At 41.0% G+C, this 288,358-nt stretch overlaps 1 protein-coding gene and 2 non-coding genes across 4 annotated transcripts; 2 read left to right on the top strand and 1 right to left on the bottom strand.

Moving 5' to 3' along the window:
- The first annotated feature begins 58,767 nt into the window (after positions 1 to 58,767).
- On the top strand, positions 58,768 to 58,840 carry TRNAW-CCA (transfer RNA tryptophan (anticodon CCA)). Its single transcript has one exon. It is a non-coding gene; the product is annotated as a tRNA-Trp (tRNA).
- Positions 58,841 to 64,726: 5,886 nt separating this feature from the next.
- Positions 64,727 to 194,711, top strand: CHRDL1 (chordin like 1). Of its 2 annotated transcripts, none has more exons than XM_068962159.1 (12): positions 64,727 to 64,784; positions 68,347 to 68,504; positions 100,100 to 100,212; positions 102,775 to 102,868; positions 145,872 to 146,014; positions 146,836 to 146,929; positions 170,265 to 170,332; positions 177,316 to 177,484; positions 180,913 to 181,122; positions 186,716 to 186,883; positions 188,885 to 188,974; positions 193,088 to 194,711. In XM_068962159.1, exons 2-12 carry the CDS (start codon positions 68,399 to 68,401, stop codon positions 193,216 to 193,218), a joined length of 1,386 nt encoding a protein of 461 aa, XP_068818260.1. In that variant the 5' UTR covers positions 64,727 to 64,784; positions 68,347 to 68,398; the 3' UTR covers positions 193,219 to 194,711. The 2 variants fall into 2 exon arrangements, with proteins under 2 accessions (XP_068818260.1, XP_068818261.1); XM_068962160.1 differs by having other exon boundaries at positions 145,869 to 146,014.
- On the bottom strand, positions 145,559 to 145,630 carry TRNAQ-CUG (transfer RNA glutamine (anticodon CUG)). The gene has a single exon. It is a non-coding gene; the product is annotated as a tRNA-Gln (tRNA).
- Positions 194,712 to 288,358: the final 93,647 nt, after the last annotated feature.

Below are 288,358 nucleotides of genomic sequence, written 5' to 3'. Positions count from 1 at the left end.
TGTAACAGCATAGCTGATTGGTTAAACCATATGTGCACGCGGGACTTTTAACCTCGCATCCCTATCCAGATTGGCTCAGGTCTGGCGTGGACGGGGGTCTACGGGGATTTTTTTCTGATTGGTCAAGCTACAGTGCCTGCGGGAGTTCCCAGTGCCTCAGATTTCCTAGAGACTAAACCTCAGGCCTAGCCTGCCCCTTAGAGCCTGTCCTGGCTTCAGTTTGGTCCTAACAGTCTCACCCTGTAATGAATATCAGGGCTGTGACTCAGTTTCTACCTTGAAATTTTGTGTCAAGGGATTCTTGAATTCCATGCTCTGCGTGCATGTGAGTGTGTAGAGATTGGTTCCACATATTAGCATTCGTGGACAGAGGCTGGATGTCCCCAAAATTGCTGGACAGTCCTACATAGTGAAGAATGCCCTGGATTCTGCCCAACTTTTGAATGCCACCTCCCCTACCCAGTTATTCACATAGATGAAAAAAATCTATTTATAATGATCTGTGCCTAAAGCACAACTCTGCTTTACACATTAAAGATTTTTTTGCATGGTTTGAGTATTTGCTTGTAATTTCCAGGAATACAACTACTGTGTAAATGGAAAGAAAATTGAATTTTGTTTAGTTCAGGACTCTCCCAAGAGTTGTTTACCATTTTTGAAGATCAAGTTGCTGACAGTGATGCTGCTCATGGTAAGGGAGTCACTAATGCAATGCCCTGTAAAGGTCTGTATTTGTAGCATAATTTGCACCTATGGGGTTTCTACACAAAGGGGAAAGTTTCTGCCTGTTTCCTTCGATCTTCTAATGTGGTGCGGCGCGAACCTTTACAGATGGATTAATTACAAACATTTTCCTTTCATTTCTCCTTAACACTGCAGTTAGGCCTTTCTGTCTGTCTATCTCTATGTTTCTGTCTGTCTCTCTCTCTCTGACATACACACATAAATACATAAAATTGTGTATATATTAGATATATTACATTGTCCATGACTTTCCTTGTTTCCTTGACTCATTGTTTTCAGGATAGCAAATTATTTGTTAAAAAGGCAAGCACTTACTAAAGTGCCCAAAGCCGTTTCAAATTCTTTGTATGTATATCTCACTTAATCCTCACAAAAGCCAAATGAGGTAAGGCTTATTTGCACTTTTATTTTGCAAACGAAGAAACAGAGACACAGAGAGGTAAAGTAATTGGCCAAAGTCACACAGCTGGCAAATGATGGAGCTGCAATCAGAACCCAAATCTGTTTGACTTCAAATGCAGTGTGCATTCAGTTGCTGGGTATGTGGTAGATTATCTGTCATGCTTCTTATCAGTGTTAGAACGGACTCAGAATGATTCTAAGGGCAATATATTCCAAAATCTTTGAGGGTTCCTAGAAAAAGTACAGAGAGCCTCAGAGGATGGCAAATACTCTTGTATACATCTGGGCATGTTTGCTTGGAGGCTTCCATCATGGCTCAATTATAAAGAATCCACCTGCCAATGCAGGAGATGCAAGAGACGCAGGTTCCATCCCTGGGTCGGGAAGATCCCCTGGAGAAGGAAACGGCAACCCATGTCAGTATTCTTGCCTGGGAAATCCCATGGACAGATGAGCCTGATGGGCTGCAGTCCATGGGGTCACAAAAGAGTTGGACACAACTTAGCAACTAAACCACCAGAACATGTTTGCCCGATACTCACATATCCAGTCAACTGATCTGAGTCAAGTTGAATGGTGTCTTATTCCTTAATTGCTTCTTGTATCCAATCAGATTGTATAAGGCCCGAGAGTAGCTCTGTGCCAACCATACTTTCCATTTGAAAACATAACGTACATTATGAGACACAGAATACGGCAATGGGACCAAAGAGGTTCCATCCGGACTCCTAAATCCCTACCCTATCAGCAGCCAGCCACCTTTATAGGACTTGGTGACTACTGAGATACTCACACCTTTATTTTTCTCAATTAACAAGCCATCTCAGGTGAAAATACATGTTACATATCTGCCTTATTCAGAGAAACGGGCCATCCATCATGCTTTGTGTAGGTGCAGCCTTCGCACCCCCATTGAGAACTACAAAGCTCATGTTCAGGCAGCTCTGAGGTCTACCACTAGATGGCAGCGTTCTCCAGGCTTTGAATGACAGAAAAGTTCCAGCTTCGTTTAACGCCTGTTCATGAGTCATAGGTCAAATGAACCATCTTTCCTGCCACTAGAAGAATGCCCACATGTTTTCCATGCTGCAGTTTCTGGAAAGGTAACTTGCTTTTGGCAACTTGTTGACATTTGAACAGTAATCTGGTACAGCTGGGTCTCCTCTGTTTTAGTACAAATACTCATTGAGCACATACTATGTCACAAGTTTCTTCACTACCGAGGGGCCTGGGTTCGATCCCTGGTTGGGGAACTATGATCCCACAAGCTGCATGGTGCAGTGGGGGAGAAAAAGGAAGAAAGTCACCATCTCATTGGGGACATTGATCCCTAAACAAAACATTTCTATGATAATATCGTAAGCACTGTGATGGAGTAAGCAGAGATGTGGTACCCACATCAATCTGGAGGCTCAGGGAAGTCCTTCTGGAACAGGTGACACTGAAAACTGAGTTGCAAAGAAAGGGCGGTTAATAGCCAGGGAAGAATGTGGGGAAGGGGATTTGGGACAGAGGAAACAGACTGAGCAGGAAGCTTGCGACAGCATGGTGTGTGCTGAGGAAGCAGGTGGGAGCTAGTGGGCACAATAAGAGAATATGGAATGAGGTGCAGGGTAGGTAGAAGTGAAGTTTAGGAATGCAATAATGATATCACAACCAGGAACTGATACATAAAACCATGTGCTCTTCCCAACTACCTCTGGAGATAAGAGCATCACAATCTTACCTTGAGAAGGCACAATCTCTTCATTTCTCACAATGCCATGGTGCAACTCAAAATAACTTTGGCAAACATTTATGCAACCTCTACTAAGTAGTGAGCACTATGCTAAGAGCTGCTTCGTGCATTGCCTTCTTTCATATATGCAATAATCTAGGTGATGGATACTTTGAGGCTATTATTATTCTCATTTTACAGATGAGGAAACCTAGGTTCAGAGAGGTTAAGTGACTTGCTCAGAATCACACAGCCAACAAGTGATGGAGCAGGAATTTGAATCGAAGCATGAATTAAGTACAGAGGAGGTATAGGAAAGAGAGAGAATCACAAATAATGTCAGTAGGCATGGGCTGAGAGTGACAAGGGGGACTTTTTGACACAGCTAATGCCCCAGATGAGTTAAGTGAAATGGATAATAATAGAGTAGTGAAAACACATAGTGTTTTTGAATATGCATAGGCTCTGTACTGTTTCCACTGTTTCCCCATTTATTTGCCATGAAGTGATGGAACTGGATGCAATGATCTTAGTTTTCTGAATGTTGAGCTTTAAGCCAATATTTTCACTCTCCTCTCACTTTCATCAACAGGCTCAAGAGGCCCATAAGGGTGGTGTCATCTGCGAATCTGAAGTTATTGATAATTCTCCTGGCAATATTGATGCCAGCTTGTGTTTTATCCAGCCCAGCATTTCTCATGAGGTATTCTGCATATAAGTTAAATAAGCAGGGTGACAATATACAGCCTTGACGTACTCCTTTTCCTATTTGGAACCAGTCTGTTGTTCCATGTCAAGTTCTCACTGTTGCTTCCTGACCTGCATACAGGTTTCTCAAGAGGCAGGCCAGGTGGTCTGGTATTCCCATCTCCTTCAGAATTTTCCACAGTTTATTGTGATCCACACAGTCAAAGGCTTTGGCATAATCAATAAAGCAGAAATAGATGTTTTTCTGGAACTCTCTTGCTTTTTCCATGATCCAGCAGATGTTGGCAATTTGATCTCTGGTTCCTCTGCCTTTTATAAACCTAGCTTGAACATCTGGTTCATGGTTCACATATTGTTGAAGCCTGGCTTGGAGAGTTTTGAGCATTACTCTACTAGCATGTGAGATGAGTGCAATTGTGTGGTAATTTGAGAATTAATTGGCATTGCCTTTCTTTGGGATTGGAATGAAAACTGAGCTTTTCCAGTCCTGTGGCCACTGCTGAGTTTTCCAAATTTGCTGGCATATTGAGTGCAGCACTTTCACAGCATCATCTTTCAGGATTTGAAATAGCTCAACTGGAATGCCATCACCTCCACTACCTTTGTTCATAGTGATGCTTCCTAAGGTCCACTTGACTTCACATTCCAGGATGCCTGGCTCTAGGTGAGTGATCACACCATCGCGATTATCTGAGTAGTGAAGATCTTTTTTGAATAGTTCTGTGTATTCTTGCCACCTCTTCTTAATATCTTCTGCTTCTGTTAGGTCCATACCATTTCTGTCCTTTATTGAGCCCATCTTTACATGAAATATTCCCTTGGTATCTCTAATTTTCTTGAAGAGATCTCTAGTCTTTCCCATTTTATAGTTTTCCTCTATTTCTTTGCATTAATCGCTAAGGAAGGCTTTCTTATCTCTCCTTGCTATTCTTTGGAACTCTGAATTCAAATGGGTATATCTTTCCTTTTCCCCTTTCCCTTTCATTTCTCTTCTATTCACAGCTATTTGTAAGGCCTCCTCAGACAACCATTTTGCCTTATTGCATTTCTTTTTCTTGGGGATGGTCTTGATCCCTGTCTCCTGTACAATGTCACAAACCTCTGTCCATAGTTCATCAGGCACTCTATCAGATCTAGTCCCTTAAATCTATTTCTCACTTCCACTGTATAATCATAACGGATTTGATTTAGGTCATACCAGAATGGTCTAGTGGTTTTCCCTATTTTCTTCAATTTAAGTCTGAATTTGGTAATAAGGAGTTCATGATCTGAGCCATAGTCAGCTCCTGGTCTTGTTTTTGCTGAGTGTGTAGAGCTTCTCCACCTTTGGCTGCAAAGAATATAATCAATCTGATTTTGGTATTGACCATCTGGTGATGTCCATGTGTAGAGTCTTCTCTACACATGTGTTGTTGGAAGAGGTGTTTGCTATGACCAGTGCATTCTCTTGGCAAAACTCTATTAGCCTTTGCCCTGCTTCATTCTGTACTCCAAGGCCAAATTTGCCTGTTACTCAAGGTGTTTCTTGACTTCCTACTTTTGCATTCCAGACCCCTATAATGAAGAGCACATGTTTGAGGGGTGTTAGTTCTAGAAGGTCTTTAGGTCTTCATAGGACCATTCAACTTCAGCTTCTTCAGCATTACTGGTCAGGGCATAGACTTGGATTACTGTGATATTGGATGGTTTGCCTTGGAGATCATTCTGTTGTTTATGAGATTGCATCCAAATACTGCATTTCGGACTCTTTTGTTGACTATGATGGCTACTCCATTTCTTCTAAGGGATTCTTGCCCACAGTAGTAGATATAATGGTCATCTGAGTTAAATCCACCCATTCCAGTCCATTTTAGTTAGCTGATTCCTAAAATATCGATGTTCACTCTTGTCATCTCCTGTTTGACCACTTCCAATTTGCCTTGATGCATGGACCTAACATTCCAGGTTTCTATGCTATATTGCTCTTTACAGCATCGATCTTTGCTTCCATCACCAGTCACATCCACAACCGGGTGTTGTTTTTGCTTTCATTTAGTTCAACATTAAGAAAACTAAGATCATGTTATCCGGTCCCATCACTTCATAGCAAATAGATGGGGAAACAGTGGAAACAGTGACAGACTATTTTGGGGGGCTCTAAAATCACTGCAAATGGTGACTGCTGCCATGAAATTAAAAGATGCTTATTTCTTGGAAGGAAAGTTATGACCAACCTAGATAGCATATTAGAAAGCAGAGACTTTACTTTGCCAATAAAGGTCCATCTAGTCAAGGCTATGATTTTTCCAGTAGTCATGTATGGATGTGAGAGTTGGATTCTAAAGAAAGCTGAGCACCAAAGAATTGATGCTTTTGAACTGTGGTGTTGGAGAAGACTCTTGAGAGTCCCATGGACTACAAGGAGATCCAATCAGTCCATCCTAAAGGAAATCAGTCCTGAATATTCATTGGAAGGACTGATGCTGAAGCTGAAACTCCAATACTTTTGCCACCTGATGCAAAGAGCTGACTCATTGGAAAAGACCCTGATGCTGGGAAAGATTGAAGGCGGGAGGCGAAGGGGACGACAGATGATGAGATGGTTGGATGGCATCGCCGAATCAATGGACATGAATTTGAGTAAGTTCTGGGAGTTGGTGATAGACAGGGAGGCCTGTCCTGCTGCAATCCATGGGGTGGCAAAGAGTCAGACACAACTGAGCGACTGAGGTGAACTGACTGAGGCTCTGTACTGAATGTTTTATAAGCATTACCTTACTTCATCTTTACAATAGCCCTATTATCATCCCCATTCACAGATGAGGACACTGAGGCACAGAGAAGGTAACCAACTTGCTCAAGGTCATTGGTTAGTTAATGCCAGCACCTGGTAGAGCCAGGAGGCCCTGAGTGAGAGGGAGATATGAGCGAGGATATTTCAGCCCAAGGAAACAACAGCAGGACATGAACTGCCATGGAAGGCTGCTAACCCAGAGCCACTTGGGATTGTGAGACTGTAAAGGGACTGATAAGTGCTCAGGACTGTGAGGCTGGGGAGGCCAGTGGGAGCCATATTGTGAGGGACCTCGGGTGCAGCTTAAACTTGACATGCGAGGAGCAGGAGGCCAGGACACACAGGAGACTTGTAAGAGGGGAGGGATCTAATCTGCCTGAGCTGAGGTCTTTCTTCCCTTTGCCAGCATGTTCAGGTAACTCATGGTGCCACACAAACATCCAGTCAGAGTTCCTGCTTTTTCTAAATGTGCCTGCTTGTACTCGGAGCGGCTACATTTCCTGATGCTAACTCTGACAGCTCTGCTCCCAGACAGTGGTCCTCTGGGGAGGGCCCCGGCCCAGCGGGGCACAAGCCTCCAGGTGATTCCAAGGCACACTAACATTTGAAAACTGACATATTATACTATTGCTTCAATAATGTGCCTGCGCGCGTGCGTGTGTGTGTGTGTGTGTGTGTGTGTGTGTGTGATGTATTTCCTCTCCCAACTCTGTGAGGTCAGGAGCCAGGTCTTTTTTTGATCACCCCACCTCGTGCCCCCTCCTGCTGTGCACATCCCAGCTCTGGCACTGACTCGCTGCCTCTAGGTCCCTGATTCTTTCCACACCCCAGTTTAACCATCCATAGAATGGGACTAATGAGAATGGTAATAATAATATTGATTTCATTTGGTTGTTGAATCAAAAGAGTTAATGCAATTAAAGCTATTAGGCCAGTTTTCTTGACTCCTCTTAAGTACTCAGTTTTATATATTACAGTTGTACTTGGTGTTCAATCAATATTGGAGAATGGATTAAATGAAAGTAGGTTTGGGATATTCCCTCATGGTCCAACGGTTAGGAGTCTACGCTTTCAGTGGTGAGGTCTCAGATTCAATCCCTTCGTTGGGGAACTAAGGTCCTGTAAGCCGTGGGCCAAAAAAATAAAAAGTAAAGCAGGTTTAAATGAAGGGAGGAGAGAATAAGAAAAGGCAGATGGGCTAACTGGGCAGAGAAAACAAGAAAAGCAAACCTGTTTCAGACAGATTCAGCCCCGCCCTAGAGACCCTCATAGCAATCCAGGAGCCTGACTTTGCAGGGAGTCAGAGAGAGAGAAAGGGAAAGATGCAAAAGAGATCTGGTTTCATTATATGAAACATCCATAAGGGGCCAATCTACAGAAACAGAAAGTATGCTACCAGGGGTGGGTGGTAGGTGAGAGTGGAGTGTGACTGCTGGTGGGTATGGGGCTTGCTTCCTGGGTGGTGAAAATGGTCTGAAATTAGATAGTGGTGATGTTATCACAACTCCATGAATATACTCAAAACCACTAAATTGTATATTTTAAAAGGGGTCCATGTTATGATATGTGAATTATATCTCAATTTTTAAAAAACTATTAACAAAATCAAATAAGCTTGGTCATTCCAAAAAGAGAAGTCAGGACCTCGGCCTTTCTTTCTCATTAAGCTCCAGGAAACCAGGCACTGAGCAGGTGCAGAACTGAGACGAGAAAAGAAAGAATTTCATAGTTGGATTTTGTTCTAATTTATTTGTTTTGCCACATAGGGGCACCCAACTCATTTCCTGTGTCATTATTTCTAAACGTAAAAAAGTTTGGTGCTTTCATTAAGACCTACCATTTCGATGACATAAAATTAAATTGCCAGAGAAAGGCACAACATGATTGTAATAAAAGTGCAGCCCCAGACTGGCATATAATGGGGAATCTCACAGACATGTGCGTCACATGCTTGAGTTCAATGTGGGTGAAAATATCAACCTTTATTTTTTCCTCCCATGGCCGCGGGCAGCATAACCTAGTCAAAAAGTCCTGGAAGATCTAATTATATCCCCAAAGGGCCCAAACCACTTAATTTCCCCTCCCAGCTTTTAGAGTTTCCAAGAAAATCATTCAACTATTATTTTGCAGCATGATAAAAGCAGCCTTATGCCTTTATGACACAGGATGGATGAATTCGGATTTGGGGACATTTGAGGTTTCAATATATGCTCAACATTGTTCATTGTGGTGGGGGAGGCCACTTTATTTTATTAAAGATAGTCTGAACATGTCTGCTTTATAGAACCTCTCTGTGACAAGACTGCCTACTGCCAAGAGAGTTCTACCAGGAAAATCGAAGGCAAGAAGCAAAATAAATAAGCGTGAAGCAATGAATGCTGGAAAGAAGAATAAATGAAGGCAAAGGGGAGGCCATACAGGATAGTGGTCAGAGGAAAAGATACCATGTGCCACAGAGTTTTATTAGGTTTCAATCCTAAACCAAACTCAAAAATATGAAATTGGGGACTTCCCTAGCAGTACAGTGGTTAAGACTCTGCCTTCCAATGTAGGGGATGTGGGTTGAATCCCTGGTCAGGAAACTAGATCCCACATGTTGTGGGGTGTGGCAAAAAAATTTAAAATAACAAAATAAAAATAAAATATAAAATGAACCCAGGATTGAAAAAAACATATGAATCTGTATAGTACAAGATTTAGAATTAGGCTGGCTTGGTTCAAATATTGACTGTGTTCTCTGTTTTCCTGACTTCTTTAAGACATTAGCTATATATATTTCTTTCATAGTCCTTTCTGTAATCTCTGTTATTGTTATGACCTGACTTACACTATATTATAAGTTATATGGATAAGGCAAGGGGCCATGTCTGGCTTGGTATATAGTAGATGTGCTCAGCTCCTCAGTCATGTCTGACTCTTTGCAACCCCATGGACTGTAGCCCACCAGACTTCCCTGTCCATGGGATTTCCCAAGCAAGAGTACTGGAGTGGATTTCCATTTCCTTCTCCAGGGGATCTTCCCGACCCAGGGATCAAGCCCACATCTCCTGCAGGTGGAGGGTGGGTTCTTTACCACTGGCAGATGGGTTCTTTACCACTGCACCACCTATACTCAACAAATATTTGTAGAATTGAGTAGAACTCTTAACTTTGTGTGGTTGGTCAGGTCTTGCAGTCTTTTTCTATCAGTTGGGAATGATTATGATACCTGCTTAATAAGATTGTTGAGAGAAATCCATATAAAAGTATGATGGCTAGCACCTAGCAGGAGCTCCCCAAATGCTCCCTATTATTATTATTGTAAAGTAAAATTCTATATTGGGCTTTCCTTGTGGCTCAGCTGGTAAAGAATCAGCCTACAATGCTGGAGACCTGGCTTTGATCCCTGGACTGGGGAGATCCCCTGGAGAAGAGAAAGACTATCTATTCCAGTATTCTGGCCTGGAGAATTCCATGGACTATCCAATTAGCTGTCTTCAGATACTGGAATAGCAAATTCAATAGGCTGGAGTCCTTTTTTTTTAAGATTTTGTTTTTATGAGGACCATGTTTTAAAAGTCGTTTTTGAATTTGTTGCAATATTGCTTCTGTCTTATGTTTTGATTTTTTTGGCTGTGAGGCATGTGGGATCTTAGCTCCCACGCTCACCTCCAGCACTGAAAAGTGAAGTCTTAACCACTGGGCTGCCAGGGAAGTCCCAAGGATTGTTTCTTTAAAAGTGGCATTTTATTTGTTTTAAAAAATCATTTGAAAGAACACTTGCAAGAATGTTAATGCATAAATTCTGGGTTATGGGTACTTTAATGTTTTATTTTTACATTATTCTCTATATCTTAACTTGTGTGGTAGTTTTAAAATATGTAAATCTTTGGCACTTTTCTTATAGATGGGGGGTGACTCTATCCCCTCTTATAGCATTTTTTGTTGTTGTTGATATTTTAAATTTGTGCCATTTGGTTATTTCCCCCAGCTTTGTTGGGTTATATTTGACAAATAACGTTGTACTATACATTTAAAGTGTAGGATATGATGATTTGATGTATGTACACATTGTGAAATGACTACCACAATCAGGTTAATTAGCACATCTATCACCTCACATATTTACCTGTGTATATCTGTGTGTGTGTGGTGAGAATGTTTAAGATCTGTTCTCCCAGAAAATGTATTTGTCCTTCTCTGTTTGGCTTATTTTACTTAGCATAATGTTCTCTAGTTTCATCCATGTAAACAGCAGAATTTTGTTTTTTATGGCTGAATTGTGTGTGTGTGTGTGTGTGTGTGTGTGTGAGAGAGAGAGAGAGAATCACTCAGTCATGTCCAACTCTTTGTGACCCCATGGACTGCAGCACACCAGGCTTTCCTGTCCTTCATTATCTCCTGGAGTTTGTTCAAACTCATGTCTATTGAGCTGGTGACTCAATTACCCCTTCTCTGTTACCCCTTCTCCTCCTGCCCTCAGTCTTTCCCATCATCATGGTCTTTTCCAATGAGTCAGCACTTCCCAAATTACTGGAGCTTCAGCTTTAGAGATTAATTGACCATATATGTATGATTTTATTTCTGGGCTCTTTATTCTGTTCCATTGGTCTATGTGTCTCTTTTTGTGCCAGAACCATACTCTTTTGATTACTGTGGCTTTGTAATATAGTTTGAAGACAGGATGTGTGATGCCTGCAACTCTGTTCTTCTTTCTCAAGGTCACTTTGGCTATTTGAGGTCTTTTGTGATTCTATGCAGATATTTTAGGACTCTTGGATTGTTGCAAACTCTTTGTACCCCACAGGTTGTTGTGAGTCCTCTATGTGAGTCCTGAGGCTAGATCAGAAATGTGAGTCCTGAAGCTAGATCAAAAAAGGTCCCTTCATTTCCACTTTGCTTGCTGCAACACTTACTCTTGGAGCCCTGAGTCACCATGTAAGAAGTCTGACTACCTTGAAGTCACTGTACAGTATGGTCGCCAGTCATGTGGACAGGACACAGGTAAGCCCTTTGGTTGGCACTTCTAATCTTTGAGTCCTCCCAGCCCAGGCACCAGGCATGTGAGTGAATAGGATTTTAGATGATTCCAGCCCCTGGCCATCAAGTCACTTCCAGCCTTCAAGTTTTCTACATGTGGAGCACAGAAATCTTTCCCTGTTGTGCCCTTTCTAAATTCCTGACCTGTTGATTCCATGAGCATAAAATCATGGTTGTTTTAAGCTGCTAAATTGGTAGGTTATTTGTAACAGCATGTTTGACATATTTTGTAATTTTTTCCAGTCTGTATTTATTTTTAAATTGAGGTATAATTGACATATAACATTATATTAGTTTCAGATGTGCAATATAATGATTTGATATTTGCATATATTGCAAAATGATCACCACAATGTCTAGTTAACATCCATTGTCATACATAGTCACAAAAATTGTTTTCTTGTGATGAGAACTTTTAAAATCTACTCTCTTGGCAACTTTCAAGTATGCAATACAGTATGCAATACAGCCACCATGCTGTACATTACATCCTCAGGACTTATTTATTGGAAGTTTGTTCTTATTAATCATCTTTACCCATTTTGCCCACCCCTCACTTCTTGCTTCTGGCGACCACCTATGTTCTCTGTATCTAGGAGTTCATTTTAAAAACTACTATTATTTCATAATTTTTTTAAAAGATCATTAAAAGAATCAGGCCCCCTATCATGCTACCACCTCAATTCAGATTTGGACAGGAGGTAAGAACAGTTAGTCATGTTGTGATGTCATTTGAAGGGCATTAAATCTCCAAAACCCATAACTCCATTCTAATGTCCAAAATGCCCCTAATCAAGATGTTTGAAGTATTTTACTTCCAAGAGTCCACTATTAACACATTATTGACCTGAGATGTATTAACACTACAGGCATTAGTTTCTGCAAAAATCCCCTGGCCAATAATGTGTTAAAAAGTAGTTAATCCCCTCAAAAGGATGGAGATGGGGAACAAGGAAGGAGGGCATTTAACCTGGGCAATGAATTCACAAATGTCTTCAACTTTAGATTTTTTAAGTTATCCCTGAGTGAATTTCTCAATATACAGTGTTCAGTCATGTGACAAAAGAAGATATTCACCATATTTGTTGTTCAGTTGTTAAGGCATGTCCGACTCTTTGTGACCCCATGGACTGCAGCATATATCTTTAAACTTTTGTCTCATCTCCTGGTCCACTACCTGTACTGCACTGTGAATTAATTTTAAAAATAAATCTGGCAATTAAGATGTGATTAGCAAAATACTATTGTAGAACATTGCCATCTGCCATGGAACATTTAAATTAGAACTGTGTTATAGCTTATGAGTTATTCATGGTCATCAGCCAAACCTCTAATTGGCATAATAGTCACTGTTATATTAAATATCCCATGACATTATTTAGCTGCAAAGATTCCAAACTTTTGCATCAGTCAGAAGATACATTAATTATTAACTCTTAGTGAGCAGATAGAAACAAATGGATGTGTATATATTTTTCTAGTTTAAAGTGTAATCGTGTGCTATGTAAACATTGAAAATATAGCCCAATTTGAGCAACAGGTTTGGTATTTAGACTATGTTGTGCATGAAGAGGGGGTTTCCCAGATGGCGCTTGTGGTTAAGAATCCGCCTGCCAATGCAGCAGACACAAGAGATATGGGTTTGATTCCTGGGTTGGGAAGATCCCCTGGAGTAGGAAATGGCAACCCACTTCAGAATTCTTACCTGGATAACTCCATGGGCAGAGGAGCCTGATGGGCTACAGTCCATGGGGGTCGCAAAAAGTCAGACAAGACTGAGAGACTGAGCACATATACATGTATAAAGAGTCTTAGTATCTGGAAATTGCCATTGTTTGTTTGGCTTGCTGAGAGGCCCCAGCTGATACTAAAACCTATAGTTTGGGGAGGTGTAGGGCATTAAGATAAATGTTGGAGTTTGATGCAGGAATTACCTTTGAGGTCTAGTAAATGTTTTAGTCAATAAAGCCCCCTGGTGGAGTAATGTGAGGCGCAGGAAAGGGAAAGCTTAGAGACTGTAGAATTTCTTCTGTCCAATATTCCTCTCTCCATGTTTTGCCTGGGATGTCCAGAGGGAGGTGTCCCAGAAGCTGGGACAGACTGGATCCATCTTTTCTGAATGTGGCTGTCCTGATGCAAAATTCAGCTCCCTTCTGTGAATCCAAACAGGGTAGCAGCATACAGGGTTGCCATGGCTACTGCTCTATCGCACAAGCTCCCCGCTTATGCCAGCAAAGGGTGTGTGCAGACTGAGGCTGGCCAATTCCTTGCAGCTCTAAGCTGGCCTCAGCCTCGGAAGCTCTCTGATGGGCTGGGCAGTGCCAACCAGAAGAGGGTGCCATTCAGCCTGCTGTCCAGCCCCAGAGACAGCCCTGAGAAGCCTCACCCTGACCTGTAACTGATGCTGCAGCTGCTGCCATCTTGTGTCCAGCTCCACCTTTCAATGGGAGAGAGCAATCCCAGGGTTGTCTCCTGTCTCCCACCCCCACCTCTCCCTGCCCCAACTAGGTCCTCCCAGAATTGCTGGGTGAGGGCTACCCTCTTCGATGGACCTTTCTTCTCATCCCTGTTCTCTCTTCTGAGCTCTTTGCTTCTTTTTCCACTAGCTTTCTCCTTCCCATCTACCTCTTGGACTTCTCACAACCCCTCCCCCTTCCCTCTTGTATTGCCCTTTATTTGATCCTTCACTCTTTTCTGACTTTTTTTTTTGGGGGGGTGGGGGGGATGGCCAGGTTTCAGGTTCTTAGTTCCCACCACCAGGGATTGAACTCGGGCCTTCAACAGTGAAAGTGCCTGAATCCTAACCACTGCCAAGGAAGTCCGACATCTTTTATTGTTTAATGTCTCCTTTCCTCTCTTTCTTTTTCTCTGATTCTTTATTTCTCTCTTCTTCCTTTCTTTTTATCTGCCATTCTTCATTCAGAGGTTGTAAACTGGTGACTGGTCAGCCAAATTCAGCCCATAATTGGGCTTTATTTGGCCCACAGGGTGGTTTTTTTCTTCCTAGTATTTTTTATTTTTTTTTGCTAACGTTAGACAATCATGAGATTTAATGTTAAACAATCATGAGATTTTCTTTTTTCAAAAAAAAGTCTGGATTTTGAACTTTACTTGAAAAACAGAGAATGTGGTAAACCTGACCCACTTTACTACAAGGTGGCCATCAGCTGGAGCTGAATCCGGCTGCCTTTAGCAAGGCAAACACTCTTCAGGGCCCACAGGCCCAGCCAGCCTCCTGAGCATCTGTTCCCTGATGGTCCCCTGTACGTATGAGGATTTCAGTTCCTTTCTCCAACATCTTTTCTTCTTCCTTCTCATGGCTTCTGTTGGGAGGTAGTAAGGCAACTGGTTAAGCTCCCAACCTTTAAGGTTACTCAGATCTGGGGTCAAAACTGCATTTTATCAAGCTGTGTGACCTAGGACAAGTCTCTCAATTTCTCTGAAGCTCACTTTTCCAGTCTGTAGAATTTGGGCCTATTAATGCCTATCTCTTGGGTTTATTGGTGGGGGAAGAGGGTGGTCACATGAGAAAATGTTTATTAAGAACTCAGCATAGTGTCTGGAATACAGTTCAAATCAGTTCAGTTCAGTCGTTCAGTCGTGTCTGACTCTTTGCGGCCCCATGAATTGCAGCACGCCAGGCCTCCCTGTCCATCACCAACTCCCAGAGTTCACTCAAACTCATGTCCATCAAGTCGGTGATGCCATCCAGCCATCTCATCCTCTGTCGTCCCCTTCTCCTCCTGCCCCCAGTACCTCCCAGCATCAGAGTCTTTTCCAATGAGTCAACTCTTGGCATGAGATGGCCAAAGTACTGGAGTTTCAACTTTAGCATCATTGATCCAAAGAACACCCAGGGCTGATCTCCTTTAGAATGGACTGGTTGGATCTTCTTACAGTCCAGGGGACTCTCAAGAGTCTGCTCCAGCATCACAGTTCAAAAGCATCAATTCTTTGGCGCTCAGCTTTCTTCACAGTCCAACTCTCACATGCATACATGACCACTGGAAAAACCATACCCTTGACTAGACAGACACAGTAGGCCCTCAATTAGTTTTTTTTTTTTTTTTAACATATTATCTTTCTGCTCTTATTTGCATCTTCTTCACTTCTTTTCAGCCTCCCTTCTTTCCTTTTCCTTATATCATTTCTTGTTTTTCTCTCCCTTGTCTCTCTGTCCATTTATTTTTGTGTATGTTTCTAAGCTTTATCATTCTCCTTATTTTCTGCTCTTAGTTCCTTTCATTCTTTTTACTCCCCTTCATCTTTGGAGCTTATTTAAGTCTTTCAGTCTTTCTTCCTTCCTTACCCTCTGTCTGGTTCCCTACCTTGTTTCCCCACCTCCCAATATATACAGGCCCCAATTCCTCATAGGTTTAGAAATATGCTGTTCAGTCACTCAGTCGTGTCTGACTATTTGCAGCTCCATGCATTGCATCGTGCCAGGCTTCCCTGTCCTTCACTGTCTTCCAGAGCTTGCTCAAATTCATATCCATTGAGTCAGTGATGCCATCCAACCATCTCATCCTCTGCTGTCCCCTTCTCCTACAGTCTTCAATCTTTCCCAGCATCAGGGTCTTTTCCAATGAGTCAGCTTTTCTTATCAGGTGACCAAAGGATTGGAGCTGTGGTTTCAGCATCTGTCCTTCCAATGATTATTCAGGGTTGATTTCCTTTAGGATTGAATGGTTTTATCTCCTTGCAGTCCAAGGGACTCTCAAGAGTCTTCTCCAATACCACGGTTCAAAAGCATCAATTCTTTGGCACCCAGATTTCTTTATGGTCCAACTCTCATATCCATACATGACTACTGGAAAAACCATAGCTTTGAATATATAGACCTTTGTCAGCAAAGTAATGTCTCTCTTTTTAATATGCTGTCTAAGTTTGTCGTAGCTTTTCTTGCAAGGAGCAAGCATCTTTTAATTTCTTGGCTGCAATCACCATCCTCAGTGATTTTGGATCCCAAAGAAATTAACTCTTTCACTGTTTCCATTGTTTCCCTATCTATTTGACATGAAGTGATGGGACCGGATGCCGTGATCTTAGTTTTTTGAATGTTGAGTTTTAAGCCAGCTTTTTCACTCTCCTCTTTCACATTCATCAAGAGGCTCTTCAGTTCCTCTTCACTTTCTACCATAAGGGTGATGTCATCTGCATATTGGAAGTTACTGATATTTATCCCAGCAATCTTGATTCCAGCTTGTGCTTCATCCAGCCTGGTATTTCTCATGATGTACTCTGCGTATATGTTAAAGCAGGGTGACAATATATAGCCTTGACATACTCCTTCCCCAATTTGGAACTAGTCAGTTGTTCCATGTGTAGTTCTAACTGTTGCTTCTTGACCTGCATACAGATTTCTCAGGAGGCAGGTAAGGTGGTCTGGTATTCCCATCTCTTTCAGAATTTTCCACAGTTTGTTACGATCTACACAAGGGTTTAGCATAGTCAATGAAGTAAAAATAGATATATTTCTGGAATTCTCTTGCTTTTTCTATGATCCAGCAGATGTTGGCAATTTGATCTCTCATTCATCTGCCTTTTCTAAATCCACCTTGAATGTCTGAAAGTTCTCAGTTCATGTACTATTGAAGCTTGGCTTGGAGAATTTTGAGCATTACTTTGCTAGCATGTGAGATGAGTGCAATTGTGCGGTAGTTTGAGATTCTTTGGCATTGCCCTTCTTTGGGATTAGAATGAAAACTGACCTTTTCCAGGCCTGTGGCCACTGCTGAGTTTTCCAAATTTGCTGGCATACTGAGTGCAGCACTTTAACAGCATCATCTTTTAAGATTTGAAATAACTCAGCTGGAGTTCCATCACCATCACTAACTTTGTTTGTAGTGATGCTTCCTAAGGCCCGCTTGACTTCACACTCCAGGATGGCTGGGTCAAGATGAGTGATCACACCATCATGGTTATCTGGGTCATGAAGATCTCTTTTATATAGCTCTTCTGTGTATTCTTGCCACCTCTTCTTAATATCTTCTGCTTCTGTTAGGCCCATACTGTTTAGAAATATGAAGTTCCAGAATTTGGGGATATGTGTATACGTAATATTAGGGTACTTCTCACTGCCAGACCTTGAAAGGGATTTAGAATAGCCAAGAGGAAATAAAGACTATAAATTGAAGGATTCTCCCTTGTGAGCAAGAATGATACACCCCCACTTCTAGATTCTTCAGAGCTTAGTACAGTAAGCACAGTGCTGCAGGCTGATCTCTCTCCTCTTTTTAAGACAGCACAATCCCTAGGAATACTTTTTTTTTAAAAATTCAACAATTATTTATTTATTTATTGGCCATGCCATTTGGCATGTGGGATCTTAGTTCCCTGACCAGGAATCAAAACCCATGCCCCTTACAGTGGAAGCACAGAGTCTTAACCACTGGACAGCCAGGAAAGTCCCTCTAGGAGTCCCTTTAAAATATGTATTGTGAAATATTTAAGATGTAAAAAGGTGCATGTACTTTCTTATTTAACCACCAACCAGCTTAAGAAATTAAATATTATCAATGTAGTTGGAACTCCCAGTGCACCTTTTTCCAGTCACATCCCCTTCTCTTCCTCCAGAGGTTACTTCTATCCTAAATCTGGTGATTATCTTTCCATGAATTTCTTTATTCTTTTACTACATATGTATGTAGCCGCAGTAGCCTTTTTAAGGACTTTACCAAATCCCTAGTAGCGTGTCCTCATCATTTGGGCAGAGATGACAGAAGAAGGAGGTTTTGATGATAATTTGGGGCAGACAGCTTTCAGCTTCACACACAGTCTAGGTGCTGAAGACTGCCAGTGGTTAGCAGACAATGTGATGGTTACGAGCATGGACACTGCAACCACACTGTCTGGGTCTGAATCACGATGCTGTACTATTGGTTATAAAACCTTATAAAGTCGTCAGGACAGTATCTGGCACATAGAATTGCTCCATACAGGTAAGCTGTTGATTAGTAATAGTGAAGGGCACTTGCCAGATAATGAAGGTGGGAGCCTTCTTATTTTGATATCAGCAAAGAAACTTCAGTTGGATATCCAATGGTCCCTGGGACTCCAAATAGGAAAAGAAATGTCATGGATCTAGGTGAAATTGAGCCTGAGTGGGAGCTGTTTGGGGCTTCCCAGGTGGCGCTAGTGGTAAAGAATCCACCTGCCAGTGCAGCAGACATGAGACATGGGTTTGATCCCTGCATTGGGAAGATCCCCTGGAGGAGGACATGGCAACCCACTCCTGTATTCTTGCCTGGAAAGTCCAATGACAGAGGAGCCTGGTGGGCTATAGTCCATGGGGTTACACAGAGTCAGACTTAGCAAGCATGTAGGAGTTGTTTGGGACTTGCCCTGCCCCAACTGGTATCTTATAAGGTGTTTTGATTCTCACAACAGAATTTCTGCAGATCTTTCACATTTCCATCTAAGAGTGCATGCCTGATAAGGGCTTGGAGATTGTGCTGTGATAATGTCTATGCATGATAACAAAGCAAGCCTTGATCTACCACTCTCTCCCTCCTCTGGGGGGAAGAAAAACCAACCACAAAAAATAGCAACAACAACAAAAAAAAAAACAAGAAACAAGCAATGGATTCTTCCTAATTTGTTGCTGTGGACTTTGAGGTTTGATTCTGGGATCCTGGAGGTTATGATGGCACCACTAATATATGTGGAGAATTTGATGTGGGGAAACAATTTAGAGTGAAAGATGCCTCTAAGTTTAGATACTTTGAGCTGAAAATGAAGATGGTGACAGACTGTGTAAATGAAAATCCTCTCTAAGCAGCTCTGTAAAGTAGGAAACAACTGCTCCATTTGCTAATTGAGCAAATAAGCGTTCAGGAAAATGAAGTCATTTTATCAAAATAAATAGCAATGGTTCTACAATTTTAGTTTGTATCTATTGGTTGTGATAGGGCTCATAGATCTGCATCTTACATAGTATTTCAAGTGACTCTGCTACAGGTGGTCTTTGTAAAGGGCACACTATGAAAATTCCAAATGCATACTGTGGGAGGACTTTCATCTCAGGAAGATGGTAGAGTCTCAAGATGATGCAAAGGGAAGTGGGTCACAGACCAATCTGGGCAGCTCCTCACAAATGTTGGCTAGGGAGCAGCCCAGGTCAATCAGACTTTTGGTTGATAAGTGTGTCTAGTCCCTTCCTTCCATTTCAATGCAGTCTTCTCTGGTCTTATTGGGTAAAAAGATCATCTGTTTCCTTGGACTGCTAAGTCTCATCTTTGGTTGTTGGTGTCTGGCTTAGGGGATATGGGGAATAATCAATACCAGGGGAGTGTTTGGTGCATTAGGCTAGAGCAATTGGAATGGAGATGGAGGTGTGGGCTCTGAATTTTGCATTGAACTTTCCCAGGGTAACAGTCTCAAAGCTTACCACTTTGAGAGATATTGGTCTCACTCAGGATAATAGATCAGTATTATATATATGCATTTCAGAGATATTAGCAAGATGATAAATTATACCTTGACTACATGAAGTGAAATGATTTGGCAACTACACTATTTATTTTTCAGTATAGACAAATGATCTGGATAGTTCAGGCCATTCACAAGGATTGTATGAACTACATTATTGCCAACTCACCATCTCACTTCAGATTATTGTAAACATGGTTCCAGTTACCACTTGGCAACACTGCCTTGGGAAAGATCAAGTGAACCGTGAAAAGATCCAGATAACGTGTGCTGTGCTTGAAAAGCCATAGCACTGAGAGTTGTGATGAGATTGTAAAATGAAAGGTATGCTTGGCCAAAAGAGGCATAGACTGGGGGAGGAAAGTTTGAAGCTGTTTAAATTTCTGGAGGGACCAATAAAAACCAACTGACTTCTCTTCCCTATAATCCACAAACAAAGGGGTTACTCAATGAAATGGATGGCAAATAAACAAGGAACAAGTAAAACAGATTATGTCTTCTTGTAGTATGTCACCCTCTGTACAGGGCACTACTGCAAGAAGCTGCAAGTGGAAGTGTCAGGACCATACTTTAAAAGCAGATTGGATAACTTCATAATCAGCTCTAATAATATTTGCATCTTTGTCCCAAGTTGGGGAGAATTCATCTCCAGGCTTCAAGTTCCAAGCTATAACTTGGTGGGTTGGGGGAGGTGCGCAGCTTTAAGAAAGATTCATGTCTCCTAAGAAGAGCAACATACAGTTCGCATGCACTCTGAGTTTTCTTTGGCTGGTTTGGGTCAGTGTGCAAGAGGTTAGATCAATTTGGCTTTCACTTCTCTTGGAGATGCTTTTAGCTTTGCTGAATTTGTGATTCACAGAACCACAGTGACACACAACTCAGAGTTTGAAGCATGCTTAAAGACGACCTAGTTAAACCCTGTCATTTTTCAGATGGGATTCAGGGTGAGGAAATGACTTGCTTAAGATCATAAGCCTGGTTATATGCATAGACAAAGGTATCAATGTAGTCAGATTAGTTATTTAGTGTGGTACAGATAAAAGATTCTGATACTTGTCTGAACTGACCAGATCAGTGGTTCTCAGCACTGGCTGCAGAAGTATCATTCGAAGTATTTAATAATGGGTGCAGTACTGGGCACTGACTATTTAGAACGAAATCTGGCTAAATGCTGAAGCAGGGTTCTGAAGGACTCTTGCTGGACAGGCATTCACCATTTAATAACTGATTCTGGGAATGTCTGGGGGCTCTGGAGTGGAAGAGATAAGGTGTCCAGGGCACTCAAGTCTTGGGGCATTTACCAACTTCATTGAAAGTATTTCTCAATATCTTCACAATGGGTATGGCTATATCAGTTAATCCCAATGAGATAATCCAACTTGTTTGCCCTGCATACTAGAATCATTTAGGGAGCCTTAGAAACATCAGTGCCCAGGTAATTTTAATGTGTAGCCTAACAGAAGCAGAAGATATTAAGAAGAGGTGACAAGAATACACAGAAGAACTATACAAAAAATATCTTCATGACCCAGATAATAAAGATGGTGTGATCACTCACCTAGAGCCAAACATCCTAGAATGCAAAGTGAAATGGGCCTTAGGAAGCATCACTACAAACAAAGCTAGTGGAGGTGATGGAATTCCAGTTGAGCTATTTCAAATCCTAAAATATGATGCTGTTAAACTGCTGCACTCAATATGCCAGCAATTTGGAAAACTCAGCAGTGGCCACAGCACTGGAAAAGATCAGTTTTCATTCCAATCCCAAAGAGAGGCAACGCCAAAGAATGCTCAAACTACTGCACTGCTGCTGCTAAGTCACTTCAGTCATGTCCGACTCTGTGCGACCTCATGGACGGCAGCCCACCAGGCTCCCACATTCCTGGGATTCTCCAGGCAAGAGGAATGGAGTGGGGTGCCATTACCTTCTCCGAACTACTGCACAATTGCACTCATCTCACACGCTATCAAAGTAATGCTCAAAATTCTCCAAGCCAGTCATCAACAGTACGTGAACAGTAAACTTCCAGAAGTTCAAGCGGATTTAGAAAAGGCAGAGGAACCAGGGATCAAATTGCCAACATCCGTTGGATCATTGAAAAAGCAATGAGAGTTCCAGAAAATCATCTACTTCTGTTTTATTGACTATGCCAAAGCCTTTAACTGTGTGGATCATAACAAACTGGAAAATTCTGAAAGAGATGGGAATACCAGACCACCTGATCTGCCTCCTGAGAAATCTTTATGCAGGTCAAGAAGGAACAGTTAGAACTGGACATGGAATAACAGATTGGTTCCAAATCATGAAAGGAGTACATCAAGGCTGTATATTGTCACCCTGCTTATTTAACTTCTATGCAGAGTACATCATGAGAAATGCTAGACTGGATGAAGCACAAGCTGGAACCAAGATTGCTGGGAGAAATATCAATAACTTCAGATATGCAGATGACACCATCCACACAGCAGAAAGTGAAGAAGAACTAAAGCGCCTCTTGATGAAAATGAAAGAGGAGAGTGAAAAAGTTGGCTTAAAACTCAACATTCAGATAAAGAAACTAAAGTTGTGAACTTGGGTGATTCAACCTAGTAAGTAATAGCAACAGTATTCAAACTCAGACCTGTATCTTTCCAGTGTCCATATTCTTTAAATTTTATGCATTTATGAATACATAAAATTTTATGTATTTTATGCATTGATGAATACATAAAATTCTTTAAATTTTATGCATTGATGAAGACATAAATTTCTTTAAATTTTATGCATTGATGAAGACATAAATTTTTTGTATTTATGAATACAAAATAATTTAGTAAAGCTTTTATACATTAAAACATAAATGGAACAAGTATCTTGATAAAATAAAAAATATTTTAATAAAGTTCTGTTGAAATTGCAAGGTAACACCCTAAAAAGAAAAAAAAAAAACTCAACATTCAGAAAACGAAGATCATGGCATCTGGTCCCAGCACTTCATGGCAAATAGATGGGGAAACAGTGGACACAGTGACAGACTTTATTTTGAGGGGCTCCAAAATCACTGAGGATGGTGACTGACTGCAGCCATGAAATTAAAAGACTCTTGCGCTTTGGAAGAAAAGCTATGACGAACCTAGACAGCATATTAAAATGCAGAGACATTACTTTGCCAGCAAAAGTCCATCTAGTCAAAGCTATGGTTTTTCCAGTAGTCATGTATGGATGTGAGAGCTGGACTCTAAGAAAGCTGAGTGCTAAAGAATTGATGCATTTGAACAGTGGTGTTGGAGAAGACTCTTGAGAGTCCCTTGGACTGCATGGAGATCCAACCAGTCCATCCTAAAGGAAATCAGTCCTGAATATTCATTAGAAGGACTGATGCTGAAGCTGAAACTCCAATATTTTGGCCACCTGATCACTATGAACAAAGCTAGTGGAGGTGATGGAATTCCAGTTGAGCTATTCCAAATCCTGAAAGATGATGCTGTGAAAGTGCTGCACTCAATATGCCAGCAAATTTGGAAAATTCAGCCATGGCCACAGGACTGGAAAAGGTCAGTTTTCATTCCAATCCTAAAGAAAGGCAATGCCAAAGAATGCTCAAACTACCGCACAATTGCACTCATCTCACACGCTATCAAAGTAATGCTCAAAATTCTCCAAGCCAGGAGAATATATGAACCGTGAACTTCCAGATGTTCAAGCTGGTTTTAGAAAAGGCAGAGGAACCAGAGATCAAATTGCCAACATCCGCTGGATCATGGAAAAAGCAAGACAGTTCCAGAAAAACATCTATTTCTGCTTCATTGATTATGCCAAAGCCTTTGACTGTGTGGATCACAATCAACTGTGGAAAAATCTGAAAGAGATGGGAATACCAGACCACCTGACCTGCCTCTTGAGAAATCTGTATGCAGGTCAGGAAGCAACAGTTAGAACTGGACATGGAACAACAGACTGGTTCCAAATAGGAAAAGGAGTACATCAAGGCTGTATATTGTCACCCTGCTTATTTAACTTCTATGCAGAGTACATCATGAGAAACGCTGGACTGGAAGAAACACAAGCTGGAATCAAGATTGCTGGGAGAAATATCAATAACCTCAGATATGCAGATGACACCACCCTTATGGCAGAAAGTGAAGAGGAGCTAAAAAGCCTCTTGATGAAAGTGAAAGAGGAGAGTGAAAAAGTTGGCTTAAAGCTCAACATTCAGAAAACTAAGATCATGGCATCTGGTCCCATCACTTCATGGGAAATAGATGGGGAAACAGTGGAAACAGTGTCAGACTTTGTTTTTGGGGGCTCCAAAATCACTGCAGATGGTGACTGCAGGCATGAAATAAAAAGATGCTTACTCCTTGGAAGAAAAGTTATGACCAACCTAGATAGCCTATTCAAAAGCAGAGACATTACTTTGCTGACTAAGGTCCGTCTAGTCAAGGCTATGGTTTTTCCTGTGGTCATGTATGGATGTGAAAGTTGGACTGTGAAGAAGGCTGAGCGCCAAAAAATTGATGCTTTTGAAATGTGGTGTTGGAGAAGACTCTTGAGAGTCCCTTGGACTGGAAGGAGATCCCTCCAGTCCATTCTGAAGGAGATCAACCCTGGGATTTCTTTGAAAGGAATGAAGCTAAAGCTGAAACTCCAGTACTTTGGCCACCTCATGCGAAGATCTGACTCATTGGAAAAGACTTTGATGCTGGGAGGGAGTGGGGGCAGGAGGAAAAGGGGACAACCGAGGATGAGATGGCTGGATGGCATCATTGACTTGATGGACGCGAGTCTGAGTGAACTCCGGGAGTTGGTGATGGACAGGGAGGCCTGGCGTGCTGTGATTCATGGGGTCGCAAAGAGTTGGACACGACTGAGCGACTGAACTGAACTGAACTGATCTGAACTGATTGGAAGAACTGACTCATTTCAAAAGACCTTGATGCTGGGAAAGACTGAAGGTGGGAGGAGAGAGGGACCACAGAGGATGAGATGGCTGGATGGCATCACAGACTCAATGGACATGAGTTTGAGTAAACTCTGGGAGCTGGTGATGGACATGGAGGCCTGGCATGCTACAGTCCATTGGGTCACAAAGAGACACGACTGAGCGACTGAACTGAACTGGACTGAACTGAACTGAAGGGTGAGAACCACTGGACTAGATGTTCTGGCATCCAGTTCTGGAGGTTTTGGAGACTTATTTCCTTTTAAGCTTGACTCACAACCATCACTCAGGGACATAAAGATGAGAACCAGTGATCAAGCCTATTGGAGTTGTAAGATCTCTGAAATTCATCTTGGTTCCTAAACAAATATATCATAGTTTGTCTGGGAGGGCCCTGCGGACACTACCTGGACCCTGATTTCTGTACAGTCTCTGAAATAAACTGAGGTCAAATGCTTGATCTAGATGTAAGGTAGAACAAAAGCCCCACACAAGGGCATCTTCAACTGTACAGGCCAAGATGGATGCTTTTGTGTGTCCATTGCAATTTCCTCTGCACTGTGAGCTTGTATCTCTGCAAGCTAATCCTTTTCAGTGGGAGCCAGGGAGCACTATTGGAGCCTGAGCTGGGAGGTTCCATCCGATGGGGTAGGGCCCTTGGAAGGGTCCAGTGGATAAGTTGATCACATCCCTTATCCACGGATATTCTGAAATGGAGTTAGTGAGGCAGATGTGAGTTATGGGAAACACTGGGGAGTAAGAAGTGTGAGGGTACAAGTCATAAGCCAGGAATAAAATAAGGGAGGGCAATTCAGATCCTAAATATGGGTGAGCATTAAGAAATCAGACAGAGGAAGAGAGATGTGGGGAGATAAGGGACACCTGGATAAATCATAACCACCATTATTTTGTCTCTAATATTTTATTAATATTTAAAAGCAAAGAAGTTGAAAGAATTTCACAGTGAACACCTATATACCAAGCACCTATATTCTACAGTTTATATTGTATTATCACACACTTCATCTCTTGATCCCTCTATCCATTTATCACCCTTATTATTTTGATGCATGTCAAAATAAGTTACAGATGATGATACACTTCTTCCTAAATACTTCAGCATACCTATCATGAACTAGAGCTCAGCATTGGTTTAGGGTACATTTCTTTTTAATTAAAGTTACATAAAAATGAGATGCATATATCTTCATTAAACCACCAGTGAGAAATGAAAAATTAATACACATGTAACCTGGACCTCTTTCAAGATATAGAACGTTACCAAAACTTCAGAAAGTTCCTCATGCCCCTCAGCATTCAGTTCCTCCTCTTATCCCTGCCTGCATTTTGTTTGTATTTTTATCATAGATTAACTTTGCCTATTCTAGAACTTTATGTAAAGAGTCATGAAGTTGATACTCTTTTGTGTTAGGATTCTTCATTCTGCATAATATTTTAAAGTTTCATCCATGCTGTTGTGTGTATCAGTAATTCATTCCTTTTTATTCTGAGTAATATTCCATTGTATGACCATACCACAGTTTTTCACCTACCACTGGACCCATGAGTTATTCCCAATTTGGAGGTATTATGAATAAAGATGCTATGACCATTCAGATACAGGTTTTGTGTGGACTAATGATTTCATTTCTCTTGTGAAAATACTGAGGAGTACAATTTTTCAGTATTATGGTTGCTGTACATTTAGTTTTATAAGTAACTGCAAAATACTTTTCCAAAGTGGTTCTACCACTTTACACTCCCACCAAAAATGTATGCAAATTCCAGTGGCTCCAAATTCTTGACAACTTTTGGTGTTGTCAATCTATTTAATTTTAGCCATTCTTGTGGATGCGTAGTAGTATTGTGGTTTTATTTATTTTATCATTGTGATTTTAGTAAACGATTTCCTAATGACTAATGATGTGGACTACATATTCATGGGTTTATTGGCCATTCACATATCTTATTTTATGAATATTCTGTTCAAATATTTTGCCCATTTTATTAGATTATTCATCTTTATATATCCCAGATATCAGTCCTTTATCAGATACATTGTAAATATTTTCTCCTAGTATGTGGTTTATGGGCTTCCTTGGTGGCTCGGTGGTAAAGAAACCAGTTGCAGTGCAGCAGCTGCAGAAGACATGGGTTCATTCCCTGAGTTGGGAAGATCCCCTGGAGAAGGAAATGGTAACCCACTCCAGTAATCTCACCTGGAGAATCCCATGGACAGAGGAGCTTGTCAGGCTACAGTCCACAGAGTTGCAAACAGTCAGACATGACTGAACCGACCTAACATGCACACACACATGCAGCTTTTATTGATTTTTAAATTGTATGATTATTGCTCTTTGTGTCCTATCTAAAACACTACCCCCAGGTCATAGAAGTACATTTCTGTGTTTTCTTCTAAAAGATTTATGGATTAAGTTTTTACATTAAGTATATGTACCTACTCACATACATTTTTGAGAATGACTTGAGATACGGATGGAGGTCTACTTTTTTTTCTGTTTGGATATTCAGTTTTCCTTAACTTTTCATTGTCTACTTATAGTTAATCTTTTGTCTTTTCACATAAAATATAGAACCGTTGTAGCTATTTAAGTCAATTTACCTCAGTTCCCATCTGTGTGCTCTAGTTGTCAGATACATTACACCTCCATACATTTAAAATATTTTTTAAATTGAAATATAGTTTGTTTTCAATCCTGTGCCAATCCCTGCTGTACAGCAAAGTAACTTTACACATATAGACATTCTTTTCACCTCCATACATTTTGCATCCAACACAACATAGTCTTTGCTTTAAACAGCTATATGTTTTTAAGAAACTAAGAGGGAAATAGTTTTCACATTTACTAGATATTTACCATTTCTGAAATTCTTCATTCCTTCCTGAAGATTCCAGTTTTTATATGCTATCATTTCCCTCAACCTGAAGAACTCCTTTTATCATTTTTTTGTAGTACAAATTTGCTGGACACAAAATCTTAGTTTCCTTCTGTGTAAAACTATTTTCATTCTACTTTTATTCTTGATGGATAATTTCTCTGGATATATAACTCTAGGTTAAGAATGTTTTTCCCTTTTAACACTTTAAAGATATTATTCAACTGTCTTCTTCACTTCATTTTTTCCTGCTAATTCCAACATATAGATCATTTCTAAATTATTGAATCACTAGTCCCCTATATAATGCATCATTTTCTTTGCCTGTTTTCAAGATTTTTCTCTTTATCTTTGATCAATCAGTTTGACTATGATTTTCCTAGGAATGGCTTTCTTTGTATATATCCTTCTTGGGTTTACTGAAGTTCCTGAATCTGTAAATGTATATCCTTCAGTAAATTTGAGATATTTTCAGCCCTTATTTCTTCAAAGAAGCTTTTCCCCTGCTTCAGTCTGCCTCTCATTTCCTTCTGAAAGGAAGGAAAGTTACACAAAAGTTAGATCTTTTGATATTGCCTCACTGACCCTTGAGGTTATGTATTAGTTTATGGGATTTTATTTTCCATTTTTTTTCTTTTTTATTCAGACTGGATAATTTCTGTGGGTCAATCTTCAAGTTCACCGATTCTTTCCTTTATCACCTGCACTCTACTCTTGAGTTCCTTTACTATTTTATAAAATGTTTTTGATATTGTATTTTTCAGTTTAAGGAATTTTTTTGTTAGTCTTCAACAAAGTTTCTAATTACTGATTCAATTTTAATAGCTTTTAATGTCTTCAGATTTTCTGTTTCTTTTTTTTCTTTTTTTTTTAGATTTTTATCTTTACTTTATTTAACTTTACAATACTCTATTGGTTTTGCCATACATTGACATGAATCCACCATGGGTGTACATGCGATAAAGAATTTAATTTATAGTTTCTATTTCTCTGTTGAAATTCCCAATCTTGGCATTCATTTTAGGCATGTTTTCCTTCATTGAGCATAGTTACAATAGCTGCTTAGAACGTCTTTTTGACTCTGTGGGAGAAGGAGAGGGTGGGATGATTTGGGAGAATGGCATTGAAACATCATATAAGAAACGAATCGCCAGTCTAGGTTCAGTGCAGGATACAGGATGCTTGAGCTGGTGCACTGGGATGACCCAGAGGGATGGTACGGGGAGGGAGGTGGGAGGAGGGTTCAGGATGGGGAACACGTGTATACCTATGGCGGATTCATGTTGATGTATGGCAAAACCAACACAATATTGTAAAGTAATTAGCCTCCAATGAAAATAAATAAATTTAAATTTTAAAAAATCCCTGCTTACTAATTTGACATGAGTCATTTCAGATTTGGTCTTCACTGAAGGTTTTTTCTCAAGAGAATGGGTCATATTTTCCTGATACTGCATCTATCACATAGCTTCAGATTGTAACTTGGTTTTCATGAATGTTAGATTGTGGGAACTCTGTTTAATGTTATATTTCCTTGAAGAATGTTGATGTTTTTGTTCTAACAGACAATGTTATTGGCTGGACTTCAACAACAAACTCTGACTCCTGAGTGGCAGCTTAATCTCAGATCCATTCTTTATCCTGAGCTGAACTTCTTGGAGTCCACGCTGTACCTCTAAAGTTCAAAAGTCAACAGAAGAATTTATATACAGAATTTATACCTTCTCTTTTCAACTTTCCTTTCTGAGAGTTGTCCTGCACTTTCTAGCAGCTGTGGTTGCCCCGAACTCTACCTTGTGGTTCCTCAATTCTGAAAACCTTCTAGTTTTGTATCAGAGTATTAGTTGACTCAATATGGCAAGGACGAGGGCCTGCCCTCAGCCAGAAATTGTAAAGAAGGAAACACTCTTTGTCATTTTCTTTGACCAAGTATTGACCCACCAGAATCTGTTCACTTTCTGTTGCACTTAGTTGCTTGATGGAGTTGTTTTACAAATTTTGTCCAGAGTTTATATTTTTATCTTCAGGAGGGTTGGTCCAATAGGCATTTAGTTGGTCATTACCAGAAGTAGAACCTATTTGTTTCTCCAAAAACTATTTTAAATTACAGATATAATACATGGCTATATTCATTATTCTCTTTACTAACATTTCAAATCATAAGACAGAATGAGTGATGTCCCTCTTGGTCTATCTTATCTCAGTTCCATAGTCCAAGATAACCACCATTACCAGTTTGATATATATCCCTCCAAATCTTTCTCTCTGAAGTAAAATCTATATGAATATATACTAATATAAAAATTGGGGGTTTACTTGTGTAAATGATGTAAGTGGTATCATAAGTGAGTGAGTGAAGTCGCTCAGTCATGTCCGACTCTTTGCGACCCCGTGGTATCATAGGGAAGTTGAAAACATAGGTTCTAGTGTCAACCTGCCTGAATTCAAATCCCCATTTTAGCACTTACCACTTATGCATCATTAGAGAATTTCCTCAAATATTCTTTGCCTCCATTTTATCATCTGTAAAGTAAGAGTAATGATACTGCCTACCTCATAGGCAGGGGTGCAATGATGGTAATAATACTTGCTAGGGTGATAGGCCCTACTGCAGTGCTTATATCCCACTACATTCCCCATCTCTCATTCTGCTCTTATCACACTCAGCCTATTTAATAGTGCAAATCACCCTTTGACTTCAGCACTCCCGATAGTAAGAAAGTACTTGGGACAATGTCTAACATACATTTACCCCTCAGTTAATGCTAGCGATTAACTCTCTTTTCCTCCTTAATAGTGCCCTGAATATTTTATGACTCCACTCCTCCCTCCAGCTATGGCTCTATTTTTCCCCCTTATAGAAAAACTCCTTGGAAAGGGTTGTCTCTACTCTCAGACCCCCATTTCCTTCCTTCTATTTTAATAATGCATTGACTCCCTCTACTTCTCTAAAACTGCTCTGATCAAGGTCACCCAATGATAATGTCACTCATCTATATTATTAAATCCAAGGATTATTTCTCAGTTCTCATCTTGCTTGACCCCTCAGTACACTTTTTCACAAATGGTCACTCACTCTTTCTTGAAATGCTTTCCTCACTTAGCTTGCAGGATGCTATACTCACTTCTATATCCCCTTACTTCAGTGGCCACTTCTCAGTGTCCTTTGTTGATTTCTTCTCATCTTCCTGTCCTCTAAATGTTGGAGTGCCCAGGGCTCAGTTGTGGTAACTCTTCTCTCCGTCTACACTTGTCCCTTAGAGGATCTCATTCAGAGTGTTAATTTTATATATCATCAATACAGCACTGACTCCAACTACCTATTTGACATCTACACTTAGATGTCAGTTAAGTATTTTAAACTTCATATGTCTAAATGCAGTTCATGATCTTCCTCCCCCAAACCTACTCTTACACATCTCAGTAAATTCACATCTCAGTAAATGGCAACTCTTTATTCCTTCTGGTAAGATCCAAAACCTTGGGGGTAACCCTAACATCTGATCTATCAGAAAATTTTTTCAGCTCTACCTTCAAAACTGATTGGGAATCTGAGCACTTCTTACCATATTCTGCCATCCTGGCCCAAGTCACCATCATCTCTCTCATGGATTATTACAGTAGGCTTCTAACTGATGTTCTTGCTCCAGCCCTGCCCACCATAAGTATATTCTCAACATAGGAGCCATAATGACTCAATGAGAACACAAATCAGATGACACTCCTCTGCTCAAAATCCTCTAACAGTTCAACATCTCCCTCATAGTTAAAATCAACATTCTGAGTATGATTTCCAAAGCCCTCTGTGATCTGGCCCTGTTCCCTCTATGACCTCATCTTGCTACCACTTTCCCCCTCACTCTTGTCTTCTCCAGCCACACCAGTTCTTTGACCATACCAGGCACTGTCTCACCTTAGGGCCTTTGAATTTGCTACTCCTTCTGCTTGGAACACTCTTCTAGATATCTACATGGCTCACTTTCTTGACCTGTTCAAATGCCATCTTCTCAATATGGTTATCCTAAGATTGCAAACCCCACCCCTGCTCTCATTGTATACATTTCCTATCTCCCTCTCTGCTTGATCTAATATAGTATGTTTTACCATCTCTAGAAGGTATTCTAATACAATATATTGTACCATTGCTGCCCTGCAAATAGGTTCATTAGTACCATTTTTCTAGATTCTATATATATCATATGTGTGTGTGCATTAATATACAATATTTTTCTCTTTCTGACTTACTTCACTTGGTATAACAGGCTCTAGTTTCATCCACCTCACTAAAATTGACTCAAATTCATTTCTTTTTATTGCTGAATAATATTCCATTGTATATATATGTACCACAAGTTCTTTATCCATTCATCTTTCGATAGACATCTAGGTTACTTCCATGTCCTAACTACTGTAAATAGTGCTGCAATGAACACTGGTACATGTGTCTTTTTCAATTATGGTTTCCTCAGGGTATATGTGCAGTAGTGAGATTGCTGGGTTATATGGTAGTTTTATTCCTAGTTTATAAAGAAATCTCCATTCTGTTCTCTATAGTGGCTATATCAACTTACATTCCCACTAACAGTGCAAGAAGGTTCCCTTTTCTCCACATCCTCTCCAGCACTTATTATCTGTAGATTGTTTGATGATGGCCATTCAGACCTGTGTGAGGTGATACTGCATTGTAGTTTTGATTTGCCTTTCTCTAACAGTAAGTTGTGTTGAGCATCTTTTCATCTGTTTATTAGCCATCTGGATGTCTTCTTTGGACAAGTGTCTGTTTAGGTCTTTTGCCCACTTTTAGTTGGGTTGTTTGTTTTTCTGATGTTGAGCTGCATGAGATGTTTGTATATTTTGGAGATTAGTGTTTTCTCAGTTGCTTCATTTGCAGTTATTTTCTCTTATTCTGAGAGTTGTCTTTTCATCTTGTTTATGGTTTCCTTTGCTGTGCAAAAACTTTTAAGTTTAATTAGGTCCATATGAGTCCTAATTTAGATGTCCAGGTTGAATGAACATCTGACCTAACTGGACCTAGGTATCAGAGGCCAAGTTCTTTGACTTTCTGTAGGAAGTAGTAAACAAAGCAAGAACTTTAGCCATAAATAAAGTAAGAACTTTAGCCACTGTGATCTCAGTTCAAATCTTAGCTTTCTCATTATATGACCTTGACTGAGCTATTACTTAACCCATTTGAGACTTAATTTCCTTATCTGTAGAATGGGGATAAAAAGGGGAGTGTTGGGAATTCCCTAGCCTCCCAGTGGTTAAGACTCTGTGCTTCCATGAATGGGGTGTGAGTTAGGTCCCTGGTCAGGAAACTAAGATCCCACAGGCTGAGCAACATAGTCAAAAAGAAAAAGAGGGGGTGTTGTGAGAGTAAATGAAATCAAGCATACTTAACTCAATGATGGTGTATATTACTATCATAATTATAATTATTCCATAACCATCATTCTAGCACATATGCATTTATTTTGAACCCTACTGCCTAATAAATATTAGATAATGCATAAATATTATTTAATGTATGAAAGAATTCAAATTTGAGCCAAGATGATCTGCTTATTATCACATATCTAGAGCCCATCAGCAACAATTTTATTTTTTCTTTTGCACTTATGAGCTGTAACATAGACACAAAATGTACCTTTCAGGAGCATTGGGGGATAGGAAATCAGTGAGGATAATCAGCATTTTTATTTATGCTTCTGAAGCAGCTAAAAAATGGGTCAAAGCATTAACATTTCAGGAAAGGAGATAAGAAGTACAGAAAAAAGACCAAACAATTTACTGTAATTAGAGTTATTTTCAAATCAACTGAAATCTATCTCACATCAAATATACATTGTGAATGGAAGATGGGGGGGGTCCATTTTCCAAGGGAATTCTTAGTGGTGCAATCTCCTTGGCTATGTTAATACAGAATTGGTACACAAATAGGCTCTTATGACCTCCAAAAAACCAGAAGATCTAGTCAATACAATGAAAAAGTCACTTAGAACTATTTGCTTGGTTGCTGCTGCTTCTGCTGCTAAGTCGCTCCAGTCATGTCCAACTCTGTGCAACCCCATAGATGGCAGCCCACCAAGCTCCTCCGTCCATGGGATTCTCCAGGCAAGAACACTGGAGTGGGTTGCCATTGCCTTCTCTGACTTGCTTGGTTACTCATAGTCAAAGCATGTATTTGATTTAATTTTTCACTTCTCAGCCAATTCCTCGGGTGATGGGAAGACAAAGCCCAAATTTGCTTTTCTCTTCTTTTCATTTTATACATCTGATGCCTTGTTTTGGAAATGGAAACATCTAAAATCTTAACAGGTCACAATCAATTTTTAATCTTAGCACAGCAACACAGAAAGCTTGAGACATTTTTGAATGAAACCAAGAATGCCAGCATTCAGCTTTGTGATGGAGAATCAGCTCAGTCTGATTGGCACACAATCACCTTCTTATTCTTATTAATAAGGGTAGCTTGCCTAGAATAGCTTTTTTGTCCTTTTGCCCCCAAAAGAATCTTCACATGCATTATCTCATTTGCTTCTCAAAGCAGTTCCTTGAGATGAATAAAGTTAAGTAAAACTCTCCCATTTTATAGATGATGAAATGGAGGCAGAGAGCCAGTGAGTGAATTCTAGAAAGTCACATAGGTGTCAAGTAACAGTGTTTAGACTGAAATCCAAATTTACGAACTCATGGTCCAAAATTTCCTCTAAATCACTATGCCTCCTTACACCATGATTACACATTTTCCTGAGCTTGACCTGCACGTTGATCCTCAGGGAAAAAGTCCTTCTGACAAAACTGTAAAAGATTATTGGGCTTATTTAAAAGTCTCCTCTAAACACACAAAGATAGAAAGGGAGAGCAAGGGAAAAAAATGAGAGACGGAGGAAAAGGAAAAAGAGAAAAAGAACAGAAGGAAGGGAAGGGGGAAAGGAGGGTAAAAAAGGAAGGTAGGTGAGAGAGGGAGGGAGGAAAGAAGAAACTTTGCATTGGGGTCTAATTGGGGTGTCGGGATAGCATCACTGACTCGATGGGCATGAACTTGAGCAAACTCTGGGAGATAGTGGAGGACAGGGAAGTCCGGCATGCTGCAGTCCTCAGGATCACAAAGAGTCGGACAGGACTGAGCAATCGAACAACTAATCTGGGCGTTACAGATAGGAAGATTCTTATATTTTTGTTTCCTACTCTTGAGTTCATGGTGATTTTTTTCTCTCTCTCACTTGGCCACTGAGACGGAGATTTCCTGATAGTTATTTACCTGCTAAGATAAGGAGATAGTCCAACAAAAGAAATTTTTTTTTTCCTGCATCACTTGTAGAATTTTAGTCCCCTGAACCCAGGCCCTTGGAAGAGAGAGTGTGGAGTCTTAGCCAGTGGACCACCAGGGAATTCCCCCAAAGAACTGTTTTTGATGTTAACAAAATATTGTTAACTGTTATGGCAGTAGAGTCAGGGTAGGCAGAAATGAGGAATGGGTGCTCTGAGAGTCAGGTGCAATTTGGATTCATTTTGGGGCTCTTTGTATTCTTCTGCACTCTTGATAACACTTGTGGCTCCTAAAAAAATATGAAAATAAGCCTCTTTTAATTAATCAATTGGTTAATTATTTCCAACCTCCCACCACCCGCTCTTCCTTACTGTCATTCCCTGAGAAACACACACAACTGCAAAATCCAATGAGTAATTTGCTTTAGGAATGAAGGCCCTTCTCTCAACTGTTTCTCTAATTAGATGGTTCTTTCCATTTATTTATTTATTTTTTAACTTATCAATAAATATTTATTGAGTGTTAGATACACATATATCTTTGTGGTGGGTATTACAGAATTTTTAATTTGTTCGATCCTGAAAGGACATTTATATATATATATATATATATATATATATATATATATATATATATATATATATATAATTTTTTTTTTTTACTTTACTTTACAATACTGTATTGGTTAATTGTGATGTATCCTGGATGGATGCCTGGAACTGAAAAAGGCTATTAGTTGAAAAACTGATGAAATATGAATAAATGCTGAAGTTTATTTAATAGTAATATACCAATAACATTAATCTCTTCATTTTGGAGAATGTGCTATAGTTTTGTAAGATACTGGCATTAGCAGAAACTGAGTGAGAGCTATACGGGAACTCACTGTGTTGTCTTTGCAACTCTTATGTAAATATAAAATTATTCCAAAATAAAAAGTGCCTTAAAATATACTTATAATAATACAAAGTGTTTAAAACACTGTACTTTTAAAAGGTGTAGTAACTTTGAAATTGTTCTGTATATATTATCACTCTGCTGACAAAGGTTCATATAGTCAGATCTATGGCTTTTCCAGTAGTCATGTATGAATGTGACAGTTGGACCATAAAGAAAGCTGAGCTCTGAAGAATTGATGCTTTTGAACTGTGGCATTGGTGAAGACTCTTGAGTCCCTTGGACTTCAAGGAGATCAAACCAGTCAATCCTAAAGGAATTCAATCCTGAATATTCATTGGAAGGACTGATGCTGAAGCTGAAGCTCCAAGACTTTGGCCACCTGATGTGTAGAGCTGACTCATTAGAAAAGACCCTGATGTTGGGAAAGATTAAAGGCAGGAGGATATGGGGACGGCAGAGGATGAGATGGTTAGATAGCATCACCTACTCAATGGGCATGAGTTTGAGTAAGCTCCTGGAGATGATGAAGGACAGGGAAGCCTGGCATCCATGGAGTCACAAAGAGTCAGACACAACTACTGAACACACACACACATGTCTCTCACCCAGAACTGTGTATATATATTTATCATTATCAGTAGCATATTTCTATGAGTTGGCCTAAAAGTTTGTTTGGGTTTTTCTGTAAGATGTTAGCGAAAAACCTGAACAAACCTTTTTGGCTCACCCAATACTTCTCCCTCTACTTTTTTGATAACTCCTATGCTGGTGAGGGATGAATAAAAAATAGTATCCCCCAATAATTTTCAATCTTTTTTCTCCTCTGACGCACCTATTTGCCAACAAATGCCTCTTGGATCTGTAAGCTCATGGTGTCAGTCTGAAGAATAAGCTTCGTATTGACATTGGAAGTTCAATTAAAGGAGTAGAAATCAACAGCTGGCTACGTACTGGCTGAAGAAGATACACAGTGAGTATCATACACCCCTCCCTACCAACAAGTCACCTGATCTTTTCCTTAAATCAAATTTCATAAGCCGTAGACTAAACGGACAGAAGATCCTCACAGCAAACCCCATCTTTAATTTTGTAAACCATATAAACCACCTTCCTTCCTTTTATAAACATATTTCACACCCAGAATCTTCAGCAAATTTCTTCATTTTCAGTATTTTGCCTCTCAGTGGCACTTGTCAGTATCAACAGGTACTTAATTGTGACAGAGAAAGGGAAATATGTTAAGAAATCAAGATTGGGTCGCATTGGCACTAATGATAGTATAACTTTAGCAGAGTCAGTGTTCTTTAGTAAATGGGGAGATACTCTAAAACATGACTAAAGGATACTCATGGTAACGGAGAGCCAGGAACCACATTCTTTCTTAAATTTTCCCTACCCCACCTATCCTGACTTCTGAGCAAAATCGTCAGGAGAAGAAAGAGGAGGAGAAAATTGGCTAAGTGATATACTGTATTTTTACTATAAATATTCTATTCCTACAAAATAAGTTCTCAATACCCAGGCTCAGCTTCAAGGAACCATCCCTGCCCCTTCTCTCCCCACACCCCCCTGATTCTTCCTTTTGACCGGTGAATGCCATGCTTAGGGTTTGATTAGGTAAAAAAACATTTGAGTTATCATCTGCATGTATTAACCAAAGTTGCATTTTCCATCTAGGTGTTTCCTGTTATTCCACTACCTTTCTCATTCAGGCTGATTCACTTAGCATCAGTATCCATTGCTTCCAAGTAGGGACACCACAGCATAAATAGTAGAGGAAGGGAAAGAGTCAACCCCTGGCTTTTAAAGTTCACACAGAAACAAATCAAATGGCTGTCACTGCGGAGCCTGGAGGAGTAAGCTGTCATATTCTTCACATGGTAGAATATTGTGCAGCCAGCAAAATAAATGGTCTAGAGTCATGCACAACAATGTTGACAAAGTTAGCAATATATTAGGTGAAAAAAAAAAATGAAGTCCAAAAAGACTTTCATAAGACATGATGCCTTTTTCATAGAATTAAAAACAATCGTGGCTTTAGAGGTTAAGTACTTTCTATCATACATGTAAATGTATTAAAGTTAAATCAACACAAAAGCAAAAACATGATGAGCATGGGATTCAGGATCATGGTCACATCAGGTGAGGTTGGGAAGGGGAAGCAGGGATACGATGGGGGGAGGGTCACATGGCTCAGATCAGTTCAGTTCAGTTCAGTCGCTCAGTCACGTCTGACTCTTTGAGACCCCATGGACTGTAGCCAGCCAGGCTTCCCTTCACTTTCACTTTCACACAATTGAGCTTGTGACCTGAGATAAGAAACCATGCATGTATAAGCTATCTAGCCAATTCCTTTGGCTACTTGGGAATATGAGCTATGGATGCAGAGCATACATATCACCCCAGCCTTTTTGCCATCTCTGGCCTTGTGACCTTTGACAAACCTCCGGGCCTCAGCCTCATTCATATAAAACAAGGGTGGTAAAGTTACTATACTCTAATAAAAATTAATTTAGAAATACAAATAATTTAATTTAAAATAAGGGTGATGGCTGCAATCCAGGTCAAGGTCTGACTCTGCCAGTAGCTCAACTGTGTGACTTTGGATGGGTCTCTTTCCTTCTATAGGTCTCCAGTTCCTCATCTGCAATACAAGGGAAGGAGGTGAAATCTATATATTCCTTTTAGCTCCAACCATCTAGAACTTAAATTTCATACAGGCTTCTTTGGACTTTGAATGCACTAGATACAGCTAAAAACCCCTGGTTTCACTAACTCTTAATATAAAGATAACTCTTTTTTTTCTTCTAAGAAGCAGACAGCCAAATTGAGTTTGTGGAAGGTCATTTATCCATATCTATAGCCTGTCAGTCAGATGGCTAGAAACAGCTGAGATATTAATATTTAACCACGAACAAGCAGCAGGTTTCCACTGCACAGCTAAATGCAGTCACTTTTTGGTTATTTTTCTAAATATTACTGGTTTGGCTGTCTCTGCTTGAGAATGGGTTCTGGGTCATTAATATAATCAGACATCCCTCTTCTTCTAATCCAACCTCTAAAGAGAGAAGGTGGGAAGCAGTCAGTCGTAAGATGGCAGAGGAATAGGACAGGGAGACCACTTTCTCTCCAACAAATTCATCAAAAGAACATCTAAACGCTGAGTAAATTTTACAAAACAACTTCTGAATGCCAGGAGAGGACATCAGGCACCCAGAAGAGCAGCCCATTGTCTTTGAAAGGAGCTGTTCTATCAACGGTGCTGTATAGATGGAGAAGTCTTGAGACTACTGTAAAAATAAGATTGAAAACCAGAAGCAGGAGGCTTAAGTCCAAATCCTGAGAACACCAGAGAACTCCTGACTCCAGGGAACATTAATCCACAGGAGCTCATCAAACGCCTCCATACCTACACTGAAACCAAGTACCACCCAAGGGCCAACAAGTTCCAGAGCAAGACATACCATGCAAATTCTCAAGCAACACAAGAACACAGCCCTGAGCTTTAATATACAGGCTGCCCAAAGTCACTCCAAACCCACTGACATCTCATAACTCATTACTGGACAGTTCATTGCACTCCAGAGAGAAGAAATCCAGCTTCACGCACCAGAACACCAACACAAGCTTCCCAAACCAGGAAACCTTGACAAGCCACCCATACAACCCCACCCACAATAAACAGAACTCCACAAACAGCCAGAATACAGAAAGGCCACCCCAAACACAGCAATATAAACAAGATGAAGAGACAGAGGAATACCCAGCAGGTAAAGAAACAGGATAAATGCCCATCAAACCAAACAAAAGAGAAAGAGACAGGGAATCTACCTGATAAAGAATTCCAAATAATGATCCTGAAAATGATCCAAAATCTTGAAATCAGAATGGAATCACAGAAAAATAGCCTGGAGAAAAGGATTGAGAAGATGCAAGAAAGGTTTAACAAGGACTTAGGAAAAATTTAAAAGGGTCAGTATATAATGAATAATGCAATAAATGAGATCAAGAACACTCTGGAGGGAACAAATAGTAGAATAATGGAGGCAGAAGATAAGATTAGTGAAGTAGAAGATGGAATAGTAGAAATAAATGAATCACAGAGGAAAAAAGAAAAATGAATTAAAAGAAATGAGAACAACTTCAGAGACCTCCATGATCATGTTAAACTCCCCAACATTCGAATCATAGGAGTCCCAGAAGAAGAAGACAAAAAGAAAGACCATGAGAAAATACTTGAAGAGATAATAGTTGAAAGCTTCCCTAAAATGGGGAAGGAAATAGTCACCCAAGTCCAAAAAACCCAGAGAGTCCCAAACAGGATAAACCCAAGGCAAAGAACCCCAAGACATATATTAATCAAATTAACAAAGATCAAACACAAAGAACAAATATTAAAAGCAGCAAGGGAAAAACAACAAATAACACACAAGGGGGTTCCCATAAGGATAACAGCTGGTCTTTCCATAGAAACTCTTCAGGCTAGGAGGGAATGGCAGGACATTCTTAAAGTGATGAAAGAAAATAACCTATAGCCCAGATTACTGTACCCAGCAAGGCATTCAAATATGAAGGAGAAATCAAAAGCTTTACAGAAAAGCAAAAGCTGACAGAATTCAGCACCACCAAACCAGATCTCCAACAAATGCTAAAGGATCTTCTCTAGACAGGAAACACAGAAAGTGTGTATAAACTCGAACCCAAAACAATAAAGTAAATGGCAACGGGATCATACTTATAAATAATTACCTTAAACATAAATGGGATGAATGCCCCAACCAAAGACAGACTGGCTGAATGGATACAAAAACAAGACCCCATATATGCTGTCTACAAGAGCCCCAGCTCAAAACAAGGGACACATACAGACTGAAAGTGAAGGGCTGGAAAAAGATATTCCACGCAAATAGAGACCAAAAGAAAGCAGGAGTAGCAATACTCATATAAGATAAAATAGATTTTAAAACAAAGGCTGTGAAAAGAGACAAAGAAGGACACTCCATAATGATCAAAGGATCAATCCAAGAAGAAGATAAAACAATTATAAATATATATGCACCCAACAGGGCAGGAAGCAACAGTTAGAACTGGACATGGAACAACAGACTGGTTCCAAATAGGAAAGGGAGTATGTCAAGGCTATATATTGTCACCCTGCTTATTTAACTTCTATGCAGAGTACATCATGAGAAATGCTGGGCTGGAAGAAACACAAGCTGGAATCAAGATTGCTGGGAGAAACACCAATAACCTCAGATATGCAGATGACACCACCCTTATGGCAGAAAGTGAAGAGGAACTCAAAAGCCTCTTGATGCAAGTGAAAGAGGAGAGTGAAAAAGTTGGCTTAAAGCTCAGCATTCAGAAAACAAGGATCATGGCATCTGGTCCCATCACTTCATGGGAAATAGATGGGGAAACAATGGAAACAGTGTCAGACTTTATTTTTTGGGCTCCAAAATCACTGCAGATGGTGACTGCAGCCATGAAATTAAAAGATGTTTACCCCTGGAAAGAAAAGTTATGACCAAACAAGATAGAATATTCAAAAGCAGAGACATTACTTTGCCGACTAAGGTCCATCTAGTCAAGGCTATGGCTTTCCCAGTGGTCATGTATGGATGTGAGAGTTGGACTGTGAAGAAGGCTGAGCGCTGAAGAATTGATGCTTTTGAACTGTGGTGTTGGAGAAGACTCTTGAGAGTCCCTTGGACTGCAAGGAGTTACAACCAGTCCATGCTGAAGGAGATCAACCCTGGGATTTCTTTGGAAGGAATGATGCTAAAGCTGAAACTCCAGTACTTTGGCCACCTCATGTGAAGATCTGACTCATTGGAAAAGACTCTGATGCTCGGAGAGATTGGGGGCAGGAGGAGAAGGGGACGACAGAGGATGAGATGCTGGATGGCATCACTGACTTGATCGACTTGAGTCTGAGTGAACTCTGGGAGTTGGTGAAGGACAGGGAGGCCTGGCATGCTGCGATTCATGGGGTCACAAAGAGTCGGACACGACTGAGCGACTGAACCCAACTGAACATTGGAGCACCACAATATGTAAGACAAATGCTAACAAGTATAAAAGGGGAAATTAACAATAACACAATAATAGTGGGAGACTTTAATACCCCACTCACACCTATGGATAGATCAACTAATCATCAAATAAACTAGGAAACACAGACTTTAAATGATCCAATATACCTGTTAGACCTAATTGATATCTATAGGACATTTCACCCCAAAACAATGAATTTCACTGTTTTCTTAAGTGCACATGGAACCTTCTCCATGATAGATCACATCCTGGGCCATAAGTCTAGCCTTGGTAAATTCAAAAAAATTGAAATCATTCCAAGCATCTTTTCTGACCACAATGCAGTAAGATTAGATCTCAATTACAGGAGAAAAACTATTAAAAATTCCAACATATGGAGGCTGAACAACACGCTGCTGAATAACCAACAAATCACAGAAGAAATTAAAAAAAGAAATCAAAATATGTATAGAAATGAATGAAAATGAAAACACAACAACCCAAAACCTGTGGGACACTGTAAAAGCAGTGCTAAGGGGAATGTTCACAGCAATACAGGCATACCTCAAGAAACAAGAAAAAAGTCAAATAAATAACCTAACTCTACACCTAAAGCAACTAGAAAAGGAAGAAATGAAGAACCCCAGGGTTAGTAGAAGGAAAGAAATCTTAAAAAGTAGGGCAGAATTAAATGCAAAAGAAACAAAAGAGACCATAGGAAAAATCAACAAAGCCAAGAGCTGGTTCTTTGAGAGGATAGATAAAATTGACAAAACATTAGCCAGACTCATCAAGAAACAAAGGGAGAAAAATCAAATCAATAAAATTAGAAATGAAAATGGAGAGATCACAAGACAACTCAGAAATACAAAGGATCATAAGAGACTACTATCAGCAATTATATGCCAATAAAATGGACAATGTGGAAGAAATGGACAAATTCTTAGAAAAGTACAACTTTCCAAAACTGAACCAGGAAGAAATAGAAAATTTAGACCCATCATGAGCAAGGAAAGTGAAACTGTATTCAGAAATCTTCCAGCAAACAAAAGCCCAGGTCCAGATGGCTTCACAGATGAATTTTACCAAAATTTGAGAGAAGAGCTAAAACCTATCCTACTCAAACTCTTCCAGAAAATTGCAGAGGAAGGTAAATGTCCAAACTCATTCTATGAGGCCACCATCACCCTAATACCAAAACCTGACAAAGATGCCACAAAAAAGAAAACTACAGGCCAATATCACTGATGAACATAGATGCAAAAATCCTTAACAAAATTCTAGCAGTCAGAATCCAACAGCATATTAAAAAGATCATACGCCATGACCAAGTGGGCTTTATCCCAGGGATGCAAGGATCCTTCAATACCTGCAAATCAGTCAATGTATAATACACCACATTAACAAATTGAAAAATAAAAGCCATATGATTATCTCAATAGATGCAGAGAAAGCCTTTGACAAAATTCAACATCCATTTATGATAAAGAAACTCTCCAGAAAGCAGGAATAGAAGGAACTTTCATCAACATAATAAAAGCTATATATGACAAACACACAGCAAACATTATCCTCAATGGTAAAAAATTGAAAGCATTTCCTCTAAACTCAAGAACAAGACAAGGGTGCCCACTCTCACCACTACTATTCAACATAGTTCTGGAAGTATTGGCCACAGCAATCAGAGCAGAAAAAGAAATAAAAGGAATCCAAATTGGAAAAGAAGAAGAAAAACTGTCACTGTTTGCAGAGGACATGCTCCTCTACATAGAAAACCCTAAAGACTCCACCAGAAAATTACTAGAGCTAATCAATGAATATAGTAAAGTTGCAGGATATAAAATCAACACACAGAAATCCCTTGCATTCCTATACACTAACAATGAGAAAACAGAAAGAGAAATTAAGGAAACCATTTCATTCACCATTGCAATGAAAAGAATAAAATATTAGGAATATATATACCTAAAGAAACTAAAGCCCTATATATAGAAAACTATAAAACACTGGTGAAAGAAATCAAAGAGGACACTAATAGGTGGAGAAATATACCATGTTCATGGATTGGAAGAATCAATATAGTGAAAATGAGTATACCACCCAAAGCAATCTATAGATTCAATGCAATCCTTATCAAGCTACCAACATTATTTTTCACAGAGCTAGAACAAATAATTTCACAATTTGTATGGAAATACAAAAAACTTCGAATAGCCAACACAATCTTGAGAAAGAAGAATGGAACTGGAGGAATCAACCTGCCTGACTTCAGGCTCTACTACAAAGCCACAGTCATCAGGACAGTATGGTACTGGCACAAAGACAGAAATATAGATCAATGGAACAAAATAGAAAGCCCAGAGATAAATCCATGCACCTATGGACACCTATCTTTGACAAAGGAGGCAAGAATATACAATGGAGAAAAGACAATCTCTTTAACAAGTGGTGCTGGGAAAACTGGTCAACCACTTGTAAAAGAATGAAAGTAGAACACTTTCTAACACCATACACAAAAATAAACTCAAAATGGATTAAAGATCTAAATGTAAGACCAGAAACTATACAACTCCTAGAGGAGAACATAGGCAAAACCCTCTCCGACATAAATCACAGCAGGGTCCTCTATGATCCACCTCCCAGAATACTGCAAATAAAAGCAAAAATAAACAAATGGGGCCTAATTAAAATTAAAACCTTCTGCACAACAAAAGAACCTATAAGCAAGGTGAAAAGACAGCCTTCAGAATGGGAGAAAATAGTAGCAAATGAAGCAACTGACAAAGAACTAATCTCAAAAATATACACGCAACTCCTGCAGCTCAATACTAGAAAAATAAATGACCCAATCAGAATATGGACCAAAGAACTAAATAGACATTTCTCCAAAGAAGACATACAGATGGCTAACAAACACATGAAAAGATGCTCAACATCACTCATTATCAGAGAAATGCAAATCAATACCACAATGAGGTTCCATTTCAGGCCAATCAGAATGGCTGCTATCAAAAGTCTAGAAGCAATAAATGCTGAAGAGGGTGTGGAGAAAAGGGAACCCTCTTACACTGTTGGTGGGAATGCAAACTAGTTCAGCCACTATGGAGAACAGTGTAGAGAATCCTTAAAACACTGGAAATAGAAATGACTTATGACCCAGCAACCCCACTACTGGGCATACACACCGAGGAAACCAGAAATGAAAGAGACACGTGTACCCCAATGTTCATTGCAGCACTGTTTATAATAGCCAGGACATGGAAGCAACCTAGATGTCCATCAGCAGATGAATGGATAAGAAAGCAGTGGTACATATACACAGTGGAATATTACTCGGCCATTAAAAAGAACACATTTGAATCAGTTCTAATGAGGTGGATGAAACTGGAGCCGATTATACAGAGTGAAGTAAGCCAGAAAGAAAAACACCAATACAGTATACTATCACATATATATGGAATTTAGAAAGATGGTAACGATAACCCTGTATGTGAGACAGCAAAAGAGACACAGACTTATAGAACAGTCTTTTGGACTCTGTGGGAGAGGGAGAGGGTGGGATGATTTGGGAGAATGGCATTGAAACATGTATAATATCATATAAGAAACGAATCACCAGTCCAGGTTCGATGCATGATACTGGATGCTTGGGGCTGTTGCACTGGGATGACCCAGAGGGATGGTACGGGAATGGAGGTAAGAGGGGGCTTCAGGATGGGGAGCACGTGTATAACTGTGGGCGGATTCATTTTGATGTATGGCAAAACCAATACAATATTGTAAAGTAATTCAGTTCAGTTCAGTCGCTCAGTCGTGTCTGACTCTTTGTGACCCCATGAATCACAGCACACCAGGCCTCCCTGTCCATCACCAACTCCTGGAGTTCACTCAGACTTGCGTCCATCGAGTCAGTGATGCCATCCAGCCATCTCATCCTCTGTTGTCCCTTTGTCCTACGGCCCCCAATCCCTCCCAGCATCAAAGTCTTTTCCAATGAGTCAACTCTTCACATGAGGTGGCCAAAGAACTGGAGTTTCAGCTTTAGCATCATTCCTTCCAAAGAAATCCCAGGGCTGATCTCCTTCAGAATGGACTGGTTGGCTCTCCTTGCAGTCCAAGGGAATCTCAGGAGTCTTCTCCAACACCACAGTTCAAAAGCATCAATTCTTCGGCACTCAGCCTTCTTCACAGTCCAACTCTCACATCCATACATGAACACTGGAAAAACCATAGCCTTGACTAGATGGACCTTAGTTGGCAAAGTAATGTCTCTGCTTTTGAATATTCTCTCTAGGTTGGTCATAACTTTTCTTTCAAGGAGTAAGTGTCTTTTAATTTCATGGCTGCAGTCACCATCTACAGTGATTTTGGAGCCCCCCAAAATAAAGTCTGACACTGTTTCCACTGTTTCCCCATCTATTTCCCATGAAGTGATGGGACCGGATCCCATGATCTTCATTTTCTGAATATTGAGCTTTAAGCCAACTTTTTCACTCTCCTCATTCACTTTCATCAAGAGGCTTTTGAGTTCCTCTTCACTTTCTGCCATAAGGGTGGTGTCATCTGCATATCTGAGGTTATTGATATGCAGATGACACCACCCTTATGGCACAAAGTGAGGAGAAACTAAAAAGCCTGTTGATGAAAGTGAAAGAGGAGAGTGAAAAAGTTGGCTTAAAGCCTCCAATTAAAATAAATAAATATTTGTTTTTTAAAAAAAGAGAGAACGTGGGTCTATTTATTTTTTAGGAGCCAATGTATGATTTTTGGCTTCCTGTCTATTCTATTTTTTTGCCTGTGAAACACCAGGAAGATGGGGAGGTGGTGAGTGAGGAATCTTGGGATAGGAGAACCAGAGAATTCACTATCAGGGAGTGTGAGGAAAAGAAAAATAGAGGCAGTGGTGCAAACCAAGATGTGTGTAGACACATAGCCTGCAGTCTTGGACACATGGAGCCACAGCTGAGGGAAAGTGAAGAGGTTAGAGCATGGGTCTTAGATTCAGCAGTAGTGAGTGTGAGTCCTGGTTATACTTCTTACTATACCTATGTGACCTTCCAGATTTGTAAAAAATCGGGTGACAACAGGAATACCTCATAAGGTTGTTTTGAGGATGTTTAGAAAAAGCCTTTGACTGTGTGGATCACAATAAACTGGAAAATTCTGAAAGAGATGGGAATACCAGACCATCTGACCTGCCTCTTGAGAAATCTGTATGCAGGTCAGGAAGCAACAGTTAGAACTGGACATGGAACAACAGACTGGTTCCAAATAGGAAAAGGAGTACGTCAAGGCTGTATATTGTCACCCTGCTTATTTAACTTCTATGCAGAGTACATCATGAGAAATGCTGGACTGGAAAAAACACAAGCTGGAATCAAGATTGCCAGGAAAAATATCAATAACCTCAGATGTGCAGATGACACCACCCTTATGGCAGAAAGTGAAGAGGAACTCAAAAACCTCTTGATGAAAGTGAAAGAGGAGAGTGAAAAAGTTGGCTTAAAGCTCAACATTCAGAAAACGAAGATCATGGCATCTGGTCCCATCACTTCATGGGAAATAGATGGGGAAACAGTGGAAACAGTGTCAGACTTTGTTTTTTGGGGCTCCAAAATCACTGCAGATGGTGATTACAGCCATGAAATAAAGACGCTTACTCCTTGGAAGAAAAGTTATGACCAACCTAGATAGTATATTCAAAAGCAGGGACATTACTTTGCTGACTAAGGTCAGTCTAGTCAAGGCTATGGTTTTCCCTGTGGTCATGTATGGATGTGAGAACTGGACTGTGAAGAAGGCTGAGTGCCGAAGAATTGATGCTTTTGAACTGTGGTGTTGGAGAAGACTCCTGAGAATCCCTTGGATTGCAAGGAGATCCAACCAGTCCATTCTGAAGGAGATCAGCCCTGGGATTTCTTTGGAAGGAATGATGCTGAACTGAAACTCCAGTACTTTGGCCACCTCACGAGAAGAGTTGACTCACTGGGAAAGACTCTGATGCTGGGAGGGATGGGGGCAGGAGGAGAAGGGGACGACCGAGGATGAGATGGCTGGATGGCATCACAGACTCGATGGACGTGAGCCTGAGTGAACTCCGGGAGATGGTGATGGACAGGGAGGCCTGGCGTGCTGCGATTCATGGGGTCGCAAAGAGTCGGACACGACTGAGCGACTGAACTGAACTGAACTGAACTGAGAATACACGTACGTGCATCCATGTGCAGCAGAGGCTAAGTCGCTTCAGTCATGTCCGAGTCTTTGTGATGGCGTGGACTGTAGCCTGCTAGGCTCCTCTGTCCATAGGGATTCTCCAGACAAGAATACTGGTGTGGGTTGCCATGCCCTCCTCCAGGAGATCTTCCCAGCCTAGGGATTGAACCCACATCTCAGGTCTCCTGCAATTGCAGGTGAGTTCTTTACCACTAGCACCACCTGGGAAGCCCATGAATCTATGTAAGTCACTCAAAATGCATTTTGAATACATTCAAAAGAACACATGGAAAAGTATTGGGTTGGCCAAAATGTTCATTTGGGTTTTTCCATAAGATTTGGCCAACCAATGCCTAGCATCACACCTAAGACACAGTGAGTACCTGATAAATGGAAGGTAGGCCTCTGAATAGGCTTCTCTGGTGGCTCAGATGGTAAAGAATCTGCCTGCAGTGTGGGACACTTGGGTTCTATCCCTGGGTTTGGAAGATCCCCTGGAGAAGGGAATGGCAACCCACGCCAGTATTCTTGCCTGGAGAAGTCCATGGTTAAAGGAGCTTGGCAGGCTACAGTCCATGGGGTCACAAAGAGTTGGACATGACTGAGTGTCCTAATTATTAATTATGATGATTAATCCATAGAATTTCAAAGCCAGAAGGAACCCCAGAGATCACTTAACTCAGTCCTTTGATGATATAGATGAAGAAGCCAAGACCCAGAGAGATGAAGGGACATGTCTGAAGCAGACAGCTGATGACAGCACCAGGACTAGTTCTGGTCTTCTGATGTGGGTCTGTAAGACATTTTACCCCAAGGCACATACATAATTTGACAGCATCATGACTAGGTCACTTTGGTCCTTTATGTCCTTTCACCCATCCTTTCCCCATGCTGGTCTCAATCAAAAGCCCAGGTGATTCCTATCTAGGATATATTTCAGTCCCCTCAAAGCTGGCCTACACTTAAGGAAAATCATGGCTGAGGAGAGTGGCAAGAGCAGCTTCCTCAGCAGCTGGAATTCCCTGCTACCATGCACACTTCCTGCATACTCACTTGTACTAGATGCCATGCTCTCTACCCAGGGAGCTGGCAGCAATGCCAGTGCTCATGGCTTCAGGGCTGCCCTGTGGAATGAAACAGATTCTTGGTGTTTTTCTCATGAAGATTCTGAGGGGCTTTCCTCAGTATGTTTCTCCTCATCACCACCAGCAATGAAGGTATCACTTTGTGATATGCTTAGTTGTTGTTCATTCGCTAAAGTCGTGTCTGATTCTTTGCAACCCCATGGACTGCAGCATACCAGGCTTCCCTGTCATTTACCATCTCCCAGAGTTTGTTCAAATTTATGCCCATTGAGTCAGTGATGGCATCCAACCATCTTGTCCTCCGTCGTCCCCTTCTCCTCCTGCCTTCAATCTTTCCCAGCATCAGGGTCTTTTCCAGTGAGTCAATTCTTTGCATCAGGGTGGCAAAGGGATTGGAGCTTCAGCTTCAGCATCACTCCTTCTAATGAATGTTCAGGACTGATTTCCTTTAGGATGGACTGGTTGGATCTTCTTGCAGTCCAAGGGACTCTCAAGAGTCTTCTCCAACACCACAGTTCAAAAGCATTAATTCTTCTCATTCAGCCTTCTTCATGGTCCAACTCTCACATCCATATATGACTACTGGAAAAACCATAGCTTTGACTATATGGACCTTTGTCAGCAAAGTAATGTCTCTGCTTTTTAATACGCTGTCTAGGTTTGTCATGGCTTTTCTTCCAAGGAGCAAGCATCTTTTAATTTCATGGTTGCAGTCACCATCCACAGTGATTTTGGAGCCCAAGAAAATAAAGTCTGTCACTGTTTCCATTGTTTCCCCATCTATTTGCCATGAAGTGATGGGACAAAGTGATTTCCAAAATACTTACCTTCTGGTCCAGCTTGGGCAACAACCAACCAGAAAAGATGCTGGAGAACCATGGGTACAGGATACTAAAGGCCTTCTGCTGTGCCAGCCATTTACCCTTTAGCTATGGATCAAAGAGAATGCTCAAGGGTCCCAGAGAGGGGGCAGAAGCAGTGGAGTCTGCAGGGGACACTTGGGGAAGGCTGAGATAGCTGCACTTTACCCAGCGTCTAGGAAGTGCTATAACAATGGTACAACTACATAGGAGTATACTGCTTAGTCAGCCTGGATGTGGAGCTGACAGAAAACCAGTGAGAGTGGGTCTGGCACTCTGGAAGCTTCCATATTAGACAACTATTCCCATGCCGGGGCTCTAAGACAGCTGAGCAAAAGTGGAAACCCCCTACCTGCTGACAACTGAGCGTTTTATAGCCATGCCTTGTTCCCAAGCTTGAGAAGTCTCCTTGCTGCCATTGTCTCTGCCTTCAAGGGTGTTGCCTGGGAAACATTTCGGGAGTCTTCAGACATTGTACTTAATACTTTTTTTAAACAAGGAGTCTTTTTTTTTAACTGGAGGATAATTGCTTTACAGTGTTGTGTTGGTTTCTGCTATACTACCACACGAGTCAGTCATAACTATATAGATAGATAGATGATAGATAGATACATCCCCTCCTTCTTGAACCTCCCTCCCACTCCCCTATCCCACCCCCACACTAGGTTGTCACAGAGCACCAGGCTGGGCTCCCTATGCTATTAATATATAGCAGCTTCCCACTAGCTATCTATTTGATATTTGGTGATGTATGTGTGGAAATACTACTTTCTCAATTCATCCCACCCTCTCCTTTCCCCGCTGTGTCTACAAGTCTGTTTTCTACATCTGTGTCTCCACTCTTTCCCTGCAGATAGGTTCATCAGTACCATTTTTCTAGATTCCATATATACATGTGTGTGTTAATATGATATTTGTTTTTCTCTTGCTGAATTCACTCTGTATAACAGGCTCTAGGTACATCCACCTCACTACAACTGAGTCAAATTCATTTCTTTTTATGGCTGAGTAATATTCCATTGTGTATATGCACCATAACTTCTTTGATCTATTGATGGACATCTAGGTTGCTTTCGTGTTCTGACTATTGTAAATAGTGCTGCAGTGAACATTGGAATACATGTGCTTTTTGAATTATGGTTTTCTGAGGGTATACGCCCAGTAGTGGGATTGCTGGGTCATATGGTAGTTTATTCTTAGTGTTTTAAGTAATCTCCATACTGTTCTCGGTAGTGGCTGTATCAATTTACATTCCCACCATAGACAAGCAGTCTTTTTATTTTTATTTTTTATGTAGTATAGTTGATTTACAATACTGTGTTAGTTTCTGGTGTATAGCAAAGTGATTCCATTACATATACATTTATTACATATGTATATATATTCAGATTCTTTCCCATTGTACTTTATTACAAGATAGTGAATATAGTTCACTATGCTATACAGTAGGACATTGTTGTTTATCTATTTGATATGTAGTAAGGCAATGGCACCCCACTCCAGTACTCTTGCCTGGAAAATCCCATGGACAGAGGAGCCTGGTAGGCTGCAGTCCATGGGGTTGCACAGAGTCGGATACGACTGAGCGACTTCACTTTCACTTTTCACTTTCATGCATTGGAGAAGGAAATGGCAACCCACTCCAGTGTTCTTGCCTGGAGAATCCCAGGGACGGGGGAGCCTGATGGGCTGCCGTCTATGGGGTCGCACAGAGTTGGACACGACTGAAGCGACTTAGCAGCAGCAGCAGCAGTTTGTATCTGCTAATGCCTAACTTTTAACTCATCCCTGACCCCACCCCAGGAAATGAGGAGTGATTTTTTGCAGTGCATTGGTCTGGCATGGTTTTGAATAGGAACTGAGAAGGTACTGGTCTGTGGGAGACACCAATATCTTCTTATTTTTAATATTTATTTGGCTGCACTAGGTCTTAGTTGTGACATGAGGGAACCCTAGCTGGGGCATGCAGGGTCTCTAGTTGCACCATGGAAACTCTTAGTTGTGGCATGAAGGATCTAGTTCCCTGACCAGGGATCGAACCAGCCCCTCTCCACATTGGGAGTGGGGAGTCTTAGCCACTGGACCACAAGAGAAATCCCCAATATCTTTTTTGACCCCAACAATTTACCCTAGAGTCACTCTATTCCTCCTCTTTTGTGGTAAGGTGTCCCAAGAAACCACAGTAGTGCTGGCTCTCCAAGATGACTCTCCAAATGGGGGGCCTGAAGCCAAAATTAAATTAAATTAATCCCAAGCACTACCATTATGGGATTGGCTGATTCCATAGGTAGCTAAGACACACTGACTACCATTTTCCCTGCTGGACTCAGTGACATTTTGGTTAGGGATGAATAAGTAGTAAGAGCAGCACAACCCTGTGCACAGAAGGAGCTCTTCTTTATGTGTCGTGTAAATCAAGGGGCAGGACGGAGGCCCTGCATGTGCTCTGGCCTGCTGCCCCCTTCCCCCGCCCCGAATGCTCCTCGCTGTGCTGTGCCACAATTAATCAGGCTTTCTAGGTTTTAGTTAATTTCAGGACCCCAATAAATTGGTTTGTACTGGCATTCGTCCAGCCTTGATAATTTCACAGCCATGTGCTTAGGAACTGTGGCAAGTTTGCACAGGACTTAGCAAGCACAGAGCAGAGGGGAAGAAGGAATAAAAGGAACTCTTGTTTGGCTTAAGTTCCATTAATATTGGGGAAAGCTGAAATCTAAATGACAGAAAAGCATGGCTGAGCACGTGGGCTTTGCAGCTGGGAGAGGGGGTTTCTCTGTGTTTTTTCCACCCTTCCTCCCAACTCAGGGTGGATTTGAAAACACTAAAATTAAATAAACCCAAACCTTCGCTTGACATTTCTTTTTGTCTGATTGTTCTCAAGTTTTTGTCTCTGATTTCACAAGACTCCCCTGAGGAATAAGCACTGGAGCCCACAATCTAGTAAAAGGTTCATTTGGGTTTAGGCTTTTTTATTTTTAAAGATATAATTCTTGGAGAATTTTATTTTCGATTACGGGCAGCTTTTATGACTGAGAGGTTACCAGGAAAATTCAAAGGCAGTGAGAGGAGAGGTCTGTCATGAGTACAGACATTTGGGGCCTGTCTGTATAAATTAGCTGTGGAGAATAAGCCCAACAAGCAGAATTTCAGAGGCTCAGCCATATCTCTGGCACTTGGCTTCTAGAATGCGCTGTGGCCAAGAAACACAGGTTGGAAGAGGCCAACAGGCTGAGTGACTGGGCACCCAGAATATGATTTTACAATCAAAGAGCTTGAAGAAACAGATGGGGAAACTGAGGTCCACAGGAAGGTCGGGATATGACCCATCCAAAGCAAAATCACGACTGGAGCCCAGAATCCTGGTCTCAGTTCAAAGATCCATCCAGGTTCTGATGCTTCTTCTCTTGTAGCAAGAACATATTTTCTCTAATATGAAAAAGAAAAGAAAAAAAAAAAAAAAGACTTGGACACTTGGTTATAGGGCCAATGTGAGAGTGGCTGTTTAGATTTTCAGATTTTCTTGGCAAAACTCCCTGGACGTGCAGCTTCTCTGCTAGGTTTTAAAACCATCCAAACACAGGGAAAACTGGAGATGAGTGTTTGACTGTGTCTACATGATGCCTAAACAGACAGTTGATTCAGTCAAAAAATATTATTCATGTTGCTGGTTTGGCAACACCACCCATTTGTGGACTGAATCTTTCACTTTTTAACTCCTTGAGAGACAGTGTTTGGTAGAAAAAAAAGGTCTGAGCCTGGTTATCAGAAAACCAGGCTTCCAGACCCAGCTGAGCCACCTACCCACTCTCTGCCTCATCCCCCAGGCCTCAGTTTCTCCACGTGTAGGTTAATCAGATTTGGATTAAGTTGTCTCGAAGGTGTGTAGAGTTTTCACCTTCTAGAATACTGTTCTATGCACACTCAGTCATTTTCCAGCATGGGGTGTGAGAAGAGGATGTCCCTACTTGTGGTCTTTGCCCTCTGCATTTGAGGTCAGCAGCCCTTCAGTTCTGGCGTGAGAAGAGGTTTCTGGATGTAATTCACAGCCTATTTCCATTTCACTGCCAACTTGGCTTCTAAATGGGTAGCTCACTGCCCTCCCTGGTCCCCTCCCCTTCTCATAAGGAGAAAAGCAGTGTAATATTCAGCTGAAAAGAACGACTCAGTGGCACTGTCAGGGGGCCTGTATTTTGTCATCTGACCTCATCAAGCTAGTGCCAACCCTTCACAGTCTACACCTCCCTTGCATATCACCCATGCTCCCAAACTGGATAATTTGCCTGTGGGATTTTTACAAAGAGGTAGGGAACAAGGAAGTAGTGTTGACTTAATGATGCGTTCCATGTCAGATGTTGAATCTGACTTTTTATGGTTGATTTCTGACTCTTAGCCTGTGAATAAGAATTCCTAGCTCACACCCTGGTCATCCCATTTATTTTGCTGAAGCCTTTTTGAGTGAGTTCGAGCCAGTGGTGTTCTGATGCCAGCTCCCATCAGCTTGGGAGGGGCAATTGTGTGCACCTCTTAACCACTCTGTGTTAAATGACAACACATTGGTAGTTTGAAATTGGCCATATTGGGGATATTTATATAACAGAAATCAGAAATTGTCAGTTTTTCTCCCTAGAGAGTCACTTGTTAAACAGTTATCACTGTACACCATGGTTCAAGTTCGAATGACTGTTGGGCTTCCCTCATGGCCCATTGGTTAAGAATCCGCCTGCCAATGCAGGAGACACAGGTTTGATCCCTGGTCTGGGAAGAGGCCACATGCTGCAGAGCAACTAGGCCCATGTGTCACAAATACTGAAGCCCACATTCCCTAGAGCCCGTGCTCCACAACAAGACAGAAGCCACTGCAATGAGAAGCCTGCAGACTGCAAAGAAGAGTAGCCCCCACTCACTGCAACTAGAGAAAGCCCATGCAACAATAAAGACCCAAAGCAGCCAAAAATAAATAAATAAAATTTAAAAAACCCAAACAGCTCTAGAAACTAGAAAAGTAATCTGAATGAATAAAGCAGGCCTAAAGGTAACAAAGGGGACACAATAGAGATAGTTAGAGACTGTGGCAGTTGATGAGCACATATTCTATGTGAAAGTAGCAGCCACTCCCCTGTTCCAGAGCATGTAACTAGGCAGAGATATCGTCCCATGGTTGCCAGAAATTCTAATTTTTCAAGAGGAAGTTGAGATCAAGGTTTTATGTGAAATATCCTAATAATAAACACTAAAGATTGTTTGGAACCAATTCAAATTTTGAAAAAAAAAAAAATCCCTGTTCAGTCCAAACAAAACATGTGTGCAGGCTCTCGTCAGCCCTTGGGTCAGCATTTTGCCATCTTTGCTCTCTAGATCCTCTGTTTCCTGCTCTTATTCCCTGGGTTATAACTGATGCTGAGTTGTCAGCATCATTTCCTAATGAGAAACAAACTTTCTTTCCTTGAGAACTGGAAGAACAGGGAATTCGGATGTGAGGATATCCAGGTGGCTTCTCATGATTCTACTCTGGCTTGTGTCTTGTTTTCTAGTCCATGTGCCATGAAGCTGGAGAAAAGGATGTTAGGCCCCAATCTGCATCGAATATTTTGTGATGTTCTCCCAGCACCAGGACAATACCCAGTGCTGATGCACCTGTGTGTGAGGACAGAGTGACTTCCATTTTGGCATGTCTCTTGACTATTCCACTTGAAGGCATGTTGGCATTCTACTCCCCAACTCACTCCTTGCCTATAAGAAGAAGGTGGGAAATTGGACTAATTACTGGTGTATTCTTCCTGCTTTTATCCCCACTCTCTTCTACAGACAGGGAACTAAATCTTAAGTAGCTAATAAAGGACTTTACTTAGTGTGGAATAGCTCTCACATTCGGCCTAAGGAACGGGGGCAGGGAGGAAAAGTGGGGATGGAAAGAACTAACAGGCATTATGTAAGGCATTGTGCCAGGCCCTCCTCATACATTAGGCCACTGAACCTCCATAGCAGCAATATTATCATCTTCTTTTTACATAAAAGGAAACAGACTCAGAAAAGTTATATGACTTGTTGGGACTCAGACTCAGAAATGCTTGATTCTAAAGCCATGCGAAGATCTCCTGGAGAACAGGATGGCAACCCACTCCAGTATTCTTGCCTGGAGAATTCTGTGGACAGAGGATCCTGGTGGGCTACAGTCCATAGGGTCACAAAGAGTTGGACATGACTGAAGTGACTTAACACACAGAGTACCAAAGACAATGAAACAGTCACTTCTGTGGGTTCTACTGAAGAATAATAGTGGATCACTCTATCCATTATTTTCCATGGATTCTATCCACTAAATTCCATGGTTGGAGGAACCTCGTAGGCTACAGTCCATGGGGTCGCAAAGAGTTGGACATGACTGAGCGACTTGACTTTCTGCTCCCTAGCTTTGTAATAAACACAAATACTGTGAGAAGTTCATGACAGTTCTAAAGAACTGTGGATACCTTGAGATCCTATCGTGAGCTATTTAAGCAAAGACAATTTAAAGTGATTAAATGCTTTATAGCAATAAAGCTTCTAGGGAGGCAATTTTTATTCCACCAGATTGCAGTTTTCTATACACAGTATAACACTTGGACACACTAGATCTTCAGTTTGTTTTTATGACATCCCTAGTGAACAAAGTTTACATACCTTTGTGAGACTGCTTGAAAATGTAATTAAACTACGTGAAGAATCCTCAACCAGAAGGGAATGTATTTTATGTTCTACCCATTTGACTCACTCATGGTGATTGTGGGCATGCTATAATTTTGAATCAAGGAATACACACCCTTTCATCTTTTACATATTTACTATAATCCTGCACAGCGTGATGAGTTTAAAATACATATGTTCCTGAAATTTCCTATAAACCAAATCTTGCTTTTTCAGTAGCTTTATGATAAATCTGGAGATGTGCTTCTTTGGGGAGAGAATGATGTAAACTTCTCCCACAATTCTCTTAAAGTCAGTTAAAAGGAAAATCATTTCTATAAAATACTATTCAGGTATAACTCAAAGCACAAATCAAAAAAATTCCTTGGGTAATTTTTGTTTGATACAGTAAGTGAAAGGCATAAATGGAAAATGACAACTTAGCCAAAAAGAACACACGAAACCAAAAAATAATGACTTCTATTAACTCTGTTTCCAGGATTCTATAAGCTGCTCTGTTTAGTTCTTTGGTTTACACAAAATGCAAGGAAACAGAATTGTTTTTACTGGTGGTATCAGTCAGAATTGGGCAGATTACGCTGCAAAAAGAAGCACCCTCCAAATCTCAGAAGCTGTGCTGCACAAAGTTCCATGTATCACACACTTTTGATTTCCAAAATAATTCTGCTGGGATCTTTGCTCATCTTAGTCACTCTGAAACTCAGGCTTCATTTCCAAATATGCATTCATGATTCCTGTGGTAGTGGGAAGGGAATGGGACAAATCATGCACTAACTCTTTATTCCCACACATCACTTCTCCTAAGATTTCAATGACCAAAGCAAACCTATACCCAGTAGTCATGTACGGATGTAAGAGTTGGACCATAAAAAAGGTCTGAATAACTGATGCTTTTGAATTGTGCTCGAGAAGACTCTTGAGAGACCCTTGGACTGCAAGGAGATCAAACCAGTCAATCCTAAAGGAAATCAACCCTGAATATTCATTGGAAAAACTGATGCTGAAGCTCCAGTCCTTTGGGCACCTGATGCAAAGAGCCAACTTATTGGAAGATACCCTGATGCTGGGAAAGATTGAAGGCAAAAGGAGAAGGGGGCAGCAGAGGATGAGATGGTTAGATAGCATTATCAACTCAATGGGCATGAGTTTGAGCAAATTCCAGGAGATAGTGAAGGACAGGGAAGCTTGGCATGCTACAGTCGCAAAGAGCTGGACACAACTTAGTGACTGAACAACAAAGCAAATCAGATGGTGCTGCTCATAGTAGGAGGTGAGGGTAAAGTTCTACATGAACCTTAAAGAAAGAAAGATGGAAATATTAGGTGAACCACACTATTGACAGCCAATTCTGTGTTCTAGCACTTTTTAGAAATGACTAGCAAGAAGAAAATATAACAAAGACAAAAATTCAGTAACAAACATGAATACATACAAGTGATAAATGGGGTCACATTAAATGCAGCTTAAGGGTTCTCAAAGGTCAACTTCTAGATACTGAATCAAGTATTTGATTAATACAAACTTTAGTTTGGTCTGATTTTCTGTATAAAGAAGTAAACATATGCCATAATTTGCTGTATGCTGTGCTCAGTCACTCAGCCATGTCCAACCCTTTGTGATCCCTTGGATTATAGCCTGTCAGGCTCCTCTGTCTATTAAATTTTCCAGGCAAGAATACTGGAATGGATTGCCATTTCCTTCTTCAGGGCATCTTCCCAACCCAGGGATCAAACCTGCGTCTCTTGTGTCTCCTACATCAGCAGGCTGATTCTTCACTGTGCCACCTGGGAAGCCCCATGCCATAATACACTTCTCCTTAATCTCTATGTGCCCTGCTAGTTTTTGAAAGTTAATCAAATAACCAGATTTTCCAGGTTCAGATAGGATAAGAAGGATTTAAAATGCTAAAATCTATACTCTCAGGACACTGATCAATATTAATCATTCCATAATGCTTCCATTTTTACATTCACTTCTTCTACTTTTGACAACATTGACCTTGAAAGCATTATGCTAAGTGAAATCAGACAGAAAAAGACATATACCATATGATCTCATTTATCTGTGGTATCTTCAAAGAAAAAAAAGCCGAACTTTGGGACTTCCCTGGTGGTCCAGTGGCTAAGACTCTTGGCTTCCAATGCAGGAGGCCCAGGTTCGATCCCTGGTTAGGGAACTAGATCCCACATGCTACAACAAAGATCGTCCATGAGGCAATGAAGATCTCCAGCGCCACAACTGAGACATAGTGCAGCCAAATAAATTTTTTTTAAAGCCAAACTTTGAAACAGTAAAATGGTGACTGCCAAGAGCTGCAGGATGAGGGAAATGGGGAGATGTTGGTCACAGGGTACAAGCTTCTAGTTATAAAATAAATAAGTTCTGAGACTCTAAAGCACAGCATGGTGACTACAGTTAGCATATAATTAAATATATAATATAACCCTGTTATATACTTAAAAGTTGCTAAGAGTGTAGATCTTAAAAATGTTCTCACCATAGACCCAAAAAATGTAATTATGTGAGGCAACGTGAGGTGATGAACATGTTAACCAACATTATTGTAGCAATCATTTCACAATATATACATATGTCCGATCATCATGTTGTACATCTTAGACTTACACAATGTTCTAGGTCAATTAAATTGCAATAAAGCTGGGAAAAAAATAAAATGACTATATGTTCTACAGCACACTTTATACAAGATTAGCACACAACAATCAATTGCATTTATACATACTAGCAGTGAACACTGGAAATCAAAATTAAAGCCACAATAACATTTGCAATTGCTCCAAAGAAAATAAAATATGTAGGTATGAATCTAACAAAATGTGTACAAGATCTATATGCTGAAATATAAAAAGCATTGATCTATGAAATCAAGAAAGACCTACAGAAATGGAGAAACATACTGTATTCATGGATTGGAAGACAAGACACATGAAAGCTGTCAGTTCTTCCTAAACTGATCTACAGGTTTAATGCAATTCCTAGCCAAATCTGAGAAGGGTTTTTTGTAGACATAGATGAGCTTATTCTAGAATTTATACAGAAAGGTATGGGACCCAGAATAATTAAAACAATCTTGAAAAGGAAGAATAAAGTAGGGGAACCACTCTACTTGATATTAATCCTACTCTATGTCTATAACAATAAAAACTGGATGCTGATGATAGAGGGATAGACATAGAAATTGATATAAGGAAAGAGACAAACTAGAAACGGACCCATACAATACCCAACTGATGTTTGACCAAGGTGTAAAGGCAGTTCAATGGAGGAAAGATAGTTATTTTAAAAATGAGGCTGGAGCAACTGGACATCCACAGGCAAAAAGTGAACCTCAATCTATACCTCATACCTTATATAAAAATTAACTCAATGAATCACAGATTTAAATGTAAAACTTAAAACTACAATACCATAAAATACAGGGGAAAAATTGATCTAGGGATAAACAAAGCATAACTTATATGCAGAGTACATCATGAGAAATGCTGGGCTGGATGAAGCACAAGCTGGAATCAAGATCTCTGGGAGAAATATCAATAACCTCAGATATGCAGATGACACCATCCTTATGGCAGAAAGCAAAGAAGAGCTAAAGAGCCTCTTGATGAAAGTGAAAGAGGAGAGTTAAAAAAGTTGGCTTAAAATTCAACATTCAGAAAACTAAGATCATGGCATCTGGTCCCATCACTTCATGGTAAATTGATGGGGAAATAGTGGAAACAGTGTCAGACTTTATTTTTGGGGCTCCAAAATCACTGCAGATGGTGACTACAGACATGAAATTAAAAGACACTTGCTCCTTGGAACAAAAGTTATGACGAACCTAGATAGCATATTAAAAAGCAGAGACATTACTTTTCCAACATAGGTCTGTCTAGTCAAGGCTATGGTTTTTCCAGTAGTCTTGTATGGATGTGAGAGTTGGGCTATAAACAAAGCTGAGAGCTGAAGAATTGAAGCTTTTGAACTGTGGTGTTGGAGATGACTCTTGAGAGTCCCGTGGACTGCAAGGATATCCAACCAGTCCATCCTAAAGGAAATCAGTCCTGAATATTCATTGGAGGGACTGATGCTGAAGCTGAAACTCCAATACTTTGGCCACCTGATGCAAAGAGCTGACTCATTGGAAAAGACCCTGATACTGGGAAAGATTGAAGGCTCGAGGAGAAGGGGATGACATAGAGTGAGATGGTTGGATATCACCGACTCAGTGGACATGAGTTTGAGTAAACTCCGGGAGTTGGTGATGGACAGGGAGGCCTAGCGTGCTGAAGTCCATGGGGTCACAAAGAGTCAGACAGGGCTGAGCAACCGAATTGAACTGAACTGAAACAAAGCATTCTTAGACTTATTGTCAAAACACAATCCATAAGAGGAAAAACTGACTAATTTGACCTCATCAAAATTAAAAATGTTTGTTGTATAAATGCTTAGGGGAATAAGATGCAATCTGGGGGAAAATATTTGCAAACCATGTATGCAACAAAGGATCAGTATCTAAATAAAGAACTCTTAAAATTTGACTGTAAGAAACTATTCAATCTGAAGATGCCAAGATATAAGAAGAAACATTTCAGTGAAAAGGATATACATATGTAAATACACACATGAAAAGATAGTAGCTATCATTAGGCATTGGGGAAACGCAATTTAAAACCACAATGATATATCACTGTACTCCCATCAGAATGGCTAAAATGAAAAAATAATGACAACAACAAATGCCGACAAGGATGTAGAGAAACTGGATCTCCCATTCACTTCTGGTGGGAATATGAATAGTGTAGGCACTCTATAAAAGCATATGGCAGTCCTTACAAAACTAAACATGCATTTGCCATACAATCCAGGAACTGCACTATTGGGCATTTATTCAGGGGAAATGAAAATTTAGGTTATGCAAAATCTGTAGACAAATGTTCATAGCCCCTTTATTTGTAATTGCCAAAATTTGGAATCAATGGAATACTACTCAGCAGTAAAAAGAACAAACGCTTGATATTGGAACAACTTTAATAGATCTCCAGAGAATGATGTTGAGTGGAAAAAGCCAACTTCCAAAGGTAACCTATGTATGATTCCACGTAATATTCTTAAATGACAAAATTACAGAGATGGAGAACAGTTTAGTGGTTGTCAGGAAGAGAGGGAGACAAGATGAGTAACAGTGGAGACCCTTGTGGGGTTGGCACTGTTTAGTATCTTGACTATAGTGGTGATCACATCAACCTACACGTAATAACATTTCATAGAGCTAGACACACAGGCAGATGGGTGCATATAGAACTGTTGAAATTGGAATAAGGTGGATAGATGGTATTGATGTCAATTTCCCATTTGTAATATTGTACTATAGATATGTTCTGCCAGGTGGCCCTGTGGTAAAGAATCCACCTGCCAATGCAGGAGACATGGATTCGATTCCTGGGTTGGGAAGATCCCCTGGAGGAGGAAATGGCAACCCACTCCAGTATTCTTGCCTGGGAAATCTCATTGACAGAGGAATCTGCTGAGCTACATACAGTCCATGGGGTAACAAAAGAGTAGGACATGACAGTGACTAAACAACAACTATAGATATACATGATGTTATCTTTGGGAGTGAAAGGAATTTGAGATCCCTGTGAATTCTTTCTTACAATTGCATATAAATCTATGATTATCTCAAAGTAAAACTTCTTAAGAATGACTATGAGATGATCTATGCTTGATTCCCCATTTAATAAGTAGAGAAAAATAAAGCATAGAGATAATCATCAGTTTATCTTGAAAAAGACCTGGTATGAAGTCTAGGTTAAGACCCAAGTTGGAGTTCCCAATTCAGAAATCAAGACTGGAATGAATATAAGGACCACCAGCATTTACACTAATGAAGAACCTTTCAGAGCATTCCAGCACTCCCTTATACTGTTGCCAAGTGTACAAGATATCCTGAGCAAAAACTGCCCAGTTGAAAAGAACCATTTGATCATAATAAATCATTGGAAGCTTTTAAGCCACTAGGTTTGGGGATGGTTTGTTATGGAGTAGTCAGAATACTACATCAAGCAAGGGGAGCCAGTGGTTGTAACCAAATAGATGAGTTTTTAAATCTCAGTGAGTCTACTGATTTTTAATACTGGGATCTATGCTTGTCCCTGTCTGTTCCCTGACACCCATTTTCCTGAATACTCTCTAAGCACATTGGGAGTGATGATGGGGTTGGGGGATGCAGATACAAAGCAAATTAAACAACCAGTCCTTGGCCTTGAGGAACTCAGTGCAGTGAGACAAAACATCAGTGCCTTAAATGGCATGAGAATGGTTACGAGGCAACAAATCAGCAAGTTCAAACTAACATAGTACAGCACAAATTGAATGCATGTGGTAATGTGTGGCTACCTAGGTGGCAGGATGGAGCTAGACATTTTGGGCCCTGAAGGCAACATTTCAGAAAGGGCCAAGTTTTCTTTGTTAGCACTGAAATAAACATCCCCAGCAATTCAGGGCTAGTTGGATGATATTAACACTTGTGAAGAAAGAAAAAAAAAAGAGTTAACTTCCAGGGACAATTATTTTTGATTTTCATTCTCCTTTGTTCTCTCTTCGTGACATATGATATGGTTTTGGCAAGCACAATTGCTCTGAGCATCAGTTTCCTCATCTATAGACTGGCGATAACAGCCAGAGAGCAGTGGGTTGAAAGTGAGGAAATCTTAACTGGAAGGTCAAATCTATCTAGAGTGGCCTTCCATACATCATGCCTTCCGCTCCCTCCTCCATCAGTTTCTTCTGTGACAGGAAGAGATTGAGATGAATGGTCCAGAAGTTCCTCTCCAACTCCAACACTTGAGGCCACGGACAGATCATTCCGTTTGTTGTGAGAGTTTAAAAAGTAATGATGATGCATAGGAAAGTACTCTGTTAGCCATAAAGTGGCATGTTGATGTTAAGAGTATCAATGTAAGGCAGTTCCACCTTGAAAAAATCCTGCAGCTATCCTTTAAATTTAGGAGCTCAAAATATAAATGGGTACTGTCTGTCAAGGCACCGATTTCGGGCCCTTAGAGAATTCTGATAATTTGTAACTCTTGCTCATGGAATAAACTCAAATTTGGACTAGTCCATCTCGGGTTCACCAAAAGGTCGGCAGTGATATTGCGATTTCACGGATGGGTTCTTGGTGAGCCACTCCCAAGTTTTCTTCAAGACACCTAACAATTACTGGAGACCCTTTCCCTGGGTCTTAGGAACTCTCTTGGTGGACAAAAGCAGATTTCTAAGTCGTATCCTGTCCCTCCACAGACACACACTCATCGCCACCCTGCCTTGAAGGGCACCAACGTTTTGTCACTTTAGGAGCCGCGATGTGGATTTGGGATACACCCCGAAATGATCAGCAGCCTGCTATAGGGCATCATCTTCGAGGCCAATTCATCCCGCTTCCCGCGCGCCGGCTCGGGACCAGACCAGGTGCACGCAGAGCGGCCGTGGTGCCCGAAGAGAGGGGCTGAGGCTTCCAGCAGGGAAGTCGGAGGGTAGCCGGGGTCATCAGGCCATGAGCAAGCAGCGGGGAGCTCCTAGGCGCCTCCAGCGCGGAGCGGGAGGAGGGGCCGGAGGAGATGTGCGGTCCCTTTAAGACCCCAACGCTGGCTTAGCCAGAGGAGCGGGGGGGTGGGGGCGCTGCGTGATGGGAAAGTCGCCGGCTGAGCCTCACACTTTCTCCCGATTTCTTAACTTTCGGGTCGGGGGATAGGGGAGAAAGCGGCGGTGTCGGGGAGGCGAGGGGGTGCGGGCTTGCAGCGGCTTGCGTGGTCGCGGACTTCCCGCCCGCGCCGAGCCGCCGGCCTCGCGGGCCAAGTGGGGAGCGGGCGGCGGGCGGGCAGGTGGCCCCGGGCCGCCGCACCCGCGCCTTGGCTCTGCCCCCAGGACTCAAGCGAACCGCTGCTCCCTCGTGGTGTGAGGGCGGTGATGTTTTTCCTCCCACCCACTTTCGAGTCCCCCCTCCCCCCTCGCACGCACTCTAGCTCTCGCCACAACCTGCGAATCCCAGACCTCGGAGGAGCGCCCCAGGGAGCTCGGAGCGGCTGCACGCGTGGACCACGGAGGAGGCCGGTGGCCAGGTCAGTGAGCGGTGCCAGGCGCCTGCTTTCCCTCTCTTCCTTTCCAGCCTTTGCACAGGTGGGCCGTCTTCCCCCAGGGCACCCCAAACTTCCCCGAACCTGCCACCCCAGCCGACTCCCTGCTCCAGCTGCCCGCGGCCCGCCCGGCTGGAGGTGAGGCCCAGGGCGCTGGACTAAGGTAGGTGGGTGGGTGGGTTGAGGGGGGTCGTATTCCTCCGGATTCGAACTTCTACTCCCGCTTGGCCTGCGTAGTTCCAGGCTCTGGAGCTGCGGGGAGGCCCCTTGGGTAGCCATCTAACAGGTTCTGCGGTCCCCTTAGTGATCGCCCGAGTCTTTTTTGCTTGGTTGCCCAAGTGCCCTGGACCAGTAGGTGCTTCCCACATACTCAAGTTAACGAAACAGAGCAGAAGGGGCTGGAGGCTCCTCTGTCCTCCTTGTGGACATCTGCCTCATTTTCTGGCCCGGACCACTGGGGTCAGAGTTGGAGCCGCTAAGCTCGGGTGCTACGCGGTATTGCCAGAACTCAGGGCCTGGAAAGCCTGCCTTCTAGTTCCTGCCGGCCCTGCCACTAACTTTATGAGAATGGGCAGTTGAGTTCTCTGGGCTCCAGGATGCCCATTTTGAAGGTGGAGTTGTTGTGGGAAATCAAAAGGAAATGATAGATAGCACGGTGTTTTGCAAACCAAACTCCAGGCATTGTTTGCCCCTCAGAGCAGAGATGGAGGCATCTCAACTCAGACCAGAGACACCCTGGCCTGAAGCTGCCATTTTTCAGGGCCAGCCCACCGCCAGTGAATGGAGCTGTTCTTGTTGGGTGGTAGACTGGGGAGAGGATTTTAGCTGATGGACTCTGGCCTGCGACTCCAGTGTCTTCTTACTGTTTGTCCAAAAGAGAATTGTTACCCTGGGGGCTGTCCCACAGACAATAGTGAATGTAAGATTACAAGGGTAGTGAAGCCTCTAGGAAGGATTAAAGGAACACTGTGGGGCATGAAGAGCTGGCTGAGCTGCCCATCCTTTAGCCTTCCTTTGGGAATGTCTCTGATTCTCTTCTACCCAGGAGACCTCTTCTGAGAACGGACAGAGCCTTGACACTTGGCCGCCCAGATCCCTTGCAGTCACAGCCAGGCAAGGAGCCCTTGGTCCCCTCGCTTGTTGCAAATGAACTTGGGGAATGCTTGTTTCACGAAGGCACCTTAATGGGTACATTTCTTTAGGGTCTTACATGTTTCTTAGACTCCTGTAAAGCCCAATCAGCCTCCCCAGCTCGGCAGCGTTGGTCTCAGAATTTTTGTTTTCTTTGTTGTTTTCTTGTTGGGGCCTGGCTTTCCCCCAAATATGTCAATGGCTACATTTCTAAGTAACCTGTAAAAGAGTCAGTGCAAGTTCAATGGCACAACGGCCTGTGTGAAGCAGACAGAGAGTTAATGCCGAAATAACTCCAGTTAACTGGGTCAAAGTATAATTTGAAAAATTAAGGACAGTTTGGCTCTTTGCAAGTGTAAGAGTCGGCATGTTTGCTGAGCAATGCTCACTCGTGTTTATTGCTGCAGCCCCAACAAATGTCTTGAACTGTTCTCCTCCCCCAAAAAGAAAAAGTTAAAGGGATAAAGAGAAATTGAACAGAGACCTGGGGAGGGAACTCTTCTAGGTTTATAGCTCCATACAGTACATAAAGGCAGGACTTCAGGATCTTGTAAATCAAAAGTGATTATTTATAAAGAGATTCATTTTCTGATGTTCTTCATCCCAGCCAGGGAGGCCACACAGATGACAGGAACGCCAAAAGAGATTAATTGCTCTCTAGTCACCAACTTTTCTCTTTGCTCATACCATTAGTTGAGACCCAAGAAAAGCAAAAAAAAACAAAACAAAACAAAAACCAAAACCTAAGAGCCGTTTTCTTGCCAGCTTGAGTTATGAGGCAATGCTACTGTTCACCAAATCACCCAACCATTGTACAAGAAAAACAATCCAGTTGGTTCTTGCATGGGGAGACCCAAAAACCACGGCTTCAAAAATCCCCCCTGAGAGCCATATGTGATTATGATAAATTGGATTTCAGTGGTTTTAAAAAAAATCTTTCTCCTTTGGAGGCTTGGAGGATAAGCTTATTAAAGAAGGCTCGGGAAGAACCTCACTGGGGTGAGTTGCTGTGTTAAAGCTGTTCATGGAAATGATTTGCTTTGAGGGAACCTGGTAACTCTCAGAGGACGGAGCTGGACATTCTGAGTGATTGAAGGAGGGTCAGAAGCTCCCAGAAGGGATCTGGTCATAAGAACCCAGGTCTTTTGAAGGCCATGAACATGTCCCAGGAAAATTTAGTCGTCGTTTAAGGAACAGGAAGGAGATAGAGAGGCAAACCAGTGCTGCAAATCCTGGCTGATAGCATAAATTATTCTCTATGACCAGTTCTGCTTTGGCTACATACACTTAATTTGAAACCATGATTTTAAATTATCTGGCCAACTTCATAATATTTAAAGTAAGAGTGGTGGCATTCACATCATGGCCCAAAGACAATTCAGTTCTCCAGAATGATCATCTTGTATTCCATCCAGCTCTCTATACTCAATATTTAGGTTGGACCTGCTGAAAAGATTGTTGAACTCACTTCCCATCCAATGTTAATCCCAGACTGAAATATGGTGTTTCTTGAATTATTTAAATATTTTCAAATCCCCCATTGGAAGAGTTTTGCCAGCTCTAAAGTCGATGGAAATGACCTGTGGCTGGATATAATCTATAGCAAACCTTCTGTGTTCTAAGCCTCAGAAAGCTTTCCACTCTTGAGACTGGAAATGCAGTTCTCCTATTTTTAAGAATGGTAGGTGTTTTGGGGGTGGTCTTTTGCATGGTGATGCAATGTGAACATATTCCCTACTTAATTTTGCCCAATATTCCTTAAATGATCCATTTAAAATTTCCATTTCACAGGGGACTTCATGTGAGAGGAATATGTCTGAACCATTCAGGTGCTTACATCACATCCAGTGGCTAATCACATCTCTTTTCCAACATAAGTAGCCAAACTGAAAATCCTTATAGATCTCATAAGAGACACAGGCGAAACGCTGATCAATGCTTGCCCTATCCCCAAAGGAATAAAAATAATGGTAGTCTTGAAGCTAAGATCAGTTGACTTTCATTTCAGAAATTGTTTGGGTCACTGCCTATTATTTTTATCTTGTTTGCCAAAATGGCCATTTTGCAAACCCCAGTTTCCCTTTTCTCCCAAAGAAAAGCTCTTGAGAAATCAACTTTAATTCCCTTAGAAATGAGGATTTCAAAATTTATTTTTTCTTTCCTATGACTTGCCTGTAAGGATTTAGTCTTAGCGTTGGATAGGAATGTATGTTAGTCCACTTAAATTTTCCCCCACAGTCTTTGCGAGGCAGGAGAGGAAAGTTCTCTTTCTGTGCAGAAAAACAGTGCTTATTATACTTATGTAAATTCCCCCAGCCCTTCCGACCCCCCAGTAGGTTAGAAGCCTGAGATAAGAGGTCTCCATCAGTTCCAGTAGATCTATTCTAAGTCTTCTTGTCTGCTTTCTTCCCACCAGCTTGAGTACACTGGGCCCTGAAAGTTTCAAGCTGCCTTTTGCACTGGCCGGAATGAGAAAAAAGTGGAAGATGGGCGGCATGGGAGGCATGAGATACATCTTCTCCTTGTTGCTGTTCTTTCTTTTCCTAGAAGGAAGCAGAACAGAGCAAGTAAAACGTAAGTGTCTTGAGTTTTAAAAAAACAAGATACTTTCTTGTCATTTCTTTGAGAATATGCTTATAATCTGAAGAGATTGCGAGTTAGCCCAAATGTGGCCCTGCCACAAATCTAAGAAAGTGAATGTTACTGCTTTATGTGTGCGTTGATAAAAGAAGGAGAGCTTTGAATCAGGCCGATGAATTTGGGGCTGTTTTTCTGATTATCATATAGTTTTCATCTCATAGAACACGGGACACATTAGTTATTTTCCGATTCCTATTCTAAACTGAACAAATCTCATTCCATTTTACGTAATTCTAGAAATATCTGACAGATGAGCTGGATTTTTTCCCAAATTTCAGACTCTTCCACAAAGGTTTTCACTTTATGAAAAAGAATAACACAGAAAAGAAAAAGAAAAAAAAAAAAAAAGTAAAGCAGGCTCTGCCTATTCCCTTCTGCCGAAAAATGAAGAGGGAAAAAACCTTCACACGAACTGGATTGAGATGAAAAATCCTTTGAGGAAATTGAGATTCCAGGGACCGTGAGCAAATTGGATGCCATTTGTTGAACGGAACGTCCCTGCAAAGCCAGGGAATATTTCTAGAAAGTCAGCGATCCGTGTCATGGGCTGACACATTGGAGAAAGCTGAGTGGCAGGAAAAGGGGGGTAATTAACCCTCCTTGAGGCCACATTTGGGAGATTTATGAGTAACCATTGACATCTCTGCTCTTGTTAGGAGCTGTCTGCCTGCCTTCGCCCACTGTGAGCCTCGCCTTCTTTGGGCCATTTGCAGCCACCTCCAAGGTGGACCCTGGCTCTGCATTTGAAGGAAAAGCCCTCTCTCTAGTTCCCCTTTTTGGCTGCATCAAAAGAAGCACAAAGTGGAACTGGTCCAAGATGGGGCATTCTCTGCTCCACTGAACTTATTCATGAGAAGGAACTGTGTAAATATGCCTGGTAGGAGCTGAAACAGCATCTGAAGCCCATCACTTCAACACGTATCTCCTTTATCAGCTTAAGTTAAATATATTGGGCATGAGGCTGTTAGGGAGAACAGTGCCGAATCTGTTCCACTGTTACCTGTCTTTCTGCTTCACTGTGGTTTTCATAGTAAAGTGAGTCTCCTTTCTGAGAGAAATGGGGCTTTTGATTAGGCTTTTAAACATGAGTGATCCATGGTGATCTCTCATATGATCGAGACACAAAAGCGGAAGTTTGAGCAGGACACAGTAGGAGCAAGAGAGCTTAAATCAGCCTCTTCTCTTGTAGTCCTCAACCGACCTTCTTCTGCTTGAGTATGTAATCCACCTCAGAACCCTTGGCTTCCAGAAATTTGCCTTGGTTTCAGTGGATGTGAGAGAAAAGTCCAGTCCATTCTCAGCTAAGCTCACAAGCAGCTGGACTTGAAACTCCTTTGTTTCTTAGGGAAAAACTTCCCTTATGGCCTTGTGGCAGCATGGGGAAGCTTGTAACTCTTAGGAGACCATCTTCTCTGGGAAGCCTTCCATATTAATGAAAAATTGAGTAGCATTGTCCATAGAAATAGACAATTAGAGCTTAACTGACAGACCAAAGAAAAAATGTGATTGAAAAATGATTGACAGACCCCAGACTATCACTCTCTAACATTTCCTACTGCCTGTGAGTCTGTCCCAAGCCCTTTGGATACTCAACTGGTGTCAAAATGATTATGTAACAGATGGCCTAAGGGACCAGTTCTGGGCTAGTGTTTCCAGCTTATAGTCAGATAATGAGGCTTAGGTCATTGTCATTCCCTAAATGAGCCCTCAGCATCATTCTTTGGGGACTGACCCAAGCTAACTGTCTCAAAGATATGTGCCAAGTTATCTCTACTAAAAGGAAACTCTACAAGTCTATGCCTTAGGTGTGTTGCCTTGGCACACAAACACTCACACACACACATACACACACTGCATGCACCGAGATTTATATTGCAGCTCTACAAGACATTAGAAGCAGTAGGAAATGGTTGCATAAATGATCCTTGTAATGTACTCTCATGCTACCAAACACTCCTTATTGAAAATGATAGCCCTGGAAAATGCTTATATTAGCTTATTTTGAAATTTCCTAAATTATGAAATGAATACTACTCACTATACAAAATGATGTGAAAGTATCTGAACTTTATAAAGAACCTGTTTCTCTCAACTCCCATTCCCACACCACAGGGCTAACTGTTACTATTAATAATAATTTTCTATTATTCTGTTAGTAATAGTTTTCTGTTTCTTCCATGCTGTTTTCTCTCTGTGTTATCAAAACATACATATCTATAGGGATTTTTCTTTTACGAAAATTGGATATTATATATATATATTTTTTCCTTATGACTTGCTTTATTCAGCAGTGTGTCCAGGACATCCTTCCATGTCAGAACATTTTGGTGTAACAGTACCATATTCATTCTAATGCCTACGTAGTACCCAGCTATATGAGTGTGCTATGGTTTGTTTAGATAGTCCCTATTTGTAGATAGTTAGATTGTTTCCAGGTTTTGTTATTACTATAAGTAAGCCATTAATGAATCCCTGAAAGCACTTAAGCAAGTATTTGTGAGTAATTGTCAGGTCAAAGTGTATGTTCAGTTTTAATCTTGGCAAAAACTGTCAAATTGTCCTTCCAGAAAAAGTATCAGTTTATATTTCCACCATATATGTATGCATGTCCATTTCTAATTCCTTCACTAAAAGTATTATTAATCACTGTATTCATGGGCCAGTTTGCTAGAGGAAATCATGTTTCAGTTGTGCTGTGAGATTTTCCTGTTACTGGAGTATACTTTCAATTACTTCTAATTCAATTGTATTTCTCCAGTGAATTGGCTATTTTTCAGTAGGGTTCCTTGTCTTATTGATTTGCAAAAGCTTATTTATTAACATTTTGTTATTTCAAAGGTTATTATTGACCTTTTGTATTTCACATATTGTTTTCCCAGTCTGCCATTTCATTCAAACTTTGTATAAACCATATTTTCCCATATAGAAGTTTTAAAATTTTGTGTAGTCAGATCTGTCATTTATTTCCTTTATGGCTTGTGGATTTCTTCTTATTCCTAGGAAGATCTTTCCTACTCCATATGCTTATACTTTTATCTACTGCTTCCATAATTTGGGGTTTTACCCATAGTTCTCTCTTCTATCTGAAATTTATATTCATGCTTGGTGTGCAGTGGGGCTTCCCAGGTGGCTCAATGGTAAAGAACCCACCTGCCAATGAAGGAGAAAAAGGTTCGATCCCTGGGTCGGGAATATCCCCTGGAGAAGGGCATGGAAACCCCATTCCAGTATTCTTGCCTGGAAAATCCCATGGACAGAGGAGCCAGCCTGGCAGACTGCAGTCGATGGGGTCGCAAAGAGTCAGACGCAACTGAGCATGCAAGCACACACATGGTGTGCAAGAGGGAACTGATTTTTATCTCTGGGTAGTAGTTTCATGACTGTTATTTTGTTCATTTTTATACTTCTATTTATTCCAAAGATTTCACAATTGGCAAATATTACTTTGACAACAGGAAAAAGTCCTTTGAAGTAAAAGGAAATCAGGATTCCCATATTGTGCTGTTGAGTTCTAGAGAAGAGTAGGTATGGGACTGAAAGAAGCAAAATGAGGGGAAAAAATAACAAAAAAAAACTTCAAGAAGTGTGTAAGGATCATAGAGTTTCATGTCCGCTGCTTGCTGCCTGGTACTGTTTTACCCAAGGAAGCCAAGGTTTTTTCTCATTCATGGGCTGGTTTGAGTATAAGCATGTTGGTCAAGGCAGATGCTCTGTAGCCTGTTTGCTCTCCCATTTTAGGCATCAGGATGGAACGAAGGGCGATGCTATTATGGTCAAAGACACTCACTCAACTGGTGTAGAATCTGAGGAGGTCTGGAGGAAATGCTTTCATAGCAGAAAGCTATTTGCACAAGGAAAAGTGGAAGTGGGTGCTGCCACTTGCTAGTAGCTAATTAGCCAGAGTTACCTTGCTCTCACAGGAGGGAAAACCAGCTCAGGAACCCAGGAACTATGGACAGTGCCATCACAGTGGATGAATGAGCCATTTATGGCTTATATAAAAGTTTGTTACTGTCCAAAAGCAGCGAGGTTGGAGATCTTTAGCTGGGAAAATGTCTTTCTGTAATTCCATTATGCTCAGTTGTTAAAGTTGTAGTCAAAAGAGGCCAGGAAGTTCTTTTGAAATTCAAAGAAGCGTAACATTCAGTGCATAATATTCATGCAAATATAGGACAAAATGAGCTGAAGAGTTTGCCTCTTTTGGCACATCTGACTTAGGTAATGAACTATTGATCAAAGTGAGGTGGAAGAATTGAGTTGTTAAGAATATTTAATTATATATTTCAAATGAACCAGCCTGTGCCAAGGCTGGCAAAAGTCCTTGGGAGAGAAATGGTTGGTTCATTTCATGGCTTCTGTGCCCACTTTATAAGGTGGGTTAGCTGGATCTTCCAAGGGACTAGATTCTCGCTTGTTTTTCTCCTTTGGAGAAAAGCTTCTAACATTTGTATTTGGCTGAAAATGGGCCTCTGAACTTCCCAGGAAGGATGAGTCCCCAAAAGATTGAAGACAAGGAAGAAGATAGTGAAATTTTGAGACACAGGAAGCATGGTCTTACGGAGCCTACCCACAGCCTCTTTACTGTGAAAGTCAACCTGAAGGGCTTGAGTCCTCCACCTCCAGGTTATCACTTGGACATTCGAGGTGATTATTTGACAAGGCAAAGGAATGAGCAGAAGAATAGACCTATTCACATCTTAGAAGTTCAGATAGGTAGAAGTAGAGTAAATGAGAATGCTTTAAAATTAGCTTAATGCCTTTCAAGGTATATTCTTAATTATTTTTTGTGTTGGGAGGGACCAGTGGTGTTGGCTATGGAAACTCTGGAGTCCGCTTTGATCCAAACCCCAGATCCACGGCTTTCTAACTTACTTTGGGAATATTGCTTAATCTCTCCAGCTTTAGTGCTCTTATCAGTACAGTAGGGGAAGTAATAGTGTATTGATCGTAAACATGGTCATCTAAAGACTCAATGATATCGTGCACACAGAGGGCTTTGTGACAGTGGCTGGCACACGGTTTTTAATGAGTGGTAGCTTCCCTGGTGGCTCAGACAGTAAAGAATCTGCCTCTAGTGCAGGAGACTCAGGTTTCATACTCAGGTCAGGACGATTCCCTGGAGAAGGGAATGTCAACCCACTCCAGTGTTCTTGCTTGGAGAATTCCATGGACGGGGGAACCTGGCAGGCTACAGTCCATGGGGTTGCAGAGTCAGACACGACTGAGTGACTAACATATGCACACAGAGCAATTAGAGTAACTCTCTTACAGGCCAAATGATATTATCACCTTAAGTTTCAGATGCGAAACTTGAAACTGAGTGGGGTCAAGTGACTTTGTACAAAGCTGGACAGCAAATCCAGGGCAGCACCAGAATGAAAACCCAGGTCTCCAGATCCGCTGTTCTGTTCACAACACCAGTTTGTGTCTAGCAGTTCTTTGAGGAAGCCAGTGCCTTCTCTTGAATAGAAGCCCAGTGCTTTGCACATGTGGAGAAGGAAATAGCAACCTACTCCTGTATTCTTCCCTGGCGAATCCCATGGACAGAGGATCCTGACGGAATACAGTCCATGGGGTCCCAAAGAGTTGGACACAACTGAAGTGACTTAGCATGGCATGCACAGTTTTGCACATGGCAGCCACTCAACATGTGAGATGATCTGAGTAAATGAATAAAGAACTTTGTACTCAGAATTCCAAAGACAGGCAGTATACTCTTTGGGAGTTAAAAGATAGAGTCTAGGACTAAAGTTATTCTGGAACCTAAATAAGCTAAGCCAGAGGAAATTTGTGAGGAAGGTTAAAAATATGTGCCTTTATGTCTATGATTCTTAGATTTCCCTGACTTATCAGTAGGATTGAAATGCCCTCATAGTCTAATGGAGAGTGAACTGTGCTCTAAGTCAGGAGACCTGGCTTCTGGTCAGTTCTATTGCTCACTATGTGATGTTGGTTGAGTTATTCACGCTCTCTCTGAACTAAAGATCTCTACTCTCTGAGAGGAATTCTTCCCTTCTGGACAGCAAACTAAAGGATGGGAGAATAAGGGGTTGTGCAGGGGGAGGGCAAGGGAAACCAGAAAAATGAAAGTGAAAGTGTTAGTCGCTCAGTCATGTCCAACTCTTTGCGACCCCAGAAGAGTCTGCCAGGCTCTTCTGTCCATGGGATTCTCCAGGCACGAATACTGGAGTGGGTTGCCATTTCCTCCTCCAGGGGATCTTCCTGACCCAGGGATTGAACCTGTCTCCTGAATTGCAGGCACATTCGTTAGTGTCTGAGCCATCAGGGAAACCAAGGCTCTGTCTTTAGGTAATTGGAGCACACCGGGATTTTTATGATTGTCACAAAGGTCTTTGCAAAAGGTATTTTACTCATTTAAGATTTATAGCCTGCTACTTCTAAAAAGATTAGATATAGGTTCTATATGAAAGAATGGGATTCCCTGGTAGATCAGCTGGTAAGGAATGCACCTGCAATGCAGGAGACCCTGGTTCGATTCCTGGGTCGGGTAGATCCCCTGGGGAAGTGATAGGCTACCCACTCCAGTATTCTTGGGCTTCCCTGTTGACTCAGATGGTAAAGAATCCACCTGCAGTGTGAGAGACCTGGGTTCAATCACTGCGTTGGGAAGATCCCCTGGGGAAGTGATACGCTTCCCACTCCAGTATTCTTGGCCTTCCCTGTTGACTAAGATGGTAAAGAATCCACCTGCAGTGTGAGAGACCTGGGTTCAATCCCTGGGTTGGGAAGATCCCCTGGAGGAAGGCATGGGAACCTACTCCAGTATTCTTGCCTGGAGAATCCCCATGGACAAAGGCACCTGGCAGGCAACAGTCCATAGGGTCACAAAGAGTCGGACACCACTGAGTGACTAAGCTCAGCACATCACAGCATATAGGAAAGAATAGTTGCAAGATAACTTTTTAAAAGCTTAAACAAAACATAGAGGCCACCTGACCAAAGTAGAAAGGGTAGATATTTTTAACGCCTGATTTGGTATCATGGGGATTCCCAGGTGGCTCAGTGGTAAAGAATCCACCTGTCAATGCAGGAGATGCAAGAGATGTAGGTTCCATCCCTGGGTCAGGAAGATCCCCTAGAGAAGGGAATGGCAACACACTCCAGTGTTCTTGCCTGGAAAATTCCATCGACAGAGGGACCTGGTGGGCTATAGTTGATGGGGTCTCAGAGAGTCAGATACAATTGAGTGACTGAGCATGCACAAAGGTTGGTACATTACAGTATTCATGTTTCTAAGTTGGTATATGCTTCCTGAAAAGATAAAAAGAGCTTTCCATTGGCTGGCAAGAGAAAAGTACAGTTTCATCTGCCTCCCACTTAGTCAAATGGTATTAATGAAGGGATGTTTGCATAAAGTACATTTTGGGTGGTACAAAGACACCAACTGTAATCTTGGTTTCATAGAAGAAAGAAGAATCATATTTGGCATTTCTCTATTCAGTTCAGTTCAGTTCAGTTCAGTCGCTCAGTCATGTCCGAATCTTTGCGACCCCATGAATCACAGCACGCCAGGCCTCCCTGTCCATCACCACCTCCTGGAGTTCACTCAGACTCACGTCCATCAAGTCCGTGATGCCATCCAGCCATCTCATCCTCGGTCGTCCCCTTCTCCTCCTGCCCCCAATCCCTCCCAGCATCAGAGTCTTTTCCAATGAGACAACTCTTCGCATGAGGTGGCCAAAGTACTGGAGCTTCAGCTTTAGCATCATTCCTTTCAAAGAAACCCCAGGGTTGATCTCCTTCAGAATGGACTGGTTGGATCTCCTTGCAGTCCAAGGGACTCTCAAGAGTCTTCTCCAACACCACACTTCTAAAGCATCAATTCTTCGGTGCTCAGCCTTCTTCACAGTCCAACTCTCACATCCATACATGACCACAGGAAAAATCATAGCCTTGACTAGACGGACCTTAGTCGGCAAAGTAATGTCTCTGCTTTTGAATATACTATCTAGGTTGGTCATAACTTTTCTTCCAAGGAGTAAGCGTCTTTTAATTTCATGGCTGCAGTCACCATCTGCAGTGATTTTGGAGCCCCCCAAAAATAAAGTCTGACACTGTTTCCACTGTTTCCCCATCTATTTCCCATGAAGTGATGGGACCGGATGCCATGATCTTTGTTTTCTGAATGTTGAGCTTTAAGCCAACTTTTTCACTCTCCTCTTTCACTTTCATCAAGAGGCTTTTTAGCTCCTCTTCACTTTCTGCCATAAGGGTGGTGTCATCTGCATATCTGAGGTTATTGATATTTCTTCTGGCAATCTTGATTCCAGCTTGTGTTTCTTCCAGTCCAGCGTTCCTCATGATGTATTCTGCATAAAAGTTAAATAAGCAGGGTGACAATATACAACCTTGATGCACTCCTTTTCCTATTTGGAACCAGTCTGTTGTTCCATGTCCAGTTCTAACTGTTGCTTCCTGACCTGCATACAGATTTCTCAAGAGGCAGGTGAGGTGGTCTGGTATTCCCATCTCTTTCAGAATTTTCCACAGTTGATTGTGATCCACACAGTCAAAGGCTTTGGCATAGTCAATGAAGCAGAAATAGATGTTTTTCTGGAACTCTCTTGCTTTTTCCATGATCCAGCGGATGTTGGCAATTTGATCTCTGGTTCCTCTGCCTTTTCTAAAACCAGCATGAACATCAGGGAGTTCACGGTTCACGTATTGCTGAAGCCTGGCTTGGAGAATTTTGAGCATTACTTTACTAGCATGTGAGATGAGTGCAATTGTGCGGTAGTTGGAGCATTCTTTTGCATTGCCTTTCCTTGAAATTGGAATGAAAACTGACCTTTTCCAGTCCTGTGGCCACTGCTGAGTTTTCCAAATTTGCTGGCATATTGAGTGCAGCACTTTCACAGCATCATCTTTCAGGATTTGAAACAGCTCAACTGGAATTCCATCATCTCCACTAGCTTTGTTTGTAGTGATGCTTTCTAAGGCCCACTTGACTTCACATTCCAAGATGTCTGGCTCTAGATTAGTGATCACATCATCATGATTATCTGGGTCATGAAGATCTTTTTTGTACACTTCTTCCGTGTATTCTTGCCACCTTTTCTTAATATCTTCTGCTTCTGTTAGGTCCATACCATTTCTGTCCTTTATCGAGCCCATCTTTGCATGAAATGTTCCGTTGCTATCTCTAATTTTCTTGAAGAGATCCCTAGTCTTTCCCATTCTGTTGTTTTCCTTTATTTCTTTGCATTGATTGCTGAAGAAGGCTTTCTTATCTCTTCTTGCCATTCTTTGGAACTCTGCATTCAGATGCTTATATCTTTCCTTTTCTCCTTTGCTTTTCACCTCTCTTCTTTTCACAGCTATTTGTAAGGCCTCCCCAGACAGCCATTTTGGTTTTTTTGTGTTTCTTTGAAGAACCATGTTTGGCATTTCTCTATTAACCCTCTGTAAAGGAATAGGGCAAACATTAAATTATATCTCAATATAAGTTTTTTTATAAGTGCTAAGTTAATGTAGTCCAGATAGTTTAACTTTGAATGATATAAGCTAATCGAACGCTAGAACATGGAAATGTTATACATATGGTTGTTTAATATGTCTAGTAGACTGCATTGTCAATTATCAGATGCCCTAAGCAAAGTTTACATCAGTGTGATTTTTTTCTATTTAAAAATAGATGTCATTTTTCAACATTCAGCAGAAAATAAAAGTATTAGAGAAAGAAAAGTCATTAGTAATCTCAACATTTATGTTCAGTTCAGTCACTCAGTCATGTCTGACTCTTTGTGACCCCATGAATCGCAGCACGCCAGGCCTCCCTGTCCATCACCACCTCCTGGAGTTCACTCAGACTCACATCCATCAAGTCAGTGATGCCATACAGCCATCTCATCCTCTGTCGTCCCCTTCTCCTCCTGCCCCCAATCCCTCCCAGCATCAGAGTCTTTTCCAATGAGTCAACTCTTCGCCTGAGGTTGCCAAAGTACTGGAGTTTCAGCTTTAGCATCATTCCTTCCAAAGAACACCCAGGACTGATCTCTTTTAGAATAGACTGGTTCGATCTCCTTGCAGTCCAAGGGACTCTCAAGAGTCTTCTCCAACACCACACTTCAAAAGCATCAATTCTTCGGCACTCAGCCTTCTTCACAGTCCAACTCTCGCATCGAAACATGACTACTGGAAAACCATAGCGAATGGCGGCAGTAAGGAGATACCGCTGGTCCAAGGTAAGGAGCAGTGGCTGTGCTTTGCTGGAGCAGCCGTGAAGAGATAACCCACGCCCAAAGTAAGAGAAACCCAAGTAAGATGGTAGGTGTTGCAAGAGGGCATCAGAGGGCAGACACACTGAAACCATACTCACAGAAAACTAGTCAATCTAATCACACTAGGACCACAGCCTTTTCTAACTCAATGAAACCAAGCCATGCCTGCAGGGCAACCCAAGACTGGCGGGTCATGGTGGAGAGGTCTGACAGAATGTGGTCCACTGGAGAAGGGAATGGCAAGCCACTTCAATATTCTTACCTTGAGAACCCCATGAACAGTATGAAAAGGCAAAATGATAGGATACCAAAAGAGGAACTCCCCAGATCATTAGGTGCCCAATATGCTACTGGAGATCAGTGGAGAAATAACTCCAGAAAGAAAGAAGGGATGGAGCCAAAGCAAAAACAATACCCACTTGTGAATGTGACTGGTGATAGAAGCAAGATCCGATGCTGTAAAGAGCAATATTGCATAGGAACCTGGAATGTCAGGTCCATGAATCAAGGCAAATTGGAAGTGGTCAAACAAGAGATGGCAAGGGTGAACATCGACATTCTAGGAAACAGCAAACTAAAATGGACGGGAATGGGTGAATTTAACTCAGATGACCATTATATCTACTACTGTGGGCAGGAATCCCTCAGAAGAAATGGAGTAGCCATCATGGTCAACAAAAGAGTCTGAAATGCAGTACTTGGATGCAATCTCAAAAACGACAGAATGATCTCTGTTCGTCTCCAAGGCAAACCATTCAATATTACAGTTATCCAAGTCTATGCCCCAACCAGTAATGCTGAAGAAGCTGAAGTTGAACGGTTTTATGAAGACCTATAAGACCTTTTAGAACTAACACCCAAAAAATATGTCCTTTTCATTCTAGGGGACTGGAATGCAAAAGTAGGAAGTCAAGAAACACCTGGAGTAACAGGCAAATTTGGCCTTGGAATGCGGAATGAAGCAGGGCAAAGACTAATAGGGTTTTGCCAAGATAATGGACTGGTCATAGCAAACACCCTCTTCCAACAACACAAGAAAATACTCTACACGTGGACATCACCAGATGGTCAACACCGAAATCAGATTGATTCTATTCCTTGCAGCCAAAGATAGAGAAGCTCTATAGAGTCAACAAAAACAATACCAGGAACTGACTGTGGCTCAGATCATGAACTCCCTATTGCCAAATTCAGACTTAAATTGAAGAAAGTAGGGAAAACCACTAGACCATTCAAGTATGACCTAAATCAAATCCATTATGATTATACAGTGGAAGTGAGAAATAGATTTAAGGGCCTAGATTTGATAGATAGAGTGCCTGATGAACTATGGAATGAGGTTCGTGACATTGTACAGGAGACAGGGATCAAGACCATCCCCATGGAAAAGAAATGCAAAAAAGCAAAATGGCTGTCTGGGGAGGCCTTACAAATAGCTATGAAAATAAGAGAGATGAAAAGCAAAGGAGAAAAGGAAAGATATAAGCATCTGAATGCAGAGTTCCAAAGAATGGCAAGAAGAGATAAGAAAGCCTTCTTCAGTGATCAATGCAAAGAAATAAAGGAAAACAACAGAATGTGAAAGACTAGAGATCTCATCAAGAAAATTAGAGATAGCAACGGAACATTTCATGCAAAGATGGGCTCGATAAAGTACAGAAATGGTATGGACCTAACAGAAGCAGAAGATATTAAGAAGAGGTGGCAAGAATACACGGAAGAAGTGTACAAAAAAGATCTTCACGACCCAGATAATCATGATGATGTGATCACTAATCTAGAGCCAGACATCTTGGAATGTGAAGTCAAGTGGGCCTTAGAAAGCATCACTACAAACAAAGCTAGTGGAGATGATGGAATTCCAGTTGAGCTGTTTCAAATCCTGAAAGATGATGCTGTGAAAGTGCTGCACTCAATATGCCAGCAAATTTGGAAAACTCAGCAGTGGCCACAGGACTGGAAAAGGTCAGTTTTCATTCCAATTTCAAGGAAAGGCAATGCAAAAGAATGCTCCAACTACCGCACAATTGCACTCATCTCACATGCTAGTAAAGTAATGCTCAAAATTCTCCAAGCCAGGCTTCAGCAATACGTGAACCGTGAACTCCCTGATGTTCATGCTGGTTTTAGAAAAGGCAGAGGAACCAGAGATCAAATTGCCAACATCCGCTGGATCATGGAAAAAGCAAGAGAGTTCCAGAAAAACATCTATTTCTGCTTCATTGACTATGCCAAAGCCTTTGACTGTGTGGATCACAATCAACTGTGGAAAATTCTGAAAGAGATGGGAATACCAGACCACCTCACCTGCCTCTTGAGAAATCTGTATGCAGGTCAGGAAGCAACAGTTAGAACTGGACATGGAACAACAGACTGGTTCCAAATAGGAAAAGGAGTGCATCAAGGTTGTATATTGTCACCCTGCTTATTTAACTTTTATGCAGAATACATCATGAGGAACGCTGGACTGGAAGAAACACAAGCTGGAATCAAGATTGCCAGAAGAAATATCAATAACCTCAGATATGCAGATGACACCACCCTTATGGCAGAAAGTGAAGAGGAGCTAAAAAGCCTCTTGATGAAAGTGAAAGAGGAGAGTGAAAAAGTTGGCTTAAAGCTCAACATTCAGAAAACAAAGATCATGGCATCCGGTCCCATCACTTCATGGGAAATAGATGGGGAAACAGTGGAAACAGTGTCAGACTTTATTTTTGGGGGGCTCCAAAATCACTGCAGATGGTGACTGCAGCCATGAAAATTAAAAGACGCTTACTCCTTGGAGGAAAAGTTATGACCAACCTAGACAGTATATTCAAAAGCAGAGACATTACTTTGCCGACTAAGGTCCGTCTAGTCAAGGCTATGATTTTTCCTGTGGTCATGTATGGATGTGAGAGTTGGACTGTGAAGAAGGCTGAGCACCGAAGAATTGATGCTTTAGAAGTGTGGTGTTGGAGAAGACTCTTGAGAGTCCCTTGGACTGCAAGGAGATCCAACCAGTCCATTCTGAAGGAGATCAACCCTGGGGTTTCTTTGAAAGGAATGATGCTAAAGCTGAAGCTCCAGTACTTTGGCCACCTCATGCGAAGAGTTGTCTCATTGGAACAGACTCTGATGCTGGGAGGGATTGGGGGCAGGAGGAGAAGGGGACGACCGAGGATGAGATGGCTGGATGGCATCACGGACTTGATGGACGTGAGTCTGAGTGAACTCCAGGAGGTGGTGATGGACAGGGAGGCCTGGCGTGCTGCGATTCATGGGGTCGCAAAGAGTCAGACACGACTGAGCGACTGAACTGAACTGACTAGACAGACCTTTGTTGACAAAGTAATGTCTTTGCTTTTGAATATGCTATCTAGGTTGGTCATAACTTTCCTTCTAAGGAGTAAAATTCTTTTAATTTCATGGCTGCAATCATCATTTGCAGTGATTTTGGAGCCCCCCAAAAATAAAGTCTGACACTGTTTCCACTGTTTCCCCATCTATTTCCCATGAAGTGATGGGACCGGATGCCATGATCTTTGTTTTCTGAATGTTGAGCTTTAAGCCAACTTTTTCACTCTCCTCTTTCACTTTCATCAAGAGGCTTTTTAGTTCCTCTTCACTTTCTGCCATAAGGGTGGTGACATCTGCATGTTAATATTGGTTAATTGGTATATAGACTTAGAGTCTTTTTTTCTGTGCAGCTACACACACACAGACACACACGCACATATGTGTGAGCTTCCATGGTGGCTCAGATGGTAAAGAATCTGCCTGCAATGCCAGAGACCCAGGTTTGATCCCTGGTTGGGGAAGATCCCCTGGAGAAAGAAATGGCAACCCACTCCAGTATTCTTGCCTGGGAAATCCCACGGATAGAGGAGCCTTCAGGCTACAGTCTATGGGGGTCACAAAAGAGTTGGACATGACTTAGCAGCTAAATGACAACAACAACACATATATATTATTTTATAAAAATGAAGCACTCAGGCAGGGTATGTGCCCAGTAGTGGGATTACTGGGTCATATGCTAGTTTATTCCTAATATTTTGAGAAGAATCTCTATACTGTGGTCCACAGTGGCTGTGCCAGTTTACATTACCACTAACAATACAGGAGGGCTCCCTTTCCTCCACATCCTCTGCAGTATTTATTGTTTATAGATATTTTTTTATGATGGCCATTCTGATTGGAGTGAGATGATACATCACTGTAGTTTTGATTTGCATTTCTCTAATAATGAACAGTGTTAAGCATTTTTCCATGTGTTTATTGGCTATCTGGGTGTCTTCTTTGGAGAAGTATGTGTTTAGGTCTTCTGCCCACTTTTTGATTGGGTTGTTTGTTTTTCTGATATTGAGCTGCATGACCCATAATTCAAAAAGACACATGTACCCCAGTGTTCATTGCAGCACTATTTACAATTGCAATTGCCAGGACATGGAATCAACCTAGATGTACATTGACAGATGAATGGATAAAGAAGTTGTGGAACATATGTACAATGGACTATTACTCAGACATAAAAAGGAGCAAGCTTGATTCAGTTCTAGTGAGGTGGATGAACCTAGAGCCTGTTACAAAGAGTGAAGTAAATCAGAAAGAGAAAAAGAAATATCATATATTAATGCATATGTATAGAATCTACTATATAGTACTGATTAACCTATTTGCAGGGCAGGAATAGAGATGCAGACTTACAGAACATACTTGTGGACACAGCAGGGGAAGGAGAGGGTGGAATGCATTGATAAAATACTGTTGAATATATACATTACCATATATAAAATAAGCTAGCTAGTTGGAAGTTGCTGTATAACATGGGGAGCTCAACCAGTGCTCTGTGACAACTTAGAGGGGTGGGAGGGAGGCTCAAGAGGAGGGGATGTATGTATATTTATGGGTGATTCACATTGGTGAATGGCAGAAATCAACACAGCATTGTAAAGCAATTATCCTCCTATTAAAAATTTTTTTAAATGAAGCACTGATTCATCATGGATTCTCTAAAGTGCACCTGTAGTGGGGATTTAGCCTATGTTGTCTGAAGTGAAAACTGGATATGTGAGATACCAGTTGTAGGGCACACAAAGTTGATTCTGTTGTGAAAAGTTCAAGAACACAACTTAAATTCTTGACCAAATAGTAAGTAAACCTCCTTTAGCAGAGATTTGTGCAGCTGAGGTGCTGATAGAAAGAACAATTTGTTTTTTTCAGACAAGAGCTTTGATTTTTCCCCAAAGTCCTATGCCAGATGACAAGTAAGAGATGATTTTAGCCAGAAAAATTATTCAGATCAGGTTTCACCAGTTGAGCAGCCTTTCTGTGAAAGTATCTCCCATGGCCTTGAGAATACCATCAAGTCTCAGTTATCCATGTTAATGGGTGATAGAAGGGCACAATGAATTGAAATTTCATGGAAAATCTTCATTTCTCAACTTAGCCAATGATGTTGCCTTGCTCAACTCTCAAACCTCTTTGAAATATGGACCTTTTCTTCTCATTGAGTTTGCCCACCTGCTAGTAGAAAAGGCAGGTAGCGGCAAGCCCAGGCTGTGCATAGGCCACTCAATATATATTAAGTTGCATTAATTTTGGACAAATGATCCAACAAGTAGGAGTAAGATAATTAACTACCAGATAAAGAGAAATAAGCTATATACTCAAAAGTGAAGGACTTGGGTTTTTCTTGGCTTTCCACTTTCACTGGCTTCAATAGCGTGAAAATGAACTCTTAAAGCCCTGAGGAATTCTGAGTGAGACTTCAGTTCTAGAAACCCAATTTCCAGAGAAATAGGACATTTTTTTTTCTGTAGTGACTGCTACATCATGCCCTTCGTCCTGCTTCAAGTTAGATAGATGTCAGAAGAGAAGTACTTATGCTTTTAATTTTTTCCTTAACTATTATAGTAACCTTTAAAAAATATTCAAAAAGGAATTTGTTTACTTGATTTGTCCTCTCATATAATGAATAGCAAAGATTCATCTCTCCCTTTCCACTGACTGTATGTGTTATAATAAAATAAATATTATTGTAGTACTTAACATGATGATGTGTCTACAGTAATAGCTCTTATCGAAAACTGTTCATGGGAATGTTTTCTTGCCTTTAGACTGGTGATGAAGTTATTGAACTTTTGACCTGGTGCTGGGTGCTAGACAGTAATGGTTGGAGAAAACATTGATGGCATAGAAGCACATCTTTGTTGTTTACTTTTTGTCATTGTCTCTGTTAACAGGGGCCCTTAAAGTAGCAGGGATTACCATTTTTAATTAGGGCCACATGAACCCATTTGAAAAATAGCTATGATGATACAGGTTGAGGTCCATCTCAAATGTTCATTGAAATTCCCTTGGGACCAAGTTCTATTCAACAGAAATCACGAGTCAGTGGGAAGTCATGAAGTCTCTGGACTTCCCAGGTGGCTCAGTGGTAAAGAATCTGCCAGTGCAGGAGCCACAGAAGACAAGGATTCAATCCCTGGGTTGGTAAGATCCCTTGGAGATGGAATATGGCAACCCACTCCCGTATTCTTGCCTGGGAAATCCCATGGACAAAGGAACTCGGGAGGCTACAGTCCATGGAGTCACAAAGAGTTGGACATGACTGAGAGACTGAGCACTTGAAGTCTCCAGGTGGTATCACTCAGGTACTGGCAAGTGATAAGTTTACTTTGCTTGCCTGCATCTCCTTCAAGTTGGTGAGGTTTCACTGTTGCAATAAAATCAACTCACTTGTGCTTCTTGCCCAAGATGATATACTGGAACTTGAGGTGTGGTCAATGTTGCTGTGTCACTCATGAAAGTTTTCTAAAGTTCAGACTTACAAGAATGTGCTGAAATGAACTTTGTCATAGTTTCTGAAAATTGAGCATTGTTCCATCTACTCAAGGAAAAATCAGCTGTAATTCAGCTAAGCCCCCAATCTTGGACAACCATGGTAAAACCCGTCTTAAAGATTATAGTTTAAAAAAAAAGATTATAGTGTTTACTTTTGCTATGTAGTTGAAATCAGTGTCAGTAATTGCAGAAGTGTTGTTTTATAGCACGAGTGATATTACTGTTTGGCTCCTTTTCTCTGCCTTCAGTTCCTGAATTTGCTCCTTCCAGGAATTTGTGGATTTCTCTTTGGAGCATAATGACCCAAATCCCATGTTGCTGAGGTAATAGGACCAGAGTACTTGATGAAGACCACTATGTTTACATTTATGGTCAGGTTTTGATGCATAGTTAGTTTTTGAGTAAGATGTTTTCATCCTCAAGATGCATAGTTTGCAAGACACTAGTATGGCGCTAGTGGTAAAGAACCCACCTGCCAATGCAGGAGACATAAGAGAGGTAGGTTCAATCCCTCCCACTCCAGTATTCTTGCCTGGAGAATCCCATGGACAATGGAGCCTGGCGGGATATAGTCCACGGGGTCGCACAGAGTCGGACACGACTGAAGCAACTTAGACCTTGACCTAGTATTGTAATGTGAGGTAGATGCCATGTATTGTGAGAAAAATGCTGATGGGTATAAAGAGAATGAAAAAGAACTTTTAGCTGGGTTACTCTTCTCTTCCCAACTCTATTTCATAGCTCTTGGAAGCATAGGCACTATTTCATACTCTATAATTTGTCCTTGAGGTAAATACCAAAAAATGCAAATGAAGTCTTCCAGTTGTATCACTTCCTATAGTCATTTGAGTATGACTTGGCTTCACTACAGACAACACCTGATTCTTTAAAAGGTGAGCAAAGCTGTGTTTCCAGGTAGGGTGGGAAGGGTCGTTTGAGAAAAAGTTAGGCAAGAATGTGTGGAAGCCCTTTATTTTTTAAGTTCTAAAAGTGGGTGACATACAGTTTACACTCATGTAGCAGGACAGGCAAAATGCTACAGTGGTTTCAGTCCTTGGTTCTGAGGCCAGCCTTCTTAGATTTGAATCCCAGCTCCATACCTTGACTACTCATGTCAACTTAGGCAAGTTACCAAACCTCCCTGTTCCTCAGATTCCTCCTCTCTAAAATGGGGCTAATAATGGGATCTAGCTTGTAGGGTTGTGGTAAGAATTTATTGAATTCATGGGTGTAAAACCTTTAGCTTATAAGCCATGTTCAACAAATTTTGTTGTTATTTTTCTTAATGCTGTTATCATCATGCTCATCTGGCTCAGTGTTCTTCAGGACCTGGTTTCTTGGCCTCTTTTTACCTTTATCTTCTACCTCCTTAGCCTTGAGCCAAATTTGGAGCAGCCAAATTCAGATCAATCAGTTTCACACATTGTCTAACAATACTCTGTCTAGAGGCTGAATTTGGGGCAAACAGAATCTGTTGGCTGAAACAAGTTATTTGGATCATCTGTGGTTGTCATGAATAGTGGTGAGCTCAGATATATTGAAAGGATCCATTTAAGAGTTTCTGTGAAGAAATCTATCTTAAAGATTTTTAGAGAGGTGATAGCAACTTGCTTAACAGCTGTAGGTAAAGAATACCCTCCTTGTGGCACTGGTGTACACCGTTCCTTTGGAAATTGACTTGCCTGTAAGTTAGAATCTTAGCAATTTGGAAATGAGTTAAAAATATGTAAATGCACATGAATCCCACATTTTGATAGCTTCCCTTATTTTGGTGCTTGCTTAGTCTTTCAGGGGTGGGTCCTTATCTTTATTATCCTATCTCTTTACCATCCAGAAAGAAATAAATCACCCAACCATGCAGATCACATTGCTAATAATGAAAGTTCATCCAATTTCATATTTTAAGTAGGTAGATCTCATGTCAGCCTCTGAGTGAGCTGATTATTTCTGGCAAAATAACCCAGAATCAAATATGTAATACACAGGTTCCATCTTACTTTGTAATGTGAATTTAAATCAACAAAGTAATTTCCAGCTTACCTCATTCCAAGTATTAACAATTGAAGAACCATACAAGTAAGGCAATTTATGCCAGCCTAATAATACCACCTTCATGGATTTGCTTCTAAGTGTATACTCAGATTTTTCTGAAATGTCTAGGTAAATTGTTTATATGAAATGCAAATAACTTAGGTGTTTTAAAGATTATGAATTTATCAAATTTAGTTTAGAGAAATAGTCATTCTCTTCTCACCAGTAAGTGGAACTTTGCAAAAGGTGCCTCATTTATGTTTATCTTGGGAAATTCATGATTTGTCTCTCCTCGATTAAACATGCAGGGATTGTTAAAAAGATTTCCTACTTCATTCTATAACACTGTGGAGCAGAGGTCGAATTTGTGTATTTACCAATAAAATTGTATTCCTGAGACTTGGGTGAAAAGTATACAACTTTTGCCTACAAAGTAATTTTGATTTTTCTGAGTTCTTTTAATCAATAAATGGTCTTGAGCACTTACATTTAGTTCAGAATGTAGCTTAATATAATAATATTAACAATAATAATGGTAATATCATAAAAGGAGAAATTAAAAGTTACTGATAAAGAAAAAAAGTATTGTTTCCATCTTCCCTCACCAAATTTATGAAGTTTTAAGCAATTAAAATATCCAGTGTTGGACATTTTCACACACTGCAATTGGGAAGTAAATTAGTGCAGCTTTTCTGGAAGGCAGCTTGACAATGTAGATTGGGAATTTAAAAGCGTTCATTGCCTTTGACTCAATAAATCTACCTCTAAGATTTTATATTTAGAAAATAACCAGTATTACATACATTAGTGTATATGCAAGGATATTTATTTTTTGTTTATTTTTTGGCCATACCTAGAGGCAAATGGAATCTTAGTTTCTCAGCCATGGATCTTCTACTGCCTCCTGCAGTAGAAGCACAGTCTTAACTACTGGACAGCCAGGGAAGCCCCTATATACAGGGATATTTATCATGGAATTTTTTAAAACAAAGAAAAGGATACAATTTGAACCCTCAAATAGGGGATTGGTTAAGAAATTATGTTTCAACTGTGTTAATGAAAAATCATGTCACTAGTTATGTGGTATAGGGGGAATATTTAATGGCACAAAAATGTACACAATGTGTTAACTTTCAAAGCAGTTTATAAAATGTATATTGTATATGTTCTTAATTATATAAATAGAAAACTTTATACACCTTTATGCACAGAAGAGAGACTAGAAAGAGCTTCTAGTTTCTTGACATATAAAGAGTTTAGAAGTTGTCACTCCTCTTGTCACAAGAACAAAAGCTTAAGGAAATGAAAATCGGCAAGTCCTCTTAAAATCACAGAAAATTGAGGTCACAGGGCAAACTGCCTTGTGGTTTTTACTTTGAAAACTGGAAAGACAGGCGAATACAATCAACACTGCTGGATCCTGGTTGGAGCACTTAACGAGTAATCGGGTAGTCGACTAATTGCTGGAGAAGAAGCATGTTCTAGCTTGAGAGAAAAAACTCCTTTTTGTGAGTTTTTACCTCTAGGATCCCCACCAGGTTCTCAGGTTTGGTGAAAAATTTATAATTGTTATAGGTGGAGGAGGGGGAAAAGTAACCATTTTAAATAAGCCTAGAGTTCTTTATTCTCATTAACTAAGGCCTGGCATCAGTTCAGTTCAGTTCAGTCACTCAGTCGTGTCTGACTCTTTGCGACCCCATGAATCACAGCACGCCAGGCCTCCCTGTCCATCACCAACTCCCAGAATTTACTCAAGCTCATGTCCATTGAGTCTGTGATGCCATCCAACCATCTCATCCTCTGTTGTCCCCTTCTCCTCCTGCCCTCACTCTTTCCCAGCATCAGGGGCTTTTCCAATGAGTCAGCTCTTCGTATAAGGTGGCCAAATATTGGAGTTTCAGCTTCAACATCAGTCCTTCCAATGAACACCCAGGACTGATCTCCTTTAGGATGGATTGATTGGATCTCCTTGCAGTCCAAGGGACTCTCAAGAGTCTTCTCCAACACCACAGTTCAAAAGCATCAATTCTTCGGCACTCAGCTTTCTTTATAGTCCAACTCTCACATCCATACATGACTACTGGAAAAACCAAGGGAAATGATTTTATCTTAGACTAACTAATTTGAGTTTTATCAGGATCTAACCACCCTGAGACGTCTTCACTGGTGGCTCAGTCAGTAAAGAGTCTGCCTGCAATGCCAGAGATGTGGATTCAATCCCTGGGTCAGGAAGATCTCCTGGAGAAGGAAATGGCAACCAACTCCAGTATTCTTTCCTGGAGAATTCTGTGGACAGAGGAGCCTGGTGGGCTACAGTGGAATGGAACCACCCTGGAAGAAGGAACATATGCCCAACTCCACTAGCTTTCCTGTCTCACCTACACTGGTGGGCAGGAGCAAAGTTAATTAGTGCTTTTGAAGGGCACAACTCAGGGACATGGATCACTAAAAACTGAGAGCTAATTATATGATTATAGAACATTTCTCCTTCCCCTACAATTTGCTACACATCAATTGGGATCCTGTATAATAACAGGAGATTGAAAGACCTGCAAGCCTTAGACACTGTTTAAGAAGAAGAATCTAGGGAAACCCAATAACAATGGAGAAAATAAACAAAGACACTAGGCAGATTTTAGCCTCTGACACCACGGCTACAAAAAACAGTAAAACTAGCCTAACTCCTAGATAGATTAACATAAGACCTCACACTAACGCTCCATTTACCTCAGTTACTTTTACTCAGTACATCATGTCTGAGTTTCAACAAAAAATTACTGGGCATGCTAAAAGGCAAAAAAAAAAATCAATCTGAAGAGACAAATCAGGCATCAGAACCAGGCTCAGATATGGCAGATATTTTGAAATTATCAGACTTGGAATTTAAAATAAATAAGATTAATGTGTTGAGAACTCTAATGAAAAAAGGAGGCAAAATGTAAGCATATATGGGCAATGTAAAGAGAGATGAAAAATAAGAATCAAAAGGAAATGTGAGAAATCAAAAACACTGTAACAAAAATGAAGAATGCTTTTGATGAACTCATCAGCACACTGGACATGACTGAAGAAAGAATAAATCATCTAAAGATATGGCAAAGGGCTTCCCTGGTGGCTCAGTGGTAAAGAATCTGCCTGCCAATCCTGGAGACACAGGTTTGATCCTTGATCTGAGAAAATCCCACAGATTTTTTCCCCAGCATCTGGGAAAATGCTGCAGAGCAAGCAACTAAGCCCATGTGTCACAACTATTGGGCCTCTGTTCAGAGCCTGGAAACTGCAGCTACTGAGCCCATATGCCACAGCTACTGAAGCCCACATGCCCTAGGGCCCATGCTCTGCAGCGAGAGAAGCCGCAGCAATGAGAAGACCACGTATTGCAACAAAGAGTAGCTCCCTGCTTGTCACAACTAGAAAAAAGCCCAGGCAGCAACAAAGACCTAGCACAGCCATAAATAAATAAATAAATAAATATAATATAATATAATATAATATGCCAAGAGAAATGTCCCAAACTGAAAATGTGATTAAATTCAATAGAATATTCAAGAACTGTGGGAAAATTACAAAAAGTGTCACATGTATATAATAGGAATGACAGAAGGAGATGAGAGAAAGGAAAAAGAAATAATGAGTGAAATAATAATGGCTGAGAATTTTCCAAAAGCAATGGCAAACACCAAAGCACAAATCCAAGAAGCCCAGAGAACACAAAGCAGGATACTAGTGAGAAAACTTATACCTAGACATATCATATTTAAACTGCAGAAAACCAAAGGCAAAGAGAAGATCTTGAAAGAGGAAAAACACGTTACGTATAGAGGAACGAGGCCAGTACTCTTGCCTGGAAAATTCCATGGACAGAGGAGCCTGGTAGGATATAGTCCATGGGGTTGTGAAGAGTCGGACACGACTGAGCGACTTCACTTTCACTTTTTCTTCAGAAACCATGCAAGCAGTAAGAGAGTAGAATGAAGCACTTAAATTTTTGAAAGAAAAAATCCATCAACCTACATTTCTGTATCCAGCAAAACTATGCTTCAAAAGTGAATGAGAAATATTTTCTCAGACAAACAGAAATTGAAGGAATTTTTCACCAATTGACCTGCTCACAAGAAATGTTAAAATAAATTCCTTAAGAAAAATGAAAATAATGTCAGAAACTCAGATCTATATAAAGAAGGGAAGAGTGTTAAAGAAGGAATAAATGAAGGTAAAGTGAAATCTTTTATTTTTCTTATTCTTAACCTAACAGAATAAAGTTTGTTCAAAATAATAATAGCAACAGTATACTGAATAATTATAGTTTATGGAAAAGTGAAATGAATGACAGTGATTTTATAAAGGATGTACTCTACTACAAAGTACTTGCAGTGCCTGTGAAGCAATATAGTGTCATTTGAAAGTTGATTTAGATTTGTGTAAATGTGTATTGTAAACTCTATGACTACTACTAATTAAAAAGATGAGTATGATTGATATACTAAGAAAGAGAGAAAATAATAGGAAATGCTCAAATAAAGCCATAGAAAGCAGAGGAAGAGTGGAATACACACACATAAGGAAAAAATCAAGGAAAATGAATAGAAAATAATTATGGATATTGTCAGTATTAACCCAGCTGTATCAATAATCACTTTAAATGTGAATGGTCTATATACACTACTTAAAAGACAGAGTATCCAAGTGGATTATAAGAAAAATTAGACCCAACTATATGTTATCTACACACTTTAAATGTAAAGATATATATAGATTAAAAGTAAAAGGATGCTAAAAAATATCCTCCAATTAAAAATAAACAAATTTTGAAAAGTAAAAGGATGGAAAAAGATATAACATGCTAACACACTAATCAGATGAAAGTGGAAGTAACTATATTAGTTTTAGACAAAGCAGACTTCAGAGCAAGGAAAATTACGTGTATACCTAACAGAGCATCAAAATACATGGTGCTAAAATGGATAGTACTGCAAGAAGATACAGACAAGTCCACTATTTTAATTAGAGAGTTTAAACCCCTCTATTAGTAATCAACAGATCCAGCAGGCAGAAAGTCAATAATGGTATAGTTGAACTGAACCACACCATCAGTCAATGGAATCTAATTGTCATCTGAAGAGTATTTCATCCAACAACAGAAGAATACACATTCTTCTCCAGCTCAATGGAACATTCACCAAGATGGACCACACTTATGGGTCATAAAACAGATTCTAACAAAACTTATAAGAATATAAATTATATCAGTGTGCTCTCAGAACATAGTAGAATTAGACTAAAAAATCAATAGCAGAAAGATACCTGTAAAAATATCAAAATATTTAGAGATTAAACAATATACTTCCAAATAGCACATAGGCCAAAGAAGTCTCAAGTGAAGTTTAAACATATTTTGGATTATATGAAAATAAAAATATAATTTATACAAATTCTAAGCAGTACTTAGAGGAAAATTTATAGCATAGACAATATATTAGAAAAAAAGACCTGATATCAATAGTCTCAGCTTCCACCTTAGGAAACTAGAAAAAGAAGAGCAAATCAAACCCAAAGTAAGCAGAAGAAAAAAAAATCTTAAAACATTAAAGCAGAAATCAATGAAAGTTATACCAGGAAAACAAAAGAGTAAAACCAATGAAACCAAAGTCTGGTTCTTTGAAAAGATCAATAAAATAGATAAACCTCTAGTCAGATTAACTAAAAAAGAAGGCACAAATTACTAATTTCAGAAATGAAAAAAAGGCCATCACTACCACCAGAACGGTCATAAAATATGCACAATTCCATGCCAATAATATGATAACCTGGGCAATACCTTACCAATATCTGGGAAGATAGAACCAATCAAAACTCACATAAAACAAAATAGACAATCTGAATAGGCTTATGTCTGTTAAAGAAGTTAATACTCTTTCAAAACAGAAAGCACCATGCCCAGGTAATTAACTGGTGAATTCTCCCAAACATTTAAGGACATAATACCAGTACTCTACAATCAGTTTCAGAAGATGTAAGCAGAGAGAGAGAGAGCACTCCCTAATTTATTCTATGAGACCAATATTACCTTAATACCAAAACCAGACAAAGACATTGTAAGAAAGGAACTACAGATTAATATCTCCAATGCAAAAATCCTCAACAAAATATTAGCAAATTGAATCTAGCAATGTAGGAAAAATCTACTCAAGTGGGATTTTTTTCCAGGCTGTTTCATCATCCAAAAATCAATTAATATAATCCATCACATCAATAGGCTGAAAAAGAAAAACTACTCAATTATATCAATACATGCGGAAAAATCACTTGACAAAAGTGAACACCATACAGTGAATGAGAATAGAGGGAAGACTTCTTCAACTTCATAAAGAACATCTATAAAAAAAAAAATCTACCACTAATACAGTACTTAATGGAGAGAAGCTAAATGTTTTGGCCTAAGATCAAGAATAAGGCAAAGGTAGTGTTTCTCACCATTCCTACTCAGTGTTGTATTGGAAGTCCTAACTAATGCAGTAAGATGGGAAATGGAAATAAAGTGCATACATATTTGGAAGGAAGAAATAAAACTACCTTTGCTAGCAGATGACATGATTATTTTAAAATTCAAAAAAAAAGCCCTCCTAAAATTAATGAGCCATTAGAGTAAGGTTTAAGAATATGAACTTAATATATGAAAGTCAATTGCTTTCCTATATACCATTAATGAACAACTGGAATATATAATTAAAAACACAATACCATTTATGTTAGCACCAGAAAGTGAAATACTTTGATATAAATTTAGCAAAATGTATATAAAATCTATATGAAGAAAACTATAAAACTCTCAGGAAAGATATCAAATAACTGGAAAGAAACTCCATGTTCATGGACAGAAGGACTCAATATTGTTAAGATATTAGTAGTTCATGACTTGATCTATAGATTCAATAACATTCAAAATCCCAGCAGTTTACCTTGTGGACATCCAGGAATGTGAAATCAAGTGGGCCTTAGGAAGCATCATTACAAACAAGGCTAGTGGAGGTGATGGAATTCCAGTTGAGCTATTTCAAATCCTAAAAGATAATACTGTGAAAGTGCTGCACTCAATATGCCAGCAAATTTTGAAAACTCAGCAGTGGCCACAGGACTGGAAAAGGTCAGTTTTCATTCCAAACTCAAAGAAAGGCAATGCCAAAGAATGCTCAAACTACCACACAATTGCACTCATCTCACCCGCTAGCAAAGTAATGTTCAAAATTCTCCAAGCCAGGCTTCAGCAGTATGTGAACTGTGAACTTTCAGATGTTCATGCTGGATTTAGAAGAGGCAGAGGAACCAGAGATCAAATTGCCAACATCTGCTGGATCATTGAAAAACCAAGAGAGTTCCAGAAAAGCATCTATTTCTGCTTTATTGACTATGCCAAAGCCTTTGACTGTGTGTATCACAACAAACTGGAAAATTCTGAAAGAGATGGGAATACCAGACCACCTAACCTGCCTCCTGAGAAATCTGTATGTGGGTCAAGAAGCAACAGTGAGAACTGGGTCAAGAAGCAACAGTGAGAACTGGACATGGAACAACAGACTGGTTCCAAATCAGGAAAGGAGTACATCAAGGCTGTATATTGTCACCCTGCTTATTTAACTTATATGCAGAGTAGTACATCATGAAAAATGCTGGGCTGGATGAAGCACAAGCTGGAATCAAGATTGCCAGGAGAATATCAATAACCTCAGATATGCAGATGACACCACCCTTATGGCAGAAAGTGAACTAAAGAGCCTCTTGATGAAAGTGAAAGAGGAGAGTGAAAAAGTTGGCTTAAAACTCAACATTCAGAAAGCGAAGATCATGGTATCTGGTCCCATTGCTTCATGGAAAATTGGTAGGGAAATAGTGGAAACAATGACAGACTTTATTTTGGGGGGCTCCAAAATCACTGCAGATGGTGACTGCAGCCATGAAATTAAAAGACACTTGCTCCTTGGGAGAAAAGTTATGATGAACCTAGACAGCATATTAAAAAGCAGAAACATTATTTTGCCAACAAAGGTCTGTCTAGTCAAAGCTATGGTTTTTCTAGTAGTCATGTAGGGATGTGAGAGTTGGACTATAAAGAAAGCTGAACACCAAAGAATTAATGCTCTTAAACTATGGTGTTGGAGAAGACTCTTGAGAGTCCCTTCGATTGCAATGAAATCCAACTAATCCATCCTAAAGTAATCAGTCGTGAACATTTATTGGAAGGACTGATGCTGAAGCTGAAACTCCAATACTTTGGCCACCTGATGCAAAGAACTGACTCATTAGAAAAGCCCCTGATGCTAGGAAAGAGTGAGGGCAGGAGGAGAAGGGGATGGGAGAGGATGAGATGGTTGGATGGCACCACTGACTCAATCGACATGGGTTTGAGTAAACTCTGGGAGTTGGTGATGGACAGGGAGGCCTAGCATGCTGCCTTCCCTGGGGTCTCAAAGAGTGCGACAGGACTGAGTGACTGAGTTGAACTGAACTGAACTTACCTTGTGGAAATTAACGAAGTTAACTCTAAAGTTTATATGGAAAGGTCTGAATCAGAATTGCCAACACAATATTGAAGAACCTCAACAAAGTTAGAGAACTGATGCTACCCAACTTCAAGACTTGCTATAAAGCTATGGTACTTAACATAATGTGATGTTGTTGAAAGAATAGACAAATGGATCAGTGCAGCATAATAGAATGCCCAGAAATAGACCCACACAAATATAGTCAACTGATCTTTGACAAAAGGAGCAAGGACAATTCATTGGAAAAAAGATAATCTTTTCAAGAAATGGTGCTGAAACAACTAGACATCTCCATGTAAAAAAATGACCATTAAAAACACTTAAAAAATGGATTACAGATCTAAATGTAAAATGCAAAACTATAAAACTTCCAGAAAATAACAAAGGAGAAAACTCTAGGTGACCTTGGGTTTTGTAATGAGTTTTCAGATACACCAAAAGTACACTCCATGCAAGAAAAAAAGTTGATGAATTGGATTTCATTACAAGTAATAAATTTTGCTATGCAAAAGATACTGTTAAGAGAGTGAAAAGACAAGCCACAGACTGAAGGAAAATATTTGCAAAATGCATGTCTGATAGAGGACTTGTATTGAAATATACAAATAACTGTTAAAGCTCAACAGTAAGAAAATAAACAACCCAAGTAATAAATGGGCAAAAGAACTAAACAGATAGTGCACCAAAGAAGATACATGGGTGGCAAATAAGTATATGAAAAGATGCTCAATATTAAATATCATTAGGGGATTGGAATTAAAACAACAGATGAGATACCACTACACACCTGTTAGAATGGCTAATACCCAAAATAACAGCCAACAAGAGAATACCGATAAGAATGTGGAGCAATAGGAACTTTCATTCATTGCTGATGGGAATGCAAGATAGTATAGTCACTTTGGAAGACAGTTTGGCAGTTTCTTAAAGAGCTAGATATAGTCTTACTCTAAAACCCAGCAATCATATTTCCAGGTATCATGCAAATGAATTATCAATTCATTTCATTTTCAAAAGTTGGAAGCAACCAAGTTGTCCTTCTCTGGTGGCTCAAATGATAAAGAATCTGCCTGCAATGCAGGAGACCTGGGTTCAATCCCTGGGTTGAGAAGGTCCCCTGGAGAAAGGCATGGCAACCCACTCCGGTATTCTTGCCTGGCCATGGACAGAGGAGCCTGGCAGGCTATAATCCACGGGATCACAAAGCATCAGACATGATTGAGTGACTAAGCACAGAAGCAATATGTTCTTTAATAGGTGAGTTGATAAACAAGCTGTACATCCATACAGTGGGATATTATTCAATGATAAATGAACTGTCAAGCCTTGAAAAAGCTTAGAGGAATCTTAAATGTATATTGTTAGGTGAAAGAAGACGGTCTAAAAAGTCTGCATACCCTATGATTCCAACTATATGACATCTTGGAAAAGACAAAACTATAGAGACAGTAGAAAGTCAGTGGTTTTTATAAGTTGTGGGAATGGAGGCAGGGAAAGATGAATAGGCAGAGTATGGGCATGTTTAGGGCAGTGAAACTGTTCTGTATGATACTGTAATGGCAGATATATGTCATTTATACATTTGTCATAACACATAGAACTATACAGAATATGCTCTCATGTAAACTATGTAGTTAATATATCAAGTATCTGTTCATTAATTTTAACAAATGTATGACACTAATGCAAGATGTTAATGCCAGGAAAAAGAGGGGGTGATGTGAAGAGGGGAAATATGAGCACTTTATGTACTTTGATGCTGGGAGGGATTGGGGGCAGGAGGAGAAGGGGACGACAGAGGATGAGATGGCTGGATGGCATCACTGACTCAATAGACGTGAATCTGAGTGAACTCCGGGAGTTGGTGATGGACAGGGAGGCCTGGCATGCTGCGATTCATGGGGTCGCAAAGAGTCGGACACGACTGAGCAACTGAACTGAACTGATGTACTTTCTACTTATTTTTTTGATAAACCTAAAACTGCTCTAAGAAATAAAGTCTATTAATTTAAAAACAGGAAAATAAAGATTAGAGGACTATTACCAGAACATCAAAAGTGGTTGTTTTATGGGCTTTCCTGGTGGTCCAGTGGTTAAGAATCTGCCTTGCAGTGCAGGAGACATGGGTTTGACCCTTGGTCCAGGAAGATCCCACATCAGTTCAGTCAGTCAGTTCAGTCGCTCAGTCGTGTCTGACTCTTTGCGACCCCATGAATCGCAGCACGCCAGGCCTCCCTGTCCATCACCATCTCCCGGAGTTCACTCAGACTCACGTCCATCGAGTCAGTGATGCCATCCAGCCATCTCATCCTCAGTCGTCCCCTTCTCCTCCTGCCCCCAGTCCCTCCCAGCATCAGTCTCTTCTAATGAGTCAACTCTTCACATGAGGTGGCCAAAGTACTGGAGCTTCAGCTTTAGCATCATTCCTTTCAAAGAAACCCCAGGGTTGATCTCCTTCAGAATGGACTGGTTGGATCTCCTTGCAGTCCAAGGGACTCTCAAGAGTCTTCTCCAACACCACACTTCTAAAGCATCAATTCTTCGGCACTCAGCCTGCTTCACAGTCCAACTCTCACATCCATACATGACCACAGGAAAAATCATAGCCTTGACTAGACGGACCTTAGTCGGCAAAGTAATGTCTCTGCTTTTGAATATACTATCTAGGTTGGTCATAACTTTTCTTCCAAGGAGTAAGTGTCTTTTAATTTCATGGCTGCAGTCACCATCTGCAGTGATTTTGGAGCCCAAAAAAATAAAGTCTGACACTGTTTCTACTGTTTCCCCATCTATTTCCCACGAAGTGATGGGACCGGATGCCATGATCTTTGTTTTCTGAATGTTGAGCTTTAAGCCAACTTTTTCACTCTCCTCTTTCCCTTTCATCAAGAGGCTTTTTAGCTCCTCTTCACTTGACCCAGCAATCCCACTACTGGGCATACACACTGAGGAAACCAGAAATGAAAGAGACACGTGTACCCCAATGTTCATAGTCATTTACAATAGTCAGGACATGGAAGTGACCTAGATGTCCATCAGCAGATGAATGGATAAGAAAGCAGTGGTACACATACACAATGGAATATTACTCAGCCATTAAAAAGAACACATTTGAATCAGTTCTGATGAGGTGGATGAAACTGGAGCCTATTATACAGAGTGAAGTAAGCCAGAAAGAAAAACACCAATACAGTATGCTAAAGCATATATATGGAATTTAGAAAGATGGTAATGATAACCCTGTATGTGAGACAGCAAAAGAGACTCAGACTTATAGAACAGTCTTTTGGACTCTGTGGGAGAGGGAGAGGGTGGGATGATTTGGGAGAATGGCATTGAAACCTGTATATTATCATATATGAAAAAAATCGCCAGTCCAGGTTCGATGCATGATACAGGATGCTTGGGGCTGGTGCACTGGGATGACCCAGAGGATGGTATGGGGAGGGAGGTGGGAGGGGGTTTCGGGATAGGGAACACGTGTACACATGTGGCAGATTCATGTCAATGTATGGCAAAACCAATACAATATTGTAAAGTAATTAGCCTCCAAGTAAAATAAATAAATTTATATTTAAGAAAGAAAGAAAATATTCCAGATATTAATACTGTATTTATATTAATACTTTATATGTTAGAAATATCTCTTCCCTGTTTCTTGCTTATCTGTCTTTTCATTTCAATTTGATCATCAATGCCAACCTTACTGGGTCATTGTAAAATCAAATAAGGAAAGCATATAAAACACTGAGCCCTTTGTAGGGGTTCTGTAAATATCATCTATGCCTCTTTCCTTGATGTACACTAAAATGGATGGAACCTGTGATTGCTCTCGATTTTGTGATTGGGCTATGTTTTCTAACCAGCATATTCTCCATCTCCTTCCTCACAGATTCAGAGACATATTGTGTGTTTCAAGACAAGAAGTACAGAGTGGGTGAGAGATGGCATCCTTACCTGGAACCTTATGGGTTGGTTTACTGCGTCAACTGTATCTGCTCTGAGGTACAGTCCCCAATGGCATGTGATTTCTGCTTTGCTCTTCAGCAGGCAGACATACTCTCAAGTGCCTAGATGTCCTGGGAGCATTAGTGATTAAAAACCTAAAAGAAGTAAGGAGGCAGATTGCAAGGAAAAATACACATCTCTTGTCTTTTTCTTCTATTGCTTTTTAGCTTGATATTCATGGGATCTCACTGAGTATTTGCTGTAGATACTTAACCGGTCTCTTAGCCGAATGATGTAAGACATGGAAAAAGTAGAGTGCAGGAAAAAGCTCAATATAATGCCTGGATCATAAGACAACATTGTTTTTTAATATCATTTTCAAGACTGGCCATTATCTAGGAGATTAGGATAGATTATAAACTGGTTCACTGGAAGAGTATATTTTATGTGGTTTCAGTGAATGACTATAATTACTAATAGGATTGAGGTGCTGAAATCTTGGCCTGTACCTGGTGAGGATTAGAGTCCTCTTGGCTTTGCCTTGGCTCCTGTCCAGTCACTCAAAGAGGCATTTGGATAGCTTTGCAGTAGACAAAGCAGGTAGTCCCATGGCCATGACCCAGGACCAGAGCTACAGTCCATCTTTCTGAACAAGCCTTTTCTGTCATATGCTAAGCCAGGGTTTCTCAGCCTCTATACTCTTGATATTTAGGGACAGATAATTTCTTGTTGTGGGGAGCTGTCCTGTGTATTGTGAGATATTTAACAGCACCCCTGGCCTCTATCCACTAGAAGCCAGTAGAATCCACCCCAGTTGTGGCAACCAAAAACATCTCAGGACATGCCCAAGGTTACTTGGAGAGCAAAGTGGTTCCTGGTGGAGAACCAATGTACTAGGCCAACTGGGAAAAGAGACTTTATACTCAGCCTTGAGAATTGAGAATTCTGAACATATTAGAAAGAATTTTCAAGACCTGCCTCTCACTTGAGACCTCATGGAACAACTGAAACCCCTCACTAGTGCCCAGGAGTCCTCACTTGCAAGCCTAATTCTTTTGCCATTTGAACAGAAAATTGGGCTTTCAGAATTTTGAGCATATGGAAACCTAACCTTTAGGCAACATCAGGTAGTCTTAAGAAACTGCAGGGCTCTATAATCAAGACAGACCAAGTTTCCAACCCTGGCTCTGCCACTTCTGAGCTGTGTTATGTTAAGCAAGTTATTTAACCTCTCTGAGATTCCTCTAGCTTCTTCTTTAAAATGGTATAGTGGTATTACCTATTTCATAGGATTATGATATGGGTTAAATTTACTAATCTGTCTCAGTCAGTGCATTAAAACAATGCTTGGTCATAGTCAATATTTGAGACATGCTAACTGCTGTAACATTACCATCATTATGGTTATTATTTTTATTAATGTATTAGCTCTAGAACAGAAACCAATGTAAAGCATTAAGAAGGAATCAGTTTGACCTCAGCCAGGTGGAGTAGTTTCTGATGTGCTCTGGTGATCTTACTTCAAGATGATACCACCTGGCTCTGAGGAGTGTGACATATAAGGAGGCTCCATGGTGTTTCCAAATGTAGTGCTCCAAAAATGTATTCTAGGAAGTATGCAAGAAAAGAAAAAGAGTTGTGGTAAGGTTATTCAAATTTGGATAAAAGAAGCCTGCATCTTTAAATGGCTAAAGCAGTTATTAAACAGAGTATCTAGAGACTGAGTAAATGCCTGGTATGGTATGATTACGTCAGATTCTTGACCCAATGCATTGAAAATGGACAGCTAACCCTTGGGGACTGAGGCTTTGCTCTCTGCAGGGCAGTGAAAAATGTTAATATAATCCCAATGCCAATGGCTCAAGTGCTAGGCATCTTCTCCCTCCATCATCTTCATCATCCGCTTCCCTCACCAGAGCCTGATGGATATAACCCTTGCTTCAAATGAGTTATGAATGGAAAAGGTTAATGCAAAATTGGTTTCCAAGGTCTTCCTTTGTTCTAGCAATGGCTGAAAGCTGTCAGAGCTAGGGATCTTGTCAGTGTAAATCAGACAAGGACCCAGTCGCCCCCTCCCCTAGTCATACTAGCTAATCAGCTCAATTCTAAACTCTAGCTTCCTCTCAGAAAAATTTTAACTTGCAAAAGAAGTGAGGAGAAGAAGCACTCAGCTTACTGGATCAAGGCAGAGTTATATGGACTCCAGAATCCATGTGCTAGGGCTCTCTCCTTGCCTAGGGGTGGGTAACAGCTCAAGGGACCCATCACTCATTATCCCTTCCTTCCATGGCATTGGGCAGGTGATTATGAAATCTGACTAGGCTCTGGGAAGAGATGTGCAGAGCTAGGGAATGGTAGAAACATCACAGAGCCAAGTCAGAAGAAGCTTCCCAGTAATTGCAGGAGGCTTTTTAAACTTGGGTAGTAGTGACCCTTAGAAAAATACTCCAATAAACTTATCAGAAAAAAGAAATAAAATGGCTGATTTCATTCAGTTTCTCAGCAATGCATTATTCACTGTCTGAGTGAGTCCCTAAAGGACTGTTTCCCAAATTGGCATGATCCCACTGACCTCTGAAAGACACTTATTTTGTTGTCATTGTTGCCTCTCTCTTTCAGAATGGGAATGTGCTTTGCAGCAGAGTCAGATGTCCAAGCCTTCATTGCCTGTCTCCTGTGCACGTTCCTCATCTTTGCTGCCCTCGCTGCCCAGGTAAACCAGTTTGCCTCTTTCTTTCCCAGCTGTGGTTTTCCTTCCTCTTTCTTCCACCCAACCCACCCCTTCTCCCTAATTCCCCAGAAGCAGAAACTTCCAGACAGGAATAACAATAGGACATTTTCAGGCAGCCTGCACCAGGCCCTAAATACTATTTATAGCCCAATTGGGGCACATTCTAGGCTCTAATAAGTTATTCGACCAAGGATGAGATGGCTGGATGGCATCACGGACTAGATGGACGTGAGTCTGAGTGAACTCCGGGAGATGGTAATGGACAGGGAGGCCTGGCGTGCTGTGATTCATGGGGTCGCAAAGAGTCGGATACGACTGAGCGACTGAACTGAACTGAACTGAACAGGTTTTCATTGGGCTTTTAATCATTTGAAGGTGCCTATCAATTGAGGGAAGGGAATTTTGGCCCAGAGATTTTTCTGTGATAAACAGCTTCTTCCTGCCATGGGCAGCAGACACCAGGAGAGCTGTAGCATGGAGGCACGTGTCCTACGCAATTGTATTTGAGCATAGCTTCTAATTGAGGAGGGGCTGTTCATAAATCAAAGGAGCTGAACCAATGAGGTTTATGTCAGTATAAAGCTGCTTTCTGGCTGAATGGTCACCTCCTCCAGATTGTACAGTTATTATGTGTATATTATTCAGAGCAGCGCTAAGGAGACAGCAGGCAGATACTTTTTCACAAGGCTATTAGGACATCTACCTTCCTGGTTGGCAGCTAGGGTGTTTGTCTGAGGCAGGGGCTCTCTCAGTGATACTTTGTTCATATCTGACTGACACCAGGCTCCCACACCAGAGGAGTGCAAGCATGGAATGATTCAGAAAATGCCTGTGGGCCCACCAGCAATCCTAAGGAAAGCTAAGCGATTGTTTTAGCACCTGGGCAGTAGAAGCTTTGTAGTCCTATAAGTTGACTGTTTCCCTCAAGGACAGAGTTGGGGTCCATGGGTGGACTTTGAGAGGTTAGTAAACCTTTTTAAATTGTTGGCAGTTTTTGGTGTAACAGTGTATATGTGTAAATTCCTTTAGAGAAGATACATAGCTTTATTGGTATTCCTAAAGGAGTGTACATAACCATAAAAACATGAAGAACCATTAGTCTCCGTCATACATGGTGTTTTTTTTCAAGTAGTGAGGAACGTCCAGAACTTAGAAGAGAGAAACGAAAAGTGTCAGGGCAGAAATGGTATGACTGAGGCCAGCAATGAGGTTCAGTGACAACTCAGTTAACTGAAATGTTACAGGAACAGAAATTTTGTTGAATGGAGACCCTTTTCGTCCAATGGAGACCCAAACCCTTTTTGTCACCACTTTTATAACTTATGCTTTCTTACCTTGATAAATGGGCTTCCACAGTGGCTCAGCGGTAAAGAATCCACCTGCAGTGCAGGAATCACAAGAGATATGGGTTCAATCCCTGGGTCGGGAAGATCCCCTGGAGGAGGGCATGGAAACCCACTCCAGTATTCTTGCCTGGAGAATCCCATGGACAGAGGAACCTAGCGGGCTACAGTCCATGGCGTCTCAAAGAACTGGACATGACTGAAGCAACTTAGCATGCATGCACCTTGATAAATACACTCTGATGAACATCTGGGATTCTTTCTAGATGTCAGAAGATCATGCCGTGTCACAGGTTTATTATTCTTAGTATTGGTTTCAGTAGTATATGCTTTAATATATGAGAGACTGACTTGGCATGTGATCAATCTTAAAGTTATTCTTGAAATAAATCCCTAAGAGAGGTTTACTATTTTTGCGTGTGTTTATTTGCTTCTTGGGCTTCCCTGTTAGCTCTGTGGTAAAGAATCTGCCTGCAATGCTAGAGACCTGAGTTCAATTCCTGAGTCAGGAAGATCCCCTGAAGAAGGAAATGGCAACCCACACCAGTATTCTTGCCTGAGAAATCCCATGGACAAAGGAACCTGGTGGGCTACAGTCCATGGGGTTGTAAAGAGTTGGGCATGACTTACAACTGAACAACAACAACAACAACAACATTTGCTTCTTCTGTTTAAACTGGATTACAAGGGTATAGCATGGGAGGATTCTTTTTTTTTTTCATCTGCCAGGTTGCCTGTCAAATAGCCTTATAAAATCTTACCTCAGAAGTGTCTAAAAGTGGTCTAATGTCATAGGAATTGATCTAAATGGCTGTGGAGAAATTATTCTTCCCTAGGAAGGAAATTGGGGCAGGGCCCAGACACAGAGCATAGAGTGGAAGTTCACAGAATGGAAGATGGCTGTCCTCTACCCCAGCTGCATAAATGGAAGCAAGTCCTAAGAAAAAGGGAAAGTATAAGCTAGCAGTTCTTTTAAGAGAAAAAGAAAGTATTAAAAGAATTAAGATCATAAGTCCCAGAAATGAGAAAATGGAGAGAAATAAACATCATCATCTTTAAGACTTAAAAGATAGAAACAGCTGTTCATTTTCTTTGGCTTCTTGTTCTTACAGGTCACATCCTTGTGAGTTCATTTTTCTTTCTAACTGTAACCATTAACAGTTCTTTCTGTACGTAGTGGTCCTAAAATTCCCTAATCCTTATATGCAAAAATGTCTTTATTTTGCCCTCATTCTTGAGTGATAATTTGGCTGGGTATAAAATTATAGATTCATGTTTATTTTCCCTCAGCCCTTTGAAGATATTAATAAATAGTTTCATGACTTCTTTGTTTGTGGATAAGAAGTCTGCTTTGATTATAATTCTTCTATACATAATCTGTCTTCTTCTAGCTTTTAAGATTTTCTCTTTTTCCTTTGATGCAAACAAGGAGGTATTTTGATGTATGATTTATTTTTATTTAGCCTGCTTAGCACATGATTTTTTCCAGCCAATGGACTCACATTTTTCTTCAATTTCAAGTCATTATTTTTGTGAAAACAATATTTTCTTCTATTTTTTCTCATTCTTAGCCTTGTCTTTGGTGTATGTCATTGCATTTCATTTAATTTAAGCTCTGTGTCTCTTAATGTCTCCTTTATTTTTCCCCCTAATGATATATTGTTATACTCCCTGTAATGATATATAACTTCAACTTGGCCTTCCAATTCATGAGTTGTTTCTCCAGCTTTTTCATGCCTACTATTTAGGCTGTCTGTTGGGTCTTGTTGTTTTATTTTTAAAAACTGTATTTCCACCCATTTTTTAATTATATGTAAAAAATATCTACATATTGCCATTCTGTAAACCCCTGTTATTGTTTCTTAAGGTCTTGTTCTCTTATTTATTGCTTTAAGGTATTTAAATATTTAAAGTCTATTTCTGATTGTTTATGCATATTTTCAGGTGTGAATTCTCACTTTTGTTAGATTTCTTGATAGCTTTCCTTAGTTCCAAAGTTCCCCTTGTTTTCTAAAATTTTTGTCTAAAAGCTCATCATCCATGGGTTTTCTCTTGCATAAGTCCTTCCTTTTCAGGCCTTGTAGCTTCAGTTCAGTTCAGTTCAGTCGCTCAGTCATGTCCGACTCTTTGCAACCCCATGAATCGCAGCATGCCAGGCCTCCCTGTCCATCACCAACTCCTGGAGTTCACTCAGACTCACATCCATCGAGTCAGTGATGCCATCCAGCCATCTCATCCTCTGTCGTCCCCTTCTCTGCCTGCCCCCAATCCCTCCCAGCATCAGAGTCTTTTCCAATGAGTCAACTCTTCGCATGAGGTGGCCAAAGTACTGGAGTTTCAGCTTTAGCATCATTCCTTCCAAAGAAATCCCAGGGCTGATCTCCTTCAGAATGGACTGGTTGGATGTCCTTGCAGTCCAAGGGACTCTCAAGAGTCTTCTCCAACACCACACTTCAAAAGCATCAATTCTTTGGCACTCAGCCTTCACAGTCCAACTCTCACATCCGTACATGACCACAGGAAAAACCATAGCCTTGACTAGACGGACCTTAATCGGCAAAGTAATATCTCTGCTTTTGAATACACTATCTAGGTTGATCATAAATTTTCTTCCAAGGAGTAAGCATCTTTTAATTTCATGGCTGCAGTCACCATCTTCAGTGATTTTGGAGCCCAAAGAAATAAAGTCTGACACTGTTTCCACTGTTTCCCCATCTATTTCCCACGAAGTGATGGGACCGGATGCCATGATCTTCGTTTTCTGAATGTTGAGCTTTAAGCCAACTTTTTCACTCTCCTCTTTCCCTTTCATCAAGAGGCTTTTGAGTTCCTCTTCACTTTCTGCCATCAGGGTGGTGTCATCTGCATATCTGAGGTTATTGATATTTCTCCCAGCAATCTTGATTCCAGCTTGTGCTTCTTCCAGCCCATCGTTTCTCATGATTAAACCAAGTTGTATGTTGTTGTCCCACCTTGGACTCCATCATGTCTGGATAGTCTGCTTCTACCTCTGTTTTCTTGTGCAGGGCTACTCCTTGGATTGGGACCTCAGCTGCAGCTGCCTTTCTTGGGCAGTCAGTCGATGCAAGAGAATGAACTTGGGTGGGCAAACTATGTCAGCCCCTGTTTACCTGTGAAGAGTGTGACTCTAAGTCCTCAGACTTACACAGGAAGCCATTTGTAGGCCATAGTTCTTGCCCAGCTGCCTGGATATAGCTGTCTATATCTGGTCCAAATGGCCAGTGGAGCATATCGTGTTGGCCCTCATTTATTGCTGTACTTTCCTTTTGCCTGTGTTTTATTTAATAGAGTTTCCTTTTGTTTCTGAGGATGATTTTGCAGTTTTAAAGTTTTATTTATTTTTACTTTTATATTTCATCTCTTACTCTTCTTTGTTTGGAAAATAGCACAGCATTTTCTCATGTGCTCACTCTGCCATATTGACTTGGAATGCAAATCAGCAATTCTTTCTTTCTGTTGAAGATAAAACAAGAATAAACAACTTTAAACTATAGCAGAGAAGAATGGAGTTTGATAAAAGACAGAACTTTAGGACTCAGTGATTGTTAAATCCTAGAATAAATGACTAAGGAGAATTTTAGTCTCTTTACTGCATGTTTCTGGAAATAAAGAGATATCCATCCATCTGAGATAGAGTTGGCATAGTTTTGCTTTGAGACAGGGCAGTGGATGTGATGACTTCTCTGTATTCCTTCCACCCCAATTATTATTAGGCATGAGGAAACTCATGCCTTCAGGGCCACAGGAATGTTTGGTCAAAGGAAGGTGCTCTAGTTTTGTGTCTTAACCCAATGGAAAGCACTGTGATGAAAACATCTTCACTGAAAAATAGAATAGTTAAAGCCAAGGTAATGAGCAAGTTCTGTGTCAAAAAGGGAAATCAAATAAGGGAGCCATATATCCAAGGTTTTATATGTAATCTTACAGCCATATCAACTTCAGGGAGTGTTTACTGGGTAGTGATGGACTTGGTGGGAAGGTCCTATCTGCCATGCCTAGAGCCCATCTTCCACTGGAGGAGACAGAGGAGACTTTACCCCCCTGTCTGTTTCTGTGTATCCCATGGCTCTTGCTTTCTAAACTTCTTACCCCTTGAAATTTCCAAGGTTCTCACCTGAATTTGAGCTTATCTCATGTAGCTCCTGCTGAACCGTGGAAATCAGTGTATGCAGACTGCTTTTCCAGAATTACCAAAGAGAAATCTAAATCAATTCTCATGAAAAGCAAGTGAAAACTTTTTCTCCAGCACTTCCCTTGGTCTCCATGGTAGAGGTTAAGTCTTGATCACATACTACAGGGCTCTACTGGGGCCAAAGTGGCTGGTAGTACAGGAAGGGTAGAGCATTCTTAATAAGAAAGTCAAGACTGTATTGGAGTCAGAAAGGTCATTAAATTCATCCCAATCTCTAAGCAGGAGTCAATCTATTATCCCTAACGAGAGATTTGTTGGAAATGGAATTTCATATCTTCTCTTTTGAAGGGAGTTGAATGGTAAAGGGGAAAGGGGGAGAGAAAGAATATGACTTGTTTCCTTCTGTTCTTCGTGTATAATTTTATCACCAAGAAATGACTTTTGTAGTGATTAGGAGCCTAAATCATGAAATTATGTAACAGTTTTCTTAATTAGTCATTCCATTAAGAATTTGTTATTCAGAATGGATAAATTTTGGTTCCATTAGAAGTAGTCCAACATTCCCGGGTCATTAAAGAGCTGTTATAAATTTGCCAAAATATCTGACTTGATCTGTTACCAGAGACTTAATCTAGTGTTTCCTTTAGGCTAGATGTGAAGAGGTTTAGTTCTATGATATGGTTTTAGTAGAGAGAGTGACAGTGTGGTTTTGCCAAGAGAGGCACTCCTCACCCCAGTCTTCCACATTCCAGTTAGGTTAAGGAAACACCCTTTCCACAAATGCCCTGTGCTCCCATAAGGAGATACTGGAAGTCCTATGCCATTTCTCTCTCAACAGGAGAGCTAGTTAGCGAATATAGGCATTTCTGCTATAATGCAATATGTGCTTTTCTGAAAATCCTCCCATTCTGCAAAACTGTACACTGAAAAATAACAGGGCTTAAGGAAAAAAAAAATTGGAGCAGACAGTTCTGAACTTGTGCAACTTTATAACTAGAGTGCTAATAAAACAACTATACTAATAAAATACTAGTGTGGTTTAAAAGGCATCTTAGATTTCTAATAAAAAATATTACAGTAAGTAGAGACTTCATCCTTTAAAATGGTGACTTTAGCTTGAAGGAAGGAGGTATAAGAAAGGGTTGAAGCCATTGAGTTATAGAGACAAGAGAAAAATGCCCAAGATCAGAATCATGTGATAAGCATTTGGAGGACCAAGCATATGGCCAAACCAAGCCAAGAGGAAGAATGTGTGGTGAATAGCAATAGGATAGAGTACTGTGTCCTTTCGTGGTTTGCAGAATTTCAGTTGTGTTAGTGTATACTTGGCATCTAGTTACTGTCTCTTGACGGTGCAAAATATGAATTTGCTAAGAAAAATCATGTCTGAACCAATGCAATTTCTTTTTTTTTGCAATTGCTATTTTATATCAATATCATTTTCTTATCTACCACTTACATATGAACATGTTTGAAATACACAAGTCTATACTCTAGCAGAAACAAACTATGTAAGATAGGAGGTAGCTGTGTGGCATTTGGCCTTGGACAGTTTAGAGTGAGGGTTGCAAATCACTCAGCCACTCTGAATCTTTTCTTTTGGTCTGTAATCGCTGCCCTCTCTGCACTTTGTATTCTTGTACATTTGTATAAAAAGAGGAGTCTAATTGTAGGACTATGTCTGTTTCCATGTCTGTGACTTCCAGTGTTTCAGAAATCAAGTAGACAAGTCTTTTTAGCTCCCTCCAATTGTTTATTTTTTTTTTTAAGGGCAAAAGTTCAAAAGGGAGATGTATCTTTTTTTGTTGTTGTGGTAAAGTACACGTAACATAAAATTTATGACTTTGCAGTGTATAATTCATGACATTAAGAACATTCACAATGTTGTGCAACATCACCACTAACCTAATTCCTGAAATTTTTTACCACCTCAAAAAAGGAAACTCTGTGCCCATTAAATAGTCATTCCCCATTACTCTCCTGCCTTAGCCCCTGGCAACCACTGATTTGCTTTCTGTTTCCATGGATTTTATTATTCTGGACATTTCATATAAATGAAACCATCAAATATGTGACCTTTTGCATCTGGCTTCTTTCACTTAGCATAATGTTTTAAGATTTATCCATGTTGTAGCATTTATTCCTTTTAGTGATTGAGTAATATTTCATTGTATGGATATACCACATTTTGCTTATACATTCATCAGTTGATGGACATTTGAGTTGTTTTTACCTTCTGCCTATTGTTAATAGTGCTATGAACATTCAGGTGTAAGTTTTTGTGTGGCATATGTTTTCTGTTATTTTGAGTATATACCTAGAAGTGGAATTTCTAAGTCACAGGGTAATTCTGTGTTTAACTTATTGAGGAATCGCTTCCAAAATTTAAAACCATCTCATTTTTTTATGATTCATGTCTGCTGCCACCTCATGTCTGCTGCTGATTGCTACTGTTGCCATCATCCATGTTTGATCACCATTGTGCTCTTCTTGGTCTTTTTGCTCTTTTCTGAATTCTGTATTCACTTGCCTCCTGGATTTGATTGAAAATGATCAACTCCTTTTACAGAGTAACAGCTAATTAGCATATTATTTTCCTTCAGTAAGGGAACTACAAAAGTCATAGTATACAAGATGATCAATCAAGGGTCATTTCTTTTCATACAAAAGATTTGTTTTTTACGGCTTTGAGGGATCTTCATTCCCTGACCAGGGAGTGAACCCAGGCCCTTGGCAGTGAAAGCACCAAGTCCTAACCACTGGACTGCCAGAGAATTCTCAAAAGATTGGTATATTTTTAACAAAACTCTTTCTGAGTCCAGAGCTATCCAAAAGCTTGAGGATTCTGAAATGTTGGTCTCTGGGATAGCAGAGGTTATACTTTACTGTTGTTATTGTTATTATCATTGTTAGCATTCTTATACTGATTGTTGAGATGTGGCCACAGAGATACTCGCTATTGATCAGTAGGCCCTCCATATCTATACTGACTGCCCTGTTACCTCTTAGACCTCTTTCACTGTCTTCCATGCTTTATTTCCATTATTTTCCTCATACACTTGTTCCTTGAACACTGCAGAGTATAAAGGGCTAAAACTTCTCCAGGAAATTGGCACTTAGCTTGCCTTCTGCCAGGTCAAGTGATCTTTGTATCTGGTAAACCCTGGGGATTTAGTTGCTTTTTAAAAAAGAATATGATTTCCTATTTGTATTTGAGGAGCCCTTATGCCCCTGGAGAAGGAAATGGCAACCCACTCCAGTACTCTTGCCTGGAAAATCCCATGGACAGAGGAGCCTGGTAGGCTACAGTCCATAGGGTCGCAAAGAGTTGGACACAACTAAGCGACTTCACAAAATATGCCATATAAGAACAAGACATTTAGGACAGGTATGGCTTTCTGTCGTGGTAGAGCACAGCTCTTCTCTTTCTTTCTATGGATGTTAATCAAAATTGGCCCCATGCAGAGGTGAAGAAGGTGGCGCATTATTCAGGAATACTGAAAAGCCCCATTTGTCTGAAATAAAATCTTCTGTGTGCTTGTTATATTTTTAAAAACCTCCACCATTACAATCACTCTTCTGGGTTAAGACACTGTTTCCCAAAGTTTGCTGCAAGGAACATAATTTTATGGGATAATGATAGGGTTAACTAGAGAAAACATTTATATGGTCAAACAAACTCGAGAGTTTCTGGATTAGAGAAAGATAAATAGGTTTCTTTTTTTTTAAAGATAGGTTTCTTTTAATACAGGACTTCTCAGAGCCTTTAAAATATTAATATGCATTATGAATCTATAAGTGAGAGTATGGGATGCAGTATTTTCCAAACTTATTCAGCCATGGAACTTATTTTTGGCTGTGTGTGCCACATGGCTTGTGGGATCTTAGTTCCCCAACCAGGGATTGAACTCATGCCACCACAGTAAAACTGTTGAGTCCTAACCAGTGGACTTCCACAGAATTCCTCAGACCTTTTTTTTTTTGTAGAGCATTTTGAAAGATTAGTGTTCTTTAGTATATGTTTTAGGAAGTCTTTGGATTGTGCCATTCCATTTCTAGAAGTTATTTGTAGCAACAAGCTATTGAGAATTCCATGGACAGAGGAGTGTGGTGGGTTATGGTCCATGGGGTCACAAAGGAATTGGACACGACTGAGCAACTAACACTTATTGGTAAATATAGTATCTTAGTTTGGAGAAGTTCATTCAAGTAGCAAGCTGTTTTAGAACAGGACCTCAAATTCATGTTACCCAAACTTTAGCATGCTTAAAGGGATTTGATAAAATGCAGACTGCCCTACACTAAAATTTCTGATTCGTTTGGACTGTTGAGGGTATTCTGCATTTTAAAGAAGTACTGCATTTTAAACAAGTACTTGAATGGTGGACGACAGGGTAATAGGGCCCAGGGGAAAGCTTGATAAAGGAGGGCAGGAGCACAGCCTTCAGAGAGCAGTCCTGGGCAAGATCTTGGAGAAGAGGCCCCTGCACATCTGCAGAGGGCCGTGGGCAATTTGACAACATTGTTTCTCTGGTAATGCAGAGCACAAGCACACCGGAAACATACTTTGCCTGTGTGACACTCCTCTGAGATCAACCCTGCAGTGACATGTACTCACTGTTCCCTCTGGCTGGCCTCCATACTCTCCCAGAGTTCCCACCCAACGCTTTTCTCTTTTGCCATCGTCCACATTCAGAGCCCCTGGCTGACAGGTCCAGAAAGAAGGACCCTCCGTGGGGAGCTCACCCCTTTACCCCACCCACTGTCCATGACTTGTTGGCGAGAAATGAATGGCATTTCTCGGAATTAGCCCAGGAATTTCTGCTGATAAACAAATGAAACTCTCAAAGGGAAAAGCAATCAACATAGTTTGAAATAAAATCAGTGTTTTCAGCTTAGTCTGTTTTCAACTTAGTTTGAAATAAGAGTCACATCTAGGGTATTTTGAGGAAAGGATTAGTAAAATGTCCTTTAGGGAGATTTCTTCCTGGTTGCAGGGCTGATCGAGAGATTAGGGCCTGCTTTCTGAGTAAGCAGAACAGGAGATGCTCACCTGCATTTCCTATGACCTGTCCAGCTAGCATTGTGTCAGACTCCTCCTCTTCCACCCTTCTTCCCTGCTAAGTTACCTGGTACCTGAAATGCTGTTATTCTTAAAGCTTCATCTTTTTATTTCAGACTTTGATTCCTGATAAATTCATCTCTCTTTGGAGGTGATAACTCTTATTAATCACTTTTTAAAACTTTTTATTTTTATATTGGGGTATAGCTGATTAACAATATTGTAATAGTTTCAGGTGAACAGTGAAAGGACTCAGCCACACATATACATGTATCCATTCTCCCCCAAACTCCCCTCCTATCCAGGCTGCCACATAACATTGAGCAGAGATCCCTGTGCTATACAATAGGTCCTTGTTGGTTATCCATTTTAAATATAGCAGTGTACATGTCCATCCCAAACTCCCGTACTATCTTTTCCCTTCGGCAACTGTAAGTTCATTCCCTAAGTCTGTGAGTCTTACTAATCATTTTTCATTTGATCAGCACACAAAATTTAGAAAACAGAATCTGATGGTAGTGAGTGGTGGTGGTGAGGAGATCCTGAGGCCACTAACCACAGGGGCAGGAGCTGGGCGGATGTGGCGAGGGGTTGGATGGGGTGGGGGAGATATGAAGGAATAAGCCAAGGAAATCAGGCTTTCAGTTCAGTTCAGTCGCTCAGTCATGTCGGACTCTTTGCGACACCATGGACTGCAGCACGCCAGGCCTCCCTGTCCATCGCCAACTCCCAGAGTTTACTCAAATTCATGTCCATTGAGTCAGTGATGCTATCCAACCATCTCATCCTCTGTCGTCCCCTTCTCCTCCCGTCTTCAATCTTTCGCAGCATCAGGGTCTTTTCAAATGAGTCAGTTCTTCCCATCAGGCTTTACCTTTTGTATAGTCCTGCGGAGAACAAGCCTCTCTGTATTGTCAGAGATAAGTTCTTTATTCGTGGCAGAAGGCACAGTGATTTCTAGAATGAGTTGCCAGCTCTCAAGCTTTTCACTTTGGTGGTGTTAACTTAAAACCAATATGTTACAGAAGTAACCAAATATCCTTGCTATCTGTCACCTAGAGCCAAAGGGTTTCACTTCAGGGTTTTGGATGCAAAATGACTGTAATCCAAAATTTTACCAGATTATTTGCAGTCACTAAAATAAATAGCAGTCTTTATTAGAGTGATTTTCCTCTTGATTTTTGTATCTAGATTTTTACACTGTCAGCTATTCCCTCAAAGTGATTTTAGAAACTGGCGGACTGAGGGTGTCAGTTATTGAAATCTGTTCCAAAATCCACCTCCTCACAGGACTCCATTTTTTTGGCCATAAATGTAGTCTATTTTAGGAATATCTTGATGCGTTGTCTCTTGTCTTCGCCACATACACACTAAGACCCAGAGAGTGGGAAGTGATCCAGCAATAGGTGTGTGGCTGCTAAAACAGGGTTATATTTTTTTAGGGCTGCACTCCCTGAATTGGAGAGAGGTTATGAAGTATATATACTGTATCTTTAAAAGAAATGGATAAATCCAAATTGTCTGCAGGAGGGGGACGAAGAAGCTTGTTTGGATATTTTTTTTTAATTGAGTAGAAAGGGAAAGACATCAAACTTGGGAGTAGAGATTATTTTTAAAACAGAGAGATAACGTAAGTGTCCCTGCAAGTTTAGTTTTTCTCTCCTTTAGCAAATTCATGCAGCTTTGATGTCTTCACATTTATGAGATCATGCCCTCAGGGATCTAAGGTCAAATCAGAGTCCACACTCACCACCCTACCTTTTATAAGCTGTATTCCTTCATTATTTTAATAGGTGAAAAATGGGGGATTAGGGTTAGGGAGCAGAAGGAGCAGGGAAATGTGGCTTGCTTTCTTCCTCACTTTGTTTCTCTATTTCCCTTGCTCCCTCTTCCTTCCCTCTCTTTAAAAATCTTTTTATTTGTGAAAATTTTTATGGAATAAAGTATACATATATTGTAACAAAATTTCCAATTTTAATCACTTTCAATTGTATAGTTCTGTGCCAATAAATGCACTTATATTGTGTAACCCTCACCACCATCCATATCGGGAATTTTTTCATCTTCCCAAACTGAAATTCTATTCCTATAAACCACTCCCCATTTTTCCTCCCCCAGCTCCTGGCCACCACCATTCCACTCTCTGTATCTGTGAATTGACTCCTCTAGGCACCTCACAGAAGTGGAGTCATGCAGTATATTTCTGTGTATCACGTGTATGTGTGTATTTCTGTGTATCATGCAGTATATTTCTTTTGTGCCTGGCTCATTTCACTTAGCAGAATGTCTTCCAGGTTCATGTATGTTGTACCATGTCTCTTTTTTAAATGGAAATGACAATGGAAAAGAAATGTGAGAAGAGACTGGTGAAGAATCTAGCAAATGTTGGTTTTCTGAGCATATTTTTCATAGGATGAAGGAGACCACATCATCTTTGACAGTGATAGACATGACAAGCAATAAGTCCCAGTGATAACTGTGTGAAATGCTGGGTTTTGAAAGACAGACATATTCCTTATTAATGTTTCCCAGGGAATTTCAGAGAGCATCATGTATTAGGAGCTGATTTCCAGCAGGTTTTGTTATCTTTTGGAGAAGTCCTTAGGGGTAGAACTGTTTCCCTGTTTCCCTTTACCTGGCCTCCTCTCAGATTGCTATTTGAGGGCAATCATGTCTGGAGCTATTTGGTATGGTTTTATTAGAAAGATTACTAAGGGATTAACTAGAGTATGAAACCTATGAGGCAATGTTGAAAGGAAAGTGAAATTACTGAGCCTGGTGAAAGGAAGATCAAAGGAACTTCAACAAACTTCACAAAGATAAATGGATTTTAGAGCATGCAGATCAGCTTTCTCCTTCCATCTCCAAAGGGGAACAGTGGGCAAAAGTGAGCTTCAGCTGAAAAAGTTAGGTACAAGGAAGTACTTCCAGGCACAAATAAGGGGAGCAGAAGTCTTTTTAATATTTATTTTTAATTGGAGGATAATTGCTTTACAATTTTGAGTTGCTTTTTGCCATACATCAATATGAATCAGCCATAGGTATACACATATCCCCTCCCTCCTGAACCTCCCTCTCACCCTTCAAGGTTGTCACAGAGGACTAGGTTGAGGGGGAGCAGAAGTTTTTTGAAAGTCAATATATTATACCTCAAGCCTACTGCTGAGTAAGAGGAAGATGCACCTACGTGCACAAATACACATAATACAATTCAATTAACATGAGGGTCGAAATAGACAAAACTAAACTATATTGTAGAGGGAGGTGCATAAATGTAATACAACTATAATGAAAACCGAGGCAACAATTGTCCCAAAAGTCAGGATGGTGGTTACATCCAGTGGAGAAGGATGGAGCCTTCTGGGGTGTTGGCATTGCTGTCTTTCTTGATCTGTGTGGTAGTTACAGGGATGTTTGCTTGCTAATCATCAGTTCAAATGTACATTTATGTTTTAGGTGTGTCAGTTGTATTTCCCAGCATAGCATATATTTAAATGACACTACATTTTCATTTGTTTTGGGTAGTTATGATTGGAGGCAAAAGGTGACCAGAAGACCTTTAAGTGTTACAATCAAGCATAAGATTGTGTATATGCATATAGCTGTTTTGAGACTACTATTTTTGTTTGATGGGGTGCTCAGTTGCTTCAGTCATGTCCTACTTTTTTGAGATGCTGCTGACTGTAGCCCACCAGGCTCCTCTATCCCTGGGATTTTCCTGGCAGGAATACTGGAGTGGGTTGCCATGCTCTCCTTTGGGGGATCTTCCCAACCCAGGGACTGAACTCACGTCTCCTGCATTGCAGGCAAATTGCTTTGCTGCTGAGCCACCATGGACAGAGGAGCGTGACAGGCTGCAGACCACGGGGTCACAAAAAGTTGGATTATTTTTGTTTACTTGTTGATATTATTTTGGGCTTCTGAGGTGGCACTAGTGGTAAAGAATCCGCCTGCCAGTGCAGGAGATGTAAGAGATGTGGGTTCAATCCTTAAGTCAGGAATATCCTGTAGAGAAGGAAATGGCAAGCCACTCCAGTATTCTTGCCTGGAAAATCCCATGGACAGAGGAGCCTTATGGGCTATAGTTCATGGGGTTGCACAAGAGTACACGACTGAAGCAACTTAGCATGTATGCATGCATAATATTATTTTAGCCTTCTGGGTGTTTGGTTTCATCTGGTCTGGGTTTTGTTTGTTTGTTTTTACACAAGGCAGAACAATACCAAGGGCTTCCCTTGTGGCTCAGCTGGTAAAGAATCCGCTTGCAATGAGGGAGATGTGGGTTCGATCTCTGGGTTGGGAAGATCCTCTAGAGAAGGGAAAGGCTACCCACTCCAGTACTCTGACCTGGAGAATCCCATGGACTGTATAGTCCATGGAGCCACAAAGAGTCAGGCACGACTAAGCGACTTTCACTTTCAGAGCAATACCAAAGCCTGGAGAAGGGTATGCTCTCTGTTCTCCAGTTATGCCCTTGGAACTAGTAAGAAGGTATTTGGGGGCATTTGTGGAGCTTTGACTTCCAGGCTGCAGAGTGTATTGGCATCTGAATGAAGCCATCTGGCTTCAGGTCTGTATTACTGACCAGAGGCCCCATTTGGCATCCAGAATCAGGACCACATTTGAGATGGAGAGAGAGCTCCAGTCCTGTGGGTATGCATTCCCTCCCCCCAGGTGAGGGTGTGTTGTACTAGCAAGACAGGGTGGTGGCGAGGAAGGCACAGAGCCAGAAAAGACATGGGATCTAACCCTGCTGTTTCCCCAGTTCCCCATGGGACTTTCACAGAGCCAGCTAGCATCTTTGTGCCTGTTTTCTCAACTTGTAAAACAAGTGTGATGATATCTACCTTCTCTGAAGGTTGGCATTAACTGTGAAGACCAAGTTGATGTGGGAAATTGCTTTGAAAAGTCTAAAGGAATTGCTTTGAAAAGTCTAAAGATATATATATATATATATGGCAGTGTATAGCAAGGGAGAGAAAGAACATAAATCCCCAGTCCCCAGATTGTATCACTAAGAGAAAATGAAGGCAAAGCCTGAAACTCAGTACTTGTTCCCATAGAACCCAGTGACAGCCGCCGGGTGCTCAGACACAGACCATATTTCTCCAGCCTCAAGGAAAAGTTGTGTGGTGGGGGAGGGGTCTAAAGGAAACAGGTGACAAGTTCAGTGCATGTCAGGCAGAAGGATAAAATAAATGGCATCACCTGTACCTTTCTTTTCTATTTTCTTTCTGATTAGATTTTCAGAGGTGCCCTGAGTGAGGGTGATGCCTAGTGATGCTGATGTTTTCAAAGCAGAGCGATCTCTTGGCAGAAACATTGGGGTGATGCTGTGAATGCACTCAGAGACAAGGTCATAATCTCTGGGCTGCCTTGAAAGCTTCACAGAGATTTTTGGAGGCGAGGCCTTACCCCTCCCACTGCCCCCAGTCATAAAAATGTTGAGTGGGATTCTTTGTATTGTTGTGTGCTAGTTAGCTTGCCATGATTCCTGTTAACAGGCCAGGACTGCTTCACGCCTGACTTTCTTACTAACATTCTGATTGGAACCTGTCATCCAGTACCTCGTGCAGGGAAAAAGCCTGACCCTCCTGCAGGGGGCCTCTTAGACCACTGGGATCAGGGGAAAAAATGATGGCTATAGTGCTGTTTCCCAACCGGAAAAGATCACCACCACCTCCTCCCCACCATTTCTCCTAGGGCTTTGGAAATGTTGGGAAAAAGGAATGCTCAATGTTTCACATTGGGTAGGAACACAATGCTTCCTTGGTGGCTTCCCAGGTGGCTCAGTGGTAAAGACTCTGCCTGCTAATGCAGGAGACGTAGGTTTGATCTCTGGGTCAGGAAAATCCCCTGGAGAAGAAAATGGCAACCCATTCCAGTATTCCTGCCTGGGAAATCCCATGGACAGGGGAGCCTGGCAGGCTATAATCCATGGGGTCACAAAAGAGTTGGACATGACTTAGCACCTAAACAAAAACAAAGAAACAAAATGCAGTGAAGATGTGTTCTACTCCAGATTCCAGTGGTGACCCTTTTGAGAAACATTGCACAGACTCACCGAGAGGAACCCAGGAAAGGGAGTCTCCCAACCAGAGTTGATGGTGCACGTCCACTCATTCATTCATTCATGTACTCATTCATTCACTTCACAAGTGTTCACTGAGTACAAGCTTGCAGCCAGGTCCCATGTATGGTCCTGAGGTTTCAGAGTCTCTGCCTCAGAGAGCTCACAGTCTAGCAGGACAGGCATAATGAGATCATGACATCATAATGTGATGAGTACCCTGGTAGAGGTGTGGACAGAGGCCCAGCAGGCAGAGATGGGAGAGAGAGAGAGACTCTACGGAGACTAGGTGCCTCAGAGAAGAGCCCACATCTGACATCAGGGTGGGTTCTCAGAGATGAATAGGACTTTGCCAGTTGGAGAAGGGAAAAGGGGAGGGTATGCCCAGGGCCATGAGAGGCTGGTGTGACTGGAGTGAGTGTGGACCATGCAGGAGAGAAGAGGTTGAAAAGGTCAGGTTGATGAAGGCCTAATCTCAAAGGATCTCATATGCCCAAGAGTTTGACATTACTCTGTACATCTAGCCCACTGCAAACATGGGGTGGTGACGCTTGTGTTCACCCCTCAACATCTTTGTGCACCCCCTTTCCTCTCTCTCAGATCCCACAGCCTCCCCTCTTTCCCAGCCACTCAGCTCTCCCATTGTCACTGTCACGTGATGGGAAGGAGACTGAGTTAGCCCTTCCAGGGGGCTTCTCTCTTTATCAACAGATAAGGTGAACGCTTAACAACCAATGGCATTCTAGATGTCAGTGGAGAGTCTTTGGCGGGGAGACTTTGAAGAACTCAATGCTAAAGAGACAGCATCGAGGCTTCGTTCAGTGGACACGCACTTGGACACAGTGTGGGAGGAAGAGGATGGAACTAATCGAGAGAGTGGCATGGGAACATATACATTATCGTATTAAAATAAATAGCCAGTGGGAATTTGCTGTATGATGCAGGGAGCTCAACCTGTGTTGAGACAGTGCTCTGTGACAACATAGAGGGGTGGGATGTCGGGGAGAGGGGAGGGAGGTTCAACAGGGAGGAGACATATGGATACCTGTGGCTGATTCATGTTGATATATGGCAGAAACCAGCAAAATGTTGTAAAGCAAATAGATTGCAATGCCAGTGTGAGCGTGTTTGAGGTGCCTGTCTGAGTAGGTGAGATTGTATCTGTCTGTGAGCAGGTAGGTGAGGCAATATTAATAGTTCCTGCCTCAAAGACTGCTGTGAGAATGAAATGAATTAGTACAGGTAAGGTGCTTACCACAGGACCCAACCCCTAGTAAGCGCTCTGTAAATGCAAGCTCTCATCATTATTGTGGGCTTCCCTGGTGGCTGAGATGGTAAAGAATCCACCTGCAATGCAGGAGACCCATGTTCGGACCCTGGATCAGGAGGATCCCCTGGAGAAGAGAATGACTACCCACTCCAGTATTCTTGCTTGGAGAACTTAATGGACAGAGGAGCCTGGTGGGCTATGGTCCATGGGGTCTCAAAGAGTCAGACATGCCTGAGCAACTAATGCTTTCGTCATTATTTCAGAATCCAGGGCCAGGGTCCAGTCTGGGGAAGTGGGTACCCCCTGGCCAGGATGGAGATGAGGATTTTATACTAAGACTTAGTGACCATCTTTGGCAAGTTTCAAGTATGTGCCTAGACCACATCCTAAGCCTAGAACAATGGAATTTTTCAGCATGTGGCTTATCAAAATGTGAATTTTGGCAAGTGGAGCCATAATTTGGTGTCCATTTGGGTTTGCTTTTTCGGTCTCCACTTGGGGGCACATGGCAGGTGGGATGCTCTTGTTGTAGAGATGGGGCAGGACTTTTTGGAGGCCCGGGTCAGCAGGTCTGGCCTCCTGTGTGGGAACACGAAATAGAAGCAGCATAGCACTGAGGGCCAGAGCCAGGGAGATGCATTCGAAAGAAATGATCTTGGGAGCGGGGGCTGGATGAGGAAAGAAAAACTTCGCTGGAGAAGAAAGGAGAAAAGTGGAGGAAAAAAAAACTGGGAAGCACAAAACCCATAAAATCATCCAGCTGCCCCGAAACTGAACTTCCATTGTTTTCTGTGTTCTTTTGGGAAGAGGAGGGGTGGCTTGTCCAGCGTTCAGTGGAAACTTGTTGATTGACACTGAGTTGGGCACAAGTTCAGTGTGAGTGTGCCTTCAGCTATTTATTTGGTTTTTTTTTCTAAATTGCACCCTTTGCAGTTAAGACTGTTTAGTTTGTCCTGGCGCCCTGGGGGTAGTGAGTTTAGATTGTTAAAATAGCAACCATTAACACTCTCTGTGTTATGACACTGTCCTCCCTGCCCCCTTTCAGAGGAATTGGGCATGAGGTTGTTTGAGACAAGTGAAATTCTCCTCTCCCCGCTGAGAAGCAAGGGGAGAATCCTCTGAGTCAGAGCACGTTCACCTAGCCCTCAACCCACCCTGCTTCCAAGCCTCCTTACACTCCCACTCACACCCCTGTGACCCCCACGCGCACACTCCACCACACTCACTCAGTCACACCCATACCCATCCCACGAGCTGGAGCAACCCTGGAGAGCCCATATGCCTGTCTCACTGTTCTTTTGTTTTGCTTTCCTTTATTTGCTGTGTTTTGATTTGAAATCACTCTTTGGGATTAAATTGGATAATTATTTTTTCATGTTATTAATAGTGCTGTGGAGGGAGCATGTAAGGACTTTCTCCTCTGTGCTGGCCGTGCTTGCTTCTCCCGACTCATACATACAATACTGACTTTCACTGATCAATCACCCTGGTCTCTGTTAGACTTTGCATACCATACCTCTTGGGCAAAGAGCCCAGGGAGCTCTAAAAGATGCATGCATTGCAGAATTATCTAGATTATTCATAGGTCTGTTTAAAAGAGAATTTTTCATGAAAGGACCAGGAAGCTCTGACTTTCACAAAAGCCCTGGGGAAAGATCAAAGGAGCAGTCAGTATGTGTGGAGTGGCTGAGCTCCCTGAGCAGGCCAAAGCAGAGTTGCCTGCTGTCTGGGAAGGTCAGTATTGGTCACAGCTGGACAGCTGTGAGGAGCCTAGGCCTAGGAGGCATGGAGGATAAGTTTTGTGTTCTCTGCGACATCCTTGGGGCATTTTGTCTGTATCAGTGCTGTTAAACAGAACTTGTTGCAGTGATGGAGATACTCTACATTTGCACTGTCCAATAAGGCAGCCAGTGGCACATTTGGTTGTTGGACACTTGAAATGTGACTGCTATGACTGAGGAATTGGCTTTTACATTTTATTTAATGTCAGTGAGTTAAAATATCAGTAGACACGTGTAACCAGTGGCTTCTGTAGTAGATGGCATGACGCTGGACCATTTACGGGTTACTTTTCTGCTGCGCTAAATTTAAGTTTGTACCTTCCTAAATCTCTTGAGGGCAGGAATCATATTCTGTGACCATAGAAAATCATATCTTGAAGAATTTTTATTTCCAGGCCCCTCCCCTCACATTTGACAAATTGGAACACTAAGAAAGACTGTAAAACTTACCTGAAACCACAGCTCTCCTTATGATTAGGGGTGCCTGGAACCCTGCTGCATGGACTGTGTTTCGGCCCCATCTCCCTTGCAGAGAAATTTCAAAAGAACAAATGTTCTCTTCTTTTCCACTTTCTTCACTGCTTATAACTGAGATGAATCTGCTGATATTTGAAAATAATCTGGAGTATCTGGAAAAGGTCAATCCTCATCCCAGTTCCCAAGAAGAGTAGTACTAAAGAATGTGTTAACCATTGGACAGTTGTACTCATCTCCCATGCTAGTAAGGTCATGCTTAAAATCTTGGATGCTAGGCTTCAGCATTATATGAACCAAGAGCTTCCAGATGTCCAAGTTGGGTTTAGAAAAGGCAGAGGCACCAGAGCTCAAATTCCCAACATTCACTAGATTGTAGAGAAAGCTAGGGAATTCCAGAAAAACATCTACCTCTGTTTCATCTACTACACCAAAGCCTTTGACTGTGTGGATCATAATAAACTGTGGAAAGCTCTTAAAGCAATAGGAATACCAGACCATCTTGCCTGTCTCCTGAGAAACCTGTATGTGGGTCAAGAAGCAACAGTTAGAACTCTGTATGGAACAACTGATTGGTTCAAGATTGAGAAAGGAGTGTGACAGGGCTGTCTGCTGTCACCCTGTTTATTTAATCTATATGCTGAGTACATCAGGAGAAATGCTGGGCTGGATGAGTTACAAGCTGAAATTAAGATAGGCAGGAGAAACATCAACAACCTCAGATATGTAGATGGCAGAAAGTGAAGAAGAACTAAAATGTCTTTTGATGAGGGTGAAGGAGGAAAGTGAAAGAGCAGGCTTAAAACTAAATATTAATAAAACTAAGATCATGGCACCCAGCCCCATTACTTCATGGCAAATAGAAGGGGAAAAGGTGGAAGTCGTGACAGATTTCCTCTTCTTGGGCTCTAAAATCACTGCGGATGGTGACTGCAACCATGAAATCAGAAGGTGAAGGTAAAGGTGAAGTCGCTCAGTCATGTCCGACTCTTTGCGACCCCGTGGACTGTAGCCTACCAGGCTCCTCCGTCCATGGGATTCTCCAGGCAAGAATATGAAATCAGAAGACATTTATTTATTGGCAGGAAAGCTATGGCAAACCTAGACAGTGTGTTGAAAAGCAGAGACATTTCTCTGCTGACAAAGGTCTATATAGTCAAGGTTATGGTCTTCCCAGTGGTCACATATCGTTGTGAGAGTTGGACCATAAAGAAGACAGGACGCCAAAGAATTGATGCCTTTTGAACTGTACTGGAGAAGGCTCCTGAGAGTCCCTTGGACAGCAAGAAGATCAAACTAGTCAGTATTGAGGGAAATCAACCCTGAATATTCATTGGAAGGACTGATGCTGAAGCTGAAGCTCCAGCATTTTGGTCATCTGATGTGAACAGCTGACTCATTGGAAAAGTCCCTGATGTTGGGGAATATTGAGGGCAGAAGAAGGTGGCATCAGAGGATGAGATGGCTGGATGGCGTCACCAATGCAATGGACATGACCTTGGCCAAACTTTGGGAGATGGTGATGGACAGGTAGGTCTGGCGTGCTGCAGTCCACAGGGTCGCGAAGAGTCGGACATGCCTGGGCGACTGAACAATAACAACGACTGGAGTATCTTAATCTCCTCATGTGCCAAGGCACAGTGTAGGCTCTGGACAAATATTTGTGGAATGAATTAATCGTCTAAGTCTTTCCTGTTATGTATTGTCTTTTATATTTGCCAAGAAAATATGTTGGTCTCAGTTAGTGTATTTGAGTTAGCCAGTGCTCATGATGTCTCAGCCGAGGGAGAAGGGGCCTATGCTCTGTAGATGTGGCCCTGGCCTGTGCAGGTGTTCAAGTATAGACTAGAGAACCTTCTTGAAGCTGCCTGGCAGGCTGATGAAATGCTGTAGCTCTTGTGATCCAGGCCCCATCTGCATTCCGAATTCTCTAGACTTCATGGTAACCAGGAACTTCAGGCATGACTCCCCCGGTTCTCTACTTTTCTTCTGGCCAAACACAATCACCTAAAAACGAAAGGTTCCAAAAGTAGGACTTGGGCTCTGTAGCTCACTGGTCACATTAGAATGGAGAGAAGGCACCCCATCCAAACTAACTTCCAAATCAACTGCTGACAAGGAAATATTCAACTCATAGGTCCAAGCACAGTATCCATTCAACTCGCTTCTTCTCTCCCTGTTTCCCAGCCCAGGCCTTTGCCCCCAACCCAGAGCCACCAACAATAACTCAGCACTAGCTGAACTAAGGCAAAACCTGTTCATAGCCACCCAGTGCTGAGCTTCAGCCAAGAAGCTGGCTCCTCCAGGCAACATTTCCAAGAGCCAGGCCAAGGAAGGGAGCAAATGGCCCGTGTCCCATCTGCAGTGAAATGGTCAGCATGTTTGCTGGTACCACCTAAAGAAGGAGTGATCCAGTGCTGAGATAGAAGGCATCCAAGGGACCCGCCCAGCCCTAAAATCTTAAGCCCAAGTATAGTCATTGGATGCCAAGGACACTGCAGAAAGTCTTTGGAGCATGTAGAAAGAACACCAAGCCAGTTGGAGTGCTTGCTAAGCCAGCCCCGAATTCCTAGCATTCCAGCCACACCATATACACCCCCACCCCCAGAGGGCAGCCAGTGGCCACAGTGGAGGCTGCATCCACCAGGCTGAGACCCTCATCAGCCCCTCCAAGAGTCTGCTCCTTCACTTAGGGCCAGGCTGCTCACCCTGTGCTGCTGGGTTCAGGGAGGTGGACAAACCGTACCGCCCACTTTAGCCTAAGAATCTCACTTGCCATGGAATCTCCAGGCAGTGAATCATTTTGAGCCAGCACTTAAGCAGCTTTCCACTGAGTCATCCTGAGGACTGTCAGGTTCACTAATCCTGACATATACTGTGTATATCCTTTGTTCTGATCCTGTCCCCATCTCGATGCTGAGGGAGAGGGGCTGCTAAACAACAGAGCTGTAAAGATGTGCTTATTGGAAGTCATTTGTATCAGGGCTCCCTTTGCTTCTCTGTCTCCACAAAGGCCTGAAGCACTCAGTAAAATCCTGCCAGTACCAACTCTTGATCTGTGTGTGCCCTCAGCTACATAGCTACCAAGAGTATATATTCTTTACTCCCAGTGGCAGTGCATGTTGGATTTCTTTTCCAGACCCTCCATGGATCCGTTTCCATTTGACGTCTTATAGACCAGGGGTCTGGAGAAGGAAGTGGCAACCTACTCCAGTATTCTTGCCTAGAGAATCCCATGGACAGAGGAGCCTGGTGGGCTGCTGTCCATAGGGTCGCACAGAGTTGGACACGACTGAAGCGACTTAGCATGCATGCATGCATGCATTGGAGAAGGAAGTGGCAACCCACTCCAGTATTCTTGCCTGGAGAATCCCAGGGACAGAAGAGCCTGGTAGGCTACTGTCTATGGGGTCGCACAGAGTTCAACACGGCTGAAGAGACTTAGCAGCAGCAGCAGACCAGGGGTCAGGATTTTTTTTTTTCTGCAAAGAATCAGATAGTAAATATTTTAGCTTTGCAGACCTACAGTCTCTGTTGCAACAACTCTTCTGTAGTATGAAAGCAGGCACAGACTATGTAAATGAATGGGCATGGTCCACTAAAACTTTATTTACAAGATAAATTGCAGATCAAATTTGACCCATGACCCCTGCTCTAGACACAATGGACTAAGTCCAATTAGTCAGGGAGACCTGGTTTCAGCTGTTCAAGGGACTACAAGGAAGGGACCACTGTTTTATCCTCAATTCCTTGGAGGAAGAGATTAAAAAAAAAAAAATCAAGAGTATTTTTCATCTTTCCCAATTTGAATATGAAAATCTGTTCTTGGTCAGATGTTGGATACCCTATAACAATCAGAATAGACTAAATTATGATACAGTCACAACCTACAAATCTCAGTGGCTTGAACCAACAAAGGTTTATTCCTACTCACACTGCATGTCTGTCTCAGCTCAGCACATATCATTCTCATCCGGGGACCCTGACTGACAGGGCCTTGCCATATGGAGATTAGTGCCAGTGGCATGGGACAGGAACAGAGCAAGTTGTGTCCTGCCTCTTATGTACTTCTGCCCAGAAGTGACACAATTACTTCTGTTCATGTGCCATTGCCTGGAGCAAGTCATGTGGCCACACTTTGACTACTGGGGGACTGGGAAGTACAGTGCTGCTGTGAGCCCAGCAGGAATAGAGGTGGAATATTGATAACCAGCCCTAATGTCTACCATACACTCTAGGAACTGCTTCCCCAGTTTCATCTTCATGTCCTTCCTTGCCTAGCTCTTAGGTGATCTGGCCTAAGGTCTATTTTCCCAACCCTGCCTGGTTTCACCTCAGTCTTGCTGGTCATTGACATTGACACATGAAGAGATAGCTTAGGAACTAAAGGACTAGGATAGTAATCATTCCTTTAAATGTTGTGGCGACCAGCCATGAACATGAAGTCAGACCTCCCAGCCAATTTCTTCAGGCCATTGGATCCAAGGATTGATTGTCCTTGGGCAACAGGCTTGAGAACAATTGGGCTTCTCATTCCTCTGGGTTTGATTTTACTTTACTTAATGGGAATTATAGGATTCCCTAAATATAGGGAATATAGGAATTTCCTTATAGCTCAGATGGTAAGGAATCTCTCTCCAATTCAGGAGACCTGGGTTCAATCCCTGGGTCAGGAAGAATCCCCTGGAGAAGGAAATGGAAACTCACTCCTGTATTCTTGCCTGGAGAATTCCATAGACAGAGGAACCTAGTGGGCTATGGGGTCTAGGGGTCTCAAAGAGTCAGATATGACTAAGCAACTAATACACACACACAATGGGAATTTGAATCCAAGCAGAAGTTCTCTGCATATTGACTCTGGGCATTTCCTGCCCTTCAGGCTATTGGAGAGCAGTTGTCAAGATGGAAGAGGGAGAATGAATGGTAGGAAGTGGTATTGGGGTATATTAATGCATTATTATGGGCTACCTTTCATGCATTGGAGAAGGAAATGGCAACCCACTCCAGTGTTCTTGCCTGGAGAATCCCAGGGACAGGGAGTCTGGTGGGCTACCATCTATGGGGTTGCGCAGAGTCGGACATGACTGAAACGACTTAGCAGCAGCAGCAGCATGGGCTACCTTGAAACTTACAGTGAATGATTTCAGGGGAGGGAGTAAAGATGGAATAATTAGGATAAGCTAATTGCTCTGACAGTCCCAACATCTCAGTGGCTAAACACAACAAGGGCAATGCTGTGGGGAGGGAAGGGTCTGCTCCATGCAAGACCACCCTCCCCAACTCATGACAACGAAAATTGTCTCCCAACATTGCCAACCGTCCCTTGGGGGGAACATCAACCTCAGTTGAGAACCACTGCCATTGTCCCAAAGTATTTGCATACATACCTTCACTTCCCAGAATCCTCGTCTTGAGTTATATGTATTTCAACATTTCTTGTAGACGTGGGTGTTGGAGACAAAGATTATGGTTGGTAGGGAACACAGTTATAAGATCATTTGCATTTGTACCCCCATGGGACATAGATTGAGGCAATGTGGAACCAACACTGTTCACATACAGCCAGAACTGGAGTAAAAGGCCTTTTCAAGACCCATTAACCTTTGAGAAGCCAACTCAGTTCTAGGGCTATGGAAGGTTCTGAAGAAATGAGCTCTACCACCAGAAGCCCTAAAGCGGTGGTGCTTCTCAAACCTGAATGTACACACGAAGCCCTGGGAATTTGCAGATGCTGATTCAGGAGATCTGGATGGGGGAGGTGGTCTGAAATTCTGCATTTCTAACTAGTTCTCAGGTGACACTAATGCTGCTGGTTCCCATACAACATCTGAGTAGAGTGTTGGTGATCTGTGAGAAGAGAAGCTGACCATCCAACACCATTTGTAGTTCTATAGAGGGAATTGTTCTGTTCCAAGATGATTTCTTTGGCTGAGTAACTAATAAGGAAATCTGAAGTGTTTAAAACATCCCTTCCCTTTCCCATTCTCAAGAAGGTACAACCCAGTGTTATAGCTTCGTCCCCCACCCTTTCTCTCATTCTCCCCAACCATTTGAGGGTAACATGAGTTGAGGTATTCAGGTACTTCCTTTTGATCCACTACCTTCTTTTTTTTAGATCTTCTCTGTGGCTGTATGTGTGATGGACAGAGTGGTTTCCTTTTCAGAGGCAACAGTGAGAAGAACTTAGGAAAAGCAATTAGAGTGACAAAAAAAGATTTAGTGTTGGGGGCTATTTTATCCCAGCTGTAGATTCAGATAAGGCAACCTAGATCTTGGGAGCAGTGCCCTGGAGCTCCACGTCTTGGGCCTGAGACCTTGTCTCCAGTTCTGGTTTGATCACTTCCTAACCTTAGTTTCCTCAGCTGTAAAGGAAGATAATAACAATGTCTACCTCGAAAGGTGGCTATGGGAGGAGAAAAGAGCTAATGAACATGAATATACAACATAAATATGAGTCAGTAATGATCAGGCGCTAGTGTTATTGATGCTACTAATGCAGTTACTGTTAACTGTGGCTTTCAATTCTTTTCTGCCTCTAGATTATCTGCCTGTGCCTCACTCCCATCAGTGACGTTTCTCACTCTGCTCAGTGATTCCCAATCTAGGATGGGCCGATGAGGGGAGCCTGAAAACTGCTCCCATCGGAGAGTGTGGTCCACTTGAGAACTGAGGTCCTGTTTTGAGAATTGCTGGTCCAAAGCTGTGATTGAGCCTCATACTGCTTTTTCTAGCCTTGGCAAATCCAAAGATGGTAACAAACCTTGTGTACTTACTTAATCTTTGACCTCTTCAATCACCTTCCCCTCTCATAGCTTTATAATGAGGAGAGGGGCCATCGTATGAATGCCTGACTGCCAGAAGAAGAATCCCACTTTCAAACTGGAAATTTGCATGCATCGGTGACATGTCTTTAGTATTCATGCTTCCATTTTCTGAGGGACAGTCACCACCCCATGGCAATCAGCGATGGAGTCCTTTTAAATCTAACATGTCCTTTTGTTCTCTATATTGTGTACGCTCACCTTGTTCCTCTTTGCCTGGCAGGAACTTTGGCTTCAGTTCTTAAAGGATTTCCTAGGAGGAGAAACAGGATACTTTCTACTTTCCTCTAGTAGTTTGGTGACATGGCAGACAGATGTGCTGCCTCCTCGGGTCTCCAGGAGGAGGTGGACTGCGTCTTCCCAACAGCGCTGGACTGTTCCAGCAGCCCTGAGGCTTCATCTGCCACCGCCTCCCCTGTAGCCTCTGCCAATGGCCTCCAGGGACCAGTTTCTGAAGCCTGCTGCTAACACTTTTCCAAACACAACAAAAAGCCTGTTTGGGGATAAGTTTTCTCAATTAATCCTCAAGTACTGAATGCCTCTTTTCTTCCTTTAGTCTGTAATGTGATAGCAATAGGCTCTTTCACTAGCCTCCTGATAAGTCCTCCCTCCAAGCCCACGGCCTCTCCACTCATCCCAGCACAGTCTTCCAGAAATGTAAATCTCCATCAAACAACTGCTTTGCTCAGATCACTTTACTGGCTTCTCACCGTGTACAGGAACAATCCAAACTCCACGGCTGGACTTCTTTGTCCAGTGCCTAATGTCACTGGGCTGTAGTTGCAAGGCCCAGACTGTATGTTTCATTAATAATGCTCTAGAGTATTTCACAGGGGGTGTTTTCTCTTGCCTTGCAGAGGTTGCACATGAAAGAAAGAAAGAAAAGATTCAGAAGATGCTATGTAGCTGGGTTGGAGAAACATTCAGCTAGGTCTCAGCTGAAGGCTGAATGACCAGAAGTGGCAGCCGGGCCTCAATTCAGTACTTTAGAGTATCCATGAGATGGCAAACATCCACAGCCTCAAAATATCTAACTACTCTATGTGGTGTAGGGCAGGACTTCCCAAAGGGTGTTCCTGGGATATTCATAGCTGTTAAACAGAAGAGAGGGCCTTGCCAGGTGGCTCAGTGGTAAAGAATCTACCTGCAAAGCAGGAGATGCAGGAGACACGGATTTAATCCTTGGATCAGGAAGATCCCCTGGAGGAGGGCATGGCAACCTGCTCCAGTATTCTTGCCTGGAGAATCCCATGGACAGAGGAGTCTGGCAGGCTACAGCCCATGGTGTCGGAAAGAGTCGGACAGGACTTAGCGACTCAAAAACAACAGATGAGAAAAAAGAGGTCTGGTGGCTCAGGAAAGTCAGTTGGAGAAAATGCTGGGTTCTAGTTAAATGGGTTTCTTTACTCTGGGATTTCTGAGATCATCTTTAACACACCGAGAAGGATATTGTGAGCAGACTGTGGATCTTTTCCCAACTGTATCTGAAGCACAGAATTTTGTTTTCACAGAGCATCTTGTGGACTAGTAGTGCTCTGCACAGCAGACTTGGGAAATGCTGGTGTCGGCAATACAAAGGAATGCTTGACCGCACTCCCCGCTGTCTCGACCAGATGCCTCACATTGTTTCTGTAAATGCTGCTTGAGGGTACTGACTAATTTGTCCATTTCAAAGGGTCATTGACCTTCAAAAAAAAAAAAAAAGCCTGGTTCCCAAAGGTTTAGAACTAACCAAGTAACAGTAAAACTCATTGTTAATTTATTTAGGGAGAAGAGGAAGACAGTGAGTGACACACGTTACCACAAAACCTGTCATTAACAATTAGGTGTCATGCAGAAGAGTTGATTTAACATTTTCATCTCAACTGCAAGTCCACTTATTACAGCACTGGATAATTTAAAAATTAAAAAGAAAAACATCATATCATTAGCAAAAGAAAAAGAAGAACCTATCAGATCCACTGCATACGGGGTTGTTTGTGTTGGGCTACACACCCAAGTTCAGATGAACATTTGATAATTAGTCCCTGAAAACAAAGGGATTTGTGTTTTATCTTCTTCCTCAGTTGTTTGACTATCTTAGCAGGCTTCTCTTGCTCTCAGGTTTTGTGGCTCTGTGTAAAATTAGGAAACCTAAGTTTGAATCCTGGCTTTGGCACTAAATAATGGTGTCCCCTTGAAGGCTCTAGGTCTCATTTCCATCTCTGAAGAGAGAAGGCCATTTCCAGTTTCCTCTTGGAGATGTACATGGGAAACCCGAGAAGGGTAATGAGATTGGAATGGTCCATGGGCTGAATAATGGAGCTGACGATAAAGCTGTTCAGTAAAGTGGAAGAAGACACTTTGACAGGAAAGAGCGTAGAAGTTCCAGTAACAGCCCTCAGCAAACAGATTCGATTATGGGACAATTTCACCAGTAACAGCCCTCAGCAAACAGTGTGCTAGCCTCTCAGAAAATGAGTGTGCCTAGCCCTGAGGTGAAACCCACAGGCTCCTTGCTTTGTATTAAAATGGGGGGGGGGGGTTCAGCTCCTTTGGGTCATGGAATGCTTGGAGTATCTAATGGTACCTACAGACCATTCTTCCTGAAGACAGCATGTACACTCAGATGCTCAAAACTCACTTCAGAATCATTCTCTATAGTCCTATTTATTTACCTCCAAGTCTCTTAAGACTTAAAAACCACCTCACCCCTGGAGGTATACCCTTACCACTTAACAAAATTAGTAATAGACCCTCAACATTCGAAGACATGTCACTATTTGGATGTTTGTCCCTTTGTTCCAGTGCTAGAGATAGACAGGTCAAGACAGAAGCCCTGCCTCCTTTGCATTTGGTCATCACTCAGCAAGCAGTCCACTGTTAGCAAGTGCTAGACTGTAGGGTACAGACAGGCAGACCAGTAGAGTTACTGCCAGAAATCAGAGTCTGTTTGACAGATGGTGAGGGCTGGGTAGGATTTGAAGAGGCAGAGGACCGTCAGTGGTGGTAGTTGGGTCTAGCATGAGTCAGGGAAGAGCTGGCAAGAAACACAGTGGGGGCCAGGACTGGCTGCTCTGAGGTAGAGTGTTCTTTAGCCAAGGGGAGGCATCTCCAAGATGTGCTTTATCACCCTGGCTAGGCCATGCCGTGATGCTGCTCCATATCCAGCTTTAGCTCCGAGTGCTTGCCCACAGGCAGGTGACCGACACAGTGAAGCTAGAACTCCTACCTGAGAGGCAGCAAATCACAAGCTGAGGGGTCTCTCCTGGGTTGGCAGAACTCTCACGGGGTGTTTAAGCTCTGGACACCAGACTGCTGGAGCAGACTCAGTTATTCATCTTTTTTTGCCTTCAGATGGACTGCCCTTGGTAACCTGGAGATAATCAGAATTAACTGTCCATGTTGCATGTAGCTTCTTTTCTCCCTAGTAAGTGTTAGTCGCTCAGTCATGCCCGACTCTTTGCGACCCCATGGACTGCAGCCCTCTGTCCATGAGATTTTCCAGGCAAGGATACTGGAGTGGGTTGCCATTTCCTTCTCCCGGGGATCTTCCCAATCCAGGAATCGAAGCCCGGTCTCCTGCACTGCAGGCAGATTCTTTACCAACTGAGCTACAAGGGAAGCCCTTTTCTCCCTAAGCCTTTTCAAAAAGTAGAATGTGTTTGCTTCTCCTCTGTTCCTGTGAAGTAGAAGCAAGTGAACCGACTAACCCCAACCAACACATACATATTCACGAATGCAGAAAGTTCTTTAGGAACTGAGGCCTAGAGATGCAAAGTGACAGTGGTCCCATCACACAGCCAGTCAGTGGCCCAACCCAGCCAAAAATACCTGTGCTCTTCTTCTTTCCCAGATGGAGTGCCCGGCCTGCCAGCACCCTGCTTGCCTCCCAGAGGCAGACTCACCTCTTGCACAAAACCTTTCCTCCAGCCCTCCTTCTCTGCATCTGTCTGACAAGACAGCATTTTCAGGCAGGGTCAGCTACTGACTGACAGGAGCTGAAACATGAATGGAAGTGGGATGAAAAACAGCCCACAGATGGGTTCCGGATGAAAAGGGGTATGGGCAGATGACTGTTTCCTCTCACTCAACACCTTCTTGGTTGGGACAGAGTGTTGTGTCTGTCTATATAGCTGCAGAGTGATCTGCTGAATCTGCTGCAGGAATTTCCTGGCCCGGGACCCCATGAGGATTGCCCTGGGGGTCGGAGTAGGGAGGCCACTAGTTGTGCTAAAGAGCCTCCTTAAAGATTCCAAATGGGAAAGCCCTCCTCGCATTGGCCCCCTGCTTTAGCTCAGCTGTCTGGCAGACTTACCGCATCTCCCAAGGCAGATAACCCATGGACAAGATGATAACTGGGGATCCACCCCCACGACCCCTTTGAGCTTCTCCCTTGGCTTTTTCATTTACTTTTGCTATTCTTGACCTGCCTCCCTGTCACCAGGATATACGGCACCTTCATTTTGTCCAGGCTTGCCCGGTGTTGATACTCAGCCTTTGTGTCTGCATTGTAGGAAGTTTCATCTTTTAGGGTTTGGGGAAAAAGATTTATCTGAGATATAATTCACATACTATTTATCCTTTTAAAGAGTACAGTTAAGTTGGTTTTAGTGTATTTGCAAGATATTGCAACCACTGCCACTCTCTAATTCCAGAATATTTTCATCATCCCCAAAAGGAAGTCCCATACCCGCTAGCAGTCAGCAGTCCATTTTCCCCTCCCCTCAGCTCCTGGCATGCACTGAGCTTCTTTCTGTCTCTGTGGATTTGCCTATTGTGGATACTTCATAAATATGAAATCATACAGTATGTGACCTTTTGTGTCTGGCTTCTTTTACTAAGCATAATGTTTTCAAGGTTCATCCGTTCTAACTGAAATATATGTCATTGTATGATACACCACATTTTGTTTATCAATTCGTCCATTAATGAACACTGGGCAATTTCCACCTTTTGACTATTGTGAATAATGCTGCTCTAAACATTCATGTACAGGGATCTGTTTGAATCCCTCCTTTCAGTTCTCTTCAGTTTATACCTAGAAGTGGGATTACTGGTTCATATGGTAACTCTAGGTTTAACTTTGGAGGAATTGCCAAGCTTTCTGGCACAGCAGCTGTACCACTTGACATTTTTACATTCCCACCAGTAGTACAAAATTTCCATTTTTCTCCACGCCATCACCAACAATTTATTATTCTCTTTTTTATTGTAACCATCCTGGAGGGTGCAAAGTGGTGTCTTGCTGTGGTCTTTGTTCTCCCCACCATTACCACCTTGCTCTTTATTGGTTGTTCCAATCTTCAGTATTCATTACCATGAACTTATTAAGCCTTTGGGAAGGTCAGGGCCCTACCCTAACTAGTGCTTGAAGTTGGGCCATATTGAGCATTCTGGCAAAGCAGAAAAGAAGAAGAAGAGAGGTTAGGGACACAGTGAACTTGCCACCTTTGGAAGCTCTACCGTAGCAGGAGCAGTCTGCTCTACTAGTCCTTTTTCTTTCCTCCAAAGAGACCTTTGAATGCAAAAGTATTAGTAATACTTGGACAAGGCTTCCCTGAAGAGATGAGACCAGAGCTGGGCCATGGAGAGTGGATAGAAGCAAAATGGATGAAGGTTGAAAGGGGAGAGGCATTCTGAACTGAAAAATATGAACTACTTTCCAAAGAACAGCTCAGTTACTGAACCAGAGCAGAGATGAAAATCAAACCAGTTAACAGTGGCTTTTGTTTAGCATGCAGCAGGAGGGGAGACTGGAAATGATGGCCCGAATGCAGGGGGAGAATCAGTTTCTTTTCCCTTCAGGACCACTAAATCACAGACACACTGCTGACACTTCTGACCCATAGACCCACCTCTCTGAAACCCTCAGAAAATCCAACACAGAGACTATGAGTTTGATAGATGGCTCTGGCCAGAACTCAGGTACTCAGCTAAAGAAGTCTCTCCTGGTGGGCTTCCCACTGAAATGGGGGGGAGGGGCAGATAGGGCAGATGGGTTGGTTGGAAGCTGAGGCATAGAAGGATTCTTGGTGAACATGATGACAGAAGTGGTTCTAGTCACCACTCAGAATCTGGCAATATTTGAGAAGTCCTACAGGGCAGTGAAAGACAGTCATCTTAGTTTGGGCTGCTGTAATAAAAATATCAGAGACTAATGGCTTAAACAACAAACGTTTATTTCTCACAGTTCAAGGGGCTGGAAAGTCAAGGTGCCAGCAAATCTGTTGAGAGATCACTTCGTGGTTCAGAGATAGTCATCTTCATCCTGTACTCTCATAGCTGAGAGCAGAGATCATCTTCCCATTGTCTCTTATAAGGGCACAGTCCCATTCATGAAGGCCCCAACTCTCACAGACTTCACCTCACATTGGGGATTAGGTTTCCAACATAGGGATTTGGTGAAAAGGACACAAACATTCAGTCTATAACAGGCACTGTAAGGACTACACAGCCCCAGATTGTTTCCATTACCAACCTGCTTTCTGCCTTCCAGAAACCGTATCATTGCAGATAATAGTAATATAACAATAACAGCATTCAATGAGCACCTGTATGCACCTGGTACTGTGCTGAGCACATTATGTGTCTTACCTCATTTCATCTTTACAACAACCTATGAGATGGGTATTATCAGCCCCATTTTATAGATAGGTGAACTGAGGCTCAAGAATGTTAAATGATTTGCTCAGCTATTAAGTGGTAACTAGTAGTGGAGGTGGAATTTGAGCAGTTTGGACACTGGACAGCTCTCAGAGGCTGTGTTTTCAGTGATTGCCCTCACACTGAGCCTTAAATTCTGGAATGTTTCACATTACTTGCCTTGTTCTCTATAGCTTCATTATAAATAAAGCAGCAAGGGCCTAAGGTACAATTTAATTATCTAGAAAAAGAATCTATTTTCAGGATTTCCCTGGCAGTCCAGGTAAGACTCTCTGCTTCCACTGCAGGGGGTATGGGTTCAATCCCTGGTGGGGCAACTAACATCTCGTATGCCACAGGGCCAAAAAATAAAATAAAATAACCTATTTCCTATTTTCCAGTGTTGTCTTCCATTGGCACTGTGGTATGAATTAGTCAAAAAGTGCTAACCTTCTCCTACCCCCAGCAAGGCCTCAATGTGATAGGACACAGAACAGTTAAGTTTTTATGGAGGAGGAGATTTGGGGGAAGATCTTAAAATCATAGTCCTCTGCCTAAGGACAACAGGTCTTGATAAGTCAACACTTTGAGCAGCCCAAGGCAAAAGAAGTGATAATGTTTGGAGTGCTGAAAGGAAGAAATCTAAATGGTAGGCTTTAGCTGATGGACCTGTTTGAAGCAATACCTTTGATTTCAGTGAGCCTCCCAAGGAAAAACTCACCTGCATGCCCATGGCCTCAGAGGGTAAGCAAGTTCCTTTTTAGAAGGGAGCTATAGACACCCACTATTTGGGATGCATTAATTGTGCAAGATGAGTCACGTCCCTGCTGTAGGCTCTGACCTAGCCTAATCAGGATGAGGGCCCGGCTGTTCTTCCCTCCACTACAGTGGTGCTCCGTGGAGGAGCACCGGAGATTTCCCATCAGCACCCTTATTTAAAACTATCTGTTTCAGAAAGCAATGCAATAGCCCCCCACTCTCCCCAAAGGGGCTAAAGCCATCTCATTGTAGTCACACTGGGAACATGGAGTCCTAGCTAAGGTCTGTCCCAGTAGTAGGAATTGAGTTGGGTTTCTATGACCAGGATTGATTTTCTGTGGTTGCTTCTTTTTTAATTTTTCCATACGTTCTCTTGGTTTATTTATTTTTAAAAAAAATTTTACTGGAGTATAGTTGCTTTACAGCTAGTTTGTACTGTACAGCAAAGTGAATCAGCCACGTGGTGTGCATATGCACTAGTGCGTGAGGACTAAGTTGCTTCAGTTGTGTCTGACTCTTTTCAACCTGAAGAACTGTGGCCTGCCAGGCTCCTCTGTCCATCGGATCCTCCAGCAAGAATACTGAAGTGGAATGCTATGCCCTCCTCCAGGGGATCTTCTTGACCCAGGAATCAAACCTGCATCTCCTGTGTCTCCTGCATTTCGGTGAATTCTTTAACACTGAGCCATGGGCGAAGTCTGTGTATGCGTATATCCCCTCTTTTTTGAATTTCCTTCCCATTTAGGTCACCACAGGGTATTGAGTAGAGTTCCCTGTGCTATACAGCAGGTTCTCGTCAGTTACCTGTTTTGTACATCATGACATATATATGTCAATCCCAATCTCCCAGTTCATCCCACTTCCCTTCTTACTTACCCTCCTGATATCCATCCATTTGTTCTCTATATTGGAAGGGACCCAAAATGGTCATCAAGTCTAGCCCCTGGCCTTGAATTAGAATTTTTTTAAGTATAAACTCTTCAAATTTAGTTTTTCAATGCAAAATACATTTGTATCACTTAAGAATGTAAATGCTTAGGTATATATGTGTATATATGATCATATGTATTTATGTTCATAGCTGTGCTGTGCTTAGTCACTCAGTTGTGTCTGACTCTTTGTGACCTCATGGACTAGAGCCTACCAGGCTCCTCTGTCCATGGGGATTTTCCAACCAGGAATACTGGAGTGGGCTGCCATGCCCTCCTCCAGGGAATCTTCCCAACCCAGGGATCAAACCCAAGTCTCCCCCATTGCAGGCAGATTCTTTACCATCTGAGACACCAGGGAAGCCCAAGCCAACTACTGAAGTGGGTTGCCTATCCCTTCTCCAGGGGACCTTCCCAACCCAGAAATCGAACCAGGATCTCCTGCATTGCAGGCGGATTCTTTACCAGCTGAGCTACCAGGGAGGTCCTTATGTTCATAGAGTATGTGTAAAAGTATTCAGTAAGATGTCTAATTCACTCCTGTCCCACAATCCATCCAGTTCTTACCCTTCCTCTCAAAACGTAGCCCCCCCTTATAACTTTTAGTATTTTCCTATGTATCCTTCCAGATTTTCTTTATGAAAATATAAGTAAGTGTGAATATAAACTCTTTCAAAAATATATTCTTTTTACATAAAACACAGTGTATTATCTGAATCATTTTTCACTTTGCAGTTTTTTTATTTAATAATCTATTTTTTGTATTAGCACATAGAAAGCTTATTCATCCTTTTATACAGCTGCATACTATTCATTGTATTAATCAGCCATCATGTATTTAACCAGATGTCTACTGATGAACACAGAAGTTGTTTCCAACCTTTTGCCATCACAAACGATGGCGCAATGAATAACTTAGATTTTTCACACGTGTGTGAGTATATCTGTAGTGTGAATTCTTAAAAGTAGGATTGCTCGGTGAAAAATACGTATATTTTAAAACTGAATGATATTGCTAAATAGCCTCCATAGTATTTGTATAAATTCTCCACAGCTTTACCAAGAGAGTTTATTAATCAAACTTTTGAGTTTTTGCAAACCTCATAATTTAGTGTAGTTTTTTTCCATTGATGTGTGACATATTTATTTCAGGTGTGCAACATAATGATTCAATATCTGTTTATATTTCAAAAATGATCAACTCAGTAAGTTTAGTTAACATCTATATATTTAAAATTTTATATATAAAATTTTTTTTCTTATTTTGAGGACTTTTAAGATTTATTCTCTTAGCAACCTTAAAATATACAGTTCAGTTCAGTTCAGTCACTCAGTCGTGTCCAACTCTTTGCTACCCCATGAACCACAGCATGCCAGGCCTCCCTGTCCATCACCAACTCACGGAGTCCACCCAAGCCCATGTCCATTGAGTCAGTGATGCCATCCAACCATCTCATCCTCTGTCGTCTCCTTCTCCTGCCCTCAATCTTTCCCAGCATCAGGATCTTTTCAAATGAGTCAGTTCTTCGCATCAGGTGGCCAAAGTATTGGAGTTTCAGCTTCAACATCAGTCCTTCCAGTGAACACCCAGGACTGATCTCCTTTAGGATGGACTGGTTGAATCTCCTTGCAGTCCAAGGGACTCTCAAGAGTCTTCTCCAACACCACAGTTCAAAAGCATCAACTCTTCGGTGCTCAACTTTCTTTATAGTCCAACTCTCATATCCATATATGACCACTGGAAAAACCATAGCCTTGACTAGACGGACCTTTGTTGACAAAGTAATACACTCTTATTAACTACACTCACCATGAGGTACATCCCATCCCCATCAATTTTGTGAACCTCCTTTACCCATTTCACCCATCCCCCTAACCCCCTGCCTTTGGCAACCACCAGTCTGTTCTCTGTATCTACAGGCTTGGGGTTTATTTTTCAGATTCCATGTATAAATGAGATCATATAGTATTTGTCTTTCTCTGTCTGGCTTATTTCATTTAGCATAATGTCCTCAAGGTCCATTTATGTTGTTGCCAATGGCAAGATTTCGTTCTTTTTTATGGCTGAATATAATTCCATTGTGTATGTGTGTGTGTGTATGTGTGCCTGTGTCTCAAGGGAATTAAAGGGACCATAACATTTCAAGCCCTTTACCTTCATCTCCATATTCCCCGCTCCACCACCACCTCCGAAATGGCCTGTGGATGTGCTGGAACTACACCACTAGAATGAGACAGAACCAGACTAGAAACACTGTCTTCAGAATCAGCCATCAAAAATAAAATAGGAACCAGAGTAACAATAGCAATGGCAAAAAAGGGGAGGGCTCAGAGTCGAGGAGATTAGCGATCATGGTTAGGAGCTCCGGAGAGGTTTGCATTTATTTCATAAACACTGAGAGCTGATTTATCTCCTGACTTACAAGAGGCCTTTCTGACTAGCCAAGCACTGGCCTGCTAAGGAAGTAGAAATTTGAGGGTGGGGAGAGTGGAGAAGAGAGCCACCAGCATGAAGACTTTGGGTTTCAAAGGATAGGAAGAGGGGCAGTGCCAAGAGGGGAGAGAATGGTATACCAGAGGACATGGGAAAGGACCACAGACTTCTTGGTAAAAATTACCAGTCACTCTGAAGGGGGGAAAAAAAATATGTCATCAGGTTATTCACACTAAGATATTACTGACAATGTGTATCCTCTCAGAGAAGTTTTGGGATTATAATACCTGACTGGCAATAGACAGGGCTTCCCAGGTGGCACTAGTCGTAAAGAACCTGTCTGCCAATGCAGGAGACATAAGAGATGTGAGTTTGATTCCTGGGTCAGGAAGATCCTCTGGATGAGGGCGTGGCAACCCAATCCAGTGTTCTTGACTGGAGAATCCCATGGAAAGAGGAGCCTCGCTGGCTACAGTCCTTGGGGTTGCAAAGAGTTGGATGTGACTGAAGTGACTTAGCACGCACACATGGCAATAGACAGTCACTTAATCCAAAAGAATGGACTTCTAATGATGGCATTATAGGCATCAGTGAAAGAAAAAGTGGTTAGAAACATTGAATATAAGGGGATGTTTTCAGAGCACCACAGAAGTCAGAGTTCTACTTACATAGATCATCCCTCTTTTTGCAACACAACTGTAATCAGATGGCTGAATGCTTGTCTGCATACTGGCAGTATCCTTCTTCCACTCCTCCCCAGAGTGCTGTGTGCAATTTAACTGGGAATGGGAGGCTAGAAGCCATGGAGCCTGGTCACTTCTGTTGGAGCATTCCCCTGAGGGGCCCTGAAGCCAGTCTTGCTTCAGACTGATTTTCTGCCAGTTTTTGGCCAGGAACACAGGATGCATTCTAAGGATAGCTGGGTAGAAGCCCAACCACCTTGGAAAATCTAAAAAGCTGGAATGTACAGTCCAAGGTGGTTGTTCTTGCCTTTGCAGTTCCTTGCATGCTGTGTTGGCCTTCAGAGATGCCAGGAGAGATTTGAGTTCCATATTCTTAGATAGAAAAGCTGAGGCCCAAAGAGGTAAAGTGACTTGTGCAAGGTTATGGGAAGTGGTGCCCAAGATTGGATTATGACTCAATGATCCTGCCACCCTCTAGATTTTAAAAAAATTCCTTTAGTAAAAATCAAATGTATCTTAAGGTTACAGCATGCTGATCCTATAGACATGTTGAAATGGTTACCACAGTTAAGCTAATGAACATCATCTCATTTATTTTTTGATGAGAGCATCTGAAATCTACTTTCTTAGCAAATTTTCAGTATACAATACAGTATTATTAATTATAGCCAACATGCTGTACTTTAGATGTCTGGACTTACTCATCCTACATACCTGCAATTTTGTACCCTGTGACCAGTATCTCCCCATTTCTCACACCTCCCTGCCCCTGGTAACCACCATTCTAATCTCTGCTTCTATTTATTTCTAAGATTTCACATATAAGTGAGATTATGTCATTTTTTTCTTTCTGTAACTGGCTTACTTAGTAGGATGTCCTCCAGGTTAAACCATGTTGTTGCAAATGGCAGGATCTCCTTTTTAAGGCTGAATAATATTCCGTTGTGTGTGTATGTATATCTATATCTATATACATGTATAGGAAATATGTGTGTATATATATATATGAGAAATATATATATATATAAGAAATATATATATATGCATGTATATATACAGGATATATATATATATATATATAGGAAATAAATATATGTTTATAGGAAATGGCAATGCACTCCAGTATTCTTGCCTGGAGAATCCCATGGACAGAAGAGCCTGGCAGACTACAGTCTATGGGGTTGCAAAGAGTTGGACATGACTGAAGTGACTTGCACACAGACACATGTATATGCACTATAATTTCTTTATCCGTTCATCCAAGGATATGGGGTATAGGATGGACACCCTTAGGCTGTCTCCCTATCTTGGCTATTATGAATAATGCTGCAATAAACCTGAAAGTGCAGATATCTCTTCCAGGGACTGATTTTGTTTCCTTTCTGCTCCCCAGTTTTAACACACATGGTGTGAAAAGAGTACAAATTCAAGGCACGAAAACTGTATTTCCTTGTTGACTCTTCTGTTAACAGCAGTGTGACATGGACCAAATCTTTTGAGGTATCAGTAGCCTCATTCTCATAATTCTCACTCCCCCATTCTGTTAGGGATATTAGAAGAATGAAATCATAAAACATGAGAAGTTGTTAAGATAAATTTTTTGTGTAAAACTAGCATTAAGCATCACCACAACTGGTTTCTTTTGTTTGATTCTATTTTGTCTTCCTCGTTTTTGCTTTCTCCCCATCTCCTGTTGAGTAGATTAATAGACTCCATGCGGGATTTCTCTGAAGACTGTTACAAGAAAGACTCTCAAAATCAAGGCTCGCTGGAAAACCTCACCCTACACAGTTGCCTCCTCATTGATTCCTCAGTAGAAGACACAGTTCAGAACTCAGCCCACATTCTCTTGAGGCAAAAAAAAAAAAAAAAATCCCAAACTTTTTTATTTCTTTCAGTATTCCAAATACTCACCAGCTTCTGTAAGTCATGGTGAATATTGTTTTATAGGTCACCCTAGTTTTCCTTCACCACAAAATACAGAGACTTGGTATTATTAGGGCCCAGGGGGCAAATGGCCTGCTCCTGTACTCTCTCCATTGGGTTTCACTCATGTATGCCAGCTGCAGCTGTCTGGTTGTGTGTGTACTTTGGGCAGGAATAGAGAGTCAGCCCAGGCCAAAAGGTATGAGTTAGACTCTCGCTCAGATTTAAAACTTTTTCTTTTGAAACAAAATGAAGGAACTTTCTTTGTATCCTGTAAGGGGTCTTTAATAAGTACTTAACCACAAAGGAGAGATTTACTCAGAAATTGAAGTTAGATCAACTTATATAGCAAAGTATAGAATTGAGTTAGTTACTCTAATCACTGAAGCCAAAGAAAGTGTGATGTTTTCTGGGTATTTGAGGCCATACATTCTACAGGGATAACACAGCTTTCATGTTCTGTGGTTTGAGTTTTAAATTAAATGGTCCTTTCCTTGTGACATGTTTGAAGTGATTGGCACCCTAGGAGGTAAGACTCTTGAATCAGTCAGGTCCTGGTGCTACCATTAACAAGTTGTATGACCTTGGGAGTCAATTCATTTCTTAAGCCTTAGTTGCCTCATCAGCAAAATGGGCATACTTTAATGTCTACGTCAGAATGTTCTTATTAATAACCAGTGATGTAAAGCCTAGCATATTATTTGGGGCTCGATAAATGGTAACTCTTATTTTATGATGATGATGGATATTATTACTAGTCCTTGTAATTTTTAACTACATTCTGAGAACAATTTTATTTTTTTTAAGTTATATTAAGGCATCATTTACGCCCCCCCCATTAAATTGACTCATTTTCATTATAGTTTTGAGTCATGGGAAAGAAAGGATGGTCTCTTAAAAAAACATTTTTATTGAATTATAATTTACTGTATTGTGTGTTTTTCAGGCATACAGAAAATTGATTCAGTTATACATATATTTTTTCAGGTTATTTTCCACTATAGGTTATTATAAGACACTGAACACAGTTCCTTGTATTATATAGTAAATCCTTGTTGCTTATTTACTTTATGTATATTAGTTGGTATCTATTAACCCCATACTCCTAATTTATCCCTTTCGCCTCTCCCTTTTCTCTTTGGTAACTGTAAGTTCATTTTATATGTCTATGAGTCTGTTTCTGTTTTGTATATAAATTCATTTATATTATTTTTTTAGATTTCATATATAAGTGATAGCATACAGTATTTGTTTTTCTCTCCCTGACTTACTTCAGTTAGTATAATCTCTAGGCCTACCCATGTTGCTGCAAATGGCAATATTTCATTCTTTTATTATGGATTAGTAATATTCCATTGCATATTGTGTTGGCCAAAAAGTTCTTTAAGTTAGTGAATACTTTGTTCGATGAAGTTCTTAGTAAAAATGAAAAATGTGTCTTTTATTTTTACTTTAACCCAAATGAAATTTTGGCTTACTCAGTACCACATCTTATTTATCTTATTTATATTGATGGACATTTATGTTACCTGCATGTCTTGGCTATTGTAAATAGTGCTGCTATGAATATTGGAGTACAATGTTCTTTTTGAATTATAGTTTTCTCTGGATATATGCCCAGGAGTGGGGTTGCTGGATCATATGACAACTCTGTTTTTAGTTTTTAAGGAACCTCCATACTGTTCTCCATAGTGAGTGTACCAATTTACATTTCCACCAACAGTGTAGGAGAGTCCCAGGATGGTCTAACTCTCCAAGCTTCCTTGTCAGGAAACACACAACTCTCCTTATTTCTCTTCCCCACTATCCCGCAGCAAGTACTTTTCAAGCTCTGCTTGTATCTATTGTTAATCTGTACACTGATGATTAGTTTAATCTGGGCACTTGTTCAAGAAAAGGGAACTTTTGCTGGTCCTTCAAAATCAGACAGGACTTCAGTAGATGGAAAAGAGGAGGAGGAAGGGGGCCATCTTGGTGGAGGCACTGAAAACAAGCAGACTCCAGAGGCTGGAACAAGCACATGCCAAGTGTAATAAAACATGGGAGACGGTAAAGTTACCAGGGTAGTTATAATACGTGGTTCCTCATCTGAAAAGACTCCCTCCCTCGAGATAAGTTAATACCTTCTTTATCTAAGACTGGTAGCTCCATCATGGCAGGAGCCTTGTCTTTCTTCGCTAATTTCTGCCTAGTCCTATCACAGTGTCTGGTACATAGTGAAGTTGCTTAGTCATGTCTGACTCTTTGCGACCCCATGGACTGTAGCCTACCAGGCTTCTCCGTCCAAGGGATTCTCCAGGCAAGAATACTGGAATGGGTTACCATTTCCTTCTCCAGGGGATCTTCCCGACCCAGGGATTGAACCTGGGTCTCCCGCATCAGAGGCAGACGCTTTAACCTCTGAGCCACCAGGGATGCCCACATAGTAGGTGCTCAATAAATGCCAAACAAGTGAAGGGTTGGATGGTTGGTCATGTTAGTTGTTATTCCTGTCTGGCTGCTTTAATATTATCGAAGTCATCAGCCCCTGAATCAGGGACTATTTTTAACTCCTTCTGTGTGGTACAGCCCCACCTGCTGTTTGTTTGGGGATTTGTGAAATTCTTTGCAATGATGCCAATACTTGGTGTGGTTTTTTTCCACCCCGTCCCAGAAGACTCCTTACCCCCAGCGAACAATAAAATGACCAGCAAGTCGTGTGAATACAACGGGACCACTTACCAACACGGTGAACTGTTTATGGCTGAAGGGCTCTTTCAGAACCGGCAACCCAACCAGTGCACCCAGTGCAGCTGCTCGGTAAGACTCTGTATTTCAATGTCCTCTACCCACATAAGAGCTCTTCCATACACATACCCTTAGTTTGAGCCTACACTGTAGGGTACTTGATTGAAAGAGGATGAAGCACATCTAAATCCTAAGCCTTCCTTATTTTCATCAACCCTGATAATCTCTGTTGAAAAGGTTGGACCCAGCCATATCCTTGTCTTAAAACTTTAGGACAAAGATGAGCTGATGATCTTGATCTGTACTTCTGTTCACAATCATTATACCACCAGAGCCTTCATCTGAAGAACCCAGTTATTTGATGCCTTGGAAGTGCTATGGGTGGAAAAGCCACTGGCACCATCTAGCAGTATCAGTCCAATTCACAAGAAAATGTGATGTCTCTTGGTTCCCATCTCTGAAATATTCTGTTAACGAGATAGTTCTTTGCCCTGCAAAGAAAAATATATCGAAAAATGCTTGATCATAATGATTCCTGTGACATTACTTGTCAAAAGAATTGTATACTTCATGAATAAGGTATACTGATTACACCACCATCTAATTGTGCAGTCCAGAGAATGTAATAGATAGAACCTGATACTTTATTCTATCTTAGACCAGCGTGCCTGATGAGGATCACCATCTCTTCTCTTAGTCTCTGGCATGGAGAAATAATAAATGGAAAAAAAAATAAATGCATCATAAAATTTAAGAAGTGCATAGGACTGACTGTGGAAGAGCAGGGGGAAAGGATATATTATGTTTGAACCCCTACTCATCCCAGGTACTGAGCTAAAGCCTTTACATGTACTTCAGCTCCTTCTGACCTTAATTCTGTTTCTCCCCAGCAGGAGGGCAATGTGTACTGTGGTCTCAAGACTTGCCCCAAGTTAACCTGTGCTTTCCCAGTCTCTGTTCCAGATTCCTGCTGCCGGGTGTGCAGAGGTAGGTATCCTGTATTCCAAGACCCCAGGTACTACCATCCTGAGTAGCAGGATTTAGAAGAGGGAAATACCTATCCAGTGTTCTAGCAAAAGGGAATTTTCTATGCTAGCCTTAAATTTTAAGAGTGCTTTCAATCACAAAAGGAAAAAAATAAAAGCATTACTTTTAAGGGTCACTGCCTGAAAGAAACTGCACTGCGGCACAGCAAGGGGAGAGGGGTGAGATTCATCTAGCTTGGCCCCTCCATTATTGTATTGTAAAACATAGGGCTTTTCCATACACAGCCTTAACAGGAAGACTTGGCCTCCCAAAGCACTGATGTGACCATTTTGAAGATTATGCTGGGCAAAGGTAGGGGTATTTTTTAAATCCCACAGTAAAATGCTGACAAACTCAATAACAGCAAAATGGAAGGCATCATCTTCTCAAATTATATTCAAACTGGAATTGTCATCTTCTCCAAGCCAGTTTTTTCTTCTTTGAGTTTCATTTCTTTAATGATGGTGCTCTTTTTATTCTTTAGGTTTCCAAGATCAAACAGCATTACCTTTGATTTCTCCTTTATTACCCCTTCTCAGATTACCAAATCTATCAGCAGTCCTTTATATCCCCCCTTTTCCCACTTTCCCTCCTGATTTTGTCTTCTTCCCTTCCATCCAGTTAACATGCTCATTGAACATCTACTATATGCTCGGCACTGTGCTAGAAGCTGGATACATAATGGTAAACATAGTAGTCATACAGGGCGCTGTTAGACTGTATGGCATCTTCATGTGAATTACAGAAAGGATCACCTTACTTAAGATACTTGACTTGCTATTTGCCAGAAAATCCTTGTGAATATACCTCCTTAGCGGAGGCACCCTTATTCAGGACACAACCTATATAACCATATGTGGCATACATAGCAGCCAGGGTATGTTCTTTGCCCTTGTGGAACCCACATTTTACCAGAGAAGACAATAAACAAACAAGCAAACAAATATCTAAATATAAACAATGTATGTACTGTAAAGTAAATAAACAAGGGTTTGAGATAGAAAAGAAGAGGTGAAGGCATTTAGTTGAGTTGTTGGAAAGGCTTCTCTGAGATGACATTTAAGCTCAGCCTTGAAAGATGAAAAGGAGTCATCCATGCAAAGGTCCTGGGGGAAGAGTATACCAAGCAGAAAGAAAAGAAAGTTCAAAGGACCAGGCAAGGAAGAGCTTAGAGCATTCAAGGAGCTTGGGACCAGTGTGGCAGGAATATAGTGATTGTGGTCATAACTGACATTTGGTGAGACCGGAGAGGTGAACAGGAGTCAGATGACGCAGGACCTTCAAGGCCATGGTAACAAGTTTGGATTTCCATTTTTAAGTGCATTGGAAAGCCACTAGAAGGTTGTGCAGGAGATGTGATGTGATACAGTTGATGTCTTACAAGATCTCACTGGTTATTGTGTCCAGACTAGATGGCGGGAAGAAAGAAGACAAGTAGAGAGACCAAGAGGATGGATGTAGCAGTCTCTCTGGCATGAGAAGCCAAGATTCAGGGCAGGGGACACAGCATAGAGTAGTGGTTCAGACTGGGGTCTTCTGGAGCCAGGCTGCCTTGATTCTAATCCCAGTCCTGCTACTTTCAAGCTGGGTGATCATGAGCACCAACCTCCAAACTGTTGTTAAGTTTAAATGAGATAATGCAGGAAAAGGACCTAGGACACTGTCTTCCATAAAGTGAGGACTCAATAATGAATAATGAACAAATTTGAAATACAGCAAGTGCTGAGTCCTCAGATTTAACTAACCATGGTCTGAACATATTGGAGAAAAAATAAATCCAGAAAGTTCCAAAAAGCAAAACTTGAATTTGCTGTGGGCTGCCAACCATTCACATGGCATTTACATTGTATTACCAACTTCTAATACTTAGGTATTATAAGTAATCTAGATATATATATATATATATATATATATGCAAATACAATGCCACTTTATATAAGAGACTTGAGCATCCTTGCATTTTGGTATCTGCAAGGGTCCTTTGGAACGAATGTCCTGAGGATACCAAAGATGACTGTATATTTAGAACACTGGTTCTTGGCTGTGGGTACATGTTGGAATTACCTTGGTAAGGGGAAAGCGGGGTGAAGGAGGTGATTCCAATGTGCAGCCAAGGTTGAGAGCCTCTGAAATAGAGGGAAAATATGATAGGATTTGCTAGTAGCAAATGGGTGGTTGACTCCCATACGTTGAAAGTGAAAAGTCACTCAGTCATGTCTGACTCTTTGCAACCCCATGGACTATACAGTCCATGGAATTCTCCAGCCCAGAATATTGGAGTGGGTAACCTTTCCCTTCTCCATGGGATCTGTCCAAACCAGGGATCGAACCCAGGTCTCCTGCATTGCGGGTGGATTCTTTACCAGCTGAGCCACCAGGGTAGCCCAAGAATACTGGAGTGGGTAGCCTATCCCTTCTCCAGTGTATCTTCCCAACCCAGGAATTGAACCGGGGTCTCCTGCATTGCAAGAAGATTCTTTACCAGCTGAACTATCAGTAAGCCTTCCCATACATTACTGCCAGCTTAATCTTCCAAAGAGAGAGCCTTAACTATGTTACACCCCTACTCAGAAATCTTTATGCTGACACGCATTATACTTACTCAATGCCAGTCACAGTTCTATGCATTTTACAGATAAGAACTCATTTAATCATGACAACCCCAGGCGGAGGGAGGTTATGATTATTAACCTCAATTTACAGATGATGAAACTGAGGCAGAAAAAGGCTAAGATCCTTGTTCAAGGTTATGTAGCTAGTGAGTCAAAGAGCTAAGATCTGAACCGTGGAAGTCTGGCTCTGGACTCTAGGCTCCTAACCACCCTACTCTGCCACTGAAAGGAATGGCTCCCTGGTGCCTGCAGAATGTGTCCACCCCTGACTCTGACAGTGAAGGTCTTCTGAGTTACCTTTATAGGTCCACGTGCTTGCATTCTTGCACCTCAGGTTCTTCCCACATTGTTCTTGTGTTCTCTCACTTTTGTGCCTTTGCTCTCTCCTCAGCCCCTCAATATCTTTTGAACTTCAGTGTGCTTAGAATTACTGGAGAAATTGTTGAATTTCACCTCCCTGGACCACAACCACAGAGATTCTGTTTTGGTGGCCTTGGGGAGGGGCCCTGGGATGTGCTTTTAAACTGGCCTCATCATCTATTCTGATGCAGGTGGTCCATAGACTTTCGCTTTGAGAAACCATCCCTACAACAATTGTAGATGACTGAGGGTGGCCTGAAATGGTGGTTTTACATCTGAATTTGGCGCACTTAAATTGAACATCTTAAAAGTTTGAAACCTTAGTAAAACCAATAGAAGAGTAACCAATGTCAGTCTCTGATTGGTCAGAGCATCTAAACCCAGCCATATGGTAAGCCAGTTTGGGGTGAATGAGCAAGCAGCCATTTCACAATAAGGCTGGGAAGAAAAGGTGACAAAATGGCTTCCTTAGTTATATCTGTACAACATGTACAGTAAGACTTGAAAGGAGAGAATATTGCCTATCTCTAGAAAATCCTTTCCCTCGGATTTCACCTGTGAAAATCCTGCCTTCTCCTGAAGCCCTAGCTCAAATGCAGCCTCCTCAGATGCTAGCATAGGTAGTCCCCAGGTCACATTTGTCTTTTTTGTTTGTTTTGTTCTGTTTAATTTTTTATTTTATATTGGGGTAGAGTTGATTAAGTGGTGTGTTAGTTTCAGGTATACAGCAAAGACATTAAGTTATACATGTATCTATTCTTTTTCAAATTCTTTTCCCATTTAGGTCATTATGGAGTGTTGAGCAGAGTTCCCTGTGCTATGCAGTAGTCCTTTCGGTTATCCATTTTAAATATAGCAGTGTGTACCTATCAGTTGAAAACTTCTAATCTATTCATTCTCCCATCCTCCCCCCCCCAGTAACCATAAGTTTGTTCTCTGAGTTTGTTTCTGTTTTGTAAATAGTTCATTTGTATCATTTTTTTAGATTATGCATATAAGTGACATCATTTTTGTCTTTCTCTGTCTGACTTACTTCCCTCATAGATGATAATATCTAGGTCCATCCATGTTGCTGGCAACAGCATTATTTCATTCTTTTTTATGACTAATATTCCATTGTATATATGTCCCACATCTTCTTTATCCATTCCTCGATTGATGGATATTTGTATTGCTTCCATGTCTTGGCTCTTATAAACAGTACTGCTATGAACATTGGGGTGCATATATCTTTTGCAAATAGAGTTTTTCTCTTTTCTGGATATATACCCAGGAGTGGGATTGCTAGATCATATAACTCTATTTCTGGTTTTTTAAGGAAGCTTCGTACTGTTCTCTCCAGTGGCTGTACCAGTTTACATTCCCACCAACAGTGTAGGGCCATTCCCTTTTCTTGCCACGCTCTCCAACATTTATTAGACCTTTTTGATGATGGCCATTTTGACACATGTGAGTTGATACTTCACTGTGGTTTTGATTTGGATAAATACTAGTGGGAGGGTCTTTCTCTCTTCTTTGCCTTCCCACCTTCATTCCAGTTTCTCCACCCCTAAATCCTGCTTCTCCTTCAGAGGCTGGCTCAAACACTACCTCCTCCATGATTTTTTTTTTTATAATCCTATAAATTAGGACTAAACTCCCTCTACTCTAGGACTTTTCAGGACCTCACCTGTGCTTCTCCAGTGGCGTTTATAACCGAAGAGTTGACTCATTGGAAAAGACTCTGATGCTGGGAGGGATTGGGGGCAGGAGGAGAAGGGGACGACAGAGGATGAGATGGCTGGATGGCATCACGGACTCGATGGACGTGAGTCTGAGTGAACTCCGGGAGATGGTGATGGACAGGGAGGCCTGGTGTGCTGCGATTCGTGGGGTCGCAAAGAGTCGGACACGACTGAGCGACTGAACTGAACTGAACCTTTTGTCTTTTATTATATGTGCCCATGTCTTATCATTCCTACCAATATGTGTTCTTCAAGGCAGTAACTATTTTGGGCTCATCTTTCTTACCCCACTGTGCTAAGCACAGAGTAGGTGTTGTTTGAATGAACACACACTGGCATGGAAATATTTCTAGAAAGTTAATCATGGTTGGAATTAGATGCTACTAAAATAAGATGTTGGTCTTCCCTGGTGACTCAGTGATAAAGAATCTTGTCTGTTGATGAAGGAGATGCAGGTTCAATCCCTGGGTTGGGAAGATTCCCTGGAAAAGGAAATGGCAACCCACTCCACTATTCTTCCCTGAGAAATCCCCTAGACAGAGGAGCCTGGTGGGCTACAGTCCATGGGGTCGCAAAGAATCAGACATGACTTAGCAACTAAACAACAACAACAAAAATAGGATATTGCTTTTGTTTTTTCTTCCTCTGAATTACTGACTGACTGTGGTGATGGTACTGGCTTTACATTCATTCATGGTCAATAGGAAATTAGCTGATCCCTCATATTGTTTTTTATTCCCTACCTTACTTTAGCACACTATAACTAATATTTCTTTTAGAAAGAAATGACCTTGTTCTTAGTATCCATACAGGCTCATCTTTTTTTACTATGCTCTTTGCACCAGCCTTTACAGGTCAGCATGAATTTAGTTGCATCCTAATTTAATGTATGCTTCAATAAGGCGCTGGATCTTTCCATACCTGTTTCTCACAGTGTGTGTGCTGTCCCTCAGTACAGCTATGAACTTTAAGCCAGGAAAGACTCTTTTGTTCCTTACCTCCTTTCCCATCTTCGTCCCAGCTTGAGTCCACTCCAAAGAGAGAGAATCCATTTTTTAAAAATTGAAGTATAGTTTATTTACAGTATTGTGTTAGTTTCAGATGAACAATAAAATGATCTAGTTAATTATATATATATATGTGTGTGTATGCAATTTTCAGATTATTTTCCATCATAGGTTGTTATTAAAGATGCTGAATATAGTTTCCTATGCTATGTAGTAAACTCTTGTTTCTTATCTACTCTATGTATACTAGTTTGTATCTGTTAATCCCATAGTCTTAATTTATTCCTTCCCTACCTTTTTCCCCTTTGGTAACTATAAGTTTGTTTTCTGTTTTTGTGTCTGTTTCTGTTTTGTATATAGATTCATTTGTATTTTTAGGTTCCATGTATAAGTAATACCTCATAAAATTTGTTTTTGTTGGACTTACTTCACTTAGTATGATAATCTCTAGGTCCATCCACATTGCTGCAAATGGCAATATTTTATTCTTTCTTATGGTTGAGTAATATTCTATTATATATATGTATATATACATATATATGTGTATATATATCACATATTCTTAAACCAATCATCTGTCAATGGGCACTTGGGTTGCTTCCATGTCTTGGCTATTATAAATAGTGCTGCTGTGTACTTTGGGGTGTATGCATCTTTTCCAATTAGAGTTTTTCTCTTTTCTGGATATATGCCTGGGAATGGAATTTCTGGATCATATGGCAGCTCTACTTTTAGATTGTTTAAGGAACCTCCCTACTATTTTCCATGTTGGCTGTACAATTTGCATTTCCATCCATAGTACACAAGGGTTCCCTTTTCTGCACACCCAAGAGAGTCCATTTTTAGCAGAGGTGTACACGTGGTTACTAATATAACCAGCTAATTGCTATAATCCAGTTGTTAGGTTAAGGTGATTTTGTTTGGGGAAACTAATGTGAAATCTAAACTGAAGAACAATTGATAAAGGAAAGTGCAAAAAGATGTATTATTGCATCCAAGAGGCAATAGAGTGAAATACAGATAGGCTCTGAAGCCAGAGGACATAGTTTTGACCTGGCAGAGCTACAGTCAACTAGTAATTTTATCTTGGGCAAGACACAACCATTCAGGACCTCGAATCTCTCAGCTGTGTAAATGTTATTATAATATCTACAACCAACAGAAAGGTCGTAAAAATTAACTGAGATGACAGAAGGCTAAGAGAAAGTCCAGCAAAGAGTTATTGCTTAATAAGTGAAGTGTGAGTGCATTAGGACTATATTTATTACCCTGGGATTAAGTAGAATTGCACCTTAGCTATCTCCGATAGTCTTGCCTTTTATTTTCTTAATTTACATATACAGAAGTTTATTTCTAGTCCTTCTTATGGCAACAGATCCTGGGGTTAACTATCTTCTCAATGGTTTTCTTGTCATGATTAAAATTTCTTTTCTTTTTGTTATGTCCTCAGAAGCAACAGATAAAAGCTAGTTGTTACTGATCGTGTATTGCCCCTTCACACACAATTCATGAAGTTCTCTCTTTGCCATCTCTTCTCCAGCCTCAATAAACCATTCTCTTTCATCTTGCCCTCTCAAGACTAAATCTTACACTTTCATAAAATAGATGCTTTTTTCTCTGTCTTTAATGTCTTTACATCTTTCAGTTGTATATAATGTGATTGAATCTCCTTTGAAGTTCTAATTTTTGAAGCACCTAGTTATTTTTTTTCTGTTGAAATGATGTTTTTACAAAGGTATACCTTGTGTAAGCATATTACTCATTCAGCAGGGAACCCAGACACATTTCTCTTCTATGCTGGCTGCCCTAATTGCAGGCAAAATACTGCAGAAGAAATAACCTTTTGAGCGCTGAACTTGCAAGCCTTAATATAAAAGACCCCATTGAAATAGTCTCTACACTGTCACCAAACACTAATGTGTGCCTTTCTTCCTGGGTCAGACAGCAATCTTAGCCATGAATTGAATCTCAACCCCAGTCTCAGTTGTTTAGACTTGTCTTTGAGGCTAGGACGGTCAGGAGAGTATTGGCAGGGTGTGTCATTGCTGGCACTTCAGCAAACCTCATCTAGACTGGAAGCGTAGTGCACACAGCCACTGGAACTGTATGGAAAACTTTATCAGCAGAAAAAAAAAAACAAACCTCTTCAGAGATTGTACTATGGCCACATTCTGGGCAGGCAGGCCTTAAACCCAAACCCAGTCCCAGCTTCTTTCCACCATTTATCATTTCTGCTTCCTGTCTTCTGCCTGTCTTGCCAAAGCAAAGGGGAAGGCTATGTTCTTGGATGTTAAGGGAGACATATTTGGGGTAAGCTATCAGCATTTTGAGAGCCAAGCCTACATTTGGTAGATGGTGTACATACATAGCACTTGCATGCATGCATGCTAAGTCCCTTCAGTCATGTCTGACTCTATGTGACCCTATGGACTGTAGCCCACCAGGCTTCTCTGTTCATGGGATTCTCTAGGCAAGAATACCGGAGTGGATTGCTGTGCCCTTCTCCAACGGGATCTTCCAGACCCAGGGATCAAACCCACGTCTCATGTCTCCTGCACTGGCAGGCAGGCTCTTTACCACTAGCACCACTTGGGAAGGCCCTTTCTAGGCTTAGAGTAGCCCAAGTATAAATATCTACCTTCTTTCATTCAACAAACATTTGTTTTGCAACCACTAAGTACCTGGCACTGTGTGGGTACTGGAGATACCATGGTGAACAAAACAGGCATGGAACCAGCCCTCGTAGAATTTAATGAGGAAGATAGACATATATCAGATATTGAGACAAATAAATATGAAATCATAATCATGCCACATGCTATGAAGGAAAGGTGTTATAAAAACCAATAATTGACAGAGGCTGATCTATTCAGGGAGGTGAAGGAAGACTCAAGACCATCTCTCTGGCCTCAACTCACACCATATTCCTCTTCGCTCTCTGTACCCCCAGGGTTTGGGAGAATTGACTCAAAAGTTCTGGGTATAACTGGCGGCAGTCCTGTCCTCCTAGAATCCATGACTTCTGATCCCACCATGAAACCAGCCACCCTATTTACCCTATTTTATAGAAGTATCTATACTGTCCGTCTTGCATTGTACCTACTGCATATACTCAAGTTCAGACTTCACTTCTTAAGGAACTACTTGATCATGTTGTTCCATGTTTACCATTTCTTACCATATTATCTAATCTGAGTTCAGCAGCTTATCTTTAAAGGTCCTCTATCAAACAGTTGGACTCTTCCTTAACTCACTGCTGCTGCTGCTGCTGCTAAGTCACTTCAGTCGTGTCCAACTCTGTGCGACCCCATAGACGGCAGCCCACCAGGCTCCCCCGTCCCAGGGATTCTCCAGGCAAGAACACTGGAGTGGGTTGCTATTTCCTTCTCCAATGCATGAAAGTGAAAAGTGAAAGGGAAGTCGCTCAGTAGTGTCTGACTCTTAGCGACCCCATGGACTGCAGCCCACCAGGCTCCTCCGTCCTTGGGACTTTCCAGGCAAGAGTACTGGAGTGGGTCGCCAGTGCCTTCTCCTACCCATCCTTATTTCTCCAACACCAACACACACACTTTCTCCTCTAGACTGGCACTTCTCTTTTTATAATATGCCATGTCCTCCCCACCTTCAGCCCTGTTATATGCCTCTCTTTTTTATATGCAATATTATATTTGTTTCTAAGTGTTCAATATTCATATACATTATGCATTGATCACCAAAACAGTAACCATCTATCACCATGCAAAGTTATTACAATATTATTGACTGTATTCCCTATGCGGTACATTATATCTCTGTGACTTATTCTGTAACTGAAAGCTTGTACCCCTTCATTCCCTTTGCCTATTTCACTCATACCCCACCAGGAAGACCCTTGCCTAATGAGACTGATCCAAAAAATATTGCTAAGACTAATGTCAAACATGCTGCCTATGTTTTCTTCTACAAGTTTTATGGTATCAGGTCTTATATTTAAGTATTTAACACATTTTGAGTTTAATGCTGTGGGTACACTGGTGTGTAGGGCAGGCCCCAGGCATGGCTGGTTGTGGGACCTGGTGGCTCACGACTGCTATGGGTACACTGGTAGATTGGGCAGTCCCCAGTGGTAATAGGCTAGAGGGAGGATTCCAGAATGGTGCCTACCAGTGCCAGTGTCAGCATAGTAGAGTGAGTTTACAAAAATGGCTGCCACCAGCATCTGTGTTCCCAGTGGAGTCCCAGTTGCCTCCTGCCTCTCTGCTACTCTCAGAGTGGATGAGTTTTTGAACACACCTTCAGCCCTCCAGCTCTCCTGAATGTAAACTCCACTGGTTTTCAAAACCAGCTGGTTTGCTCTTCTTCCTGGTGCACAACTCCTGGGCTGAGGGGTCCAATGTGGAGCTTGGACCCCTCGCTCCTCGGGAAAGACATTCATGTTTATATCCCTCTCACCTTGCCAGGAGTGTGGGTCCTGACTAGATGGCAGTCTCCACCCCTTTACCTGTCTCATCGTGGTTCCTTGTTTATATCTGCAGTTGTGGAAAATATCTTCTGCTAGTCTTCGGGTCACTCTCAGAGGTAGTTGCTCTGTAAGTAGTTGAAGTTTTGGTATGCCCATGGGAGGTGAGTTCAGGATCTTCCTCTGCTGCCATCGTGACCCTACCTCCTGTTATGTGCCTCTCTTAACTCTTACTCCCCACAAGCTTGGAAGAATTTCCTACCCCTCTTTTGTCAATTAGGATCCTGCCCATCTTTCAAGACTCTAGCTAAAGTTGCGGCTCTTTTATTATTATTATTATTTTAATTTTTACAATGTTGTGTTAGTTTCTGCCATACAACAATGTGAATGGGCCATAATTATACATATGTCCCTTCTCTCTTGAGCTTCCCTCCCCTCCTCCCACACCCCTCTAGGTCATCACAGAGCACCAGGATGGGCTCCCTGTGTTATACAGCAACTTCTCACCAGCTATGATATGATATGATAGTGTATATATGTTGATTCTAATTTATCCATTCATCCCGCTCTCTCCCTCCCCCTCTTGTGTGGGGGACTTGTGTCCACAAGTCTGTTCTGTACATCTGTGTCTCCATTCCTTCCCTGCATCAATACTATTTTTCTAGATTCTGTATATATGCATTAATATATGATATTTATTTTTCTCTTTCTAACTTATTTCACTCTGTATAACAGGGTCTAGGTTCATCCATCTCACTAGAACTGACTGAAATTCATTTCTTTTTATGGCTGAGTAATATTCCATTGTATATCTGTACCACATCTTCTTTATTCATTCGTCTATTGATAGACATCTGGGTTTCTTCTGTGTTCTGGCTATAGTAAATAGTGCTGCATGCATCTCATTTAAATAGCCTTACCTGATCATTCTAGTCCTCATTGGTCTCCTTGTTTGACCACTTCCAGGGCTTGGTCAGGTTTTAGGAGCAGCAGCAGGAGACCCAGGTTTGATCCCTGGGTCAGGAAGATCCCCTGGAGAAGGAAATGGAAACCCACTCCAGTATTCGTGCCTGGAGAATTCCGTGGACAGAGGAGCCTGGTGGGCTATAGTCTGTGGAGTCACAAAGAGTTGGACACGACTGAGTGACTAACACTTTGACATTTTCACATTATTATATTCACTGTTTTATGAGTCTTGGCTCCTCAACTGGGAAGTTCTATGAGGAAAGGACCATCTTCTTCCTCTTTTGCCCCTAGCATAATACTAAGCATATAACTTATGATGGATTTGCTAAGAGGAAAGAGAGCCACAGTTATGTAAAGCTTTTGGCAAGCACTCAAAACTGTAGTCCTGCCTAGGGAGGCCGGAGAAATGACTGACCTTACAACTTACTCAACCCAAGCTCATTTATCCAACACATCTCCAGTTAGCCCAGGTGAAAATTTAATGTCTTTTTGTGAAATTGAGATATTTTTGCTAACTCCTTCATGGTAACTGAAACTGGAACCAATTATTTAAAAGCAATTTGTCAGTGTTCAAGACATCTGCCATTTTACCTAAGACTCTTGATTTCCATTTCCAAAAAAGCAGCAAAATTACACCTCAGACGCCATCTTTGCTGAACCCAGAGATCTTGAGGGAAGTGGTATGTGAGCTATTTCATTTTTTTAACATCATAAAAATCTACCAAATTTTCAAAGTTTTCAAAATCAAGGGAAATGAGAGAAAATAACAACTCTAAATATAGATCCTTACATATCAGTCAGGATCTCATTTTCTTTTTGCCCACATTTTCTGCAGAAACACTCCCATCTCCTGGTCATAATGGTAGGAAGGAAACACTGCTAATGCAAAACACTCCTTTAAAAAAATTAAAAATAACTCAATAATTTTTGAGATTGTATGTTCTTGCCTGAACAAAATGTATTGAAACACTCGATCTTTTCATAGCTGTAGAAGAGTTTGACCACCACTAGCAATTCCTTTTCAAAAGTGAATCATTCATGTTCATGAACATGGGACTATCTTAGAGATTTTCTATCCTTGTCTACTGCTCCTCTTCTAAACACCAACTGGAAGCTCTCTTCTTCCATGGAAACTTTCAGGTGGTTTTTGTTCTCTTTCCATCCCCTGTGGTCAGAATTCATCTTCACATCCTTGCTGACAATCCCAGGGCTCCCAGTCCTCTGAAGTCGTCATGTTCCTTCTTGGCATGTCTTTTATGTCTAGAATGTTTCCTTTGGACAGAAAGCCCTCAGACAGTGGATGGGACAGCACTGACTTTCATACTGAGTTTAACAAATTAATAGTGATGATTCCTAATTGGCCATCTGGGGTATCCTGTCAAGGTCAATAATGCCCCATCCCGTTGCTGGGCTGGAGGGTTTTTCATGTGTTTTATGAGTCTGGTTCTACAATAAAAATAAGAAATTCCCAGTGAAGCATTTCAGAGCAATTATTTCTTCATGGGTGGTTAAAGCCACTCTTCTTTCAGCCTTGTCCTTCTGACTACTTCAAGGGATATACCATGACTGCTCAGAAACACATTACTGGGTATGCCCACTACTCCCATTAGAATAGACTTCATGAACACTTAGACTTCAACGTTTGTGGAAGTTAATCTGATTTGTTAACTGACACTATAAACAGAGGAAAAAGAAACATCAGAAAGAAGAGTGATGGTAGGCAGAGGAATCATATTCGAACACTACCTATACTGTAAGAATTTCTAAAGTCCAGGTCTCCATGGCCCAGGCAAAGTGAACGTTTGATATAATTACCCAGTTGGTTTAAGCTAATTGTTGGAATGACTCCATCCACTTTTTCCTTGTTTTTGGCTATTAAAATCAGACCCACGTCTTCTGCTCCCACCAGGTAGTCCAGTCCTCTTTGGATGGGGCCAGGAAGCCAAAGTGGTATTCATGGAAAGAAGAAGGACCCTAAACTGATTGCTTTTCGTTTCCACGTTGACCAGGCAGTAAACAATGGTAGATCACTAAGTTTCCTTTTTCCATCCTGCTTGTTATTTTCCATTTTTGAAGGTGGTAGCACAGGACTCTATTTGGGTACTTGAATTTTTACCACTCAACTTTATGACTATGTAATTTGCACTGCCTCCCATAGGAGCAGTTATCTGTCCTCTCATGCATTACTTTAAGCAAAGAGAGAAAAAGAGGTTTAATTAAAATGCAGACTCCTTTTCTAAATAAAAATGAAAAGGGAGAAGGTACTAGCATAATGATGAGAGAATCTAATCATTAGTTTAGAAGGAATGAGCTGAAGGAATCTGTCTGCAGCCATTTTTATTTTTTGGTGTCTCCAGGACCCTGGCTTTGAAAATGAAATTATTCCCTTTCTATGTGTGGACATAAATTTTCTCTGTTAGGCTTCATTTTTTTAAAAATACAGGTGGTTTCTTTTGTTAAATGTATTGCACACTTGTGCGTGTGTGCTTAGTCACTCAGTCGTGTCTGACTCTTTGCAACCCCATAGACTGTAGCCCACCAGGCTCCTCTGTCCATGGGATTCTCCAGGCAATAATACTAGAGTGGGTAGCCATGCTTTCCTCCAGGGAATCTTCCTGACCCAAGGATCAAACCCATGTCTCCTGTGTCTCCTGCATCGCAGCTGGATTCTTTACCCTCTGAGCCATTGGGAAGCACACTTGTGAAGGTTCCTTAAGTTGGGTTTTCCCCACGTGTGGGCTACTCTTGAGAAGAAGAAAGAAGAAATGGAGGGAAAGGATAGGAAGAAGAGGGAGGGTGGATAATAGCTAACACATAATAACACAGTGTGCTAGGCACTGTCCTAAGCTCTTTGCATATACTAATTCATTTCATCCTTACCACCATATGGGTAGGTATTATTGTCTCCATTTTATAAAGAAGGAAACTGAAGCACAGATGGGTTCATTCATGTGCTCAAAGTCACACAGGTGAGAAGGGGCAGAGTCAGGATTTGGACCAGGCGGTCTGACTCCAGGCTGTTTTCTTTGCCATTATTACTATGCTGCCTCTCAGGTTGAGGGTGTGAAGCAACTTCAGGGACTCTTAAGTCTGAGGCCACTGAGAGTAGCAGACTTCGTGATTTCTCTGTTCCCAAGGGCCAAATATACTAACACTTCCAGAAGAGTCATTGGGACTACCCTGGGATGTAAAGACCCCATTTCTAACCATAAACGTTGATCTGTTTAATCACATCTCCATTGAAAGAGCAGAATGTGGGTCATGGGCCATGTCTAACTAAGTTTCATTATTCCCTCTTTTATGATGCCTTCCTGCAAACACATGCACATTCTCACAGTACATTAAAAAAAAAAAAACAGACATTTCTGATTTTTCTGGGTAATACTTTTGTACTCCCCTTCTGATTTGGCTTGCCACTGGTGGCAGGAGTTCCCTCCTTGTCTGTGTCTTAGTATTTCTCGAGCAGGTATTTTGTTTAAAGTGCTAAGAGCTTAAAATTGACAGCTCAAACAATTAAGTGCTTTATTTGACAGCAAGGTATTTTCTTAAAAAAAAAAAAAAGGGCTGTCCAGGAGTAATGGATAAAGAAGACGTGGTACATGTACAGTGGAATATTACTCAGCCATTACAAAGAATGAAATAATGCCATTTGATGCAACATCGATGGATTTAGAGATTGTCATACTGAGTGAAGTAAGTCAAAGAAAGATATATGACATCCCTCATATGTGGAATCTAAAAAGAAATGATGCAAATGAACATTTACAAAATAGAAACAGACTCCCAGACGTAGAGAATGGGCTTGTGCTTCCCAGCGGGGAAGGGTAGGGGGAAGGTATGGTTAGGGAGTTTAGGATGGGCATGTGCACACTGCTATATTTAAAATGGATAACCAACAAGGACCTACTGTATAGCACAGGGAACTCTGCTCAATGTTATGTCTCAGCCTGGATGGGAGTGGGGTTTGGGGGAGAATAAATATATGTATATGTATGGCTGAGTCCCTTCACTGTTCATCTGAAACTGTCACACCATTGTTTGTTAATGGGCTATACCCCAATACAAAATAAGTTTTTAAAAAAATGACTGTCCACCTTATGAGATACTAGAGCACACTTGCTCCCTCACCAGCGAATTTATAGAATTAGATATTTGGCAGTAGCTCCCCACCCCGCTCCCCAACCAAGTCTTCTGCTTCCATTCTGTTTTGCATCTCCAGCTTGGGTGTTGAGCACTGGTTATAAAGTGGCCCACCAAGGAACCTGGTACATAGTTACCTGGAGATTTCACGATCAGTTTTTTCCCTCTACTTACTCCCACTTTTCCTCAAAAACCCTTAGTTATTGCCTTGATTCTGCTGATTTCAACGTGTTCCTCGGAAAATACAGAGATCAGTTTTCCTTGTCATGGAGATCATTTCCCCTTGTCTTGGAAATTCATTTACAATTTCTATTTGCCTTATGATTAGAGTAACCATGGAATTTATCATCCCAACCAAGACACTTTTGAAAGTGAAAGAAGCAATCTTAACAATTATGCCTGCCAGCAAAACAGACATAAAACTGAGCTGTCCCAGATAAATGACAATCTATGGGCACCCTATTTGTGATGAGTGTGGTTCAGAAGTGGCCACATGCTGGCGTAGTTTTGCTGTCTGAGGTTTATCTTCATGGGTATCTCATAATCTCATTGTACACTTAGTCCTTTTGAGAATACAAGGTTTACTTCTGTGACCTGCTCTGACCAATCAGAGATTAATAGGAGCAATGAGAGTTATAAACAGTCTGAATTTTAGCCTAGCTCTTGACCATTTTTCAAATGCTTGTTCTCCATTTCTCTCATTACCAGAAAGCCAAGCCATTCCATCTCCATAGGGTACCACTCAGAGTATAATTGAGGTTTGAATAAACAACACATGTGGCTTTTAAGGTTAAATGAATATTGTTTGACATACAGTACACTAGAGTTGTTTTTCATTTTGGTTTTAAAAATTGGTTAAAATTACATCTTGGTGCTTCTCGGAATTAACTAGGATCCATCTGTCTCCATTAGAATCACTGGTTGTTTTTTTTCTAAGCCTTGGCTGAAAAAAGAAGCTTCCTCTTACTCAAGATAATATGTCCAGTGAATTAAGGAAAAAGGCAAAGGAATAGGTTTTGGGGGGCTTTGGTGCCTACTTTTTTCTTTTATGTCCTTGTCTCTTAGATACATCTGAGGTGAAATATTTAAGATTGTAAATGGACAAACCTATTTTCAGCTCTCTAGATAGACCCCACCCCAGTCTAAAACACCACTGATGTGAACATCTAAGAAGATAGTTCAAATTTAACTATTTAGCTTTGTTTTATATATAGAATAATTAAAATGTTGAAACCTTTAGGGGCTACTTATAGAATATTCTGGGCTTCCCAAGTAGCTAAAGAATCTGCCTGCCAAGTAGGAGACGAGGGTTGATTCCTGGGTTAGGAAGATTGCTTGGAGAAAGGAATGGTAACCCACTCCAGTGTTGTTGACCTGGAGAATCCCATGGATAGAGTAGCCTGGTGGGCTTCAGTCCATGGGGTTGCAAAAGAGTCAGACATGACTGAGCGACTAAACAGCAGCAACAGTAGAGCATTCTAGCATAGAGAATGCCATTTTGAAGATTTTGAAAGCCCAAAGGCAACAAAAATACCAGTAGTTTGTAGTTCCTAGTTGAGAATACAGACATGAACACACACACACACACACACACACACACACACACACACACCACAAGTAATGGCTCCAGTAGTTTTAAATGAAGAGAAATCGTTCAAATTTAGGTACATATAACTGTCTGCAAATGCTTAGGTGGTTATGCCACATTCATCTGAACTTGGATTAAGCATATTTAATAGTCTGCATGATAATTGACTTGTCTCATTGCTTTGCCATCTTGCCTCTCTGCTTATTTAACAGGGACTGTATGCTTCTATATTGCTTTAAGATTCTGTCTGGACTATTAAGTATTTAAAGACACTCTTTAAAAGCCTTTTTAAGACTCTAGGGTCTAAGTGTAATAACTTGAACTTCTTAGAAGGTCATACTGAATAAACATTTCATGTCAATACCAATCATTAAATCTACATTTAAAAAGGGCATATGATGAGGAGAGCTACTCTCTCATTTTTCTTTTGTAATTTGTTCTCTTTTGGCTGCTTCAGTTCGGCTTGAAACCACCTACTGTAGCATTTACATTTTGTTTTGCCATTTTGCTGGCAAATCTTTCCTGGTTTCAAATCTTCTCTCTGGTCCCATATTTTCATTTGGCTCAGGACATGACTTTGACCCAGCACTGCCAGCCAAAATGTAACAAGTAAATCCAAGTGCATCCCCACTCAGTCACTGTCAAGAGCAGTGTCATACCCCAGCTTTCCTGACTTGCAACCCAAGAATCATTTTATACTTTCTCCTTTGCCTTCCTCTTCCATTATCAAATCTTCCCTCAGGGTCTTATCATTTACATGTTATCTGCAGTAGTATGATTCACCCCTTCTTTGCTGTTTTCTCAATTCTCATGGCCTATTACATATTACTACAACAGCCTCCTGGTTGGCCTCCCAGATTCTACTTGCTCCCCAACCGGTCAACACCCCCTTGCCAGGATAAGCTTCCACAAATATTACTTTTACCATCGGCACCTCTACATAAAAATTGGTAACACGATCAAATGTGAATGCTTTAGTCTCTTTTTGAAGTTTCACGAGAATTATTTACAACCCTGTTATCTCAAAAGCCCATCCCCCTCTCTCCCTCCTTTTTTCTCTCTCCACCAGCCCCATTTCTCCTGTTTCAATTCTGAAGCTTCCACTCAAGCCACACCTTGCTTGCTGTGTCCACTGTGTGACTTTCTATTTCCAAAACTCCAATCCTTTGCAAATGCCATTTCCTCCAGTTGGCGATCCCTTCTGCCCATGTGACTGTCTGTTTATAACCTGCAGTTGTCGTGTTTAGTTGCTCAGCCATGTCCAACTCTTTTGTGACCCCATGGACTGTAGCCTGCCAGGCTCCTCTACCCATGGGATTCCCAGCTAAGAATACGGGAGTGGGTTGCCCTTTTCTTCTCCAGGGGATCTTCCTGACCCAGGGATTGAACCCTGCGTTGCAGGTGGATTCTTTACTTCTAAGCCACCAGGGAAGCCCTTATACCCTGCAATATCTACTTCTAAAAACATGACTTAACAATTCTTTGGGAATGGTTTCCATGATTACATCTGACTGTCCACTCCACACAGTTGAGCAGAAAGTGAAGAGGAACTCAAAAGCCTCTTGACGAAAGTGAAAGAGGAGAGTGAAAAAGTTGCCTTAAAGCTCAACATTCAGAAAACTAAGATCATGGCATCCGGTCCCATCACTTCATGGGAAATAGATGGGGAAACAGTGGAAACAGTGTCAGACTATTTTGGGGGGCTCCAAAATCACTGCAGATGGTGACTGCAGCCATGAAATTAAAAGACGCTTACTCCTTGGAAGAAAAGTTATGACCAACCTAGATAGCATATTCAAAAGCAGAGACATTACTTTGCCGACTAAGGTCCGTCTAGTCAAGGCTATGGTTTTTCCTGTGGTCATGTACGGATGTGAGAGTTGGACTGTGAAGAAGGCTGAGCACCAAAGAATTGATGCTTTTGAACTGTGGTGTTGGAGAAGACTCTTGAGAGTCCCTTGGACTGCAAGGACATCCAACCAGTCCATTCTGAAGGAGATCAGCCCTGGGATTTCTTTGGAAGGAATGATGCTAAAGCTGAAGCTCCAGTACTTTGGCCACCTCATGCGAAGAGTTGACTCATTGGAAAAGACTGTGATGCTGGGAGGGATTGGGGGCAGGAGAAGAAGGGGACGACCGAGGATGAGATGGCTGGATGGCATCACTGACTCGATGGGCGTGAGTCTGAGTGAACTCCAGGAGTTGGTGATGGACAGGGAGGCCTGGTGTGCTGTGATTCATGGGGTCGCAAAGAGTCGGACACGACTGAGCAACTGAACTGAACTGAACTGAAGCATATATATTCCATTTCCCTTTCCAGTTGTTACTCTGTTTGTGTGTTTAGGTTCATCTTATTTCCATATTGGTTACCTGTCACCTCCAAACATGTTGTAAATGTCTTAAGGGAAGGGTCCAGCCCTGATTTCCCTTCTCCTTATGACTTAGTATCAAGTTCTCTACCCAAGAAGCATTCGATATATGTTAACTGACTTTGGGGAGTTACTTTTTTCTTTTTAAAAATGTTATTGAAGGTGATTTACAGTCGATTTACAATGTTGTGCTAATTTTTGCTATACAGCAAAGTGATTCAGTTATAGTCATGGCTCAGATGGTAAAGAATCCACCTGCAATGCAGGAGACCTGGGTTCAATCCCTGAGTTTGGAAGATCCACTGGAAGAGGAACCCATTCCAGTGTTCTTGCCTGGAGAATCCCATGGACAGAGGAGTCTGGCAGGCTACAGTCCATAGGGTCACAGAGTCGGACATAACTGAGCAACTAAGCACAGCACAGCACATATTCCTTTTCATATTCTTTTCATGGTTTATCTTAAGATATTGGATATAGTCCCCCATGATATACAGTAAAACTTTTTTTGTTTATCCACCCTATATATACTGTTTGTATCTGCTAATCTCAAAATCCCAATCTTTCTGTCCCCTAGCCCCCTCTGCCTTGGCAACCACAAGTCTGTTCCCTGTCTGTGAATCTCTTTCTGTTTCATAAATATGTTTATTTGTGTTGCATTTTATATTCCACATAACAGTGATATCGTATGGTATCTGTCTTCCTCTTTCTGACTTATTTTGCTTACTGATAATCTCTAGGTCCATCCATGTTGCCACAAATGGCATGATTTCATTCTTACTTTATGACTGAGTAATATTCCACTGTATATGTGTACCTCATCTCCTTTATCCATTCATCTGTTGATGGACATTTAGGTTGTTTCCATGTCTTGACTATTGTAAATAGTGCTGCTATGAACATAGGGTTTCATGTATATTCTCAAATTATAGCTTTATCTAGGTAAATGCCCAAGAGTAAGATTGCTGGATCATATGGCAACTATATTTTTAGTTTTTTGAGGAACCTCCATACTGGTTTTTATAGTGGCTGCACCAATTTACATTCCCATCAACTGTATAAGAGGGTTCCCTTTTCTCCACATCCTCTCCAACATTTAATATTTGTAGACTTTTTAATGATGGCCATTGTGACTTAGACATTATTTTTTGATATAAACAAAGGTGAAAGCAACTTCACTTTTACAAGGTTAGTTATGGTTTCCAAAGAGTCTGCATGTGGTCTTTGTCTGCCATCTTTACTCAGACATGGAATAACCAGGAAGAGATAAGTATGCTATTGGCTAAGCACTTAATTCTGTATGTTTGAAGTTCAATTCAGTGCATAAACTGAGCATCTGATGTGTACCAGATCACTGACCCCCACCCCAGAGCTTCTGACTTACTAGGTATGGGGTGGGATCCAAAATTTTGCATTTCTAACAAGTTCCAAATTTATACTGATGTTGCTGATCTGGAGACCACACTTTGAGAACCAGTGATGTAGGCAACACAGAGGGAAGTCTAAGACATGGTCTCTAAGGATTTGCATTCTCTTTAGGGAAACGAGGTAGGCTCAGGAAACATTTAATAGCAGAAAATATTGTAAAGTGTTTTAGTATTCATTCATTCAGAAATTGAGTAAGTATAACTACATGCCCAGCCCTGGTCTAGGTGCTGGGGTTGGTTACATCAGGGAACATGATAGACAAAAACCCTTGTTCTCATAGGAGAATTTTAGTGGGAGAAAGCGACAAGAAATAAAATACATATACCACAAGATACTCTTGAGTCTTAGAATGGAAAATCAAAGATGGTGGTAAGAAGTATCAGAGCGTATTTGAAATTTTAAATAGGTGGTCAGAGAAGATCTCCTAATTCCATCATTTGATGAGTATTTATTGAGTGACTGTTATGTATCAGGTACTGTTATAGATCATGGTGATACATCCATGAATAATAAACAGGACAGGTCCTTATAGAATGAATACACTTATTTGGGAGCAGGGAAATCTGGAATTCGGGGTGTTAGCTCTCGTCAACTGATTATGTGAGTGAATGGCTCCTTGCCCTCTCTGAGCCTTGGTTTCTCCACTTGTTAAATGGAACTATTGGACAAAATTTCAAAATAGATGAAGTCCTATACATCTCTAAGGCTACAGGATGCTAAGTCCTTTATTGTGCAGTCGCTAAGTCATGTTTGACTCTTTGCAACCCCCTGTCCTCCATCATCTCCTGGAGTTTGCTCAAGTTCAAGTTCAAGTTGGTAATGCTATCTAACCATCTCATCCTGTGCCTCTACTCCTTTTGCCTTCAATCTTTCCCAGGATCAAGGTCTTTTCCAATTAGTCGGCACTTCACATCAGGTGGCCAAAGTACTGGAGCTTCAGCTTCAGCATCAGTCCTTCCAATGAATATTCAGGACTGACCTCCTTTAGGATTTACTGATTTGGATCTCCTTGCAGTCCAAGGGACTCTCAAGAGGATTCTCCAGCATCACAATTCAAAAATACCAATTCTTTGGCACTCAGCCTTCTTTATTGTCCAACTCTCACATCTGTACATAACTACTAGAAAAACCTCAGTTTTGATTATAAGGACCTAAGTCCTTTAGGCAGTAAGAAATATGTAAGAGTATTGGAAGAAGGCTTTGTAGAAGAGGAAAAACTGAAGGTTTTTCATAGTCATACAGGAGTTCTGAGGTGTGGGAGATGGGAAGGTAATTTCAGAAGAATAATATGAGCAGAACCATGGAAGCAAGAATGGGAGCCACAGGTTCACTGAAGAGTAAGGAGGTCAAAGAGATTTCATTGTAGAGTAGCTAAGATAATTGGATAGGAGGTAGATGCTCAGTAAAGATGAGGTGGGGGCTGATTATAGAGAGTCTTACATGGGAACCTACTGAGGATATTTTTTTGATCAGAAAACAATACCATTATATAGTCAAAGTAGTGTTTTAGGAAGATAAACCTAGAAATCACAGTTAGGTCTTCAACATTCATAATTTTTTTCCAAGAGATGATCTTTAAATCATGGAGGGTTAAAGCCATGCTTTGTTTTATGTTACTGCTCAATGATAATATTGGTATCAAATGAATTTTGAGGTCTTTTTCCAGCCCTAAACCAGTAAAATACTTGAACCAGTAACATGTTACTCATTAGAGTTAGGTTTTGAAAGTTTGGGAGATTAATTAGAATAGAAAATTCTTAATGTTTATATATTTTTGTATTCCTTGTTATCCCATGAGATATATGATTGAATAGATATTGGGTTTATTTTCAACCAGGTACTCTCTCTCTCTCTCTCTCTCACACACACACACACACACAAATAGTACTCATTTAGAGTGATGCAAATATCTCTAAGCTCTTCCCATCTGCTTATTTGGACGTAGATAACACAAGGCAATATTTTTGGAGATTATTCTCTTATTTTTTTATATTTAATTAGCTGAGGAATATCAATATCTGTTGTGCATTTGTCTTTCTCAAGGCTGAAAGTAGAATCTTTATCCTAAAAGCAATTAGTCTAGAAGGAACTAAAATGATAAGGGTTCACTGTTCAAAACTTGGGTCGTGGAGACTCAGAGAAAGGTGTCTCAGGCAAAAATAGAAGATATGGGTTGTGTAAACACTCTGACCACAGCAAGTTTTACGTTAACTTTCGGATCAAGTTATACCTTCTTAGAGACATAATGGTGAATTTAACAAATCATGACAGACCAAATTCACAAAACTCTCATTCTTTAAGGATAGTTTAAACACAAGTTGAATATGACCTGTAAAATACTTAACTGTCTTTGGAATAAAATAAGCAGAAGTGACAATGATGGCTATATTACAGTGGAAAGTGATGATTTTCCCTTTCATTTTCCAAATTCTGTGTAATATTGCTGGATGGTCTATTTTAGAAAGTGGCAACTTTCTTTGAAGTTGTCTTGAAAAATGAGGCACACCCTGGCAGAAGTCTTTCAGCGTTGCTGTTCAAAGAACAGCCATAATGGCTACAATGTCTAAAGAACTTTGGGATCATAGAACCAAAAGGGTTACTGGGTCACAAGGATGATATTTTTCCCTTCTATGTATATATGATTCTTTATTTCTTTTTAATAAACAGGGGATGGAGAATTGTCATGGGAACATTCTGATGGTGATATCTTCAGGCAACCTGCCAACAGAGAAGCAGTAAGTGTGAATAGCTCAAATAATTCAAGACTTCACAGCATCAGGCCAGACTGCCCTCCCTCCAGGACCTATCTCTAACACCATTTTTCATCCCTGTCCTCGGAAATTTGAATGCCATCATCACCAACCTGGAACCATTTAAGTGTGTTATGTAATTGGTAACCGAGGCCAGGACATGAATACAAAAAAATCATAGCCCAGCCTTTAGGCACTCTTCATCTAAATTAGAAGTCATCCTTTTGGGATGACTTGCCAAATATTTGTCTTCTATAAGGAAGGCAAATCACTACCCCTAGCTCAACAGTGAGGACCTTCTGTGGGATTGCAAGCTAGGTCAGCCCATCCTTTGGGCATAGGTACCTTGGACATGTTCACATAAACCCTTCCCTAAGTTGTAGGCTCTCAGTCATACAGCTGGAAGAGAGGAAGGGTAGCAGCCAGATTCCCTTTCTCTACCTGCAGCATCTTCTCTTTTCCCCTCTTGGTGCTAATCTCAGAATAACTCTTAGGAGTGGTCATCTCTATGTATAGTCGTATCATCTCTTATTCCTTTTTATTTTGAAATAATTAACAAGAAAGAAACCCTCCAATAAATATATGTTTAAGTACAGTGACACTCCAGTTCTCTGAAAATCAGAAAAGGAGATGGTCCAGTTCGAATGATCTATCATATTTTGGGGCTTTATATATAGAGAGTCCACATGGGATTGTATGAAATCATGAGTGTGCAACTTTTGAAAATGGTAAAGCATTATAGAATTTAAAGAATCTTTAATTTAATAAAAAATGTACAAAAAGTACAAAATGAACCAAGGCATTCATTGCACATAAATGGGCATTCATCATACCCTTGTACAATAGAGGTATGTGTGCTCAGTCACTTCAATCGTGTCTGACTCTTTGCGGCCCCATGGACTGTAGCCCACCAGGCTCCTCTGTTCATGAGATTTCCCAGGCAAGAATACTGGAGTGGCTTGCGATTTCCTCCTCCAGGGGATCTTCCTGACCCAGGGATCAAACCCACATCTCCTGTGTCTTCTGCATTGGCAGGCGGATTCTTTACTGCTAGCGCTACCTGGGAAGCCCACAATAGAAGTAAACAGAGCAGTCAATGTAGAATTATTTTCATAAAAGCAAGACAAAAGGAGACAACCTACAGGCTATCTCTAGAGGCTTGGTTAAATAAACCCAGCCTATGGGACATCACGGAGAAGGCGATGGCGCCCCACTCCAGTGTTCTTGCCTGGAAAATCCCATGGACCGAGAAGCCTGGTGGGCTGCAGTCCATGGGGTCGCTAAGAGTTGGACACGACTGAGCAACTTCACTTTCACTTTTCACTTTCCTGCATTGCAGAAGGAAATGGCAACCCACTCCAGTGTTCTTGCCTGGAGAATCCCAGGGATGGGGGAGCCTGGTGGGCTGCCATCTATGGGGTCGCACAGAGTCGGACATGACTGAAGCGACTTAGCAGCAGCAGCATGGAACATCATACATTTGTTAAAAAGAATGTGGTACTGAACATCAAAATGCAGTAAAGTGGAGGGAGTGCCAAGATATAGTCTGAAAACAAACAACATTCAGGATACAATGTATACTGTCATTTACTTCTGTAAAAATTGTCAGTGCATATATGTAAATGCATACTAAAAAATCTAGAAGATCATATACCAAGGGGTTAAGAGTGATATTCTCAAAGGGGTGCAAGTGGGCAGGAGGAAAGGTGCGTGCGTGCTCTATGCTCAGTCATTTCAGTTGTGTCCAACTCTTTGAGATTCCATGGACTATAGCCCACCAGGCTTCTCTGTCCTTGGGATTCTTGAGGCAAGGATACTGGAGTGGGTTGCCATGCCCTCCTCCAGGGGCTCTTCCCAATGCAGGGATCGAACCAGTGCCTCTTAGGTCTCCTTCATTGGCAAGTGGGTTCTTTAACACTAGCGCCACCTTTGTGTTGTATCTTCTGTATTATTTGATATATTTCAATGAGCATGAATTAGTTTTGTAATAAATTTAAATGATTTTGAAAACTTTAGGAATTAGTTCTCAACAGACATTGTATATAAGGTAAGGAATTACAGGTCAGGCCCAAGAATCGTGAGGGTACAGAGAAGGTGTTGATCCAGGACCTAATAAAATAATGAGTACCAACACAACATCTCAGTGTGGCTAAGGCCACCACATGTGCCACTTCTGACTTCATGTCCCCAGCTTGCCAACGCCCTCAGCAGTGAGATTAAAGGATTTGCATTTATTTTATTGCCTAATCATATTCTTTTCAAGACACTCCTGTTTCCGAATGAGTGGAGAAGGATTTGTGGGTGGAGTGGAGAATACTCTGGATGTTTCGAAAAAACAGCACTCCTGCAAGAGAGTGGGCTTTTCAGCTTGCAGTTTCCTATAGACCCCAAGGAAGAATTTTCTCCATCCAGAGATAATACCAGCTTTATACTAAGTGAGATTCCTTCCAGATCCTGATAGGAGAGGATATCAGTCTCCCTGTTCTGTGTTGTGAACTTCACTTTTTTCTCAGCCCCAATTTTTTTTTTTATCATGGTATGAAATTGAGAGTGGCTAAGTTAGTCACTGCCAACCAGATGCCATTCTAAGCCAAATTTAGGTCTCAGTCACCTTAAGCTGGGTGCCTTAGCCCCCAACACTAAGCACTGTGGCCCACTTGGTGGTTTTGCTGGTAATCCCATTAATTTTCATTTCTTCTTGACTTCATCACAGGCTAGCCCCGCCTCCATCGTTGTATTTCAGCCTCGTTTCATTGTTCTTCTTAAACTGCTAGTCACAGGACTGGACTTAATCCGATACTTCCCATAGCAAAAAAGGTCAGATATATAAGGCAGGACCTTGAAAGAGTTATAAATTTTCAAAGGAGGTCAAGACCTATCTTTAGAAACAAATATTTGGGCCTGGTAGGCCAGAATGTCCAGATGGTTCCACTTTATTATAAATAAATATTTTCCTTTGTTCTACAAGGGATAGATACTGTGGGATATGATTTAAATAATAAATAGCATCTGTGGTAACAGAAAAGTATGTACCTGGCACATAGTAGGCACCCAATAAATATATCTTGAATAAATGGGCATGGAAGGTGGAGTGAAATGTATGTGTGCATGTTGTAAAGATGGAGGGCGGACCATTCCTTAATGTTGATTCATAAGAGTTTCTCCCAAATCAGAGAGAAATTCTTCAAACTTATTAGAAGGTAAGAGAATCCCTTCTGAATACCTTTTGCAGGCCCATGGGAGGGAAAGAAGGGCAACCATAACAACACATTTCCTTCTTTGTGGATTTTGGGTTCTTTTTTTTTTTTTTTTTTTTTTTGGCATTGCACTGTGTGGCTTGTGGGATCTTAGTTCTCTGACAAGGCATGGAACCCGTGCCCCTTGCATTGGAAGCTTGGAGTCCTAACCACTGGACTGTCAGGGAAGTCCCAACAACACATTTCTGATTCAGTAGACGGTGCTCTTTAGTAGACTGTTCCTATTCCCAGGGAACCATCACAACCTTGGGTCAACAGAAACAGAGCTGATTGGTTTATTTTGCCAAGTGGGCTGAAAACCCTCAGTTTACCAAGTTTTACAAAATGCACAAGTAGGAGAACCTGCGATTCAGTGATGACTCCTTTGTAAAAACAGTTTCCCCAGTGGTGCATGGGCATGCACCCTCAGTCGTGTCTGATTCTTTGTGGTTCCATGGACTGTAGCCTGCCAGGCTCCTCTCTCCATAGAATTTCCCAGGCAAGAATACCCCAAGAGTGGGTTGCCATTTCCTGCATTTTCATACAAAGTTGCTTCAGTTGTACCCAATTCTCTGCAACCCCATGGACTGGAGCTTGCTAGGCTCCTCTGTCCATGGGATTCTCTAGGCAAAAAATACTGGAGTGGGTTGCTGTGTCCTCCTCCAGGGGATCTTCCCGACCCAGGGATTGAACCTGCAGGCGGATTCTTTAGCACACACAGTGAGTGCGCTTGCAAAACTGTAGCACAGACACAGAAACAGGAAGGCATTTCCCAGGCCATTTCTACACTTTCATGTTTTCCTATCTCTGCCAAAAAAAGCCCATATATCTTAGACACTGGAACAAGCCAAGAAGAAATTCCCGGGTAGCTTCTACCATGGCAGGGTATTTTTCCAACACCCGGAAAAACTGTGTAACAGCCAGCTCAGAAGCCTGAGATATTTGTCAGTCCTGCAAGTCAGTAAATCAAATAATACCAAAATATTGAGCAGAAGAAAACAAAGCCTTGCTATGTGATCGTTTCTACCTAACTGGTTTTGACCTGCTTCCTCAAGCAGCCTATTATTCAAGGCTGGTTTTAAAGATAAGCTCCAATTTCACTTATAACTCCAAGGTGTTAATGCCTCTTTCTCCTTCCTGGTAAGTTCTGAGGTCAGACAGGCCTCTGGTAAGCCTCTTTCCTTTGTTCAAGGGAACACTCTTAAAGAGCCATTACTCCTAAATCAAAATCACACATCACCACCCCTACCCTGGGGCCAAAACAGAAGATCCTTTCTGTCAGTGATTCTCAACCTGGGCTTCACATTATGGTTCCCTGAGGAGTGTCTAAAAATCTCGTTGCCCAGGCCTTACCCCAGACCAATTCAATCACAATCCCTGGGGGTGGGATCAGTATTTTTACGGCTCCCCAGGTGATTCTCTGTGCAGCCAAGGTGGAGACCAGTGGCGTGTGTGGTTGTGAATGCTGTAGCAGACTTCTGTATAGGAGAGAATTTTTCTTTGCAGCAGCTTTTAAGCAAATATTTGTGGACTCCTGAGCTTAACCAGATATGATCTCTCTCATGTCCCCCTCCTGTTAGCCTTCCTCTCTCCTGCCCTGCTCTCCCACTCTTCTGCCATCTCCCAAAACTCGGCCTTCACTGTCACCCCAAATTAAGTCCCCCTTCTTCTTGGCCTCAGTTTCTCTGTCTGTAAAACAAGTCTTAAGTGAAATGAGGTTTGGAGAGGGCTGGGCTGGCCTCTGATCAAAACCCCTGAGGTTTTTTTGTGTGTGTGTCATGAATCATTTTTCTACCCTTATCATATGTCCAGGCTCTGAGTCCCTGGTACCGAGCTTTTCATTTTGTGTTTGCCCGCATGAATCAGAGAACTCCTTGTACTTGCAGCTTATCCTGGGTCAGCAATCTTCTCTCCCAAATTCTAGCTCCATCGAACCTCCTCCTTTCGGCATCTGTAGGACACCCACCAGCCAAACTGTCCTCTCTTTGGCAACTGTATTCCTTTGGCAAAACTTTACCAAACTCTAGAAAGGACAGAACAGTCTGTAATGGCCTTTGTGGAATGTGAGTTGATTGTGGCAGAAAAAGACATATGAGCCATTGTGGGAATGAAAAATATTCGCACTGAGAATACTGTCTGTGTGCATGATAATAAATTGATGTAAATTCTTATTGTGTGAGTTTTTATAGCAATGTACCAGCGTGGGCTTTTCTTAGATATAGAATTAATGTTTTCTTTCTCTTACTCCAGCTCCTATTCACTCTCTCCTTCTCCCACCAAGGCCTTCCCACCCCCTAACCAGGAGAGTAATAATAATTCCCAAAGCTAAATTTTCTACATGTGTATCTATAGAGCATAACTATAATAAATGTTTTATGGGATGGTGGGGTCAGGGGACCCCATAACTACCATCTCAATGTTCCCTGCTATTTCTGTCATTGAATATAAGGATCTTCCTTTTCAATTGCCTGGTTCTTTCAGGGGATCCCCCTTCTCTTACCCCTGACAGTTAGCCCTAAAACACACTATTATTTGGTTTTAAGCCTTAAGGTTGTAGCCTCTGTCCACTCCATTCTCTTCTACCCCTATTCTACTTCATCTCCTGGATGAGGGTTGCATAGCAGAATATGGACTTATCATGTGTCTTGAACACTTGCTGAAAGAGCAGTGATGGAGTCATCTGTACTTACAAGACTCTAAGCTTTCATGAGGGACTGTGGCTTTCCTTGATCCATTCAACAAGGCTTTGATGAGCGCCTTCTAGAGGATGGAGACTATTTTCAGGCACTGGAGATACAGCGGTGGATACAGCAGTCTTCGCCTCTGGAGCTGACATTCTAGTGTCATCCTACACAATCAGTGCTTCTGTCCACAAAATGTCTGGGGTATCTGTGCCCTGCTGTGTGACTTAACCTCATTGCCTGCATCTGCGTGCATGTCAGTACCTCTTATCCAGATGAGACTTGTCTCCTGCCTCTTCTTCCTATCCAGTTCACCCTACACATTATCAGGACTCAGTGTTTTGAAACACAGCTTTTTTTTTCCCCCATACTTAAAAAAAAAAGAAATCCCTGAAAGACTTCTACACTCTCACTTCTATTGCCTACCAAATAAAGTTCTCGCCCCTTAGCCTGTCATTTCAAGTCCTCCATGATCTGGCTCTAACCCACTTTTGGAATGTTATCCTCCAACTGTTCCCTTTTATGGATTCTGTGTTCTCTGCTACACCTTCTCAACTTGGAAATCTCTGCCTGAAATATTCCTCACCAAGTCTGCCTGTAAAAAGTCTACTTACCCTTCATGGCCCAGGTTGCAAACTCTCCCCGACTACAAGCTCTCTGTCTTGGTCTTAATTTGCACAGCATTTTATCCTTCTCCTTTGGCCTCTCTCACACTCTGCCTTGTATTGCAGGCAACAATCTAACTTCCTAAACCCAAAGGTGAGATTCTTGGGAACAGGAAAGATACTTTACCCTGGGGGATTATTTCTCCCTCGAGGCTAGTCTGTGAATCTAGTCTGGTCTCCTACCAGGAGAGAGACATCTCAGCATGCTACCTGTGCTATTGGTCCTACACGCCCCAATGTCTCTATTGGATTTGGGTGGACATGGAGTTAAGATTAGAGCTCATCACCAAAACTCGTCACACAGCCTCTAAGGTAGCTAGATCCGTCTTAGTCTCCTCATGCGCAGAATCGGACGGGGCTGAGTTTGTCCTTTTGTCATTTCACAGAGGCATTCTTATCACCGCTCACACTATGATCCTCCACCGAGCCGACAGGCTGGAGGTCTGCCCCGCTTTCCCGGGGCCAGAAGTCACCGGGGAGCACTCATGGATTCGCAGCAAGCCTCAGGGACCATCGTGCAGATCGTCATCAATAACAAACACAAGCATGGACAAGGTAAGGGACAGGCTTCTGTGGTACCACACCCAGTTGGGGCCTCAGCAGCCCCAGCCTCTGGAGGGCTGGAGCTGGGAAAGGACCCTTTATCCCGTGCATATCAGACATTCCCACATGGATCACTTACCATCCAGTCTACCATGCCAGCGTGGACAAGCAGCTCCAGGGGACTGTCAGTCCAAAGGCCATAGTTTATATTTCAGGCATATATGTCCTTACTGAAGGACAAAAGGTGAGAAAGCAGTGAATCTAATGCACCATCAAGCATTTTATCCCTTGCCCCTGGAGGTTGAAAGTCATTTGGGAAGGTTCACTGGGGCTTTAACAAGATGAAAGGTGGTTTGTTTTCCAGCCGGACACCCGATCTTCAAAGGTACTCAGCTCTGAACACTTCTAAATTTCTCATCCGAACCTTAGAAATAGCAATTCTTACCCCTCGTTGCCCCAGCTTCTCCTGGGACTCTCATTGAAGGTACTTATTCCAGGCTCCATACACAGGGATTCTAATTCATACGAGGAGATTATGCTTAGAAATGAGTAATCCAGTGAGAAATCCAGAAACCTCCTGGCTGAGCCACAGGCAGACTGATTAGGTTAGTACCACCGTGTAGCCCACTCAGAAAACCAGCTGACTACAGCAGGTACCCACACGAATCCATGGCCCCATTCCCTCCTGCACATAGTTCTCCACCGAGACCCTGCACCACACCTCCCTACCCCACAAGTAGTGGGGTGGGGGGAGAAATTCAATCAAATAATTGACTGCTTCTTACTTTTCTAGGCATCCTGTCAACCAGCTCATCAGAGCACAAGCTCAGCTGGTTCCTTATTATGAAACCACAAACATGTTTTGTTTCCTTTAAAAGAAAAACAAATCAAAGGCAGTTCTCTGAATGGGTTAAAAGTAATAAATTATTAAACCGAATGATTGAATAACATGGGTGAAAAACAATCCGTTAAAAGAACTCCTACTATAAATCTCAACAAAGCTAGTCAGGCCAAAGCTAGTTGATCACATCTGTTACTAGTTAGATGTAAATTTCAGATTACAGATTTTAAAAAATTAATTGCTTTTGAAACTAAGAGGCTTAAAAGAAGAACATTCAAAATAAAACTCTTAATAAAAAATGGTGATGTATTAGCAGAATTGGAAATATTTACTATTGATCTGGGTTTGATTTGAAATTTATTATTTTGAAATTCCAAGGCATTCTGATATGAATTTACTAAAGGAGGAGTTTAGGTAAAGATGCAGTTTGATTTTCAATCTTAAATTGCCTTGAATAGATTCCATTTGCTCTGAAAGAATTTCAAAGTCTTAAAAAACAGGAGGGGAAATGGACTTTGAAAAATCCTAAATCCCATAATTTCCACAGACCTCTTCATTTTCAGGGCAGAGGCTCATCCCTTCATTTCTCCGTGTCCTACAAAAGCCCCAGCTGGTTTACATTTATTCGCTACCCCCATTAATTTGGACTCAGCCATTCTCTCCTGACCTTTTTCTGTTATAGTTCACTGGAGAGTCACTTGTGCTCACCTCCAACTCCCAACACCCCAGTTGGATGACTCAAAATCATCTTGAGAATTTGTTGGTGAGGAGAAGGCTGCATTTTACCCTAGAGAATCGATCTCACTGTATCACCCTTCAAAGTGTAGGCTCTCACCTAGTCTGGATGATTCCCCTAGTCCAGATGTTTAGGGGAGAGGTAACCTGGCTCTCCATCACTGTGGGTCCTGCCTGCCGTGCTTCTATCCCTCCTGCTGACAGCATACTCCTCTGAGATACATCTCCTCTGTCCCTTGCTAGACCCCAAGAGGAGAAACAATAAGACCCCATCATTCTTGAGTCCAGCCTAAGTTTTCCTGAAGCAGAATCTGCACCCACGTGATCACATTGTCCAGAAGGAAATGCCACTGTCTGGCGAGGAGAGAGAAGAGGGATGGACAAGAGAGAGAACAACACATCTGGTCCATCTTGTCCTGTGATTCCATCCTCACTTTATCTTTCTGTAATTTGGTTCCTCTCTGGTTTAGGGTCTTTGAGATCTTTACATAGATTGACCTGTTAGAGTGCCTAGTACTAGAGCAGCTCTTACAGAGGATAAGAAAAGGCAGCCAACATCGTCCGTATTTCCTAATGTGACCCAGTGGACTTGAAGAGAAAGAAATAGCCCAGTGAGTCATCCTTCTGAGGCCATTGTCTTGCAGCCAAATCATTCAGTTCCTAGAAACGCCCCAAGCGGGGCTCCTTCTCCCACCCTTGCCCCTCCTTAAGTGATAGGACCCACCCTAGAGATGTTGTTGATTTCAGTGCCTACAGGTCTCCCCGGGTATGATGAGATGATGGGAATAATGAGAAACACACCCAGTCCCTGTCATGGCTGGAAAACTCCAGAATGTCTCAGCACTTTCCAAAAGGAGAGAACTCATTCTCAGACCTCCCTGTTTGCAGCATGGGCAGGTCTTACACCAGAGCCTAGCTCTGTGCCTTACCTTAGGAGTCAGATATGTTTTGGTTGGTTTGCACTGAAGGTTATTCCTCTGACCCTTTCCCTTCATAGGCCCTACGGCCTGCAGCCCAAATGCTTGTTCTTGCAAGCTCCACCCCCCCCCACCAAAAAAAAACCCTGGAAGCTGGTGACTTCTCTTCCAGTCAATAAATGTAAGACCACCAAAGGGTAGCTGGAGGGCAGGCAGTGATTCACTGTAGCCAAATCTCTACAGCCGCTATGAAGAGATGGGATATTACCAGAAGATTAGAGGCAAAAAAGGCTTACCTTCCACCATTTACCCAGGAGGGGTGGGTCCTTTTCCTCTCAATCTTGTCTCAGCACTTTCTTTCCCATGTCAGAGAGTAAGCTAGCACTATTAATCTCCATACCCACCTGTGTTACTAGATCAGATTCTCATAGCATTTGACCTGAAGGGATTTGCTTCAGGATCTGGAAAAACTCAGCACTTTGAGAAAAGCAGTAGTGTTTGCTTCTAGCCCCCCTGGGCAACAAACCTTCCTGGGAGATTTTCATGCCTAGAAGCACATCCACCTGGGCCATCCCAATCCTCTATGGAACTGCAGGTCTGAATGCATCATTCTAGCCGAGGTTCCTTATCAGACACCCAGGACACACAGAACTCTGCTTTCATACATCCATTCATTCCTCCATTTAGAAGATATTTATTGATGGCCTACTGTGTGTCAGGCCCTTGTGGGCATCCAGAGGCCTGTTGAAGATCTGGAATAATTGCTGACAGTGGAACAAGGCCCACGCTCTTTTTGGTTACAGAAGCCGCTCAGTGAACCTATCTCTATGGCCACGACAAGAATGAAGGATGCTTGATGTCTTAAGGGGTTCAGGGCTTGGGCTCTGAGTACAGGGGCCCATTTCAGCTCGCTAGCCTTTAATTTCCAGTCCTGCGTTCTCTTCCAGTGTGTGTTTCCAATGGAAAGACCTATTCCCATGGCGAGTCCTGGCACCCAAACCTCCGGGCATTTGGCATTGTGGAGTGTGTGCTGTGCACTTGTAATGTCACCAAGCAAGAGTGCAAGAAAATCCACTGCCCCAATCGATACCCCTGCAAGTATCCTCAAAAAATAGACGGAAAGTGCTGCAAGGTGTGTCCAGGTAAAAAGGCAAAAGGTGCGTTGGTTGGAAGCCCTGCCTTTGGTTGACCAAGATTCCTCACATAGTCATCCTCAATGTTCTTTGAGCATCAGAAACCTGCCATGTAATTGTAACCGTAATAGTTCTACCAATAGCTAATAAGGAGCTACATCCGCTCCCCTTTTGAAGGGCTGATAAGGTGGTTGCTTGGAAGACACTGACTTACCAGAAATTGGCTAGGGATTTGCTTGTGTCTACCACACCTCTGAACCCATGTAGCCATAAGGACTGAACTTAAACCTTGCTTTTCTAAATCCTAGAGAAGTTAGGTTGTTGTGATTATTAGGAAGGACAATAGCCTCCTTCGTTAATATCACCATTTAACTTGTCAAAGCACAATTACCTCCATTTTCTCTTGCAGACAGGACTAGAAATGGGTGAGGTACAGTGGAAGGAGAGTGGGTTCCAGTCCTAAGCTGCTGTGTGACTTTGGAAATGTGCCGGATCAGTTGATATCCAAGCTTCCTTCCAATACTAAAATCCTATGATATTATCATTTCCCTATTAAAGAAAAGAAAATTAAGGTGTATAAAGTGAAGTGACTTGCCCAGAGTCACAGAAATAGATAATAAAACCAAGGCTTGGAACCCAGGTCGCTTCCAGCCCATTGTTTTTTCCAGGCCAGTAGAAGATGTGAAGTGTTTGTTTGTTTGTTTTAGTAAAGGCAATCGATTAGTTAAATGGTGGTTTTGACACATGAGCTAGAGAAAAACACAGTCCATAGTATTGGGGTTTACAGAGTACTGGATTGGTAATCAAGCATTCTGGCCCTGGCTCTGCCACTGCTTTCCTATGTGACCTATAATGAGTCACTTCACCTCTCTGAGCCTCAGTTTTTTTCTCTATAAAATGAGAGAGTTAGAACAGATATCTTATGGCTTTTCCAGCTCTAACCTTCTAAGACTGAATGAATTAGTCACTTCCAGGCACATGAATTTATCATTTCTTATGTTTACCTGCAAAGCATTATTGTAAACATAGATTCAAAAAAAAAGAACAAATGTTTTAAAATGTAGGCAAAGTTAAATCATTTATTCAATTTAGACAATTCCTCATGAGTAGCAGGCAAACACGAACTTAGTCAATGTATATATGTATTTTGAGTATCTTCATGTAGGCCAATGGTTCCCAAACTTCTCTGCACATTGGAATCCCCGAGAGAGCTTCTAAAAATACCTATGTCTCATCCCCAGCTATTATGATTTAAGTCATTTGAGGTGTAGCCTGAGGTTTGGAATTTTAGAAGACCCCCAGGCCTTCTTGTCTGTAATTTGCAGACAACTTTGGGAACCACTGCTGGAGGCTCAGGTTGGTTTATAGTCTTGCTAATCAAAGTATGGTTTCTGGACCAGCAGTGCCTGGGAGCTAGTTAGAAAGGCAGATTCTCAAGTCCCACCCCAGACCAACTGCATTTTAACAAGGTTTCCCAGGTGATTCCAATGCACATTAAAGTTTGAGAAGCACTGATTTATAGCACAAACAAAATCTTTCTTAATGTAACAACCTTCATCTTCCAAAGTAAACGGGGCAACATGTGGGTAGGAAGGCCAGGAGCTATCTGATATGAAGTGGAGGATTGGAGCATTAAGGTTGATGATGAGAGATACTTAGTAGGGACAGGGAGAGAGCACATTCTGTGGATATGAACATGGCGGCCACCCAGCCACGATGACCTTATAACTTCCAAGTTTGCAATCTCACTGGAACCGCCAAGCCTTTTAGTGTCACTTAGAAGTAGGTCCACCAATACGGTGTTCTCTCCTGTCAAGGGTCTAACACCTAGAATCGTAAAAGTAATAGAACAAGATAATTTCAGACACAAATTAATATTTACCTAGACTATGCAGGTAAGTTAAACCCTCCTGCTATATAATATTCCAATTTGAATCTCACACCTTCAAACCAAATCCCATTTCTTTGTATGGTTAGGATTGGATGGGTGTAGGTGATTCAAATAAGAGGGAAGGACACAGAACAAGTGCTGCCTTTCAGACTAGTGGCATTTATTCAAATCTTTATGCTTATCTTTTTCTAAAAAAATTATTTATTTTAATTGGAGGCTAATTACAATATTGTGGTGGTTTTTGCCATACATCAACATGAATCAGCCATGGGTGTACATGTGTCCCACCTTACACTCTTTGGCTAAGCAGTGCTACTAGAAATCCAAAGAAAGTGATCAGAGACATACAGATATATACAAACAAGGATTTTTACTGCAGTGCTGTTTACCATAGTGAAATGTTAGAGACAACCTGAAAGTCCACCAGTATGGAAATGGTTAAATAAATTGCGGTACATCTGCACTGTGGTGTATTATACAGCCATTAAAAATCACCATAGAACAAGATTTAATGGCACAGAAATATGCTTGCAGTACATCTATTAAGTACAAAGAACAAGCTACAAAAGAATATGTGGTTATGATCCCACTACTTGTGTTTATGAATAGCACTGATAATATGCTTAGACCAAAAAAAAACGAAAACTGGAAGGACATATGGCAGAATGTAACAGTGGCCATCTTAGGGTTACTGGATGATGGGCAATTCTTATTTTCTTCTTTTTGTTTATCTGCATTTTCTAAATTTTCAGCCGTAAATGTGTATGACTTTTATAACTAGAAAAAGAAATAGAGGCTTTTATTTTTTAAAACTGCTCTCAGAATCCCAATTGGCAATATCTTAAAGAGTCTCATTGACTAAACCTGTTTCTCTGGAAGAGTGGCTTTTCCCACTTTCCTGCACTGCTCAGACATGTAGAGATGGCAGACTTACTGGGCAACATGGAGGAGAGAATGTCTTGTCCCATTCAGTCACCTGCCCTCAGTAGGCCACACACAGGTGTCTGTGAATTGTAAGTTTCCTCTGATAGTCATGTTTCCCTCCAAGAGTCACTAGCCACGGAGGTGACTTCAGAGCCTCAGGGGGCATGCACTTGTTCATGCAGCATGCAATCTGGAAACACATATTCTGTGCCTACTGTGTGCAAGACATGGTTCCAGGCACTGAGAATAGGGAGATAAAGCAGACAGATGCAGGCTACTTGCCAGCAATGCTCCTTACATCCTGGCAGGAGAAGAAAGACAATGAACACAGAACAATAAGGTAATTTTCTGTGGTGCTGAGTACTGGGAAGAAAAAAAAAAACACAGAGAGATCAGGTGAATGGGACAGGCAGGGTGGAGCATTTTCAAAAGACTGGTAAGGGTCAGCTTCTATGAAGAATGATGTTGAGGAGAGTCCTGAATGATGTGAAGGGGTGAAAAAGTGAAGTCATGACATCCTCAGCCTCTTAGACAATGACACAGAACACAGAAGAAAAGGAATAAAGGAGTGAGCAGGGAAGAGATTGACAGAAGAAAGAAGAGTAAATTCAGTTATTCATGCTGAGAACAGAAAAGAGAGAAAATTTGCAAATGATTCAGTCAAAAATTTTCTTAGAACAAGCTATTGCAGGGCCCTCCAGTAACAAAGCAAGGCCAAAATGTAGGATGTGAGTTTCACCTCTCTCTTGTCTTTGTTCTGGTGGAGGCTGGCCTTGCTTTATATATCAGTGGCCATCTTTGGAGTTGTGTTGGACTTCTACTGCCTGAAGTTTCCCCAACTCACTCTCAACCCCACCGTACTACCCCAATACCCAGAATTCCCATAATGACACATTCCTTTTGGGTTACAGCAGGAAAAGGTTAAGACTTCAAGCTTGTTTCTCGGGCTGGGATAATACTGATACGTCTCCTGTGTCAGTCATCCCCACTTCCGTAAGGAATGGTTTCTCAGTTTCCTAGTTCTGGAGAGCTCAGGACATGAACGTTTCTCTTGGAAAGTGGTAATGGCCAGAAATGACTTCAGGCATGTCATGCTTCCCTGGAAGGAAATGAAAGTAGGTGAACACGCAGTGATCAGAAAGCACCTGGAAGTGAAGGGTGTGGAATGAAGAGGTTGCCGAGGAGGTAGCTCAAAAGACACACTCTGTTTATTTACTCTTAATATTTTCACTTGCCAGCCTGGATGAGTCACTAATGGATTTTGTTGTTTGTCGATCCCTTGTAGTGAGAAAATTAAGCTCTTGGAGGAGAGGGGTTGTGGGACAGGCTGACTTTTTAGGACACTGGGAGAAATTTTTAGCATATCATAGGTACTTGCAGTCCCTTCATGGATTTCTTATGGCAGTTATAGCTATAGCTGGCGAGCAGGATTTAACACATGAACCAGACTCTCATTCTAAAGCTGGTAATTAATACACAGAGGTTCCTGTATACTCCGTGACCTCTTTCCCCCTCCACTCATTTGGAAAGTGCTAGCACACATCCCTTAATTACCTAGCATTTCACCAAAAAAGACCAGCCCACCAAGTAATTAAATTACTGAAAAGAAAGACAAAAGGGAAAGTAAACTTGACTCTAGGATAATCTGCAAATTGTGTAATACAACCTGAAATCACCCAGAGAAGACTAGGATTTTGTCCTTCTAGTGCCTAACGGTGGTGGGAATGGGAGAGGTAATCAGGTCAGCAGGAGACATGCAATAGCAATTTGAATACAAACTCTAGTCCAGATGCGTGTGACTGGGTAAGAGTGAATCCCCCTAATTAAAGTCATGGGTCCAAAGCACTCAACACCCAATGCTTTCATCAGATATTCTTACAGATGGCTTCTGCACATATTCAAAATCTGTCAGGGTGTCCTCGGCTTTTCTTTGTTGTTCTGATTTGAGCATTACGCTTTAAATACACAGCTGAAGAGGGTGTTCATTACGAGGCCAGTAAGAACTTAACTCACTGATAACCAAGCAAGGGCAACTTTTGGTAGGGGGCTGAGGAAAGAGGAGCATAGAGCAGGAGGAGTAAGGGGGCTGGTATCCCTATGCCTGGAAGTGGAAATCCAACAATTTAGTGTATACTTTAAATGATCCATAGTTGAGGGATTTGACCAACTTTTTTGTGTCTTCCAACCATTCGATTGGCACAGTGTACATATGACTAATCTGACATCTAGGTTTTGGCACTGGTGTTGATCTGGTATTAGCATTCCCCTTGAAAACAAATCAAAGAGCGTTCAGAAATGTCAGCCCAATTTGGATAGATCCTTTGGGCAAGTATATGCACATAAATGAGTGTCATAAATGTTTTCTAAGTCTACCTAAACGACGTTAGGGACGTTAAGTGAGGCCTTCCATCAGCCCATTCCTTGGGTCTCTGTTGGCAACACTGAGCTAGGCCAACCATGATCCTGACCCAGCATGGAAAATCCTCTGTTCCCTTAAGTGCCCAGCACCTTTGTATCTGGTCACATTCTTCCTCTTCGTGAAGCTCCACTTTTCAAGTGATGGTGGATCCATTGTGGGTTTGGGGCCAGTGTTCTGTCATCACGTGGACTTAAAGGTCATGTGCTCTTTTGTGATCTGGCAGTGAAATGTTGGTGGAATTTCTATCTCTGTAGGAATGTCCTTGTAGATTGTCCACTTTTGATGCTTGTGCAGCGCTGTGAATGCTGAGACTACATAAATGCAGAGGTTTGCTTTGACTTTTGGAAAACCATGACAAATCTCTACTCACTTCCTGATTCCAGAAGAACTTCCAGGGCAAAGCTTTGACAGCAAAGGCTACTTTTGTGGAGAAGAAACAATGCCCGTATATGAGTCTGTGTTCATGGAGGATGGGGAGACCACCAGAAAAATAGCACTGGAGACAGAGAGACCGCCTCAGGTAGAGGTCCATGTTTGGACCATTCGAAAAGGTGAGCCAGACGACATTAATCTCTTGTTATTATTATTATTTTTTTGTAAGGGGGACACAGGGAAGGAGGGGAAGAGTCATCGTTTTTCTTCAGCCTGTTCCCCTGTTTCAGTCAGAAGATTTCCCATTTGCTTAGAAATGAACACATGACTCACGCAGTTGCTATTGTGCCCTTTAACTGTGACCTGGGCTAAAAAGTAAGTATTGACCATAGGGTCTGTTGTCTTTCTCACACAACCAAGGCTGGAGGAGTGGTTCTTAACCCTGGCTGCACATCAGACTCATCTGGGAAGGTTTTTATATACCAAATGCCTGATCCTACCCACAGAGAGTCTGACTAATTGTCCAGGAGTGGGGCTTGGGCTTAAGGGTTTGTTCAGAAAGCTCCACAGGTGATTCTGGTGTACAGCCGGGATTGTAAACTTCCCAAATGTAATCTACTGTTGTTTCCAAGATGAAGCTCAACAAACATGAAAATGCATTCATTCAGTGCCAAGCAGAGTCTCGAATCATACTGAGACCTCTTGCCTCAAGAAAATTATAGTCTCACTGGAGGGACAATCCCAGGCATGAGGTCCCATTCCTTTGCTGATTACTCCCATTAACTACCCAAGCAAGCTACATTCTGTTCATTGTGAACCTACATCTATTCAAATCATCCCATAGCTAAAAGACTAAGCTGATCTAGTCTGGTCAAGTTTTCAAGGAATCCAAGTGTAGAGGTGACATTTCAATTTGGAAACAGTGCACATCCTTTTGCAACTGGATCCCACCTAAGGCTCAAGGGTGCTCAAACTCAAGTAAGTTTTGGCATCACGCAAGGTACTAGGGTGAGACACAGCTACCTTGCCCCATCCAAGATATTTGAGTGCAGTCAGCCAAGGGGAGTATCTAAACACTTGTGTTTCTAACAAATAGTCGGATGATGCTGCTATAGGCAGTACTTGGACCCATCTTTTGAGGAACAACTGCACTAGTATTTGTGGGCCTTTTTTTGTCTCCTTTCTTTCTCAAAAGAACAGGAACTTCTCTGTACCCCTTTAAAAATATGCTAGAACACACATATAAGGCTCAGCACTGTTTATTTTTGCTTTTGACCTAGGCATGTTGGTTTGCCATCTCTTAACTCCTTAGCTCCTTAGTCACCAGGACTAAGCACTGTTCTGTTGGCTTCCCTACTGGCATTGCCCCACAGAGGGGTGTGGATGCTTTTCAACTGGTTACTATCACCTCTAAAGAGCCTGTTGTACACAACACTGGGTCACCAAAGATCTATGCATGCTGGACAGAGGAAAACCCAGGTTCCATGTCCACTGCTCCCTGTAGACCTCTGGAGGTTTATTTAAGTGGGCTGGTAACATTGCTCCTAAACTGCAAGGCAGTTTTCTATTGTTCACATGTTATTCTGATGAAAGCTATTTGGGCAAGGTTGAGACTGGGAGCCCAGTTATTTTTACTCTGCCCATTTTTATAAGGGAAAGCAAAAGGAGCTATGATTGTTTCCCAAAGGAAAATATGCTTTCTGGGGAGTTTAGGAAGTGGGATGGCTTCTCCATTTACACAAATGACCCATGTGCCAAGCCCACTTCAAGTTCTCACTGCTGAGCCAGGGGAGCAGCCCAGTGGCTTGGCAGGGACATAGCCAACTCAGATGGGGGGCAAGGGCAGAATGTCTAATACTGCCTTTGGCTACAGAAACTCCAACCAGCGCCCATGCTTGATTCCCCGTGGCTTTCCCCAGGAATGGGTCCCACGGTCAGCAGCTCTGTCTCCCTTATCTCCATCCTCTGGAGAACCAGGGGGAAGGTCAGTGAGCCAAGAAAACAAAAGCAGTCAATTGTAACCCTCGAGTCAACCAAGTTCCTGGTTAAGCACATTACACAGCCCAGCTCAAGACTCCTAAGCCCCAATAATAAGATGATATGCTTAGCTCAAGCAGAAAACAGCATTGCTGGTTCCAGACAGCACCTGACCACCTGCCTGATTTTTTGCTTGGCCCCAGGCATCCTCCAGCACTTCCATATTGAGAAGATCTCTAAAAGGATGTTTGAGGAACTCCATCACTTCAAGCTGGTGACCAGGACAACGCTGAGTAAGTGACAACTGTCTTCTCTCCTCCTTGGAAAACACATCTGTTTTCCACATCTTGTCTCCCCAACTGAAGTACCGGCTGTGTTCTCACTGAACAGGAGCAATGCTCCTCATCAATTTTAGAGAGACTATTCTCTCTCTCTCCTCTGGGTGATGAAACCCAGAGTCTTAAGAGGTTCCGAGGTCTGGTCTACCCAGATGTGGAGATCTCACATCTGGAAAGCTATGACCTCACTGGTGGGGCTGAGAGAGACAGAGAGAAGATGACTGCATATCAATTCTTGGATTGTCTCAAAGTTCTGTTTGACTCCTTGGAACTGCCCTGGGTGGTCATGTTTCTTTAAAGGCACTCAAGCCTGCTAGCAACTCTCCCTAGGTTTTCTAGGCTAGGTGGAGCCTGGGACTAGATCCTGCTAGGCACCGAGGGAGGGAGCGAGGTGGGGGGAGGGGTGAGAGGACTTCTAAAGGAATAAAAGGCACAGAATTTCTATCCACTGGGAATTCTAATGGGTGAGACAGAACATGAAAGTGTGTTCATTATGAATTAATATATTTCTGAAGAGTTAAATACCTAAGTGTTCAGGGAAATCTGTGAAAAACAATGAGATGAGAGCCACGTGGGCTTAGTTGGGGAGGAGGTGGGTTTTGAAAGAGAAGGATGTGATTGGGCAACAGGTCAGGAAATCAGTCCAAGGAGAGGGTACATCGTAAGAGAAGACTCAGACAGGAGCAAACAAGAAATGTGGGTGTGGGTGACAAAGAATCACAAAGGCCACATAGGTTGCACAAAAAGGTGAGACAAGTTGGAGGCAGGAAGTAGAGGGCCTGGAAGAAGCCAGTGAGAAGTTGAGATAGCAGGCAAGGAGCATGGGTAGTTGATGCAAACTTATACACAGTGTATCAAGTGTATGAAGATGGTGCCTTGGAAAGATGTTTCTTGCCTCTCAGATGCATTTATTAAGCATGTATGACTTTGAGAAGCCATATTCTAAAGAAGCCAGTTGTTCCATCGCTCAGTCACATCTGACTCTTCATGAGCCCATTGACTGCAGGACGCCAGGCTTCCCTGTCTTTCCTTGCTTAGATTCATGCCCACTGAGTCAGTGATGCCACCCAACCATCTCATCCTCTGTTGCCCCCTTCTCCTGCCCTCAGTCTTTCCCAGCATCAGGGTCTTTTCCAATGAGTCAGCTCTTCACAGCAGGTGGCCACAGGATTGGAGCGTCAGCTTCAGCATCAGTCCTTTCAATAAATATTCAGGATTGATTTCCTTTAGGATTGACTGGTTTTATCTCCTTAGAGTCCAAGGGACTGTCAAGAGTCTTTTCCAGCACCACAGGTCAAACGCGTTAATTCTTTGGTGCTCAGCCTTCTTTATGGTCCAACTCTCACATCCATACATGACTACTGGAAAAACCATAGCTTTGACTAGATGGATCTTTGTTGGCAAAGTGATATATGCCACACTAAGAAGTTGTGATTGATCTCCAGACAAGAGAACTCCAGTGGGGGTTTTTAAGCAAGTGAATGATGCATTCATATCTGGATTTTAGAAAGTGGTACTTGCTATATGGGGTGGAAAGTGGGTTTCTAGTGAGAGAGCTGGTGATCGTCTGTAGGAAGCTGTTAGACTGTATTAAGTCAGTTAGACAGAGGAGGAGGTGTCCCTGTGAGGGGCGGAAGTTACACCATCAAGATCAGGAGCAAAGAGAGAAATGAGTTTAGAATGACTCCAAATTAGCAACTTTATAGATTGAGTGAAGAGTAATACTATTCACCAGTAGGAAACTGGAGAATGAGAATTGGAGAAAAAAATGAGTTTTATTTGGAACATGTTTGAAGTCCATCTGAGCAGAGTTATCCAGTAGGCAGCTGGACATAAGATTGGTAAGGTCAAGTGTTTATTCTGTAGGAGATGAGTAGACAACTAACTGGACGGTAGGAGAATTCAAACGGAGTTGGAAGCTCCTATGAGTAGGGAATAAAGGAGGCAGAATCTAGGATCCCACGATCAATAATGTGACTTTTGAAATTGCCGATTAATTTCAGAGAACATATTTTTGTTCATACTGTGAGCCAGGCATTGTGCTAGGCACTGGGGCACTTGGAAGATGATTTAAGCAAACTCTTCCCATCACAGTTAGCATTGGGGGTGCATAATGGAGGTAGATGATGTGTTCCTCTGTGTGTAGCTGAAGGCAGTGAGTGATGAGATGATCCTGCAGAGTCACCTGGGGACAGAGAAGTGCAAGCCTGACCCTGTGTATAATGTGCCTGTCAGATCCTGGTGCACTGCAGGGCTTCGATGGAAGCTGCTTTTTTGCATGACCCATCTCCCCTTTCCCATAAAATCTAAGAGACTAGAGAGAAGTGAAGAATCCAAGTGAGAGAGGAGCAGCAAGATGGGAGGCTGTAAGGAAGGGGGGACATGATCTCCTCTGGTGAGAGAAAGAAAAGAGGTTCAATGTCAGTTCTGGATTAAGACGAGCTTGCTGATCTTGGACAAGAGGTTCTCCAAGTGGCAACCTTATGGGGATGAAAGGAAGACTGAAGAGGGTATGCAGGTGGGCATTTTGTTAGGAAGCCTATTTGCCAGAGCAGGATGATAGCAGGGGAAGGAAAATCATGCCATGGAGGGACCAGGAAAGTTAGAAAAGGGATGGTTCAGAGACATCTGGTGGTTTCCAGCGCTCAGCACAGGGTACACGCTCAAAACTGCTTGCTCAGTTAGCATGACTGGAGGGAGAATAGAGAAGTTGGTAGGGACACATTGGAAATGTGGACAGTTCTGGGGGAGGGGGGAGAAAACAGGGACTGGAAGGGGACCGGAATAAAGATGACAGGAAACGGAAGGGATGCAGTTGTGTTCACTCAGAGCAGAGAGGGGTCCCCTGGTGGATGTGATACTGGAACTCTCAGCATGTGGGCATAAGACAAAGCAGAGGGGAGAGTTGTTGTTGTTGTTTTTTAATATACTAATCAAGTTTAATGACAAGTCAATTAAAAAAAGATTGACTCAGTCTAAAATATATCAATAGACAAAGCAAGCACTATTTTACCAGTTCTTTGTGAAGAGCCTTCAAGTTTTTATGTTCTCATTCTTAGCATTTAGTATACATTTAAATATATCTAGAATGCTTTTATTTTAATTTAATATATTTTTTACTTGGAGGAAAATTGCTTTACAATGTTGTGATGGTTTCTGCCATACAACAATGCAAATCAGCCATAATTATACATAAGTCTCCTCCCTCTTGAGCTTCCCTCCCTTCCCCCTCTCCCACCCCGCTAGGTCATCACAGAGCACCAGGATGGGCTCCCTGCGTTATACAGCGACTTCTCACCAGCTATGTATTTTATACATCATAGTGTATATATGTCGATGCTACTTTCTCCATTTGTCCCACTCTCTCCTGTTACTGTGTCCACAAGTCTGTTCCGTCTGCATCTCCATTCCTTCCTTGCAAATAGGTTCATCAGTACCATCTTTCTAGATTATATATATATATATATATATATATATATATATATATATATACACACACTTTAATATACGATATTTGTTTTTCTCTTTCTGACTTACATCACTTTGTATAACAAGCTCTAGGTTCATCCACTTCACTGGAACTGAGAGGGGAGAGTTTTTGACAAAGGGTGGCAGGAATAAAGAAACGAGCAATAAATAATCAAGTAACCCAAACTAATATTCAGGCCTCAGAGAGTAAGCCAAGCCCCAGGAATGCACCAGGTACAAGTCCCCAAAGTGCCTTATTTGACCTACTGCCACCTAAGAGCTAACGAACTGATGGTGAAGCAAGTCCTAAGTGCTACCTAAGTAGACTGTAAAAATCCCAAGAATAACACTTAGATTTTACTCTTGGGATTCTGACAAATGCTGTGTGTTGAAACGAAGACCCTGTGACCCATGTTCCATATCTGTCCCCAGGAAAGTGTTTCAGGAGAGGTCTGTTTTGCTGAAAGTTCATGACGCCTGTCTTTGAGCTCCCCTGGCGGATCTGTGAGCATTCAGGGAAGCCTTGGGTGTGTATGTTCTGCTCCTCGTTGGCTCTGCCTGCCTCTCACATCTCTGGGCCACTTTGTGTTTGCCTTTTAGGCCAGTGGAAGATCTTCACTGAAGGAGAAGCCCAGATCAGCCAGATGTGTTCAAGTCGTGTGTGCCGAACGGAGCTTGAAGATTTGGTCAAAGTGTTGTACCTGGAAAGGTCTGAAAAGGGCCACTGTTAGACAAGACAGACAGTATTGGATAGAGTAAAGCAAGAAAACTCAAGCTGCAGCTGGACTGCAGGCTTACTTTGCTTAGGTCAACAGTGTCCTAAAACCCCAAACTCAAATGCAGTCAATTATTCACGCCATGCACAGCATAACTTGCTCCTTTATTGGAGTGGTATGTCAGCCCTTAAACATCTCCTCCAAAGAGACTAGAAGAATTTTGAATTCTCTGTGGGAGGAAGAGGGCTAGGACGCCACAACACTGCTCTAGTGTCTGGGAGAATCACATTTCTTTACAGGTTAAAGAGTAAACAAAACCTCTAGAAAGTTATTCCAGTGAAAGAAAGAGAAGGGAATTGCTTAGTAGGAGTTCTTTAGTACAGAGAAAATATTAGTATGAGATTCTTCTCTTTAAAATTTAGAATGTCTTGTGTTTAAATAACTTGCTATATTCACACACACACAGGTACACATACACATGTGCATGCGCACACATACATACTGAACTACAGCCTTCATTCTGAGGCAAGGCTAGTGTAGACTCTCCCCTTCTTTCCCTTGCCTGACTCCCAGGTAACTTGGAGGCAGTTGGCACCCAGGAGGATAAATAAGGAGTTGTGAGTAGAAGGCTCTGCACTTGGGTCTATGATGTGGTTGTTGATGGCACCGATTCTGGGAAAGAATAAAAACACCATTTCATGGCTGCCTTCACTCTGAAGTGGAAAAGAACTTTTACCTTATGACACCACTTCTCTTTTCTCCCTAAACCTCCATAAAGAAGTTAGAATTGAGTAAAACTTCTAGAAACTGAGTCTACATAAAAGAAAATAATTATTTAAGGAAAGAGTTGCTAGAAGTCAGCAAGGTCAGCCATGTGTTTTCAAGTCAATAAAACTCACCAATTAACAGCTCAATCCTCACTTACTGTCCTGAAGTCATAGTTCTCTAGTCCAAAAATTTTAGTTAAATGATGAAATTCTAGAAGCTTCTTAAAAGGGCAGTTTCTTTTCTCCAATTACAGGAGTTGGTTTTTACTTGGCAAAGGGACTCCGTCCTCCCAAGCTTCAGTTAGGAGAATTATCGCTCACTGGGGGAAATGGGGATTCTGATAACAATCCTTATCCTAAGGCTTCCTGCTGTTCTCCTCTCATGCACCAAGCATGAACCTGAATCATGGATCCCAGTGAGGGCTGCTCCAAAAATGTCTCTTTGCAGCCTAATACCAGAGCCCAAGTGATCCATTCTGAGGGAAAACTATAAATTCTCCACAGCAGGAATCTCAAACTTGCTTTCTAGATTTATCTCCTCAGGGGGGCCTGGATGAACTCTAGTGAATACTTAAATATTAAGGACCGAGAAATCCCATTTTTCCTACTCTGTGACCATAAGTAAGATGAACATTTTTTTGTTATTTGACACCAATAGGGAAAAATGTAAAAGGTCCAGTCTTTATGGCAACCTGACATAAAAGAGTCTGTTCTCATCACAGAGACGGAGGCCTGGTGGCCAGGCCTTCAGGGGACCACCTCTCAGACACATTGTTCTTGAGGAGGGGAGGGGAAGGAAGGAGGACATCCAGAATATTAGTGGTGGGGTGGCGGGGTTGAACATTAAACAGCTGCTGTCTCCCGCCCAGAGGTGGCAGTATTTCCATAGCGTGGAAACAAGTCATTGGATCCTGAGTCAGTGGTGATTCCCCTTCTGATGACTCAGCCCCAAAACCTTCCAACCCAGGTGTTCTCTGAAAGCTCAACCTGAAGGGAACACCCAGGGAGCTTCCCTAGATAGACTGTTGCCCGCAGGGGCCGGGACACGCCTTGGCCAGGCGCAGTGTGAAGCAGGAGCTGGGGTGCTGGGCGAGGCCAACGTAGAAACCCTCCAATGTTCGGTGTTGCAGAGAGAGAGAAGAGGCCGAGCCGCCTGTACTTAGTAGAGAGGAATGGATGTGGTTCTTCTTGTGTATTTATTTGTACCATAAACACTTGGAACAAGCAAAGCCCATAAGTACCACTTAGCAGCTGTAGCCATTTTCTAGTTAACTCATGTAAACAACTAAGAATAACATAACAGTATTACCCTTTCACTCTTCTCACAGGACATGTACCTAAATAGGGTACTTATTTATGTAGTCACTGTATTTCTGGATTTTTAAATTAATAAAAAGTTCATTTGGAAAAATCCTGTGCAGGAATGTCATGTGACTGACTCTGGGCAGCACGGACCTTGGGCTGGGTAACTGGTGATGGAAGGGCCTGGCTTTTGCACACTCAGCCTGACACCCCTCTCACACTACAGCCTCATGGTTAGGAGTGAGAACTTTGCAGTCAGATGACCTGGGTTTTTAATCCCAGTTCCACACTTAGCAGCTGTGTCAGTCACCCCAGCTATAAAATGGGGATGATAGTGGTATCATCGACCTTTGCCTGCAATCTTGCAGTGAAATTTAATTCCATCAGTTCATGTTAGGTGATTAAACTAGTGTCTGGTGCATAATGAGCATTTACTCATGGCCATGAAAGTTCAAAAATGGCATGGCACTGAAAATGGCCATTGATTTATGGCTTCTATTTAGGCCAAGACATTTAAGAGCCTGGGGACAGAAGGCCATTGACATGGGTTTCAAGAGGGCCTTAATTTTGGTCTGCTGCTCAGTGGCAAATTTGCATAGGGAACAAAGTAAAAGTATTGTCACATATTTCAATCCAGACTAAATTCCCTCAAACTCTTAATACCAGCTAAATTAGTGCTATCACAGAAGTCAAAATACAAGAGATCTGCAATGTCAAATTATGTAAGGTCTGAAAAGGAGACTGTGTTTAGTTGCTCAGTCCTGTCTGACTCTTTGCAACTTTTTGGGCTGTAGCCTACCAGGCTCCTCTGTCCTTGAAACTTTCCAGGCAAGAACACTTGAGTAGGTTGCCATTTCCTTCTCCAGAGGATCTTCCCAACCCAGGGATTGAACCCTCATCTCCTGTGTCTCCTGCATTGCAGGCAGATTCTTTACCCTCTGATCTATTGGGGAAGCCCCTTAAAAAGGCTATGTGTGACATGGTTAGATAGCATCAATGGACATGAATTTGAGTAAGCTCCAGGAGATAGTGGAGGACAGAGGAGCCTGATGTGCTATAGTCTATGGGGTTGAAAAGAGTTGGACATGACTTAGTGACTGAACAACAGCAACAGTAAAGGACACACTGGTGTTAGCAACACAGAGGTCAGTGGTGGTGAAATGCTGGGGAAGTGATAGGAGTAGAGGCCAGAAGTGAGTAGGGAGATAAGCAACTGGAGGCAGCAGCTTGAGGCAACCCTTGGTATGCTGTGTTTAGTCGCTCATTTGTGTCTGACTCTTTCCAACCCTATGGGCAGTAGCCGGCCAGGCTCCTCAGTCCATTGGATTTTCCAGGCAAGAATACTGGAGTGGGTTGCCATGCCCTCCTCCAGAGGATCTTCCTGACACAGAGATTGAACCTGTGTTTTCTGCATTGCAGGCAGATTTTTTTTTTCACTCACTGAGCCATCAGAAGGTAAAAGAAGTAGCAGAAGAAGGATATGAGGTCAAGGGAAAATTTTTGTCTTAAACATGGGAGATGTTTGGCCATGTCTGAATATTGAAGGGAGGGATCCTATAGAGAAGAAAAAATGGAAAGTGATGGGAAAGTCAGGTTAACTTGCTGTTTGGGTTACCCCACACAGAGCCCTTGCCCACAACCCAGACAAATTTTTGGCCTTTGGTTTCCATCCCCTTACTGTGAATTAGCTACTCCTAGTTCCCATCATCTCTCTTAGCTTGGTCCCACTTTATACCTGACATATTTTCTTCTGGAATGATGGGCTATAAATCCCAATAAATGCCTCCATTGGGGGAACCACATAAACCAGACACCTTGGCTTCACCTGGCACGCTATCATTTCCCTGATCACCCACATCCAAATTTCACCAAGTCCTACCCATTTGATCCCCTAAATATAGCCCATGTTTATTGCTTTTTGCCCTTATCTTCCTCTTGCAGGGTCTTTTCCTTCCTATAGTTTTTACTCTCCTCCTCTAAGGGAGTCTCAGGAATCTCCTAAGATCCTCTCATATGGGTTCAAGGACAAGTCCTGCCTGCCACCACATTACCCACCCTTTTAGTTTTTTCTTGCTTTGGCACTCCTCTGCGAGGGGCACTGCTGGAAAAAAGATGGCTGTCTACTGCCTCCATAAGCACATCTGTCCTAACATTCACCATGGCCACCAGCTGTAACATTACAGGTGGGTATGCCTTCTGCTGGCCTGGAGGAGCCCTCGGTGTTCTACAGTGCCACGGTATCCTGTGCACAAGTGGGGAGAAGGCCCTCCTCCCTCCCCCTGCACTGTTATACCTTGTCACCTTATGCTAAAACAGCTTACATGGAGTTGGTGCGTATGTATTGTGTGGACCAAAGCACAGTCTGCTTGTGCTTGAGTCTCCTGGAGTTTTTAAGGAAACAAGCCTTTAACAAGCCCTTTAGTTTCTACTTTGAGCTTTCCTCAGGGCTCAGTTGCCAATATGGAGAGGTTCTGCTGAATACAGGCACCCTCATTCTATCAGGCTCCAAGGCTATGGCATACTTTATAAATTAAAGGTTTGTGTCCACCCTGCCTCCAGCATGTCTCTCAGTGCCATTTTTCCAACAGCATTTGTTCATGCCTTGCCTTTGAGTCACATTTTGGTAATTGTCACGATATTTCAAGCCGTTTCATTGTTCTTACATTTGTGATGGTGATCTGTGGTCAGTGATCTTTGATGTTACCATTGTAAAAAGATTGCGTGTGTGTGCGCTCAGTCATATCCAAATCTTTTGCGACCCTGTGCACTGTAGCCTGTCAGGCTTTTCTGTCCATGGGATTTCACAGGCAAGAATACTGGAGTGGGTTGCCATTTCTTTCTCTAGGGTATCTTCCTGACCCAGGGATGGAACCCACATCTCCTGTATCGCCTGCACAGGCGGGTGGATTCTTTACCAGTGTGCCACCAGGGAAGCCCATTGTAAAATGGTTACAACTCACCAAAGGCTCAGATGGTCGTTAGACATTTTTACCAATAAGGCCTTTTTAAAGATTAAGGTATGCACATTGTTTTTTTAGACATAATGCTGTTGCACACTTAAGAGAATACACTAGAGTGTAAACATAACTTTTATGTGTACTCTGGAACCAAAACAATTTGTGTGCTCTGCTTTATTTGCATATTTGCTTTATTGTGGTAGTCTGGAACTGAACCTGCAATGTCTCTGAGATCTGCCTGTGTAAGCCTGTAAGACAGATGTGAGTCTGTTCCCCTCATCCCTCTTTCCTTTGGTGCGCATGCACTGCTTTTATTCCCCAATGAATCCCTCATGCAAACTGACTTCAGGGGGCCTATCCCACCAATCTGCCAAACAGTGTCTGATATCTCTGAATCCTCTAAGCAGAGGAGAGAAGTCCTTGAATGCAGAGCCCTGGCCATAACATGCAGTCTCCCAAATAGTTCATATACATTTATAACTTTGTGCCTTTGTGTATGTGTTCCCACCACTAGTATAATCTTTCTTCTTCTTTGCCTGGCAAACTCCTACTCATCCTTCAAGACCCAGTCCAAATGTCACCTCCTCCCTGGAGCTTTGCCTGCCCCCCAGTAGTTTACCACCATTTTCCATTTCTCCCTATGTACTCTATCCTCCAACATGCCAAAACCATTTTCCAGATACTTACTGGGTCCTTACTACTTCTGTGTCTTTGCACACAGCTCCATTTGCCTGGAACATTCATCCTCTGATGCTTCTACTTCACAAACACCTACACATTTTTTAAAACTACTATTGCTCATCTTCTATCTTGTCCACCTCTTTCAGGCACAGATAATTGTTGCCCTAAGAAATAACAACCAAAACACTTGCGAGCCACGGTAGTCATCAATTGACATGCGTGTTTTCCCAGTTAATCCTCAGCACAGCCTTATACGATAGTTCCTATTACTGACCTTATTTTAGAGATAAGGACAGTGAGTGCCTTCACCTTTTACATGCCTTCATGTGTTAAAATGTGAAGCATTTGCCCAGCTGCAGTCTCCCTGATGAGTCTGGAGAACTCCAAGAGGGTAAGGACCCAGTGCTCAGCACTTCAAGACATTCAATAAATATTTGCCAAGTGGATAGTCAATGTGATGAGATACTTTCTCCAGCTGGGAAAGAAAGCAGTCTGGAGACTAAATATCCAGGGGCAAGGCCAGACTTCGGGACATTTTCTCTGTACCTAAGGAAAATGATGGAAGTAAAGTCCAATGCTGTAACGAGCAACGTTACATAGGAACCTAGAATGTTAGGTCCATGAATCAAGGAAAATTGGAAGTGGTCAAACAGGAGAGGGCAAGAGTGAACATCGACATTTTAGGAATCAGCGAACTAAAATGGACTGGAATGGGTGAATTTAACTCAGATGACCATTATATCTACTACTGTGGGCAAGAATCCCTTAGAAGAAATGGAGTAGCCCTCATAGTCAACAAAAGAGTCCAACATGCACTACTTGGGTATATTCTCAAAAATTACAGAATGATCTCTGTTCGTCTACAAGGCAAACCATTGAATATCACAGTAGTCCAAGTCTATTCCCCAACCACTAATTCAAAGAAGCTGAAGCTGAATGGTTCTATGAAGACCTACAACACCTTCTAGAACTAACACCCAAAAACGATGTCCTTTTCATTATAGGGGACTGGAATGCAAATGTAGGAAGTCAAGAAACACCTGCAGTAACAGGCAAATTTGGCCTTAGAGTACAGAAGGAAGCAGGGCAAAGGCTAATAGAGTTTTGCCAAGAGAATGCCCTGGTCAGAGCAAACACCCTCTTCCAACAACACAAGAAAAGACTCTACACATGGACATCACCAGATAATCAATGCTGAAATCAAATTGATTATATTTTCTGCAGCCAAAGATGGAGAAGCTCTATGCAGTCAGTGAAAACAAGACCAGGAGTTGACTGTGGCACAGACCATGAACTCCCTATTGACAAACTCAGACTTAAATTGAAGAAAGTAGGGAAAACCACTAGACCATTCAGGTATGACCTAAATCAAATCCCTTATGATTACACAGTGGAAGTGAGAAATAGATTTAAGGGACTAGATCTGATAGAGTGCCTGAAGAACTGTGGGTGGAGGTTCGTGACACTGGACAGCAGACAGGGATCAAGACCATCCCCAAGAAAAAGAAATGCAAAAAGGCAAAATGGTTCTCTGAGGAGGCCTTACAAATAGCTGTGAATAGAAGAGAAGCAAAAGGCAAAGGAGAAACGGAAAAATATACTCATTTGAATGCAAAGTTCCAAAGAATAGCAAGGAGAGATAAGAAAGACTTCCTCAGTGATCAGTGCAAAGAAATAGAGGAAAACAATAGAATAGGAAAGTCTAGAGATCTCTTCAAAAAAATTAGAGACACCAAGGGAATATTTCATGCAAAGATGGGCACAATAAAGGACAGAAATGGTATGGACCTAACAGAAGCAGAAGATATATTAAGAAGAGGTGGCAAGAATACACAGAAAAACTATACAAAAAAAGATCTTCATGACCCAGATAAACACGATGGTTGTGATCACCAACATAGAGCCAGACATCCTGGAATGCAAAAATCAAGTGGGCCTTAGGAAGCATCACTATGAACAAAGCTAGTGGAGTGATGGAATTCCAGTTGAGCTATTTCAAATTCTAAAAGATGATGCTGTGAAAGTGCTGCACTCAATATGCCAGCAAATTTGGAAAACTTGGCAATGGCCACAGGACTGGAAAAGGTAAGTTTTCATTCCAATCCCAAAGAAAAGCAATGCCAAAGAATGCTCAAACTACCACACAATTCCACTCATCTCACACGCTAGCAAAGTAATGCTCAAAATTCTCCAAGCCAGGCTTCAACAGTACATGAACTGTGAACTTCCAGATGTTCAAGCTGTTTTTAGAAAAGGCAGAGGAACCATAGATCAAATTGCCAACATCTGCTGGATCATAGAAAAAGCAAGAAAGTTTCAGAAAAATATCTACTTCTGCTTTATTGACTATGCCAAAGGCTTTGACAGTGTGAGTCACAACAAACTGTGGAAAATTCTGAAAGAGATGGGAATACCAGACCAGCTGACCTGCCTCTTGAGAAATCTGTATACAGGTTAGGAGGCAACAGTTAGAACTGGACATGGAACAACAGACTGGTTCCAAATCTCAAAAGGAGTACGTCAAGGCTGTGTATTGTCACCCTGCTTATTTAACTTATAGGCAGAGTACATCATGAGAAATGCTGGACTGGATGAAGCACAAACTGGAATCAAGATTGCCAGGAAAAGTATCAATAACCTCCGATATGCAGATGACACCACACTTACGGCAGAAAGCAAAGAACTAAAAGCCTCTTGATGAAAGTGAAAGAGGAGAGTGAAAAAGTTGGCCTAAAACTCAACATTCGGAAAACTAAGATCATGGCATCCGGTCCCATCACTTCATGGCAAGTAGATGGGCAAACAGTAGAAACAGTGACAGACTCTATTTTGGGGGCTCAAAAATCACTGCAGATGGTGACTGGAGTCATGAAATTAAAAGACGCTTGCTCCTTGGAAGAAAAGTTATGACCAACATAGACAGCATATTAAAAAGCAGAGACATTACTTTGCCAACAAATGTCCGTCTAGTCAAAGCTATGATTTTCCCAGTAGACACGTATGGATGTGAGAGTTGGACTATAAAGAAAGCTGAGCACTGAAGAAATGATGCTTTTGAACTGTGATGTTGGAGAAGATTCTTGAGAGTCCCTTGGACTGCAAGGAGATCCAACCAGTCCATCCTAAAGGAGATCAGTCCTGGGTGTTCATTGGAAGGACTGATGCTAAAGCTGAAACTCCAATACTTTGGCCACCTCATGCGAAGAGTTTACTCATTGGAAAAGACTCTGATGCTGGGAGGGATTAGGGGAAGGAGGAGGAGGGGATGACAGAGGATGAGATGGCTGGATGGCATCACCAACTCAATGGACGTGAGTCTGAGTGAATTCCGGGAGTTGGTGATGGACAGGGAGGCCTGGTGTGCTGCGATTCATGGGGTCACAAAGAGTCGGACACGACTGAGCAACTGAAAGACTCCCACATGGTGTATATGAAGGCTTCACAAAATGAACGGTACAACAGACCCAAGGTGTTGCTTCAAGTTAATGTAGACAAGAGGAGTTCCAAGTCAGCTCCAATTGTAAGCAGTCCCCAATCTAAGAATGAAATATTGGCCCCAAAATTAGACTCCAGCATGCATTTTCTTTTAGAAACATCATTCTGTTTGATGCTCATATCTCCAGGCCAGTCAACATGAGCGTCTTGTACCTTGAATAGAGCCAAATTATACAGAGTGCTAATTAGTACATGCTTAAGCTTGGTCCTAGGGGCAAGGGCAGGGGGTATGAGAGAGGAGCAAGCGGGGAGTTTCCTTTCACTCTTCGGGGTGGGGCAGATGAGAAAGGGGTGAAGAGCAGGCTCCAGGCAAAATCTCAAAGAAGGCGAAGGTTGTGCTTGCCAGCCTCCTCTCTTTCTGGGTCCCTGTGCTGTTATCCCCTCTTCACATTCCACCATACCATCCCAGACCTACCTTGCTCCTCAAAGAAACTTTGGGTTCCACCATTAATGACCTCACTCAAAAAGCAGAACCTGAGTTCCTTCAGGGCAGGAGTTCCTTCAGGGTGGAAGTTCCTTCAGAACAGCTGCCTAGGCCTCCGGAAGGAAGCAGGTTCAGTGAAGTGAAGAAGAACTGCTTAATCCTCAGATACCTTTTCAGTTTTGAAGATTTTATTACCCTTGATTACCCTCAAAATGAATTTCTCCCACTACAAAATGACAGGCAGAGGGTTGGGATGGCTGAAAACTTTTTAGCAACAGAGGCCATAGGAACAAGGGGTTATGTGTATTGGGTGTGGGGGCTGATATTTGGGGGGGCTGGAGGAAGTAGACAGCACCAAGTAAGCAAGCCATTCCTACCTTTCCCATCCGAGTGTCTGCCTGATGAAACACTGCAGAAGGGCCTTTGGCCATTTTCAGTCCAGCGATCAAGATAGACACCTCATGTCTAAGACTCTGCAGAAGACCAGGTAGTATGCTTGTTTCTGAGCTCTCAACAGTGAACAAAAGAAACCTGGCATTTGCACACACCGAGGTTGTGGTCTACCAGAGAATGCAGGCACTGAACACGTGATTCCAAGTGTGATGGGTGGGATGAAAGAATCAGTCCAAGGTGCACTACGAGAGTGCAGGTCATGGTGGTTTGTCCTCATCATGGAGGAGCAAAGAAGAAATGACATTAAAGGACAAGCTTAATGAAGACTTAGGAGTTGGAGTTACACACCGTTTTCATTTGCAGACAAGGTTTCACTGCTTTCAAAGAATTTCAACAAGCATTGGACTTAAGCATTGATTCTTGTGGTGACTCCTGTTACAATGTAGGTGCTCCTTACAGTAGGGAGAGTGGGGTAGCCACTGCAAGTCCTCCCCTATAAAGAAATTCCACCAAGGAAAATAGATAGCAGAGCCCTAGAGAGATAGAACACAAGACAGGGAAATTTTGAAAGAATAGATGTAAATCTGAAGTATTATCTGAAAAGTCAGCATTAAGTACACCTCTCCACGGGGGAGGAGGGGACTGCTTAGGTTCTGGAGTGGGGGAAGTGACATAACAAAGTGAGAAGTATTTTATCCCTGACATTATTTAGGATTGCTGGTGCACAGTGATAACAAGTCTAATTTTTAGTCAATTCTATTTTTATTTTCCAGTTCTCCAGAAAACACACCCACTTATTGACTGCACCCCATGGACCACTCCCACTCCCAACCCCACCCCACCTTCCCATGCCATTAGGTGGCAGTCAGACAAAGGTTGGAGTAAGGCAGACACAAAGTTTTCAACCCAGTTTTCAGGAGCCTTTTACTCTGCAATTCTAAGAAAATAAGTTCTCTGGAGTACCTCTTGGGATATGGTCTCCTCTCAAGCAACTAACATTATTGTACACTTGCTTTGCTAATGCCATTTATGGCTCCGAGGTTATTGATGTGAAAGGAGAATTGAGGCAATCGGTTGTCAGGCAACCCAAAAAACCCTTCTGCAGGGACTGACCAATTGTTTCCCCCAAATGTCTCTTTTGCTTTGGCTAGTGGAGACCCAGCCTGAGTATGATTACCCTCCTGGATCTGAAACAAAGACACAATCACATGGGGTGGGATTGGAAAGGACAGATATTAACCCCAAGCCACAGGCAGAGGGATGCCTGGAGCAGGACAACAGGCTTGAGGAAGCTCTGATGCAATTGGGGAAGGAGGAGGATGTTTGGTTGAAAGGAAAAGGTCAGTGTGTATTTGAAGTCAGAGCTGTGGCTATGGGACGCCCCGAAGTTTTGGAAAACTGAGGACACACTCCAAGAATATTGAGACATTCTGGCAATGCTAAAGAGGGAACCCCTCCAGAAAAACACAAGACAATTCGAGCTGATTAAATAGCTTTGGATAGAAAGTGGGACTCTGGGTTGGATGGGGTGGGAAAGATTTGCAAGCAAGTATAGGGGAAGGAGATTCTGAAAGAAAATGGAAAGAAGCTCAAAAGAAGTCTCAGGTAGCCTGCAAAAGTTTCAGGGTAGACACCACTCTCCTCCTTGCCCTTCCAACAAACTAAGTGGGCAGATTTGGTCTTGGTCACGGCTCCCTCCTCCCTTTTAGCATCCACCCTTGGTGCTCAGCATTCTCTTGTTTCCATCTGTGTGTCTTCCAAAACTGGAAGAAGCTGGAGAACACTTGGAGTTATACCAGCCAAACAATAATCCATCAATGTTACTGTCATAAATACAAAAAGAATAAATTTCCTCAAGCACATATGGCTCCTGAAAAGCTGACCTTTTTAGCACACTAGAATTGCTTGGGACCATTTTTGATCCCCTCCCTGCTTCCAGGGTAGAATTGTTCAGTTGCCTACTCTGAAGCAATCCAATGAATTCACACTACTGTATTAATGACTGCAGATAAGTTGATGCCCTACTAAATGAAAATTTTGTACCCAATGAAGTAGGGTCATTATTTAACTTGGCCATTCCTCAACTCTTTTGAGTTCACATGACTTCTTTTGTGACTCAAAAGTCTCTGATTATCCTATGATGGTAGTTGTGCTTTCATATCTGCTGATTGAGAAACTCTGTAATGAAAAGTTACTAGGAATTCAGCTACATGGTTAGAAGGTTTTTGTGCTTGATTAGGGCTTCCCTGGTAGCTCAGTGGTAAAGAGCTCACCTGCAATGTGGGAGACGCAGTTTCAATCCCTGGGTCGGGAATATGCCCTGGAGAAGGGCATGGCAACTCGCTCCAGTATTCTTGCCTGGAGAATGCCATGGACAGAGGAGCCTCGCGGGCTACAGTCCATAGCATAACACAGAGTGGGGCACAACTGAAGCCGCTGAGCATACACACATGCACATCTTGATTAATCACAACAGCAAACCTGCATGGTTTATAAACAAGTAGTAAATATATGTGTAAGACATATTTATCCAAAATAAAAACAATGCCTCATCCACAGGTAGACTTGCAGGTCCTTCATGATAACTCCCTGGTTCAGTTAACAGTTGTGGCCTCAGATTAAGAACCAGTGTCTGAACCAGAAGAAATGATTGAAACAGTAAGTTTAACCACTTTGAAAGTTTCATCCCAAGTGCCAGTAGGGTAGGGTGGTGTTTCTCCCATCTACCTCACAGATGTATTTTCCGTAGGAGGTCTGGGTAGGTCTAGTTAATAACTTACAAAAGAAAAAGAATTTCAAATGCTCATATTTCAGGGAGTCACCCTAAATGCTCATTTGGATGATTTCCACAAAGACCAATGCTTGAGGAACCTGGTGGAACATCCAAGGTTTGACTTTTGGGAGCAAAGATGGCCAAACAATAGGCTATCAGTCAAAGTTTGACTATTGTCACAAACACCAAAATATTAAATTCCCCTAACAGCTAATAGACAGGAACCACACAACTCAGGATACACTAGAAACTATTTAATTGTATACTTTAAAAGGGTGAATTTTATAGTATGTGAATTATGTTTCAGTAAAGGTGTCATCTTGGAAAAAACTCAATCACAAGTGTCATCAGGAAAATTGAGGTCAATATAGTTGCCATATTAACCTTCTCATATCTGAGTTCCTTGTATCTCTAATACCCAGAACCTATGAATTTAAACTGTCCTTAGCTCTATAGAAGGCTGACTTCTACTGATATCATTTACCTGATTCTGTATATTCTTAAAAGATGATGATAAAAAAAATCAGGTGGTGAAAGGGAATGAAGAGCTTAAAACACTAGCACTAAAATCAGAGAGCCTGGTCTCTAGACTTGCTTAGGTAAATAATTTCATCTTTCTGAATCTCATCTTACTGTTTTATCATATCATTTGCTTCTGTCTCCTAACATTGCTTTGAGAAATAAATGAGTTCATGAACACAAAATGGTTAGCATACTACCTAGCTGATGCAGAGTGACCTACATCACCTGGTAATGCACAACTATTATATGGTAAATAATAATGGCCAGCAAAGAAGTTTGATGCAGGGAAGTCTAATTACTCCTCTTTGCTCTCCGTACAGGATTATAATAAAACAAGGGCTTAGATAAATCTCCGCCTCATAAAGACATTATTTATTAGCACACTATGCCCAACACATCATGAAACCTGTTCCATAAACTTGATGAAGCCCCAGATCTCTGTCCTTTCAAGTGCTCCAAGAGCATCCTTTTGAAAGACACAGCACATATCCTCTAGCTGACATCATGCAGTTAAAAATCCTCCTCGATTAATGGCTGAGCACAGGACCCATTTGAGATCAAGTCATTCATGTCAGCCTATAGAGATTTTGATAGGGTAAAAGCCCTAGTGGATTCTTATATTTTGTTTGTGCAAAGATAGGGAGTGTCTTCAATTTACTATAGCTAATCCACGTATATTGAATACCTTTCACTCTACAAAGAAGAGCCCATTTCTAACATTCATTGTACTAGGACATTAGTTTCATGCAATCTGCTAGTTAGGAGGGAAGATACTCTGGACAAGGGCACGGCAACCCACTCCAGTGTTCTTGCCTGGAGAATCCCATGGACAGAGGAGCCTGGTGGCTACAATCCATAGGACCACAGAGTCGGACATGACTGAAGTGACCTAGCAAGCACACATGCCCTGCTAGTTAGGAAAATGTCAGTTCTTGAGTGATATATCTATCAATAGCAGAAGGACTTAGAGATGCCACCTCTGTAGTGTTAATTCTTTCCAATAAATTATCTATGGCCACCCTCATCTATCCACTCTTAACTGTATGTTGTTGTTGTTCAGTCGCCAAGTCGTGTCTGACTCTTCGTGACTCTTAACTGTATTCTCAATTATTTAATGCAAATAGAACACTTCAGGATCCATTATCTCTATATCACAGAATTATGGGCAGAGTTCTTTGTGGTATTCCTTTATCTGTTTCATGTCTGTGAGTTCTGTAGTGATATCCACTCTCTCATTACTGATATTGGTAATTTATATCTTCTTTGGTATTGGTCAGCCTGTACAGAGTTTTGTCAATTTTATTCATCTTTTAAAAGAACCAACTTTTGGCTTCACTGATTTTTTTCTTGCTTTTCTAGTTTTAATTTCACTGATTTAAGCTCTTGTTTTCATTATTTCCTTCTGCTTGTTTTGGTTTAATTTGCTCTTCTTTCTCTAGTTTCACAAAGAAGAAATTTAGATTACTGATTTTAAATCTGGTCTATTTCTAATATAAGCATTAATTGCTATAAATTTCCTTCTAACTGTTGCTCTAATTGCATCCCACAACTGTGCCATGATGTGTTTTATTTTCTTTCATTCAATTCAGAATATTTTAAAATTTTTTCCTAGAAACTATCTCTTTGACCCATGGGTTATGTAGAAGTGAAGTGAAGTTGCTCAGTCGTGTCCGACTCTTTGTGACCCCATGGACTGTAGCCTACCAGGCTCCTCAGTCCATGGAATTTTCCAGGCAAGAGTACTGGAGTGGGTTGCCATTTCCTTCTCCGGGGGATCTTCCCAACCCAGGGATGGAACCCGGGTCTTCCGCATTGCAGTCAGCCGCTTTACCATCTGAGCCAAATATTTGGAGATTTTCCAGATATCTTTGTATTGAATTTTAGATTGGTCTTGTTAGGATCATTGCACTATTTCTATTCTTTTAAAAGTCTTAAGGTGTGTGTTGTATCCCAGAATATGCTCTCTTTAGGTCTATGTTCTTTCTGCATTTGAAAAGAATGTTTATTCCCCTGTTGTTGGTTAAAGTGTTTTATAAGTGGAGATTAGGTCAAGTTGTTGACAACATTATTCTGGTCTTCTGTGTCCTTAATGGTTGTCTATATACTTGTTCTATCTGTTGCTGACAGAAGAGCATTGAAGTCTCCAACAATAATTGTTGGTTCATTTTTTCTCATTACTTCTATCAATTTTTGCTCAGATATTTGAAGCTCTGTTGTTAGATGCATACATATTTTAAAATATAGTATATTTAGGGAGAATTGACTCCTTTATAATTATGGAACATCTTTCAGTATCTCTGGTAATATTTCTTGCTCTGAAGTCTACTTTATCTGATATTAATATAGCTATTCCAGCTTTCTTTTATTTAGTGTTTTCATGGCATACCATTTCCCATCCTTTAACTCTTTAACCTATGTGTGTCTTTATACTTAAAATGGGTTTCATATAGACAGCATATAGTTGATGTATTAGTCAGGCTTCTCTAGAGAAGTAGAACCAATAGGATATAGAGATGATAGATAGGCCATTATTATATAAAATAATATATATTTATTTGGAAGAACTGAGCTTCCCTGGTGTCTCAGATGGTAAAGAATCTGCCTGCAATGCAGGAGACCCAGGTTGGATACCTGAGTCCTGGAATTGGATACCTGATCCCCTGGAATTGGCTCATGAAATTATGAGGCATATGGAATTATTGGCTCATAAAATTATGGGATTGGCTCATGAGAAATTGGATCATGAAATTATGGAGACTCAAATTAATTTTAAAGATTGCAGCAAAAAATTATGGAGACTGAGAATTCCCACAGTCTGCATCTGCAAACTGAAGATCGAAGAAAGCTAGTGATATAATTCAATCTGATCTTGAAGGCCTGAGAATCAGGCCTTTAAATTAACAAAATTTAAAGAAGAAAAAAAAATTTAAACTTAAAAGAATGTCAAAAGTCACAAAGAGGACTATATCATCTTGTCATAAGTGAAATAGAAGTTTAATATATATGAGTTGTAGATCAACATGTGATTATTAGGCCAATTTTTGGGGGTGCCTAACTTAGGACTACAAAAGACAAGATCCATTGATTCATCCAACAAATGTTCATCGAGCTATATGAGTCAGGCATTGCACTAAGTACTGGAAATGAGCAAAATAGCTATAGCATAATGGTTAACAACACTGACTCCAGAACCTGCCTCCCTAGGTTTGAATCCTGGCTCTGTGCATTTCTTAGTTTTCTGAGCTTTGACAAGCTTTGCTGCCTCTCTGGATCTCAGTTTCCTCTGTATGTATAACAATAATAATGCTTCATGGAGTTAATATGAGAATTAAGTAAATTAATATTTGTAAACTATCAAGAGAATTGCCTGACATATCATCAAAGTTTCATACGTGCTTGTTAAGCAACCAAGACTTAGACCATCTCTGCCCTTACAGAACTAGTGAGAGAGATTGAATTTAATCTAAAAAAAGCAAATGTAAAAACAAGTAATTATAAAATGTAAGTGTAATTGGTGTGACAAAGGAGATTTATATCCAGCTCTGAGAGTTAGTGGGCTTCTTTTGTGTCTCAGCTGGTAAAGAATCCGCCTGCAATGTGGGAGGCCTGGGTTCAATCCCTGGGTTGGGAAGATCCCCTGGAGAAGGGAAAGGCTACCCACTCCAGTATTCTGGCCTGGAGAATTCTATGGACTGTATAGTACATGGGGTCACAAAGAGTTGAACACAACTGAGCGACTTTCACTTTTCACTTTCATGAGAGTTTGTACTATAGGGATTTGACCAGAGAAAGCATCTCTGAGGAAGTGATATTTGAGCTGAGGATAAGTTAGGAGTAAATTAGGCAAAAAAAAAAAAAAATCTGTGTTTTTAGAAGGAACATGATTAGTGAGTGATTCTGTATTTCCTGTCTTGCTAACTAAGCACTCTGTTGAATAAGGGTATGACCCGGGTCTCAAACTTCCATATTCTCCATCATGCCCAGTAAGCACAATAGGCCTCCTGGACAAGTCTGATGATATGTGTGACAAGCAAGAGCTACAATTCTGGAGGCTTATTCTTCCCTTTTCCTGCCTGGCTACCCCAAATCTGAGAAACCAATTGTACAAAGAATGTTTGCTGCTGCTGCTGCTAAGTCGCTTCAGTCGTGTCCGACTCTGTGCGACCCCATAGACAGCAGCCCACCAGGCTCCGCCATCCCTGGGATTCTCCAGGCAAGAACACTGGAGTGGGTTGACATTTCCTTCTCCAATGCATAAAAGTGAAAAGTGAAAGTGAAGTCACTGAGTCGTGTCCAACTCTCAGCGACCCCATGGACTGCAGCCTACAAGGCTCCTCCGTCCATGGAATTTTCCAGGCAAGAGTACTGGAGTGGGGTGCCATTGCCTTCTCCAAGGGGTGTTAAAGTCCTCTATCTAGAAGGCAAGGCCACTGAAGGGAAGAAGCAGTTTGGATGATGAATGTGACACTCTTTGTTAGCATTTTGGCTGCTGTATCATTTCAACAGCATTTGCTCTGCAGACTCAGCCTTGAGAATCTAAAGAGCTGTGCTGAGCAGAGGACACCCTGGACTGAGGCTCTTCGTGCTCCCTTGTGGAGCTCAATTCTGAAGTCCACGATCCTCTAGAGGGACATCCTTTACAAACCAAGGTCTCCATTTCATCACATGTGGTGAAAGGATTGGAATCATCAGGCACCTGCAACAATTTTATTTCCAGGATTCTTTCTCTCGTCAACAATAGATCAGCAAACAAATGTAGGAAAGTGGATATCTTTTTTCCTCATTCAAAGTAGGAGCAGCTGACATCATTTGCAGTGTGGAACTGCTGAAAACCTTGAACAATCCATTTCAGGGCACTTTCTGGAGAACATTTCCATCTGGTGTAGAGATATGTATCAATCCAACCTCAGGAACCACCCATTTTTCTTTGTGCTTTGCAGTATTTTAAGAAGTTTCGTGCCCAAGCTGCTACTTCCAGAGCCACATACCACCCCATTCATGTCAAACAAGGAAGACACCCAGTATTCCCAAAGTCTTCAGATACTATTGGATTTCAATAGCTTGGGTCAAATGCCCATCCCAAATCAATCACTGTGACCAGGGGATGGAATGAGACACTGCTTATAACAGCCATGTGTTCCACCTGAGAATAGAGTCAGCTGCCTCAAAACTACATGTATCCCCAAATAGGAATCAGAATTGGTAGGAAGGAACAAAGTAGAAATGCCTGGTAGGAAAGCAAACAGCAAATGCTCGTTCTGTGCAACAATGATTATTGTTTGTGCTAGGTAAGTGTGTTTGTTCGCTTTAAACTTCTTTAAGTCCCTTCCTGTCCATTAACAAACTAATCTTGCGACAACCCTGAAAGTTAACTTAGACTGGTAATAGTATTCCCATATAGCTGAGGAAATAAAAGCTCAGATGAGGCAAGTGAATTAGACTCTTGACTCTCAGCTTGCAGAAACTGAGGTTTTCTAAACACCAAATCAATGTGTTGTTGTGTTCATTTTATCTTATTTTTAAACCCTATAATCCATTCTCATTTCCATTTCCTTTTTCTCCTCATCCCCATAGCCATTCTAACGTGTTTAATCTGTAACTTTTTTGTTTGAATGTGTTCTTTCAAACTGTGTATTGTGTGCATGGATCTTAATATACATAAGTGGTTCTATGTTACATATCTCATCCTGTTTCTTACTTTTTTTCATTCAGTATCATGTTTTAGATCAATCTTTGTGGCCTTGGAGGAGGGCATGCCCAGCAACCCACTCCAGTATTCTTGCCTAGAGAATCCCATGGACAGAGGAGCCTGGAGGGTCCCCATCCATAGGGTCACAAAGAGTTGGACACATCCGAAGTGACTTAGCATGCATGCATGCATGTTGCCATGTGTATTCATCCTGTTACTTAAACTATTGCATAATACTCCATGGCATGCCTCCACCATATTCTACCTAGCCACTCTCTCTGTCAAGGGCTTCCATTAGGATTCTGCTAAACTTCCACCATCACAAATAACACTTCCACAAACATCTTCATATATATCCCACTATGGCTTTGTGTGGGGATATTCCTAGATATATATATATATTCAGAAGCAGAATTTCTGGGTAATACTATACATGTATATATAATATGACTAAGTTAGCTATAGAATCGCCCAAACCAATGAGGCATTTATTGGCCACTATTTCTTCGATTTCAACCCCATGTAGCATTTCGTATCCTTCTTTCCTGCTTTAACTTCTCTACTTAGCACTTACAACTATCTAATAAATTAAATGTATGTATTATTTTATTATCTTATTATAATAAATTATATCATAAAATTTTAATAGATTTCGTCAGTTTTGTTCACTGCTAATATCCCAAGAACCTGGAACAGTGCTTGACTCAGGGATGGTGCTCAATAAATAATTCATGGAGCAAGTAGAGTAGTACCAAATTGTTCTCCAGAATAGCCAAATCAATCTACATTATGTAGGATGTAAAGGTTCTTATATCCCCATATCTTCATCAGCACATTATCACCTTTTAAATTTTTGCCAGTCTGAGAGCTGCTTAGTTAAACTTGTTTTTCTGTAATTACAAATGAGCTTGAGCACTTCTTCAAAGATTTTACTTTATCTAAGTGCTGCCCTTGGAGATGAGCTCTTTGTTACTAAAAAGACCAATCAAATTCTAGTAAATATTTTCAAACAAATGACCTGAGCTACACACCCGTATCCCTAGCTAAGAGCAAGCACAGTCAGGATGTCTAATGTTTAATTTGCAAAAAAAACATTAAAACCCAAACAACAAGAGTTCAGCACATCAGCTTCAACTATACCCCCCCAAATCATGTATCATTTGGCTACTAGAAACTCCTTAACAGAGCCTGTTGTAGAAGTCTAAATTCCATGGTACTCTTCACTTAGTGAACATAAAATGGTCTGAATAGCCATTTTTTCCTCATTAACCCCAATTAACACACCCAAGAAAGTATGTGTCCCAGGATTAGCTCATTAATGAAGCTCAAGTTTCAAATGACATACTCTTACTTTCTAGGCCTGTTCCAGATTCTCTCAGCTCAGGGTGGAAAGCAGATTTCAGCTTCATCTCCTCCTCTGACCCACACAGCTTGATGTGACAAAAAGGCAAAGGCTTAGGATCAAGGAGATAAAGCTCTAAACATTAATTCATTCCACCTTTATTGTGAACCTACAATGTGCCAGAAAGCACTCTAGGCACTGGGGATACAGTCCTTGACACCAGGGAATACAGTCTTGTGGGTAAAAGAGAACCATTATATAAGCAATCACTTTCAGAGAATATGATAAAATTTATGCTGGAAGGAAACAAGGAGTGTTGGAGAGCACAACCAAAGGGCACTTGACCTGGACTGGGAAGGGAGAAACAGAAGCAGATAAGACAGAAAAATGACTCCCCAGAGGCATATTGCTTCAACTGAAACTACAAATCAAGTTGAATCTTCCCAGAAGTATTGAGGGAGGAGGTCAAAAGAACAACATGTCCACATTCTAAAAACAAATTATCCCACTGTGACTTAAAGTAAGAGTATGAAGGTGTGATAGACATTGGTGCTTTTAACCAAATAATACGGTTGTATCCTACCCTATTGTCATGAGTACATGGTAAGATAACACTTCCTAGACCTCCTTGTGTCCAGGGATAGCCAATGAATTGTAAGCAGAAGTGATGCCTGCCATTTCCAGGCTGAACATTTCATTGCCAGAGTAAGAGGCACCAGGCTATCTTCCCTCTTCCATGGTGACAGGCAATGCTCCAGGTGGTGGAGTCTTCATCAGCCTTTGTCCCAGAATAACAGATGAAGTGGAACAGACCCTGAGGACTTGCAACAAAGGCCCTAATGACTTGCAACAGATAAGTAGCATGAGTGAGAAGAGAAACTTTTGTTATTTTATACCATTAACATTTGGGGTTTGTTACTGCCACATAACCTAACTTATCCTAACTAATACATAAGGAAAGAGTAGCAAGAATGAGGAATGAAACTAGACAATGACTAGTTGTCATTGACTAGGTAAAGAATGACTTCATCTGATGAACTTCTTTATTCCGTAGAATTAGCAGCTTTGTTGTTGTTATCTCCTTCTCAGCAGAATTCTTGGTGCCTCAGGGAAGGTAAGAGACACAAAATATTCTGGGATCCAGACCTTTGACCTTCATTTTAATAAGGTACACACACACAAACATATGGGCTTATTTAAATATTTCTTTTTTAAAAGGCTTCGCTGCCAGCAATAACAAAAATGAAAAAAAAAGTCCAGATGAATCACAATCAAACTTGATTTGAGAAAGATTGCTCTGCATACTCGCATTGTAAAGAGGCAAGGCTGAAGGCAAGGAGCTCATTTAGGAAGCTATTGCAGGAGTCCAGATGAGAGAAAATGGTGAAATGGACTAGGAACGTGACAGTGGAGTGGGGGGAGACTAAATACATTTTTTAAAATTGTTTAGGAGATAGAACTCACAGACTTGGGGCAGATTGACTGTGGGGTGAGGTAAAGGAAGATATCACTGATGACTTGGACAGAATGGTGGTGCCATTCACTAAGATGGGAAGCACAAGAGGAGAAGCAGGTTGGAGGAAGAGCTGACGAACTCAGTTTTGACCATGTTGCCACATGCCTGTAAGACAGTCAAAGAGAAAGGAGTCTCATGAGAGGGGTGTGGGTTCAAGAACTGGTAGAACCCAGTTCTACCACTTAGTAGCTATGAGAATTTGAACAAGTCAAGATGGATTTATCAAATGTAAGTTTATGTGAGAAGGGAGAATATAAATTTTAAAATGCCACATAAATAGTAATAATGAATATTTTAATGGGGAACAAAATGTATGTAGGGACAAGGGGAGATTTGTCCAGGGTTATTGAGGATTTATTTGGCCTGCAGAACAACTACAGAGCTCTGTCTGATTCACAGTGGCATCACTAGGGACATTCCAATCTCTGGGAAACTTAGCCCAACAAAGAAATTATTTCCAGTGTGTTGGTGTCATGGCAATTTAGCTGATTTGGGCCAGGGGTGGGGTATTTGGAGGAAAACTGTTTAATCCTGGGCAGTGGGAAATTGGGATGAAGCCAATGTAAATGTAGCAGGCTGGGAAACATTTTTGTAGACAGAAAGCATTTTAAATTGTTTTTTTTTTATTGTGGAAGAAAGATATATAACATAAAATTTACCATTTTAAGCATTTTAAATGCACAGTTGAGTGGCATTAAGTACACTCACATTGCTATGGAACCATCACCAATAGCCATCTCCAGAACGACTTCATCATCCTAAACTGAAACTCTGTATCCATTAAACAATAACTCCTCATTATCCCTCCCCCTAGCCCCTGGCCACCTCATGCGAAGAGTTGACTCATTGGAAAAGACTTTGACGCTGGGAGGGATTTGGGGCAGGAGGAGAAGGGGAAGACAGAGGATGAGATGGCTGGATCGCATCACTGACTCGATGGACATGAGTCTGAGTGAACTCCGGGAGTTGGTGATGGACAGGGAGGCCTGGTGTGCTGCGATTCATGGGGTCGCAAAGAATCGGACACGACTGAGCAACTGAACTGAACTGAACTAGCCCCTGGCACCCAGTATTCTTTCTGTCTCTATGAATTTGACTATTCTAGGACACAACTGAAGCAACTTTGCAGCAGCAGCAGCAGCAGCAGCAGGAATCCTATAAAAGTGAAATCACACATTTGTTCTCTGGTGCTTGGTTTATTTCACTTACAAAATGTGTTCAAGGTTCATCCATGTTGTAGCATTATCAGACTTTCATTCATTTTTAAGATTGAATAATACTTCATTGTATGTATATACTACATTTTGTTTAGCCGTTCACCTATTGATGGACATTTAGGCAGCTTCCACATTTTGGCTATTGTGAATAATGATGCTAAGAACCTTAATGTACAAATATCTGTCCGAGTCCTTGCTTTCAATTATTTTAGGTATATACTTAGAAGTGTAATCATATGGTAATTCTAGATTTAAGTTTTTTGAGGAGCCACTATACTATTTTCCACAATGGCTGTACCATTTTGTATCCCTATCAGCAAGGCACAATGGTTCCAATTTCTTCACATACTTGCCCACACCTGTTTGTTTGTTTTTTTCCTATTTTTCTTTCTTTTTAAAGAACCACTCTAATCAGTGTGAAGTGGAAAGTCATGATTTAGTTTCCATTACTCTAATAATTAGGGGCATTGTGCAAATTTTCATGTGTTCATTGACCATCTTTATAACTTCTTTAGAGAAATATCCATTGTAATTCTTTGCTCATTTTTGAAATGGCTTGTTTTTGTTGTTAAGTTGTAGGAGATCTTTATATATTCTGAACCCTTTATCAGATATATGATTTGCAAATATTTTCTATTTCATGGGCTGCCCTTTCACTTTTTCTATGTAGTAAAAAAAAAAATTTTTATTTTGATGAAGTCAAATTCATTTTTTATTTGTTTCTTGTGCTTTTGCTGCTATATTTAAGAAAATATTGCCGAATCCAAAGTCATGAAGCTTTTCTTATGTTTTCTTCCAAGAGCTTTATATTTTTAGCTCATATTTTAGGTCTTTTAAGTTAATTTTTGCATATTTTATGTGGTAAGACTCCATCTTCATTCTTTTGCATATGAGTATCCAGTTTTCCTAGCACCACTAGTTAAGGAGATTGTCCTTTCTCCGTTAAATGGTCTCAGCACCTTTGTCAAATATCATTTGATCATAAATACTAGGGTTTATTTTGGGGTTCTCTTTAATATGCCATTGGTTTATACATCTTTTTTTGTACCAGTACCACACTATTTTGTAACAAACTTTGAAATAAGGAAGTATAGGACATCCAACTGTGTTCTTTTTCAATATTATTTTGACTAGAGTCTCTTGAGACTCCAAATGAATTTTAGGATGAATTTCTCTATGCAAAAAAAAAAAAAAAAAACCATTTTTGGGATTGCATTGAAGCCATAGATTGCTTTGAGAGAAAGCATTTTTTTAAAATCATTTTAATAGGTAATTTTGTATTTGTGTTATATGTGCTTTTGATAAAAGATAAACTCTTGAGTAAAGAATTTAGAAGATGTCAATGTATGGCAAAACCAAAAAAAAAAAAAAAGAATTTAGAAGAGGCAAAGATAATAATGATAAAAATCTAAAGAACAATGCTCTGGTTAGGGAGTCAGAGATCTTGGCCCCTGCTGTATAGTTATGGCTGCAGCCTGTGTCCTTTTGCAGTTATTTGCATGTACTGTGACTTGGTTTCCATCTGCTCTGTGACCAAAAGACTTGAATTACCTCAAAATGGCCTGAAAATCAGCAATTTTGATATTAGATGTAGATTTATACAGCTATAAGAAGAGACTTCATAGAAAAGCTTTATTAATGGCTCATAATTTTTGTTAAATCAATCATTCTATTTAACTGAAACCAAAGGAAATGAAATGATCATATATTTATTGACATGATGCTATGTCTGCCTTACCTGATGAAGTAATCTACAAAGTCTTGAAGACTATCCAGAAGGAATATTAATAGTTTAGAAGACTGAGAACTTAGAAAAAATATTTGTTGTTGTTCAGTTGCTCAGTTATATCTGACTGTTTGTGACCCCATGGACTGCAGCACATCAGGCTTCCCTACTCTTCACTATCTCCTGGTGTTTGCTTGAATTCATATCCATTGAGTCGGTGATGCTGCTGCCCCCCAAAACCCAACACACTAATTCCAAACTTCCAGAGCCTGAAGCTATCTCCTCTTGACCATATTACTTCCTAGTGGTACTATGAACATTTATAACGACAACCTAAAGTCAAGTGGAGTCAGAAGGCTGATGATACCCCCATCCTACTATCAGCCAAGTTTGCATCTTTCCTACTGAACAAGAGGCAGTATTATAACCTCATATCTAGAGAATTTGTCCTTATTGTTACCTATAACTCCTTACTTGTTCAACTCCTGAATTAGTAATTCATTGCTAGATAACAAATTACCTCAAAGCTTTATGGCTGTAAACAACAAACTTCTCAAAATCCAAGAGAGAACCTTATCTGTGTGGTTCTGGTTAAAGTTCTCTCCTGAGGCTGCAATCAAGGTGCTTGTAGGAATTGCAGTCATCTCAAGGTTCAGCTGGGGAAAGAGCCACTTTCAAATTCACTGTTATATGATTATCATCCAACAGTGTTCAGAGTTCAGGCTTTTAGCTAAGATATTTACACTTAGACCAATGCAATAGAATCAAGAGCCCAGAAATAAATTCATGAATATACTGTCAACTAATATTTAACAAGGGAGTCAAGAATACTCAATGGAATAAAGATAATCTCTTCTTAATATGTAGTGTTGGGAAAAGTGGATACTCACATGCAAAAGAATGAAAGTAGATCCTTCTCTTACACTACTCACAAAAATTAACTCGAAATATTTTAAAGACTTAAATGTAAGACATGAAACAATAAAACTCCTAAAAGAAAACATGGAAAAAAGCTCCTTGACATTGGTCTTGGCAATGATATTTTTTCATATGATGATTAAAGCAAAAGCAAAAATAAACAAGTGGAACTACATCGAACTAAAAAGCTGCATAGCAAAAGAAATGATCAACAAAATGAAAAGCCCAAGGGGTGAGATAAAATATTTGCAAATCACATATTTTTTTAATTTATTTATTTATTTTAATTGGAGGATGATTACTTTACAAAATTGTGGTGGTTTTTGCCATACATCGACATGAATCAGCCACAGGGGCACATGTGTCCCCTCATCCTGAACCCCACTCCAACCTCCCTCCCCATCCCATCCCTCTGAGTTGTCCCAGAGCACCCATTCTGAGTGCCATTCTTTGTGCATCAAACTTGCACTGGTCACCTATTTTACATATAGTAATATACATGTTTCAATGCTATTCTCTCAAATCATCACACCCTTGCCTTCTCCCATATAGTCCAAAAGTCTGTTCTTTACATCTGTGTCTCTTTTGCTGCCTTGCATATAGGATCATCATTACTGTCTTTCTAAATTCCATATATATATGTGTTAATGTACTATACTGGTGTTTCTCTTTCTGACTTACTTCACTCTGTATAATAGGTTCCAGTTTCATCCACCTCATTAGAATTGACTCAAATGTGTTCTTTTTTTATAGCTGAGTAATATTCCATTGTTTGTATGTACCACAACTTCCTTATCCATTCGTCTGCTGATGGACATCTAGGTTGCTTCCATGTCCTAGCTATTGTAAACAGTGCTGCAATGAACACTGGGGTACATGTGCCTCTTTCAATTCTGGTTTCCTTGGTGTGTATGCCCAACAGTGCGATTGTTAGGTCATATTGCAATTCTATTTCCAGTTTTTTAAGGAATCTCTGCATCGTTCTCCATAGTGGCTGTACCAGTTTGCATTCCCACTAACAGTGGAAGAAAGTTTTCTCCACAATCTCTCCAGCATTCATTGTTTGTAGACTTTTTGATGATGGCCATTCTGACTGGTGTGAGATGATACTTGATTGTGGTTTTGATTGCAAATCACATATATGATAAGGTGTTAATACACAAAATATATAAAGACCAGATACAGTTCAATAGCAAAAGCCAAAAAATCCAATTAAAAGTGGGCAAAGGACTTGAATAGACATTTTTCCAAAGAAGATATTCAATGGCCAACAAGTACATGTAAAGGTGCTCAACATCACTAATCATCGCAAAGCAAGTCAAAACCACAATGAGATATCATCTCAGACCTGTTAAAATAGCTGTTAACACAAAAGGTCAGATCTGCTAACCCTGGATCAGACCAGTTAACAGGAACCAAGACATTCCTTTAAAAGTCAAATAAGGGGAGAGCATATGAAGATGGCAGAGGAGTAGGTGGACATGGAGTACATCTCTCTTCATGGATACATCAGGAATACACCTTCAGACACAGAAGTGCATGCAGAACACCAGCTGAGAGTGGACAAGAGTACCTGACCAGTGGAAAAGAATATATAGACCCATGCAAAACTCAGTATGGCAAAGGAACTACAGAGGAAAGCAGGAGTGTTAGTAGGACTGGACCTGCAGGGGTCCGATCGACCGGGGCAATTGTCTGAGTCAGAGGAGAAACATTTAAGGCTGAGAGTGAAACAGCTGATCTGTGGCAGCCTAAATGGAATGAGAATCAGACAGTCCTTGCCACAGCCATACATACCCCAGACAGGAACACTGGTCCCCTGGAAGGCACAGCAGCTGGAAGCTGGAGTTTAGGGATTGTGGAGCAACTCCAGGATGAGGGCTGCTGTTGACTGTGAAGAGAGGGATTGAGGGGATGTAAGGGAAGAGATCGAGGTGGGAAATGCCAGTGGAGGAAAGCCAGGCAGACACGGAAGCAAGGCAATACTGCTGAGTCACACGTAGAGTGTGGAGCCATCATCATAGCTTCTCTCTCCCCACATGCCAGCATCAGCAGCTGAACAATAGAGGCTGGCCCATCAAATGCCTGACGCACTAAAGTACAGAGTAGGACCCCACCCAGGGTGCCCCTTTAAGTGCCTGATGCCCTGATATACAGAGTATGACCCCAGCCAAGGGGGCCCACTCTATGTGCCTGATGCACCAGAACAACAGAGAAGGACCCCAGGCAAAGGAGCCCTCTAAGTGCCTGAACAGGCAGAGGTATGGAGAAAGACTGGCCAAAGAGGCCTTCTGATTTCCAGCTACAAAAGGCTTGAAAAAAGACTCTGATAGGGCCATAACTCTTGTGGCAGAGACAACCCGTGTCCCTGCACACTTGGCGTCACCAGGGTCCCTGCAAGCCAAGCAGCTGCACCACCTTTATGCTCAATTCTCACTGGGGCAGAGCTGCCACAGGTAAAAAACAGTCTTGTGTCTGTGCGTGTGGGGTCACTTCCATCGTGTACAACTCTCTGTGACCCTGTAGACTGTGGCCTGCCAGGCTTCTCTGTCAGGGAGGGGGATTCTCCAAGCAAGAATACTGGAGCATATTGGCCAATACTTGTTGCCATACTCTGCTAGATCACTATATTTCTTGCTTCCCTAGCCACCAACTCCCCTGAATACCTGGTGTTGCCAGAACCCCTGTGACCCAAATAGCTGCACCACCTCCGAGGCAAACCCAAGGGGCAAACCCAAGTCCTCCAGGATAGCCTCAGGAGCAAACCCCTGTGGATGACCCACATGCAGAGGTGGAAATAAAACCACAGTTGAAACCCAGGGTAAGTGAGTCTAAGGAAGAGGACCCAAAACCTTCCCACCAGCTGTACAAGCTTCAGATTAAATCCACATGATCAACTAGGCAGACTCTGTATCTAAGGAATATATAAAAGGCCATTGACAGCTCCCACAAAAGAAGACACAGTAGATCTGATAGCTGTGGACATTGGAGGCAAGAACACATAGGAATAAGACCAAGTTAGAATCTGAGCTGCCCCCACAGCAGGTCCAGAGATCAACACAGTGTTGGAGGGCATCCTAGGAAGGTAAGATGGACTGTGACTCCCAGTGAGGGAAAGCACTCTGACAGCAGTGACTCAAGAAAAACATTTATTATTCTTATTTTTTGACTTGGTCCGTAGATTCTTTTGGGTTTTCTTTTCCTTTTTCCCCCCTCTGTTGCAGTTGTTGACTTCATTGGCACTAAGAAATCCAATTGAGCTTTTGAGCTTTTTCTTTTTTCTCAGTCACATTTTTTTGTTGTTGTTATAAACCTCTGCCTCTACGTTGGGCTTTTGCAGTTCTGTGGAGTTTTCCTTTTTTTTTTTCCCTCTCTCTCTTTTTAAATTTTAAATTTTTTAGCTTATTATTATTTTTCTTACATTTATCCCCTTGTTTTCTTTTCCTACTGTTTTTCCCCCTTGCAGTTAATCTTTGATGTATATAAATCTTCTTTATCTACCTCTATTTAACTTTGCATATTTATTCTTTCTTTTCTTTCTCTCCTTTCCTCTCAACATATTTGTTAGTTTTATTTTCATTGCTTTATTCCCCAATTGGCACCTTGCTTTAATTTTGTTTTCCAGTTTGTGCTTTAGTTAGTTTTGTTCTGGTAGATATAATTTTTGGTTTCCATTGTTCACCAGGTCAGGCTATTGTACTTATTTTTGTTGGACTGTTTTGATTTTGTTTATGGGTGTATATGTATATGTGTATATTCAGTCACGATTTTTATTGTTGTTATAAACCTCTGCCTCTACGTTGGGCTTTTGCAGTTCTGTAGAGTTTTCCTTATTTTTTCCTTTTTTCTTTCTTTTTCTGTTTTGTTTCTTTCCTCTTCATCATTTTAATTTTAATTTTTTTAAACCTATTATATTTTTCTACATTTATTCTTTTGTTTGCTTTTTCTACTGTTCTTTTCCCCATGCAGTATATCTTTAATGTATAAAAATCTTCATCTACCTCTACTTATCTTTGCATATCTATTCTTTCTCTCTTTTCTTTCTCTCCTTTCTTCTCAACATATTTGCTAATTTTGTTTTCATTGCTTTATTCCACACTTGGCACCTTGCTTTAGTTTTGTTTTCCAGTTTGTGCTTTTGTTAGTTTTGTTAACTGGTAAATATGACTTTTTATTACCTTTGTTCACCAGGTCAATCAACTGTATTTTAATTTTGTTGGACTGTTTTGACTTTGCTCATGGGTATATATGTATATGTGTACATTCCACTATTTTAATTATCATTAGCCTGATTTTGTGGACCACGCTCTGTCAGACCTCTCCACCATGACCTGCCCATCTTGGGTTGCCCCTCAGGCATGGCTTGGTTTCATTGAGTTAGACAAGGCTGTGGTCCTAGTGTGATTAGATTGACTAATTTTCTGTGAGTATGGTTTCAGTGTGTCTGCCCTCTGATGCCCTCTTGCAACACCTACCATCTTACTTGGGTTTCTCTTACCTTGGGTGTGGGGTATCTCTTCACGGCTGCTCCAGCAAAGCACAGCCACTGCTCCTTACCTTGGATGAGGGGTATCTCCTTACCGCCGCCGTTCCTGACCTTCAATGTGGGATAGCTCCTCTAGGCCCTCCTGCACCTGTGCAGCCACCACTCCTCGGGATGCTCCTCCTGGCCGCCGGCCCTGGCCTCGGGTGCAAGGTGGCTTCTCCCGGCCGCCCCTGACCTTGGACGCGGGGTGTCTCCTCCCGGCCGCCACTGACCTCAGACGCCGAGTAGCTCCTCTCGGCGATTCCTGCACCATCGAAGCCTGGCACTTTAGCCGCTGCCCTTGACCTTGGACGTGGGGTAGCTCCTCTCTGCCACGCTTAGTGAGCCAGCTCTCGCAGCCGTCCGCACTTAGTGCGCCGGCTCTCGCAGCCGCCCGCGCTTAGTGTGCCGGCTCTCACAGTCGCCAGCGCATCTTGGAAAGTAAGTCAAGTGGGCCTTAGAAAGCATCACTAAGAACAAAGCTACTGGAGGTGATGAAATTCCAGTTGAGCTGTTTCAAATCCTGAAAGATGATGCTGTGAAAGTGCTGCACTCAATATGCCAGCAAACTTGGAAAACTCAGCAGTGGCCACAGGACTGGAAAAGCTCAGTTTTCATTCCAATCCCAAAGAAAGGCAATGCAAAAGAATGCTCAAACTACCGCACAATTGCACTCATCTCACATGCTAGTAAAGTAATGCTCAAAATTCTCCAAGTCAGGCTTCAGCAATATGTGAACCGTGAACTCCCTGATGTTCAAGCTGGTTTTAGAAAAGGCAGAGGAACCAGAGATCAAATTGCCAACATCTGCTGGATCATGGAAAAAGCAATAGAGTTCCAGAAAAAGATCTATTTCTGCTTTATTGACTATGCCAAAGCCTTTGACTGTGTGGATCACAATCAACTGTGGAAAATTCTGAAAGAGATGGAAATACCAGACCACCTGACCTGCCTCTTGAGAAACCTGTATGCAGGTCAGGAAGCAACAGTTAGAACTGGACATGGAACAACAGACTGGTTCCAAATAGGAAAAGGAGTACGTCAAGGCTGTATATTGTCACCCTGCTTATTTAACTTCTATGCAGAGTACATCATGAGAAACGCTGGACTGGAAGAAGCATAAGCTGGAATCAAGATTGCCAGGAGAAATATCAATAACCTCAGATATGCAGATGACACCACCTTTATAGCAGAAAGTGAAGAGCTAAAAAGCCTCTTGATGAAAGTGAAAGAGGAGAGCGAAAAAGTTGGCTTAAAGCTCAACATTCAGAAAACTAAGATCATGGCATCTGGTCCCATCACTTCATGGGAAATAGATGGGGAAACAGTGGAAACAGTGTCAGACTTTACTTTGGGGGCTCCAAAATCACTGCAGATGGTGACTGCAGCCATGAAATTAAAAGACGCTTACTCCTTGGAAGAAAAGTTATGAACAACCTAGATAGCATATTCAAAAGCAGAGACATTACTTTGCCGACTAAGGTCCATCTAGTCAAGGCTATGGTTTTTCCTGTGGTCATGTATGGATGTGAGAGTTGGACTGTGAAGAAGGCTGAGTGCCGAAGAACTGATGCTTTTGAACTGTGGTGTTGGAGAAGACTCTTGAGAGTCCCTTGGACTGCAAGGAGATCCAACCAGTCCATTCTGAAGGAGATCAACCCTGGGATTTCTTTGGAAGGAATGATGCTAAAGCTGAAACTCCAGTACTTTGGCCACCTCATGTGAAGAGCTGACTCATTGGAAAAGACTCTGATGCTGGGAGGGATTGAGGGCAGGAGGAGAAGGGGACAACAGAGGATGAGATGGCTGGATGGCATCACGGACTCGATGCACGTGAGTCTGAGTGAACTCCAGGAGATGGTGATGAACAGGGAGGCCTGGCGTGCTGTGATTCATGGGGTCGCAAAGAGTTGGACACGACTGAGTGACTGAACTGAACTGAACTGAGCCTGATTTTGTAAATGCCACTTGTCTGGGGTTCTTCTTTGGTTTCTTGTTTTTGGGTATTTGTTTTAATCTCACTTAATGCCATAACAAACCACTTCTGGAATCTTTGTTTCTGATCAGAGATCAAGCCCTGAGCCTTTGGAGTGAGAGCACTGACTCCAAGACCCTAGACTGCCAGAGAACTAACCCTGCTGCTGCTGCTGCTAAGTCGCTTCAGTTGTATCCGACTCTGTGCGATGCCATATATGGCAGCCCAGCAGGCTCTGCCGTCCCTGGGATTCTCCAGGCAAGAATACTTGAGTGGGTTGCCATTTCCTTCTCCAATGCATGAAAGTAAAAAACGAAAGTGAAGTCACTCAGTCCTTAGAGACCCCAGGGAGTATCAAATAGAACTCACACGAAAGAAACTACTTGAATACAAGACCCAGCATCACCCAACTGTGCAGGACGCCTCATCTAAACAACAAACAAAACAAAAATACAAACCTAGTCAAAAGCAGACAGGATTACCATCTCACTCAGCCTTGCCCTTCAGAGGAAAAACAAACAAAAACTCAGCACAAATCCCACCCTATACAATCTTACACAAGTGACTGGACCAACCTTAATAGAGAAGAAACCAAAAAGAAGAAAGAATTCAACCTTGAAGCTTGGGAAAAGGAGACCTCAAACATAATAAGTTAAAAAAATAATGAAAAGGCAGAGAATTCCTACACAAATGAAGGAACAGACTAGAAACACAGAGTTCAAATAAATGAAGAGGAAATAGGCAAAGTACCTGGAAAAGAATTTAGAATAATGAGAGTAAAGATGATCAAAAACCTTGAAAACAAAATGGAGAAAATGCAAGAATCAATTAACAAAGGCCTAGAAGAATTAAACAATAAACATACAGAGACAAACAGCACAATTAGTGAAATTAAAAATACTCTAGAAGGAATCAATAGCAGAATATGTGAATCAGTGAGCTGGAAGATAAAATGGTGGAAATAACTTATGAAGAGAAGAATAAAGTAAAAAGAATGAAAAGAGCTGAGGATAGTCTCAGAGACCTCTGGGACAATATCGAACACACCAACATTTGAATTATAGGGGTTCCAGAAGAAGAAGAGAAACAGAAAGGCTATGAGAAATTTTTTGAAGAGATTATAATTGAAAATTGTTGCAACATGGAAAAGGAAATATTCAATCAGGTCCAAGAGGCACAAAGAGTCCCATACAGGATAAACCCAAGGAGAAACACACCAAGACACAAACTAATCAAACTAACAAAGACTAAACACAAGGAAAGAATATTAACAGCAGCAAGGGACAGGAGACAAGCAACCTACAAGGGAAACTCCATATGCTTAACAGCTGATCTTTCAGCAGAAATTCTACAGGCCATAAGGGAATTTAAAATACCGAAAGGGAAAAATCTACAATCAAGATTACTGTACCTGGCAAGGACTTCACTCAAAATTGATGAAGAAATAAAAAGTTTTTCAGACAAGCAAAAGTTAAGAGAATTCAGTACTACCAAACCAGATTTACAACAAATGTTAAAGGAACTTACATAGTCAAGAAATACAAAAGAAGAAAAAAGATCTACAAAGTCAACCCCAAACATTTTAAAAAATGGCAGTAGGAACATATATATTAATAATTACTTTAAATGTAAATGGATTAAATTCCCCAACCAAAAGACACAGACTGGTTGAATGGATACAAAAACATATATGCTATCTAGAAGAAACCCACCTCAGACCTAAAGACACATATAGACTGAAAGTGAGAGGATGTAAAAATATATTCTATGCAAATGGGAAGCAAAAGAAAGCTGGAGTAGCAATCCTCATATCAGACAAAATAGATTTTAAAATAAAAAGGATTACAAGAGATAAGGAAAAACACAACATAATGATCAAGGGATCAGTCCAAGAGAAAGATGTAACAACTGCATCCAACACAGGAGCACTTCAATACATAAGACAAACACTAACAGACATGTAAGAAGAAATTGACAGTAACACAATAATAGTAGGAGACTTTAACACCCCCCTCACACCAATGGACAGATCATCAAAACAGAAAGTTAATAAGGAAACACAAGTCTTAAATAATACATTAGATGAGATGGATCTCATTGATATCTTCAGGACATTCCATCCAAATACAGAAGAATACACCTTCTTCTCACACACACACATGCACATGGAACATTTTCCAGGATAGACCACATCTTGAGTCACAAATCAAGCCTCAGTAAATTTAAGAAACTTGGAATCATATCAAGCATCTTCTCTGACTGCAATGCTGTGAGACTAAATATCAATTACAAGAAAAAAAAACTGTAAGGAACACAAACACATGGAGATTAAGCAACACATTTCTAAATAACCAACAGATTACTAAAGAAATCAAAAGGGAAATAAAAAAATTTCTAGAAACAAATGACAATGGAAACACGACAACTCAAAGGCTATGGGATGTAGCAAAAGCAGTTTAAGAGGGAAGTTTATAGCAATACAATCCTACCTCAAGAAAAAAGAAAAACATCGAATAGACAACCTAACTTTACACATAAAACAACTGGAAAAAGAAGAACAAAAACCTGCAAAATTAGTAAAAGGAAAGAAATCATAAAGATCTGAACAGAAATAAATGAAAAAGAAATGAAAGAAACAATAGTAAAGATTAATAAAACTAAAAGCTGGTTCTTTGAGAAGCTAAACAAAATGGACACACCTTTAGCCGACTCATCAAGAAAAAAAGAGAGAAGAATCAAATCAACAAAATTAGAAATGAAAAAGGAGAGGTTACAACAGACAATGCAGAAATACAAAGGATTAAAAGAGACTATTATGAGCAACTATATGGCAATAAAATGGATAACCTGGAAGAAATGGACAGAAAAGTTCAGTCTTCCAAGGCTGGACAGGAAGAAATAGAAATTATGAACAACCCAATTACAAGCACTGAAATTGAAGCTGTGATCAAAAATCTCCCCAAAAGACAAAAGCCCAGGACCAGATGGCTTCACAGGAGAATTCTATCAAACATCTAGAGAAGAGCTAATACCTAAACTCTTTCAAAAAATTGCAGAGGAAGGAACACTTCCAAACTCATTCCACGAAGCCACCATCATCCTGATACCAAAACCAGACAGAGGAAACACAAAAAAAGAAAACTACAAGCCAATATCCCTAATGAACATAGATGCAAAAATCCTCAACAAAAATTTTAGCAAACAGAATTTAGCAACACATGAGAAACCTCATACAACATTATCAAGTTGGGTTTATTCCAGGAATGCAAGGATTCTTCATTATAGGCAAATCAACCAATGTGATCCACTATATTAACAAATTAAAATATAAAAACTATATGATCATCTCAATAGATGCAGAAAAAGTCTTTGACAAAATTCAGCACCCATTTATGATTAAAACTCTTCAAAAAATTGGTATAGAAGGAATTTAACTCAACATAGTAAAGGCTATATATGATGAGCCTATATATGATGCTGTGAAAGTGCTACACTCAATATGCCAGCAAATTTGGAAAACTCAGCAGTGGCCACAGGACTGGGAAAGGTCAGTTTTCATTCCAGTTCCAAAGAAAGACAATGCCAAAGAATGCTCAAACTACTGCACAATTGCACTCATCTCACATGCTAGTAAAGTAATGCTCAAAATTCTCCAAGCCAGGCTTCAGTAATACGTGAACCGTGAAATTCCTAATGTTCAAGCTGGTTTTAGAAAAGGCAGAGGAACCAGAGATCAAATTTCCAACATCCGCTGGATCATGGAAAAAGAAAGAGAGTTCCAGAAAAACATCTATTTCTGCTTTATTGACTATCCCAAAGCCTTTGACTCTGTGGATGACAGTAAACTGTGGAAAATTCTGAAAGAGATGGGAATACCAGACCACCTGACCTGCCTCTTGAGAAATCTGTATACAGGTCAGGAAGCAACAGTTAGAACTGGACATGGAACAACAGACTGGTTCCAAATAGGAAAAGGAGTACATCAAGGCTGTATATTGTCACCCTGCTTATTTAACTTCTATGCAGAGTACATCATGAGAAACGCTGGACTGGAAGAAACACAAGCTGGAATCAAGATTGCCGGGAGAAATATCAGTAACCTCAGACATGCAGATGACACCACCCTTACGGCAGAAAGTGAAGAGGAACTCAAAAGCCTCTTGATGAAAGTGAAAGTGGAGAGTAAAAAAGTTGGCCTAAAGCTCAACATTCAGAAAACAAAGATCATGGCATCTGGTCCCATCACTTCATGGGAAATAGATGAGGAAAGAGTGGAAACAGTGTCAGACTTTATTTTTCTGGGCTCCCAAATCACTGCAGATGGTGACTGCAGCCATGAAATTAAAAGACGCTTACTCTTTGGAAGAAAAGTTATGACCAACCTAGATAGTATATTCAAAAGCAGAGACATTACTTTGCCGACTAAGGTCCATCTAGTCAAGGCTATGGTTTTTCCTGTGGTCATGTACGGATATGAGAGTTGGACTGTGAAGAAGGCTGAGCGCCGAAGAATTGATGCTTTTGAACTGTGATGTTGGAGAAGACTCTTGAGAGTCCCTTGGACTGCAAGGAGATCCAACCAGTCCATTCTGAAGGAGATCAGCCCTGGGATTTCTTTGGGAGGAATGATGCTAAAGCTGAAACTCCAATACTTTGGCGACCTCATGCGAAGAGTTGACTCATTGTAAAAGACTATGATGCTGGGAGGGATTGAGGGCAGGAGGAGAAGGGGACAACAGAGGATGAGATGGCTGGATGGCATCACTGACTCCATGGATGTGAGTCTGAATGAACTCTGGGATTTGGTGATGGACAGGGAGGCCTGGCGCACTGCGATTCATGGGGTCACAAAGAGTCGGACACAACTGAGCAACTGAACTGAACTGATGATAAGCCTACAGCAAACATTATTCTCAATGGTGAAAAAATGAAATCATTCCCTCTAAGATCAGGAACAAGACAAGTGTATCACTTTCACCACTATTACTCAACATTGCTTTGGAAGTCCTAGCTACAGCAATCAGAGAAGAAAAAAGAAATAAAGGAATTCGATCAGAAAAGAAGTAAAGCTGTCACTGTTTGCAGATGATATGATACTGTACATAGAAAACCCTAAAGATAGTATCAGAAAAGTACTAGAACTAATCAGTGAATTTAGCAAAGTTTCAAAATACAAAATCAATACACAGAGATCACTTACATATCTATATACTAACAATGAAAAATCAGAAGGAGAAATTAAGGAATCAATCCCATTCACCATTACAACAAAAATAATTAAATATCTAGGAATAAATTTACCTAAGGAAACAAAAGAAATGTACACAGAAAATTATAAGATACTAATGAAAGAAATGAAAGACAACATAAACAGATAGAGAGATATTCCATGTCCCTGGGTAGGAAGAATCAATATTGTCAAAATGACTATACCACCAAACACAATCTACAGACTCAATGCAATCCCTATCAAATTACCAATGGCATTTTTCACAGAACTAGAACAAAAATTTTCACAATTCATAAGGAAACACAAAAGGCCCCAAATAGCTAAAGCAGTCTTAAGAAGAATGGAGCTGGAGCAATCAACCTTCCTGACTTCAGATTCTACTGCAAAGCTACAGTCATCAAGACAGTATGGTACTGGCACAAAAATAGAAATATAGACCCATGGAACAAGATAGAAAGCCCAGAAATAAGCCCATGCATCTATGGGTACCTTATTTTTGACAAAGGAGGCAAGAATATACAATGGGGCAATGATAGCCTCTTCAATAAATGGTGCTGGGAAAACTGGACAGCTACATGTAAAAGAATGAATTAGAACACTTCCTAACACCATACACAAAGAGAAACTCGAATAGGATTAAAGACCTGTATGTAAGACCAGAAACTATAAAACTCTTAAAGGAAAACATAGGCAGAACATTCGATGACATAAATCAAAGCAAGATCGTCTGTGATCCACCTCCTAGAATGATAGAAATAAAAACAAAAGTAAACAAGGGGGACCTGATTAAACTTAAAACTTTTGCACAGCAAAGAAAATTATAAGCAAGGTGAAAAAACAACCCTCAGACTGGGAGAAAATAATAGCAAATGAAACAACTGACAAAGGATTCATTTCCAAAATATACAAGCAGCTCATACAACTCAATGCCAGAAAAACAAACAACTGGATCAAAAAGTGGTAGAAAGACCTAAACAGGCATTTCTCCAAAGAAGACATGCAGATGGCTAACAAACACATGAAAAGATTCTCACCATCGCTCATTATTAGAGAAATGCAAATCAAAACCACAATGAGATGTCACGTCACACCAGTCAGAATGGCTATCATCAAAAAGTCTACAAAAAATAAATGCTGGAGAGGGTGGGGAGAAAAGGGAACATTCTTGCACTGTTGCTGAGAATGCAAATTGATACAGCCACTATGGAAGACAGTATGGAGATTCCTTAAAAAAACAGGAATAAAACCACCGTATGACCCAGCAATCCCACTCTTAGGCATATTAGAAAGGGATCTGTGGGTAGTTTTTCCTCAACATGGCTGGATATTAATATTCTTGTGGCAGAGCCAGTGCTCTCATTGGCATTGTTTTATTCTACAAAGTGAATAATTCAAGTCAAACTCAATAAAGTTCTTCTTGTTTCAAATAAGTGGAAACAATAGTGGCCCATAACATTTTAAATTTTCCTGAATTTACTCTCATTTTAAAAAAATCTACTGGTCACTGCTCTAGAACTCTCTTTGTCCTCTCTAAGCCAACCAGCATATCTCAGGTCTTATCCCTCATGGGGCCCTGCCAGGTGACTGCTTAGTCCATTTTGATGGCTTCTACCTCCCAGAAAGTTACAGTCCAAAGCCCACTTTTGAGGAAGCAGCACCAAATAGCCTGTCTTTTCTGGGATCTGCACAAGTTTATTGGCATAGTTTTCCAGCTCTAAGTACATAGAACAGTTCAGCTCACATGAATGATCCTTAGACCTTGATGGATCTCTCAGACATGCTGTTGCAATGAGCATACATGAAAGATGGTTTTTGTTTATGAAAACATTAGATGTATTTTTAAAAGTATAGAAAATGTAATGAACACCCTATTTACTCACTACCTAGCTTAATAAACAAAATATTATAGATCTATTCAAAGCCCTTTGTATACTCTTCCTGGATCTCATTTTCTTCCCTTTCTTCCCCAAAATAATCTTTATCTTGAAGATGATGTGTTCTTTCTTTGTACTTTTACTACATATGAATGTATTTTTATGAACATATTCCTAAACAATATATAACATTGCTTTGCATGTTGATATCCTTTGTATCAAAGATATAATATGATAATTTTTTTCAAGTTGAATCCATAGTTGACGCATGTACTGCAAGTTCATTCACTTGCACTATTTATATTCTTCCATTGGGTTTCTTTGGTGGCTCAGAGGGTAAAGAATCTGCCTGCAATGCAGGAGACCCAGGTTCAATCCCTGGGTTGGGAAGTTCCCCTGGAGAAGGGAATGGCTACCCTCTCCAGTATTCTGCCCTAGAGAATTCCATGGACAGAGGAGCCTGGTGGGCTACAGTCCATGGGGTTGCAAAGAGTCGGACACAGTGGAGCAATTAACACTTTCACTTCATTGTAAGAATATACCACACTTTATTTATCCATTCACCAATTAATAATTTCTTAGGCTGATTCCAATTTTACACCGTTTCAAACGGTATTAGTTCATTCTCCTGGTGCTATGTGTAAGAGATTTAATACTGTTGTTTTGCTGACCTCCTAGGCCAATGTTCATGGAACTCCACTCTATATAAGAAAGGCACATGTAGAAAAACAAAGTCCCCTCCTAGAAGACCCAGTGAGCAAAACACTAAAAGATTGCAGTGTCATTCCATCAAGTATCACATGTGGCAGGAGACTTCCAGATGGTGGAGTCAAAGCCAGGCTGTCTTGCAGTGCAAAAGAAGGTAATCAAAAAGCTAGCCAACGCATGGATTTCCAAGTTGTTTCCCAGGTGTTTCCTGCTGTTGCTCTGTTATAGAGCTGGACAAAAGAGCATCTGATGTTTATGAGTTTCTACTGGGGAGGACTCAGTGTGAAACTTGACAGTTTGGACATTAATGTGGACCATTTTGTTTATTTTCTTTCAGAACATTTCCCAAAGATTTTCTGTTTCTCAGTGTGTTCACATTTGCCCTCTTTATACAGCTGCCCTTCAATACTGTTAATGGTCAGGGTTTGAAGCAGGCAAAAAAAGTCTTGAAGCATCATTACATATCATCAGTGAAGTCAATTTGTAACAGAGATACTTTCTACTTTCGATCTCTATTCATTACATCTTCTATTTCAAATGTATCTGATGCTACTGTCCTTAAAAACCCAAGGAACCAATGCAACTCTTTTATCTACACTTGGAATCCATGCATTGTGGCTAGTCTTACAAAAAACTATAGTAAAAATTCTTACAGACATGTTTACTTTCTTAGATTAAGTCCTTTACTGCTACTACATACTTTGTTTGTGAATTTCTTTTAGATGTATAGCCTAAATATTAGTAGGCATCCTTCTGTTACCCTAACAATTATCGTGCTCCATTCCACACACAAAATCTGTTTCCCTGGTTCTTTTTACACTCTGGTCATGGGAAAAGCAAGAGAGTTCCAGAAAAACATCTATTTGTGCTTTATTGACTATGCCAAAGCATTTGACTGTGTGGATCACAGTAAACTGTGGAAAATTCTGAAAGAGATGGGAATACCAGACCACCTGACCTGCCTCTTGAGAAACCTGTATGCAGGTCAGGAAGCAACAGTGAGAACTGGACATGGAACAACAGACTGGTTCCAAATAGGAAAAGGAGTACGTCAAGGCTGTATATTGTCACCCTGCTTATTTAACTTCTATGCAGAGTACATCATGAGAAATGCTGGACTGGAAGAAACACAAGCTGGAATCAAAATTGCCGGGAGAAATATCAATAACCTCAGACATGCAGATGACACCACCCTTACGGCAGAAAGTGAATAGGAACTAAAAAACCTCTTGATGAAAGTGAAAGTGGAGAGTAAAAAAGTTGGCCTAAAGCTCAACATTCAGAAAACAAAGATCATGGCATCCGGTCCCATCACTCCATGGGAAATAGATGGGGAAACAGTGTCAGACTTTATTTTTCTGGGCTCCAAAATCACTGCAGATGGTGACTGCAGCCATGAAATTAAAAGACGCTTACTCCTTGGAAGAAAAGTTATGACCAACCTAGATAGTATATTCAAAAGCAGAGACATTACTTTGCCGACTAAGGTCCGTCTGGTCAAGGCTCTGGTTTTTCCAGTAGTCATGTATGGATGTGAGAGCTGTACTGTGAAGAAGGCTGAGCACCAAAGAATTGATGCTTTTGAACTGTGATGTTGGAGAAGACTCTTGAGAGTCCCTTGGACTGCAAGGAGATCCAACCAGTCCATTCTGAAGGAGATCAGCCCTGGGATTTCTTTGGAAGGAATGATGCTAAAGCTGAAACTCCAGTACTCTGGCCACCTCATGCAAATAGTTGACTCATTGGAAAAGACTTTGATCCTGGGAGGGATTGGGGGCAGGAGAAGAAGGGGACGACAGAGGATGAGATGGCTGGATGGCATCGCTGACTCAATGGATGCAAGTCTGAGTGAACTCTGGGAGTTGGTGATGGACAGGGAGGCCTGGCGTGCTGCGATTCATGGAGTCTCAAAGAGTCCAGACACGACTGAGTGACTGAACTGAACTGAACTGAACTGAAAACTGATTCTGCACTGTAATTCTTTTTTCAGGATAATTTCAAATGAATTATAACATAGGTTGTTTTTATGTGATAATACATCAAAATGTAAATCAAAATAATCAGAATTATTTTAAAAAATTATCACAAAATCATATGGAAAGAACACAGTTAAATAAATTGCTTTAGATTGTGGTTAATATTTCTGTAAGTGTAGTATTTATTGTCAATAGCTAATGCAACATAAAAGCTGGTAAACAGACTCACTTATTTCAAATTTGTATGTTTTTTATACGTTTGAAAAATAAAAACATTATATTAGACTCTTTATTTCAGAAATATTATTGCTTAAGATGAGGCCATGCCTCATCTTTTTATAAAGTGAGTCAATTTCATGAAAGATATTAAGTAAATAATAGGACAAGTGATTTATGGATATAGCAAAAATAGTGAAGGTGGTGTATAATTGGTTGGCCAAAAAGATCATTTGAGCTTTTCTGTAAAATGGTATGGAAAAATCCAAGCAAATTTTTTGTCCAACCCAATAAATGAGTGATGCTTGGAAAATACTGATGTATTAATAGGTAAGAAAAGCTATTACCAACCTTGACAGCACATTAAAAAGCAGAGGCATTACTTTGCCAACAAAGGTCCATCTAGTCAAAGCTATAGTTTTTCCAGTAGTCATGTATGGATGTGAGAGCTGACCATAAAGAAAGCTGAGCACCAAAAAATTGATGCTTTTGAACTGTGGTGTTAGAGAAGACTCTTGAGAGTGCCTTGGACTGCAAGGCGATCAAACCAGTCAATCCTAAAGGAAATCAGCCCTGAATATTCATTGGAAGGACTGATGCTGAAGCTCCAATACTTTGGCCACCTAATGCAAAGAACTGACTCACTGGAAAAGACCCTGATGCTGGGAAAGACTGAAGGCAGGAGGAGAGGGGACAACAGAAGATGAGATGGTTGGATGGCATCACTGACTCAATGGATATAAGTTTGAGCAAGCTCCAGGAGTTGGTGATGAACAGGGAAGCCTGGCGTGCTGCAGTCCATGGGGTCACAAAGAGTCAGACATGACTGAGTGACTGAACTGAACTGATTAACAAGTAAATATTTTTGATTCCTTCCAAGGATTCTGAATAAATAACGCAAGAATTCTAAAATCAATCTGAATATCATTTAAAGATATTTATGGACAGCTTAAAATTTATATCTAAAAAACTAACTAAAAACAATGCACACATTAAAAATTTTAAGATGTTGAGAACAATAGTGCCTTAACTTGAACTGCTGGGTAGATTCATTTTTGTGCAGAGCTCAAAATAGACTTCATTTACCATCCAATTTAATCAAAGAGTATAAATCCATAGCATGCTTTTGAATGAGGGAATACAAACTACCATTTGCAAATACTCATCTTAAATGGTCAGAATATTCTTACTACTGTACAACCAAAACAAATTCATTTGTATGAACGAATTGATACAACTGCATCATAATTTCCTATTTCAAATGTTTGTATTTATCAAAATAGTCATATTTATTACTGTTTTCTTTATGATAAGTGAATATGTATTTGGGTTATTAGGCTTCCCAGGTGGTGTTAGTGGTAAAGAACCTGCCTGCCAATGCAGGAGACGTAAGAGATGTGGTTTCGATGCTTGGGTTGGGAAGATCCACTGGAGGAGGGCACGGCAATGCACTTCAGTATTCTTGTCTGGAGAATCTCATGGACACAGGAGCCTGGTAGACTATGGTCCATAGGGTCGCAAAGAGTTGGACATGACTGAAGTGACTTAGCACATTTGGGTTATCAAATTTATATTAATAAACTATTGCTTTTATCTGTTTTATATATTGAAGTCCTATATAGAATTTTAATTGAAAAATGGGCTTCATTAATAAGCAGAAAACTATTGGTAGAGATAAAGCAACCAGTTGAATTACCAGGTGATAATTTTTACTATCATGATGAATTGGGATTTCATGTAAAATGAGAAAGAGGGAGATTCTGCTTAAGAAGAAGAATTAACATTTACTCAGCACTTGTTATATCAGTCAGAATAAGTGAGGTTATGTTGCAGTAACAAATAATTCCAAAATCTCTACTTGTGACCACAAAGGACTATTTTCCACTCATACTATGTGTACATCATGGCTTGGTTGAACCTCTAGTCCATATTATCTTCACTCCAGAGTCTGGGCTAATAGATCAGCCACTATCTGGAACACTGCCATTGATGTAGCAGAAGGAAAGGGAATATGACAAACCTCACACTGGTTGTTAAAACCTCCATCTGAATGTGACACGTTCAAACTTCATTGGTCAAACCAAGTTGCGTGGCAATGCCTGAGTTCAACAGGGCAGGTAAGAGTACTAAAACAGAGACACTCATTGGGCAGACTCCAACTAAACAAGGACCCACAAACCTTAGGGACAAAAGATCCCTATTCTTGAGAAAAATACCACTGATGTTGTAGTTTCTGGATGGAGCCAGGATCTGAGTATTTGTATAGACACAATGGTCATGAGCATCAAAATCAATTAGAAAACAAACAACTAACTGTGCTGGAATTTCATCAGTTCAGAAAGCAGCTGGAATTGTGAAATTCAGGCCCGCTAACAAACTGGAGCAGTAAATCCCTGGCCACAATCTGACCACATTCATAGGTTGATATCTAGAGGCAAATCCTTATGGAAAGATTCTATAGCCATAGTAATAATCCCTGGACATCTCCTGCCTCATTTCCTCATATTCATGTTTTTCCTGGAATATTTATTAATATGATTTATTGGTGGCTCAGATGGTAAAGAATCCATCTGCAATGCAGGAGACCCAGGTTTGATCCTAGGCTCAGGAAGATCCTCTGGAGAAAAGAATGGCAACCCATGGCAGTACTGCCTGGAGAATCCCATGGACAGAGAAGCCTGGTGAGCTACAGTTCAGTTCAGTCACTCAGTCATATCCAGCTTGCTCAAACTCAAGTCCATCAAGTCGGTGATCCCATCCAACCATCTCATCCTCTTTCATCCCCTTCTCCTTCTGCCTTCAATCTTTCCCAGCATCAGGCTCTTTTCCAATGAGTCAGTTCTTTGCATCAGGTGGCCAAAGTATTGGAGCTTCAGCTTCAGCATCAGTCCTTCCAATGAATATTCAAGGATGATTTCCTTTAGGATTGACTGGTTTGATCGCCTTGCAGTCCATGGGACTCCCAAGAGTCTTCTCCAACACACGGTGAGCTACTGTCCATGTTTAAGCTGATAAGTGAGTAGAGAAAAATCTATTCTTCATATAAAATCTGTAAAATATTTCAGTCAATCATACCTGGGCTTTAACTCAGGTTGTTAACTTGTTAACAACCCCATGAGGGAGCTACTCAGATAAACCTGACTTTTTAAATGAACAAGCTAAAATTTACAGAGCTATGATAACTTTTCCATGCTCCAACAAGGTAGACTATTCCCATGTCTTTTTATTTCCAGCACCTTACACAGTACCTGACACATAATTGATTCTCAGGAAATAGTTGAATGAATGAGCAAGCAATTACTTCTTTTTCTACTATGTGCTAACCATTGTGCCTCAGCCCTATTATATCCTTACCCATATTTATCCCTCACCACTCAGACTGGGCCACCATCACTGTCTGACTTTTTCCAAGGCTTACTCACTTTAGGGTGAGATGGTCATGGAAGAAGGCAGTTGCTTAACCAATCAAATTCAGATTCTTTGTTTCCACATTTGCCCTTAAGAACAAATGAAGTAATGCAGGCTTTGAGAAGGCAGCTCTTGGAGAAAAAGTTTTCCCACCATGTGCCTCATGTTTCCAAACACAGTCTCCACAGGCTCCTTTTTTTTCCCTGCCAATTTGTACTCCCCATCTAAAGAAGACAGTCTCAAAAGGACACCATCCTGCATTAAAATTTTTGGTCTTGACTTCCAGCCATCAATGGAATTAACCACATTTTGGCCTTAGTGAGGTTGCATTCCTGATTCTTTCTGCCGTCTCACTTGTAAAGGCAGAGAAGTGAAGAGGGGTGCCAGGAAGAAGGCATCAGCTTGGCGTCTGTGGCATGACCACTCTGGAAATTCGATTCTCTGCAAAATCCACATCTCCTTCCTGCATGTCCTGTGGCTGGGGCCCATGACTAGGGACAGAGGCCATACAGTTGCTCTCCTTGAATTGTGGGGTAGCCCTTTCTTCTACCCTTGTCAAAGGCAGATAAGTTCTGATGCCTACATATCCAAGGGGACAGGGACATTGTCTTCTAGAATCTCCTTCCCTGAAGACTTTTAGGATGAAAGGAGCTTTTCTTTGTTTGGGTTAAATTCTGTAAACCACAAGTTCTTCCTTTATCATTTCAAGAAGGTAGCTTTTCAGAGATTGAGCCTCAAATCTCTGCTAGTGCCAAGGTCTTCCACTAGGGCAGTGGTTTTCAAACATTTCTTAGCTATGAAACTCTCAAAAAATGAAACTCGTTATATAAAATAGACAAAACGTGTAGCTACTCTGGATGAAGTAGGGAAGGGGACCTAGACCTCTGACAGTTTTGTCTCCCAATATCATCCTCTGAGGACACTCCATGAAGCCAATGAGGTACAGAACACAATTCAAATGTCATTGCCGTTGACTGTAAACTCCAAGATGGAGGAGCGTGGACCATGTCTAGCTTACTTGCCTCTGTATCCTCAGCTCTGTATTCTGAGCTTGGCACACAGTAACAGCATCATAATCATGTCTTGAATGGATAGGAAGTACCAGTGTTTTGTGGTGGTTAGCAGTTGGATTGTGAAGAGGAGCTGAATGGTAAATAATGAATGGCTCAACACACTTCTAGGTCCTGCTGATTTGCTGGCAAAGCTGGTTGATTTGTTCATTCATATATTAGACAGTTATTGACCTCCTGCCATGTATCAGGCTAGCTCCTAAGAGACAAAGATGACACAATCCCTGTCCTCAAGGACTAGTGTCCTGTCTAATGAAGGAGACAGATAAGAAAACAAATCAGTGCCAATAAATAATGTAATGGCTATAAGCACTTTTAAACTATTATGTGAGTGGATCTTTCTTTCCCTGTAAATCTTGATGCCCTGGGGTTCACCGAATCTGTAGGTTTCCACTCTTCACGGGAGAGTGGATGCAGCTACAATAATACTGGAAGTCATTGCTGAGCTTTGGCTGTCAGATTACATTTTATTATTTTATTTTATTTTATTAGTCTATATATGAGTTGTATGTGTATGTGTATTAAAAAAAAACACATGGGATTCACAGTTAAGAAAACTACACAAAGGACAAAATGCATCTTAACTTTCATTCATCTCTCACCAAAAATCAACATTAACTTCCATTTTGACAGTAGGCAACAAACCACAGTAATTTTAGCCACATCTGTGACATTGTGATCAACAGAAATCACATTTTCATGTCAAATTAATATTGCTGTAGCTATCTCAAAGATATATTTTCCCTCATCATGACTTCAAAATTGTGGTGGTTTCTAGACCTGTAATTAGATCTTATTGTTTAATGTATTGATAAAGAAGCACAAATATCATTCTATCATGATTTTCTAATATTTTATAACTACATTTCAATATAATTAGCTTCTTTGGTAATCCTGTGTAGTTTATTTACCCTATTTAAACATATAATTCTGAGAAGGGAACTCTTAGGCACCATCAGATTGCTATAGAAGGTCACCATGTGAGAAAATGATTAAGAGCCTTTGTTAGACAACAGTCCTCTTTACAGCCTAAATGTCCACTGACAGAGTAGTGGATAAAAAAAAGATGTGGTACATATATAAAATGGAATATTACCAGCCATTGAAAAATGAAAGAATGTTATTTGCAGAAAAATGGATGAGCCTGGAGATCATCATACTAAGTGAAGTCAGACAGAGAAAGACAAATATCATAAGATACCATTTATATGTGGAATCTAAAAAATGTTACAAATAAACTTATTTACAAAACAGAAGCAGACTCACAGATTTCAAAAACAAATTTAGGGTTACCAAAGGAGAAAGGTGGGAGAGAGGCAAATTAGGAGTTTAAGATTAACATATAAACACACTATGATATACAAAATAGATAATCAATAAGGGCCTTCTGTATAGTACAGAGAACTCTACTCAATATTTTATAATAACCTACATGGGAAAAGAATCTGAAAAATAATGGATATATGTATATGTATCACTGAATTACTTTCCTGTACATCTGAAATTAATATAATATTATAAATCAACTATTTACTTGCTAAGTCATGTCTGACTCTTACAAACCCATGGCCTGTAGCCCACCAGGCTCCTTTGTCCACGGGATTCTCCAGGCAAGAATACTGGAGTGGGTTGCCATTTCCTTCTCCAGGGGATCTTCCCAACCTAGGAATTGAACCCGGGTCTCAATTTTTTACTGAATGAACTATGAGGGAAGCCCCAAATCAACTATACTCCAATATAAAATAAAAATTCAATTAAAAAATTAAAAGTCACAGAAATGAAGCTTTATCAGAGAAGAAAGCGTTTTGAAACACCAGAAGCTCCTTTTATATATTCAAAGCAAAACATGGGGTTTTACCATGGGCCATGAGTAAAACGAACTCAGTATAGGATATAAAGAATGTTCCCATCAAGGAGAGGAGCAAGCGGACAGATAACAGAGGAGCCTGGTAGACACTACCAAAACAGTGAGGGCTCTTCCTTGCCCGGAGCAGAATGGGAAGATATGAAGCCCCCTTGGAGAAAACCTGCATTCACCTTGTTGCTGGAACAGTCTGACATCCAGGTGATAGGGGAGGGAGATCTCAAAGCTTATGAATCTAATGTAGCACTTCTGTTTCTTCACAACTGGCCTGGCATGCAGAAAACCTAAAATGAAAGGGGTAGAGAGGACCAGTGGGCCACCAGAGACCTGTTGTTTAGAATGAAGAGGATACAAAATTCTGGTGGGTGGCAGGGGAGCTTTGCAATCAGAAAAAAAAAAAAATAGCTAGGACTGTGGCTCCCAACAACAGGTACAACCAATGAGGTCCTTAAAAGACCAGAAGGGACCCACTGCACTTCAACATCCAGCAACACAGAAGTGGAAGGATTATTCCAGGCCAGCCACTCCTTAGCAAAAAATAGTGAGCAATCGGGAGAATGAGCACAGACAGATCCAAGGCTCTACTGTCTCCAACCTGACAGCTCCTAGACACCTCCCATGTAAGGGGGGGGGGGGGTGGGTGGGGGAAGAAGTTAAAACATGCAAGACTCAGCATTTATCCAAAGAGGCAGATCTCTTTCCATTGGCACCATGAATTGTGTGTCTGCATACCCTCCCCCCACTACCCAGCAGGATGGGAAGTTCCTAGGGATTAGTTTAGTCCAATTCTAGAGAACATTTTTGCACATCTGAGTTGCTGGGTATACATTCCAACTGTCCTGTATGTGTTTTGGCAACATAACATAGAAATCAGTGTTGAGAAGAGGACAAAGGGAGAAGTGTTTAGCTCCCTGAGGATGTGCATGGTGGGATAGGTGGGTCAGGAAAGGTTATGCTGAGAAGAGAATGTTTGAGCTGTGCCTTAAAAGATGCGCCATCAGAAACTTCACTTGAAAAATCAGCTTTGCTCATGGAGAAAGTAACAGTCTACATGGTATGATTTGAAGGATACCAGGAAGGGCCTCTCACAGCCCCCAAATAGCTCCCAGAATGCCGCCATTAAAGATCAGTCTTTTGGTGTTGAATGTCATTTGGACCAGTGCTTCTCAAGCTGAAATACACATGTGAATCACCAGCAGATCTTGTTAAGCTGCAGATTCTAGTGCTGTAGGTCTGCAGTGGGGCCTGAGATTCTGCATTTCTAATATGCTCTCAGGAGATGCTGGTAGTGTTGGCCCAGAGCACCTTAATAAATACAGCGAAGAATTGTTAACATTTACCATGTCCTTATTAGAGATACCAAGGGAACATTTCATGCAAAGATGGGCTCAATAAAGGACAGAAATGGTATGGACCTAACAGAAGCAGAAGACATTAAGAAGAGGTGGCAAGAATACACAGAAGAACTGTATAAAAAAGATCTTCATGACCCAGATAATTACGATGGTGTGATCACTCATCTAGAGCCAGATATTCTGGAATGTGAAGTCAAGTGGGCCTTAGAAAGTATCACTACAAACAAAGCTAGTGGAGATGATGGAATGCCTATTGAGCTATTCCAAATCCTGAAAGATGATGCTGTGAAAGTGCTGCACTCAATATGCCAGCAAATTTGGAAAACTCAGCAGTGGCCACAGGACTGGAAAAGCTCAGTTTTCATTCGAATCCCAAAGAAAGGCAATGCCACAGAATGCTCAAACTACCTCACAATTGCACTCATCTCACATGCTAGTAAAGTAATGCTCAAAATTCTCCAAGCCAGGCTTCAGCAATACGTGAACCGTGAACTTCCTGATGTTCAAGCTGGTTTTAGAAAAGGCAGAGGAACCAGAGATCAAATTGCCAACATCCGCTGGATCATGGAAAAAGCAAGAGAGTTCCAGAAAAACATCTATTTCTGCTTTATTGACTATGCCAAAGCCTTTGACTATGTGGATCACAATCAACTGTGGAAAATTCTGAAAGAGATGGGAATACCAGACCACCTGACCTGCCTCTTGAGAAACCTGTATGCAGGTCAGGAAGCAACAGTGAGAACTGGACATGGAACAACAGACTGGTTCCAAATAGGAAAAGGAGTACGTCAAGGCTGTATATTGTCATCCTGCTTATTTAACTTCTATGCAGAGTACATCATGAGAAATGCTGGACTGGAAGAAACACAAGCTGGAATCAAGATTGCCGGGAGAAATATCAATAACCTCAGATATGCAGATGACACCACCCTTATGGCAGAGAGTGAAGAGGAACTGAAAAGCCTCTAGATGAAAGTGAAAGAGGAGAGTGAAAAAGTTGGCTTAAAGCTCAACATTCAGAAAACGAAGATCATGGCATCTGGTCCCATCACTTCATGGGAAATAGATGGGGAAACAGTGAAAACAGTGTCAGACTTTATTTTTTAGGGGCTCCAAAATCACTGCTGATGGTGACTGCAGCCATGAAATTAAAAGATGCTTACTCCTTGGAAGAAAAGTTATGACCAACCTAGAGAGAATATTCAAAAGCAGAGACATTACTTTGCCAACTAAGGTCCGTCTAGTCAAGGCTATGGTTTTTCCTGTGGTCATGTATGGATGTGAGAGCTGGACTGTGAAGAAGGCTGAGTGCCGAAGAATTGGTGCTTTTGAACTGTGGTGTTGGAGAAGACTCTTGAGAGTCCCTTGGACTGCAAGGAGACCCAACCAGTCCATTCTGAAGGAGATCAGCCCTGGGATTTCTTTGGAAGGAATGATGCTAAAGCTGAAACTCCAGTACTTTGGCCACCTCATGCAAAGAGTTGACTCATTGGGAAAGACTCTGATGCTGGGAGGGATTGGGGGCAGGAGAAGAAGGGGACGACAGAGGATGAGATGGCTGGATGGCATCACTGACTCCATGGACGTGAATCTGAGTGAACTCTGGGAGTTGGTGATGGACAGGGAGGCCTGGCGTGCTGCGATTCATGGGGTTGCAAAGAGTTGGACATGACTGAGAGACTGAACTGAACTGAACTATAATGTGGTATTGTGCAATGCTCTCCTTACACTCTCTTTGATCCTCCTGACAACCTTATGATGAAACTAACAGCTTCCAGTAATTTGAGAATTACTGAAATCAGATCGAATGCAGGTTGCCTTAACCTGGACCCTGACTCTTAACTATTAGACTCTACTTGCCGCCCAGAAGAAGTAACGCCTTAAGGTGACAGCTTTTGTTTGGGGGATTTAAAAAAAAATTTGGACCTTTTAATAGCAGCCTGTGTGTATAACAGATACAAATATTTGTTTGGGGACTGGGGACCCCAAAGCCCACATGCTCAGTCAACTCCTGCTCATTTCCCACAGTGACCCCCAAAGCACTGCCTCAGGACCCTGGGGCTCTGGGATACTTAGTTTATAACCCAGTGCTTAGAGATGTTCCAAGTTACTCTTTCTAGGGAGATTAGTGGGCAGTTAATTGAGAACAAACTCAGCATCTGGATGGAAGTCGAATCAGAGATACTGGAAGCAGAGAGGCGGTATCAAAAGGAAAGACGGGAGGTTACAAACACAGCCACCGCTGGCATCCTTGTTCACTCAGGGTTAGTACTGCCTAACTGCCTTGGTATTGCCTTGGTACACTGTCTTCCCTGAAGCTCAACTGTGTTTATCTGCTTTCTCTCCCTTTCTCCCCACCATTGCTTCAACTATCTGCTCAAATGTCACCTCCTCAGAGAAGCCTTCCCTGACCATCCCATCTAAAACAGCACTCCCATATCCTTTCTTTTCTTCATGGCACTTACCATTGCCTGACTTTATATTATTTATTTATTGCCTCTCTCCCTACTAGAATGTAAGTTGCAGCTCACTATCATTACCTGCAGAATCTAGATCATTGCCTGGGATGTAATGGATGATCAATAAATACTTGTTCGATGGATGGATAGAAGGATAGATGAATGAATCTAATTCATACTGAACCACAGACTTACTCATGAAATCTGTGGAGCTTCTCTTTTCATGAGAAGGTATATAACATGACTTTGCACATTCCCTGGAACATGGTAGTGACTCAATAATAACTGAATGAAAGAGAGAGATGGCTATGGGGAGGGAGGCTTGGCTTAAACCGATGATTCTTGCTATGTGTGAGGGCATTGTGGACAAACCCATCTTTCCCCTACCCCTGGTAGAATATCAAAATCAGAATCTCTTAAAAAGCACTCTTATCATATGCAGTTCAACTTTAAAAATTATTTATGAATTGTTAAAAATTACAAAGAGAAAATATTTTAAAAAGCAAGATTGCTTTCATGATACAAAATACAAAAAGAACACGAGCCTTTTGTTTCTTGTAAGGTCAGCATGGACATAAGTTGGTTGCAGGCAGCACTGGACTGACAGTCCCCAGGGCACCTCGCTTTTGAAAATTCTGTGATTCTAAGCCCATGCACATCCCATGGCATGTGATCTGGCTGTACAAGATCTCTTCCCTAAGGAGGGCCTCTCACGAAAGAAAATGCTGCTCAAATTGTTTTCCCCATTTAAAAAAAAAAGAAAAGAAAACATGGAAATTACCAAACCACAACTGAGTTGTGGTTAAAACAGTCTTGAATGAACATTAACAAGAAGAGGGTGCCATGAAACAAAGGCGAATTTCCCCTTTCCTTCCCTCCCCCATGCTGATCACTTTCCATTTTTCAAGACAATGGCAGCTATCCAGCAGGCGTTTAATTTATGCAAATCCACAGCAACTCCTAGGTGGAATTGACACAGCAAGGGGCCACAGAAGCCAGACCTTGATGTTCTAATTGAGACTCTGTTCCCCATGGCTGTGGAGAATGTAAAGTACCTCCTATGCGGCCTGGGCTGCATCTATTAACTGTCCAAACCCATGGCTGGGTGAGGCAGGTCAGACACTGCAGACTTCGACTTTTTAAGATGGTTGTTTAAAATTACAGAGATACCTGTTCATTGAGGAAAAAATGAGTAAAGTATAGATAGCCAGGAGGACACAGAAATGGCCAACCACCCAAGGATAGCTACTGTTTAATGTATTGATATTCAGACCTTTCTCCAAGCATGTATATAGATATTTTTCAAAATAAGGATTTATAATGTACTCTTTTATGGACTGATTTTTCGTTCATTAATATCTTGTAAAGATTATTCCTTGTTAAGGCATGAAAGTCTACATTATTAATAGATGATTTCCAGGTTTCCACTACATAAACATGTTTGTGGTGAACATACTTGCAATTGAATATGCAATTATTTATCTAGGATAATCTTCTAAAACTGAGATCTCAGGGTTTTTACAATTTAAGGTTTATGATATTGTCTTTTTCTGTTAACATACAACAATTATAATTATTATTATCACTCTTATATAAGCAATAAACACTTAATGTGGAGAAAGAAATGGCAACCCACTCCATTTTTCTTGCCTGGGAAGTCCCATGGACAGAGGAGCCTGGTGGTCTACAGTCTATGGGGTCGCAAAAGAGTCAGACATGACTTAGCAACTAAAAGCTAAACAAAAACACTTAATGAGATCTTACTGTATGCCTGAAACTGTTCTAAGCATTTTACATGTATTAACCCATTTAATCATCTTCATAATTTTAGGTGATAGGGGCTATGATGCCCATTTCACAGGTGGAGAAAGCAAGGCAGAGAGAAGTTAAGTAATTTGATTAAACTTACATGTGAGGCAAGTGGCAGGGTCCAGAATAGAACTCAGAAGGACGGTAGGCTATAATCCTCACCACCACACAGCCTTTGTCAATTCGATAAAGCAGTCAACACTACTGAGGCTTTTAAGTTCTAGCTCACAGCTGGAATTACAGGTATTTCCCATTTTTTTCCAAATTTTTCCTCACCAAGACATCCCCCACTTTTCATTCATCAAAATAAGTACCTTAATCCAAGGAGTCTGCCACTGATTTCTTACCTGGAAAGACAAAAAACTAAATATGAAACTGTTAACTTTTTTAAAAGAAAAGTGCAATTGAAAACCATTCTAAAAGATAGCTAGTGCTTCTCCTTTGGTAACTGCCCATGACAATCCAGTGGCAATGCATTCTTAATTGAACAATATTCCTCTTCCTTACCACAAAAGGTCCCCATGTCACAGAGTTTCACCTGAACCTCTCAGCTAATTTTCCATTCACTTTTTAGTTGCAAATATTTGCAAACAGGTCTCATTGAAAATTCAGTAGGATTAAAGTGATTCTGTTTCATGTGGTTTTTACCCCTAATAGTGGGAACTGCTGATAGGTATTGTTTTCCCTTCCACTCTTGCCACTGAAACTCTTTGAGCTCTAACCTTGTTTCAAAGAGCAGAAGGGCTGAGCATGCCTGACCTGGGTTTGCATCTTCGTTTCACACACAAAAGCCACGTGACCTTGAGTAACCTCTCTATGATGTAGATACTTCATATATAAGATGGTGTTGATACAATAGAATTTTGTGAGGTGAGATGAGAAAATGTGTATAAAACACTTAGAATGCGAGTATTTTTGTTAGAGAAACAGTATTACTTATTTGTCAAAAGCACAGGTTTTAAAGTCAGACTTCCTAAATTCAAATATTGGCCCTAAAACATTTTAGTTTTGTGAACTTGGGCAATTTAATATTGAATCTTCTCTGTGCCTCATCTGAAAAAACAGTACTATGTCATAAGGTTCTCATGAAGATTCAATGAGTTAATTTATGTAAAGTGCTTAGAAAAGTACCTGACACAAAGTAAGGGTTGGCTATTAATATTGTTATCATTAATATTAATCAGTTCAGTTGTTCAGTCATGTCTGACTTTTTGTGACCCCACTGACTGCAGCACACCAGGCCTCCCTGTCTATCACCAACTCCCGGAGCTTGCTCAAACGCATGTCCATTGAGTCGGTGATAACATCCAACCATCTCATCCTCTGTCGTCCCCTTCTCCTCCTGCCTTCAATCTTTCCCAGCCTCAGGGTCTTTTCCAATGAGTCAGTTCTTTGCATCAGGTGGCTAAAGTATTGGAGTTTCAGCTTCAGCATCAGTCCTTCCAATGAATACTCAAGACTGATTTCCTTTAGGATTGATTGGTTTGATCTTCTTGCAGTCTAAGGGATTCTCAAGAGTCTTCTCCAACACCACAGTTCAAAAGCATCAATTCTTTGGCGCTCAGCTTTCTTTATAGTCCAACTCTCACATATGAATATCAAAGTGCTACATGGTCTACTTTAAAGAGGTTTTTAAAACACTGACAGGGATTCAGAGAAACAAGAACTTTCATATATTGTTGATGGGAATGTAAAATGATGCAGCCCCTGTTAAAAATTTTTTGTTAGTTCCTCAATATTTTAAGCATTAAAAATTACCATATGTGAGTGTGTGCTCAGTCGCTTCAGTCTTGTCTGACTCTTTGTGACCCTATGAACTGTGCCCGCCAGTATCCTCTGTCCATGGGACTCTCCAAGCAAGAATTGTGGAGCAGGTAGCCATGTGCTTCCCCAGGGAGTCCTCCCGATCCAGGGATTGAACTTGGGTCTCCTGCATTACAGGCAGATTCTTCACTGCTGAGCCACTGGGGAAGCCCAAAAATTACCATAGAACTCAGCAATTCCACTCCTAACATATACTCAAAAGAACTGAAAATGGATGCCTAAACAAAACTTGTACACAAATATTGACAGAAACAGTTTACTAGGTGTAAACAACCAAATGTCAATCAACTAATGAATGGATAAATAAAATGTAGTATAACCTAACAATAGTATTTTATTTGTCCAAAGAACAGAATGAAACACTGATACAGCTAAAACATGGATAAACCTTGAAAACATTATGCTAAGTAAAAGAAGCCAGTCATAAAGCATCATACATTACATAACTCCATTTATGTGAAATGTCCAAAATAGGAAAATCCATAGAGACAGAAAGTAGATTAGTGGTTTCCTGAGGCTGGAGCAGAGAGGGAGGGACAGAAGGAATGGGAGATGATTGGTAATGTTTATGTGATTTCTTTTTTGAGGTGATAAAAGTGTTCTAAAATTAGATTGTGGTGATAGCTGTATAATTCTGTAAATATACTAAAAACCATTGGATTATATACTTAAAATGGGTGAATTATATATATATATATATATATATATATATAGTTGATTTTTTTTTTCAGAGGCTTGCATACATAAGAAGGATTAAGTTCCCTTCATACAACTTGACATCTGTTTTTGGTCAAATGTGACGGGGTGTTTAGGGGGTTCCAATAAGGGGATGATCAGATCAAAATTGGTCCCTCTTCTGACCGTGTTAACCAAATCTCACCATGGCCCTCCAGGATCTTTGCAATCAAGTCATCTGTTTTGAATATTTCTGTAGCCATGGGGATGGTCACTGTCTTGTGATCTACTGTATTCAAAATAATTTCATGCTGTAAATGAACTCTGATGGAGAGCAAGAGCAAGAACCTTGTCTTATTCTCTACTGTATTCACGGTGCCTATCTGGCACATAATAGGTACTCAATAAATATATGATAAATGATTGAATTGATGGATAGACAGGAAGCATGAGTTGTGGAAAGACTTTGAAACTAGAACTTGGATTCAAATCTCACTTCTGCTAATCATTAGTATGCAATGTTGAACAAGTTGATTAAATTCTCTCAAACTTCTTATAAAATCGGTGAAATAGAACCTTCTTCATAGGCAGTAAGTTTTAACTGAAATAATACATGCTATGTGATAACTCAATAAATGTTAGTTTCCTTCCCTTTTTCCCCATTGTTAGAAAATCTCTGGGACTCTGGAGAGTTCTCTACTACAAATAGCTTTGTGATAAGTCCTGTTTTAGCAATAAACATGAGCATTGACACTTTCTAAAGCACAAACTTAATGTCATGTGATATCTGTTCTCAATCATGGTAGTTGGCAATGAAATTTGAGCCCATAAAATGCCAGAATTGGGAGGGCTGTTAGTAATAGATCATCTAGCCCTCTATTTGAGGATAGAGAATCCTCAAATGCCACAACATTTGGAGACCCTGGCTTAATTTTAAGAAGTGGGCAATGAAATAACAGGTAAGGTGGATGGCAGACATCTGGGGGCCATCAGTGAGAAATTCCAGGAGTGATTCACTGTCCTCACCCCCGAAAAAGTCCCATGATATCTGACAGCTTAATCACCCTGGGTATTTATACCGGGTGAGGCAAATGTCACTGTACAAGAGAGAACTACTGGGGGAACAGGTGTTGATCTTCAATCTTCTAAATATATTAGTCAAACCAGAATGTGTGCAATGGGAAAAAAAACAGTCAGCATACACCTCACTTCCATGAACCAATTTTTAGTTTCTTCATTAAACTTTAGACCTTGCTTTCACAAGAAGGAACTATCTTTCTGAAGTTGGTTCCCTGGTATACAGTGAAATGTGGTATACAAAGAAATCAGGCTAATAAGATTTTCATTTATTAAGGTCCTGAGTCAAAGCTAAACTGTTAGCTAATGAAGGGAATAATTGGTTCATGTGGAAGGTAAACAAAGGATAATTAATTTGCTAACTTGTTTTTTGTGCTTGATAAACTCAACTGTGACAGATATATCTATTTATATTGTATAAAGAAAGTGCATGTCATAAATTCTGTCTCCTTATTTATAAAATGCATGGAAGCATCAAGAGTAATATTGACAGCCTAAAGGGAAAAACAACACTGGGAGGCGGTAGAGCCTAGTGGTTAAAAGCACAAGCTTGTTTTTAGACAATATCAAAGCCTAGGTTAATGTAGGAAGTAATCCAACATCCCATGAACACACACACACACACATGCACACACACACACCACAAACTCATACATTCCAGATGTGTAGAAGTGCCATATTTTAAAGTGTAACTGTAGACTTGATGTTGAAAGGAAGAAAACAAATATCCAGGTGACAAAAACAAAGAAAATACCCAAAGTGTTGAGTAAGATTTGAAGACTTGTGGCTCAAAGGGATAAATGAACCAGATATAGTTCTTAGGATTTAGAATTTTAGAATTAGACTCAAGGCTGCAAGTTCCATGTGTATCAGAGTTAAAACTGGTATACCTGGTGAAGAAGGAAAGCAGAGAAATGAAAAGGCTCTTTTCTTTGAAAAAATCTAATCAATGGCCTGAAGACAACAATTATGTGGTCCCTGCCTCAAGTCATAGGTGTAAAAAAATGCACTCTGGAAAAAACCCATGCCCCTAGACAATGTGACATGACAAGAAAAGGGAAAAAAATAACAATAACTTATCAAAAATTATAATAATATATCAATAGTTACAATAAATGTAAATGGGTTAGAAACACCTATTTGAAAACAGAGACACTCAGATTAAATATTTAAAATCCAGCCATATACTGTCTATAGAAACCATACTTAAGATAAAATGAATGAAACCATTTAAAAGAAAAATAGGGTGGAAAAGATAGAATGGGCAAAATGGAATTGAAGGTTGAAGGCATTAATAAAGACAAAGAGACACATTACAATGATTAATAAATGAGCATCTACTTAAAAATTGTATGTGTGTAAAAATATAGCTTCAAATGTATAAAAAGTGAAAGTTGACAGAGTTAAAATGAAGGATAATCAAATCCATCATCATAGTGAGATATTTTAACACATCTGATTCAGGAATGGATGGATGAGTAGACAAATTTACTAGGAATACATAAGGTATGAATGAAACAATAAAATAGATTTAATAAATAGATATATAAAGAACACTGACCAATCTGACAAAGCTACATACAGATCTTTAGGAAAAAGCTTTCATTCTTTCCCTATTGACTATGATGTTGCTCAGTCACTCAGTCGTGTCCGACTCTTAGTGACCCCATTGAGTGGAGCACACCAGGCTTCCCTGTCCTTCACCATTTCCCAAAGCTTGCTCAAACTCATGTCCATTGAGTCGGTGATGCCATCCAACCATCTCATCCTCTGTCGTCCCCTTCTCCTCCTGCCTTCAATCTTTCCCAGCATCAGGGTCTTTTCTAACGAGTTAGCTCTTTGCAGCAGGTGGCCAAAGTATTCGAGCTTCAGCTTCAGCATCAGTGCTTCCAATGAATATTCAGGGCTGATCTCCTTCAGAATGGACAGGTTGGATCTTCTTGCAGTCCAAGGGACTCTCAAGAGTCTTCCCCAACACCACAGTTCAAAAGGGTCAATTCTTTGGAGCTCAGATTTCTTCACAGTCCAACTCTCACATACATCCATACTGGAAAAACCAGAGCCTTGACTAGACGGACCTTTATTGGCAAAGTACTGTCCTGCTTTTCAACATGCTGTTTAGGTTGGTCATAACTTTTCTTCCAAAGAGTAAGCATCTTTTAATTTCATGGCTGCAGTCACCATCTGCAGTGATTTTGGAGCCCCCAAAAATAAAGTCTGACACTGTTTCCACTGTTTCCCCATCTATTTCCCATGAAGTGATGGGACCAGATGCCATGATCTTCGTTTTCTGAATGTTGAGCTTTAAGTCAACTTTTTCACTCTCCACTTTCACTTTCATCGAGAGGCTTTTGAGTTCCTCTTCACTTTCTGCCATAAGGGTGGTGTCATCTGCATATCTGAGGTTATTGATATTTCTCCTGGCAATCTTGATTCCAGCTTGTGCTTCTTCCAGCCCAGTATTTCTCATGATGTACTCTGCATAGAAGTTAAATAAGCAGGGTGACAATACTTCTTTTCCTATTTGGAACCAGTCTGTTGTTCCATGTCCAGTTCTAACTGTTGCTTCCTGACCTGTATACAGATTTCTCAAGAGGCAGGTGAGGTGGTCTGGTATTCCCACCTCTTTCAGAATTTTCCACAGTTTATTGTGATCCACACAGTCAAAGGCTTTGGCATAGTCAATAAAGCAGAAATAGATGTTTTTCTGGAACTCTCTTGCTTTTTCCATGATCCAGCAGATGTTGGAAATTTGATCTCTGGTCCCTCTGCCTTTTCTAAAGCCAGCTTGAACATCTGGAAGTTCATGGTTCACATATTGCTGAAGCCTGACTTGGAGAATGTTGAGCATTACTTCACTAGCATGTGAGATGAGTGCAATTGTGAGGTAGTTTGAGCATTCTTTTGCATTGCCTTTCTTTGGGATTGGAATGAAAACTGACCTTTTCCAGTCCTGTGGCCACTGCTGAGTTTTCCAAATTTGCTGGCATATTGAGTGCAGCACTTTCACAGCATCATCTTTCAGGATTTGAAATAGCTCAATAGGCATTCCATCATCTCCACTAGCTTTGTTCGTAGTGATGCTTTCTAAGGCCCACTTGACTTCACATTCCAGGATGTCTGGCTCTAGGTAAGTGATCACACCACTGTGATTATCTGGGTTGTGAAGACCTTTTTTTACAGTTCTTCTGTGTATTCTTGCCACCTCTTCTTAATGTCTTCTGCTTCTGTTAGGTCCATACCATTTCTGTCCTTTATTGAGTACATCTTTGCATTAAATGTTCCCTTGGTATCTCTAATTTTCTTGGAGAGATCTCTAGTCTTTCCCATTCTGTTGTTTTCCTTTATTTCTTTGCATTGATCGCTGAAGAAGGCTTTCTTATCTCTCCTTGCTATTTTTGGAACTCTTCATTCAGATGTTATATCTTTCCTTTTCTCCTTTCCTTTTCACTTCTCTTCTTTTCACAGCTATTTGTAAGGTCTCCCCAGACAGCCATTGTTCTTTTTTGCATTTCTTTTCAATGGGGATGGTCTTGATCCTTGTCTCCTGTACAAGGTCCTGAACCTCCATCCATAGTTCATCAGGCACTCTATCAGATCTAGTCCCTTAGATCTATTTTTCACTTCCACTGTATAATCATAAGGGATTTGATTTAGGTCATACCTGAATGGTCTAGTGGTTTTCCCTACTTTCTTCAATTTAAGTCTGAATTTAGCAATAAAGAGTTCATGATCTGAGCCACAGTCAGCTCCTGGTCTTGTTTTCACTGACTTGTAGAGCTTCTCCATTTTTGGCTGCAAAGAATATAATCAATCTGATTTTGGTGTTGACCATCTGGTGATGTCCATGTGTAGAATCTTCTCTTGTGTTGTTGGAAGAGGGTGTTTGCTATGACCAGTGCATTTTCTTGGCAAAACTCTATTAGTCTTTGCCCTGCTTCATTCCGCATTCCAAGGCCAAATTTGCCTGTTACCCCAGGTGTTTCTGGGACTTTCTACTTTTGCATTCCAGTCCCCTATAATGAAAAAGACATCTTTTTTGGAGTGTTAGTTCTAAAAGGTCTTGGAGGTCTTTATAGAACCGTTCAACTTCAGCTTCTTCAGCATTACTGGTTGGGGCATAGACTTGCATTATTGTGATATTGAATGGTTTGCCTTGGAAACAAACAGAGATCATTCTGTCGTTTTTGAGATTGCATCCAAGTACTGCAGTTCGGACTCTTTTGTTGACCATGATGGCTACTCCATTCCTTCTAAGGGATTCCTGCCTGCAGTAGTAGATATAATGGTCATCTGAGTTAAATTCACCAATTCCAGTCCATTTTAGTTCGCTGATTCCTAGAATGTCAATGTTCACCCTTGCCATCTCCTGTTTGACTACTTCCAATTTGCTTTGATTCATGGATCTAACATTCCAGGTTCCTATGCAATATTGCTCTTTACAGCATCGGACCTTGCTTCTATCACCAGTCACATCCACAACTGGGTATTGTTTTTGCTTTGGCTCCATCCCTTCATTCTTTCTGGAGTTATTTCTCCACTGATCTCCAGTAGCATATTGGGCACCTACCAATCTGGGGAGTTCCTCTTTCAGTATCCTATCATTTTGCCTTTTCATACTGTTCATGGGGTTTTTTTTTTTTATTTTTTTTTTTTACGAAAACATCTATTTTATTATCCAAGTAATTCTTACATGCCTATGGAATAAAGATTATGTTGCATATCTTATTCTGTCATAATTGGGAAATTTTATTTTATTTTATTTTATTTTTATTATTATTTTTTTGTCAAGCTTTCTTTTTTTTTTTAATTAAATTTTAAAATCTTTAATTCTTACATGTGTTCCCAAACATGAAACCCCCTCCCACCTCCCTCCCCATAACATCTCTGTGGGTGATCCCCTGTTCATGGGGTTTTAACATTGTCCTTGTTACCAAGAAGCTTAAAGTCTAATAAAGAGAAAAACATGAAAAATATATGTGTTATAGCATGCTAAGTATTTTGGGACAGATATAGATAGATGCTATGGTAATATAGATGAATACAAGATTTATTCCAAATGATGCTATGAAAGGCTTCACAGAGAATGTGGCATTATTGCTGAACTTTGAAGGATAAATAGGAAATTTCCAGATGGAGAAAAGGAGAGAATTTGGCAGAGGGAATCAGCACAAGTAAATTCATGGAGGCATAGAATCACATGGCATGGCGTGGTGAGGACGATACTTATGCATGATGAAATAAAGCAAATGATGTAAACAAGGTAGTGAATTATATTTGGAAAATGTTGACTTTAAGGTGCTGATGGAACCTCCGTCTGGATGTTATAAACCAATGGGAACATAGATATTGAGAGATTCAGAAATCATCATTATGTAAGTATTTGCTATATGTGATGAGGGAGAGGAAGTGATCTTGAATAACATTTGTGTTTCTTGTTTGCACAGCTTGGTAGACAATGGTACCTTCATTAATGTAAAGGACATATAAGAGGAGAAGCATAGGTGGTAAGAGATCATATGGTCCTTTGGACATGCTGATTTTCAGATACTCATGAGACATCCAAATAAAGATGTTCAGTAGCATTTGAAAGTATAAATATGATGTTCTAGAAAGAGAATTTAGTTGGTAATATAGAGATGGCTGCTGAAGTAAAGGAAATAGGTGAAATTTATCAGGAATAGTGTGTAGAATAAGAATAGGTGCTAAGACAGAGCCATGGTGAATACCAACGTTTAGTGACTAGTAGAAGTAGAGGTCCAGCAAAAGAGATCAATGAAGAACTAGGGAGATACAATAAGTGTCATAGAAGCCAAAAGAAGAGCATATTTTACGGGGGAGAAGTCAACTGTGTGAATTGTTAAAGGTTGAGAGATCAAGTAATTTTTACTAAAGAAGACAAATGCCCATTGAATATTTATTGAATATTTATTTTGATTTTCACTTGCAATTTTCTGGACACAAAGGACTCTAAAAATACCAAAGTTGAAAGCTAGAAAAAGCACTGAAAGTCAGTGCCTTGTTTCCTCCCTTCTGGTCACTAACACATCTTCCCTCGAGTTCACCAATTACTCTGTGTGCTCCGACACCTTGTTTTCCTCCTTGCCCCTGAGCTGCCCAGACAAGGAAACCACCTGGCTACTTGTTGGAACACTTGCAATCAATTCAAGCAAAGGAAAAAAAAATCCCAAAGCTTAGTGTCCTAATGGAACTTATCATATAGGCCTCCCCAGGGTGCAGAGGTTTATGCGCTGTGCCTGGACTATGTTAAGAAAATTAAAACTGGGTTTGTAACAAAAGAGCCAAAGTGTCAAGTCACTAAAAGCAGAAAATTCCACTTGCAGCACAGATGCCCACTCTCACCCTGGTTTATGATGAGAGAAAGTGAAGATTTATAATATGCTTTCTATAAAGTCATGACAACCGTTGAACTGGGACCTCTGGGACTGACTAGAGGTTCTATTTCATTATGCAGGGAGAGAGGCCAAAGTGCTAAGTCACAGAACAGGCTTTGTCTTTAAAAGGGCCACCTCTAACACCTGGCCTTTTTCAATATTTATACTAGAATTGTAGCAAGAAGTTGGCTCCTCAGTCCAAGTTCAAGCAACATTTGTCATGTACCAATGGCAAATGACTTGTTTATATTCACTCTTCTGACATTCTTGAATGTTATACAAGCTAGTATAAGCTAGGTTATGCTGCAATAAGGAGCAATCTCAAAATTCTAGTAACTTATAATAAACATGTGTTTCTTGCTCATACTATATGTCCAAAATAGGCTGGTGGGAGGGCAGTGGGGAGAGCTCTATTCTTAAGTAGATCTTAGTAGTCCTCACTTTAGGATCCTGGCTAATAGGTAAGGAGCCATATGGGATGTTGCCAGGTAACACACCATATGGAAAAGGGAAAGCAGAAAGGCAAGCACTCATTCTTTCCACCTAGAAATGACACATGCCACTTCTATTCATATTTCACTGGCCAAAGCAAGTCATATGTCACAGCCTGATTTTAGAAGGGTGGAAAAATATCATCTTTCTATAGGTAGAGATAGTACAGGGAGGGACACCAAATGAGATTGAAAAATATATAGTCTACCAGAGAAGACACAAAAATATATGCTAAACCTTGAATACATTACATAATAGGTACTCTCTGAACACAAAAATTTAGGTAGTGGTTATGAGACTATTCACTGCCAACTATCTGGCTACTGTTTCAGAATCCACCATTGAAGATTCCTGCCATGGAGTTAAAACAATAAAGACTACCAGAAGTCACTGGTTGCCAAAGAGAAAAAGCCTCAGGTGAGAGAGCACACTAAACTATACCAAATTAATATAGTATACAGAGTAGTTGTCCTACAGCAGGCTAATATTATCAGAAGCAGGGAGCACAACCCTGATATTTTATTTAATACCTAGTATATACCAGGCACTATGTTAGGCTCTTTTACATACTATATAACACTTTCTCCATGTGTCAATTGCAGTTTAAAGATAATGCAAAAGGTCATGAGTTGCCCTTGGTCTCAAACCTAGTCCAGGAAGTCATAATGAACGCCAGGGAGAAGTCCAGGACTTAGGGTACCAACTGGAGAAAGCAATTAAGGGGGACAGCAGAAGGACACCAGGTACTTGGGGTAAGGAAATGATTTGCATCCCAGGAGGCAGAAGAAATCAGCCTAGGGGAAATCCCAACAACAGGCTTGCCAGAGCCAACTCTCTGAATCTGCACCTGGGATTAGATGGTGTTCTTTTAGATGAGGGAGAAAATCAATCTGATTCCCCAGAGTCATCTCCAAGGACCTGGAGAAATTTCTCCTAGAAAACACCCATTAGCAGAATCTGACCTGCCAATCAATCAGGCTTCTGCTGATGGCTACTGGTACCCTTGTCTGATTATGGGATTAATGAATTATTAAATGTACCAGATAGATTACACTGACTTTTACCTCAATCTGCTGAATAGTGGATAACTCAACAGGAAAATGATATTTAAAAGCCATAATGGGTAGTATATATCTTATAGTTTTTACAGTACATGTCTTTCAACCTCCTTGGTTTAAATTATTTCATTCTTTTTTATGCAATTTAAATGGGATTTTTTATTTCTCTTTCTATTTCTTCATTATTAGTACATGGAAATGCAATTGCTTTATGTATATTAATTTTGTATCCTATAACTTTACTGAGTCATCAGTTCTAATAGTTTTTTGTTGGAGTCTTTGGGGTTTTCATATATAATATGATGTTATCTGCAAATAGTGACAGTTTTACTTCTTCCTTTTGAACTTGGATGTCTTTTATTTCTTTTTATTATCTGGTTTCTGTGGATAGGACTAATACTATGTTGAATAAAAGAGGTGAGACTAGACATAGTTGTCTTATTCCTGATCTACAAGAAAAGCTTTCAGCTTTTCATTATTGATTATGATGTTAGCTGTGGGTTTGTCATACATGGTCTTTATTACACTAAGGTATGTTCCCACTCTTGGGTTTTATCCCTGGGTTGGGAAGATCCCCTGAAGGAGGGCATGGCAACCCACTCCAGTATTCCTGCCTGGAGAATCCCTATGGACAGAGGTGTCTGGCGGGCTACAGTCCACGGGGTCACAAAGAGCTGGACACGACTGAGTGACTTAACACTGCACAGCATGTTCTCTCTATACCCACTTTGTTCAGAGTTTTTGTCATAAATGGATGTTGAATATTGTCAAATGATTTTCCTGCATCTATTGAGATCTTCAAATGATTTTTATCCTTTTGTTAATGTAGTGTATCACATCAATTGATTTATAGATGTTAAACCATCCTTGCATCCTTTAAATGAATCCCACTTGATCATGGTGTATGATCCTTCTAACGTATTGTTGAATGTGGTTTGTTAATATTTTGTTGAGGATTTTTGTATGTTTGTATTTATGTTAATATTATGTTAATATTTATGATATTGACCTTTAATTTTCTCTTTTTGTGGTGTCCAATTTTGAGATCACAGTAATGCTAGTCTCATAAAACAAGTTTGGATGTGTTCCTTCATCTTCTATTTTTGGAATAATTTGAGAAAGATAGGTATTAATTCTTCTTTAAATGTTTAATAGATTTCACCTGTGAAGTCACCTGGACCTGGACTTTTGGGTTGCTTTTTGTTTGTTTGTTTGACTCAATTTTATTACTAGTCATTGGTATTGAGATTTTCTATTTCTTCATGATTCAGTCTTAGAAGATTGCATGTTTCTAGGAATTTATCTATTTCTTCTATATGTTCTAATTTGTCAGCATACAGTTATTCACAGTATCCTCTTATAGTCTTTTGTATTCCTGTGGTGTTGGTTGTAATTTCACCTCTTTCATTTCTGATTTTTACTAATTTTGGCTTTCTCTCTCTTTTTTTCTTGATGAGTCTGGTTAAGGTTTGTCCACTTGTTTATCTTTTCAAAGAAGTAGCTATTAATTTCATTGATCCATCTCTTTTTTAGTCTCTATTTCCACTCTGACCTTTATTATTTCCCTCCTTCTACTAATTTTGAGCTTTGCTTGTTCTTCCTTTTCTATTCCCTTTCAATGTACATTTAGATTATTTGAGATTGTTCTTATTTCTTGATGTAGGCCTGAATCGCTATGAACTGCTTTTGCTGTGTCCCATAGATTTTGCTACATTGTATTTCCATTTTCATTTGCCTCAAGGTAATTTTTATTTCCTCTTTGATTTCTTTGATTACCCATTGTTTAAACATTTAGTAACATGTTGTTTAGCCTCCACATGTTTGTGCTTTTTCCAATTTTCTTCTTCCAAGTTTCACACCATTTCAGCTGGAAAAGATGCTTAATATAATTTCAGTCTTCTTAAATTTCTTGGGACTTGTTTCGTAGTCTTACATGTAATCTATCTTAGAAAATGTTCCATGTGCACTTGTAAAGAATGTATATCCTGCTACTTTGGGATGAAATGTCCTATATATAACATTAGTTCTTCTGGTCTAATATGTCATTCAAAGCCAATATTTCCTTATTAATTTTGTCTCTAGATAATCTATCCATTGATGTAAGTGAAGTATTAAAGTCCCCTGATACTATTGCATTGCTGTTTATTTCTCCCTTTTGTCTGTTAATATTTGCTTTACATATTTAGGTGGTCTTATGTTGGGTGTATAAATGTTTATAAATATTATATCATCTTATTGAACTGACTCCTTTATCATTATGTAATGGCCTTTTATGCTTTGGTTACAGTCTTCATTTTAAAATCCATTCTGTCTGTTATGTGTATTGCTACCCCAACTCTTTTCTTTTGCATGGAGTACCTTTTTCTATCTCTTCACTTTCAGTCTGTGTGTCTTCAGATCTGTGGAGAGTCTCTTGTAGGCAGCAGATAGATGAGTCTTGTTTATTTATTCATTCCCCACTCTATGTCTTTTGATTGGAGCATTTAATCCATTTTCATTTAAAGTAATTATTGACAGGTGTATCAGTATCAGTTCAGTCACTCAGTTGTGTCCAACTCTTTGTGACCCCATGGACTGCAGCATGCCAGTCTTCCCTGTCCATCACCAACTCCTGGAGTTTACTCAAAATCATGTCCACTGAGTCGGTGATGCCATCCAACCATCTCATCCTTTGTCGTCCCCTTCTCCTCCTGCCTTCAAATCTTTCCCAGCATCAGGGTCTTTTCCAATGAATCAGTTCTTCACATCAGGTGGCCAAAGTATTGGAGTTTCAGCTTCAACATCAGTCCTTCCAATGAATATTCAGGGTTGATTTCCTTTAGGATTGACTGGTTTGATCTCCTTGTAGTCCAAGGAACTCTCAAGAGTCTTCTCCAACACCACAGTTCAAAAGCATCAATTCTTCAGTGCTCAGCTTTCTTTATAGTCCAACTCTCACATCCATATATGGCTACGGGAAAAACCACAGCCTAGACTAGATGAACCTTTCTTGGCAAGGTAATGCCTCTGCTTTTTAATATGCTGTTTGTGTTGGTCATAGCTTTTCTTCCAAGGAGTAAGCGTCTTTTAATTTCATGGCTGCAATCACCATCTGCAGTGATTTTGGAGCCCCCAAATTAAAGTCTGACAGTTTCCATTCTTTCCCCATCTATTTGCCATGAGGTGATGGGACCAGATGCCATGATCTTAGTTTTCTGAATGTTGAGTTTTAGGCCAACTTTTTCACTCTCCTCTTTCACTTTCATCAAGAGACTCTTCAGTTCCTCTTCACTCTCTGCCATAAGGATGGTGTCATCTGCATATCTGAGGCTATTGATATTTCCCCTGGCAATCTTGATTCCAGCTTGTGCTTCATCCAGCCAAGCATTTCTCATGATGTACTCTGCATATGAGTTAAATAAGCAGGGTGACAATATACAGCCTTGACGTACTCCTTTTCCTATTTGGAACCAATCTGTTGTTCCATGTCCAGTTCTCACTGTTGCTTCCCGACCTGCATACAGATTTTTCAAGAGGCAGGTCAGGTGGTCTGGTATTCCCATCTCTTGAAGAACTTCCCACAGGTTGTGGTGATCCACACAGTCAAAAGCCTTTGGCATATTCAATAAAGCAGAAATAGATGTTTTTCTAGAACTCTCTTGCTTTTTCGATGATCCAGCGGATGTTGGCAATTTGATCTCTGGTCCCTCTGCCTTTTCTAAAACCAGCTTTATGTATACTCATTGCCATTTTGTTCATTGTTTTCTGGTTGTTTTTGTAATTCGTCTCTGTTCCTGTTTTCATCTTTTGACTTTTTCCCTTGTGGTTTGATGGATTCCTTTAGTGTTGTGTTTGGATTCTTTTCTTTTTGCTTTTTGTATATCCGTTAGAGATTTTTGGTTTGTTAGTTACCATAAGGTTCATATATACGGATCTCTCTCTATGTATATATATATCTCTCTCTGTCATAAATTTAAGCTGAAAGTAACTTAAGTTTGAAAGTGAAAGTGAAAGTGAAAGTTACTCAGTCCTGTCCAACTCTTTGTGACCCCGTGGACTATACAGTCCATGGAACTCTCCAGGACAGAATACTGGAGTGGGTAGCCTTTCCCTTCTCCAGGGGATCTTCCCAACCCAGGAATCAAACCCAGGTCTCCCATATTGCATAAGTTTGAAGGCATTCTAAATTCACAAACAAGTTTTTTGTCCCTTTCTCTTTCTTTTCTCCTTCTGGGACCCTTACAATGCAAGTGTTACTATACTTGATAATTAGTGCTTACTCTCCCCATCTGCTTTTTTTTGACATCATATTTTACATCTTTTTATTTTTTGTATCACTTAACTACTTACTGTGGCTATGGTTGATCATGCTACTTTAGTAGTAGCTTTGTACTAGCTCTTAAGTGGATGATCCACTTTACTATATATTTGCCTTTACCAGTGGGATTTTTCTTTCGTATATTTTATTTCTAGTTGTGGCCTTTTCTTTTCCATTTAACTACCCTTTGAAATTTCTTGTAAGGCCAGTTTAATGGTGATAAACTCCTTTAGTTTTTTCTTACCTGGAAAAATCTTTACCTCTCTTTCAATACTGAATGATAACCTGGATGGGAAAAGTATTATAGGTTATAAATTTTTCCCTTTCAACCCTCTGTATATATCTTGCCACTCCCTTCTGGCTTTCTACTTAAAAAAATCAACTGATTGTATATGAGGTTTTCCTTGTGTGTGACCAGTTTTTTTCTTTTGTCGCATTTAAGATTCTCTTAAACTCTGCTACTTTAATTATATGTCTTGATGTGAATCTTCTTGGGTTCTTCTTCCTTGAGAGTCTGCTTCCTGGACATGAATGTCTGTTTCCTTCCCCGGGTTAAGAAGGTTTTTCATCCATTATTTCTTCAAATAAGTTTTCCCCCTTTCTCTCTCTTTTCTCCTTCTGGGACCCCTATAATGCAACTGTTAGTATGCTTGATATTGTCCCAGAAGCTGCTTAAACTCTCTTGAATTTTAAAAAATTTCTTTCTTCTTTTTGTTCTTCTAATTGAGTGATTTTCTACTATTCTGCCTTCCAGATCATTTATCCATTCTCCTGTATCATCTAATCTGCTGTTGACACCCTCTAGTCTATTTTTTATTTCAATTGTTATATTCTTCATCTCTGATTCGGTCTTTCTTAAATTTTCTAAGTCTTTGTTGAAGTTCTCACTGTGTTTTTTCATTCTTCACCCTGGTTCAATGCGGAATTTCATGACCATTTCTTTGCATTCTATCAGGTAAATTACTTGGATATAAATGAATATAAGTATCCATTTCATTAGGAGTTTTTCTCTGCTGTTTTATTTTGTTCTTTCATTTGGGGCATTGTCCTCTGCCTCCTCATTTTATTTTACTTTGAGTTTTTGTTTCTATGAATTAGGTGTAATAGCTACCTTTCCTGGTTTTTTGGAGGAGTGGCATTCTGTGGAACTATTTCCTGTATAGACTGTTTAGGCTTGGTGTCTTTGGCAAGCTGGCTGAAGCTGAAGTGGATTCACACCAGGGGAAGTCCATGGGAAGCACTGAACCTTAGGCCACTTTAGTGGAATGGCTGGAGCCGGAAGAAGCAGGGGCCAGGGGGTGGGGGCAGAGTGCCTCCAACCTTGGTGAGAACTCCAACAGTTCCCTGTCCTTTTAGCAGAAGCTCTAGCATCACTTCATCGCAAACAGATGGGAAAACAATGGAAACAGTGACAGACTTTGTTTTATTGGGCTCCAAAATCACTGCAGATGGTGACTGCAGCCATGAAATTAAAAGATGCTTGCTCCTTGGAAGAAAAGCTTTGACAAACCTAGACAGCATATTAAAATGCAGAGACATTACTTTGCCAGCAAAGGTCTGTCTAGTCAAGGCTATTGTTCTTCCATTAGTCATGTATGGATATGAGAGTTGAACCATAAAGAAGGCTGAGCACAGAAGAATTGATGCTTTTGAACTGTGGTATTGGAGAAGACTCTTGAGAGTCCCTTTGATAGCAAGGAGATCAAACCAGTCAATCCTAAAGGAAATCAACCCTGAATATTCATTGGAAGGACTAGTGGTGAAGTTGAAGCTCCAATACTTTGGCCACCTGATGTGAAGAGCTGACTCATTAGAAAATACCCTGATGCTAGGAAAGATTGAAGGCAGAAAGAGAAGGGGAAGACAGAAGATGAGATGGTTTGTTGGCATTACTGACTTGTTGAACCTGAGTTTGAGCAAGCTCCAGGAGATGGTTGAAGAACAGGGAAGCCTGACGTGCTGCAGTCCATGGGGTCAGACATGACTGAGTGACTGAACAACAGCCAGCATTAGTAAATGGGCTTCTTCCCATATAATATAGGTACCCTTTAAACTTCTGGGGGTTTTATTGCTGTGTCCCAGGACAGGCAAGTCTGCACTCAGGCCCCTCAGCAATATCTATTCTTATTGCAGGTCACTGAGGCAGGGCTAAGCTTCCCATGGATACCATGTCTCTATCTTTCCTAATCATTTCTATATGGTCCTTCTATGTATAGTAGCTGTTCAATCAGCCCTCATGTCTTCTTCAGGAAGAATTGTTCTATATGTAGGTTAGATTCAATGTGTCCATGTGAAAAGGTGAGCTTAGGGTCTTCCTATGATGCCATCTTGGATCCCTCTCTGCATTTGTAGTCTTAAAAGATGCTCTGTCACAAAGAGAAAAGAAATAAGAAACACTAACTTTTTGAAAGAATTGTAGGTTAACCTTTCCCATCCAAGAATCACAGATATTTCTAAGCCAATGAATAGTATACAGAAGATATAAAAGGGAGCTTCAGCTATTAATGCAACAAAACATCTTAATGGCAACTATGTGTATACAGATAAGTAATGCATCTTAACTGTCCAGAATATTCCTTAAAGATTTCCTCAATCTTAACCTCTTATTATCTATACTTTGTTGGGCTTTGCAATTTGAAAAACTGTAAATACTAAACAATCATAATAAAGTTCCAATCGAAATGCTAAACAACAACAAAAGGCACTGAGCAAAGTACTAGTTTACCTGTTCAGAGGCTATTAATGGTCAAGGTAAGATAAAGATTGGTGACTTGGGTTAGGGTGGAGAAAAAAGAGATGGAGAGGAAGAGTAGGAAAAGGAGGAGCTTCAGAGTGATTTTGAAAATGTATTTGTTGTACACTTAGATATATTTCCTTTCCTGCAGTGCAGCCAAGAAGTTTGATAGCATCTGAGGCTACAAGGAGAGAGAGGTTGGGTTGACTGGAGCAGAGATCTCTTTAAAAGCCCTCTTTCTTTCCTTCAACCTATAGAATTTCTAGTATATATTTTCTCTGGTTTGAAAGAGATAAATAATTATTTTGGCTGGATTGCAGGCCTAATGAGGGACTAAAAAGAAGGAGAAACTAGTAAACAGAACTCATGAAACGCTTTGTTGTCTACTAATGTGTCTAATTATTTCTGTAATTTGAAAACTTCACCTGAGGATAACAGAGTTGACTGTACCTGCAAAGAATACATTAACTCAATAATGTGGTGAAGAGTTCTGTGTAGCCCTGCAATCCTTAGCCATGTAGTCTATAAAATGCATAGGAAAAATAGTCTTCCCTTTGCCCTCCTCTTTTATCTCACAGGGTGGCTAGGCTTGTGTCAGGCTGACATGAAATTACCCCTTCATTCCCACAATTAGGGTCCTAGTGAAACTGAGCCCATCCAAATGGATCTTTGAGAACGGGGCTGAATGCCTAGTTGCTCTGGCACAATTTGTTGAGAGATTATCCTTCTTCCATTGAATTGCTTTTGAACATTTGTGAACAGTATATTGAGCATAATTGTGTGGGTTGCCTATTGTGTTCCTTTTATCTATATTCCACCTATCTATGTATTGACACTACACTGTTTTGATTACTATAGCCAAATAGAAGGCCTTAATATTGGTTAGAGTAATTCCTCCCATTTTTTTGTCTTTTTCAAAATTATTTTAACTATTCTAGGGCCTTTGCCTTTCCATAAAAATTTTAAGATAAATTTGTCTGTGTCTACAAAAAAACTCTTGCTGGAATTTTGATAAGAATTGTGTTAATCTATGCACACAGTTGAGGAGAGTTGACATTTTTACTTTGTTGTCTTCTAACCCAGAGGAACCAGAGATCAAATTGCCAACATCCGCTGGATCATGGAAAAAGCAAGAGAGTTCCAGAAAAACATCTATTTCTGCTTTATTGACTATGCCAAACCCTTTGACTGTGTGGATCACAAGAAACTGTGGAAAGTTCTGAAAGAGATGGGAATACCAGACCACCTGACCTGCCTCTTGAGAAACCTGTATGCAGGTCAGGAAGCAACAGTGAGAACTGGACATGGAACAACAGACTGGTTCCAAATAGGAAAAGGAGTATGTCAAGGCTGTATATTGTCACCCTGCTTATTTAACTTCTATGCAGAGTACATCATGAGAAATGCTAGACTGGAAGAAACACAAGCTGGAATCAAGATTGCTGGGAGAAATATCAATAACCTCAGATATGCAGATGACACCACCTTTATGGCAGAAAATGAAGAGGAACTGAAAAGCCTCTAGATGAAAGTGAAAGAGGAGAGTGAACAAGTTGGCTTAAAGCTCAACATTCAGAAAATGAAGATCATGGCATCTGGTCCCATCACTCCATGGGAAACAGATGGGGAAACAGTGGAAACAGTGTCAGACTTTATTTTGGGGGGGGGGGCTCCAAAATCACTGCAGATGGTGACTGCAGCCATGAAATTAAAAGACGCTTACTCCTTGGAAGAAAAGTTATGACCAACCTAGAGAGACTATTCAAAAGCAGAGACATTACTTTGCCAACTAAGGTCCGTCTAGTCAAGGCTATGGTTTTTCCTGTGGTCATGTATGGATGTGAGAGTTGGACTGTGAAGAAGGCTGAGCACTGAAGAATTGATGCTTTTGAACTGTGGTGTTGGAGAAGACTCTTGAGAGTCCCTTGGACTGCAAGGAGATCCAACCAGTCCATTCTGAAGGAGATCAGCACTGGGATTTCTTTGGAAGGAATGATACTAAAGCTCAAACTCCAGTACTTTGGCCACCTCATGCGAAGAGTTGACTCATTAGAAAAGACTGATGCTGGGAGGGATTGGGGGCAGGAGGAGAAGGGGACGACCGAGGATGAGATGGCTGGATGGCATCACTGACTCGATGAATGCAAGTCTGAGTGAACTCCTGGAGTTGGTGATGGACAGGGAGGCCTGGTGTGCTGCAATTCATGGGGTTGCAAAGAGTCAGACACGACTGAGTGACTGAACTGAACTGAACTGAACCCATGAACACCAAAGAAGACAATGGCACCCCACTCCAGTTCTCTTGCCTGGGAAACCCCATGAACGGAGGAGCCTGGTGGGCTGCCATCCATGGGGTCGCTAAGAGTCAGACACGACTGAGCGACTTCACTTTCACTTTTCACTTTCCTGCATTGGAGAAGGAAATGGCAACCCACTCCAGTATTCTTGCCTCGAGAATCCCAGGGACGGGGGAGCCTGGTGGGCTGCCGTCTGTGGGGTCACACAGAGTCGGACACGACTGAAGCAACTTAGTAGCAGCAGCAGCAGCAACCCATGAACACAGAGTGTCTCTCCATCTATTTAGGTCTTCTTTTTTCTTTCATCAGTGTCTTATAATTTCAGCATACAGATCCTGTGCATGTTTTAGTAAATCTATGCCTTAGTATTACATTTTCTTTGGAGTGATTGTAAGTAGCTTGTACTTTTAATTTCATTTTCTCTGTGTTCATTTGTTAGTATTAATATATAGAAATGCAACTGATTTGTGGGTGTTTATTTTGTTTCCTGTAATCTTGCCAAATTCACTTATTAGTTCTAAGGAGTTCTTTGTAGATTACTTCTGTCATCTGTAAATCAAAGCAATTTTATTTCTTTCCAATGTGTATGCTAATTTGCTTCAGTGTGTCCAACTCTGTGTGACCCTACGGACTGCAGCCTGCCAGGCTCCTCTGTCCATGGGATTCTCCAGGCAAGAATACTGGAGTGGGATGCCATGCTCTTCTCCAGGGGATCTTCCTGACCCAGGGGTCAAACCCATGTCTCCTGCATTTCAGGTGGATCCTTTACTCTGAGCCACCTGGGATACCCCAACATATACCATGCATGCTATGTGCATACTTGGTTGCTTCAGTCTTGTCTGATTCTTTGTGACCCTATGGACTGTAGCCACCAGGCTCCTCTGTCCATGGGATTCTCCAGGCAAGAATACTGGAGTGGGTTTCTATGCCATCCTCCAAAGGATCTTCCTGACCCAGGGATCAAACCTGCATCTGTCACATCTCTTGCATTGTCAGGCAGGTTCTTTACCACTAGCACCACCTGGCAAGCCCCTTCTTTCCAATATATATGCCTTTTATTTCTTTTTCTTGTTTTGTTACAGAAGCTAGTACTTCTGTTATAACGGTGAATAAGAGTGGTGGGTGTAGAAATCTTTACTTTGTTCCCAATCTTAGGGGAAAATAATTCAATTTTTCACTATTAAGTATAATGTTAGCTGGAGTTTTGGGGATATGGTTTCATATATATATATATGCTCCTTTTCAGTTTGAGGCAACTCTCTTTTATTCCTACCTTACTGAGAGCTTTTACTAGAATTAAGGTTGGATTTTGTCAAATGCTTTTTTTGCATTGATATGATCATATGATTTTCTTCTGTACTCTGCTGACATGACAGATTACATAGATTGATTTTTGAATGTATTTATTTTATAATAATTATATCTAATGGCTACTGGACACTTACATTTATTTCTCATTTAATTCTTGCAAAGTCTACGTTAAATGTATATTGTTATTATCAGCCTGATTGTACAAATGAAAAAGAACAAGCTCAGAGAGATTAAGTGACTTGCCTAAAGTCACAGTCTGTATGGGGCAAATTTGAGAATTGAACCTTGGACTGCTTCACACCATTTCTCATGTCTTTTCAAGTCTGCTACCCTCCCTTCAAGTGCTAACCAGAAATTCCTTAGCATAGGAGCTTCTATCATTGTATAAATAAATAAGGGAACCTGACTATAACAAGTAGACTTTTAGCAAAGATTAGGATTCTCTCTCTCCTGTCCTTGTACTTGAACAACAGTCCTTTCCTGGAAGTTGATTGTTGAATCAGAGCCAAAATCGATTGTTGAATCAGGGCCAAAACTCTTGAAAATGCCTTGGAAACCATTTGGTGGGTGGAGGTAGCAGAAGGTGTAATAATCCCTATTATTCTAAGTTCTAAAATCAACATTCTAAGGTGGCTATTGTCCCAGAAATGATACTGCCCATCAAGCTGTCCTGAAAAGGACTCATGTGTGTAAAATCCACCTAACATTCTCCTTTAGTAACACACTGGAATTATGGACTCTCTGGTGACTAAGAAGGGTCTTTCACACCCGAGTAAGAAAAGCCACTTCATGCAAATGTTTTGCACAAATGATTCAATATCTTTTCCTGTTATTGAGTTTCTTTTTCACTTTTTAAAATAAACAGTCCCAGGACTTTTTTTATTCTCTGGTCTCCTTATTACTATACCACAGACAAGGGAGACCTTTGACACAAACACTTTGGGAGTAGAATTTAGTGTTGATTAGATTTCCCTTTGTTTTATAGGTTAATCCAAATAATCATTTCCCTCCTATTTTAAAGGAAAAAAGTATCTGGGGCCAACTTTTTCAGATTTCCTCTTTCTCTCCTCCCAAACCCTTTATCCTTACCTCCTGCATCTACCTCATGATATCTCTTCCTCCACAAGCTCCCCTAACTCAGTGCTGTTTTTGTTTTGCTTTGTTTTTACTTTCAAATAGACATTTCAAGCATAGACATATATTACACTATCATGTTTAAAATAAATAGCTAATGGGAAGCTGCTGTATAACAGAGGGAGCTCTGCTCGGTGCTCTGTGATGACCTAGAGGGGTTCGGATGGGAGGGGGGTGGGAGGGAGGCTCAAGAGGAAGGGGATATATGTATACTTATAGATGATTCATGTTGTTGCACAGGAGAAACTAACATAACATTTTAAAGCAATTATCCTCTAATTAAAATAAATAAATAAAAATAGAAATTTCAGGGAAAGGCATGTGTTCCATATTCTCTAGCTCTTATTTCTCCAAAAATGGCTCCACTGACTATACCTTGTGCTATCTTGCTCAGTAGAGTCAAGTTTTGTACTTATCTCTGTTCCCCTCAAAACCTACGACCACTACCTCCAACCAGTCTGTAGCAGTATGAGGCTATTTGCTCCACAAGGTAAGAGAGAAGGGGGTCATTTCTTGGCTTTTTCCTCCAATGCCTTTCCTCCAAAGCCTGAGATATTTCCTTTATTTGATTTCTTGGGCTCCCTTGAGCTATCTCCTCAATTTGCATTCACCTCTGTATCTGAGAGCCTGGGTCAGCTATACAAAATCTTACACATTCCTCTAAAGCAGAAGTAAGAAAAATAAATAAATCAGGGCCCTATGTCCAGTTGTCTGTGATACAAATTCTGTGGAGGTGAAGGGACTCCTTTCTAGAAAATAATTGGGTCAGGCCAGAGCTGCCATACAGCGAAGAGCTGCCTTCCAGGCACTAATAACCACTTCCTCTTCTACTCAGTCAGACTTTTACATCCCTTTCTTTCCCAATCACAAGATCATGACAAGGAGACTATGGAGAAGGGGGGGGTGTATATATAGTTTTACACATGATAGTGTACACATGTCTACTGTACCTTTCCTAGGGACGGAAATAACCTGAATAGGTGTAGCCAAGAGTAGCAGGGGAGAGCACCTAGGGGAACAGGGCTCTGGGTCCCTGTAAGGGGTGGGTGAAGATTGAGGCTGCTACAGACTACTGTGATTATATTACAGAATTGTTCCAGGCTCACTCTAGGAAGACTCTAATCCCAAATCTCATGTCTGCCTTGACCAAATATTTATCTCTGTCATATCCAGGTGTTTCTACATACCTGTTGAGAAGTATTAAGAAGTGCAGCAAAGAGGTCCCTAAGCAACAGCAACATGTGGCTGAGTAAACCTTTTGCTGATAGGACATTCTATAAGACAAGAACACATTTCCCAGTCACCATTAGTCAATGTCTTCTTTATGGCTCCAGAAACATATCTTCAAGTCACTAAACATGCTTATTGGTTAAACCACAATAGCCAGGGAGGTCCATGGGGATTCAAGCACTGATGAGAAATGAAAAAACTGCCAAGCCACTCTGTGTCTATGTGTTCTCAGGCATCAGTATATTCGGAAACATATGGAGCTTTGGGGTGGAATAGCATGAGACAGTCTCCTTCATGATGTCAATCCAAGCCAGTTCCCAGACAAGACGAGGGGCCAAAAACTGAGGATTGTGACTCAATGCTTGCTGTTTGTAAGTCTGGATTCTCTGACTCCTATCCTGTACCCCAGCCCTCAACATCCTCACCACTATCCACTAGGGCAAAAAATAGCCCAATGATTGGTCTTCTCCTCACCACCCCCACCCCCACTTGCAGAAGTTCAGTTGAGTTCAGTTCAGTCGCTGAGTCGTGTCCGACTCTTTGCGACCCCATGAACTGCAGCACGCCAGAAGTTACTCTTTTACAAATAATCCACAGGCTGTGTTCTGCAGCTGCAGCCTGTGAACACCTTCCAGGAGGCAAGATCCCAAGAGCTAGGAGCTGAAGGGAAAGAGCAACCACCTGCATGTTTTGTTGCATCTGATTAATTTCAAACAAATACTACAATGCTTCATATGTTTTTGGACAGCTCTCCAACATCCTGCAATTAGCCATAAATGGATACATTCCACACAGGAAGAGGGAATGAGGGTGATTCTGATCTGAGGGTGTAGAAAAACAAGTAAAGCTATAGGCTGAACAGGAAGGGAACTTTTAGATCACCCAGTTCAAATGCTTTGTGCCACAGATGAGAAAACAGTTTCAAGGAGGGGTCATCATTTGCCTTACGTCACAGAGTTAGTCGGTAGCACAGACAGGACTTCTAGGTCTCAACTTCCAGTTCAGTGTTCGTTTAACTACACTCATCAAGCATCTAGACCAGTTGGAAGAAGCATGCTGAAAGTTACTGATGAAGGAAATGGTGGGTGGTTCCAAGGCAGTGAAGCCTAACATCTGACCAAAATGTTGCAGTCAAGGGTCAGTCACACACTTTCCTTTGTATAGTCTTTCCATTGGGTTGCATGTATCTGGAAATAATAGACAGAGGGAAAATTAAGTTGAACCTGTGTCTGGTTCACTTTGAGGAGGAAGGAGACAGTCACCACTGTGATCTGGTTTCAGGAGTGCTGGAGAGGCTATCCTGCCCCCGGTGATCTTCCCCATCAGCCTGCTATTCCAGGTAAGAATTACCTTTCTTAAAGGTTGCCTTTAAAAGATACTTGGAGAGAAAACACTAAAGACTGTTTCCAGTTGCTAAAATCTTAGTATGAATTAGGCTTATATTTGATTTCTGGAGATTTTATCAATTCACATTGCAGACAGCAAATAAAGTAAACCAGGGACCTGACCAGTGGATCATGGGATGTCTGGACTTCTTTAGAATTCTCCCATTGATCAAGAGAAATTACCCATGTTGGAGATTAATTGCAGTAAGAAAATGGCCTAGAGACCTGGGTGGGGCATAGAAATCTTGCATCGTACTACAAGCTCCAGGGAGCTCTGGTGTGCGCATGCTTTAATCCTAATCACTGCCATCCAGAGATCTCATTGGTCATTCCCTTGAAACTGTCACTCAAAGAGTACTCTCTTTACCTCTTTCTGCACCTGGATTCACAGCAATTACTCCTGCTCCTGGTCCCTGGAGTTAGTGTAGCGGGATACAGCTTACAAAGCTCTCTCCCTGTACCTTGTAAGACATGTAGAAGAGTTTTATGCTTCTCATTTTATAAGTAGAAAATCTGTGGCCCAGAAAGATAAAGTGACTGGCCCAAAGTTACAGAAACAATAGAGGTAACTGTCAAATCAAACTGGAATCCAAGGACTCTGTCTCCAAATCCTGTCTTCCTTCTCTACCTTGGTATTTCCCAAAGTGTCCTTCACAAAGCACAAGTTCATTGAGAATCACGTTGGTAGAAAGAAGAGTTCCACAATCCGACATTCATTTTCTTCTTTTACTACTCTCCTTGTGGTGATACACTAAGCACATAAACATACTAGAGGCTCTGAGATGTAACCTGTATAATTCAGAGTTTCCAAAAAGTATTTATGAATGAGAAGAGTTCACATTAATTGAATACTGTTCCAGGCCTGTGCTAAGGATTTTACATATCTTATTATGTAAAATAGTAGCTTATTCTACCCACCAAACATTTTTATGATCTTTGTGCTGTGCTTATTTTCATTTTACCAATGATGAAATCAAGGCCCAAAGAGATAAGGTGACTTGCCCAAGTTCACAGAGTAGGAGCATGACCAGGAAGGTTCTTAAATTGGGCCAGCTGATTTCATTCAATATCTGGCCACAAAAAATTTTCTGCCCACAAACCCTCTTTATATCCCACAGAATCAGCCTCTCATAGAATCAATTTTGGGAAAGTATTGTGTTGGCCAAAAAGTTCATGTGGGTTTTTCTGAAAGCTGTTATGGAAAAACCAGAACCAATGTTTTGGCCAACCCAATAGTTCCCCCATTCACCAACCTCTTTATTTATGTATTTTTTTGGCTGCCCTTGCAGTGCAGGCTCTTCCTTCTAGTTCACAAGCTCTCTAGTTGCAGCACACAGGGTTCTATTGCTGTGGAACGTGGGCTCTAGAGCATACAAGCTCAGTAAGTGCAAACTTAGTTGCCCCTCCCCTGGCATGTAGGATCTAATTCCCCAACCAAGGATCAAATCTGCATCCCCTGGATTAGAAGGTGGATTCCTAACCACTGGACCACCAACCTCTTAAGAATAACCTTGCCTTGTTCTCACTGATTCATCTTTCAACACCCTGAATCACCCAGAAAAAGGGTTATTTTCAACCACTGAACAAAGAACTTACATGTTGAAAGATAAGACAGATATTTGGCCACAGGAGGAGAGAGAAATATGTAGAGAATATCAGCACTGTGCCAGGAAGGTGACCAGAAAGATGAGACATCACCAACCACACAGGCCTGTTTCACACTTTGCTCTACACACTCAGAGGCAGAATCAGAACAGAATTGTCACTTGAATCAATCAAACTTGTCTTCTTTCCAGCCAACAGGGCAACTGAAATGATATAGATCCACTGTGGGGCTGCTGCTGATTGCAATGCCAGATAAATGGACCCAATTGGGTCAGTTTAACTGAAAGAAGTATTGGAAACCACTGGGTAGTGGTTCTGCCACTGGGTGTGCATGCACACACATGTGTACACACACAGATGTACCATGCCAAAAGACTGACTAATGAGGTCAATTCAGTCAAACAACCAGTCACTTTAATGGAGAGGGGGAAAAAAGTAAGTCAAAGGAGATGCTTGACTTAACTGGTCAGTCAATTCAATCTAGTCACTCAGTCCATCGAAAAGCTCCAATAGACACAGCTCGATAGTCTTAAGGGTTGTAGAAAGCAATATTGAGGCCCAGGACCCAGGAAAAGAGAGGTGAATCACAACACAAAGAATTTAGGTTAAAGGTCAGAGAAAGTTTTTTGACAGTAAAGGAATGTCTAAACAGCTCTTTGAAAGGAATTTCACAAGCAAAAAAACAATGGAAAATTTTCAATGGATAAACAAAGCAGGAGGAAATATGTACAACAGTAAGACAGATTAAGAGTTGATATCCCTCATATTTAAAAGGCTCTTACAATCTAATATGAAAAAGACAACCCATGCAATAGAAAAACAAGATGATGAACAAGTGAACCGTTGCTGAAAATCTACCTGCGACAAAGCAGTGTCTCAAAATGCAAATGGTAAAGCCATTTGATAATATGAAATACTCAAGCTTACTATCAGTCAGGGTAATTCACATTAATATAACAAGGAAATACTTTTTATCCTTCAGATTGCAAAAGTGAAGAATTAAAAGATTGTTAGTATTTCATATTGGTAAGTACCTTCTTACACAGCTGGTGAGAATGTGAATTATTTCAGCTATTTTCTGTTCTGGCAGTAGTTATAAAAGTCTTAAAGACACATACAGTTTGATCCAGCATTCTCACTTTGGGAAATATAGTCTGTAGAATTAAAAGCATAAGTACATATTGAATGTAAAACAGCATTAAGTATACATATGTCCAATAGCAAAAAAAAATTGAAGCAAGACAATATCCATCAATAATGGGATGGTAAACTAAATTAGAGCCAGACATCTTGGAATGTGAAGTCAAGTGGGCCTTAGAAAGCATCACTACGAACAAAACTAGTGGAGGTGATGGAATTCCAGTTGAGCTATTTCAAATCCTGAAAGATGATGCTGTGAAAGTGCTGCACTCAATATACCAACAATTTTGGAAAACTCAGCAGTGGCCACAGGACTGGAAAAGGTCAGTTTTCATTCCAATCCGAAAAAAAGGCCATGCCAAAGAATGCTTAAACTAACACACAATTGCACTCATCTCATGCTAGTAAGTTGAGTTGCTCAGTCGTGTCCAACGCTTTGCAACCCCATGAATTGCAGCACGCCAGGCCTCCCTGTCCATCACCAACTCCCGCAGTTCACTCAGATTCACGTCCACGGAGTCAGTGATGCCATCCATCCATCTCATCCTCTGTCGTCCCCTTCTCTTCCTGTTCCCAATCCCTCCCAGCATCACAGTCTTTTCCAGTGAGTCAACTCTTCGCATGAGGTGGCCAAAGTACTGGAGTTTCAGCTTTAGCATCATTCCTTCCAAAGAAATCCCAGGGTTGATCTCCTTCAGAATGGACTGGAGGGATCTCCTTGCAGTCCAAGGGACTCTCAAGAGTCTTCTCCAACACCACAGTTCAAAAGCATCAATTCTTCAGCGCTCAGCCTTCTTCACAGTCCAACTCTCACATCCATACATGACCACAGGAAGAACCATAGCCTTGACTAGACGGACCTTAGTCGGCAAAGTAATGTCTCTGCTTTTGAATATTCTCTCTAGGTTGGTCATTACTTTTCTTCCAAGGAGTAAGCGTCTTTTAATTTCATGGCTGCAATCACCATCTGCAGTGATTTTGGAGCCCAAAAAAATAAAGTCTGACACTGTTTTCACTGTTTCCCCATCTATTTCCCATGAAGTGATGGGACCGGATGCCATGATCTTCGTTTTCTGAATGTTGAGCTTTAGGCCAACTTGTTCACTCTCCTCTTTCACTTTCATCAAGAGGCTTTTGAGTTCCTCTTCACTCTGCCATAAGGGTGGTTGTCATCTGCATATCTGAGGTTATTGATATTTCTCCCAGCAACTTTGATTTCAGCTTGTGTTTCTTCCAGTCCAGCATTTCTCATGATGTACTCTGCATAGAAGTTAAATAAGCAGGGTGACAATATACAGCCTTGACGTACTCCTTTTCCTATTTGGAACCAGTCTGTTGTTCCATGTCCAGTTCTCACTGTTGCTTCCTGACCTGCATACAGGTTTCTCAAGAGGCAGGTCAGGTGGTCTGGTATTCCCATCTCTTTCAGAATTTTCCACAGTTTCTTGTGATCCACCCAGTCAAAGGCTTTGGCATAGTCAATAAAGCAGAAATAGATGTTTTTCTGGAACTCTCTTGCATTTTCCATGATCCAGCAGATGTTGGCAATTTGATCTCTGGTCCCTCTGCCTTTCCTAAAACCAGTTTGAACATCAGGGAGTTCACGGTTCACGTATTGCTGAAGCCTGGCTTGGAGAATTTTGAGCATTACTTTACTAGCATGTGAGATGAGTGCAATTGTGTGGTAGTTTGAGCATTCTTTGGCATTGCCTTTCTTTGGGATTGGAATGAAAACTGACCTTTTCCAGTCCTGTGGCCACTGCTGAGTTTTCCAAATTTGCTGGCATATTGAGTGTAGCACTTTCACAGCATCATCTTTCAGGATTTGAAACAGCTCAACTGGAACTCCATCACCTCCACTAGCTTTGTTCATAGTGATGCTTTCTAAGGCCCACTTGACTTCACATTCCAGGATGTCTGCCTCTAGATGAGTGATCACACCATCATGATTATCTGGGTTGTGAAGATCTTTTTTGTACAGTTCTTCCGTGCATTCTTGCCACCTCTTCTTAATATCTTCTGCTTCTGTTAGGTCCCTACCATTACTGTCCTTTATCGAGCTCATCTTTGCATGAAATGTTCCCTTGGTATCTCTAATTTTCTTGAAGAGCTCTCTAGTCTTTCCCATTCTGTTCTTCTCCTCTATTTCTTTGCATTGATTGCTGAAGAAGGCTTTCTTATCTCACCTTGATATTCTTTGGAACTCTGCATTCAGATGCTTATATCTTTCCTTTTCTCCTTTGTTTTTCGCTTCTCTTCTTTTCACAGCTATTTGTAAGGCCTCCCCAGACAGCCATTTTGCTTTTTTGCATTTCTTTTCCATGAGGATGGTCTTGATTCCTGTCTCCTGTACAATGTCATGAACCTCATTCCATAGTTCATCAGGCACTCTATCTATCAGATCTAGGCCCTTAAATCTTTTTCTCACCTCCACTGTATAATCCATAAGGGATTTGATTTAGATCATACCTGAATGGTCTAACGGTTTTCCCTACTTTCTTCAATTTAAGTCTGAATTTGGTAATAAGGAGTTCATGATCTGAGCCACAGTCAGCTCCAGGTCTTGTTTTTGTTGACTGTATAGAGCTTCTCCATCTTTGGCTGCAAAGAATACATGCTAGTAAAGTAACGCTCAAAATTCTCCAAGCCAGGCTTCAGCATTACGTGAACCGTGAACTTCCAGATGTTCAAGCTGGTTTTAGAAAAGGCAGAGGGACATCAAATTGCCAACATCTGCTGGATCATGGAAAAAGCAAGAGAGTTCCAGAAAAACATCTATTTCTGCTTTATTGACTATGCCAAAGCCTTTGACTGGGTGGATCACAAGAAACTGTGGAAAATTCTGAAAGAGATGGGAATACCAGACCACCTGACCTGCCTCTTGAGAAACCTGTATGCAGGTCAGGAAGCAACAGTGAGAACTGGACATGGAACAACAGACTGGTTCCAAATAGGAAAAGGAGTACGTCAAGGCTGTATATTGTCACCCTGCTTATTTAACTTCTATGCAGAGTACATCATGAGAAATGCTGGACTGGAAGAAACACAAGCTGGAATCAAAGTTGCTGGGAGAAATATCAATAACCTCAGATATGCAGATGACAACCACCCTTATGGCAGAGTGAAGAGGAACTCAAAAGCCTCTTGATGAAAGTGAAAGAGGAGAGTGAACAAGTTGGCCTAAAGCTCAACATTCAGAAAACAAAGATCATGGCATCCGGTCCCATCACTTCATGGGAAATAGATGGGGAAACAGTGAAAACAGTGTCACACTTTATTTTTTTGGGCTCCAAAATCACTGCAGATGGTGATTGCAGCCATGAAATTAAAAGACGCTTACTCCTTGGAAGAAAAGTTATGATCAACCTAGATAGCATATTCAAAAGCAGAGACATTACTTTGCCGACTAAGGTCCGTCTAGTCAAGGCTACGTTTTTTCCTGTGGTCATGTATGGATGTGAGAGTTGGACTGTGAAGAAGGCTGAGCACCAAAGAATTGATGCTTTTGAACTGTGGTGTTGGAGAAGACTCTTGTGAGTCCCTTGGACTGCAAGGAGATCCAACCAGGCCATTCTGAAGGAGATCAGCCCTGGGATTTCTTTGGAAGGAATGATGCTAAAGCTGAAACTCCAGTACTTTGGCCACCTCGTGCAAAGAGTTGACTCATTGGAAAAGACTCTGATTCTGGGAGCGATTGGGGGCAGGAGGAGAAGGGGATGACAGAGGATGAGATGGCTGGATGGCATCACTGACTTGATGGACGTGAGTCTGAGTGAACTCCAGGAGTTGGTGATGGACAGGGAGGCCTGGTGTGCTGCGATTCATGGTGTTGCAAAGAGTCAGACACGACTGAGCGACTCTACTGAAAACTAAACTAAGGTAAATTCATTTAACAGAATATTCTTTGGGTATTTTTAATCAGTTAGATCTATAATAATGACCACATCTCCATGACATGTTGGTAAATAAAAATAGTTTATAGAATAAAGTATATTCACACTATTATATATAAAATAGATAAAACAACAAGGACCTATTGTATAGCATAGAGAACTATACTCAATATTTTATATACATATATATCATATGTATTAATATATGATAATGTGTATATATTATATATATAACTGAATCACTGTTGTACACCTGAGACTAACACAACATTGCAAATCAACTATATTTCTATTTAAATGTTTCTTATTAAATTAAATTTACAAAAGAATAACCAGGAAAAAATAGAAATTATTAACAACCTAATTACAATCACTGAAATTGAAACAGTGATTTAAAATCTCCCCAAAAACAAAAGTCCAGGGCCAGATGGCTTCACAGGGGAATTCTATCAAACATGTAGCGAAGAGCTAATGCTTATTTTTCTGAAGCTCTTCCAAAAAATTGCAGAAGAAGGAGCACTTCCAAACTCATTCTACAAGCCCACAATCACCCTGATACCAATACCAGGGAAAGACAATACAAAAAAAGAAAATTACAAGCCAATATCACTGATGAACATAGATGCAAAAATCCTTAACAAAATTCTGGCAAACAGAATCCAACAACACATTAAAAAGCTCGTATATCATGATCAAATTGGGTTTATTCCAGGGATACAAGGATTCTTCAATATATGCAAATCAACCAACGTGATACACCATATCAACAAATTCAAAGATAAAAACCATATGATCATCTCAATAGATGCAGAAAAAGCCTTTGACAAAATCCAGCATCCATTTATGATAAAAAGAAAATATTTCCAAAAATGGGCATAGAAGGAACCTACCTCAACATAGTAAAGGACATATATGAAAAGCCCACAGCAAACATTGTTCTCAATGGTGAAAAGCTAAAAGCTTTCCTTCAAAGATCAAGAACAAGACGAGGTGTCCACTCTCACCACTATTATTCAACATAGTTTTGGAAGTCCTAGCTACAGTAATTAGGGAATGAAAAAGAAATGAAAGGAATCCAGATCAGAAAAGAAGAAGCAAAACTCTCACTGCAAATGACATGATACTATAAATAGAAAACCCAAAAGAAACTATCAGAAAATTACTAGAGCCAATCAGCAAATTCAGCTAAGTCTGAGGATACAAAGTCAATACACAGAAATCACTTGCATTCCTATATACTAACAATGAAAAATCAGAAAGAAAAATTAAGGAATCAATACCATTCACTGTTGCAACAAAAATAGTTAAATATCTAGGAATAATCCTACCTAAGGAAACAAAAGGCCTGTATACAGAAAACTATAAAACACTGATGAAAGAAATCAAAGACAACATAAACAGATGGAGAGAAATAGTCCATGTTCCTGGGTGGGAAGAATCAATATTGTGAAAATGACTATACTACCAAATGCAATCTACAGATTCAATGTGATCCTTATCAAATTACCAATGGCTTTTTTTTTTTTCACAGAACTAGAACAAAAAATTTCACACTTCATATGGAAATATAAAAGACCCTGAATAGCCAAAGCAGTCTTGAGAAAGAAGACTGGAGCTGAAGGAATCAACCTTCCTGACTTCAGACTATACTACAAAGCTCCAGTCATCAAGATAGTATGGTACTGGCACAAAAATGTAAATATAGACCAATGGAACAAGATAGAGAACACAAAGATAAACCCACACACCTATGGGTACCTTATTTTTGAAAAAGGAGGCAAGAATATATAATGGGGCAAAGATAGCCTCTTCAATAAGTCATGCTGGGAAAACTGGACAGCTACATGCAAAAGAATGAAATTAGATCACTACTTAACACCATACACAAATATAAACTAAAAATGGATTAAAGACTTAAATGTAAGACCAGAAACTATTAAACTCAGAGGAGAACATTGGCAGAACACTCGGTGGCAAAAATCAAGGCAAGATTTTCTATGACCCACCTCCTAGAGTAATTGAAATAAAAACAAAAATAAACATGCGGAACCTAATTAAACTTAAAAGCTTTTGCACAGCAAATGAAACTACAAAGTGAAAAGACAACCCTCAGAATGAGAGAAAATAATAGCAAGGGAAACAACTGATAAAGAATTAATTCCCAAAATATACAAGCAGCTTACACAACTCAATAACAGAAAAGCAAACAACCCAATCAAAAAGTGCGAAAGGGACCTGATGAGACATTTCTTCAGGTCATACAGATGGCTAACAAACACATGAAAAGATGCTCAACATCCCTCATTATCAGAGAAATACAAATCCAAACTACAATGAGATACCACCTCACACCAGTCAGAATGGCCATCATCAAAAAGTCTACAAACAATAGATGCTGGAGAGGGTGTGGAGAAAAGTCAAGGATTGCTGGTGGGAATGTAAACTGATACAGCCACTATGGAAGACGGTATGGAGACTCCTTAAAAAGCTAGGAATAAAACCACCATATGACCCAGCAATCCCACTCCTAGGCATATACCCTGAGGAAATGAAAACCGAAAAAGAGACATGTACCCCAATGTTCACTGCAGCACTATTTACAATAGCTAGAACATGGAAGCAACCTAGATGTCCATCGACAGATGGCTGGATAAAGAAGCTGTGGTACCTGCTGGGCATAACACCAAGGAAACCAGAACTGAAAGAGACACGTGTATCCCAGTGTTCATCACAGCACTGTTTACAATAGCCAGGACATGGAAGCAACCTAGATGTCCATTGGCAAATGACTGGATAAAAAGCTATGCTACATATACACAACGGAATATTACTCAGCTATTAAAAAATGCATTTGAATCAGTTCTAATGAGGTGGATGAAACTGGAGCCTATTATACAGAGTGAAGTAAGTCAGAAAGAAAAACACCAATGCAGTATACTAACACATATATATGAATTTAGAAAGATGGTAATGATGACCCTATATGTGAGACAGCAAAAGAGACACAGATGTAAAGAACAGACTTTTGGACTCTGTGGGAGAAGGCGAGGGTGGGATGATTTGAGAGAATAGCATTGAAACATGTATATTACCATATGTGAAATAGATCGCCAGTCCGGGTTCAATGAAAGATGTTCAGGGCCAGTGCACTGGGATGACATTGAGGGATGGGATGGGGAAGGAGGTGGGAGGGGGGACACACGTACACCTGTGGCTGATTCGTGTCAATGTATGGCAAAAACCACTACAATATTATAAATTAGCCTCCAATTTAAATTAATTCATTAATTAAAAAAAAGGAAGAAGCTGTGGTACATATATACAATGGAATACTACTCAGCCATAAAAAAGAATGCATTTGAATCTGTTCTAATGAGATGGATGAAACTAGAGCCCATTATACAGAGTGAAGGAAGTCAGAAAGAGAAATATAAATATTGTATACTGACACACATATGTGGAACCTGAAGAGATGACACTGATAAATTTATTTTCAGGGCATTAATGGAGAAACATACATAGAGAAAAGACCTATGGAGATTGGGGAAGGAGAGGAGGGAGAAGGGGAGATTTATGGAAAGAGTAACATAGAAATTTACAACACCATGTGTAAAACAGATAGCCAATGGGAATTTGCTGTATGACTCAGGGAACTCAAACGGGGGCTCTGTGACAGGCTGAAGGTTGAGATGGGGATGGAGATGGGAGGGTGGTCTGGGAGGAAGGTTTGGGAGGGAGGGGACATGAATGTACCTACGGCTGATTCTTGTTGATATATGACAGAAAACCACAAAATTCTGTAAAGCAATTATCCTTCAATTTAAAAATTTTTTAAAAAGAATAATGATTAATATATAGTATGGTTTCATTTTTGCAAACCAAAAAAGAGGAGAAGCCTATGTATTTATGTGTGCCTTACATACAGAAAAGTATGGAAATACACACATTAAACTGATAATACATATTTCATTAGGAAGATAGAACTGGAGAAAGAAGAGAGGAAACATATTTTTCCCCTCATACACTACTTCACTTTTTGTTACAATGGAATATATTACATTTTTTAAGTAGAAAATATTAGCATCTGTATTTAATATGGAGGAAATATCACCTTTTTTAGTTAGCAAAATTTAAAGTGAAAATACTTAAGGCATTTGTGACTTATAAATTACTTTATCCCAATACTCCAAGGTCTAGTAGGAAACAACAGATGACTTTCCCACTCCTATGAGTGGAGTGAAATCCATTCTGTGAAAATCCGAGAGAAAGAATCCTTTCTCCCCACTGATTAGAAGGTCTGTCACAGTGGAAGCTGGGCTCTTGGGAAACTATGTTGTGGGATAAGAGCCAGAGGCCAGTGCTGACGCCCGATGTCAAACGACAGAGTGTATGGTCATTGCACAGGATGTGTGACTACAACTAAAATACGAAAAACCCAACTTTTTATATGCCTCATAGAACAGTTCTAAAGGCATTAGCCCAAAAAGAAGTCTAAAATATTTGGAAGGACAGCACTCAACCACTTTCAAGTGATCCTCATCTGTTAGCATAAAATGTTCTGGTCTGTTGATTAAAAAATAATAATAATAACACCTTGTCTTGTTTGATGGCTCCACCAATTCTGCTAAGTGCAATACCTACCTAACCCTGGATATATGCACCACTTAATTCAACCTTTATGGGAATTGCTGCATTAGTTTCACATGACATATCAGAGCTATTCTGTTGTCACAGCACCCTCGGGATCCTGGGCCCTGCACAGTGAAAGCCTACCTCAAGTGGAAAACCCAAAGGTTGTGATGGTTACTACTTCTACAACTACCACTTTTGAGAGAGGTTACCATTTTTTTTAAGAGAGAGAGTTATTCTTTAATTACATAGCATAAATCTCTTACTAGATGATCCTAAAAAAAAGTTAAAAGAATATTCTTTAATCTTTATTTTGGAGGAAGAGTATAAAATTGGAGAAGCTACCATTTTTGAGTGCCTATTTACCATGCGCCAGGCATTCTGTCAAGTGACAAAGAAACTGAGTCACCAGGGATGTTAAGTAACTTACCTAAGCCCACACAGCTAGTATAACTTGGAGCTAGAGAATGAAACCAGTCTGATTCAAAAGCCCTTTGCCCTCATGCTCTTCATTATATGCCTTAAAGGGTCACAGGGCTCCTCCAGCTTCAGCTTTTAGTCCTATTCAGTCATTCATTCACTGAATAAGTCTACCAAATTTACTAAGCGTCTACTATATGTAAGCCACTGTGCTGGGAATATACAGAAAACTAAGATATCATTTCTACTCTTGCAAAACTTGCATTCTGGTGGAAGATGTAAGTAAATGGCCATAGTATAACGTAGTATGACAATGTAATATACATCAGGAGCCAAAAGTGCCAAGGAGCATTTATGAGGAGCCCCCAGTCCTGCCTGGGGAAGACAACTGTTTTAGGTCCAGAAAAGGCTTGATTGGAAAGAGATCACTTCAACATGTATAAAGGTCAAGTCATGGATCCTGACTTTTAGTCTTTTTGTTAGCATCTAAAAATTGTAAGGTATAAGAAAGCATCTAAAAAGGAAAAGGTACAAAGAGCTATGTGAAAAGAACACAATCTTACCTTTAAAAAAGTTGAGAAACATTGAAGTACCTGAAACTAGTATGATGTGGTTACTCATTACTTTCCCTAACACAGTTAAAAACAAAGGCAAAGCTCTTATTTGAATCCATTCTAATGAGGTGGCTGAACCCAAAGCCTATTATACAGAGTGAAGTAAGTCAGAAAGAGAAATATAAATACCGTATGCTACTGCTAAGTCACTTCAGTCGTGTCTGACTCTGTGCGACCCCATAGACAGCAGCCCACCAGGCTCCCCCATCCCTGGGATTCTCCAGGCAAGAACACTGGAGTGGGTTGCCATTTCCTTCTCCAATGCATGAAAGTGAAAAGTGAAAGGGAAGTCGCTCAGTGGTGTCCTGCACTCTTAGTGACCCCATGGACTGCAGCCTACCAGGCTCTTCCATCTATGGGATTTTCCAGGCAAGAGTACTGGAGTGGGGTGCCATTGCCTTCTCTGAAATATCGTATACTGACACATATATATGGAATCTAAAGAGATGGCTCTGATAAACTTATTTTCAGGGCAGCAGTGGAGAAACAGACATAGAGAACAGACCTATGGACATGGGGGAAGGGAGGAGGGAGAAGGGGAGATGTATGGAGAGAGTAACATAGAAATTTAAAATGGCATATGTAAACTAGATACCCAATGGGAATTTGCTGTATGACTCAGGGAACTCAAACAAGGGCTCTCTGACAATCTAGAAGGGTGGGGTGGGGAGGGAGATGGGAGGGAGGGGACATGGGTGTACTTATGGCTGATTCTTGTTTATGTATGACAGAAAACCACAAAATTCTGTTAAGTAGTTATCCTTCAGTTAAAAAAAAAAGAAAAACAAAGCTCTTGATGAATTGCAAACAGAGCAAAGCTATTAGAGCTTGAAAGTTGCTTGAACTGCTTGAAATACACAAACAGGTAACTGTGGGTCAACTTTCTGACATCTAATGTGTGTGAGGAAGATTCTCCATGGGAGTAAATACTATCTGGAATAGATTATTTGAACTTTATTCTGAGAAAGGGAACTAGGCATATGTCAGAATTTATGTTTTAAAAAATTATTTTATCTTATTTTTTCTTAAAAAGAATATTTAGAGTTAATAATTGATGCTGTTATTTTAATGAGGGTTTTTCTCATAGGATAAAGAGGTATTGGGTTATGTTAATCTAGCTTCTCCTATTTTCACATAAGAAAATGACCATGGAGTTAGCAGACAAGACCCAAATGTTCACCTAGGCCAAAAAAACTTGTCATTACTGTGTATCTAAGCAGACAAAGGCATCAAGTTTGTTCAGGAGGTTGAGTGCTACGGAGGAGACCAAGGATGTGAGTATGGGCTTATTAGATTGACCCATGTTTAGAAGAAAAAGAAAAAGGAACCAGCTACACTCTGCCAGCAATGTCAGTGAACACCAGCCTTGTGAAGAATAGCGTGCTATCCACCTCTAGAATAGGGACTTCCCTGGTAGCTCAGCTGGTAAAGAATCCACCTGCAATGCAGGAGACCCCAGTTCGATTCCTAAATTGGAAAGATCCCCTGGAGAAGGAAATGGCAACCCACTCCAGTATTCATGCCTGGAGAATTCCATGAACAGAGGAGCCTAGTGGGCTACAGTCGATGGGGTCGCAAAGAGTTGGACATGACTGAGCACAGTGAAGAAAGTGAAGTCGCTCAGTCGTGTCCGACTCTTCGCGACCCCTAAATCTCTACTTGGTGAGAACCCTGACCAGGACATCTCCAATACTCCTACAGGGCACACACCAAGAAAGAAATTAGGGGTTCTAGCCATGACAATTCCTCCTCTGGGAGAGGTGTAGAATCCTTATTTCAGAAGAAAAGTAACCTTAATTTCTATCCCTAAATACATGAACACCATTTTGCCATTGGATGTAAGCACTACTTCTGTTTAAAACTCAACTACTCTCCAAATCTGCCTCTATTAAGATAACAAAAGAAATGTTGCCATTTTCCTCATTGGTAATGGATAGAATTTTGCAAATAACCCAATAAAATATCTGGACATTTACTAATCTTTTTAACCTCATCTCTTATTTAGCTAACCCACTGCTGTTGTATCTGGAATTGGGAGCTTGACAGAACCAACCACATTGCCCCAAATCTGTCTTGTACCAACTCTGTGGCCATGTTGACAGTGAGAAAAGATTCTTTATTCTTGTCTTGGGAACTCTTGAAGAGAAGAAGTCTGAAGAGCAAGTTCCTTGCCTGCTAGGAATTTCCAAACACCAACAACACTGATGTGTGTAATCAGGAGGATGAAGGAACAATGGTTGGATGACTGTGGAATCAAGCACTTTAGATGGTATATAAGCCTGTCCTAAAACAAGCCTTTTGGAGCAACTGTCAAAGATACCAAGGCTTGTTCTGCAAAGTGTCAGCAGTCTCAATCACTCATGCTTCCCTGGAAATCATTCCAGACAAAAAGGATCTGAAAGGTTCATTTTCATTTGGTGGAACCAGAGAGCACATTATTCACTGATGAGATGAGCTGACTGTATTTTATCCATTTACAGTTATTCCCCAGGCAGATCCTCAAAATGCAGCTGTTGGGGTAATTATGGGAAATGTACTTAAATACACGTGAGATGGGTCTTCTTCAGATGAACGGCCAGGCAACTGAGCTGGGGCTGCTTTGTGAATACATTGTTTGAAGAAAACTCCCAAACTGTTGGCTTAACCAGGAATCTGAAGCAGTAAGGGGAGCACCAAGGGAAAGAATGTCTCAGACCTCACACTGCACACAGCTTGCCCAAGATGTAGATCAATTCCATCAAGAGCCAGCTCAAT

Source organism: Capricornis sumatraensis, chromosome X (assembly GCF_032405125.1).
Source record: "Capricornis sumatraensis isolate serow.1 chromosome X, serow.2, whole genome shotgun sequence".
Classification (NCBI taxonomy): Eukaryota; Metazoa; Chordata; class Mammalia; order Artiodactyla; family Bovidae; genus Capricornis; species Capricornis sumatraensis.
Note: the sequence above shows the minus strand (reverse complement) of the source record. Positions and strands in the feature narration are given on the sequence as shown.

What these genes read in the sequence shown, in the direction of transcription:
- CHRDL1 (XM_068962160.1), top strand. Translation starts at nt 68,399, where the DNA reads ATGAGAAAAAAGTGGAAGATGGGCGGCATGGGAGGCATGAGATACATC. An exon ending in TCAACTGTATCTGCTCTGAG is followed by an intron (nt 100,213 to 102,774) that starts GTACAGTCCCCA and finishes TCTCTCTTTCAG; the next exon opens with AATGGGAATGTGCTTTGCAG. An exon ending in TTGCTGCCCTCGCTGCCCAG is followed by an intron (nt 102,869 to 145,868) that starts GTAAACCAGTTT and finishes ACCCCGTCCCAG; the next exon opens with AAGACTCCTTACCCCCAGCG.